At 41.7% G+C, this 288358-nt stretch overlaps 2 protein-coding genes and 1 long non-coding RNA gene across 41 annotated transcripts; 1 reads left to right on the top strand and 2 right to left on the bottom strand.

Annotated features, from left to right (window-relative positions):
- Positions 1-24597: 24597 nt before the first annotated feature.
- On the bottom strand, positions 24598-47861 carry SEC22B (SEC22 homolog B, vesicle trafficking protein). Its single transcript, XM_082685213.1, has 5 exons — positions 47531-47861; positions 38910-39019; positions 35718-35878; positions 33379-33525; positions 24598-26546 (listed from the first exon to the last, which is right to left on the bottom strand). Exons 1-5 carry the CDS (start codon positions 47603-47605, stop codon positions 26392-26394), a joined length of 648 nt encoding a protein of 215 aa, XP_082541339.1. The 5' UTR covers positions 47606-47861; the 3' UTR covers positions 24598-26391.
- A 19106-nt stretch (positions 47862-66967) lies between these two features.
- Positions 66968-277625, top strand: PDE4DIP (phosphodiesterase 4D interacting protein). 39 transcript variants are annotated; one of them, XM_082685178.1, is made up of 49 exons: positions 66985-67377; positions 118433-118488; positions 122115-122266; positions 140442-140552; positions 170323-170399; positions 173243-173366; positions 173559-173734; positions 177731-177848; positions 204984-205115; positions 206235-206354; positions 206572-206664; positions 206805-207017; positions 207889-208047; positions 208932-209045; positions 209230-209367; positions 210032-210211; positions 210844-211038; positions 213134-213301; positions 213465-213546; positions 216684-216775; positions 220380-220496; positions 220877-221014; positions 221904-222016; positions 223153-223280; positions 233548-233633; positions 239182-239414; positions 242567-243002; positions 243863-244055; positions 247874-247990; positions 248588-249095; positions 250667-250902; positions 251924-251975; positions 253058-253281; positions 253895-254047; positions 255987-256172; positions 259498-259749; positions 260732-260863; positions 261513-261632; positions 263458-263647; positions 264537-264661; positions 268158-268382; positions 270974-271090; positions 271845-272068; positions 273196-273339; positions 274377-274515; positions 274822-274868; positions 275131-275157; positions 275909-275960; positions 276645-277625. In XM_082685178.1, exons 1-49 carry the CDS (start codon positions 67145-67147, stop codon positions 276800-276802), a joined length of 7605 nt encoding a protein of 2534 aa, XP_082541304.1. In that variant the 5' UTR covers positions 66985-67144; the 3' UTR covers positions 276803-277625. The 39 variants fall into 39 exon arrangements, with proteins under 39 accessions (XP_082541300.1, XP_082541310.1, XP_082541304.1 ...); XM_082685191.1 differs by having other exon boundaries at positions 67014-67377; positions 177734-177848; XM_082685165.1 differs by lacking the exon at positions 66985-67377 and adding an exon at positions 99281-99650.
- LOC309841763 lies at positions 195418-196929 on the bottom strand. The gene is made up of 2 exons (XR_014299298.1): positions 196585-196929; positions 195418-195590 (listed from the first exon to the last, which is right to left on the bottom strand). It is a non-coding gene; the product is annotated as an uncharacterized lncRNA (long non-coding RNA).
- Positions 277626-288358: the final 10733 nt, after the last annotated feature.

Genomic DNA, 288358 nt, shown 5'->3' with positions numbered 1-288358 from the left:
CAATTAAGAATTTATTCCAAAAACACTTCAGCATGATTCATGGTCCCCTTAATGTAATCCTGTTTTTTTTTTTTTTTTTTTTTAGGTTTTATTATTTCACAGACAGAGATCACAAGTAGGCAGAGAGAAAGGAGGAAGCAGGCTCCCCAGGGAGCAGAGAGCCCAATGTGGGGCTTGATCCCAGGACCCTGCGGTCATGACCTGAGCCCAAGGCAGGGGCTTTAACCCACTGAGCCACCCAGGCTCCCCTCCTGGTTTTGGTTTTTAATTTGATAGAATCCTTTCTTTGCATTTACCTTGGATCACTTCCTTGGGTCAGAACCTGGGCAGCCCCAGATTTCAGGTCAGTTTGGCAACAACAGCTCTTTTCAGTATTTTAAGTCTTAATTTAATAGACAATATTTTAAGTGTTAATTTCCCAGTTGCTCAGAATTGTTCTTCCTGCCTCAATGGGAGATGGAAAGACAATGGCCCTAGCTGGAGTGATGGTCCCAAGGAACCAAAAAGTCTCTTCACCTTCCCAGCTTCTTATTGGCTAGGAAGGATCTGTGTTCTCCCTCTCACTTCCTCCCTTTGTCAGGCAGCAGGAGGAAAAAGACAAATTACTGTTTTTAATTTATATCAAAAATAAACATGAACATAGTTGAAAGAATCAAATAGTCCTATATTAATAACTAGTTGTTCCCCACTCCACCCTTTCACCACATCCTGGGGAGTCCCTTCATCTCTTCTGTTGAATATTCTGGTTCCTGAATTCCACCTCTTCCTCTTTCTTGATTCACTCCATTGTTTTGGTGGAGTGCGTCCTCCAGTAGTTTCCTAAGAAAGAAAGCAAGGAAGATCTAACACAGCCCTGAGTGCCCCACTCATAGTCTCCTCGCACCTACCATATCTGTGCAGTCTAAATCACCACTCCAGGGGCGCCCAGGGGGCTTAGTCAGTTCAGCATCTGCCTTCTGCTCAGGTCATGATCCCAGAGTCCTGGGATCGAGTCCTGCATCAGGCTCTTTGCTCAACTGGGAGTCTGCATCTCCCTTTCCTTCTGCCTGCTGCTCCCACTGCCTGTACTCTCTCTCTTTCTCTCTCTCTCTGTCAAATAAATAAATAAATAAATAAATAAAATCTTTTTAAAAATTACCAATACAGGGGCCTCTGGGTGGCTCAGTGGGCTAAAGCCTCTGCCTTGGGCTCAGGTCATGCTTCCTCCTCTCTCTCTGTCTGCCTCTCTGCCTACTTGTGATCTCTGTCTGTCAAATAAATAAATAAAATCTTAAAAAAAAATTACCAATACAAATGTCTTTTTGCCTGAGGGCTTCTTCTGGACACCCAAGGTTTGCTCATGAAGAGTTGGGGGTAATTAACCCCCTCCTCCCAAGAAGCAGCTCTTAACCAATGAGCGATGAGAGTTAACAGAATAAAGATCTCAGTTCACTCTGCCCTGAGCGGGGATAACTTTGAGCCATGATTTCCACACCAGTCTCCCAAAGGAATCAAGTTCCAGTTTTTCATAGTAACTTGCTGGATACGGTAGCTTCCTTATTTCACTTCATGGTCCTATAGGTGTTTCCTGGATCATCTCCCAAACAAACTGCTTTTGCTCTTCTATCTTCTATTTTCTATGTCTTATCTTTTCGCTGTACTTTCTACTTTCTACATCTTCTTGGGAGGACTTTCTTTTTTTTTCTGGGGTCATATTTAAATTTATGAGATCATTTTGTGTTCTCTGACTGTGCCTTTGAAAAATAGCATTTAACCCATTCATCTGTCAGTTGGACATCTGGACTTTTTCCATAGTTTGGCTATTGTGGACATTGCTGCTGTAAATGTTGGGATGCATGTGCCCCTTTGAATCACTATTTGTGTATCCTTTGGATAAAGAAGATGTGATATATGTACATGTGTGTGTGTACATATATACAAAGCAAAACAGAGGAATATAGGGGAAGGGAAGGAAAAATAAAATAAGATAAAAACAGAGAAGGAAGCAAACCACAAGAGACTCTTAACTCCAGAAAACAAACTGAGGGGTGCTGGAAGGTAGGTGGGTGGAGGGATGGGGTAACTGGGTGATGAGCACTCAGGAAGGCACGTGATGGAATGAGTACTAGGTGTTATATGCAACTGATGAATCACTAAGTTCTAACCCTGAAACTAATAATACACTACATGTTAACTAAATTGAATTCAAATAAAATTTTTTGAAAATAAAAAAATAAAATTTAAGCGAATTAAATTTAAGATGGCATATAAAATATATAAATATAAAAACATTTTTAAAAATCGACTATCTGGTCTTTTCTCTTTGGGATATTGATAATTTTTGCTTTCTTTAGCTCTCAGAGATGCTGCCACTTTCAAATGCTCTTTAGGGAATTTCTGTCCAGTGTGTTGTGTTCCCAGAAAATCTCCAGGCTGGAGTCAGGGTTACGGTCTATGTAAAGGAAGAAGGCAGGAGGTCTGTAAGTAATCTCCTTTTTTCCTCAGTATATTATCCTTCTCACAACTGTGCCTGGTCCACCCTCTGTCTTACTGTGCCCCCAAATGGAAAAAGCTCCAATCTTTGGTCACTGTGGGGAAGGGGCAGTCTGCTTGACAGATGTAAGGGGAAGTGGGATGGTCTGAGGACCTCTTTGCTTCTTGAACTGACTTTCAACTCATCTTACTCTTTTTAGCCACCGTACCACATACCAAAGTACCTGGTACAACAAACTGCTGAGCACGTGGAGGATTCTGAAGTGTAAAGCAAGCGACATTAGCTTTCTTGTCCACTGGCTTAGAATTCACCTTACTTGGATCTCATGGTTCAGTTACTAACATTCATCCATGTTCCAGCATTTAAAATTATCCTGCTGTTATCCTCTACATATTATCTTTTTTCTTTTAAGTTTAGCCTTTTAAAAATTCCATTTACTTAAATTCTTGTTTCCATAAAGAAATTCTGGAGACTGAGGCACTGGGTGGCTCAGTCGGTTAAGCATCTGCCTTTGGCTCAAGTCATGATCCCACGGTCCTGGGATTGAGCCTTGAATCAGGCTCCCGACTCAGTGGGAAGCCTGCTTCTCCCTTTCCCTCTGCGGCTCCCCCTGCTTATGCTTTCCACTCTCCCTCCTGCTCTCTGTCAAATAAATAAATAAAATCTTAAAAAAAAAAAAAAAGGGGAAAAAAGAAATTCTGGAGACACACAAACTAGTGACAAAGTTTACAATGGGCAGGAAGACAGTGGGACCTGGGCCAATAGGAGACATGGATGAGGGAAACTTTTTTACTCGGTGCCTTTTTATACTTTTTTGGTTTTAGAACCATGTGACTATATTACTTCATCCAACCTTAACTTTGGGTTATAGTCTAGGAGAAAGTGGAGCACAATGTGTATATCTAATCTGTTCTCTTTAACCGGAGTCTCAAGTATTGTTTTTCCAAATTAGCATCTTCAAGGTTGAGACCATGCAAAGCTTCCCGCCAAAAGCTATTCTAAGCAAGTTCAGAAGCTATAAACAAAAATATGGACAAATTTGACTCCGTGAAAATTAAAGATTTCTGCAAGAGCCAAAACAAAATCAAATGAAAAAGTGTCAGAAGACCAAAAACAAAATGGGAAAAAAAATCTTTTCAACAAATATGAAAAAGGTAGTTTTTTTTTTTAAGCTGGAGTTCTGACAAAAGAATTAAAAACAGATTGAAATCCAATTGAGAATAATAGACAAAGGAAATATATGGGATACACAGGTATTTACAAATAGCTTTTAAGTACATGAAAAATCCTCCACCCCACACATGGTTTAATGAATTAACATTAAAACAAGAAACCAGGGGCGCCTGGGTGGCTCAGTGGGTTAAAGCCTCTGCCTTCAGCTCAGGTCATGATCTTGCGGTCCTGGGGTCGAGCCCCACATCGGGCTCCCTGCTCAGTGGGGAGCCTGCTTCCCCACTCTCTCTCTGCCTGCCGCTCTGCCTACTTGTGATTTCTATCTGTCAAATAAATTAATAAAATCTTTAAAAACAAAAAACAAGAAACCAGGGGTGCCCAGATGGCTCAGTTGGTTAAGTGTCTGCTTTTGGCCCAGCTCATGATCCCAGGGTCCTGGGATCAAGCTTTACATTGTGCTTCCTACTCAGTGGTGATCCTGCTTCTCTGTCTCCCTCTGCTGCTCCCCTGCTTGTGCTCTCTCACTCTCTCTCTGTCAAATAGGTATTAAGGAGGGCATGTATTACAAGGAGCACTGGATGTGGTGCATAAACAATTAATTTTTGGAACACTGAAAAGAAATAAAATAAAATGAAAAAAAATTCTTAAAACAAAAAACCATTTTCATCTACCAGAATGGCAACATTATAAAAATCTCACGATACACATTGATGAAGTGAGGAAATAGAAAACAGGGAGACTAAGACATTTTCAGTGGGATTTAAAGTTAGTAAAACTGGGATGCCTGGGTGGCTCAGTTGGTTGAGTGGCTGCCTTCGGCTCAGGTCATGATCCCAGGGTCCTGGGATCGAGTCCCACATCAGGCTCCCTGCTTGGCAGGGAGGCTGCTTCTCCCTCTGCCTCTGCCTGCCTCTCTGTCTGCCTGTGCTCGCTCACTCTCCCTCTGTCTCTGACAAATAAATAAATAAAATCTTTAAAATAAAGTTAGTAAAATCTCTTTGTAGTACAGTTGGGTACCACCTGTCCAAAGTTTAAGAGTTATACCCTCTGGCCCAGCAACCTCACTACCAGAAATTTGTTCGATGAATATGCTTGCACTGGGTATAAGACCTATTGAAGGCATATTTACAAGGATATTCATTATAGCCTTATTTGTAGTCATAAAAACCATAAGTAATCCAAATGTTCACAGTAGAAGACTACCTACATAGATTATAGAATCTTCACTCAATGGAATACTAATGAGGCATCTTTATATTTATGGAATTGTCTTCAACATATATTAAGATTAAAAGCAGAATAAGGAACCGTGTGCATAGAATGATCCCACTGGCCTGCATGGTGGTTTTTAGAACTTTTTTTTTTAAGAATTAACTTATTTATTGGAGAGAGGGGGTGGGGAGCGAGCCAGAGAGAGCATGAGCGAGCAGGGAGGAGAGGGAGAAGCAGGCTTCCTGCCGAACAGGGAGCCCATCGCGGGGCTCAGTGTCAGGACCCTGGGATCATGACATGAGCCTGAAGGCAGATGCTTAACAGACTGAGTCACCCAGGCGTCCCATACAGTATTTTTTCTTAAAGACATAGGTAGGTTTACATACGCAGAGAATCTCTCTGGAGGACTATGTAAGAAACTAGCAGCTGTGGCTACCCCTCGAGAAGAAACGTGGCATGGTAAGAGGCCGAGAAAGGGAAGGAGACCTCGATGTTTCTGTCTTAATATTGTTTCTCACTTGTTCTTTTTCAACCAAGTCCATGTTTTAGAAAAATAATGGACATATTGGTCCGGGGGTTGGGTTGCAAACAACAGAAACAAGTTCTGATTAATTTAAGCAGAAGATGAATTTATGAAGGGATCCTGGGTGGTTCACAGGTGCCGCAGGAGGACTGGAGATCCACGTGTAGCAGCGAGCCAGAAACGACTTCTCGAATTAGCCTGCAGAACAACGGGCATGAGGACACTGCATGGGTAATGCTGCTAGGACAGGGCACACCCCCAGTCTGGATGCCCATTCCCGCTGCTTGAACCCCCAGCACTGAAAATTACCAACTTCCTCTATATTCGGGGCTGCTTTAAAGCATGAAGGGACCTCCAAAATCAGGCAGTCCAACCTCCTTTGTAAAGTCAAGAACGATTTCCCTGGGGGTGGGGGCTTCACCCAAGATACCCGAGCTGGAGAGTACTAGAGCTGGTGCCTCCTTCTCTAAGACCCACGCTCGCTCGTTGCATTGTGTTGCTTTCTGCAACTTTAAGAGGAAGAGGGAGGACGGTGCTCATTTTGTAAACACTCAGATGCTCAGATCACATTTGATTTCTCAGACAGCCGAGTTGGTACTTCATGCCTGACTTGCTGCCTATGAGTTCTGCATTGAGGTTTTACTCTTGCCTGCTACATGCCTTTCTAACCTCCTTTAACTCTTTTTTTTTTTTCCGATTTCAGTGTAGTGAACATAAAGTGTTGTGTTAGTTTCAGGTGTACAGTATAGTGATTCAACGGCTCGATATATTAGTGCTCATAAGTGTACTCTTAACCCCCTTCACCAGTTTAACCCAGTCCCCACCTACCTCCCCTCTGCTAACCATCTGATTGTTCTCCATAATTAAGAGAGTCTGTTTTTGTTTTGTTTTTTAGTCAGTGGGGCGGGGGGAAGGTTAGAGGGCGATGGAAAGAGAGAGAAACTGAAGCAGACTCCACACCCAACGCAGAGCCTGATGAAGAGCTGGATCTCACGACCCTGAGATCATGACCTGAGCTGAAACCAAGAGTCAAACACAACCAACTGAGCCACCCGGGTGCCCCAAGAGTCTTTTTTGGTCAGTTGCTTTTCTTCCCCCCTTTTGTTTATTTGTTTTGCTACTTAAATTCCACCTATGAGTGAAATCATATGGTATTTGTCTTTCTCTGATTTATTCCGTTTAGCACTACTCTCTAACTCCATCTGCGCTGTTGCAAATGGCAAGATTGCATCTTTTCTATGGCTGAGTAATATTCCATTAACTCTTTTTTGGGACTACTGTCTTGCATTTTCCAGTCTTCTCATGGCAATATGTACTCTTTACTTCTTAAGCACAGCTTTATTACTTAGTCATGTCCTGCCAAAATATTGAACAAGAGATGGTATTAGATGGATGACAAAAGGAGCAGAAGAAACAAAGACAAGTTCATATAGATGGCAATCATTTATTTGGAGAATGGTCATTTAATGTTAGGTAATCAGATAAGGGTAAAGATAGAAATCAGAACTAGATATACTTCTTGCCCTTTAGAAGCCTACTTTCTACAACATTTGCTTCAAACTCTTCATCATGCAACTCAATTCAAACAGCAACAACAACAAATACATTCCCAACAATTGCATATATATTATAAATTATATAAGGTCTACTGTACTGATTTTTAAATATTGGTAAATCTTAATTTTCTTAGTATCTTAGATTAAAAGGGAATAAAAACAAGTGTTCACATATTTTCTTCCCACACCTCAGTTTATTATCTTTGGCACCCCCCTTTAGCACAGTTCCAACAGGGGAATAAATGGATACCCTAATATACTATACCACAAAAGAGTGTGAAGAGGGTTCCCATATCAGGGTGAGCAGAGTATTCATAGAGCAACATGGAAGCTTTGCAAAAAGAAAGGAAACCTGAGAATATTCAAGGGCTTCTGACCCAACTCCTGAACCCAGCTTGGGCCAGGGATTAATCCAGGCTTAGTTCCTTGGCTTGTGTTTGTGCAAAGTCTGCTTGATGAAAAGGCTTCACATGAGAGCCTCCCTCACCTCTGAAGCATCCACTTCTCAGCACTTCGCGCATGTGAAGGCTTAATAAAAACATGTCATCCCATGATGCTAGGGACAGACCTGTCTGAAACATGGCCCAGAACCACCCTCAACTGTCTACACTATCAACAGCAGATCGGCAAGTGCCCTGGATGTGGAGACAGGACACTGAGTTGAATCCTCTCTTACTAACCAATAGTATGATTACATTCACTCAGCTTCTCTGAGTCTCAATTTTCTCATTTGTAAAATGGAATGATAAATACCTTCTAGGATAGGGGCGCCTGAGTGGCTCAGGGCATTAAGGGTCTGCTTTTGGCTCAGGTCATGATCTCAGGGTCCTGGGATCAAGCCCTGGGTTGGGCTCCCTGGTGAGTGGCGAGCCTGCTTCTCCCTCTACCTACCCCCCCACCTGCTCATGCTTACTCTCACTCTCTCTCAAATAAATAAATGAAACCTTTAAAAAAAAAAAAAAACCCTCACATATGTTGGGTTCTTCATTGTGCATTACATGTATTGTCTCATGAAATCCTGATGACAACTTGATGAAGTAGACATTATGACCATTCCCATTTTGCAGGTGTGGAAACTAAGCCCATACCCTACCCTACCCAGACCACTCACTGCTGACCTCGCAGTGCTGCCTGGGGCAGGGGGCAACCAGGTAACATAATCTCTGAGGTACACACAAGGTACCTTACACGTTGTGTAAGGTGTAGTCATTGTCCTCAAGTCTAAATTCAAAATATGCTTTTCTGCACAGTCCTGAAGGTTAATAAAGTAGGATTTGGTTGGAAAGAAGAGGTGGAGAAAGAGAACTTTAAAGTTAACCTCACTTCTTCGGATGTATGAATCTGGGAAGAGTGCCAGGTGAAGAATAAGGATTCCAGCTCTGTCCCGCATTCACACCCTGAATCTGGACACATCATTTGAGCTGAGGTTCCTCATCTCTTAGGGATCCTAATAAATGAGCTCTATGGGGCCTTCTTGTTGACTCTTTCCAAACTGCGTTCTCAAAACCTGCTGGACTCTCCCTGCTGTCCGGGGAAGCAGCAGTGGAGCGGGGCAGGAGCATGGGGAGGCGCTGCTCCGGTTGGCTGGGGCTCACTCGGATGGTGGATAGGGACTCCGGCCAGAGCTCTGCTGGGCCAGGCCGGTAATTACAAGGAAACATCGCAGAGAAAGTTTCTGTTGTGGTCGTTCCCTCTGTTGACTTTGGGCAGTTCTGTCATTTTTTAACTGACCCTTCCCAGATGAGATGGTCAGTTTTCAGCTGGGTAAAGTCAGAGCCTTGCAGCTGATGGGGTATTTGAATCCGCAGCCTCTGGGTTGCTGGAGGGAGGCCATGGCAGCTGACCCTCCAATCCCCCACCCCCTCAGCTTCAGGGAAGTGAGGCCAGGGCTGCAAACTTGCTGACAGTGGCCGGTGGCCTGCAAACCCAAACATCCTCCTCTCCTCCGCCTCAGGGGGCAACCCGAAGAAAACCAAACCACTAGCTTTCCAGAGCCCAGAATCTCCAGCCATGCCCCCTCCCTCTGCTCACAGCCACTCAGAGACAAGGTTACAGTTACAAGTTGAGAACTGCTGACCTCTCCGTTTTGGTTGTTGCTTAAAACAAAACAAAACAAAACAAAACCCAAAACACAAAAAACAAAAACCACACGTACACTTTCCTTCATGGCTTAAAGCTTCACATAGTTGATTCAGACCCAAAGGTGTTTATTTGCTCTGCTTTGCTTTTCTTGTTTTCTTAAGTTTGAACAGTATGAATGTGGCCGTTTAGGAGTCGGAGAGAAGGAAATCTCATCTGCTTAGAAGTTTTCCTAAACTTTCCAGTTTCTTTTGGCCTCTGAAAGCCAAAGAATAGAGTCTTTTATGCCTAAGATTAGAAACATCTGGCCATCGTATTTGAGCAAGGCTGGGCTAAAGGAGGGCAGAGCCAGGTGGAACAGCCTGCCTGTTTGCACTATGGAATTTTCAGCATTGAGAGGACTAAAAGTTACTAAATTCAACCACTTCGTCTTATAAAGAAACAGGCCCAGACAGGTTAGGGCTTGCTTAATGTCACATATCTTGCAAGTGTCAGAGGTGAAGCCAGAACCCAGGAGGTAACTGCAGGAAACTTACTCCCACCTACCACTCTTTACATTTACCCATGCACAGGGAGGGAACGAAAACAGAAAGAAATGCTTATAAATATTCTGAAGCATTCTATTTAACTATTTCCATTTGTGCACGCTTTCCACTCATGTCTCATCCACTGGCTCTCTACACTTTCCTCAGGAGAAGAGAGTGGTTTAATGTTCCCAGAGAAACTACTACGTGGCAGGTGCTCACTACATTTTGTTGTTGTTGAATTTTCACAATAATACCACGAGGGAGGCATCAGTATACCTGTTTCATAGAGGATGAAACCCAGAGGTTAAGCACACTTGACCAAGGTCACACAACTCAGAAGGGCTGGGGTCAGGATTCGAATCCAGATCTCTCCAACTCTGCAACCTCTAGACAGCATGACATCACATTGTTGTGGTCACAGCGCACGTCATACTTTATACCTTTATACTTCCCTACTTTGAAATCGCAACCTTGCTTTCATTAAGTATTACTTTCATGGACATTCTCATTCATGCAACAATTATTTATTAAACAGCTTCTCCACACCAGGCACGACCCAGGCACCGAGGCTATAGCCACGAGCAACATACCTGGATCCCCGCTCCCAGAGAGCACAGCTTCTACAGGGGGACTCAGACAAGAACCTATATCAGTAAGTGAGGTGACAAGGAAGGTGACAAGGGTAAGGGCAAGGGCAAGAGCAAGGGCAGAGAATAAAACAGGCACTAGGAGGAAATGCTAGGAGCTTGGGGTTGGGAAAGATAGCAGTTTGAAATGGGATGGTCAGAGAAGGAAAATCTCACTGGTGACATTTGAGCAGGTCTGAAGGTGCTGAGGGAACAAGCCCAGTGGATACCAAGGAGAAGAAGCAAGGGCAAGTTCAAAGTCACTGAGGCAGGAGAAGGCCTGGTGGGTTCAAAAGCAGTTAGGAACCCTTAGGGCCAGAGAGGAGTGCGCAAGAGGGAAAGTGGTATCAGATGAAGTCAGAGAGTAATGGGGAACAGATGAGCTAGGGCCTGGGACCAACAAAAACAGCATCTTTTCTCCAAAATGAGAAGGCAGCCATGGAAGATTTTGAGTAGAGGATCTATAGGTTTTGTTTCTGAAAGGGTCCCTATGACTATGGTGTTAAGAGTAGACCAGGGGATGGGGAGCAAGGCAAAAGCAAAAAGACTTGTTGAGAGATGATGCAATGATTCAGGTGAGAGACCATGTGACTGGGCTCCAGGGAGATAGAGGAGGCAGTGAGGAGGGAGGCAAATCAGGGTGTATGTTAACAGTGTGGTCAACTGTCTAATGTGCCATGGTGTCATACCGTATTTACCGTGGAGATCTAGGCTGTCCCAGTGGGCACTGTTATAGATAATCTTCTTCTTAACATTGCCACTCACACTCTTGGCACATTTCCTTTCCTTAGGATGAACCCCTTGGAGTTGGATCACTGAGTCGAAGAAGGGGGTCATCCTCATGCCCCTTGCTCTGTATTGTCTCTTCTTAGTCGGCTCGGCCAGCGGGACCTGAAAAACCCTTCATGTCAAATGCTCTGGAATTCCTCTCCTATCCCCAGCATCTCTCAACCTCTCTCCCACTAGGGTTTTCTTCTTTTTTCTCCCTCTCCTTTTGGGGAACTAATAAAGGGGAAGGGTAACAAAGATAGACAAAGTTTAGTGCTGGCCGCAGACTGAGGTAAGAAAAGACAAGGAGGGATTTCTTCATTTTTTTTTCTTCATTTTTTTTTTCACAGGGTCTTACAGTCCTGAGAAAGGGGCAGCTGCTTCCCTTAGATGAGAATCTTCTTCTGTAAGAATCAACAAACTAACAATACTGCTGACTTAGAGACCCCCCTTTTTTTTCTTGGGGGAGATCAATGGACTTAACAATTTCAATTATCTTTCACAATGTCCCCTGGTGCTAGATCAAACTGCCTCCCCTGAACAAACATTCCTCTCCCCAGGGTGGGAAGTTCACAGACTTTTTGACTTGTTTCTTCCCCTCCCCCATCTGTTTGCTTTCTACAGCTCTGAAGTGTACTTTCTCCGTACTCTCTACCCTGTTTCATTTTAAGTATGGAAGAAAAGGTGTTCATTGTTTATTAAGGACAGAGGCATTCTTATGGATTTTAGGACCAGTTTGTCAATTTCTGCTGATCCCCTTTTCATACAGAAATGCAAGAAATTCAGAATAGCCAGACAATCTTGGAAATGGACAAGGTTGGTGGACTCCTGTGGGACGACTACAGTAATCAAGACAGTGCGGTACTGGCATAAGGGTAAACATTAGGATCAATGGAATGATTGAAGAACCCGCAAGTAAACCCTGACAATTAGAGTCAGTTGATTTTTGACAAAAAGGCCAAGAAAATTCAATAGGAAAAGAATAGCGTTTTCAACCAATGCTACTGGGACAACCGGATAATCACATGCAAACAAACTAATATGGACCTCTAAAAAAAATTATACACAAAAATTAACTCAAAATGGATCATAGACCTAAATACAGGGGCTAAAGAATTATAAGACTTAATTTTTTTGAGATTATTTATTTATTGGGACACCTGGGTGGCTCAGTCATTAAGCATCTGCCTTGGGCTCAGGTCACGAACCCAGGGTCCTGGGATCGAGTCCAGCATTGACCTCCCTGCTCAGTGGGAAGCCTGCTTCTCCCTCTCACACTCCCCTGCTTGTGTTCCCTCTCTCCTGTCTCTCTCTCTCTCTCTCTCTGTCAAATAAATAAGTTTTTTTTAAAAAGGATTATTTATTTACTTGAGAGAGAGAGAGAGCCCATGAACAGGGGTGATGGAGAGGGAGAAGCAGACTCCCTGCTGAGCAAGGACGCTGATGCGGGGCTCCATCCCAGGACCCTGTCTGGGATCATGGCCCAAACCGAAGGCAGCTGCTTAACTGACTGAGCCACCCAGGTGCCCCCCAACTATAAGACATTTAAAAGAAATCTTCAGAGTAAATCTTTGTGACCTTGGATTTGGCAGTGATGTCTTAGATAAAACATCAATAGAAAAGAATGATGTGTTAAACTTCTTCAAAATTAAAAGCTATTGTGTTCAGAGGACACCATGAGGAAAGCTAAAAGGATAGCCCAGAGAACGAGAGAAGATTACTTACAAATCGATCTGATAAGGGACTTGTATCTAGAATATTTAAAACTCCTACAATTCAATAAAAAAAGACAACTCAATTTAAAAATGGGCAGTTACGGGAGACATTTTTCCAAAGAAAATATACAAATGGCTAATAAGTACACAGAAAGTCATTAGGGAAATGCAATTTTACCCCCTAGCATGGCTAAATAAAAAAAAAAAGCAGACAGTAACAAATTTTGGTGAGGATGTGGAGAAATTGAAACCCTCATACACCGCTGATGGGAAAGTAAAATGGTGTAGTCACTTTGGAAAATGGTTTGGCAGTCTCTCTAAATGCTAAAAATAGAGTTACCATATGACCTAGCAATTCCAATCCTAGATATCTACCGAAGAGAAATGAAAACACATGTCCACACAAAAACTTGTATGTGAATGTTCATAGCAGCTTTATTCACATAATAACAATAATTAAAAAAGGAAACAACCCAAAGGAACACCAGCCAATGAATGGATAAACAAAACGTGATATAGCCATATGGTGGAATGAGCATTCTTTGGTGATGAAAAGCAATGAAGTCCAGAAACATGCTACAATATAGCAGACGTTCAAAAACCTTTTGCTAGGTGAGAGAAGCCAGTCACCAAAGACCACCTATTGTGTGATCTCATCTATATAAAATGTTTAGTGTAGGCAAATCCATACAAACAGAAAGTAGATTAGTGGTTGCCTAGAATTAGGGAGAGTAGAAGGGGTGTGGGGAAGTGGAAACAGTGAGTGAGTGTTAACTGATACCAGTTTCTTTCTGGGATAATGAAAATGTCCTAACGTTAATTAAGGGGATGGACGCACAACACTATACACTAGAACCCACTGAACGGTACACTTAAAATGTGTGAGCTTTACAGCATATACGTTTTCTCCCAGTACAGCTATTTTTAAAAAGTGGCTGCTTGTTCTTGGAAAATGACACCACACTGTTCTGTTCAGTGCCCTCAAAAAATTAGTTTGTGTAATGCATGAAGGAACATGTTATGGGATTGGCCTACAGGGTTGCTAGTAATAAAAGCTGGAGACAGAGAGGGGTCAGGGGAAGAGGAGGGACGGGGGAGGGATGATAAGTAATAGGTGAAGAGATGCACCCAGAAATGAGGACATAAATCGTCTTAAGGTCGGAAAGCCAGGTGGGAAAGGGAGAGGCAATGTGGGAGTGGAATTTGCAGGGTATCTTTACGCTAGAGGGATGGAAGTGAGATGGTTCAAAGCAAAACGGCAAAGCAGTAATGAAGAGAGTAAGAGTCCACTGATCCGCTGTGTGTATATCATGCTGTGTAGAACTGCTGGAAGTTACCTGGTAAGAGGTTGTGAGCACTGTAGGTGACTGGGAAAAAGAACCGTGGCTGCTGTTGCCAGGTTGGTATCAAAGCACAATTATGATGCGATTCTGCCAATAGCCAGGAAAGAGAAAGTGTTGACCCTTCTTAACAACGCCGTGGATTAACACGGGGCAACTTTTAGGTAACTGCTTCTTTGTCTAAGCAGAATTGCATGTTTATAATCCTATTTGTACCTGTCTTGCTTCTCAAGAAGGGTATTTTTAATTCCTAAAAATGTTTTCCCTAAAGTAAAGCTCTTTAGAGAGATGTTGGATCTGAAATGTGTCCATTTTTTAAAATGAGAATTTTAAAACAAGAATCCGGGACCGTTAGAGAGTACGTTGGCAAGTTGTTGTATCTAGTAAGACACACACACTTGTGCAGGCACACACCGTCTCCCCGAAGTTCAAAGCATTGCGAGCACCAGGTCACCCCCCAGTCAGCCTGACCCTGCACACAGCCCACAGTCAGCGCTTGGCCCGGCCCACTCAAGAGCCCATCTCCTCCTTGCAGCCGTCATCTAGGGCAGAAAAGCCTGAGACAGAACAGCTGTGACCAAGGCTTATCGTCCCTACAGATGCTAGATGATGATAGTTATAATAATTAGCATGTGTAAAGGGCTTTGCGGTGTAAACACCATGACTGTGCGTTTGATTTTCATTTAATTTTGATCTTCCTAGAAACCTCTCCTTTTCTCCCCCCTAGATGAGACAATCAAAACTTAGAAATGAAGTGAGATCTCTCCTCAGGTATGTAAACGTACCTAAACCTCTCTCAGTCTGAAAAAATGAAATCCATTCTTCATGTGCTCTCCAGCCACTTTCTCTCTTCTTCCTAAGTAAGCTTTTTCAAAAGCAGCTCATGCTCACTGTTTCCCCTTCTTTGCACATCTTTTGTTCATTCTCCCTGTCTAAGCCATGTAATGTAGCATGGCAGGTCACAAGCTGGGGAGCAGAGTCACCCTGCTCCTTCCAGCTTGGATCATGCCTGGTTATTAAACACAACTCGAGGGTTTAATAAGAGGGATGTCCTTGACCACTCAAGACAGCCGGCAAACTCTGGGCAGGCAGTCTGGTTGGGAAGCTTGTAGCATTCCTTTGAGCTATGAGGAGGTTCCAATTCTCCCGCTACTTCCCTCTCCTTCCTCTCTGAAAGGGAGGACGAAAGGAAAGAAGGAGGCAAGGAGGGAGGGAGGCAAGGGTAGTTTCAAAACAAAATCATCTGACTACAGACTCTATTCCCTTTTTCCTTTATTGGGATCCATTCCAACTCACAGCTGTTGGGGCAGCTAAAACACAAGCCACATTTTTGCCACTTACAGGTCTGGCCTTGTAAGAGAAGAACTGTTTCCCTCCCCTCCTATCAAAGTACCTATCATTCCTCCAGCGAAACTTCATTAAGGATCGAGATCTTGGAAAATTTTCTGGGATAAGGAGAACGCCATAGTGGAGCATCTTAGGAGAAGTGAGGGGGCAGAAGGGAAGAGGGTTTGCCCCAAGGTGTGCTTTACCTACTTTCCAGGGCTCCCCGGACTCAGTCCTGGTCACTTACAGGAGAGGAAAATTCGGTGAAAGAAGCCTACAAGTGAGTTCATGGCCTTGGTGCACAGTGAGTTCTCTCTCCCCTCCCAGCTGCACTAACCATACTTCCTGTTCTGCTATGTGAAGTGTGAGTCTGGCACTCTATAAAGACACAGTGCCCACTTTCAGCCAAGCAAAGCGGCCTTTCCTCTAGACCAAGATGACCAAGCCTCTTCTCAGTGCCCTGCTTCTCCAGCTGCAAAAGCAGGGCGTCTCCCACCTTCCCAGATCCAGAGGTAATGAGCCACTGCGAGACTCTGGCGTTCCACGGAGTTCCCAACCTTACCAGAGTTTCAAATCTAAACACAGCTCCTACCCAATCTTCCTTCCCTGTAACTCAGGCTGCTGAAGAATTAGTTTCTCCTTTGACAACAAAGGGGACAAGTGTGAAAAGGCAGGGTAGGCCAGGGGCAAAATCAGAAAGTAGGTGGAACATATTTTTGGTGTGCCATCACGTTCCTTTATCCTGCTCCCTCTACTGAAGTCAGGAAAGAATCTGAAATGCTTGTGTGTACGTTAATGTGGATTTCAAGGTCTCGAATTGTATCTCATAGGAACTTGATTTTGCTTATAAAAAAAAAACAGTTCCAGCCCCCACGAGAAGCAGCTTGTCAGGCAGGTAGCCAAAGGACTTTTAGGGAACATGGTGGCATTCATTTGGGGATCATTCCATGCAGAGAGCCCCTTACAACCACACACAGAGCTGGACCGGGGAGTGGGGTGGGGGGAGCGTCTGAGACGGAGGGTCCACAGTCATTAATTTCAGGGACCCCCCCCCCCAGCCTCTTTCTCTCTCGTGGCTTTGCTATTATCACCCACCTTCTAAGGCCAGACCTGGGGACACTCATGGGTGACCTAGGAAGGCTGGATCAGGGGAAGTGGAGGACAGGCGGTGCTGATGATTTATTCAGCTCTGTGGCTTCTTACTCCTCCACAAGGCTCCTCATCAGAGGGTGCGGCTTGGGTCATGCTGGGCACTCAGCAGCTTTGTGGTGGGTATCGGTTTGTGCTTCCTCCCCTTTGCTTTCGATTCAGTGCTTTCCTGTTGCAGTCTGAGCAGGTCTATTTAAACCGCAGCCACATAGCGGCTACCGCTGCATGCAAACTGGGTCCATGGAGGGGCAAGTGTAGGGCAACCCGAGGGGAAGGAAGGGCTGGGAGGTGAGAAAAGAGAGTGGTAGAAGCCAGCTGGAAATGAAGGAAAAATTCCAAAGATAGAATGTCATGATGAATAGCAATCCAGAAAACATTCCAGTAATTTAAAAAATATGTTCCAGCTCATATTCGGCTATGGTAAAAGTCAATCCTGACCTAAGTTAATGAGCTCAAATATATTTTCATTTGAACATACCCTTGGAGACATTTTTCAAAGAAATAAGAAATCTATGGGTGAGATAAGGTGAACTGGAACTTTAATTCAAGAATTAATTAAAAATTAAGTATCCCCATTCAGTTCTGATTCAGGAATAAGACAAATGACAAGTTGGGGGTAGAATTTAGATTAGATGTGTTTGAGGTCCAGGCAAAAGAATAAGCATTTGTGAAGGCCTAGAAGCAAGAGAAGGCTGGGTGTGTTTGTACCACGGGACTCCAGCATGAGTGGAGTGCAGGCTGATGGCAGCTAGGCAGGCCAGGGAGAGCTTAGGAGCCATGCTAAGATATTTGGACTCTAGTCCAAGGATAGTGGGAAGGAACTAAATGATTTTAAATGGAGGAGGTGAATTCACCAGAAGCGCATTTATAAAAATCTCCTGGTAGCTGGTGAAAAATGATCCAAGGGGAGAAAAACTAGAGGCAGGAAAACTGCAAAGACTTGCAAAAGTCCAGAGGTGATTATTTAAGCCTGGTGAGGATGAGAATAAGTGGGTATAGATTCAAAGAAGTAGAGAGAACGAACAAAAGAGAAGTCAAAGGTGAATCCCAGGGGCGCCTGGGTGGCTCAGTGGGTTAAAGCCTCTGCCTTCGGCTCAGGTCATGATCCCAGGGTCCTGGGATCGAGCCCCGCATCGGGCTCTCTGCTCGACAGGGAGCCTGCTTCCCTTCCTCTCTCTCTGCCTGCCTCTCTGACTACTTGTGATATCTGTCTGTCAAATAAATAAATTAAATATTTAAAAATAAAACAAAACAAAAAAAGATGAATCCCAGATTTCTGGCTAGAGCAATGGGTGGGTGTTATGGTGTAGGAAAAGGAACATTAGAAGAAGAATAGTCTGAGGAAGTGAGTTGATTAATATGGCTTCAGGAATATCCAGTGAGAGATAAAGGTTATTATTGTTGTTATATTAGTTATATTTTTGTTGTTATATTAGTCTGGAGTTCAGGGCAGGTGGAGATTTGGGAGTCAAATCTCATAAAGCCATGGAAGACAGGAGATTTCTCAGAGAGTGTGTGGAGGGAAGACAGGCTGATATAGGACAGGGTGTTGAAGAACACCAAGAAGAGCTTGCAAAGGCTGCCTGAGATCCACGAGGAAGGTAGGAAAAAAAATAATAGTGTGTGGAAACCACAGGAAGACAGTGAGTCTGTCAAGGAGATTAATGGTGTCAGTTTCTGCTCCATGTCAGGTAAGATAAAGACTGATATATCCACCAGATTTAGTAATGGGCGGGGGCATTGTTGTCCATAATGAAAGCCCCTTCCATACAGGGGGAGCCAGTGCCAGATTAGTCTGTGTTTAAGAGGGGGAGAAGGGAAGAATTAGAAACAGCAAGATGTGCAGACTATCCCCTCACCCTCAAATGCCCTTCCACACTTTACCTTCTTGGTAAAATCTTCCTCATTCCAGGATAGGGCAGAAGTGAAGGGTGTTTACAAGCAAACAAACAAAAAGCCAAGGAATATTTTATTTTCCAAAGGCAAATTCAGCCAGGGCTGGAAGTCAGGAAGTGGGTGACTTACTCTATGCTCACCAGATGAGAACTCTCAACCAATAAAGAAGGCCTGTACCCTCCTTGGTGCCAGTGTGGGGGCGTTGGTCTACATTAAGCCAAGAATGTGATGCAATTCTTAAGAACAGGAAGAGGTTTAGCTGGGTAGGGACGAGAACTCTGACTTGAGGGGTGGTGGTAGAGGAGTGGAGTGGGAAACTGAGTAGCTTTTTTCTCTTCTTTTTTTTTTTTCTTTCAGAAAAGCAGAGCTAGCAATGAGCAGACAAAAGCAGAAGGGATTGAAAAACATTACCTGAAAGCCTTTCTACCCAATCTCTAATTATAGTAAAGCACACAAAAAAAGGATCAGGTTCGGAATTGGCTCTTGTACCACCAATTAGGGGAGAGAAAATACCCACCTCAGGACTCTCTTGCCATGGGGTGGCGGGGGTGGGGTGCTCCACCTGCACTTTTCTCTTCAAGCAAAGAACAGCTATTCCAATCACAGAGGAGAAAATTCATCTGTAAGATGGGAATAGTGACTATCAACATACATGGAAACATGTAGAAAAGCACCCTACCATGCTATTTAAGGAGAGTTCGAGGCGCCTGGGTGAGCATCAGTTGGATAAGCATCCAACTCTTGATTTTGGCTCAGGTCATGATCCCAGGGTTCTGGGATGGAGCCCTAGGTCGGACTCTGTGCTGAGCATGGAGCCTGCTTGAGTCTGCTTGAGATTCTCTCTCTCCAACCTCCTCTATCCCTCTCCTTGCTCACACTCTTTCTCCAAAAAAAAAAAAAAAATTTTTTTTTAAAAAACTGTTCAAATATTAGCTGCTGATGTTCTTACAAGGTATAAAAGCCCAAGGATCTTTTTAAACAAATTTGAATAATGAAAGAATGAGAAATATTAGATACAGATGACATTTGCTCCGAATGACACAGATGCATGTTATGACAGCCATGTTTGGACACTATTGGGAATCGTTCTTTGGACTTAGCCAGCATCTTAAGTGGAAAGAATCAGGCCCGAACAACTTACTTTCTTCTTGTTTAGAAAAAATTATTTAAGAACCGGTGCTATTATGTTGAGATCTAAAAATCTGGGGTTATATGGAAAAACACAGCTAAAGGTTTTTGATTGTACAGGTCAAATCATTAAACCGAGATTAAAGAAATAGCCCAAATTATTTTCCTCAGAGGACAGAGAAAAGGCAAAAAACTTATTTAAAATGTGTGAATTTTTGTTATGGCATTCATTTATAGCAATGAGATTTGCCTTGCCTGTCACTTAAAGACCATCATTTTTTAAAGGCTACTCTTGACAGTGTAGTAGTTTTCCTCTCAAGGAAACAATACCTTAGACACATTCAGGAAGTAGCAGTGTTCAGACTGGAGTTTTGCTGCCCTCTTCTGGGAACATGAAATCATAGCCCGAGAAATGGACCTGCCTATGGGTTCCTCAATTACTTCAACACAAGACCAGGCAGGAAACTGCCCCATCAGTACTAAAATTATTACAGAACAAGGTCGTTAGTTTCCACAGAAACAAGCAGAATCGCGCTGATCACCAATGCTTCTCTTGACAGAACAGTAATGATAACAGTGATACAGTGTGGTACTTATAAGTCACTTTATGGTTCATAGAATCTTCACGACCCTTATTGCATTTTTGCCTCCTTCTATCCTCAAATAGTCCACTTAAAGTAGCTGAAGCAGGTATCATTCCCATTTTCCAACCATGGGAAACTGAGGCACAGGTGTTTAAGTAACCTGAAGTCTTAACTGCTATGGACTGGCAAGCTGGGTTTAGAAACCAAGTCTCCTTGGCTCTCGGTTCAGTATTTTCTAACTTTCCCCGCTCTCCCCCAACCCCCGCCCCTGCTCAGACCACTGCTGCATGTGAGGGTAGTTTGTGTCTGTTGTGGTTTCATATAAATCTCTATCCTTCTTCTCTATCCATTTTACACTACACTGTTTAGCTAACTGATAAAAATAAATATACTGTTCTGTGTATAATTCTAGCAAGGCTACACTGTCATTATAGGCAAAACGACAAAAACAAACAGATCTACATAAATCCCACAAGCAAGCAGATGGGCTATAGCAGAAGTTCTTAAACTTTTGCTCAAAAGTTGTTTAGCATCTTTTTTTTTTTTTTTTCAAGATTCTTTAGCAAGCACTCTTTAGTATTAAGTTCCAACTCTGCTATGGGGGAAAACTGAGCTTTGAGAAAAATGAAAGAAAAAGTAAAGATGGAAAAAAAAAGATGAAAACAATCAAAAACCAGTTTGAGAGTCAAAGTACTTTTATTCTAAAGTTCTAAGTGTGCAAATAACATGCTTTCCATATTAATGTAAATAGCCAAACCAAAAAAAAAAAAAAGCATATAAATATGCTCCTCAGTCCTTACTTCCATAGGTCTTACTATCTTCCTCTGCATGCCCAGCCCATCAAACCTCACTGCCTACCCACACTACTTACAAGGCAATCCCTGGGAGAAGTTTGCAAACTGCCATCAGTTGGTCACAACTATGCTTTAACCCCGTTTCTTTTTTTAAGGTTATTTTTAAGATTTTATTTATTTATGTATGCATTATTTAGAAAGTGCACGCAAGTAGGGGGAGGGGCAGAGAAAGAGAGAATCTGACTTCACACTGAGCACAGAGCCCCACATGGGGCTAAAACTCGTGACTGAGATCATGACCTGAGCTGAAATCAAGAATTGGATGCTTAACTTGACTGAGCCACCCAGAAGACCCAAACCAGTTTCTTAATTCTAGCATGGTAAAATACTTACTTTATAGGGCATGGTGGTCAAGGTATTTATCTGGAGTCACTTTTTCAGATAACAATTTGGCAAGAGGTTAAGTGACATGAAAAAGCTTGCTTAACATAATCCACACAACATGCAAGCATGAAGCCTCTGTGACAAACTGAAAACATTTCCGGACTGAGATCTGCCAGTATATTTGACTTCTTAACTTTCTCTTCAAGTCGAATGTCTCCACATCTTAATTTCTTCTCTCTCTTCTCCTTACCTTCCAATTGTTTTTGCCCTGAAGAATCAATTTCGTGTTCTCTCTTCTTTTTTCCAGTGTGTTCACCATATATTGCTAGAATCTTTCTGCTATTCCGATTGTCTTCTTTTTCATTTGTCTTTTCCCCTTCTCATCCTTTATTTAAGGTGTGTGGGGGGTGGGGAGGTGAGGAGGGCCAGATGGAGAGGGAGAGAATCTCAAGCAGGCTCCATACCCAGCTCAGAGTCCAACGTAGGGCTCATTGTGGGGCTTGATCTCACCAACTTTTGAGATCGTGACCTGAGTTGAAATTGAGCCAGACGCTTAACTGACCGAACCACCCAGGCAGCCCTTTTTCCATCCCTTATTAAGCCTATATCACTTCATCCCTCTTTGGCTTTCTCCTTCTTTCATTTAAAATATGTGCACATACATGACTTACAGAGCAGCCCATTTCCAGAAAACTTTTGCATAAATTTTTTAGGTTGATTTACTCATTCTGCAAATATTTGCCTAGTGCCTCCATATCTGCATTTGTATCACATGCCAAGGATTTAAAACACATGAATAACAACTGGTATCTTCCTCAGGGCCCTCACAAAGCACACAGCGGTGATAAGAACACTCTATATTTTAAGTTTGTAGGTTCTACGCCAGAAATATGAACAAGTTGCTATGTGAGGATGAATCCATAGCTTCTTCCAAGTTGGTGGGAGGGAGGACATGACAATGTTGGGAAGGATTTACAAAGAAGACTATAGAGCTGGGTCTTTGAAAGAAGAGCAGAACTTCAGTAGACTGAGAGTGGAAAGGATAGGGGTAAGGTACCAAAAAAGAAAAACAAAAACAAAAAACCACGTCTGGGGAGAAGGCAGGCATGAGCCAAGGCAAAGGCAAAGTGCTCTACTGTTTAGAGAAAGCTAGATAATTTGGTGGACTGAAATAAGAGGTGATGAGGAGAGGAAAAGTAGTCTGGAATGATACAGTGGGGCCAGACTAGGAAAGCAAACTGACAATCTTACCACAGGAAATAGGGGTACAATTAGCTCTTAAATTTCTGGCATTAACACGGTAGTACAGAGTTTAAAAGGGTGATGTAAAAGGAAAGTAGTAAGGGGTCCAAGCAGTTAATGTGCAATTATAGTAGTAACACCTATATAACCACTACTCTTCGCCTTTTTGCTGAGCTGTCTGAAGACAAGCTGGTGGGGCTGTCAGTGTCATTGATTACAGCAACCAAAAGCCTTCCTTGTGTGGTCACCAACATTCAAGCCCTGAGTTATGAAAACTCCCAAGAAGATGGGAATTCAGATGATGTTTTCTTACACATGTATTATTAAATGCCATGTATGCAGGAATGATCCATTTGTTTTCATTTGCTTTTGCAAGACTTCCCAGTGATAAAAGTAGAAAAGCTAAAATTTAAGATCCTTAACTATGATTTTTGAGGAACTGGGACCAAATTTTTAGTTTTTCTGTGGAACCAGATCCCTGAATGTATTACAGGAAAATATTTGATAGAATTTGGGGATAGGATACACAATTTCTCAAGAATACATCTCATTCACAAAGTTAGAACAAACTGTAGAAATCTTCCAAGTCACGATAGCTGGACAGTTTTCAAGGCTTCTGGGTACTTACCTTTGAGTTCCACTTTTATGCATCTGGAGAGTTCCTAAATGGGGATCAGGGACCACTACAGCATGAATAGACTTTGTAGAGTTCTTGAATACCCACTTCATGCATGCATGTACGCATGTACACTGAACATCTTTCTGGGCATAAAGGCACACACCTTTCATCAGATTTTCAAGGTTCTCCAAAAAGCTTAATAGCCACTAAACATTTAAATGAACAGATGTATGTAGAATGTGCCAAATATTATTACACTTTAACATTTGTGAGACTTCTTAATAAAAGCATGTTATGAAGTCCAATGTCATGACAACCAGAAAACGTACTTTCTAAAATGAGTTCTGCACCTTTAGGTCTCAGTGGTTCACACAATGCTCAGCCCACTGCAACAGGACTTCTGGCCCACTCCCCTGGAATAACCTCTGCCGGCAGGATGAAGTTGCTTAACTATAAAATTCAAAATACATTTTTGGTACTTATTTTGATCTCTCAGTGGTACAGTAGAGTGGAGAAAATAGACTCTGGAGACCAACTGCTTAGGTTCAAATCTCAGTTCCATCACTTTCTAGCTCTGCAGTTTCAGGCAAATCACTAACTCTTCTGTGTCTTAAGAGAAATATCCCCCGTAAAGTTTCTTCACTCATATGGTGTAAACAGTACTTACTTTGACTCGTGAATGTGAGATATAAGCTCCAAACAAAGCCAACATTGTCAATACTAAATTTACTTGGTACCTGGGATAACTCTTTTCTTGAAAATCGCTGGAAACCTGCCTCCTATGCCTCGTTCTACTTCTGATGGCTCCTCAGTTTTGTCTCCCTACTTTCAGGCTTATCCCTAAAACATGTTTTATACTTTGGCCAGAAAGATCATTTGAAACCATAAATCTGATGCCATCTCTTGCCACTGACATTAGTGTAGTCTAAACTCCTTATACAAGTCTTTTTATTACAAGTCTTTTTATTACAACTTACCAGTCTGATTCTTCTTCCTCAAGTCTCAACTGCCCAAACTTACCCAGTAAGTTAAGCTGAACCAAGCTAATTACCATACCCAGTATGGGTCTTACTCTTTTACTCATGATATTGCACAAACTATTGACTCTGTCTGGAATACCTCATTCTCCTTTTCTTATCACACTCCTTCCCAAAGTAAATTAGGTGTCCTTCCTTAATGTGCCCCCAATAACACTAGATAGCATTTATCACATTCTGTTTTACATGCCTCATTGGTTACGGACACATTTCATCTGGTCACATCTTCCTGCTACCTCCCATAAAGAACAGAAGTGGGAGCCACATCATGACAGTCTTGTTCTCATTTTTCTACCATCATTAACATTAAACCACTTTCTCATTCCTTTCTTCATCATTCTGCCGCCATCCTCATTTTTTAATTAACCCAGTGAGTTTGGCAGAAATGTACCCAGGAAGCTTCGTGTACACAAAATAACTATATAACAAAACTTCACACTGAAGGGAACATTCTAGAAGTATTTATTTCATTGCTGGCCACTTGGTTGCTGCATGCAACTCTCAACAACGAGCTGCCACTCTCCACTCCTATAGAAGAACCAAATCCTATGGTTCCACTAAGGTTTTCAGACTTTCAGGCTTTTATTACCAACATCATTACTCTAGGGACAAGCCTTGTAGGGACTTAAAAGCACTTATTCTCTATAAAAAGTAACTTCATATTTCATGCACACATACTCCAATTGGCAGACGTAGGTCCAAATCGGAAAGAAAAAATGTTATTCTAGTTCTGTAAATTTATCAGAAACAAAATAAGCCACTTCTCCTTGCTTTGTTATTAAGGAAATAGAATTTTTTTTTCTCTACCAGGAATCAATACAGTAGCTTTGATGATCCTTAGTTATAAAATTGTTTACTCGTTAAAGTTCTCTCCAAAGATGTTAAGAAGTAAGAAGTTGGCTCATTTTCTTGTACAACTTAAAGAAATATTTGCAGTATATGTAAATTCTAGGTTATATTGTAGACCCTTGTGATAATTTAAAAGGTCTATTCTCCCCATTTAAAAAATTCTACCTCAGAAGGTAAAAGGAAATCCCCATCATCCCTGAGCAAAAAAGGGAAAAAAATCACAGGTACTTTTATTTGTTAACAGAAGCCACTTAAATGAGTTATCTACCTTTAGAACATTCTCGGAGAATTTACATAAACTGAAGTAGGTATGAGGTGTTCACAGAGACTTTCTCAGATAAAGGTATTTAGTAGTTTGAGTAGATGCTCTATAAAAATTTAAATCTAACTACACGGCTAAACATTTTCCATTTTGAAATTTGAGAATATCCTGAGAGGATGCCTATGGACATGAAACTACTGGGTGCAGAGGAATTTTTAAAATGTCAGCAGGAGGGAAAGAGAGTGGGGAAAACTACAGTGGAGAAAGAAAGAAGGGGCAGGACAAAACTGTAGTGACAGGCTGGGCCTTTCTTCCCATTAAGTCGGGGGACTCTGGCTATCTGTATGCTGTACTTAATCTTCTATTAATATAAACCGGATGCTGAAAGATAAAATTAAGAATGTCCCAAACTAAATTTACGTCTTTTAAGGAGTAAATGACAGAAAACACTTTAGCTTCTTAATCAAGGAGTGCTATAATATAATTTCAAGGCATCTTAATATAATTCATTTAACCCTAAAGCAGTTGTGCAATAAGCAAAATGTCATAAAAGGAAAACAACAAAAGTTAACTTCCTATAGGGGCCAACAGACAAGATCTTTGTAGCACAGCAATTAACCTTCACATAGTGGAGTCTTGTTTACAAGGCCATCAAAAACTGAAAATCACAAATGTCACCAACAAAAGGAATGTTGATTAGATAGAGGCATAAAACTTCCCAATGGGCTGCCTTCTCTGAAGGAATTTCAGCCTGTTGTTAGCACAGGTTGGCTAAGCAAGATATCACTGATGACTCCATTAGAGAAAGAAAATGCCCCACTCAGTGCTGTTTAAAAATGTAAAGACACTGGGAGGGAAAAAACAAAATAAAACAATCTACTGTTCCCTAATGTATACAGCCTAGCACCCAGAGAAAGCCTCTGCCCCCAAAAGAGGCTTTCTACAAAGGGGTAAGCTTCATCAAATGAGGTGTAACATTTCATTTTCAGGGCATGTCTTTCCTTGCAAGGTCTTTAGAGGCAGAAGTTCCACTTGGAATTCTAATACACATCTCTGCGGGCTCAGCTTCCTGAAAACATACACCTGCCGGGGTCTAAGTTCACCCTTGCCAGTGACTGCATTCATTACTTCACAGCCACCAGAATCGCACATACACTATTAACATGATGAAAAATACAGCGACTGCTGCAAGTTTGGCGTAAGTGGAACGCATGTTCAAGTACTTCGCGTCCTGGCGGTATTTCTTGGACAGACTGGACAGATTGTTAGCCTTTGAATCCAATGCTGTCAAAGAGGAAAAAAGGCAAACAATAATTAGTCCCTGAAGTATTCTGTCTAATGTATTAAGCATAAAAATAACTTAAACGAGTGGGACCATACCAAACAACCATGAAGCTTACATAGTTTTTATTTTAAGGGTTAGCCTATGACCCTGATGCACTGTAAAAACTACACTGCATTTTAAAGTTACCAGACTAAATTATGTTCAAATTCTTGAGATTGTACAGTGAGGTGGTTAAGAGTACTGGCTCTGGTCTTAGAATCTTTGGTTCGAATCTCAGCTACACCTGCCATGGGATATTGGTCAATTCACTTAGTCTCTACTAAGACCCAGTTTCATCATCTATAAAATGAGGATAACAACACTAACTGTACCACAGGATTATAGGTACATGAGAACAGCTGTAAACTGAACATAATCCTTGGATATGATAAGCCTTTGAGAAGTGTTAGTTGATGATAAACATCTTCATCATTTTTTAATGGTCTAAATCATATTCTCTCATCCCTTGAAAAATGATAATCCATGTAAGATAAGACTCAAGTGACCAGAAAATTCAATTAATCAGAAGCTGAGTATTGAGCTATATCTTAATGGTGGCTGCTACCAAATTCCCAAGATTCTCTACACGGTAAAAACTATTATGATGCTACTAGAAATTATATTTCAACAGACACAGAAAAGTTGTCTTTTAACTAAAATATAATCACAGTTGCTGGAAAACCACCAATACCTACTAAATTAAGCTTTTTAGAAACTTTTGCAAAGTTTTGTTTTTCACAAAGGACATTTATAATGTAACTGCCTTCTATAACTGTTACGTGAGCACTTAGAGAAGCAACGAGACTGGACTAAAATACATGACATATTTTAATAATACAAACAAATTCTCAGTGTGATATAAATGAATTCTGATCATTTTAGTTCTTTAAATTTTTGGAAAAAAACTATTTTGCAATATGAATTTGTTCTTCCTTAGGGAATACTTCTGGAATATTTGGAGTTGCTTAATAGAGACTGAGTTGATTGAGAAATGTGCTATTACTTAATGATAAAAGAATGATAGCCACTTCTAAATTAGCAATTTGTCCTGTACGAAAAATAGTCACATAAGAAAATTTAGGAGATGAGAAACAACCATGACAATGCTGTGGGGAATCTTTCCAGCCAGTCTACTAAAATGGACATTCTACTAGATAGAGGTTCTTAACTACTATGTCTACTGCTATATCCCCAGTGCCCAAAACAGAGTCTGGCAATAGTCAGTGATTTAGCAAATCAGCAGAACAATATTAAGTTATATGAAATAAACAATAGTTGGGAGAATTCCTTTACACAGGAACATTTAGAATACATGATATCGTATACAGGAACATTTAGAATACATGATATCGTGAAGACAAAGCCACCGATGGGAGAAGTCACTGAGCAAATATTTGTTACAGGCACCAAGGAAAGTGCTGAAAGATACAATGATGCTCACAACATACACGACCCCTCTATTTGGGGAACTTACAGTCTAATAGAATGACAGACCTAAATGAAAAAACAAAACCCACGGCTTAAAAGAAACAGCTATTTTAGGCAGTAAAAATGGGCACAATTTTATATTGCTGAAAGAACCCACAGGAGCTACTTAGGTCTTAAAAGCACAGCAGGCTAGCTCTAAAACCAAAAATTAGAAAGAGGGGTGCCTGGGTGGTGCAGGTGGTTAGGCGTCCAACTTTTGATTCGACTCAGGTTGTGATCTCGGATCGTGACATTAAGCCCCCATGTTGAGTTCTGTGGTCAGCAGGGAATCTGCTTAAGACCCTCTCTCCCTGGGCAACCCATTTAGGTCCCCTCCCTCCTTGGGAGCCTTGTACTATCACTTCGCTCTTGCTCAATAAACCTTGCTTTGCTGCCCCCCAGCCCCCAAAAGACTCCCTCTCCCCCTCATCCCTGATCACTCTCTCTCTCTCCCTCTCTAAAATAAATAAATAAATCTTTAAAAAAAAAATTAGAGGAGCACTTGGGTGGTGCAGATGGTTGGGCAACTAATTCTTGGTCTCAGCTCAGGTCGTGATCTCATGGTCCTGGGGTCAAGCCCCCCAGTGGGGTCTGCACTCAATACAAAGTCCACTGGGGACTCTCTTCCCTCTCCCTCTCTTCCCTCTCCCTCTGCCCCTCTCCATCACATGCCCTCTCTCTCCCTCTCTCAAATAAACAAGTAAATCTTTTAAAAAATTAGAGAAAGAAGACATAAAAGATGGATTCTTATTATGAAGAAGTTAAAGAGGAAGAAAACATTTTTTGAGGTAGGCTAATCCTTTCACTATCCTTCAGATATGCTTTTTATTCCTCCCTCTTAAAATACCACTCTTCACTTCTTCCTGGTCTATCAAAATTCAAGAAGTCTTCCCTGTTCACTTCACATCATCTACTTTCTGCTACATTTAACAGCTCTTGTTGTTTATATATCCATTTAAAACTATCACACACTGAAGATGGACAAGGATCTGCAGAGGCCAATGAATTCTGCCAGGCACTAGCAGTGTGACTAAAAGCAAAATACCTAACTTTTCTGAGTCTGCTTCGTTATCTGTAAAACTGGTTTGATTCCACCCAATTCACAAGAGATTACTTTAAAGCATGAGTAAGATATATGTAAAGTCCCCCTGGGGTGCCTGGATGGCTCAGTCAAGCATCTGACTCCTTGATTTTGGCTTGGATCATGATCTCCGGGTCATGGGATATGCCCCATGTCAGGCTCCGTGCTCAATGTAAAATCTGCTTGAGATTCTCTCTCTCTCTCTCCATCTATCCCTCCCGCAGTTCACACTTTCACTCTCTTTCTCTTTCAAATAAATAAAGAAAATCTTTAAAAAGATAAAGTCCCATGAAATGCCTAGGTGGCTCAGTCAAGCATCTGCTTTCACCTCAGGTCATGACCCCAGGGTCCTGGGATCGAGTCCCACGTCTCGTTCCTTGCTCAGTAGGGAGTTTGCTTCTCCCTGTGCCTGCCTCTGCCCCTGCTTGTGTTCTCTGTTCCTGACAAATAAATAAATAAAACCTTTTAAAAAATAAAAATAAATAAATAAAATAATAAAGTCCCCCTACCATATTGCCTAACACAAAGGGTTCAACTGATGTCTCTTCCCTTATGCTACCTATAAATTACTTTGTGACAATGACAATGTTTCTTATCCTCCCAATCAGATGAAGTTATTAATATTAGAAACATACAGGTAACCCTTAAACAACATGGGTTTGAACTGTGCACATTCCACTTATACATGAATTTTTTAAAATAATTTTTTATTAGCATATAATGTATTATTAGCCTTAGGGGTACAGGTCTGTGAATCACCAGGTTTACACACTTCACAGCACTCACCAAAGCACATACCTTCCCCAATGTCTATAACCCAAACACGCTCTCCCTATACCCCCTACCTCCAGCAACCCTCAGTTTGTTTTTGTGAGATTAAGAGTCTCTTATTGTCTTATTGTCTCCCTCCTGATCCCATCTTGTTTCATTTATTCCTTTCCTACCCTCTAAACCCCCACATTGCCTCTCAACTTCCATACATGAATTTTTTTAAATCTTTTTTTTTAAGATTTCATTTATTTATTTGACAGACAGATCACAAGTAGGTAGAGAGGCAGGCTGAAAGAGAGAGAGGGAAGCAGGCTCCCTGCTGAGCAGAGAGTCTGATGCCGGGCTCGATCCCAGGACCCTGAGATCATGACCTGAGCTGAAGGCAGAGGCTTTAACCCACTGAGCCACCCAGGTGCCCCATACATGAATTTTTTTAATAGAATACTATAGATGTATTTTCTCTTACGATTTTAACAACATTTTCTTTTCTCTAACTTACTTGTAAGAATATAGTATATAATATGTGTAACATACAGAATAACATGTTAACTGGCTGTTTATGTTAAGGTGAGGGCTTCCAGTCAACAGTTGGCTATTAGTAGTTAAGTTTTTAGGAAGTCAAAAGTTCTATACAGAGTTCCTGACCCCCATGCTGTTCAAAGGTCAACTGTCTTCTTTTCCAATCAGCTAGCACTAGAAGAGAATCCTTTTACACTTTTGATAAACTGACCATATATACACTTTTGTTATAAATAAAAATTCCTGTTCTGGTCTATTTTATCCCAGGAAGAAACAGTAAGACTGTTATGAGGAAAATTTATAGACTCATTCATCCAAAATTTGATGTTTAAAGAGTGTGAAGCTATTTGCTGGAACAACTGCTGACTACTACCATGAAGGTTACAATCTGCAGTTCATTATAAAGGAAAACGCATCTACCCACGAATAACATCACAAGGCTGAGTTCATGAAATACTCACTAAGGCAATGATTTGTGGTCATTACTGTGAGAGAAATAAATCAAGTATATGAAATAGATATGAAATACATACATATTACATTTAAAGAGTACATTAAACACTGAGGTAACATTTAAACATTGGGTAAATATACATTGATTTTAAGGCAAATTAGTTAAGTACACAGGTATACATATACGTGTACACACCCTTATGTGCTTAAAAAACTGTTACATAGCTAAGTGTCTTAAGAGTTTAAAGGACAAAAAAGATTAATGTGATGTGGCCTATCAGAATCAGGGAAGGTTTCTTGGAAGAGATAGTCCTCATCTGGATCTTAAAAGAACAAGTCTGGGATGGTGAGGAAGCTGACTGGGCTGAGGCAGAACATTTGTGAATTAGAGAGCATGAAAGAAGTTTGCAATCTCCTTATCTTCCATTACAGAGAACAAAATGCCTTGCATACTATAAGCACGCAGTAAAAATGAAAAGTAAGTTGATCCACTGGAATTTTTCAAAGAGCTGGAGCAAACAATCCTACAATTTGTATAGAACCAGGAGAGACCCCGAACTGCTAAGGAAATGCTGAAAAAGAAAAACAAAACTGGGGGCATCATGTTGCCTGATTTCAAGCTTTACTACAAAGCTGTGATCACCAAGAGAGGATAGTACTGGCACAAAAACAGACACATAGACCAGTGGAACAGAGTAGAGGGCCCAGATAAGGACCCTCAACTTTATGGTCAAATAATCTTCAATAAAACAGAAAGAATATACAGTAGACAAAAGACAGTCTCTACAATAAATGGTGTTGGGAAAACCGGACAGCTATGTGTAGAAGAACGAAACTTGAACATTCTCTTACACCACATACAAAGATAAACTTGAAATGGATAAAAGACCTCAATGCGAGGCAGGAATCCATCAGAATCCTGGAGAACATAGGCAGTAACCTCTTCGACATTGGTCACAGCAACTTCTTTCAAGATATGTCTCCAAAGGCAAAGGAAACAAAGGCGAAAATGAATTTTGGGGACTTCATGAAGATCAAAACCTTCTGCACAGCAAAGGAAACAGTCAACAAAATAAAGAGGCAACCCATGGAATGGGAGAAGATATTCCGCAAATGACAGTACGGACAAAGGGTTGATATCCAAGATCTATAAAGAACTACTCAAACTCAACACACACGAAACAGATAATCAATGTCAAAAAATGGGCAGAAGGTATGAATAGACACTTCTCCAAAGAAGACACAGAAATGGCTAACAGACACATGAAAAAATGTTCATCATCACTAGCCATCAGGGAGATTCAAATCAAAACCACATTGGGCTATCACCTTACACCAGTTAGAATGGACAAAATTAACAAGACAGTAAACAACAAGTGCTGGGGAGGATGTGGAGAAAGGGGAAACCTTACACTGTTGGTGGGAATGCAAGTTGGTGCAGCCACTTTGGAAAACAGGGTGGAAATTCCTTAAGAAATTAAAAATAGAGCTTCCCTATAACCCTGCAATTGCACTATTGGGTATTTACCCCAAAGATACAGATGTAGTGAAAAGAAGGGTCATCTGTACCTCAATGTTCATAGCAGCAATGGCCATAGTCGCCAAATGTGGAAAGAACCAAGATGCCCTTCAATGGATGAATGGATAAGGAAGATGTGGTCCATATACACTATGGAGTATTATGCCTCCATCAGAAAGGATGAATACCCAACTTTTGTATCGACATGGATAGGATTGGAAGAGATTATGCTGAGTGAAATAAGTCAAGCAGAGAGAGTCAATTATCACATGGTTTCACTTATTTGTGGAGCATAAGGAAGACATGGGAGATGGAGAGGAGAAGTGAGTTGGGGAAAACTGGAGGGGGGGACGAACCATGAGAGACTGTGGACTCTGAGAAACAAACTGAGGGTTTTGAAGGGGAGGTAGGAGGTTGGGTGAGCCTGGTAGTGGGTATTATGGAGGGCACATACTACATGGAGCACTAGATGTGGTGCATAAACAATGAATTCTGGAACACCGAAATAAAAAATAAATAAATAAAAATTTTAAAAAAAGAAAAGAAACGAGACTAGAGACTAGATCTTATCTTGTAGTCACAAATGTTAAGTTTTTCAGCAAAGGAATGCATGGCATTTTATGACATTTGATCTGACAGCAACAAAGTCTCCCAAAGTGGCTAGCCAGAAAACCACTGCAATAAATCTTTGACAATTTCCTCTCATTCTTCTTTTATTTCCCTTATGTATTTCTGTAAATATTCAATGTTGTAAATATACTGGAAGCAGTGATTGCTTCTGATATGGAATGAGACCATCACAATGTTCCAACTCAATAAAAACTAATCATATTAGGGAAAAATATTATATTGGAAGTCTTATACTGTAATCTGTCTCTAAGAGGTGATTTCTTAATAGTGCTAGACAGAATCTGACAACAAAAAAAAGTATCCCAAAATAAGCTATCCTTGTCTATAGGAGGACTCTTAATGCTTTACATACCTGAGAGTGCTTCTCCCCGTTGTAACACTTCTTCAATATTGGCCACCATGATCCTCTGCACATCTTGCAATTCAGTGTTGATAGAGCCTAGGTTTCTCCGAGCACGGCTGTCAATGTAGAGCTTCTTGGTTTTCTGAATGTAGGTGTCTAGAATAATGAAGAGAAGTGACCATGAACAACTTTGTTCATCAAAGTACTGTAGGGAATAGGAAGTTTTGAGTTTAGTCCTGGATCTGCAATTTTCCATGGCTAAGCAAGCTTTTGAGTGAGCATCAGAATCTGAGTTTTGATTTCTTCATTTATAAAATGCAGATAGATGACCAATCAAGAGAAATGTCTGTCCTCAGTACACCTTTAAATGAGAAGTATCTGCTCTCAAGATCTTAGAGAAATTAAGACCCACTGCAGTAAGCCTTTCCTGAAAGCAGAGATTTTCAAAACATGGTCCAAGGATCCTTAGGGTTTCACTACTTAATTCTTCACATTCCCTGAAAAGGATCCTGGCAATAATCTAGCATCACTATAGGTTAATATGGCAAGGGTTATTCTATCATCAAAAGGGAGAAAAACACTGTCTTAAAATATTTTCTTTTTTTTTTTTCCCCAACCTCAGCACTATTAAAACTTTTTAAATTTTTTATTTTTTATAAACATATATTTTTATCCCCAGGGGTACAGGTCTGTGAATCACCAGGTTTACACACTTCACAGCACTCACCAAAGCACATACCCTCCCCAATGTCCATAATCCCACCCCCCTTCTCTCAGCCCCCTCCCCCCAGCAACCCTCAGTTTGTTTTGTGAGATTAAGAGTCACTTATGGTTTGTCTCCCTCCCAATCCCATCTTGTTTCATTTATTCTTCTCCAATATTTTCTTTAACATACATTTCTAATTTTACTCTGTTCTTAAACTTCAGGTAAAGCAAAAATCCCACTACAAAACTGCAATCTTATTCATGGCTAACCTATGTCTGTATTTCTCAAACCTGTAAAAAGAAAAACTTATTATTAAAGACTTTATTTTCAACTTTGGGCAAAAATCATAAGTTACATGAGCTGGATACCTCTCATTTGCCTCCTTAGACCTTTCCACCTTTCTGCACCATGCTTTTGCCTCAGAAAGCTGACCTGCACAGACCACATCGTGGGCTCCTTGGCCTGGTACTTCTGGTTAGGTTCAGCCAATGGGGGAATCCCAAGGGTGAGGCACGAGAGCAGATAGTGACATTAGGGTGTTTATTCCCAACCTCTCCCTGAGAAGTCACCCTGGCAGTATCCCTCCAACCAGATGTTATTGCTCCTCTCAAGTTGGCCTTCTCTATAAATTTTTTCCTTCGAAGTTCCAAAAACTGTTCCTTTCTCTTATCCCTTCAGGCCTAGGGATAAAAACAATTACTGTATTACTGATCTCAGGTTACTGTACTTTGTGGTTCGCCTATAACCCATTCATCTTTGTATTCAATCCTTTAAGCTAATTTGAGTGTACCAACTATTTCCTATGTGACCTTGATACACTATTCTTATTTTTTTCCTTGGGTTTACTGGACCCTATCTTCAAAACAAAATTTGAAAAACCAGACATTATAAAAATTAGCACTTGGAGAGTTTGTAGTTATGAAACACCGGAATGTTTTGCTAAATTTTCTTTATTTCTAAAAGTAAGATAACCATTTATCTAGCAAATTAATAACACTCCAGAAATTTGGAAACAGTAAAACCAATTTCTGTTTTAACTAAAAATAGCAATAATTTAGTCTAATCATACTTATTCTCACTTCCACTACTTAGGGTATCAAGACATTTCCTTTCATTTATTGCCATCAGATATTTAACTGGTGATGAATCTTTCTGTAATTATTTTACATGGACATCCACACTCACTATTTCTGCATGTAATAAATGTTATCTCTCCCCAGCACCATACCTTTTCCAGCTATTTTTTTTCTTTTTAACTAGAGGATCTGAAAGAACCATCTTCTTTCTGATTTCCAAGTTTTGATTTCCAGGAAATGAGCCTTACTGGGGGCAGGGAGAACTCAGCTACTATATACCAGTCAGTAGATCTTTGGACACAGTTCTGATGATGAATCAAACCAAATCACAAAAAAGGGCAAAGGGCAACAAGTTCTAAGAAAAAGATCAAAAGACCAGAGAAAACTACTGAGAAGAAGTCTCATTCATTCAAAAGGACAAAAAGAAATGGAATATAAAAGACAGAATTCAAACCTTCAGTAAGTAAACATCAGAAAAAAATGCATCAGAATTATTGTCAATGTAACAAACAGCTTCTCCATATTGTTTGCTCTCTTGATATAGAGATGAAGAGCAAAAAACTTACCAAACTCAATAAAGGAATAGGGCCTAGACACAGTGGGCACCTTCTTCCCATGCTGTTCATCAAACTCTGAGTGCAAATCTTCTAGGTAGGCAAAAGCCAATTTCTTAGGGAAGGCAGCTTCACACAAAACCAAATAACAAACTCCCTGCTCAATAATGTAGCTGGAGAGACAAAAAATACAAAAAAACAAACAACAAGAAAAAGTTGTCTATAGAATAACAATACATCCAACAACTTGAAGCAGACTCTCAGTGCCTTACAAACATTTGAAAATATTCTAGCCTAAGCCCTTTGAGGCTAGCTAAATCAGAAAGTCAATTTCAAACCACAAATCCTTGGAATCAAATATCAAACATCATCTTAATACTAGAATCATATTCCAAAAAGGAATATTTAAATATGTTTATTATTATATAATTCAGCAAAAATATTTTAATAGCTAAGACTTTTTCTTAAAAACTCAAGAGTTGTGACTCCATCTACCTTTTGATTATGAATAAAAAGGAGTATACACATATTTAAACTCCTTCCAGTTTTAAGAACAATGGACTGGAAATTATGGTGGATGCTTAGAAGTTGGAAGTTAGGGGCACCTGGGTGGCTCAGTGGGTTAAAGCCTCTGCCTTTGGCTCAGGTCATGATCCCAGGGTCCTGGGATCGAGCCCCACATCGGGCTCTCTGCTCAGCGGGGAGCCTGCTTCCTCCTCTCTCTCTCTGCCTGCCTCTCTGCCTACTTGTGATCTGTCAAATAAATAAATAAATAAATAAATCTTAAAAAAAAAAAAAAAAAGGTTGGAAGTTAATGCCACGGTGTTTACTGGATACAGATAATGACCTTACGACAAACAATATTCCCTAATTCCCAGGATAGAACTCTGTATAAACTATCCAGTATCAGAAACTACTCAGTAACAGAAGTGACTTCCTCTTAGCTCCCTGGCACTCTGGAAGGAGCTATATGTCTATATGACTACATGTCTGGAGATCTCTTGGAAGAGGTTAGGTTACTCAGTGATTTCAAATGTCTTTCCAGCCATAGTACTCTTTATTTCAGCAATAATTATATTCAGAGGACCAAGTACATTAAATAAAATCAGAAGGTCATTAGTTTAAGTAGGAGTATAAGCGCATAAAGTATTATATATACCCCTATCCCTAATCTTACTATGTGGCTCCTAATGCATCCTGAGACTCCACAGAGCAGTTTACAGTATATCATATAATCTCTCAGGCTCCTTAAAATGCTGCTGCTGCTGTTCTCTCTCTTGCTTGGGCATCCGAATCAACTGCTCTCCTTGCCTTCAATCTAGACCATCTTCTAAACTACCAGTTTTATTCCTGGGGCGCGTGGGTGACTCAGTTGTTAAGAAGAGTCTGCCTTCGATTTGGATCATGATCCCAGGATCCTGGGATCAAGCCCTGCATAGGGCTCCCTGCTCAGCAGGGGAATCTGCTTCTCTCTCTCCCATTCCCCGTTATGTTCTCTCTTTCACTGTATCTTTCTCTGTCAAATAAATAAATAAAATCTTTAAAAAAATAAACTATCAATTTTATTCCAAAAGAGTAAATATGACCTATTACTCTGCTTAAAAACACTCAGGATTCCCTAACACCTACAAAATAAAATGATACTCTTTGATATAGTACTTGTGGCTCCAAAACAGGTATAGACTCGTCTCCAAACTTGGGTTCTTTTACATCCTCACAGACTTCTGCTTATATATAAATATATATTTCTAATTGTAATACCCTTTTATGTACCTGGAAAAACCTTGTTCATTTTCATATGCTCGATTCTACTATAATTTTTTCCATGAAATTTCTCTGTATTCTCCTTCTATCCCCTTTCCTCAAAACTTACTCCCTACAAATGGGAATTTCTTTCTAGTTCAAAAGCATTTCATTTATAACTGAATTACAGCACTTCTTGCCCTACGGTATCATAGTTTAGTTGTCTGCACATATGTTTCTCTCTGCTAATAAGATAAGCTCATAAAAGCTATGGACATCAAAGGCAGAACTTAACATGTGGTCTGTCAAAGGATAATCTTTAATAAATAGCTCTTAGATGAAAATTATGGATGAGAAGAGATTATAAAGTTACTAAAGGAACCATATAGAAGAAAATGTTCTTAACCCATGGTAGAGATAAAAATGCTATATATATTTAAAAAAATGCTATATATAATTAGGCCCCTATATTTATTTTTTTGATGTTGAAAACTGGATTTGTGGAAAGTATCTCATATACTACACAAATTAATAGCTTATAAAACTTAACATCCAGGCAAACCTTTGGAGTCCCCAGCCTCTTTGGGAGCTTTGTACTCTATCATTCAATGAACTTTACTTTCATTCAGTAAACCTGGCTTTGCTGCCCACCAAAAAATAAATACATAAAATGTAAAACAAAACAAAAAAAAACCCCACAAAACTTAATATCTACTACTTTCTTAACCAATAAACCAGGGTTTGTTTTCATTTTGGTTTTGTATACTTGTTTGTTTCTAATGGGTGGAGATCTTTTATTTTCCCTTTCAAGTTAAACAGCAGGTCCCTCCCAGGTCTCTATTATCTTAGCTTCTGAGTTCCTAAAATAGCAAGGATTACTTAGCTAATCCTATTTTATTTTCCTTTAATCTTCTTGCCCTCTTTTTAAAAAATCTTTCCTGTTTTATCACCCTTAAACTTGACATGTATTAAACATTTAATACCAATTATTTGTAGATAATTTGAAATTCAATAAAGTCCTTTTGATCCCCCTTTTGGCTATATGCACTGCCTATATAACCATCGACTAAGATGCTCTTAAATTACCCTCACAAAACTAGGACCATGTTCCCTATTTTTATAGAGGTAACGGAGCCTAGAGAAGTATGTGACTTTTCAAGGTTGTGTTGTTAGTAAATGTTGGCTTTAAGAAGCTCCTAAAGCAAAAAATTATCTTTTATTACACGATGGGTACAGCACTCATTAAACACAGGATAACAGTTCATTTATTGTAATCAAATTTAATAAACAAACCAAGATCTCTGTCTTGCAGAACTGGAGCCAGGGAAGTTGCTTCCATGAAGAGAAAGTATTTTTAAAATTTTCTTTACTTTTAAATAATTATTACCATTCTTATCAGGTGTACTTATATCTACTGTATCTCATACTTAAATGATCACAAAGAAATGGGATTATACTCACTGGAAAGTCATGGCACCGGCTTCCAAAGTACATCTAGTAGGGGACTGTTCATTCAACTTGCGAAAGAGTTGCTTAGCCTGACTCTGGTACTGTTGAAGATCCCGGCCAGACTGAAAGAAGACACCTTCATTTAAGAATTTTCCACACACAAAAAACGCCAAAACAGGGGCGCCTGGGTGGCTCAGTGGGTTAAACCTCTGCCTTCAGCTCAGGTCATGATCCCAGGATCCGGGGATCGAGCCCCGCATCAGGCTCTCTGCTTAGCAAGAAGCCTGCTTCTTCCTCTCTCTGTCTCTCTGCCTGCCTCTCTTCCTACTTGTGATTGCTGTCTGTCAAATAAATAAATAAAATCTTAAAAAAAAAAAAAAAACAACGCCAAAACAATTAGTCAGCAGCATCATACTATGAGGACTCTATGTAAATAAGATCTTTAACTAAAGGTTAGTAAGATTCATTTTTAACAAAAGAAAAATGGCCGAATGTTAGAGCAAAAAGGAAGACCAAACCCCTAGTTGTTCAAGAAAATCACACTATTTGCCAAGAAGCAAACTGTACTTCTCGACTGTCTTTAAGGCACTCTTAACTTTCAATCAAGTGTTTTTTCCACTATTAGGTCAGTGGTCTCCTCCTAACTCATTTCATTTGCACACTTACTGGCACATAACTGGACGACATTTTCTATACCTGGGAAAGTCCTAGGAAAAACAGACCAATGAATCTCATTTTTACTTGGAATATCAAGCAAAATCTTCCACAAAGTGTTACAGTATTGAACATTTAAGTAAAACTAAATGTATGCACCCATAACTGCTAATTACTAGAAACACTATAATGCAACTGGGTAAAAATGAGCAAGAGTAAGGACCGAGACTGAAAAGTCAAATATTCTTTACTGAATAAATCTATTTGGTTTCTGAGTTTGGATAGCAAGGGACATATGCATACAAAATGAAAGTAACAATATTCAGATGATAGAATTACAGGCAGTATTTTCTTGAACAATTTTTAAATAGTTTAATAATTTAAAAAAAAAAAGGAAAAGAGCCTAATGAGGAAAATAGTAGTGTCATCTCAAAAGGAGAACATCATACTTCACTAACCAATTAGTTCCGAACAGGAAAAAAGAAAATGGAAAACAAATATACATTATTTATGCATCCACATACAGCATGGGGGGGGTGGGAGGGGACTTTTGCCATTTGATAGAAAGGAATTATTTTATTTTAGATTATTTATTTTGAACACTAGAACACAGTATCTCCTTGAGAGATGTTTCATAACTAAATGTGTACCTTAAAAAAGCATTTATTTGAGGTTCTTCCTCAAAAGATCTGTGGATTGGATCTGAGGTCTAACTTAGAAAATACAAAGTGAAACCCAGAAATTCTAGAGAGTGAACCACTCGGTTAAGAATAAAAACAAGGAAGCTATGATAAAATTATCAAAGCGGCAGATAAGCAAACGTACAAGTAGTGGGTTATAAGCTATATTTAAAATGAGGGCATCTGGGCAGGTCAGTCGTTAAGTGTCTACCTTCAGCTCAGGTCATGATCCCAGGGTCCTGAGATAGAGCCCTGCATCCAGCTCCCTGCTCAGCAGGGAGTCTGCCTCTCCCCTCACTCATGCTCTCTGCCTCCCCCCAGTGCTCTCTCGTGCGCGCTCCCTCTCAAATAAATAAATAAAATCTAAAATAAAATAAAATAATGAACTGGAAATTTCAGTGTGAAAGGAAGTAAATAAGCATGAAGTGAACCAGAAGAGTTAGGCAGACACCACTAGAAGTTATCTATTTGTAGATTTATCTTGTTTAGTACTGCCTCTATGGCAATGATTTGTTATAATACTCTTCACTTGATGGGGCGCCTGGGTGGATCAGTGGGTTAAAGCCTCTGCCTCAGGCTCAGGTCATGATCCCAGGGTCCTGGGATAGAGCCCTGCGCCAGGCTCTCTGCTCAGCAGGGGGCCTGCTTCCTTGTCTCTTTCTGCTTGCCTCTCTGCCTACCTGTGATCTCTGTCTGTCAAATAAATAAATAAAATCTTAAAAAAAGATACTCTTCACTTGAGAAATATTTCTATATTAACATATATATGTACATATGTGTATATTTACATATTGACAATAATTAACATTATGATCTATATTAATGTTATTATATTAACCTGTATTGCATGTATTTTTTTTCCATGACTGGTCAGCTAGTAAAGGAGAGTGAATACTATCACATGCTTTGAACTAGTGCACAATATCCACATTCCTAAATTTGAATGGTACTAGCCAATTTGCTTGCTTCACCAATGCCATTATATATATGGCATTTGGAAGAGATCTGACCCTACATTAGACAGAGAGGGATGCAAATAAAGTTGGAAATATTACTAAAGTGCCAAGAAATAATATCAACATTGATCAATGATTTTCCAACCTTGGCTTTACACTAAAATCACCTGCGTTGTACAAAAACTACTCAAGCCCTATCTTCCCCTACCCCAAACCAATTAAATCAGTATTGCAGAGGTGAAACTCAGAAATTGGTATTTTATTTTTTTTTAAAGATTTTATTTATTTGACAGAGAGAGACCGCGAGAGAGGGAACACAAGCAGGGGAAGTGAGAGAGGGAGAGAGAGAAGCAGTCTTCCCGCTGAGCAGGGAGCCCAATGTGGGGGGCTCGATCCCAGGACCCTGAGATCATGACCTGAGCTGAAGGCAGACGCTTAACGAGTGCCCCAGAAATTGGTATTTTAAAAATAGCCACAACCGCGGGCACCTGGGTGGCTCAGTCAATTCAGTGTCTAACTTTTGGTCCAGTTATGATCCCGGAGTCCTGGGATCAAGCCCTACACGGGGCCTGCTGCTCAGCGGGGAGCCTGTTTCTCCCTCTTCCACTACCCCTGCTTGTACTCTCTATCTAATAAATAAATAAAAGATGTTTTAAAAAAAAACAACCGCAACCACAGAGGTTAAGTAAAACTTTTTTGGCAGCTAAAGGCAGGTGAGCACATTAAAGGAACGAGTTGAAGAAATAAATGGGAAAAAAAAAACTGTCAAAGACTGGTACAAATCCTTTGACTTTTTAAGAAGTATTATAAACACTATGGCAACCTAAGAGAAAAGAAACTAATAACTGTATGGACTACAAGAAGCTATGTACAAAAGCAAGCTACAGTTTCAGGGACTTTCAATGAACAAAGCAGTGATTGCCAATGCACGACACTGAGATTAGAGAGATTATGGCATGCCAACCAACATTTTACAGTACTGGTTCCATTTGCATCACTATCGCTGAGAACACAATGCTGGCACAATCTTTCTGATGGTCATTTTTTGTGATATGTATTAGAAATTATAAAATTTTGCATATTGTTTTATCTAACAATTCTGTATTTGAAAATATATGTACATACCGTATCTTAAAAAATAACTACAGATGCATATAAAAATAAAAACTGTTCAGTTATAGGATAGGAAATTAGTTAAATAACATCTGGTGTCTTTATATATAGGAATGCTATACAGCCATTAAAATGTTGTATAATATATAATGATATGAGAAGATATTCACTACAAACTAAGTGAAAAAAATAGGTGAAAGTCTTACAGTATTACCCATTATTTAATTTTATTCATATACACAAAGATTAAGATTATACATTAAAATGGGTATAATTTAAGTAGGGGTTTTAGTAATAATCACCATTAACATTTTGGTCCTTTTGTTTATACATATTTACTGAATTATCTACAATAAGCACAGACAAGCTTTGTAATGGGGAATTATTCATTTGCCCATTCCTGTTTATTGCATATTTGTACCCACAAATATGTACAGTTCCAATGTGAACTTTCAGAAAGGCAAAATGAAACCAGAAAAGATTTTTCAGAAATAGGCAAATTAATAAAATTAAATGACAGCCCTCACTTTCTGCCAAACACTGTTCTGAACACTTTACATAATTTAACTTAAATAATCTTTACAGTTATGTATGAGGTGATTTAAACTACTATGCCCATTTTCTGCATATGAAGTAAAACTTGCTCAAGGAGTAGGAGCCAATAAGGGAAGGGGCAAGAACTTGAACAGTCTAGTTCTGGAGTCCCTGTTCCTAAGCATGCTAATACCACCTCTACAATTAATATTGCTTTGGTGATAACAGATTCACCTTCTGGGTGATCTTACTATTTGATATTAAGTCTACTTCACAGGAAATGCTCAAGAAACTGTGGCAGCTCTGATCTAGATCTCACAAAACAACATATTCACTACTGTACAGACAGACCCTCAGTTTGCTTTTAAGATTAAAGTCACAAAGGGCCCATAGTCACTAGACTACCAAAAAACAGTTAGATTAGATATTCACATTCTGTTTTCCATTTCATCTAGAACAACTTGATGAGCCTTGTATAAAGTATAATGGAAAGATGTGCTAGATCCAATAGTGAACTGGATGTGAATGTCTGGACAAATCCTGAAACTAATTCGAGGTCATCCAATAGCATATTTAGATTTGGTTCCATATATAATATAAAAGGTACAGGGTAGAAATATACCATACAACTATAATACTTATTGCTATCACCTAGGTCTGGTGACCAATTAATTATATCAAATGCCACCTTTTGTCTTTACAAGAATGTTTAGCTAAGCTCTTATCATTTTTAAATTCCTATTGAACTCAGCTGGTCAAAGGCCAGAAGCACCAACCATTTTCCTCTAAAAGCAATTACAGTACAATGACTAATGAACCTCAGTAATTGGGGTGTGTGTGGCAGTTTAAATGTACAACAGACTATCTGCTTTTTTGATGCTCCCTGTTGAATACTTGGTTAGATAAACACCTTCTTCAAGTCTCCAGAACTGGGGCAAATTGAAAGAAAAGGGAACAGCCTTCATTTTGAGGTAGAGCAGAAAGGTAGATAAAGAAACAAACATCAAAAAAGGAGAAGCATACCAGAAAGGTACAAGAAAGGAAACAGAATATCAGAATCTAGATTTAAAAAGTTCATTTCTCTACCACCCCACCTGACTAAGCAGCTAAGCAGAGGAAACAGTGCATGAGATACTCTGCCTAAATTATTTTTTAAATTTGAATCTCTACTGTATTATTTTGAATAATACATTATTCAATATATAATAACAATAACAATAATAATATTGTTGAATAATATTGAATAAATGTTCAACTCCAGTAGAAAGGCAGTTTGTACAGAACTAGCATCTACTAACCACCTAACACAGGATATCAATGATCAGTATAAATAATTGAAAAAGTGCACTGAATTATCTGGACTGAACAAAATTAAGGTACGTAACTATAAAACTATTTGGCTGAAATATCCATTTCTTAAAAAGTTGTTTCTGGACTCCTAAGAAGTAAATATATGATTTAAAATGTTTTTTGTTTGCTTGTCTGTTTGTTTTCAGAACAAGGCAGTAAAGTGTACCAGTTATGCACTAAGGCTCTACACTAGAGTCAGACAGTTACTGATGAAAAATCAGGGGTTCTTAACCATGGGTGATTCTGCCAACTGCACCTGGCTATGTCTGAGAGTATTATACAACGGGAAGGTGGTGGTGATGGTAGTGCTACTGCCATTGAAGATGTAGAGGCCAGGGGTATTAGGAGACCTCCTGCAATGCAGAAGACCGTTTCCCACAACAAAGAATCATCTGATATGAAATATCAACAATGCAGACATTAAGAAACTGATGAAAAATACCATTATGCTATTTATTAGCTACCTGACTCCTACAAAAAACCTCTCATCTCTAAGTTGGGAGATTCCTATCTATAAATGGGAATAATAAACATACTAACTATCCTAATATGATTGGTATGAAGACTGAATGAATGTGACTGAATGAATGAAGACTGATGTGAATGCCATATCCCTGACAGGCTTTAGCACAATGCTTGGCACTTAGTAGGTATTCTATAAATGTTCTGTATACTATTATCATAATAAAAAAGAATCTAGGATTCATATTTTTATAGATGTTAAAAGTTTAGGAAAGACTCTACTATCCAAAGACCAAATACCTTTTTTTTTTTTTTTTAAGATTTTATTTATTCATGAGAGACAGAGAGAGAAGAACAGGCAGAGGGAGAAGTAGGCTCCCCACAGATCAGGAATCCCGATGCAGGACTCGACCCTAGGACCCCAAGACCATGACCTGAGACGAAAGCAGATACTTAACCAACTGAGCCACCAGGAGCCCTCAAAGTCCAAATTCCTAATGGAAATAATTATGGAACTGCCATCGCAAAAATATTTTTGTGGAAAACTTCTTTCCTTGTCAATTAAACAGAGTAACCCATCCTGATAAATCAACAACTATTTTGGAATTAAATTAAGAAACACACAATAGGGGTGCCTGGGTGGCTCAATCAGATGAGTGACCGACTCTTGATTCCAGTTCTTGATTCTGGCTGGGGCAGTGACCTCGGGTTGTGGGATGGAGCCCCAAGCCCCATGCAGAGGTGGCTTGGGATTCTCTCCCTCTGGCCCTTCCCCCACTTGTGAGTGCACCCCAAAGCACTAATATATAAAATCTTTAAACACACACACACACACACACACACACAAAATATCTCAATTATTTTTTTCAGTAAAGTACCAGGCAGAGAATAAGGAACTACTAATATCAAATAGCCTTTCAATTCACTGCATTCCTTGCCCACACTGAAATTCAGTGCAATAAACCAACCAGACTTCTCCCTGGGAAAACCCTTTCCCAAACTATGTACATATCCTTCAACAAGAATTTTCCCACACTATCTCCCTTGTCAAGTCATATTCCTACATTTATTTTAATAATTCCACTCCTTCTGTAGAGTGGTCCTTGAAAATTCTTAACAGATTGGGAGAAAAGTATTTCACAATTGAAAATTAAGGGCACACTATAATGATTAGACTTTGTTTTGTCCAATGAATAGAAAATATTTCACTTACCATGACCTGCAACTTTGTGATCAGTATCACTATTCTCCTACATGTGAAAATAAACAGATTTCCAAGTCAAACCTAAAAGAGGTATATAATGGGGTACCTGAGTGGCTTAGTGGGTTAAGCCTCTGCCTTCAGCTCAGATCATGATCTCAGGGTCCTGAGATTGAGCTCTGGCTCAATCCACATCAGGCTCTCTGCTCAGCAGGGAGCCTGCTTTCTGCTCCCCCACTCCCTGCTCCCGCCTGCTGCTCTGCCTACTTGTGATCTGTCAAATGAATAAAATAAATCTTTAAAATAAATAAATAAATAAAAATAAAAAGGCGTATAACCAAATAAAAGCTTTCCTTATGACTAGACAATACTGTCAGTTTAGAAGTCATTTATTTTGGGAGGACTTCTGGTCTCCCAAAACCAAACTAGATACCTTTTCTGTAAGGTAAAGGAGTGAGGTAAAAGTGCCTTTGAACTTTACCTTTCTGTAAGTAAAACAGCCACAGAGCCTTCTTCCTCTTCCATAGTAGTGGAGATGCATAAGTTTTCTGGATTTCCCATTAACTATAAACTCCATGAAAGTAGGGACTGTGTCCTCTAACCTCCTGTATTATCACAACGCTTGACACAATTTATGTGTTTAATAATGGGTTTTTTTTTTCAACAATGTATGAATGAAAAGCCTAAGAAGAGATATGTACAAAATAATTTTTTCTAGAACTCACTTTTTTTAGGCTTAAGTTTGGTCTTGTTTTTTAACTACTTAGGGTGAATGAGAAAGTGAACGAAAATTGTACACTTGAAATAAGTTACATAATTTGCGTTCTCAGCCTCCCTTCTTCAGAGACTGCCCAACCTTGTTCCAGAAACCAGTCCCACACAAGAAATTTCCCTTGTGATTGTAAGGCACAAAGCAGCTTCTTTTCAAGATATCTGGGGTGGTGGTTGTTTTTTTTTTTTCATCAATTCAATACACTTTTGAGCACCTGTGCTAGCATAAAACTGCTGTTGTAAAAGCTATGAGAAACACAAAGATGATTAAGATCTGTCTACTGCCTCCTAGGAAATTCAAATTATTGAAAGACAAAGGAAAATAGTAAAATAAAAAGAACAAGGCATTACAAGAATATAACACAGGAGTTATAATTTCAACAGTAGAAATTTAGTAAGGCTTACTGGAGGAGGTGGGAATTGGGCATAACCTTGAAAGTACTGCACTCAACTTCAAACAGGTGTCTACATGTGGCAATATTCTCTCACCCACTTTCAAAAGATGTCATCAAGATAGGTCAAGGATCAAGTGCCACAGAAGAGCTTCAAGAACTTAGGAGCTGATTTTTCCCAGGACCTGTCAGCCTTAACAGCAGCAGAAAAGTAGAAACCCCGAATTTTAACAAAGTCTCTTAAGAGTTCCCCACAGTGATTGTTACCACTGGGTGATCACAATCGACCGAAACCTTCCCTACACCGGCGCGTCTTTCTGTAGAGAAACAGGTAAGACAAAAATAAACCTCCTCCGTCAGGAAAGATTTCTTTTCACAAGTCGTCCCTCCACTGCCAAAGGATAAAAGAGCAACTCAGAGGGGTCGAGGGTGCAAGAGTCTCCCGGGTTCTAAGAAGAAATCCGGTACTGACTGAAGAGCTCCGGCAGGGACTTGGGGTCGCGGGGATCTCGGAGCTCACCTGTTCGTCCTCCTGCATCGAAGCGGCCAGCGGGAGTCCGTCCGCCACACGGGCGATCATCGTAAGCAACACCATCTTCACAGGCTACAGGGACCCAACACTGGCCGGGGTGGCCGGAGACGTTCTCCTGACTTCCTCTGCCGCGACAACAGTTATACCTCTAGCTCACTAGCCGAAGACCCAGCCGCCTGCGTCTGCGCTTCCCGCTGAGGTGGCCGGAAACTAGCTTGGGAGCCTTCCACTACCGGTCCTCAGAATTGGCTTCCCACCGAGAACCATAACTGCCGGAACACTAGTTCCGCGGTCTCTCCTTCCCCCTTCGGAAACTTCCAAGGCCCCGCCGGCTTCTCTGGACTGGGAGCTTCCAATAAACCTTGACCCCTGAGGGGTGTGGCATACAAACTGAAAACAGAATAGTCTAGTTCCCAATACTTTTAGGGTGGGGAGAGGGCGCGGAGAGGTGGTGGGATTTAATGGGTACATAGATGGAGAGTATGTGCAAAAAACGAAAATCAAGTTATATATTTTCATATTTTTGTATTTTATATATTATCTATTTTACACATACTTCTATATGCGTATAGTTCTAGGCAGGGGTTTTTGTCTGCTTGAAGTTTTTTTGTTTGGTTGGTTTTTGCTTGTTTGTTTATGTTGTATCCCCAGATCATTGAACAGTTTCCAAAAAAAAAAAAAAATATATATATATATATATATATATATATATATAGTATGTGTGAAAAAATGACCAAGTATGCAATCTCAGAAATCACCAAATCAGGCACCCTTCCTTCCAAAAGCTGGGATCTCTGCTACATTTCTTAGAATAGGTAGCAGGGTAGCTTTGCTAGAACTTCCAGGGACTGGGCATTCACTTCCTATTGGAAAGACCTCTACATAATCCTACTTGAGGAAGCTTTACCAACTCTCTTTTCTTCGGTGTACCTATCTCTAAAATGGGGATATTATCCACCTCTCAGGATTTTTGTGAACCTTAGGTGAGAAAATGTAGGTGAACGAATTTTGTAAATTAAAAAAGTCATACGAGTGTTATATTTATTATTACTTACATCAGTAACTACTTTTTATTAAGCATTTGTGGTTGGCATTCACATTAATGGAAATAGAAAGTGCTTTATAGATACCAGTTACTTAACCAAACAACCCAGTAAGGTTGTTTAATATTAGGTTCCCCTTTATAGTTGGAGAAAAAGCCTCAGAGAGTAATTTTTCCAAGATGACACAGCTAGTAAAGTTGGGAACGAGATTAGAGCTGAAGTTGAACTCCAAAGTCTCTGCTTTTAATTGTGATGCACATCTATCAATATTTATCCCTAGGTTAAAGAGCTCATGCTTTCGTTATCTTTTCTACAGCTCTACAACTATTAGGAGAAAACTAGTATTATTCTTTAGAGGCTTTTGGGAGGTATAGGCAATAAGACCTACTGATTGACTCCACACAAAAGATGAAGGACTGGGATACAGATAAGAAAGAAATTAATGTGGGTTAACAGAAACAGTGAGAAAGTGAAATGGAAGGCAATCCTTATGGATATGGGAGCCTAAATTGGTAAAATCATAGTATCTTACATTTAGAATAGGCCAAATATATAACTTAATGTAATTTGCCTTCCACTCAACACGGACATGCCTTCTGCCATAATCTCAAAAGAAAGTTATTCAGCCTCTGCTGGAATAATTCCAATAATGAGGAATTCATAAGTCAAATATTTTAACCAAGGGTATTATGAGGATGACAGAAGCAGAAAGTGAAGAATATGGCAGGCATGCAAGAGGAAGCAGATTTGGATCCAGAGTCCCAGCTTCTCTCTAGTTCATGACTTTAGGCTTTTCCCAAGGCCCATAACCATTCCTGCTCATGGATTCTACAAGTCATCGTTGTTCCTTTCTTCTTCTTCTTCTTCTTCTTTTTTTAAAAGATGTATTTATTTATTTATTTGTTTATTTGAGAGAGGCAGAGAGAGAAGGAGGGAGAGTGAGCACACAGATGGAGAGGGAGAGGGAGAACCAGACTCCTCACTGAGCAGGGAGCCTGATGTGGGGCTCAATCCCACGACCCTAAGATCATGACCTGAGCTGCAGGCAGATGCTTAACTGACTGAGCCACCCAGGTATCTTGCCTTTGTTTCTTCATGATAAATTTCCTGTCCTTTTTGCTTAGTTTCTGTTACTTATCAAAACAACAACAACAACAACAAAACAAACAAAAAAACAATTAATTAATAGAGGAACACAGAATCATCCTGGGGTAACCTGTTCTTGAAACACCATTCATACTCACAACTTTTACTTTTTTCTTCTTAGACACACTAAAATCATAATCCCAGCAAGAGGACAGTGCTCTTCTTAGGTCACTGATGAGCTATCAGAAGGGCACAGTTTGTCTCTGTATGAAACTGCCCAACACTTAGACCTCAGGAACTCTGGAATCTGAGTGACTTTTGTTTCTAACTTGAGCAACATTATGGCATTCACACACAGGCATCACCTTTGAACTCCTGTTCTTTGGTCCTTTGAGCAATACAGGACCATGTAATAATGGTGAACACTGTGATCAGTACATGGAAGGTAGTTGACTCACAATGAATGGAAAAAAGGGTATCAAGAAACATTTGTTTAGAACTTTAAAATTTATACAGCTTATTCTTTGTCTGCCTGAAACTTGATGACACTGTGAAATGGTAAAAGTACAAGAATCTTGGAGCCTGTGAACATCGTACTAAAAGGAAAAGAGTGAACAGTAGCCTTGAATATCATAATTAAGAGTTGCTAGCAAATTCTTAAAACTTATTGAAGAAACCAAGTAATACACATACCTAAATTTAAATCAACCTGCAGATACAGGATGAGATTTTCCACTAAAGGGTCAGAAGGTTGCAGAGATTTTACAATGACATCAGAGGAAGCAATAGGTAAGGACTTGTGTCTGTTTATTCTTAAACAATTATTGAGTGCCTAATTAGAAATAGAATACGGATTAGGTAAGGAAGATGAGTAAAAAAAAACAGTCGTAGCAACATTTGCCCTGCGTCTATCCACAAACCAAAGTATGCTGCTTAGAAGAGGTCTGCAAGTAAATATCCGCTCTTGTTTGAATTGAATGGTTGCATACATTAAAAAAGCACTTCTAAGGTGATGCTCTCGGCAGACAAAAGAATAGAAAGCCACTATATCCGTACTGATATCCAGTCATCGGCACTAGTACGGCCAAACTGGCGATTTAAAAAATTGAAATGCTTTCCTACAGATAAGTAAATAGAGGCTGCCAAGGAGCATCCCCCCCCGCCCCCCGCCCTCCGCCCCCCGCCCCCCCAATCTTGGGCTCAGCAGCACTAGAACTTTTACAGCTCTCCCTGGGCAGGTTATCCAGAGTAGGTTCGGATTGGTCAGTTTCCACGCCAGTCAGTCAAAAGCTCCGCCTCCAGGAGGCCATTGGCTACTTCCAGGGAATCCAGAAGGGTCCAGCCTTCCACCTAGGCGTGCACCCTGGGGCTCGCCCTTTGGCCACGCCTCTGGGTACAATCTATATCAGGGCTGGGGAGCGTTCCTGCCTGAGTCTCTGCGGGTGGTTATTTTGAGTTATAATCCCTGAATAAACCTTACCGTGCGAAGTCTGAGGAGGCAGGAATTTGTCTTTTTATCTTTCAATTCGTTCACAGACCGTATCTGTGTCATTCACACAGGGGGTGCAGACATTGAACTGAAAGTAAAGATTTGGCGGGCGGGGAGGGGGAGGTGGCTAAAAGAACAAAGTGTGCATTGTAAGTAATGTGAAGGCCTCTATTTAAAATAATGACTACTTTAGATAGCCTGCTTCAAATATGAAGGCTTAGCAAAGTTAGCCCCTGCCTTCTAGAAGCTACCTCATGAAATGACTTCTTTCATCAAGTCTGTGTGGTTTCCCTACTTTGTCAGGAAAGCCAGGCAAACAGCAGGCCAGGGAGGTCCATCGCTTGGAGCTTGAGGTTGGTGGGGTTGGGATGGGGGGTAGGTACGGAAAGGGGGGAGGAGCTGATGGGAAGGATAGTTAGGGTAGTTTTGATAACATCTAAAATATTTTATAAAATTTTAAAATGTTTATAACAGATTTCTTTCTTTACAAGCAGCCTCTAAATCAAATCCTTTCAGGGCAGAAAAAGTGGTCATGTGTTATTCCCCAGAGTCTAGTATTCCATACCTGGAACCTAGCAAATGCTCCATTCATGTTTATTGAATAAATGACCAAATGAATGGTATGCTCATAGATTGGCACAACACTTCATTGCTTATATACAGCTCAGTTCAATGTTGGTACTCTACTAAGTGAAGACATATCTGTCAACCATTCCCTTCATTTATCCAATTAAGTTATTCAAAAAAAAAATTTTAGATGTTATTTATTCATTTGACAGACAGAGATCACAAGTAGGCAAAGGGGGGGGGTGGGGGTGGGGAGGTGGTGGGAAGCAGGCTCCCCATCTAGCAGAGAGCCCGATACCAGGCTCGATCCAAGGACCCTGAGATCATGACCTGAGCGGAAGGCAGGGGCTTAACCCACTGAGCCATCCAGGCACTCTATTAGAAAATATTTATTATGCAATTACTATGGGCTGGGAATAACAGATACTGGTTTATACAAAAGTGAACAAAAGAAACAGCAAGTTTGTTGGTAAGAGGTTACATTCTACCAGGCTCAGTCTCTCTTCCATTAAACCCAACCCAGCTCTACCCCCATTGCTTCTCACCCCCTCAGTCTAGAATGAAAAAAGCTTTGGTTGTTTTTTTTTTTTTTCTTTGAACCCAGAGTGTCCACATAGATTGTCCCTCAGAACTGCAGCCCTACTCCCTTTCTGTGGAGTCTAAGTGGATTGAGTTTTCCTAGCAGCCATTACAAGCTCCCAATTTTAGCTGCTGTTTTCTCAACAAATGTCACTGTTGCTTGGCTTTCCCTCTCATACTCCTCCAGCTCCCTCTTTTCTGGGCCCTATCTTTTCTACTCACACTGGTATTCCAGAAATTAGTGAGCAACTTTCTCACTGAGTGATTCTTCTTTACAATTATGAGTCAGATATTTCAGTTAATACTGGTCTCTGCTATCCTTTCCTTGTTAATAAATAAATAAACAAATAAATAAATAAATAAATAAATAAAGGAGTTCTTCATTTGACTCACTCAGCCCTACCTCATTTCAGTGCCTGAAAACCGAATCCAATGTGATATTAAATGTAATGAAATGGGGACACAATGACTTGCTGTTAATCTTTTCTTGTGATGAATTCCCTGTCTTCCAAAGGCACAATTTTTGTTAATCAGTCCCCTGTGATTGTCCTTCCCCTACTACTCCTTAGCCCACCCTCTCATTCTGTTACTATCTGATATGGGACCTTTTCCTCCCCACTTTGTTTGGAAGTATGATCTACCGATTCTGGAAATCTGACAGTCAAACCCAAAGTTCATTATGCCATTTCTTGAAGGAGGTCTACCTCAGAGCCCTTAAGAGAATAAGAACCAAATCCCAGAAGCACTGTCATTTTTTATACAATATTTATGCAACCCGTTGCTTCTTGAGAATATTACAATTGCAGCTTTGAACTGGGGCTTTCAGAGATCACAACAATCCTTTCTTCCTCTTCTAAATTGAGATCAAACTGGGAAGTAGAGAAATAATACTATGACTTTTATTACTGGTCAAACTAAATGGGGAACATGGTTTTAAATATACTATGACCCAGAGGCCTTGCTAACATTTTACTCCAGAATTAAGCAGACTTACTCAACTAGCTAGGAAACAGCAGATCTTCCCCCAAAGAGGCAGCAGGCATCACCTAGCAGAGAACAAACCAGGATGTACTTGCATTGAGACCAGAATTTTCTCAAAAATACTCATCTCATGAGTATTTGGGTACGCATCTACACCAAGGGGGACCTTAGCCCTTACAAGTCCATATGATCGTCTTAGCACCTTTGTTTCCTTCCAGTTAAGAGGCCATGATAATCTCATAGACTTTTAGCTGTTGGCTTTCTATTAGCTGGGGAGAGGTTGTATCACAATATGCTTTTGTGAAGAATGTGACTTTTGTAAATTTTCTATGATATACTGACTTTCTTATTAGTCTCCTCACTGTGACTGTGTTGTACCTCAGTTTTTGACAAAATATTGCTGCAAAAGTAAATTTTTTAGATTTTCAAAAAATTACCATATAATGTATTATTAGCCCCAAGGGTACAGGTCTGTGAATCCTCAGGCTTACATACTTCACTCACCATAGCACATACCCTCCCCAATGTCCATAACCCAGCCACCCTCTCCCAACCACCCTCCCCCTGGCAACCCTCAGTTTGTTTTGTGAGATTAAGAGTCTCTTATGGTTTATCTCCCTCCCAATCCCACCTTATTTCATTTTTTCCTTCCCCACCCTCCAAACCCCCCACTTTGCCTCTCAAATTCCTCGTATCAGGGAGATCATATGATAATTGTCTTTCTCTGGTTGACTTATTTTGCTCAGCATAATACCTTCTAGTTCCATCCATGTCATTGCAAATGACAAGATTTCGTTTCTTTTGATGGCTGCATAGTATTTCATTATATGTATATATGCCACCTCTTCTTTATCCATTCATCTGTCGATGGACATCTAGGCTCTTTCCATAGTTTGGCTATTGTGGACATTGCTGCTATAAACAAATCATGTGCACATGCCCCTTAGGATCACTACATTTGTATCTTTAGGATAAATACCCAGTAGTCGATTGCTGGGTCATAGAGTAGCTCTATTTTCAACTTTTTGAGGAACCTCCATGCTGTTTTCCAGAGTGGCTGCACCAGCTTGCATTCCCACCAACAGTGTAGAAGGTTCACCTTTCTCTGCATCCTGGCCATCTGTCATTTCCTGACTTGTTAATTTTAGCCATTCTGACTGGTGTGAGGTGGTTTCTCACTGTGGTTTTGGTTTGTATTTCCCTGATGCCGAGTGATGTGGAACACTTTTTCATGTGTCTATTGGCTATTTGGATATCTTCCTTACAGAAATGTCTGTTCACATCTTCATCCCATTTCTTGATTGGATTATTTGTTCTTTGAGTATTGAGTTTGATAAGTTCTTTATAGATTTTTGGATACTAGCCCTTTTTCTGATATGTTGTTTGCAAATATCTTCTCCCATTCTGTCAGTTGTCTTTTGGTTTTGTTGAGTGTTTCCTTTGCTGTGCAAAAGCTTTTGATCTTGATGAAATACCAATAGTTCATTTTTGCCCTTGCTTTCCCTGCCTTTGGCGATGTTTCTAGGAAGAAGTTGCTGTGGCTAGGGTTGAAGAGGTTGCTGCCTGTGTTCCCCTCAAGAATTTTGATGGATTCCTTTCTCACATTGAGGTCTTTCATCCATTTTGTGTCTATTTTCATGTGTGGTATACGGAAATGTCCAGTTTAATTCTGCATATGGCTGTCCAATTTTCCCAACACTATTTGTTGAAGAGACTTTCTTTTTTCCATCAGACATTCTTTCCTGCTTTGTCAAAGATTAGTTGACTATAGAGTTGAGGGTCTATTTCTGGGCTCCCTATTCTGTTCCATTGATCTATGTGTCTGTTTTTATGCCAGTACCATACTGTCTTGATGTTTCTTTTTCAACATTCCTCTGGCTATTCGGAGTCCTTTCTGGTTCCATATAAAATTTAGGATTATTTGTTCCATTTCTTTGAAGAAGATTGATGGTATTTTGATAGGGATTGCATTAAATGTGTAGATTGCTTTAGGTAGCATAGACATTTTCACAATATTTGTTCTTCCAATCCATGAACATGGAACATTTTTCCATTCCTTTGTGTCTTCCTCAATTTCTTTCATGAGTACTTTATAGTTTTCTGAGTACAGATTCGTTGCCTCTTTGGTTAGGTTTATTCCTAGGTATCTTGTGGTTTTGGGTGCAACTGTATATGAGACTGACTCCTTAATTTCTCTTTCTTCTGTCTTGTTGTTTTTGTATAGAAATGCAACTGATTTCTGCACATTGATTTTATATCCTGACAGTTTACTGAATTCCTGTATGAGTTCTAGCAGTTTTGGAGTGGAGTCTTTTGGGTTCTCCACATAAAGTATTATATCATCTGCAAAGAGTGAGAGTTTGACTTGTTCTTTACCAATTTGGATGCCTTTAATTATTTTTTGTTGTCTGGTTGCTGAGACTAGGACTTCTAGTACTAGGTTGAATAGCAGTGGTGATTATGGACATCCCTGCTGTGTTCCTGGCCTTAGGGGAAAAGCTCTCAGTTTTTCTCCATTGAAAGTGATATTTGTGGTGGGTTTTTCAAGATGGCTTTGATGATATTGAGGTATGTACCCTCTATCCCTACACTGTGAAGAGTTTTGATCAAGAAAGGATGCTTTACTTTGTCAAATGCTTTTTCAGCATCTATTGAGATTATCTTATGGTTCTTGTTCTTTCTTTTAGTAATATATAGTATCACATTGATTGATTTGTGGGTGTTAAACCAACCTTGCATCCCAGGAATAAATCCCACTTGGTTGTGGTGGATAATCCCTTTTGTATACTATTTGACCCTATTGGCTAGTATTTTCATAAGAATTTTTGCATCCATGTTCATCAAGGATATTTCTCTCTAATTGAGTTATAGTTTCAAAGCATTGTGATCTGAAAATATGCAGGGAATGATCCTAATCTTTTGGTACCAGTTGAGACCTGATTTGTGATCCAGGAAGTGATCTGTTCTGGAGAATGTTCCATGTGTACTAGAGAAGAATGTGTATTCTGTTGCTTTGAGATGGAATATTCTAAATATATCCGTGATGACCATCTGGTCCTGTGTGTCACTTAAAGCCTTTATTTCCTTGTTGATCTTTTACTTAGATGATTTGTCCATTTCAGTGAGAGGAGTGTTAAGATCCCCTACTATTATTGTATTATTGTTGATGTGTTTCTTTGATTTTGTTATTAGTTGGTTTATATAACTGTCTACTCCCATGTTAGGGGCATAGATATTTAAAACTGTTAGATCTTCTTGTTGGACAGACCCTTTAAGTATGATATAATGTTGGGGCACCTGGGTAGCTTAGTCATTAAGCATCTGCCTTTGGCCAGGTCATGAAACCTGGGTCCAGGGAGCAAGCCCCGCATTAAGCTCTCTGCTCAGTAGGAAGCCTGCTTTTCACTCTCTCACTCCCCTTGCTTTTGTTCCCTCTCTTGCTGTCAAATAAATAAATAAAATATTTTTTAAAAAGTATAGCCTAGTGTCCTTCCTCATCTCTTATTATAGTCTTTGGCCTAAAATCTAATTTATCTGATATGAAGATTGCCACCCCAGGTTTCTTTTGATGTGCATTAGCATGGTACATTGTTTTCTACCCCTCACTTTAAATCTGGAGGTGTCTTTGGGTCTAAGATGCATTTCTTATAGACAGCATATCGATGGGTCTTGTTTTTTTTATTCATTCTGATACTCTGTGTCTTTTGATTGGTGCATTTAGCCCATTTATATTAGGGATAACTACTGAAAGATATAAATTTAATGCCATTGTATTGCCTGTAAGGTGACTGTTACTGTATATTGTCTGTGTTCCTTTCTGGCCTGTTACTTTTAGTCTCTCTCTTTGCTTACAGGACCTTTTAATATTTCCTGTAAGGCTGATTTGGTGTTTGGGAATTCTTTTAGTTTTGTTTGTTCTGGAAGCTTTTTATCTCTCCTTCTATTTTCAATGATAGCCTAGCTGGATATAGTATTCTTGGCTGCATATTTTTCTTATTTAGTGCTCTGAATATATCATGCCTGTCCTTTCTGGCCTGCCAGGTCTCTGTGGATAGGTCTGCTGCCAATTCAATATTCCTACCACTGTATGTTACAGAACTTTTGTCCTGAGCTGCTTTCAGGATTTTCTCTTTGTCCCTGACACTTGTAAGTTTTGCTATTAGATGACAGGGTGTGGGACATTTTTATTGATTTTGAGGGGGGATTCTCTTTGCCTCCTGGATTTAGGTGCTTGTTCCCTTTGCTAAATTAGGGAAATTCTCTACTATAATTTGCTTCAATATACCTTCTGCCCCTCTCTCTCTTTCTTCTTCTTCTTCTTCTGGGATTGCAATTATTCCAATATTGTTTCATCTTATGGTATCACTTTTCTCTTGAATCCTCCCCTTGTCGTTCAGTAGTTGTTTATCTCTCTTTTTCTCAGTTTCTTTATTTTCCATCATTTGACCTTCTATATCACTAATTCTCTCTTTTGCCTCATTTATTGTAGCAGTAAGAGACTCCATTTTTTTATTGTACCTCATCCATAGTTTTTATTTTTTTATTTCAACTTTGTTAGAATTTAGTTCTTTTATTTCTCCAGAAAGAGATGCTAGTATCTTTCATGCTTTTTTTCAAGCCAGCTAGCACCTTGATAATCATCATTCTGAACTCTAGTTCTGACACATAACTAATGTTCATATCGATTAGGTCCCTAGCCATCATCTCTTGCTCTTTTTTTTGTGGTGAGTTTTTCCACCTTGTCATTTTATCCACTAAGAATAGGTGAATTAGAGAACAAAATACTAAAATGGTAGCAATGACCCCAGAAAAATATAGACTAATCAAATGAGAAGAGACCTGAAACCAGGGCAGGGGGCGGGGGAAGAAGAAAAGAGGAATAAAAGAAAAAAAAAGAAAAATATATATATTTTATATGTTAGACTGGTGACTAGAACAGAGACACATACTTGATTTTGGGTGTATTTTGGTCTGTAGAAGAAACTACTGCCCAAAATTTTAAGGAAAGAAAAACATACACACACACACAAATAAGGGTAAACACAATGAAGGGATGGAATATGACTATAAAGATGAATATTTTAAAAGATTCTAAAAAAGGAATTGATAAGATAAGAAGTTGGTTGAAAAAAGAAAAAGAGGAGAGAATGTGATCAGGCTCAAGACAAGAACAAAGCCATATGCTTGATTTAGGGTATATTTTGATCTATTAGAAGAGACTGTACCCCAAAATTTTAAAGAAAGAAAAACCTATATGGATACAAAAAATAAGGTTAAATACAATGAAGGGATAGACTAAGACTATAACAATGAAAATTTAAGAAGATTTTTTTAAAAGATATTGATAAGATAGAATAGTTAAAAATGTTAAAATAAGAAAGAGGAAAAATTTTTAAAATAGAATAAGAAAAAAATAAAACAAAAAATTTAAAACTTAAAAAATTTGAAAGACTAAAGAATCATGGGGAAAAAAGCCATGAATTCTATGTGTTGTTTTTGCCTAGCTGTGGAGTTCCTCAGTTCTCATTGATCAGTGAACTTGGTCTTGGCTGGATGTTCTTGCTACTCTTCTGGGGAAGGGGCCTGTTGCTGTGATTCTTAAATGTCTTTGCCTGAGGTGGAATTACACTGCCTTTGCTAGGGGACGGGCTAAGTAATCTGCTCATTTTTTGCTCTTGGTAGCTTTTGTTCCCTGAATGCTTTCCATATGGCTTTGAAGGATGGGAATGAATATGGCAGCCTCCAATCTCTGGCCTTGGAGTAGCTGAGAGCTCAGGGCCCCACTCCTCAATGTGCCCTCATAGAAAATCAGTCAATACCTCCCCAACTCCCTGGTCTCCAGCCACGCTCTGTGCTCACCTGGTCTGTGACCCAGCATTTCTATCTTTGCCCATGACCCCATTTTGAGTCTCCAAACCCAGCAGATTCCTGCAGTGCACTCCCATGCCACTCCTCTCCAGGAAGGAAGGTTAGTCTCCTCAGATCTGCCACCCGTAGGGTTCCTGCTCAAAAAGCGGTGGTCCAACTATGCCTGGGGTCACAGTTGAAGGCAACTCCAAGCTGAAAGAGCACTCCTCAGCTCCATCTCTATAGCCGGCTTCCCTGCTCCAACACCTGGGAGTTGTGCCACACACAGGCACCCCTGGTCTTTCTGTGACCCTGAGGGACCTGAGACCACACTGTCTCTGTGAGGGCTCCACCCCCACTTAGTCTCTGGAGCGATGTCCTTCAGTGGAGCAGACTTCTAAAAGTTCCAATTTTGTGCTCCACTTCTCTACTGCTTGCCAGGAGCTGGACCCTCCCCCCACAGTCTCTCTTCCCATATATTGCCTTGGATTCACTTTTCCACATGTCCTACCTTCCAGAAAGTGGTCACTTCTCTGTTCCTAGAATTGCTGCTCTTCTTCTCTTGGATCTCCTGTTGAATTTGTAGGTGTTGTAGTTTGATAACTAGCTACCTGAACTCCTGGGACCTGATGATATTTAGGTCTCCTACTCCTCCACCACATTTTCCTCCCCTCTTTTTAAGTTTATTTATGTACTTAAGTAATCTCTACACCCAACATGGAGCTTGAACTCATAACTCCCTGAGATCAAAAGTTGCACACTCTTCTGACTGAATGCATGCTCTTCAGCCAGGTATGCCCCAGAATTGGCTTTCTTAATTTTTTAATTTTTATTTATTTTAACTTGTTTTATTATTTCTTAATTTATTTAATCCCAATATACTTAACATACAGTGTTATATTAGTATCAGGTGTACAATATAGTGATTCAACAATTGTAAACATTACTCAGTGTAGTCAGGGTAGGTTCTATACATTACTCAGGGTAGTCTTAATCCCCTTCACCTGTTTTGCCCATATCTGCTACTCACCTCCCCTCTGGCAACCATCAGTTTGTTCTCTTTATTGAAGAGTCTGGTTTTTTCTCTGAGTCTCTTTTTTTTCTGTTTGTTTTGTTTCTCTTACTTTTTTTTTCATGATTTATTTATTTGAGAGAGAAAGAGTGAGCTCACAAGTAGGGGAAGAGACAGAGGGAAAGAGTCTCAAACAGACTCCCTGCTGAGCAGAAGCCCGACATGGGGCTCCATCCCATGACCCATGAGATCATGACCTGAGCCAAAGCAAGAGTTGGATGCTCAACCAACTAGCCACACAGGTGCCCCCTGTTTGTTTTCTTAAATTCCATATATGAGTGAAATTATATGGTATTTGTCTTTTTCCAACTGACTTATATCATTTAATTATATGCTGTAAATCCATCCATGTTGTAAATGGAAAGATGTCATTATTTTTTATGACTAAGTAATGTTCCATTGTATATATATGCCACATCTCCTTTATTCATTCATCTATTGATGGACACTTGGGTTGCTTCCCGTATTTTGTCAGCCAGCAGAATTCTTAATCAGGTCTCTGGGTAGAATCAAGATTCTTTCATTGGCTATAGTTTCAGCTGTTTTTATTGGATATTTTCCATAGCATCGTCAGGTTGGATTGGTTCGATCCAAATTTCTGATGTCTCCCACTTTCAAACAACACAAAATGTAATAGGACACTTAATATTAACAAAGTCAAAAAATTTTTCTCAAGTTAGTTCCAAGGCCATAGAGCTACCCAAGCAAAATCAGGTCATCAGAACCCAGTTTAATTCTTGAGAGAACTCAGAACCACATAGCTGTTTCCAAATATCATAGCAGAAATTCAATGTTGAGTAGAGAAAGAAGAGAAAACCTTTTCAGTTTTAGCCTCTATGGCTTACCAATCATTTTATGCCAATTATCTGAACCTGTGACTTGTAAACACAGTTTCAATTGTTAATGGTACGGTGTTCAGTATGTGGCAGGTGCATGTGGAAGACTCCTGTAGAAATAATTTCCTCTTTTGGGGTAGGACATTTGAGATCTTTCTGCCTTGTTATACAAAATTTAGAAAATTTACAGTTTGGTAGGCTAGTTTGCTTACTAACTATGGTTTTATGAGCTTATAGATTTTCTACCAACAAATTAAACCTATTAATTTTCATTTCCCCCTTTCAACCTCTTCTTTTTATGACACCCCAAGGCTGATTTGAGTATAACCTCTGTTTAGTGACATAATTTCCATCCTTTCTTGTGTGTGTTCCTTTTGAGACAATGCACAATGACTCCTGCTACTGTATAAAAGCTATGGAATTCATTAGGTCAATGAGAGCTATCTCCTGGTCAAGATCTTCTCCTTCATTTCAATGACAGAGTTGCCTTCATCAAACTTTTAATTGCAACTGCTTCTTATATTTCTGAGATATATTAGTGATTTATTTTACCTGGGATTTGCTTAACTTCTGGAACCTGAGAAGTCAATGTCTTTCACAGTTTTAGAAAAATCCTTGGTCTCTTTCTCCACAAGTATGGCTTCATGCCCATTCTCTCCTCTCTTTCAGGGACTACAGTTACTATACTATACCTTTTGACTGTATCCCAAATGCCTGTTATGCTCTGTTCTTTCAACCCCCCCTTTTACTGTCCTTCATTTAAAAAAAATTTTTTTATATTTATTTTCAGCGTAACAGTATTCATTGTTTTTGTACCACACCCAGTGCTCCATGCAATCTGTGCCCTCTATAATACCCACCACCTGGTACCCCGACCTCCCACCCCCGCCCCTTCAAAACCCTCAGATTGTTTTTCAGAGCCAATAGTCTCTCATGGTTCACCTCCCCTTCCAATTTCCCCCACTCTTCTCCTCTCTATCTCCCCATGTCCTTCATGCTATTTGTTGTGCTCCACAAATAAGTGAAACCATATGATAATTGACTCTCTCTGCTTGACTTATTTCACTTAGCATAATCTCTTCCAGGCCCGTCCATGTTGCTACAAATGTTGGGTATTCGTCTTTTCTGATGGAGGCATAATACTGTAGTGTATTATGGACCACATAATAGTGTGTAGTGGATATTGACCACATCTTCCTTATCCATTCGTCCGTTGAAGGGCATCTTGGCTCTTTCCACAGTTTGGTGACCATGGCCATTGCTGCTATAAACATTGGAGTACAGATGGCCCTTCTTTTCACGACATCTGTATCTTTGGGGTAAATACCCAGTAGTGCAATGGCAGGGTCATAGGGAAGCTCTATTTTTAATTTCTTAAGGAATCTCCACACTGTTCTCCAAAGTGGCTGCACCAACTTGCATTCCCACCAACAGTGTAAGAGCGTTCCCCTTTCTCCACATCCCCTCCAACACATGTTGTTTCCTGTCTTGCTAATTTTGGCTATTCTAACTGGTGTAAGGTGATATCTCAATGTGGCTTTAATTTGAATCTCCCTGATGGCTAGTGATGATGAACATTTTTTCATGTGTCTGATAGCCATCTGTATGTGTCCTTCATTTTTTATTTTTATTTTTTTATTTTCTTTTTCTTTTTTAGACTTTTTATTGTCCTTTCTTCTACTTCATGGATCCTGACTTTTGTTGCATTCAGACTATTGTTGAACACACCAAATGGGTTCTTATTTCCAGTTATTGTATTTTTATATTTAGAATGTCCATCTGTTTTTAATAAGTTACAATTCTATAAATTACTTATCTTTTAGTATTTGCTCATCTTTTCCTCTTTTTTCTTAAGCCTATTAGTCATAGTTATTTAAAGTCATGTCCATTCTAACTTCTGGGTCTGTTTCTATTAATTTTTCTTCTCATGGCAGGTGTCTGCCTGCATGGATCAGTTGGTTAAACATCTGCCTTCCACTCAGGTCATGATCCCAGGATTCTGGGATAGAGCCCTGCATAGGGCTCTCTGCTCAGTAGGGAGTCTGCCCCCCGCTGCTTGTGCTCTCTTATGTGCCACCTCTTTCTCCCCCTTCAAATAAAATATTTAAAAAACACACACACACAACTTTTCCCCTCATGTTTAGTCATTTGGATTTGGTTTTAGCGTGCCTCTTAATTTTATATATATAGGATCTTTAACACTGGGGAGGAAATAATTGTAGATGTTGTGGATGATGTTATCTACCTCCATGAATTAAGTTTTGTTCTAGTAAGCATAAAAATTACCAATGGATCACTTTGATCCTGTAAAGACTTGGCTTCAAGCTTTGTTAGATCTATCCTTTTTCAGGACTGTATTGTCCTTACTCTTAAGAGTACAGCCTTTTTGGGTCTCAACTAAAAGCCACAGATGTCTTTTTACCTTGGAGAGGCTTGAAGTCCAAGTTGTATTAGTGTTATAGGATTTTTCTTTTTTTAAAAAAGATTTTATTCATTTATTTGACACACAGAGAAAGATTACAAGTAGGCAGAGAGGCAGGCCGGGGTCGGGGGAAGCAGGCTCTCTGTTGAGCAGAGAGCCCAATGTGGGACTTGATCCCAGGACTTTGAGATCATGACCTGATCCGAAGGCAGAGACTTAACTCACTGAGCCACCCAGGCGCCCCAGGATTTTTTCTTTTCCTATGTGTTGGTGGCCTCAATTCGTGGACACACTGCTTCAAAGAATGAAGAAGTAGACTGGACAGAGTGGTGGACAGCAACGGAAGGCTTATTGAGGGATAACAAAATGACAATTCAAAGCCCCCACCAACGAAAGAGTTGTCACTGGAGTTTCTAAGTATCAGGGTTTTTAGGGGCTTGTTGGTGGGCCGTTTTGATAATGATAAACCTTCCATGTGCCTGTCATCCTATCAGATTTTTGCCATCTATCTATCACATCGGAAAGGGTGGAGGGCTCCTTCAAGGGCGGTGTAAAATCCTTCTAAGGGTGGTTTCCTCTTAGGTTGGGGGCGTCTTATCCCTGCTTTGCCAGCCTTCCAACTATCCTTCATCTTTAGGTGCTGAAATCTCTACTTAGTTCATTAGCCTCTAAACTGCTGTTTTCTGGTGTGTGTGTGTGTGTTTAATCTTGCTTTGTGCATTTTGGGCTTCTGGCCACTACTCTGAGGACAATTTGCTCTAGATTGTTTTTTTTTTACACATGATTTTTTTTTTAAGATTTTATTTGTCAGAGAGAGAGAGAGAGAGAGAGAGCGAGCACAAGAAAGGGGAGTGGCAGACACAGGGAGAAGCAGGTTCCTTGGGAGCCCGATGTGGGGCTCAATTTTAGGACCCTGGGATCATGATCTGAGCCAAAGGGAGATCCAGCTGAGCCACCCAGATGTCTCTGCACTAGATTATTGAACTGCATCTTTGCCATTCTTCTTGCTCTGGAAGTTCTCCCTCAAGTCCCGGCCACCTTAGCAGCTCTGAGTTTTGATCTTTGACTCTTCATCCCAGTAATACTGCCAGCTTTTACTTTGCCTTTATATTCTAGCACTTGATTTGGAAAACTCCCTCAGGAGAAAAATTTCAGGGTGAATATGGAGCTCACTTCATGTTCTTCTCCTCTTTCAGGATCATAGATTCAAGCCCTGCCTGCTTTGGTTACTCTTCAGTTTCTTCAAAGAGTTGTTTTAATGTTATTTATAAATATTTATATATTCTATTCTATTCTATTCTATTCTATCTTACCCTCCACCCAGGGGCTTAGTCTGAGACATGCTCTTTCATCCTGGAGGGAAATGGAAGCTTCAGCACTTTTTGCCGCTTGAGTCTGCAGTAATTTCACTGACCTATTTATTTGCCTGAACCAATGAAGATGGCATAGTCTCTTCAAATTAAGGAACCTCAAAAAATTAATTTAGGAACCTCATTCCTTTTATTTTGTATATTAGATTAAGTCTACTACTTTGGGCAAAGCCAAAGTCAGTGGACTGTGAGACCAGCTTCTAATAGGATTAGAAGACTGACAGCAGAGAGACATGGTAAAGAATGAATGGAAGAGCACCTGGAGGGCTTGGTCAGTTAAGCATCTGCCTTTGGCTCAGGTTCTGATCCTGGGGTCCTGAGATGGAGTCTACCCTCCCCCACCATTGGGATGCCTGCTCAGTGAGAAGTCTGCTTCTCCCTCTCTCTCTGCCCCTCCACCTGGTGGTGCTCTCTCACTCATTCTCTCAAATAAATAAATAAAATCTTTTTTAAAAAAAGAATGAATGGAAGTCAAGAAGTATAGCTATGGGATATATACAGTGCATTTAAGCAAGTTGGTTAATCCAGAGATATGAGGGCAATTAGGGCTGGAAGGACTTTTGAGTTGAGGAGACTTGAACATGTTTATAAGAGCTAGGGTGGGCCATGGGGCACCTGGATGACTCAGTCAGTTAAGCATATATCTTCGGCTCAGGTCATGATCCCAGGACCCTGCTTGGTGGGGGTCAGGCTCCCTGCTTGGTGGAGAGCTTGAGTCTCTCTCCCTCTGCCCCTCCTCACAGCTCATGCTTTCTCTCTTGCTCTTGCTCCTGCTCTTTTATTTATTTAAGTAAGTAAATAAATAAAATCTTTAAAAAAAAGGGGGGGGGGGACTGGACCCAAAGGAGAAGGTGAGGCTGAAGATATAAAAACAACAAAAGATAATTAAGAATCTCTAGAAGATGGGCACCTGGGTGGCTCAGTTGGTTAAGCGACTGCCTTCAGCTCAGGTCATGATCCTGGAGTCCCAGGATCGAGTCCCGCTTTGGGCTCCCAGCTCCATGAGGACTCTTCTTCTCCTTATGTCCTTCTCCCCTTTCATGCTCTTACTCTCTCTTTTAGATAAATAAATAAAATCTTTAAAAAAATCTTTAGAAGAGATGGGAGTGGTAGGGTAAATTGCCCTGGTAGAATATACTGGGGGGAAAAACAGAGGTAAAGATATAGATTAAGGTTTGAAAGAAAGAATGAAATATCTGATAGTGTCATTTTTATGGCACCATTTTGAATCATGATAAGAAGGACCAATTAAGATAAAGAAATAGTAAAGAAGTAGAATTAAAGACTGGATGAGGTGAATGAGTGAGGGAGATAAGTCTTACTGCTCCCAGGGTTGGGGCTTCTTCAACTGGTTGGATGATGGTGTTGGGGTTTGAAAAAAAAAAAAAAAAAAGCAGCAGAGGACTGAACAGCAGACTTGGGAGGAAAACATGTTAAGGTAAGTTTCTTTGTTTACAGTGAATCCATTGCTATTCCCTATTGACCTTTGCCTATAAACTTTGGGATCCATATAGTGCCCACTACAAAGATGAGCTTCTGTTGCAAGCCTTGTGTTTATAGCGGAGCAGAAGCATTCTGCTTTGCTGGGTCCTGACTAGTTTCCGTTCTTAGAGGACACTGTGGAATATAAGCAAAGGCTTTTCAGAATGAGCATTAAGTGGAGGATTTATTTGACCTATGAACTTTTATTTAACCTTGAATTTATCCCCTTTACATGATATTGGATACCAAGCTGTATATACTTTACTATGAATTCTTCATGAAAAATGAAAGAAAATCTTAATGGAAAGGAAAACTGAAGTTATTTAGGAGAAAGGTTTTTGTTTTTGTTTTACAACTAAAGGGAAAATTTGGGGTGGGATATTTTAAGAGGGAGAAAGGGGGTTAGCCAGCTGCCTGGAGTAGTAGTGATTCTGAGCAAAGAATAATGTAAAATAGAAGAGGGTGGTTGAGTTGGAGGGAGGAGGAAGACAAAACCCAGGAAAATACCGGGAGAGGGAGGGAGAAAAGGAGAAACTTTTTTTTTTTTTTTAGTTTATTTATTTTTTATTTTTTTTATAAACATATATTTTTATCCCCAGGGGTACAGGTCTGTGAATCACCAGGTTTACAGCGGCGGGTGTCTGTGAGCGAGGGACAGAAGCAATCTGGGCGGAGCAGGTGGCAGAGGCAGCCGCGGAGGAGGCCTGGTCCTTCCGGGTTTCCGCCACCATCCATGCCCGGAGGATGCTCCTTGGCAGTACGGGAAGACCGTAGGAAAGCCAAGCAGTCACGGTAACCGGGACTAGTGAGGCCGGGCCCAGAAAATCCATGAAGAGGACCGACAGCGGGTCCTGCTGCCACCGCCGCTGCGATTGCAGCTGTTGCTGCCGCGCGCCCAGCTGGGCGCACCACGCGCCTTACCGGTCCGGGGACGCGGCGCGAGCCCCACAGCCCTCGCGGCAGTCTCCTGGCCGGGAGCGACGGCAGCCGGAGCCGGCCAGGAGCTGGGCAGCAGCGGCGGAGGAGGAAGAGGCAGCCGCGGCGGCCGCACCCTGGATGAGGTAAGAGCACCACAGGAGCACTGTGGGAGCCGGGGAGGCTGCGGTCTGCGCCGGTAGCTGCGGCGCGCGGTGCGCTGGACAGGAGCACCGCTCCGGGAGCTGGGACCTAGGGGGCTGGAATCCCCAGGCGCCGAGTGTCCTTAGTTTGGAGAGCGTTGGAGGGCACCGGGGAGACTGCGTGGGATGCTGCGGCTGGTGGTGGGGGAGGGAGGGAGAAGAGCCAGAGGGGGACTTGCCTAGAAATAAAGGTGTGACGCTGGATTGTACGGGGCTAAGGCTTGGGAAACGCGTCTCTCTCCCAAGGTCTTTGCTTGGTGTGTGTAGACACCCGCTTTGTTGGTGCAGATGAGGTTGAGGCCATGCTTTTTGGGTTGAGTCAAAGGAGAGATGAACACATGATGCAGAAGGCCATGCCAGGGTGGAAGCCCAAGGGAAAGCCTAAGGACAGAGGATCAGGAAATGCGCGCGGGTGTCCAGTTGAAGGAGTACCCACGGCTTTCTCTTACACACACCCACCCCTTTTTCTATAGGTATAATTTTTATTTATCCAAGATACACACAAGGGGGGCCAGGGGGAGGCATTGGTGATGGTTCTTTCTTCCTAGGCTACCTCTCTTGCCCTGCAGAGCTGGAGCCATGCCTGTTGGCCTATGAGGCCGTGCAGGACAAGCTCCTCTTAAACCCAGCCCCTCCCTTTGCGCAGAGATGGAAGACTGGGCAGATTAGGCCTGCATTTTCTTCATGTAGCCTCGGTAGGACAAAAATCTGCCATGCATATGATTTTTCGGAGAAGAGACAGATTGTGCTACTGCCTTTTTTGAAATAAGCATTTCTTGGCCTCTTTTATGGGAACCCAGTACTCATAAATCATACTACAAGGCAATGATGTCTTCGGTCTCTAAGCTGCCATTAACCAACTGGGATGTGAAAAAGTAACTTCATTTCTCTAGGCTTCAGTTTCCTCTGCATAAAATCACAATCTTTATTTCTTTTTAAGAATTTATTTATTTATTTGACAGAGAGAGAAGAATGAGAGAGGAAACACATGTAGGGGGAGTGGGAGAGGGAGAAGCAGGCTTCCCGCTGAGCAGGGAGCTGGATGTGGGGTTCAATCCCAGGACCCTAAGATCATGACCTTGAGTCGAAGGCAGATGCTTAACTGACTGAGCCACCCAGGCACCCCTAAAAATCACAATTTTTTGAGGATTACAGAACTAAATATTAATGAAAACTCTTTTCTTGGTTTAGGACTCTGTTATTTATGGACTAGGAAACTAGTTTATTCACACTTAATTGTATTTATTCATTACACTGTCCACTGTGAGAAAACTGAGTCAAAGGCAATCAGTTAATAGTGCTTAAAGAAATTAGATTTCTATTAAGAAACTCATAAAAAAGGGTGGCTGGGTGGCCCAGTGGGTTAAGCTGCTGCCTTCGACTCAGGTCATGATCTTAGGGTCCTAGGATCGAGCCCCACATAGGGCTCTCTGCTCGGTGGGGAGCCTGCTTCCTCCTCCTCTCTCTCTGCCTGCTTCTCTGTCTACTTGTGATCTCTGTCTGTCAAATAAATAAATAAAATCTTAAAAAAAAAAAGAAGCTCATAAAAAAATTACTGCTTTTAAGAAGGAATTGAGGCAACACGTAAAACTAATATAACATTGTCTTTTAACTAATCAGAATTAAAATAAAAACTTAAAAAAGGGATGGTGTCTGGGGGACCTGGGTGGCTCAGTCACTGAGCGTTAGCCTTCAGCTGGGGTCATGATCCCAGGGTCCTGAGCTGGAGGCCCATGTCAGGCTACCTGTTCAGTGGGGAGTCTGCTTGTCCTTCTCTCCCTTCCGTTCCCCCATGTGCATGCTCATGCTCAACCTCTTGCTCTCTCTCAAATAAATAAAGTCTTTTTTAAAAAAATATTATTTATTTATTTATTTGACAGACAGAGATCACAAGTAGGCAGAGAGGCAGGCAGAGAGAGAGAGGAGGAAGCAGACTCCCCACTGAGCAGAGAGCCCAATGTGGGGCTCGATCCCAGGACCCGGGGATCATGACCTGAGTTGAAGGCAGAGGCTTTAACCCACTGAGCCACCCAGGCACCCCTAAATAAAGTCTTAAAAAACAAACAAACAAACAAACAAACGAACAACTGGGGCACCTGGGTCCCTCAGTTGTTTAAGCATCTGCTTTTGGCTCAGATCAAGATCTTGGGGTCCTGGGATCTTGCCTGGCCCTGGGTTCCCTGCTCAGTGGAGAGCCTGCTTCTCCCTCTCTCTCTCTGCAGCTCCCCCTGCTTGTGCTTTCTCTCTCATACACACTCTCTCTCCCAAATAAATAAAGTCTTTTTAAAAAAAGGTTTTTAATTAAAAAAAAACAAAAAGGAAGGAATAATGAGGCAAGAATTATTCATTATTTGATTTTTTATAACATGGAATTTTAGCTCAACAATTACTTTTTCTTTTTTAAACATGTATACCTCTGTGGTATTGAACATTTTCTACAGACTACTTTGGATTTTGTTTTTAAGCTTGAGACAAAAAAATTTTATCTGCATATGAATTTATGACATAAAGTCTTAACTGCTTTATATGCACTGAAGTGAATTCTTTTCATCAAAAGGAGCATTGCTATTGCAAATTTAAAATGGATTAGGGCTCCCTTATAAAGATGTGATTTTTCTTACTATCTTTGGTAACAAAAAGTTTATAGGGTTAGCATTTGGTTCTCTACATTGTGGTTTAATTGTTAAAGTACATAGCACACTTTCATTATTTCCTTAATGGTTATTCATCTGACAAACCTCTACATTCTCCCTAGTTGATGTAGTGACAAGCCTTGAAATGTTTTTAAATATTTCAGGAATTCCCAAACATAAACAGTGTCAAGAACTTCATTGAGGTTGGTGCTACTCTGGCCCTCATTTAAAAAATCAGTTCTCTGGGGGCGTCTGGATAGCTCAGTTGGTTAAGCATTGGACTCATGATTTCGGCTCTGGTCGTGATCCCAGGGTCTTGAGCTTGAGCCCTGTGTCAGCTCTGCATTGCCCCTATTTATTTATTTATTTATTTATTTATCTATAGGCTCCACACCCATTGAAAATGGGGCTTGAGATCAAGAGCTGCATGCTCTACCAACTGTGTCAGCAGGGCACCCTTTTAAAACTTTCAAAAACATACCTGTCTTATCTATAGTATTAGAGGTTTATGAATCTAAGAGGCTTGTACTGGGGAAGGTCTGGTTTTGGTGTCCAGTTTTCTAACTATCAAATCAACTAAAAAATGGAAGAAAACACCTCTACACATTATCTGGATTCAGATAGTTCTGTGATTGATTGAACAGCGTGGTAGACACCTGTACCGAACTGGATAAAACTACCCTCAGGTAGCTCAGAATCTAGAGCTTGTAAACTGTGCTCTTCTAACTGTAGTATGGAGTAAATGTAGCAGAAAGATAATGGTGGAAATGATAAATAAATAAACAAATAAATGAAAGGAAAGCAGACTTCAGGCAAAGTAGACTGTGTCCCAAGAGGTCAGACAAAGTGACATTATCTTGGAAAATATGTTAGAATCTGGTCTTTACCTTGTTGAGTCTGTTTTTTAGGCTGGTATTAAATTCACAAGACTACAATATAAATCCAGAATGGCAAATTATTATAATGAGGATTTATTATAAAAAATTAAAATGAGGATCCCTCACATCTCAGAAAACTAGACCCTCTTCTGTTACTTAGTGAGTTCTCTTGGCGTACTTGCTGTGTTTGAAAAACAAATTATAAGCAAAAGGCTGTTTGTAAAATGAATTAAGAACAAGGGAAAGTAATCAGTGCATTCCAGATTTTAAAAAATTTAAACCTTTAAACAGAGTTCACAGGGTATACACACAGGTTCTTTCTTCCCCGGATGGTGATTGTCATTCATGATCAACCTCTCTTCTTACGTACTTCTTTTTTTCTATTGCTGACACGCTAGTATTTTCAGTTAGGTAATAATAATTTGTTTGGCCCGGGAATCGTGTCCATTTCAAGTGATGGTGCATCTTTTCTCTGAATCAGTTTGTCTTAATGGTGAAGTTTACGTTTCAGACATCTAAGCTCACTTTCTTTTAGGTAAAATTCATGATAGGAGTAGGTAAGTAGGGTGGGCATTTTGTTAGAGCCCCTACATGCTGGCAATATGAGCCAGGTAATTAATGGCTACTGAATGTGATACTAAGAAGAAGAGGACCAGCGAGAGCTTCACATATAAACAAGAGGCAAATTCTGTCTGGCCCAACAAAATAGTGAATCCAGGGTTGGATGGGAGGCAAATTTTAGCAGAAGGACAAAAACAAATGTACCGCCCTGGGAAAATGCTTTCTTGAAATGTGACCCATGCTGTGATAGAACTTTTCAATGAGGATTTAATTCATAAGTGATTCTCTTTTAAGTATGCAGTTATTTAAAAGGAGGAATTAAGTGAGTTGCCAACTGATGGCAACCTGCCTCAGGTGCATTTTCGAACCCTAGCAGATTTCATGTTCTAGGTAGATAGCCTAGAACCAGCAGACAACTGTGGGGAGGACTCATGTCAGAGAAGGTTACATTTCTAACATCACACTTCAACCAGTATGCCTTTAGCCATCTCTCTTTTTGTCATTATTATTTTATTACTGCTTTATTGAGATATAGTTGACATAAAACAAACTGGGCAAATTTGAAATTTTTTGACATATGTCTCTATCTGTCAAATTATCACATGCTCATCATCCCCCAAAGTTTCCTTCTTCTCTTCTATAATCCTCCCTCCTGGCTCTTCTTGCCCCCACTAACACACAGGTAATCAACCACTGAATTGCTTTCTGTCACTATATGTTAGTTTGCACTTTCTAGAAATTTATGTAAATGGAATCATATAGTAGGTACTCCTTGTTTTTGTCTAGCTTCTTTCACTCAGTATAATTATTTTGAGATTTATCCATGATGTCATGGGTATCAATAGTTCATTTTCTTTTGTTGCTGAGTGGTATTCCCTTGTATGAATATGCACAGTTTATTAATTCACCAGCTCTCTTGTTGTTTCTAGTTTTTAGCTATGAGACTTCTAGGTCCCAAAGACCTTGAAGAACATCACAGGTGAATGTGACAATAGCATCTCTTCTTTTGTAGAGGATGGGGGAGGGGACACGCAAGGCAAACTCTGGAGACTCAATACTGAGGTTAGGAATTGGGGGCCCATCCAGAGAGCCTCAGGAGGAGGCCTTGCAGCACTCTCAGAAGCAGTCCCTGGACTGCTTGGCGTTGGCACCACATGTGTCCTTCAGCCATTCGCAGGAAAGATCTTCATCTTTCTTTAGCATCAGAAAGTGGCCAAGGACTACATAGCCACATAGGACCATAAGCCCATTTCCTCCAGCTTCTTGCCCAGAACTTTACCAATCCTGGCCAGGCTCCCCACTGGCCTTCCTCTGTGGGCTTTCCCACAAAGTCACGGTGCTCTGGGGAGGTTGTTATCTTGACAGCTTAATTAGCAGCTCCTGATTCTGTATGGATGGCTCCTCCTGCCACCCGGGTGCTCCCACAGATACCTCCCCCACTCTACACTGCCTTGATCACAGCTGTTCTTTTTAAGTTTTAAGATCATGTAGTGTAAGTCCTCCAGTTTTGTCCTTCTTATTTAAAATCATTTTGGCTCTTCTAGGTCCTTTGTATTCTCATACACATTTTAGAATCCACTCGTCAGTATAGACAAAAATCCTGTTGGTAGTTTGAGAGGGAGTATACTGAACCTCTAGATTAATTTGGAAAGAACTGATATATTTTTTCAAAGATTTTGCTTATTTGACAGAGAGAGTGAGAGAGCATAAGCAGGGGGAGCAGAAGGAGAGGGAAAAGCAGGCTCCTTGCCAAGAAGGGCACCCAATGTGGGGCTCCATCCCAGGACCCTGGGATCATGACCTGAGGCGAAGGCAGATGCTTAACCATCTGAGCCACCCAGACGCCCCGAGAATTGATATTTTAACAATATTGAGGAGCTCCTGGATGACTCAGTTGGCTTAGCAACTGCCTTCACCTCAGGTTATGATCCTGGAGTCCCGGAATCAAGTCCCACATCAGGCTCCCTGCTCAGCAGGGAGTCTGCTTCTCTCTCCCCTTCTCGTGCTTTCTCTCGCTCTCAAATAAAAAACAATATTGAGTCTACTGATCCGTAAACATGGCGCATATCTCCATTTATTTAGGTTAGTGGTTCTCAATTGTGCCTCACAAGGGACATATGACAGTATCTGGACACATTTTTGTTTATTGTAACTCAGGGCAAGGGTGATGGGGCATCTAGCAGATGGAGGTAAAGAATGCTGGTAAGCATTCTACAATGCACAATAATAGTTCCCACAATGAAGAATTATCCAATCCAATTGGATATTTGAAATTATCCAATCCAAAATAATAATGATAATAATAAACAATAAATAATGTAGTATATCACATATGTTAATAATAAAATATATAGTATATAATAAAGTATAATATATTATATGTGATATACTATATTATATATTATAATTATAATTAATTATTATTATGTCTTTAATTTCTCTCACCAATGTTCTATGTTTTTAGTGTACACTATTTATGTATCTTAGAGACACTTATGCCTAAATTCTTGATATTTTTAATTCTGTTATAAATGATAACATCTTAAAAATTTCAATTTCTGATTATTCATTGCTACTTTATATTGCTCTTTTTATATTGATTTTGTATCCTTTAGCTTTGCTAAATCCACTGTTTAGTTCTAATAGATTTTTTAAATAGATCCATAGAATTTTCTACATGATGATGTCATCCCCCCATAAAAGAGATAAAATCTTATTCCTCTTTCCAATCTTTATGTCTGTATTTATTTATTTGTTTGTTTGTTTTTCCTTGTCATACTAGCTAGAACCTCCAGCACAAAATTAAGTTGAAATAGTAAGAGCAAAGATCTTTGCCTTGTTCCTGATCTTAGGAGGAAGGCATTCATTCAGTCTTTTACCATTATGAATGATGTAAAAACCTGTAGGTTTTTCATAGATACCTTTTATCAGGTTGAGGATGTTCCCTTCTATTCCTAGTTTCCTGAGAGTTTTCATTAGGAATCGATGTCTAATTATACATCTGTTGAGATTACTGTATCATTTTTCTTTTCTTATATTGTTGATTTGATGAATTACACCGATTGACTTAAGAATGTTAAAATCAACATTGGGCATCTGGGATAAATCCCACTTAGTTATGATATACTATACTTTCTATATATTGTTGGAGTAGATCTGCTAAAATTTTGTTAAGAAGATCTGCATCTCTGTTCATGAGCAATATTGGTTTGTGTTTATATCTTCATTTATATCTTTGCCCAAATTTTGAATAAGGATAATGTTGACCTCCAAAGCTGAGTTGGGAAGTATTCCCATCCCTTCAATATTGGGAGAGAGTTTGGGTAGAAATTGCATTATTTCTTCCTTAAATCTTTGATTATATTCTCTAGGAAAGAGTTTTAAGCCTAGTTTTTCTTTGTGCGAAGGTTTTAAACTACAAATTGAATTTCCCTTATATTTATATTCACTTATTTATTTGTCAGAGAGAGAAAGAACAGAAGCAGGGGGAGTGGGAGGCAGAGGAAGAAACAGGCTTCCTGCTGAGCAAGGAGCCTGAGGAGGGCTCAATCCCAGGACCCTGGGATTACAACCTGAGCTGAAGGCAGATGCTTAACTGACTGAGCCACCCAGGCATTCCCAAATTCAATTTCCTTAATAAATATAGGATGATTTGTTTTATCTCTTTCTTCTAGGGAAAGTTTTGCTAATTTGTGTAGTCCAAGAAATTTATTCAATTTTTAAAAGATTTATTATTTTAGAGAGAGTACTTGAATAGGGAGAGGGGTAGGGGAGAGGGGGAAGCAGACTCCCTGCTGAGCATGGAGCCCAATTTGGGGCTCAATCCCAAGACCCTGAGATCGTGACCTAGGCTGAAACCATGAGTTGGATGCTTAACCAACCTAGCCACCAAGGTACCCTGAAATGTGTTAATTTTATCTAAGTTGTCAACTTTGCCATAAACTCTTCAGTTTTGAAAATTGAAATATGAATTTATCTGTTTTTTTAAAAAATATTTTATTTATTTATTTGACAGACAGAGATCACAAGTAGACAGAGAGAGAGAAAGGAGGAAGTAGGCTCCCTGCTGAGGAGAGAGCCAGATGCAGGGGTCATGAACTGAGCCGAAGGCAGAGCTTTAACCCACTGAGCCACCCAGGCACCCCACGAATTTGTCTTTTTTTTTTTTTTAAGATTTTATTTATTTGATGGGATGCCTGGGTGGCTCAGTTGGTTAAGCCGCTGCCTTCTGCTCGGGTCATGATCCCAGCTTCCTGGGATCGCATCCTGCATCAGGCACCTCGCTCGGTGGGAGCCTGCTTCTCTCTCTGCTTCTGCCTGCCACTCTCTGCCTGCTTGTGCACGCTCTTTCTCTCTCTCTCTCTCTCTCTGACAAATAAATAAATAAATAAAATGCTTAAAAAAAAGAAACTTATAAAAAAAAGATTTTATTTATTTGAGAAAGAAATCGAGAGAGCACAAGAGGAGGAGGAGGGAGAGAGGGAGAGGCAAAAGCAGACTTCCTGCTGAACAGGGAGCCCAGGGTCACAAGGGCTCCTTCTCACAACCTTGGGATCATGACCTGAGTGGAAGGCAGACACAGCTGACTGAGCCACCCATGCACCCCAAAAATACAGTTTTCTTATTAGTCCTTCGATATTTGTAGACTCTGTAGTGATAATAATCTTTCTCATTCTCAATAGTGTTTGTGTCTTCTCTTTTTGTTTGGAAAATTTGACTAGAAGTTTACTAGTTTTATTTACCTTTTCAGAAAACCGGCTTTGCTTTATTAATTTCTCTATTGTTTTTCTGTTTTTAGTTTATTTGCTTTACCCCTGATCCTTATTGTTTTCTTTCTTCTACTTATCTTGAATTTCATTTGCTCCTCCACTTCCAGTTTCTTAAAGTGGATGCTTGGATCATTGATTTAAGAACTTTTCCAATACTGGTGTTTTAGTGCCATGAATTTCATTCCAAGTACTGCATTAACTCTATCCCACAAATTTTGATATCTCATGAATTCATCTTCATTCAGTTTAAAATGCTTTCCCATTTCACTTTTAGGTTTTTCTTTGCTCTTTGGGTTAGAAGAGTGTTTAATTTTAAGACATTTGAGGATTTTCCAGACTTCTTTCTGCTATTGATTTCTAATTTAATTCTGTCGTGGTCTCGTATGATTTGAATTCTTTTTTTTTTTAAGATTTTATTTATTTGTCAGGGGCAGAGAGAGAGAGAGAGAGGTCATGCAGAAGCAGGGAGAGTGGCAGGCAGAGGTAGAGAGAGAAGTCGGCTCCCTGGCTCCCTGCAGAGCAAGGAGCCCAATGCGGGACTTGATCCCTGGACCCTGGGATCATGGTCTGAGCCGAAGGCAGTGGCTTAACCCACTGAGCCACCCAGGCATCCTGTATGATTTGAAATTTTTTTTTAATTTGTTGAGAGTTGTTTTATGGCACTGATTATGATCTGTCTTGGTAAATGTTCCTTGTGTACTAGAAAAGAATATGTGTCCTGCTGCTGTTGAGGGGTATGTTTTATAAAAATCAGTTAGATCAAGTAGATTCATTATGTTATTCAAGTTTTCCATATCGTGTGTCTATTTTTTAAAAATCATTATTGAGAGAGGTATATTGAAATTCATTAATACGAATTTTGAATTTATTTCTCTTTGATTCATGTCTTTTGCTTCTTGTATCAAGCGAGATTTACTAGGTACATAGCTTCTCAGTGAGTTATTATTCTCCTTTTTTATTTTTTTTTTAAAGATTTTATTTATTTGACAGATAGAGAGAGAGAGAGAGAGAGTGAGAGAAGGAACACAAGTAAGGGGATTATGAGAGGGAGAAGCAGGATTCCCACCCAGCAGGGAGCCCAATGCAGGGCTTGAACCCAGGATCCTGGGATCATGCCCTGAGCTGAAGGCAGCCGCTTAACCATCTGAGCCACCTCGGCACCCTTCTCCTTTTAATTTTAATTTTTTTCTTTAAAATGCTAAACTCAATGACTTTATCTTAAGTTGTGTGAAATATTATATTCAAGAATGATGAAACTTGGGCAATCCTGTTGGGACCCCTCTCACTCTTGAGAGCTTTTTCTGTATCATCACTTAATAAACTACTATCACTTTACTAAAAAAAAAAAAAAAACAAGAACACTGAAACTTTCTTTATGTCACTCAAATGTTAATTGAAACATCTGAAAGGAACTGATGTTATAAAAACATTAAAATATTAATTGTTACAGAGCAAATAGATTTTTACTTTATATTATATTATGGAATATAATATATTTTATATTAGCTTATTATATTTCTATTTTGAAAATAAGATGTAACCAGAAGAGTCAAAGTAGGTGGTTTTGGCATTTCTAAAGCACAAAAAGTTTTTTAATGAACACATCCCAAGATTGTGCTAGAGGCAGAGTTAATCCATTTCTAGATAAGCTGGTCTCCTTTTGTTATACTTTGTGGCAAACAACTAGGGCACCACCCACGGTTTTGAATTCAATCTGTAATACCATATTCTTCCAGAAGGTTGGCTCGTAGAACTGGTGATGTAAAGAAAAGAAGTAGCTGTATGAACCTTTGGAGGACTAAGCCTTGGGAAGATAAGCAATGAGATAATAATACTTTTCTAAATTGGATCAGCATCATTTGACCTGCCATGGACATGAGTTTAAAATGTTTTTTTTGGCCCTATTCCTGCAATGTGGCGATTCCATTTATATTTTAGCAAATGCAGCTACCATAGGTTATATCTCCAGTGCCCACTGTGGTTTATAAATCCTAATATTTTCATTAATCTGAAAGGAAAATCTTTTAACTTTGAAGGATACCCAAGAGATCTTTATTACACTTTAGAATTTGAAAATGCCCTGAAATTTGTCCTTTAAAAACTTTTCTGTACTTTTTCTGTACTATAAGATTCTTTGAGGTGTTATTCTGTGATTAAATCTCCAGCTTAATAGAAATGATACTTAAATTTTAAAGAACCAACTCTAGTTAATACCAATATGACATTAAGAAAATGTGAAGATATAAACTTTTTTTTTTTTTTGCCTATTTGCTGGAGTGAAGTAAGATATAAAGTAAAGAAAAAGTCCTAAAGCTTTCCAAAATGGAAAATTAATTTTAAGTATATAATCATGTTCCTATCTCCTATTACTGATACTGTTTTTGTGTAAATGAATACTGCTGCTACCTGTAAACTCTCTTCAGACAATAAGCAAGGGCTCATTTTGTTTCTCTTGTCTCTGGGATCACTGTCTATGTTGCCTGATCACCAGTGCCTAAAAATCATTGTTTAATATATTGTTTGATTTTTTAGTTATTTCAGTCGAGAGTGAGGGGCAATAAATATGACTTCATGCTGTTACTTCATGCTGTCTGGAAGTAGCAGTATCTCTTTAGGTATCTTTCAGATTAGTAGTTTTCAACCCTGACTACACATTAGAATTACCTGTGGTTGGGAAGGAAGTTTTAAAAATGGATGTACAAGCTCTATTCCAGAGCAATTCAATAAGATTCTTTTAGATTGAGGGGTGCCTGGGTGGCTCAGTTGGTTAAGCAACTGCCTTCAGCTCAGGTCATGGTCCTGGAGTCCCAGGATTGAGTTCTGAATCAGGCTCCCTGCTCAGCAGGGAGTCTGCTTCTCCCTCTGACCGCACCTCCCACCCCATGCTCGCTCGCTCTCTCTCTCTCAAGTAAATAAATAAAATCTTAAAAAAAAAAAAAAAAAAGATTCTTTTAGATTGAGACCCTAGCATCAGTATGCCTTAAAAACACTGATTTTTCTCATGTACAGTAGGGTTAAAGAACACTAGATTTAAAAAAAAAACTATTGCATTTAGTTAGGGACCTGGGCAGCTCAGTTGGTTAAGCCTCCGACTCTCCATTTTGGCTCAGGTCACGATCTCAGGGTTGCGAGATCGAGCCCCACATTGGGCTCCACACTGTGCTTGAAGCCTGCTTAAGATGCTCTCTTCCTCTCCCTCTGCCCGTCCCCCCAGCTAGCACACACACACACACACACTCTCTCTCTCTCTCTCCTTCTAAAAAAAAAAAAGGAAGAAAGAAAAAAAAAAAGAACTATTGCATTTATAAACAATTCTGAAAGATGTTTGTGTTCTGTCACTCCAACCAAGACATGTGGTTGGGGGGCAGTTTGGTGCTATAGAAACTTTTAAAGTAGAGAACTGTCATATTTAGATCTTTGCTTTAGAATTGTAAGTGTAAAATAATAATAATAATAAAATAAAAAAATAGAATTGTAAGTGTGACAACTGTATGGTAGATGGGGTTAGGTGGGTTGAGTGAAGACACAGGGCATCATTGAGAAGCTCCTCAGGGTCAGAAGCAATGATGGCCTGTCTGACCTTGGGCAGTGGTAGTGAGGAAGATGAAGAAGGGATGCATTTGAGAATTTCTAAAGTAGAATTGGTAGGACTTGCTGATCAAAAGGGAGGAAACAAGAGTTACTCTTAAATTTCTAGGTACTCATGGCAGGAATAATAATATTATTAACTGAAATAGATAATATGGTAGGAGAAGCAGGTATCAGGGAAATGAATTACTCCAGTTTGGGACATCCAAAAGGAGGTCACTTGTAGAACCATCTCTGATGTTTAAGTTTTTCTGAGCCTTAGGGGAGAGAAAACATTCAGAAGCAAATCTTCTGAATGTGCTGTGTGATTTTTACTCTTTTATTTGATGTAGGTTAATATTAAAATCTATTTACATTTCTTGTAAATGCGTCAGTTAACATTACAATCAAGTAGATGTAGATGACAAGGTCAAAGATTTTTGCAAAGATTTGTTAATGCCTTTTTTTTTTTTTTTTTGCCTTTGGGGACATTCATTTCTCCCCTTTATGGACAATAACCCTATATTTCTTTTAGAGAATTACCTTTTTCCCATTGTTTATTAAAGGAAAAGGCAATTAACATCTCCTAACTACATGATGCTGACGAGACCCAGACTAGGACAATCTGACTCTCTTCATAAGATCGCGTCTTCAGTGAAGCCACATAATGTGGAAAAATGGCTAGAACCAGATATTCCCTGGGTCCTTATTGTTTCTTCTGTCCTTTCTGAGCCTATTCTTTCGAGTCTTCAACCTTCCCTTTGATTCTGGGGGACTTCCCTTCCAGTAATCTTTTTTAAAGGAAAAACAAAACAAACAAAAAAACCAGGGTCCTGGGTGGCTCTCTCAGTTTAGCATCTGCCTTTGGCTCAGATCATGACCCAGCCCCTTGTGGGGCTCCCTGCTCAGCGGGGAGTCTGCTTCTCCCTCTCCCTCTGCTGCTCCCCCTGCTTATGCTCTCTGGCTCTCTCTATGTCTCTGTCAAGTGAATACATAAAAATCTTTAAAAAAATAAATTTAATTTAGCCAAAGTTGGCCCATTCATCTTTTCAAAAAAGTATGTCTGGAATTCCAGGAATACTTTTGGGTTTTGGAAGAGAATGAAGAGCAAGGTTACCAGATAAAGGCTCCACCCTCACAAGGTTAAGTCTAATGAAGTCGTAGGAATGGTGAGGAGATACACAGTAAACAAGTGAATATAAATACAACAAAGTGATTTCTCAAGGAAAATTTTAAAAAATCATTAATTGGTGAGGGATCGAGCAAGTGGTAAGAGAACTGCCATTGTGAACCCCTAAGTCCAAAGAAGCTGGGGGTGTTTGAGGAACACAAGGAAGACCAGAGCAGCAGAAGCATGCTGAACAGAGGGAGAGTGGCAGCGGATGAAGGCAAGAGGTGAGCTCAGATCTTGTAGGCCATGGTAGGAAGGTGGTTTTATTCTAAGGACATTAGGAAAGCATCGTAGGGTTTGAAGCACAAGCATAATGTGATCTGGAAAATGTTTAAAAATACCCCTCTGCTATTGTAGAAGAGACTTTAGGAGGCCCAGAGCGGAAGCAGAGGAGGCTGCTTTGAAGATTGTTGCAGGAAGTAGACCAGAGATGAGATAGCGGTGATTCATATTGTGGTGATAGCAGTCAGGCTGGCAACAAGTGAACAGGGTCAAAGTAAGTTTTGGAAGTAGAGCCAACAGAATTCGATGGTGTGTTGGATGAGGGGAATGAAGTTTAAAAAGGAGGTATCGCAGAGTACCTGGGTGGCTCAGTTGGTTAAGTGTCTGCCTTCTGCTCAGATCATGATCCCAGGGTCCTGGTATCTCGATTCCCACATCGGGCTCCCTGCTCAGTGGGGAGCCTGCTTCTCCCACCCCTCTGCCTATTGTCCCCACCCCCCAACTTGTGCTCTCTTTCTGTGTCAAATAAATGGATAAAACTTTTAAAAAAACTTTAAAAATTTTTGTTTAAAAAAAAAAAGGAGATATCATAGACCTTTTTAAAAAGAATAATTTAAACCTAAAATTGCTCTAAGAAAATTAAGTCTATTTAAACAAAAAAATTTTTTATGTTGATGAAAGAAAAGATTAGTTTTCCCCCATGGTGTCAGGAATTAGTTCGGAGATAGGCATACACTTGACTCAAACAGGATTCTTTGGGGGCCTCCTGAAAGACACAGCCTCTCTTCTAATGCATGAGAGCCTCAGAGAGAATGTAGGGTCTCCTGGCAGGTAATTCATTACCTTGCAGGTGCTGAAAATAAAACCAGAACAGAAAACGATGGAGATGGAGGAAGACAACGTCACTGTTGGAGTCTCTGGATTAAGCTGTATTTGAAACTTCTGGTTGAAGTTTTTTGCTTAATCTTAATTGAAGTTTTTCCTCCACTCGTTATGGGGGTAGCAATGGTTAGGTGATGTGGGACAGGGATGGAGTTCTCTTCAACAACGAGGACTCTGAATGATAGAAAAAATACCTTCGCAGAGGATTGCATACGATGACCAGATGGAGAGCCTCATAAATAAAGGGGATTAATACTAGATCTCACAAGAGTTCTGAACAGAATTCTGTGAGTTAGATTTTGATCACCGACATTCATGGCAGCTGCAGTATCATTGTTATGATTATTGTGTATATAATTTACGTCTCTAATAATTTTTATCACTCACTTGCTACATGGCAAACCATATCTGAAGTAATTTATCAGCATAATCTCATTTAGTCCTCAGTACAACTCTGTGAGAAAGATATTATTATTATCCCCGTTTTTTATAGAACGTTTAAATACTGAGACACCATGACACAGTGAGAAAATGGTAGAAGGGCTGCTTAACTAGGTGCTCAATGTATGTTTCATTTGCATTGCTGTAATTATTTTTGTCCATCTTGCTTTTAAAATGTTTATTTTCAGTGACCCTAGATTTTCTTTTTCTTCAAAAACAAACCAAAACAATAACAAAAAGCCTTTGCTAGAGTTTTGACAAAAATGGTCTGATTTCCAAATTAGTGTAAGTGTAAAATGTCATCTGTTTTGATATAATAAACCCCATTATTAACATTTGACCTTGTGAGGATTTGCTTTCTAATTCATATGGTATAAGTCCTGAAAGCAAGGAGAAATGAAGGACCTGTTTAAAACAAAAAGGAGCATACCTGGACGTGACTGAAAATCTATCAAAAAAGCATCAGAGTTCCATATTCAGGTTAATAAAAATGGGTGAATTGTACATTTCAAAGGAGAATCTGGGACACTGTTCAAATAACAAAGACTTAAAGCAAACTGGGCTCCCTGCCCAGAACAATAGGCACATGAATTCACAGAGCGGGGTGGGGAGGGCATTTTGTCCACTGTGTGTGTCATTCAACTGTACAACATTAGCTCACAGAAAGTGGAACCAATAAGAGAAATGTCAACATGAACCAGTGATCTTTGTGTACAAACAGAAACAGGACCATATTTTAGCATCCTTCTTGTCTCCATAATATTCAAATCTGCATAGCATCTTTTTGCCTTCTTGTTATGTAAATCTTGACTTTGGAATCTCCAACTGCAACTCAAATGTACAGCTTTATTATAATCTCACCAAGAAAGGTTTTCATGGGGGCACCTGGGTGGCTCAGCCGGTTAAGTGTCTGCCTGTTTTCGGCTCAGGTCATGAGCTAGGGATCTTGGGATCCAGCACCTGCATAGGACTCCCTGCTCAGCGGAAAGTGTGCCTCTTCCTTTGATCCTCCCTGCCCCCCACCCCTGCTGTGTGCTCTCGCGCTCTCTCTCCAATAAAATAAAGTAAAATAAAATTAAATAAAAAGGTTTTTATGAATTGCATCTATCTTCTAAAAGAAAAAAAATATTCTTTGTCATAATTAAAAGCACATTCTGGAAAGAGAATCCTTAGGCAATGTATTATACAGAATGGTCTTATACAAGTACTATTTATTGCTCCCTTAATTTTCACCATAAATCTAGGCCCTACTGTGCAGCCTTAAATAAGTGCTCCAAGAATAATAACTTCTTTGTGAATGGGAGGGCTGGGTCTCTAACTCTGTAGCATCACCTTGGATTGAGGGTAAGTTTAGGAGTCTGTGTATCAGTTGTCCATTGCTGCATAGCAAATTACCTCAAAACTTAGTGGCTGTGATGGTGAATTTTATGTGTCAACTTGACTGTCACTTCCTGGGGTGCCCAGATATTTGGTGAAACATTATTCCTGGGTGAGTTGGTGAGGTATTTCCAGAAGAGATTAGCAATTAAAATTGGCAGATTGAGTAAGGCAGATTGCCTTCTCCACTGTAACTGGGCACCATCCAATTCCTTGAGGACTTAAATAGAACAAAAAGATGGAGGTAGGGAGAATTTGCTCCCCCTGCCTGAGTGCAGGAGTGGGCACCCTGGGTTTTATACCATGGGCACCTTGGTTCTGAGAACAGCATCAGTTTTTCTGGGTCTTCAGCTTCTAGACAGCAGATAATGGGATTTCCCAGGCTCCACAGCTGCATGAGCCAACCCCTTATAGTAAATCTGTTTCCAATACCAAGAGTGTGATTAGCAGGGATCCGTAGGGGCTACCCTAGAAAGTGCCTACACACTGTACTTCCATTAAAGAAACTCCTGGACATTAGAGGAACACCAGGATTTATTCCTTTCCTTCCTTCCTTTTTTTTTTTTTTTTTAATATTTTATTTATTTATTTGACAGAGATCACAAGTAGGCAGAGAGGCAGGCGGGGAGAGAGAGGAGGAAGCAGGCTCCCCGTTAAGCAGAGAGCCCGATGTGGGGCTCGATCCCAGGACCCTGGGATTATGACCTGAGTCGAAGGCAGAGGCTTTAACCCACTGAGCCACCAGGTGCCCCTCTTCCTTCCTTTTGTAATGAGGCCTATTACAAATCAAGCACAAAAAAAGAAAGGATGAATGGAACCAGAGCTGAGGCCAAAGACTATACCAAGCTATTTCCATCTGTATCCACAGTATAAAAAACATCAGACTCTGCTTGCTCAGTCAGCCCTCCAAGCATTCCTGGAAGACATTGCCAGCAAGGACTGCTTCTGGCTATCTTCTTGGATGGCTTAAGGGTTGAGGAGGTCAATGTCTGGACAGTGTAACCTGTTTGCAGCACAAGAGGTACACTGATCGGAAAGCTCTGCCTTAGACAAACTATTGGGAAACCACCTTGTATTTTTGAAATTTATTTTTATTTTTTATTTAATTTTTCTATTTTAAAAGATTTTATTTATTTGAGAGAGACAGCAAGTGAGAGAGAGAGAGAGAGAGCATGAGCTGGTGGGGGTGGCAGAGGGAGAAGCAGGCTTCCTACTGAGTGGAATCCTGATGTGGGGCTCCATCCCAGGACCCTGAGATCATGACCTGAACCAAAGGCAGACGTTTAACTGACTGAGTCATCCAGGCACCCCAGGAGACCATCCTGTATATGTAGTTTATAGTGATGGTTCCCACAACCAACCACTATTTGTTTATCAAAGTTGGACCAAGAAAAGATCCTAACTGGTGTATACATTGTCTCTCCTATGTATTACCACGTAGCAGTACTTGCCACCGAATTGGAGTATGTTTCTAACATAAATCAGCAAAACAGGGCTCATCCTAGTCAGAGCTTAATAGAGCCAGAAACTGGGGACATATATGCCTTTAAAATAACTATTAATAATGTTGCTTATGTTATTAATAAAACTAATAACTCTGGATTTTTAAATTCAAAGTTTCCATAATTATTTTTCAGTATTGCATCATTTCACTTTTGAAGTAATACTTAAACTTTTATACTTTGAAGGATTGACAGAATTGCCACCTATAAAACATATAAGAAGATTTTTCACTCCAAATTGCACTTAGAAAACTTGCCTGTATTTGAAGGTGAGTGTTCCGATAGTAACACGCATCTAAGTAGCACACTCTACTTGTATCACGGATGGTAGGCTCATCCGATATTATGGTACCCACGTAAACACAAGTTCAGGCTGCAAGAAACCACACGAAGTCAGTGTTCAGCTACTAGGTTTTCTAAAACCGAAGCCAGCTGGCAGATTTTGGCTCACTGGCAATGCTGAAGTTTGGTGCATCTCTCAATTTTTTACCCTCTTTCTACTCTTCTGGTTTGACACAGAGGCTAGTTTTTCTTGGCCTTCACCTTAGCTCTTCAGTGGCTGCAACTTTTTTCACTCTTCCTTGTTTCAGGGAGACCTTAAAAGCCTTTTGCATCTTTTAAGACTTTTGTGTATCTTACCTCCCTTCTGTCTCAGCTGGCCCCCAGGACATCCTGTCCCTGTCTTCTCAGGACTTGGTCTGTTCTCATCTGCTAGACAGAAATTGGATGTCATGGAAGACCAGGATGAAGGCCCAGTTCCTGAAAATAAAGATGTCAGAAACTGAGGTAGACACCTGGGGCTCTGCATTCAATTGGACCGGGTCCTTACAACAGTACACTGGGTTATACTTCAGTAAGAGAACACGGGACACTGAGCCTGGCCTGAGGTGAAGGGACTGTCAAGAGCCTGGCAAATGGGTCAGCTCTTCAGGCTGAGGTTCTGAGCTGTGATTCCCCTGACTTGTCCAGAGGGTGGATTAAGAAAAAGGTAGCACAAAGGACTCAAGTTTCGAAGGGCGGACTGATCCTGTGAGACAGATTTAGGTACAGAGGCAGAAAGCAGGCCTCGGGTGCCCCACCGCTAGGAACCAGGCAAGTCCTGAAGGGATATGCAAATGCCTAGGGCCTGCAGACAACAAGGCAGGTAACATAAATGAGTGCAGCAGGTCAGGTGTAAGACCATATGGGGTTGTGTTGGTGACTGTGAGTACCTGGAGCAGGGATGACCCATCTAAGGGCCAACCTACATCTGTGAGCACAATTCTATAAGGTTCTGCCAGCAAGGGGGACCTCTAGATGGTTAGCACTAGCACAAGGTTAGGTTCATGGTCTTATGGCCAGGCAACTCTTGCCAAAGGAGAGACTCCCCTCTGATGAAATCTCCTAAGCAGCTGAATACAGTAGAACCTGCATGGAGGATATAGCATGGCTACTTTGATTTCCAGAGCCAAGCGTAGCCCAAATTATGGGAAGACTAATGGTGAAGTGGATTTCACCTTTGAGTTGAATGGATAGGTGCTACAAACTGAGAGTTAGGGCTCAAGGTTTTCTTCAAAGGCCAGGTTCTTGAAATTTGCATTCTCGTGTAATTGCCTTAGCAGCAATTTGTAAGATAAATTGTTCTTTTTACCCTCTCCCACCATCTCCCCTTCCCACCCTCTTCAGCATCTTCCCAGTGCCCTATAAATCATAGTAACTTGCCTTTGAGCCTTGCAGCTGCTTGGGAAGGAGTTTGGGAGGAGGTTGGATAGTCAATATTGCCTTGTGGTATCTTCAAGGTGCCACTAATATGTGGCAGTTCATGATACACAGAGAGCTCTTGCCAACAAGGTCAGCAGAATGCCACACTAGAGAATACCAGCAGACGCATCTAAGAATTTGGCTTTTGTCACACCATGTGGGATGAGTAACCAGGGCCCCGACCGAAGGGCAAGTAAGGCACTCACTCCCCAGGTCTTGCAAGTGTAGAGACAGATCCTGCCTTTACTTAAAATTTTGATATTTCATTCATCATGGATTTTTCACAATAATTTTGTTTTTGAAAAATATTGCCATAAGATGGGCACCTGGGTGGCTCAGTGGGTTAGGCCTCTGCCTTCGGCTTGGGTCATGATCTCAGGGTCCTGGGGTCAAGCCCTGCATTGGGCTCTCTGCTTGGTGGGGAGCCTGCTTCCTCCTCTCTCTCTCTGCCTACTTGTGATCTCTCTCTGTCAAATAAATAAATAGAATCTTTAAAAAAAATATTGCTGTAAGATATCAGTTATCTTGATTACTGAATCTTTGGTGTCCCTCAAATTTTGCACCACAGCTAAGATGGTGCCCTTCTCCCCTTACCTGAGGCCCAGTCTTGAACACCTTCACAGTTGAATCAAAAGCTTGATGGAGCACCTGGGTGACTCAGTCAGTTAAACATCTGACTCTTGATTTCAGCTCAGGTCATGATCTCAGGGTCCTGGGATCAAGCCCTGCTGTTGGGCTCTGTGTTCAGCAAGGAGTCTGCTTGAGATTCCCTTTCTCTCTCTGCTCCTCCCTTCACTCCTGCTCTCTCCATCTCTCTCTAAAACAAAATAAAATAGTCTTTAAAAAAAAGAAAAGCTTGGACTCTAAAAAAACGATCTGTGGGGTTTGAATTGGCGGGTGGGTGGGAGGTTGGGGTACCAGGTGGTGGGTATTATAGAGGGCACAGTTTGCATGGAGCACTGGTTGTGGTGAAAAAATAATGAATACTGTTATGCCGAAAATAAATAAAAAATAAATTAAAAAAAAAAAAAGAAAGAAAAGAAAAGCGTGAATCAGCACCAGGATCATCTGGCTTTGGTTTTTCCCTCTATCTCCTGAGAACTTACCAAAGCCAATAAATATAGGATGCAATCATTCTTCTCTGTATATCACAACTTCCACTTTAGAGCCAGCTAGTATTTCTGTGTCTGTTGCTGTATCACAAACCTCGCCTAAAATGGGGATACTTTCATCTCATAAAAGATTATTTTAGTTAAAATGAATCATAGTGGTTGAACTACGCAAGTGTGGGACTTCGCGAGGGTGAAAGACTATTGAAGTATGCTAATTTTTTTTGTCTAGGATTGCCAGATGTGTGATACTGAAATCCACAGCTCAGTATTTCGGCTTCTTATATGCTAAAATAGAAATTAAGACAAAAGTGAATACACACATGTGGAGCTTTTCTCATTAAAATTTTTTCTTGTTTGTGTGAGTCTTTCTGAGGCTACTTGTCAGTATGCATGAATCCTTGCCAGCTGGAAGACAGGACAAAACAGCTGTTCAAAATTGGCGAGAAATTGGCTTCCAGTAATTCTAAGTGTAGGAGAGGGAATGTATCTTTCTTGTATATTTACCTTTGTCCTGGGAGTGATTACTTTGATGAGCCCCATTAGTTGTGCAGATTTGAGCCAGAAATCTACCAGGGATAGCTCCTGATATTAGTTAAGTAATTCAGTACAAATAATTCAGATTCTATTTAATAGTGACAAAAGTGGACCTGGGAGAGGTGATGTATTCTTTTACATAATCACAATAATTTAATGATTTTAATTATTCTTTGGCGATGCACACTGAAATATAGGGGTCTGCATCTTACTTTCAAATGGTTCATCAATAATTGTGTGTGTGTGTGTGTGTGTAGAGAGAGGGGAAAGAAATGTGGCAAAATGTTAGTAACTGGTGAATCAAACGAAGAATTTACAGGACTTCACTGTACTATTTTTGCAGCTTTTTCATATATATAAAATTTTTACATTTTTGGGACCCCTAGGTGGCTCAGTCGGTTAATCGTCTGCCTTCAGCTCAGGTCATGATCCCAGGGTTCTGGGATTGAGCTCCTTGCTCAGCAGGGAGCCTGCTTCTCCCTCTGCCTGCTGCTTCTCCTGCTTGTGCTCTCTCTTTATTTCTCTGACAAATAAATAAATAAAATCTTTAAAAATAAATAAAATAAAATTTTTACATTTTTTCAAGATGGCAAGTTTTAAAAACTGATTTATGTTCTTAATAAACAAATCTATGTATATACTTATATATAAATGAAAAAATATATACATATATATGAAGCATAACACTGAATTTTTTTAACTTTATATATAATATCTATATATCCTTAGGTCCAATCTGTAGAGGGAACAAAATACCAGGGATTTTCAGTGTCTGCCAGAATTTTAAATCCAGAGAAATCCATCTTGGTCAATCTGAGGACAAGCTAGTAGGTGGCATGATACAAGAAACAAAAGCAGAGACCATAGCTGGCTGGCTGCCTTCTCCTAAGCAATATGTTTTCTAATTCAGAATCTAACCCAAGCTCTAAGCCAGGATCATGAGCTGTGTTTAGTTATCATCTCTATGGGTCTTTGGAAAGGCGTGGATTTCCTGAAACATGCTCCCTGGCCTTGGACTGGAAGTGCTTGTCCCTTTGCTGGAAAATGACTCAAGTTTTAGTGACGGTGCAATTTTCATAAGTGCCTTCAAAGCTATTTGTCAATTTATTCCAATACTGTTTCTGGTTCCAAAAATTTATTTATTAACGCTCACATCAATCACTTTAATTTTTAAGGCCCAGTTTCTATGTTTAAAGCAAGGAGAGTTATCCATGTAATTTCACACACATTCCTCCTCACTGTTCCTAGAAATTTGCATACCACAGTTCTTGCATGATTCCCCCTCCCCCAGCATCAGATACACATAAATAGTGGGTGTTGAAAGAATGAGGGGGTTTGTAGGAGTAAATTACCACCAGCTGTCTGAAGGCTTGGTCATAATTTCTTTCCTTGTGGTTTTTGTTACAGCTGACAGACAAGGCTAACTAATGACTGAGACTGATCTGAATAAACACACACACACACACACACACACACAGTCCTCAAGACAGGGGAAGAAGGTTGGAGACAAAGGGAAGAATGCATGATGGAGGAAATAGCCACTTTTCCCCCCTAGTTCTCCAGCCAGGGAGTGAAGGAAGCAGCTTATCCAACTTCCTTGTCAGTGCTTTGGTCTCATACGATAAATCAGAGAGCTGAGAAATGGAAAATCTGGGTCACTGGCCTAGCCCTAGAGTGCAATTTGGAGCAGAACTGAAATTAAAATTCACAACTCCTATGGGGGGTTGGAATCCTGCCTGGTATGCAAACATTAATAAAAAACAGCTATGATTTATTGAATGCTTAAAATGTGCTGGGCAATGAATTAAACACTTGTCATATATTACCTCACTCTGTTCTCACAACTACCCTATTAGGTAGTTATTATGATTAACCTTATTTTACAAACAAGGAAGTTAAAGCATAGAGTTTGACTTGTCAAAATCACAGGGCTAGAAACTGATGGGGGAGGGGAGATTTTCAAATCTCCTTGATTCTAGAGTTAGGAATCTAAAGTTGTGACGCCTGTCAGTGACAGGCTTTTCCAGATGAAGGGGACCCCAAGCAGCCAGTCAGGGGAGGCTGAGACTATTTCTTCTACCAGTGAAAATTTATTTAAAAAAAAATTTATTTATTTGAGAGAGAGAGAGCACTCATGTGCAAGTATGAGGCAGGGGAGGGGCAGAGTGAGAGGGAGAAGCAGGATCTCCACTGAGTAGGGAGCTGGACGAGGGACTCTCTATCCTGACCCTGAGATCATGACCTGAGCTGAAGGCAGACGCTTATCTGACTTAACCACCCAGGTGCTCATACCAGTGAAAATTTAAATTTTTAAATAAAAGCACTGCAATCCTAATGTGTGATAAAGTTTTGAATTACTAGCATCCTTCAGGACTTGACTCAGATGCTACCAAAACCTTTTCTAATCATATTTAATTAATTTGTACCATTACTATAGCACTTTGGACAATCTGATTTTGTATTATTGTTCAATCAATGCCTGCCTAATTTCCCACGCTAGATTTTAAACACATAGCACAATGCCTAACATGTGCTCTGTACATGTTTGGGGAACTAATAATGTTGAATTGAGTGAGCTAAAGTAACCAAATTGTCCCAGAGTTTTGTCAGCCCGTGGGAGTAAATTAAGTCCCACGAGCATTAGCTACTTCTGAACTTGCACCTGTTCCTTCTGGAGAGGAAGTCTTGCTCGAAGTCCCCCTACCGCGCACAAGTATTTCTGCTTATCCAAAGGGTTGTTTCCCAGTATCTCATAAACCCCTCCTGGTTCCGATCCCTGATGCTCTGAGGTAGAGCTGTGGCTTTGCCTACTACACATAGTCCTAGAGTCACACACCCCCTATCCCTGCCCCTGGCAACTGAAGGGCACATCTAATTCATACACGTGCAACGTTTTCTGTCCAGGTTACCTGCATGGTCTGGGAAACCAGACACATCCACCCCAGCCTCAGTTCTGCCCATTTAGGTTGCTGTGTTTCACTAATAATACAAATAATGGGATTTGAATTTGTGAAGTCACTTGGACAGTTTTTCACATGAAACTCCAGTTTTATCATACCTGGGACCCTGCTTCTGACCAGCCTGTCAGTCTCTCTAAGGCCCCAATTCCTCCTTTATAAAAGAAGGGCTGCCTTGCTGGGATGCTCTCTTAACATTGTTTGGCTTCTCCTTATCACACTTACCACCATTTGTCATATTGTAGATAATTTTTCGTTTATTCTTTACCTATGCAAGTAGACTGTAAACTCCATGAAAACAGGGTCTTTTCTGTTTGTTTGCATGTTTGTTTTACTGCGGTGCCTTCATATACAGAAGAGTGTCTGACACACAGTGGTTCTGAGTGTTGGTTTTTTTTTTGAATGAATGAATAATGTATCAGAATTATTGTGCACATTTTAAGGCATTGCTCTAATTATTGGTTTCTGCATAACGAGGTACTTCAGAACTTCATGGCTTACGACAACAACTGTTTTATTATACCTTGTGATTTTGTGGGTTGGGAATTTGAATAAGTCTCTGCTGAGCAATTTATCTGTACCTTGTGGTGTGGACTGGGTCACTTGGTGGTATTTGGCTGAAGGCTGCTCTGGGGGCCCCAGAACAACATCACTTACTTCAGTCATAGAATGTGCGTGATGCCTGCTGCCTTCACGGGGGCTGCTGGTCTTGGGGTGGTCTTGGGGTCCCTTGGGGTCCCTCCTCAGGGTAGTCAGATTTCTTTCATGGTTGCTCAGGATCTCAAGAGGTACAGGTGGAAGACTTATTACCCCACCTCAGAATTTACGGCCTAGCACCGTGTTCTCTTGGTCAAGCCATTCACTAAAACCATCCCAGATTGAAGGGGAGGAGAATTAGATCCCACCTTGTAATGGAAGAAGTAACAAAGAATTTTCCACTACCCTTAATATACCACAGTCCTGCACCTTTTGGTCACAAATGTTACCACATGCATAACTCCTTCCCTCCCAAAGTTCCCCCAAATTTCATAACATTTACTGAAGCAGCTGAGAAATCCAGAATCTTACCATGTAAATCAAGTTCAGGAGATGAGGTTTCTAGGGCATAGCTCCCTGAGTTCGGTTCCTTTTTATCTGAAGACCTCTTGGCCTGCCTTCTGGGGTTTTGGTTTCAATTCTTGGAGTTATTCTTCTTTTTCCATAAGAAAAAGTCCTTGTTTGCAGTTGGGTGACTTTCTCAACTTGTTTACTCTCGTTGGCAGATTAAGGGTCCAAAAACATTGTTTCATTCTGTCCTGTCTTAATCCCTTTCAGTCCATGCTGGTACAATTTGCGTAAAAACATCGAAGGCATCTTTTGTACTAATTATAATTAACTCCTCTAGGCAAAAGCTATGCCCACATTTCATTCCGGAACAAGCTCTGCTCTACCTTGGGCATCTGTGAGGCTGCTGTGAGACAAAGGGCCCTTCAGATTCTTAGAAGCTTCTTTGTCTAGTAGAGAGGCACACCCTCAAAATTCTTACAGGCCTTTTTGTGTAACTGAAATGATACATGAGGCACCTTAAATATTTTGAGGTATTAACCATGGGTCTAACAGTCACATCTTGGATTTGGTTTTTTTTGCCCTGAAACTACTTGTTAATTTGAAAACTTTTGCTATCTGGAGAGATTCAGGTAAGAGGCAGCTTAATTTTTGAACATAGCAAGTCCTGACTCTATATTTCCCCTAAAGTCTGCTTAAAAACTGCAGTTTTTAACCCAGCTTTTTCTATCCCAACCCAGCTTTTTCTATCCATACCTTGTCATATGTGGTTACAAAAAGCCAGTTAAGCACTTTTAAAATTCTGTTTAGAAATTTCTTTGGCCAGATCCACCCACTCATTAAGGATATTTTCTTTTTTCCACATTCCCCAAAGTGGCTAAATTTCTGCCATGACATAACACAGGTCATTTTTTTTTTTTTTAAGCCCCTAGTATTTTCTTCACTGTCTGCAGTCTCCGTAGTAGTTCCCTCAGTTCCCTTCCAGCTTTCACTAACTGTCTCCGTAAGGCCTTTCTAGGTTCTGCTGTATCCAGGTCTCAAAATCATTGCCACTTGTTTTATGTTTTTGTTATAGCAATACCCCATTTACAGGGACCAAACTGTCTTGGTTAACTACTCCCCCTTAGTAAACTACTCCAAAACTTATGGCTTAACACAAGAAAATCATGTTTTTATATCTCATGATTTGGGGGTCAGTAATCCTAGCATGACTCAGCAGGGCAAATCTTCATATAGCCAGAGTTGGGGCTGCTCATTAGGGCCAGTAGATGATGGGACTGATCTCGAAGCTCCAACACTTCATTCACATGCCTGGCACCTTTATGGTAAATGCCAGGTGGCAGGTTCAGTTAGGCACCTCCCTTTCTCTGTGTAGGCTCGGGGCCTCTCTCCACAAGGTTTTGAAAGAAGACGTCATCTATTTCCATTCTGACCTCAGTTTTTATTTTCTAATTGGTTGGGTTCTTCTTACCAGCTTGTCTCCCTCTTTTTAAAAAAATTTTATTTATTTATTTGTCAGAGAGAGAACAAGAGAGCATAAGCAAGGGAATTGCAGCAGGCAGAGGGAGAGAAGGAAGCCCAGTCAATGCAGGACTCCATCCCACAACTCTGGGATCACCACCTGAGCCAAAGGCAGGCACTTAATTGACTGAGCCACCCAGGTATCCCCAGGCATATCTTAACTCAGTTAAAAGACCCTGCAGGTGGGACACCTACAAGGCTTCTTAATGACTTAACCTTGCAAGTTCCAGAACATCTCTTACTACTACACTCTATCAGTCAAGTAAATCTCCAAGGCAGACCAGATTAAAGGGAGGAGAATTAGATCCCATCTCTCAATGGAAGAAGGAGGAAAGAATTCCTGGCCATCTTTAAGTGCCACAGACACTCTCATCCTTAATATTGGAATGATTCCTCTCTGTCTGGAAAGGGCATTTAAAAACAAAGAAAGAAAACCGCAAGGTTAGAGAGATGGATGTGGAGTGATGAGGGACAGAGGGGACATCTGTTGACTGACCAAGTCAGCTGAATCAACTGCAACGATCACTGGAGTGAAAGAGTCACAGACAGAGTGTCCTCTTACCTAAGTCTCAGTGACTTCTGAGTGTCAGAATTAGGGGAGCAGTGTGCATAGTGAGTGGGTGGGTGTGACATTCTGGAGTGAAGCTGTTTTACATCTCAGCTTTGTGAAGGGAGGTAGTATATTCATCTCCCTGTGCTCCACGTTAGTCATTTACAAAACAGAGGTAACTAGAGCCCAGCTCGTCAGGTTTTGGGGAAGATGAAAGGAGTCAGTAGCTATAGCATTCTTAGAATCTGGAGAAAGTATGTGAGGCATGTTTATGCGATCCATAATCTTCTGTAACTCAAAATGGAAGTAAGAAATGTGTCAAGGTAGGCAAGGCTACACTGCAGTTATTATTTCCAAATCTCAGTAACTTAATACAACAAAAATGTATTTCTTGGTCAGTCCACTTGTTCAGTTTGGGCCAGTAGGAACCCTTGGATCATCAGAATCACTCAGAGACCCAAGTGGATGAACGCTTCTTCTTGACACCTCTTAATCTTCAAAGGTCCATACAAGTGTGGAAACTGACAGTTGCTGATTGTGTACTGACAATTGATTGTGTAAGTTTTTAAAACTTTTACATTCTGCTTAGAAGTGGACACATGAGACTTCCTTTCATATTTCAGTGACCAGAACAAGTTACCTTTTATTGACCAAGAGCCACACCTAACTTTAAATGGGGTGGGGAAGGGTGAAGTGACCATTCATGCACCAGGAGAAAAGTTGAACAAAAAGCCAGAAAGCACAGCATACAGGGACTGGGAGATTGTAAACTGCATTATTGTTCTATAGCTACTCACCTTCCTGCAGTCTGTGGGCAGAGTGCACTTTTCTGCACCAATGACTTTGGATTTAGCCATGTAACTTACTTTGGGGAATGAAATATTACAGAAAGGGCAAGATCCCAGTTCTGAGAGCAGACATTAAGAGTCTGTGCCAACTCTCCTACAACCTACCTCTTCTGCAACCTACCATGGGAAGAATGTTCCCCAGGTAGCCACTGCTTCTTCAGTGTGGGTCCTGAAATGAGAGCTACTTGGAATAGTCTTGAACCCATGCTCAACCAATCCATCCCTGAAGTCCAGATCCTTGAGTAAGGAGTGGATGTTTGCGGTATGATACTGAGATTTAGGAGGTCTTTGTTAAACAGCATTGTTGCAACAAAAAGATGACTAATACAATGACAACACAACAGGATTTTAGAATGACTAGCTACTAGAGATAATGGTTTGCAAGAAAGCCTATGAAAGGGGCTCTTGGGGGCTCAGTCAATTAAGCATCTGACTCTTGATCTCAGCTCAGGTCTTGATCTCAGGGTCATGAGTTGGAGGACTGTGTTGGGCTCTGCTCTGGGCTTGGAGCCTACTTTAAAAAAAAAAAAGAAAGAAAGCCTATGAAAGAGGATTTTACTAGTTAGTATTCTAAGAAATATAAAGCAAAATGATATTATGTTTAATTAGTTATATACCATATAGATTAGCATAGAGACATATATATATATATATATATATATAACTATTAAATAATTTCTTACCTATTAAAGAGAACAGTTAAAGTGATAAATCCTAGTGTTACTCAAAATGATATTATGTTTAATTAGTTATATACCATATAGATTAGCATAGAGACATATATATATATATATATATATAACTATTAAATAATTTCTTACCTATTAAAGAGAACAGTTAAAGTGATAAATCCTAGTGTTACTCAGGCTGTGTAAAATGATAAATTTGGAAAGTCCTTTCTTTCCTTTTTTTTTTTGAAAGTCCTTTCTTTTTAAAGATTTTACTTTATTTTTTAAAAATGTATTTATTTATTTTAGAGGGAAAGAGAGAGCAGGGGAGAGGGGCAGAGGGAGAGAATCCTAAGCAGACTCCCCACCAAGCACGGAGAGTTGGTGGGGAGTCTGTCCTACAACCCTGAGATCATGACCCAAGCCAAAACCCAGAGTCAGAAGCTCAACCAACTGAGCCACCCAGGAGCCCCAAAGATTTTATTTTTTAAGTAATTTCTACACTCAATGTGGGGCTTGAATTTACGACCCCAAGATTAAGAGTCATATACTCAACTTACTGAGCCAGCCAGGCATCCCTGGAAAGTGCTTTTATCCTCACATTCCTTTGTCTTAAGAAGTTATCCTAGGGAAACAATTCAAAAGAATAAAATAATGGAGGCATTGTTTATGAGTCTAATATTAGAAACAGTGTAACTATTTCTAGTAGAAATAGTTACTGTTAACAGTAACAAAATATTATTAAGTAAACTATCATTTTATCATTACTACATAGTATTATACAATATTAGGATAGTAAATAATAAATACTCTCTAACAACATGGACAGATCTAATAATGAGAAAAGGAGGGCATAAATTTATGTCTAGGCTGTAATTATAATTATAGAAATAGATACATAATATGTGCAGATAGTGAGGAGATGGAGTGTAGAGAAATTTAAAGTTGTGTTGGCAGAGTGGATATATAGCTGATTTTTTTTTTTTTACAATCTAACACAAAAACTTTGTTCTTTTGCAATAATTATAGTCCAGAAAACAACAATGAAATCCCTTTACAAGAATATATTCTTGGGTGTGTAAGAAAGAGTCGGTGTTTTGGGTTAAAATATACATTTTAAAGAGACCGGAAAGAAATTTCAACAAATGTTTAACATTGATTGTCTCTGGGTATTATGGGTAGTTTACTTTCTATATACTTCTTTTTGTATTTTTCAACTGTTTACAAAGAATGTACTATGCTTTGTAAAAGAAACTGCCGTATTTTCTTGCCTCACTTCTGAAACCCCATAGTTCATCCAGTTAATGCTATCACTTCTTGGATGCAGTGTATGTCTTGCTGTAAATACAGTTCCTCTCCAGACTCAGTAGCCCATAATTTGATTTGAGACAAAACTAAATATAGCACCAACTTTGGTATGGAGGGTGGAAATCTGACTCTTCTCACCCTTTTTTGCTTGTTGTGTTTGCAGTACTAGACTCTTTTCAAGACAAGTGGCCTGTAAGCCTTGTCACAGGGCCTTAATATGTTTCCTAGAAACATGCTAAGCTCAGGAACAGTGTGGCCTTAGATCCAAGCTTAGTGCTTGGGTTCGGGAATTCTAGATTAAGGGCCCATTAGACGGTTCCTCTGAACCCGCAGATGTTTTATTATTATACTGCCCTCCCCACCCCTCTTCTGTGCTGATAACTAGAGGAAATCAAAACATAGTAAGCTCAATGACAGCTCCAGGAATATGGGTTCCGTACAGTTTTGCCAATTCTCAGGCTTCCTGAGTTAGTCCTAGGTATCCTAGGATACCTAAAAGAATCGGTTCTCTGTAGAGACATCTTGTTGGCTTTATTTTCAGAAATTTAGAGAGTAACTATCCAGGGTCACACCATGGAGAAGATAACCTGTATCAGAGCCTTAGCAGAGACTTTGAGCTTTTTAAGATCTCAATTCTATCATTTGTGAAATAAGTATAACTAAACCAACATTGCCACATGTGGGCACTATAAAGCTTTCTGCAAATTAAAAAAGGTCATTGGTAACACTAATAATAACGGTGATCATGTCACTTAATAAAAAGGTTTTATTTTAGAGCTAAGAAGGGGCTTGGGGCTGTAAGCCCTTTAATTATAGCATGTCTGACTTGTTTAAACCTCATCACATAAATAGATGGTACAGAGTCTCAGGCAGTGCCGTCATCAAAGGGCCCTTTTCCATGATCTTAGAATAATTAAGGAGGAGATTCTAGCCCTGTCGGCTACTGTCTTGAAACTTTTCTAGAGTTCTGGGAAGTTCAGGAACCCTCTGCCCTCCTCTGAAGCTAGAGCCCAGCTGCCTCTGTGCTTGGGAGACTCAAGGTAGAACAGTATAAAATCAGGGGCTGGCCGAGATGGAGGCAGCTAATAAGGCTGCAAGGTTCCGTTAGGATGCTGCTTCCCATTCCGAGGAAGGTTCCTGTCCCCCAATCAATTCTGAGACTGACGTGTCAGATCTCTAGGAAAATATCATCATGGCCGATGACCATCTAGTGTTGTGCATCTGCCTTCAGCCAGGACTGCCACCTCCGACCCTCCTAGAGCCCAGCTCTGGTGCCGGGTTTACCTGTGGGTGGGGTCGTGCAGGCACACAAGAGGATCTTCGCTCCAAATTCTACCGACAGTTAGTTGTTTTTTGTTTTGTTTTGTTCTGTTTTTACAGCGCCCTCAGTGGGACAGGGGAGGAACAGAGGCGCTCTGTCCAGCGCCCTGGGAGCCCTCTGCCCTTCCGCCACCATCACCGCGGCGGGGAGGCGTGTCACCTGGGCTGGCTGCCGGGAGCCCCGCCTCCGCTCGCGGTTGACAGCTCAGCTGGCGCGGAGCAACTCGTGCCAGCCAGTCGTGTCTCAGCCTGGGAGTGTGTGCGCGCCCTGCCGGGCCGCCTCGGGCCCCAGTTCCCCAAACAGCTCCGGGCGCCTCTCAGCTCGGCTCCGCGTCCCGCTTCCTACCGAGAACAGTCCCTCCCTTGTTGCCCGTCGCCCCGTTAGCTGGAGGGAGGTTCGGCCACGTCAAATCGGTCTTCTCAAAATACAGGGAGCCGAGCCCTCTCTTCGCCAACACAGAAAGAAGAAGCTGGGGAGGGAAAAGCTGCCGCTCTTTGCACTGGAGATTCGTGGGCAAGGGTTCTCGTTTTCCCAGGCTGCTTCCACTCCCGGGTGAGGAGCGCCCTGAGAGTGAGGGAAGCGCCTGGAAAATGGAGCAGATGTGGATGAGGTAGGTGAGCTGCTGCTTTCTCCCCGCATTCCGGATACGCCCCACCCTCCCACCGCGCCCCCCACCCCCGCGCCCTTAAGGAGAGGTCGCCCCTCACCTAGGGGCCTGGGATATCTTCTCTCTCTCTCTCTCTTTTTTTTTTTTTAAATACCCTTCTAATTCCAACTTCTCTCGATCCTTCCGCACATGTTCTGTTCTCTGGCGTTTTCCTTGCTGAATGCGTCTCTCTTCCACCGGGTCTTGATAGTAAAAATACCCAGTGGGGCTTACCTGGAAGTTTTTGTAGAAATGGTTCTCTGTCTTTTCGCTGTTCCACAGATGAGAGAGATGGGCGTAAGTCATTCTTCAGAGATACCTAGGATTTCAGATACCTTGAAAAATATCAGATTCCTCCTCCTCACCCTGCCACGTTTTCCTTAGCCTCATCCTCCAACAGTCACACAAAAGGCAAAGCCCTGAGTGAGCAGAGCCCAGCATTGCTCATCTCCAGAATCTCCAGTTGGAGTGACTTTGGAGAGGGAAGAAGGAAGAAAGAGACCACGGTGCCCTTCGTTGCCCAGGCTTTGTTGAGACCCCGGTGGCAGTGAGGTTTTAGGTCAGATTTTGGGGATGCCCAGCTGAATTGTGTTTTCTCCTTCCCCTAGTCCTTCCCCTCAGTGTGCTTTAAAACAGACCCATTCAGGGATAAAAGATAATGTGTTACGACAAAGACTTCATTTTTGTCAGTGGGAGGGTGGATGGAGAGGCTGTATTCCAGAGGTGTCTCTATAATCGATATCACGCCATCTCCAGGATTTAGCTTTGGAGATTGGAGTGAGGCCAAATGTGTGTTGACTCCTAAGAGAAGGCAGACTATACAGACACAGAAAGGAAATTAGGCCGTGTGAAAAACATCTGAAGGACTTCAGGTGATTGTTCAACAGAAGTGATCTACAACGTGTCGGTTTTTAAAAAATGGAAGCTTTGGGTGTGTTGGTAGACACATACTTTCTAGATTTACAAATAGTGATTCTACTTTTTGCTCTTTTCTGCTCTTCTGAGGCCTCTCCTACAGAGCAATGCTCTGTTGTGGGCATCACTAGATAGAGGAGCGCAATCAAGAGACAGCAGGGGACTGAAGACCACACCGTGGGGTTCACCAAAGGATCTGTGGTTCTTTAGTCTGAGGAAGTGAAGACGGGGCTGGGGTGGTGGTGGATATGGTGGTTTCCTTCAAATATTTGAAGAGCAATTGGTGGGAGTGGGACTGGATGGATTTGGAATCCCTTAGGAGGACAGAATACATTATGGAGGAGGTAAGTTATGGCTTTGTGTAAGGAAAAAGCTTTTTTTCTTTCTTTTTTTATTTTTTAAGATTTTTATTTATTTGACAGAAAGAGAGAGAGAGAGAGATAACAAGTAGGCAGAGCAGCAGGCAGAGAGAGAGAGGGAAGCAGGCTCCCTGCTGAGCAGAGAGTCCAATGTGGGGCTCTATCCCAGGACCCTGAGACCATGACCTGAGCTGAAGGCAGAGGCTTAACCCACTGAGCAACCCAGGCGCCCTAGGGAAAAACTTTCTAACAAGTGACCTACCTGGTACTAAATTGATTCTGGTCCCTGACATTATTTGAGCAGAGGCTAGATGACCACTTGATGGTAACAAGAGTGAGCAGTGTTGTTCACTGTATCTTAAAAAAAAAAAAAAGATTATTTTTTTTCTGAATTGTATATTTACATGTGTATTTAGACTTCAGATAAATTCAGAAATAATTTAGAAAACCACAAATAATATGTTCATTGTTCTATTAATGTCACAAACTGAGTATATCCATATTTTAGACATTCATATCAAAAAGAGGACATAACCAGCACCCCTGAAGCCCTCGTGACCCAAGAATAACCATTATCCTAATTTCTCACACCATAGATCAGTTTTGCCTGGCTTTGACCCCTTATGTCAGTGAAATTATCCACTGTGTACTCTTGTATATCTGGCTTCTTTCATTCCATCTGATGCCTGTGGGATTCTCCCATATTGTTGTGTAGTTGTAGTCCATTCATTCTTGCTTCTGTGTGGGATTTTATTGTGTGTAAATATATCAAATTTATTTATCCAGTCGATTGTTAATGAGCATTTGGGCAATTTCTGGTTTGGAGCTATTACAAATAGGTTGTTATCTATGAACATTCTTGGGCATGTCTTTTGGTGAACATATGTACATATTGCTGTTGGGGAAATGCATAGACGTAACATTTCTGAGTAATAGGAAATGCATGTTCAGCTTCAGTAGATACTGCCAAATAGTTTTCTAAAGTAGTTATAAAGAGGATAGACAATGGACTGAGATATAGTGAAAAAGTGCTCCACATCACTAGTCATCAGGGAAATGCAAATTAGAACCACAGTGCCATACACTGTATACCTACTCGAATAGCCGAAATGAAAAAGGCAGAAAATACCAAATATTGGTGAGGTGGAAGAATCAGGATGTTCTTTTTTTGGGGGGGGGTTGCTATTACTCACAGTGAGAAATGTATTTACATTACAACCAGGCGTACTCCTATGTATAAATGAAACAAGAGTATCACCTTACTTTGTGTTTTGTACTCTGATCTTTTCTGCCCTGCTCCTTTTCTTCAAAAAAGAGAAAATGCTAGTGTAACTCAATTTACTTCACCGCCTAGTGGATCATAGATGGAAAAATCATATATCATAACTGATGTCTCAGATGTTTCCTAACGCGCAGTTAAGATCACTTCCTAACCATTTATTTTAAATGTGAAAGCCCACTAAAGGCAAAGCACTGTGCTAAATGCTAAGGGTGAAGCAGTGAATGAGACTGGGCTTCTGCCTTCCAACATTGTACTTTCTCATTGCCTATAATTCTAAGAGAGGCTAAAGCAGACATATGCGTGAGAGCATAGGGGAGAAGCACAACTTGAGAAATTCAAAGAGTAAATATTAAGTGTAAAGCAACTGTTTATGAGGCTTGCATCCATTAACTTGTGTGCTGACCCCTTCGCAGACTTCATGTCACCAAATCCTCACAACCCTTTGAGGGACGAGGGAAATATTATTATAGTCATAATTTTTAAGACAAGAAAAATTTAACTTCAGGGATTAAATAATGTGCCCTGGGAACACACACAACTGAGAAAAAAATACTGAGAAGAAAATGGGGTTGAGTTTGGCTGGTGATTCAGTTTCTGAGTTGGTTCTGGAGCTGCCTCCTTATCCTGATAACTCAGGCTTATGAATAAGTTGAAGACTGTGGTTCTACTCCCAAGTTTCATTCTTGGCAGCTCTGGAAACTTCCTGTCTGAAAGGTTTTTCACATGAGCCTCCATACTCTTTATCTTGCTCAGTCTATCCACAAAGAACAGGGTGCTGAGTATTTGAGTTCTCACAGCAGAATACCCCTACTGCTAACTGTGCACCATCTGCCCTGCTAGAGGTTAACAGGAGTGTTTTTCCTCAATGATGTGTCCTGACCTTTGCCAAGACTCTTTGGTTAAATCATTTGGGGAGAACGTCTTGGTTCTGGAATAGCAAATTTCCTATGAATACCCTGGCCTTACAAAAAAGCTGGTTTGGTCACTAATCAAGCTAATGGCCATGAATAAGGTAAGAGTTATCAAAGGAGTAAGCTCATGGAAATGACGAGGATAATTTTGCTCACCTTGCAAGTCTTGTATCTATCAGGCAAACGGCTTCTACAACTCTGAATTTTTAGCATTCACTTATCAGAGCTAGCAGCTCACTAAAGAAGGTTGCGAACATATTTCAAATTCCGTTTCTGGACTAGCAACGCCCTGAAGAGTGTGTATTTCAGATTCCTTAGATTGTATTAGTTTCTTTCTGCTGCTAAAACAAATTACCATGAATTTAGTGACAGAAAAAAACACAAATTTATTATCTTGAAGTCCTGGAGGTCAAAAGTCTGGAAATTGGTCTTCTAGGCTAAAGTGAAGATGTCTGCAGGAGTGTGTTCCTCCTGGAGGCTCTAGGGAAGAATCTAGTCCTTGCCTTTTCGGGCTTTAGGGGCTGTCCATATTGCTTGATTCTTGGACCCTTTCCAGCAATGGCAGCACTCTAGTCTCTGCCCCATTATTTCATCTCCTCTTCTAATTCTGATTCTTGGGTATATCTCTTACAAAGACCCTTGTAATTACCTTGGGCCCAACTGGATAATCAAGGATAATTCCGCTATCTCAGAATCCTTAATCCCATCTGAAAGTCCCTTTTGCTATGTCAAGTGGCACTTTGACAGGTCTCAGAGATTAGGGATGTGGACTTCTTTGGAAGGCGATTATCCAGTCTATCACACGAATTTCTGGAAAAGTCATTACTAATTCTCTTCCCCTTTTGGGTGGAAATGCTCTTGTTTGTAGTATATGGAAAAGCTGATCAAAAGTCGGGCAAATCATATGTGAACCTTAGTCAACTTCCCTAAACAAATAACTCAAGGAAAAGTGAACTTGAACTATGTGAGAGCTACCTATAAGATTAAAGGTTAGGAAAGGAATTGAATAGTCTATTTTATTTTGTTTTATGTAACCTTGTGATTTAATTTAACACAATGCAAGCATTGATTGTATTTGCCTGCTGTGGCTGTGCAAACTTGAAGAAGGGAAGTAACATCCAAGAAAAATAGTGGTTCAGTCTCAAAATTCAAAAATATGATTTTGTTTCTTCTCCCCCACATAAAGTGCAGCCTTCAAGTAGGACAAGAAGCCCATTTACCATGGTTATATTGCACTAAAATGATCCCCATTGATAGCTTATTTGCATTTATTCTGCTCTATGTTAACTCTTAGCTTAACTCTACACTCACTCCTTCTTAACTGTAGAGAAAGCAAGACATTTATTTCTCTTTGAATTCATAGTAAGTTGGCAAAGAGTCCCATTTACTACCGCATAGTTACAGCCAGAAATCTCACATTTCTCTCTATTTTGCAGGTGAGGCAACTGAGGCCAGAGAGGTTGATTAAGCATTGGAGCATGAAGTCCTGGTTGATTCCATTACCTTTGCCCACTGTGCTGCTGCTGCTTTGTATATAGCATTTTTTAAAATTAGGAAAATGCTCTTTCTCATAATCCTGTTACCGAAACATCTTTGGTCTTTGAATTTCTCTTTTAACATTCAGCATCTTTGGCAATTAATTTTCTGCATTTGGGGAAAGAAAATTCTCTGCCTTTGAAACTCTGAGCTACTTTTAAATAGGCCTGTACTTGGTTTTTGGCTTGAGGAATTTATCTCAATCAGTGCTTTCATCCCCACTTGCTTATTTCTGGCATACTAGATCAGACCGGATACCCCTGTAGTTCTTTCAGCTTACATGCTAAGGTGGATTTCAAATACAGGAAGACTAGGAAGGGGTCGTTTTGTCTCTGAAAGGATAAATTGGGTGACTGTCATCATTGTGCTCTCTCCTGTCAAATAGCTCAGGGATAATTTATACAAAGCTGTGTAGAGCATCCATCCGTTCAGTGGATGCCCTGGGACACTACTCCTGTTGACGTCGATCCTATTTTATAAATAAAATTCCAAAATAAGCCCAGAACATTCCACAAGTTGTCTCTGGCAAAAATCCAAATAGCATTTAAAGTTAGAAGAAAGTCCAAAATAAAAGAGATGTCATGATGACCCAAGGTGGCTCTATCCAAATTCTATTTAAAAACATTCAGACATACTGAGGACTTGTTTTCCTTAGTCTCAGAACATCTTCTGAGTTCTGTGGTCAGCAAGACAATCATGATCTGAATTTTTTTTCTCATGGCTGAAGCACTTTATTATCCATAGACTATTCACCATCATTGTTGTCATCAGCATCATCAGCATCACAATTGTATTTTCATGGCACTTTAATAGTTTCCAATACATTTTCCCTTAATGAGCTTCATTATCTCTAGTCCTCCTCTGTTTGTTCAACTCTCCAGAAACTTCTTTCTCCTTTGTCTTCTCCAATGCCAACTAGGGACAGTAGCTACTTGTATCTTCATTATGGGCAAGATGGAAGGGGTATGAAGAAGCAATAACTGCTGACATATAGAAAGCATTGACTGACAAAGAAAATTGAGTAATTTCTAGCATTTTACTCAGGGGAAAAATGTATTTATTTTCCATGTCATAATGTGGAATATTGTTATTTATGATGTAGAATATGTGGAAATAAAAACCTTTACTCCATCACTCCCTTATAATGAAGACTTTAGGGTTCCAGTTTTTAACTATTATAAATAATCAGTGATAAACGTCTTGGTACATAAAGCATCTTCTTCCATAGGATTATTTTTGAATGATAGATGTTCAGAAGTAGAATAATTATATCAAACATTTGTAGTTGTTGAATATATGTTGCAGATTGCTTAGCATTTAGACTCGTATAACTCATAAATATATAGAGGATATTTCAGTTCAATTTAACCATCTTTTTCAAGACCTGAGTCCCTATACTGTAGAAGGGGAAGTAGAGGTACAGTGACCTAAAGTGATGTATCCTAGGTGAATCAGTAGCAACATTCCCATCTTCTACTCCTCTCTGGAGTAAAGTGCTTTGCTCTTTCTAATAATATCTGTTACAATCTTGAAATGTTTCCTGAAATGGTAATAGACATAAAATTTTAATGTAATAAAGTAAAAGTGGATATAAAATACATCAAAATTATGCATACTGGGGAGCCTGGGTGGCTCTGTTTGTTAAGCGTTTGGCTCTTGATTTCAGCTCGGGTCATGATCCCAGGGTCCTGAGATTGAGCCCCACATGGGGCTCTGTGTTCAGTGGGGAGTCTGCTTGCAGATCCTGCCTCTCCCTCTGTCTCTCTCCCCCACGCACATGCTCTCTCTCTAAAATAGATAAATAAATCTTTAAGAAAAAATTCCCTCTCTCCCTGACCCTCCCCCCCCTCAAAAAAAGAAGAAACCTCAAATCAATAAAACAATTTTTAAAAATTATCTATACATATTGGGATATCTATTGCAAGGAGAGGAGAAAAGAAAATAGATGCTGTATTTGGTGGTGGGATCATGGGCAATATCATTTACATGGTGCCTTAAAACTCAGTCAATATATATTTTTATAGCAGGAAGGAATTTACATTTATGTGTATCAAGTGACAACAAATAAAGCTTGGAACTGAGTTGGTCTGACAATGCTTCTTCCTGTATTACTTAGAGATTTCCAGGTTATTGCCACCATGGGAACAGCACTATTGCCAGACCACCTAAGGAGCTGGTTGTAGAGTGTCATTTTACTCTTCCTGAGCTAAAATTATTATGTGGGCCTTCCTATACCAGCTGTTCCCACCTACACATGTAGCCTTGCCTTTGCTAGGATAGCTTTACTCTTCAAAGATTAGTTTCAGCATTACCTCCTTTTGCAATTGTTTTTGGAACCTAATTCTGGGTGTTCTGCTGTCTATCCTGTTGTTGCTTGCAGCTAGTTAATTGGTTTACATGGTATTCTCCATTCTCTAAGCTTATTGGAAGAAAGGACTTTTGTTGTCTCTAAATCTTCAGCATCTAACATTGTTTCTAGCACTTAGAAGATCTGCAATTTAGAACTTTCTAGAGAACACTCCCCACAAGGTTGATATGAACATCTGTTTGGTAGGTGTCTCCCTATTATGGAATGGACACAGCAGGTTACCAAAGCTTGATGACACTATAGATTCAAATTGCATTTATTTGTAGTTTAAGTTATATGCATCAAGTTCCTGTTATGATCTAGGCTTTTTAAATGCTAGCTATATAATAGTGAATGATATAAAAACTCTGCCTGTAAGTGACTGATATTCCAGAGGGGTCACTAGGCATGAATATATATTACTATTCTGCCTGGGCGTCACAATTCCTTTCTGCCAGTCCACTGCCATACACCCTCAGCAAGCCAGCTTTGCAGCTCATCCTCAGTCCAAATTCCCCTTAGGATCCTTAACTCTGAGTTTATGTTTCCTGACCACAAGGTCAAGTTCCCCCATCTTCTCATTCTTTCTGAATGTTCAGTTCACCTTATTGCATACTCCAGTTCCTCTATCTTCCAGGCTACCTGCTCTTTGTCCATCTCCCTCCTGAGCCTGGACCTCGGGGGCAGCTCCTTCAATCACTCTCAGCACTCTCAGCACCACTTCAGAGTCTCTTACTGCCTTAATAACCCCTAAACCTTGGTAACCCTCTGTCAGTTTTATTATCCTCTAGGAGTCTATAATCTTTGTTTTATTTTTTTAAATTTATTTTCTTTGGTTGAAGTGAAATTGACATACAATATCCTGTTAGTTTCAGGTGTACAACATAGTGATTCAATATTTTTATACATTATGAAATGATCCCCATGGTAAGTCTACTTATCATCTGTCACCATATGGAATTATTTCTGTATCACTGACTATATTTTTTATGCTGTACCCTATGTCTCCATGACTTATTTCTTTTATATAAGATTTTGTAAATTTTGTACTTCCTAAATTTCTTCATTTGTTTCACCCATACCTTCAACCCCTCCCTACCTCTGGTAACCCACCAGAGGGTTTTCTGGATATATATTTTCTGGATATATGAGTCTGTTTCTGTTTTGTTTTGTGTGTTTGTTTTATTTTTTGGATTTCACTTATAAAGGAAATCATATGATATTTGTCTTTCTCTGCTTGACTTATTTCCCTTAGCATAATACACTCTAGGTCCACCCATGTTGTCATGAATGGCAAGATTTCATTCTTTTTTTTTTTTTTATAGCTGAGAAATATCCATTGTGTATATATGCCACATCTTCTTTACTCACTCATCTATTGATGAATACTTAATTTGCTTAGATATCTTGGCTGCAGCTTTGCAGCTCATCCTCAGTCCAAATTGTAAATAATGCTACAATGAACACAGGGGTGCATATTATCTCTTCAAATTATCTTGAGGTAACTACCTAGTAGTGGGAATCCTGGTAGCTCTAGTTTTTTTTTTTTTTTTTTTTTAAAGTAGAGCTTAAAAAAAGTAGTGCTCCAGGATGGAACTCAACATGGGGTCTGAACTCATGACCCTGAGATCCTGAGCTGAGATCAAGAGTAGAAGTCTTAACTGACTGAGCCACCCAGGCACCCTAGTAGCTCTATTTTTAATTTCATAAGGAACCTCCATACTCTCATCCATAGGCTATACCAATTACATTCCCACCAACAGTGCACAAGGTATAAGCTTTTTTTAATATAAGCTTTAATATAAAGCTTTAATATAAACTTCTTTTTAAAATACATCATGGAACTATACTGAAAAAGAAGACTCTAGATACATTCTACAGATCTTTAATATTAAGAAATATAATATTAAGAAATTCTCCTCCTTCTCCTCTTATGTGCCTCCTTCACTCTCTTCCCCTAAAAATGCACTCCTCAAAACCTTTGAGTTCAATAATATAAATAAAATCAAGATACAAAGTTGCACATGCAGTATTATTTCTATTTTGTACAATTCTCATGGGCATATGAACTAAAGAACAACTGGAAGTAAATACATTAAATATCTTCATGGATGTGGTCTTTAAGTGGTAACATTTTTTATTACTTTTCTATATACATTTTGTTTCCTTTCCACAATTTTCTAGAAGGAGCATGTCATTCTTTTTAAATAATTAAAAATAGATGTGGAAAAGATAGGAAACAACAAAGGATTATGTGAATAAAAAGGTAGATAGAAACAGGAAAAAAAATCTATCTCCTGGTGCTTGGGCTAGGGCTCCAAGATGGACTGTGTGCCAGCTGCCTTGGCATACCATAGTGCCTAGTGAGTAGTGGTTGTTAATGAAGACTGAGCACTACAGAATGCATCATCAGGGCCAAAACTTAGCACAAGCTAAGTTTGAGAAGTGGGTGGAGAGACCATACGCCATCCCCCAGTGGATGTGACTGAATTTGAAGCAGATCATTTTTCGCGTCTCTTATGAAAGAGTGCTATCAGTGTCTTGGCTGATTCGGGGTGAAGGAAGAGAATTTATTAGCTATTTGTGTGTCCGATGAGAAAAAATTACTTGAATTTCCTTTACCTTTTTATGTCATGAAGTGGTTTCTCTGAGCCTTGATGGATAAGAGCAAGAAATAGAATGTTTGTTCCTTTTAGGCCAAAGACTTAGTACAAGGGTGAGAAAGGTCATAAAATGTGGATCAGTTGTTGCAGGTGCACAGTGATGCCTGTAGCTCCCTGTTGCTGTTGAGGGCTTAGTAGCACTATGGAAAACTGTCTCAAGAGTTCCCATTTGGCTGTGGTCACTCACAGTGAATAGAGTCTGTTGAGTGAAGGGTGTAATTTCAGGATGTACTGGAGAAAAGTGGATGTTGCTGAAGCAGTGCCAAGTCAGCCCACACTTGGTCAGCATGCAGAGGGGGCCTCAAGAGCGAGGCTCTGTCTGTTCTGAGGGGGCTTTGCCAATTAAGTATCCTAGCTTGCAGAGGTTATAATGATAGGTCTTGAGATGAGAAAAAATGATAATCTCTTGGTATTTGTGCTCTGCATCTGTGACTTCTACCCTATTTGCATTCAAATATGTTATTGCCGTTCTGGTGCCAAATGGGGGTGGGATTTGGCAACGTGTGGAATGTAGACCACACACTCAATGTCTCTGTTGGCGAGAGAAAAAGATCTGAGGAGAAGTCTCATAGTTTGTTCACTATTGGCCTGTCCTGTTTTGATTGTGTCTATCCCATCACTTTCTCTGCCTTTTAGTTTCTTCCCTTTATCCGTTGGGGATGGTGGCAAGGGTTAGCAACAAAGAGGTTCAGGGAGGGTTTGAACAGTTAGAGAGATTTGGGTAGAGTTGGGAAGTGTAAAATTATGGATGACTCACTTTTCAGGATAGAACCTATTAAAAAAAAAAGTCATACCAGGCACTTCCCTTTTAGGATTTTACTCATTTGTCACATGGTATCTATGACACCAGTATTTGAATACTCAAGTGTGAGCTATGTCCAGCGGGGATGAGTTGGCATCTCAAAGAACATATCTGTGTCTGGATTTGAGTCTAAATTCCTTGACACAGCATCACTGTCCAGCCTTCCTTGCCCTTCAGATTCTCAGGGGGTCACTTCCCAGGAGTCAAGCCAGATACAGAGGAAGATTCTGGTAAAGGTATAGGTGGAAAGAGTAAAGGTTTGGAGTCAAGTGGCATTTTCAAGTTCAGGCTTGACACTAACAAGCTGTATGATCTTGGGCAAGTCACTTCATCCTTTAGGGCCCCTGTTTTCTTATCTGTGATACAGGATCTTGTGAGGACTGAATGAGATGCTGCCTGGAATGCATCGGGCACTTAATGAATTGTGGTGGCATTGGTGGTGGCTGGTGGTGGTTGTCCACAGTAAAGAGGATATTTAATGTGAGATTAGTGCTGAGGAGAATTCCACTGGAAGAGAATGTGAACTGTGAAGTTGGGCTCAGGCAGTCCTGAGATAGTCGCCTGTACATGTCTTTGTTCCTAGGCTGCCTCTGCTTTTGAAACCTTACCATTTAAAAGTTCTCAGAGCCAAAGCTTCACACATTAGAGAAAGTAGGCCATAGTTCTTCTCCTTCCAACCCTTTTCTATTTGCAAGTGTTGAATATGGATACAAATAAAAAATATTTTAAAAATGATCTCTGAACATCAGAAAGATTGCTTTTATTTGAACCAGAATTTAGTTACTTATGTCAAATGTGCTTTAAGAATATAGGAATTAGGGGGATGCCTGGGTGGCTCAGGTGGTTGAGCAGCTGCCTTCGACTCGGGTCATGATCCCAGCGTCCCACATCGGGCTCCTTGCTCAGCAGGGAGCCTGCTTCTCCCTCTGCCTCTGCCTGCCATTCTGTCTGCCTGTGCTCGCTCTCTCCCCCTCTCTCTCTCTGATAAATAAATAAAATCTTTAAAAAAAAAAGAATATAGGAATTAGGGGTACCTGGGTGACTCAGTCGGTTAAGCCCCTGCCTTCAACTCAGGTCATGATCCCAGGGTCCTGGGATCAAGCCCCACAATGGGGCTGCTTAGTGGGAGCCTGCTTCTCTCTCTCCAACCCCCCACCCCAAACCCCTGATCATGCTTTCTCTTGCTATCTTTCTCTCTCTCTCAAATAAATAAATGAAATTTATATATATATATATATATATATATATATATATATATATATATATAAATTAGAATTAGAATGGAATGTGAATTTGGTTCAGTGTCTAGTGCTAAGCAAACTTCCAACAATCTTCCTGTCACACCACATAATCCGCACTGTTTGAGGAGGTCAGACCCAGCCTAATCTCTTACATTGTTTATCTTTTATTGAGGGCTTCATTAGAAGGGCAGTGTAAATTGGATCAAAATAATTATCTTCTTTAAAAAATAAAAATTAACCTTTATGGGCGCTTGGGTGTCTCAGTTGGTTAAGTGATCTTGATCTCAGTTCAGGTATTGATCTTGGGGTCATGATTTCAAGCCTTGCATTAAGCCCCATGCTAGGTGTGGCGCCTAGTTTAAAAAAAAAAATTAACCTTTTAGTATAAAATAGTAAAAAAAGAAAAAAGGGCGATTCACATGTATTTTCCACCATCCTAAACCTCCAGTCTTTTTTTTTTTTTTAAAGATTTTATTTATTTATTTGACAGACAGAGATCACAAGCAGGCAGAGAGGCAAGCAGAGAGAGGAGGAAGCAGGATCCCCGCTGAGCAGAGAGTCCCATGCGGGGGCTTGATCCCACCTGAGCCGAAGGCAGAGGCTTTAACCCACTGAGCCACCCAGGTGCCCCCTAAACCTCCAGTCTTATCTCTTGTGCAGATTCTCTTCTAGTCCATATCTATAGGCATTTTTACTATAGTACAAATTTTCGTCCTGATCCTTCCTTGCTTGACATTTTAAATCATCTTTGGAGGTTCTAAGTAGTTAGATAAAGCTGATGGGTTTGAGGAAGGACATGCAAATGAAGAACCAGTTTCCACCTTAACTTTCCCTAATACTCTTGCCTGAGGGTTAGAACTTAGAGAAGGAAGGTTTGAGAAGAGGGAAAGGTAAAAACATTGCCAGGGGATAGGGTGGGGGTGATGGGGGCAGTTTATGCTATCACATTTATGTTCTGAAATCTGTTTTATTTATTTATTTTTTTGAGTTGTAAAAGTTCTTGAATTCGGTCCTCTCTCCAAATCTCTGTTTTAAATCTCATTATTCTTACGGTTATCTCATTGAGTGCTAGCTGCCTTCCCCAGTAGACTCTGAACACCTTCATGATGGAGTATATTTCTTTTTCATCTTTATGTTTTCAGGGCTTACCATATAAGTCACTTTTCAATAAATGTTTATGAAAAGGAATGAAAAAACTTAAAAATGTCAATCATGGCTCAGTTTTTCGCTCTAAGTACTGCTATAGAAGATTGTTTTTCCCCTTTCTGAGTTTTTGTTTATGAACAAAAAAACTACATAAAAAGAAATCTGAAAGATAGAAAATGCCTCCAAGAGATGGCCTTTGTCCACAGGCTTAGAGATCTTCAGCAAGAGTGGTGGTAGGTGTGAAGGAGGGGACCCAGACTGTGTGGCCTCCAACAACCTCAGTAGATTTGATTGCCCTGGGGAGAGGACTTGGAAATAACCATCCCTTTGAGAGTTTAGACACTCATATGGGTAGAAATATCCCTCCGTTAAAATTGTTAATAGGTGAGCCCAAGAAGAAGGAAGTACTGGGGACTGGGCGGACTTGAGCTCCCTAGAAATAATTTGGGGATGTGGGTTACCTGAGTGGCTCAGTCAGTTAAGCACCTGTCCTCCTCTCAAGTCATGATCTCAGGGTCCTGGGATGGAGCCCCACGTCGGACTCCCTGCACAGTGGGGAGCCTGCTTCTCTCTTTCCCTCTGCCTCTGCTTGTCACTTCCCTTGCTTGTTGTGCTCTGTCTCTGTGCCAAATGAATAAATTAAATCTTTTTTAAAAAATAATTTGGGATGACTTCGGTCCTGGGATGCCACCAGCTCATAACTGTTCAGACTTGTTGCACAACCCGTTTGTAATATAAAGTTGTGTGGTTACCACCTTGCCATTGCTCGTGAATTACATGGTCTGATAACACGATCCCTTGCTCTTCTCAGTCTATAAATTAAATAGACCAAAATATAAGACAGTAACACTAAAAGTGCATTTTGCAGAAGAAGGCCAATGGCTGCTTTGTAGAAACTGTCTCACTGCAGGCGCCATCGTGGTGTTGCCCTTTGGTAAGGAAGGGGGTTTCTACCCTCTCCACAATGTTAGGAGAAAAGAGACAAGTGGCACCACTGAGCTGCATACATTTTGGAAAAGAGCTACATCAGTGTAGCCATTTTCAAGCAAAGCAAAACTGAATGCTTGGATATTCCTGACATAATTGGAACTACTAAAGTTAGGAAGTTACTGGAAAAAAATCATCAGAGCACAGTCTGACAGCAGCAGAGTATCAGAGTGTAGAAGATGGCTTTGGGGAAGTCAATTATTTTCTGATTAGTCTCAACCTAATCACCCTGGAAAACTGTAGGAAAAGCTAATAATATGGGATATTAAATGTCGATGTGTTGTTTGAGTCCAATATCTTCTTAGCTACTTATCAGCAAATCAAGAAATCGTGGGCAAGATCTCATGCAGCAATAAGTAGGCAAGCAGCTTGTGGGCGGATTGTACTTGGAAAACGCTTGGTTCCTCAAATTAGACCAGAGAGTGGTTTGGCAAAATTTAGTAAGTGTAACTTTAGTGGAAGTGGTATCAGTACCGACAGACTGATGAGGCCAAGAGAAAAAGAATAATAAGGCCCCTTGAGGTATAGTTCATTTATACAGGAAAAGCAGCATTTTAAGGTAAAAGTATCTAGCGAGAAAGATTATATATGTACATCTAGCGGGAGAGCTGTTGCCTACCCTGGTGAACCATATGCTAGTGGAGCATGAGTCATTCATGGACTGATATTAAAAAATAAATCTACAAACACTTCAGTTTCAGAAACTAGACAAGGTCGTACGAGTGTTTTCTGGTCTTGGATAGTATGGAAGAATTTACCAACCTATATTACGGCTTCACAAGGCCATGTACATGTGCGTGTGTGTGTGTCTGTAGGGCCTAGCTAGGAATATGTCTCTCAGATACCTCAATTCTCTTTGCACTTTGGTTTATCAGACGTTGTTGCGAATTGCAATCCCCTAGACATACACCCTGTGTTTCTTCACTATGAGCCCCTTCCCTGGGGGAGCATCAAATTCCTTCTCAACCTTTTGGAACAGATGATGAGCCCACTCTTGGGCAATAAGAGAGGGAACTTGAGCTGTTAATAGAGTTAAAGTGATTTTTAAAAAATCTCCCGAGACTGTATAAGTATGTCCATTGACTCGGTACCCATCCAAAGCGACCTCTCTCTCCTTCCATTTATTGATTCCTAGTGGGAAGACAGCTGGCTCAGCGTGGGTGTGGGTGGGCTTACAAGGTGAAGTATCTCATGGGGTGTGTGTACCCTGTGTTGTAGCTGGCTCTGGATCTATATTGTAGAATCTTCAGAGCAAAGAGGATTGAATGAGGTCATGTCTGGAAAGTTCCCTGGATCCTTGGAAGGTATCAAAATGAGTTTTATGGTGAAGTGTTTGTTGGAGTAGAATGGCACAGTTACTGTGAGGGACCTTAGAAAAATCCATGTACTTCTTTTACAAACATTTGAGGAAACTGAAGCTGAAGAGGTAAAAGTGATTTATGAACCAGTTTTAGTAGTTTATCATCATAGATTAGTGAATTACATGCTGAAGCAATTAGGTTACTCAAGACTGTGGGGTTTTTTTTCTTTTATTTGAGTATGGTTGACACACAATGTTATGTTAGCTTCAGGTATACAACAGTGACTCCACAAGTGTAGGTATTATGCTGTGTTCATCGCAAGTGTAGCTACTGTCTGTCACCACACATCACTGCTATAATGTCATCCATGACATTCCCTATGCTGTACCTTCTCTCCCCCTGACTTATTCATTCTGTATCAGGAAGCCTGGGTCTGCCACTCCTTATCACCCATTTTGCCCAACCCTCTTCCCTCCCCTCTGGCAACCATCAGTTTGTTCTCTGTATTTATAGGTCTGACTCTGCATTTTGTTTCTCTATTCATTTGGGTTTTTTGTTTGTTTGTTTGTTTTTTGTTTATTTTTTTTTGGTTGCACAAGTGAGTGCAATCATGTGGTATTTGTCTTTCCCAGTCTGTCTTATTTCATTTAATACAATATCCTCTAGGTCCATCCCTGTTGTCTCAAATGGCATAATCTCATCATTGTATGGCCTCATAATATTCTGTTGTGTATATTTACCACATATTCCTTATCTGTTCTCAAGACTATGCATTAAAACAGAAATGAAATTCTGTCTGCCCTGGATCTATACCAGGGTAACAGCCTCAGAGACCTACATGGAGTCAGGTGGGTATCATAAGTGAGTGTTTGAGCTGGGACTACAAAGATGAGGAGGACAGGGACTGTGTTGAACTGGAGATCACGTGTTTGTTCTATTGAAAGGAGGCAGGTTATCCCCCTAGGCGGAAAGGCAGGCCCAGTGGTGCTAGACCCATTCATTTTCTTTCTTTCTTTCTTTCTTTTTTTTTTTTTTTTTTTAATTTATTTGACAGACAGAGATCACAAGTAGGCAGAGAAGCAGGCAGAGAGAGAGGAGGAAGCAGGCTTCCTGCCGAGCAGAGAGCCTGATGTGGGGCTCGATCCCAGGAACCTGGGATCATGACCTGAGCCGAAAGCAGAGGCTTTAACCCACTGAGCCACCCCGGTGCCCCGACCCATTCATTTTCTAAGAGAAGTCAGAAGTGGGTCAGCCTTGTGCCAACCAAAAAAAAAAAAAAAAAAAAATTCATGTTGGCTGGGCTGAATTTGGCCTGAGGAGTGGCCCATGTTGCTGATGGCAGATGCACAGTCACCTACCCAAGTCTACAGGCTGAGTCTAAGGGAATCCATCCAATAGCTGAATAGCAGCAGCTAAGTGTAAGTTTTCTCACCACAAATCTTTCAATACATTGGTCTGGCTGATAGCTTCAACATCCTTCCCCTACTTTAGCTCAGCAGAGGAGGATTCGTGAGTGCTACCTTCCTCTCTTTAATTGCTCTACTCTCTGGGAAAGTTTTTAATGGGAAGTAAAGGAGGGAGAGAGGCAGATGACCTGGAAGAACCACAGGCTGGTGATCTGCTTTTGAATAATAAAAAACCACCAGGTGGTGTGTGTAGTCCAATGTGCCTTGTCTGCTACTTTGATGTCCATCTGGAACTTCACAAAGTGAAGATTCATGCCAGCATCCAGCCCTGCGGCCCAGAAGGAAGAACAACAATTTCTAAACAAATGCCAGTCTCTCTTCCGCTTCCCTGTGAATGGGTTCTGGTTTTTAAAAAGAGAAGCCTTCTAAACCTCTGACTACAGAACCCTTTTTGGAACAATAAACCGGGTGTAACCAAGTGTTTAAGGAATAAACTAAATGTTGAAAGCATCTCTCTGTAGGATTCTTGCTGTCTGCTCTCTGTGTTGCCTTCCCCGCCCAGATAGTCTGTTGTCAAAACAGTAGCCGGTCCTTTTAAAACATTCATCACTCAGTTCAACCCTCTTTTTGACTCACAGGATTCCAGTGGCTCAATGCTTCTCAGCAGCCTGAAAGGCCTTGTGCCATCTGACCCTTGCCCAGCCTTCCCATTACTTCCTTGACCTTACCTCCTACGACTTCCTCACCATGTGCTCACCCTCACTGCCCAGCAGACTGGCCTCCTTTCTGCTCCCAAACACTCTGCATGCTCCCTCCTGTGAGCCTTTGTGTTTGATGTTCTCTGCTTAGAAGACTCTTTCCCAAATACCCTCATGATTACGCTCTTGCTTCTCAGAGAAATGGTAGCCTACTGAAAACTGCAGTCCCTTCCTCCTCCCCATACCTCCAGCACTCTCTCTCCCCATTCCCTACTTCAATTTTTTATACACCTTGTTTACTTACTTGTTTCCCCTTTCTGTAAGTTCCATGTGTGTAGGCATTTCTGTCAGTTTTATTCACTGCTGTATTTGCGGTGCTTAAAACAATGCCTAAAAACATAGTAGATGCTTGACAAGTATTTGTTGAATATATTTTGAAAATTTTTTCCCTTCTGTGCTAGGGACGGTGACTTTCACTGTGCTGGGCAAACATACCTCTTGCTACTTAACTGTGGTATTTTTAACGTTACCATTAATAGACTTTATCTGGTTTCCAAGCTTTCTGAGTCAGTTCTACTTCCTACACATATCTTGAACTTTTTTGCTTATCTCCATCTCCTCTGTCTTTTCTCTTAGTTAAAACCATCACAACTTCTTGCTTTTCTCATCCACTTGTATTCCCCTCCACACTGTCTCACTCAGCAGCTGGAATCATCTATTTAACAACTAATCGGGTCATTTACTACATTCCCCCATTTAAAATTCTTCAGTAGCTTCCCACTGCCCTCCACATAAAACTCAGTCTCCTCACCCCATCTCACAAGGTCCTGCATGGTTGGTTGGCAACACTGGTTTTCTGTTCTTCTAACAGATGAATTTCCTCCCTGATTCGGGGTCTTTGCTGTTCCCTCATGATGGCATTGTTTGTTCAATGGTTATCTTCATATGTCCTTATTGAGGATGGGGACCCTTCTTGTGGTGTTTGTCTTTGTATCTCCCACACTTAACACTGCCCTTGATACATAGTAGGAGCTTAATGAGTAAAAAAAGTGGAGAAAAAAAAAGAAAACAGAACATGGTGTCTTGCTGCACAGGGATGGGGGACCATGTGGGGTGGTATCTTGTTAATTAACAATATGTTTCTTTCCACAGAGATTATTTTGCAGAGGATGAAGGGGAGATGGTACCTAGAACAAGTCATGCGGCAGGTAAGGAGGCCATGGGCCTTACCTTGATAAATTCTTGAGTGCTTGCTGATCATAATTCCCTTAAATTATGACCCCTTTAAAGTCATTATGGCAATGTTCTCAGACAGTCTGTGACTTTCCAGACTTGCATGTATCACTGTAACATATAACTCCCCACCTTTCCAGCATAGTGCAATAAATCATAATTGAAATACTATGTGAACTCTTCATGCTTTTAATGATTCTGTAATTGCAAGGTTAAAGTCACTTGTAAAAGGATTAAAATAGACTCTGCCACCAAAACGAAATTTCTACTCATATACCATTAAAATGGGTACAATAATAGTGTCAGCCTCATAAGTGAAATTAAGTGAGAGATGCTCCTAGTACAGTTTATCGAAGAATAAAGCACCCAGTAAGTGTTATTGTTATTAATATTGTAGTTATAATACTATCGTATCATTACTGAACTAACATTAGCCAGGGATCTACCTGAATTATGAAACCAAGGTGAAGATAGTTCTCCTTTGGGGAGCATTTTTCACAAAAACTTTTAATCACTTAAGGGTTCTAGTTACTTTGCTGAGTGATTTGCCTTTTTCATACCAGCCTTGAGCACAGATGGTTCATATGCACAACATGAAAAAAGGTTTTAATTTGAATGTGTTAAGGATTTCAGTCACTTTAAATTAGCATTTATAATTGTGTATGTTAAGTCTCCAAATTCCAAGGGTCTACCATACTTATTCTGAACTTCAAGACCCTCCATTTTGAGGTAAAAATCAAAGTACTAGGGCAAAAATGGAAGAAGGGTAGAGATGATATGTACTACAGGCAAGATATTAGGTTGAGTACTTTAATTTTTATTTCCATTAATTCATATAGAAGCTCTGGGAGGTCAGTATTGTTATTCCCATTTTTACTAGGCAGTGAGGCTCAACCAAATTAAGAGATTTGCCTTGGGGCACCTGGGTGGCTCAGTCTGTTAAATCTCTGCCTTCCGCTCAGGTCATGATGGGGGGTGGGGTCCTGGGATGGAGCGCCCCACCCCTTCCCCTGCTCAGTGGGGAGCCTGCTTTCCCCTCCCTACTCCTGGTCTCTCTCGCCCTCTCTGTCTGTCCATCTCAATGTTAAATAAATAAATACAATCTTTTTTGAAAAAGAGAGATTTGCCTAAATCCCCACAATTTGCAAGTGGTCAGGATTCATATCCAAGTTTCAAAGGCTCTTATCTTCTATCACATCCCACTAATTTAACTATAGTGTATTGTTCTGTTTCATCAAATCATCTTCCATTCAACAGCCCGTTTAATTTCATCTAGATGTGGGGGAAATAATTCTTTCCAATTTCTCTTTAGTAAAGCATTTACATTTACTTAGAAATAAATATCAACAAAACAGGTGCAACATTACTGTAATTATTATTAATTTATAATCACAGAGTAGTATACAATTAACAGAACAACAGTTATTTGTACAAGCTGAATCAAAGACAGCTGAATATGGAAAAAAATACCACCTCTATCCATAACTAATTTGTGCTGTGCACCAATAAAACCTGTTTTAAATTTCTGTTCTAATTTAAACTTCTATCTTCCACCAGGCAAGTTTTGTGGCTTCTGAAAATACCATTAAGGCATGCCTGATACTGTGTTAATTTTACACAGATGAAGACACTGTACAATGTGCAGTTTAAAAACAAGTTATATGGCCTTACATTTCAACATTTTTTTTTCTTTAAAATCAGTGGTGTAATGGGGAGTTAAATACGTTTAGACAAGGAAAAAAAAAGCTATAGTAGAATCATCTTATTTCTCATGATTATTTTCTTCATCATATTTTATCTTCTGCATTTTTCTCCTTACCATCATCTTGCTGATTCTTTCTGTCTTCCTCCTTTTTTTCTTTCTTAGCAGAGAAAAACGTCCGAGTTGATTGCGCTATCTGGAGACTTCTTGTGCTCATTCTGGCAAGTTTGCCCAAAGAAAAGGAGGGAGGGAGGGAGGGATGTTTGCTCCATCCCATGGCTTGCCTTTTCATTCTTAATGGTTTCCTTTGTGAGCAGAAGCTTTTAAGTTTGATGTAGCCCCACTTGTTTATTTTTGCTCTTGGTGCCTTTGCTTCTGGTGCCTATGCGTATATGGTCAATTAAGTTTTGACAAAGGAGACCAGAATGTACAAGGAAGGAAGGAAAGAAAAAAGAGAAAGAAAAATAAGGAAAGGATAGAAAAAGTATATGATGACATGTTGCTTCTTGGCTCCTTTGTTCATAGGCACATGTCGAGTTAATTTTTCCTTCGTGAGGCACACTGACCCAGAGCCCCTTTTGCTCTTACACTGGTGCTGGCTATGGAGCTCACTGGATTGCAATGGCTGTCATTTTTTCTGACTTAAAAAAAAATGCATAGTAATAAGGGGTCATTGATTCCTTCTGTCAACCAAGAAAATATGTATTTTTCTACATCTTCTACCTGAATCTACAACCCTAAGCCCACCTCACTCGGATGTCTCCGAAGACTAGAGAAAGAGACTCTACTTCTTGGTGGAGTAGCAAGAGGATCAAATCACAGAGGAGCATAGACATAAACCAGTGCATTTCACTGAGGACCATTATTATTATTATTTTTTAGATCTTGTTTCTTTGACTGAGAGAGCGAGTGCACAAGCAGGGGAATTGGCAGGCAGAGGCAGAGGCAGAGGGAGAAGCAGTCTCCTTCAGCAAGGAGCCTGATGTGGGGGATGTGGGGCTCGTGGAGCTCGACACCGGGACTCTGGGATCTTGACCTGAGCTGAAGGCAGATGCTTAACCAACTGAGCCACCCAGGCATCCCTTTGGGGACCATTATTTGTAAGGGTCTACTTAGCCGGAGCGACCCCATCTCAGTAGAACAGCCATTTTGTTGTTTATGCAGTGAACTTAGATTGACCCTGCCCCCTCCAGAGGAACTTACTTAAAAACAAGTCTGGGAAACCAGTAAAATATGGCCGACCAGTCCCTGATAAAAGTGCCCAGATACCAGGACGTGTCAGGCCAGGCGGAGATAACAGAGCCCAGATGCAAGGACAAGTCAGGCCAGGTGGAGGCATCCAATCAGTAAAGCGCACCTACTATCTTCCTAACCACAGAAGAATGTAAACCCCGCCTTTTGGGCGCTAATTCTGACCAGAGTGATAGGCTAGTTCAAACAGCTACTATAGGGTAAATTGTAATTCAATTGGCCACCTGCTGTGACCTAGCATGACTATGCAACTTTCTCTGTGTGTTACAATCTCATTGGCCACCTGTGTTTGGCCAGGCTCAACCACATGGCCTTTGCCCTATAAAAGTTAGTCTGTAAGGCTGGGAGGGGTCACACTCTCTGTGAGAGGCATCCCTGAACTGTTGGTTTGATTCTCGGTGCTGGCGTGAAATAAAGCTTTGCTTGACCTTCCCTTTGTATCAGTCTTGCTGCTTTGATCACAGACCCCAACATTATTAATATGATCAACAACAGGCTACTTTATGCAAACTGTTTCCATGTGGCCCAGAATTGGTCTGTATTCTGCTGAGGAATTCCTCCAGAGGAATTCTGCTGGATTGTGCCAGCTAGAATGATCATAGTGCTACTGTTATAGAAAATGTTTTTGTTTTTCTCTTTTACTGGTAGCTTTTCTTAGTGACACTAAAGATCGAGGCCCTCCAGTGCAATCACAGGTCTGGAGAAGTGGTGAAAAGACCCTCTTTGGGCAGCAGCATTCCTTGAGAGCATTTGAAAACCCCCCTCAGGTGCAGACCCAGGCTCTTCGAGACTTTGAAAAGGTAAGTCATGTGAATGGATAATTGTTATGTTGATTAGAAAGAGCACCAAGGGATAGTGATGTCTCATAAAAATATGACTCCTGGCTTAGTTTGGACTGTGGGAATTCTTCCATAATGATGTCTCTTTTAAGAGTTTTTATCCCAATAAATGTATATATGCTGAGCACTCTGGTTCATGGACAATTGCCTATACCAATGATTTTGTCTTTCCATTTTTACCCCTGGTTTACTTCTTGAATAAATTAGGGAGTCTTGTTGTTGTTGTTTGGACGGGGACACACAGAGGAAGAGAGAAAAATCTTAAGCAGGCTTCATGCCCAGCATAGAGCCCAACGCAGGGCTTGGTCTCATGACCTGAGCTGAAATCAAGAGTTGGACGCTTAACAGACAAAGCCACCCAGGTGCCCAAATTATCGAGTTTAAATGGCACCCTGAGAATCTGTAACTGGACCACAGTGGGCCCAGGTGACCTAAGCATTATATTCTCGGTGGCTGTAGAGATCGGGGTACTGTCTGCAGTATAAAGTATAAAGATCTGGGTACTGTCTACAGTATAAAGTGGCCTCAGCCACAACCATTTGTTTCTCAAAAAGAATCTGGCCTTGTTGCTTGAAACTTCTGATTGGACTCTTGAAGTACTCAGTGTCTTGATAGGTTTATCCTTCGATTTGGCCAAGAACCAAATTACTGATAATGTAATTCAAGTCCCTACCTCCCTGCGCCCTGGATTGATCCCAGGAAGTCTGCACAATAGAACCCGTCTACTGGGATTTATATGGCCTGGAAAGTGTACCCCAGATTTCTTACATCCCAGTGTGCTAAAAAAAGAAACGGCTCTTTGGTGCCCCCTGGGGGTTGCCCACGAATCAGGCCACACACATGAGTAGTGTGTAAATACGCCCTCAGATACGTGGCTTTCTTTCATTCTTCGATTCATAGCTTTTGATGTAAAAGAATGAAATTCCATGTCCAAAAAAAGATGAATAAAGCAGTGTTGACATGGGCTTACTCTTAATTTGTGAATAGAAATGTTTCACATGGACCTAATGTACATCCTACCAGATAATCCTGTGGACAAAAAACAGGCTCCATATATAAACCATGGCTGAGAATTAAACAGCCTACTTTTTTTTTTTTTTTTCTCAGTTGTCATGGATACTGTTGTGTGTCCCCCCCCCCTTTTTTTAAGATGCAGAGAGCTTGCAGGAGTATTAAGTGGTTTTGAAGACTAAACTTCTGAACAGCTGTGTGGTGCTGGTGGTGGGAAGAGGGGTGCTAACAATCCCTCCTCTTTTTTCACCTTTTGCATCTGCTGCCATGCAGAATGGGTGAGCCGAGCTGCAGTGCTCCTCAGTGCAGTGTGGTTTGTTCTCTGAAAGGCAGTCTGCAGACCTGTTCCTTTTGGTCAAGAGGTAATTTGTAACAGAGAAATGAGGGAGTCACTTCCCCCTGATAGAATGAATGGCCAGAGACCCCTGGGTGGCTCAGCCGGTTCAGTTAGCATCTGCCTCCAGCTCAGGTCATGATTCCAGTGCCCTGGGATCTAGCGCCACATCAGTCTCCTTGCTTAGCAGGGAGACTGCTTCTCCCTCTGCCTGCCATTCCCCCGCTGCTTGTGCTCTCTCTCTACCTCTCTCTCTCTCTCTCTGACACATAAATAAAATCTTAAAAAAAAAAAAAAAGAGAGTGGCCAGAGGTGGAGGGCAGAGGGAAATGAACAGGCTGAGTTGGTCCTCAGGCAGAGGTTCGCTGACTTCTCAGGTGTGGCCTTCCAAGTCCTTCCTCTCCACAGCCTGGTCTAAGATCGAGGATTGGTCCTCCCTTCTCAGGGCTGGAAACCACTGACAGCAACCAAGAGAGAACACAGAGAAAAGACCAGTAATGGATATTTCATATTTCTCCCCCTGTGTGTCAAGTAATAAATAAATAAAAACAAGGTGACCACACACTTTTTTGTGTGAGAAAGGAGGTTGCCAGGGCTCATAGAAATTATGACTGTTTTAGTGTCATAAACTTTATGTACTATAATCATAAACCCTGGACAGGCTATTGAGTCAGAATTATTTTCGCTTATAGGCTCCTTGCCATGTGCTTTCTTGTGGGTCCTCGCAAACTGCCCCCCTGCCCCGCCCCCAGCATATCTGGGATGAGACCACAGCAGCACGTGGATGAGACCAGCTAGCATATGCCAGGCAATTTCTGCCACAGCCCTATGAAAAAATAGAACTACCATCCCGATTTAAAAGTGAGGAAATAAAGTTTCAAAGAGTAACAAAGGAACTTAACCAACGTCACCTAATGTGGGCCTTAAAAAAAACTCCTTATTTTTGTGACCTAAAAGAGTGAGTACTTTCTAGGCTGGGGAGCTCCCCTGGTAAAAGTGTGGTGGCGAGAGGACTGGAAACATTAGCTCCTCCTACTTAGCTGGGCAAAGTGTGGTACCCATCTTCTCTAAGTAAACTGTGAATCTTTATTTCCCAATGTTTTCCATCACATGCTTTTTGCTCCATTAATTCTGAACTGCTTGTAATTTGAAGCTATTTTATCCTTCCAGGTTTTGTTCTGGTGGTTCCCTTTGCCTAGAATACCCTTACTCTCCTCTTCCCTGCCAGCCAGCCTACTCATCCTTCAAGTTTCAGCTCAAGTACCATTTCCTTTTTTTTTTTTTAGGGTGCCTTCCCTGATTCTCCAGTCTCAAAATATGACCCTGACTATAAGCTCTTGAAGGGCAGAAAACACCACTTGTTCGTGCTTTTCTAGTTTCTAGCATTTAGTGTAATATCAATATGCAGTAAGAGCTCAATAAATGCTCATCAACTAAACTAAACTTGTTGGACTTGGATTTGGATTTTCCCGACCCTATTTTCCTCCAGCCGATTCTAGTGAATTTGTGTTTCCGCCAGCCTCCACTCAGTAGTCACTGGATGTATTCGTGGTAAATTGAATGGTTCTAGGGAGGCTACTAGTGTATTAACTGACTGGTTAGGATAAGAAATTGAGAAGTCAAGAAAAACATGTTTGTTTTTAATGATGAGTTAAAAAAAATATATATTTTTTAATTTGACAGAGAGAGAGAGATCACAAGTAGGCAGAGAGGCAGGCAGAGAGAGAGGAGGAAGCAGGCTCCCTGCTGAGCAGACAGCCCGATGTGGGGCTTGATCCCAGGACCCTGGGATCATGACCCGAGCCAAAGGCAGAGGCTCTAACCCACTGAGCCACCCAGGCGCCCCTTTAATGATGAGTTTAAAAGAAGACAATTTTCCCCCTAAACTGGGATGATAATATTATAAATGTAAAGTAAAAGACCTTTTCTAATATTTGACCAGACTTATTAAGATCATAGTACTAGCTGATAATAATAAATAATATTTATGCAGTGTTTATTACATACTGAACACCCTTTTAGATGTTTAACATATTTTATTTCAGCTGTTTTTCAGTTCATTTTTCTAACTGATGAGATGGGTATTATTATATCCATTAGGCCTGTGAGGAGACCAAGACTCAAATAACTTGTGTAAAGTTGTGCAGATAGAAAGTAGCAGCCAGGATGACTCCAGGGATTCTCAAGATTCTTGGGAAATGAAAGGACCATTCAGAGAAGGAGAGGTTACATTGGTGGAACGTCTACAGTTTGGTTTTATACATACAATCAAAATGGCAGATCCTACACAAAATCCATGGAGGGGTGGGGGTGTGTGACTGCCAGGTGTAGAGGGGGCCTCCACTGCCTTCTCCTATCTGCACATTTTCTAATAATGTCGTCTGTAGCACATTGCTGAAAATGCGAGCAAAACCAGCTGCGGTGTTTGCCTAGTGATAGTCTGAAGCCAGCTTTCTTGGGCAGTCTCAACCTAGTCACAGTGATTCAGCCTGTTGAGGCCCCACCCATGCTGGCAAATTTTTTCACTTGGATCTTGAAGTCTGTGGGGAGGGAGTAGGGGAGAAAGCCCTAAAAGGGTTTTTTTCTGCCTTTATGGAGCTCTGAGTTAGCACAGTCTGTGTTTCCTAGCCTAGATGAGGTGACTCTTTGCCACATCACAGCTGCCTTTAGGTCCAGCCATTCCCAGAGCCTCTACAGTGTTTCTCTGTCCTTACGGCCTGGGGAAAGGAATGCTCCCAGAGAAGTATGCTCTCACTTAAAAAAAAAAAAAAAAAAAAAAGAAAGAAAAAAAGAAGAAAAAAAAAAAGAAAAGGAAAGGAAAGGGAAAAAATGACATCTATGCTCCCCAAACCACAGTGCCCAAGCTTACTGGTTTTGTTTTCCCTGGTGTCTTCAGACATCCAAAAAGTTGTTAGATGAACAACAAAAGGCAGGGGCAATCCTAAACTTTGAGCAATCATAAGCCTGAAATAATTTTTTTTCTTTTTCATTACTTATTTATTTGAGAGAGAGAAAGCAGGCACCCAAGCCCTGGAGGGGGGAAGGGCAGAGGGAGAGGGAGAGAGAGAATCTTAAGCAGTCTCCACACCCAGCAAGGAGCCCCATGTGGGCTCCATCTCAGGACCCTGAGATCATGACCTGAGTGGAAATCAAAGAGTTGGAGGCTTAATTGACTGAACCACCCAGGCACCCCTCTTTTTCTCTTTTCTTTTTAAAGATTTATTTATTTATTTGACAGAGAGAACACAGTCTGGGGAGTGGCAGGCAGAGAGAGGGAGAAACAGACTCCCCACTGTGCAGAGAGCCTGATACGGGGCTGGATCCCAGCACCCTGGGATCATGACCTGAGCTGAAGGCAGACACTTAACCAACTGAGCCACCCAGGTGCCCTTTCTTTTGTTTTAAAGATTTTATTTTTAAATAGTCTTTATATCCAATGTGGGACTCAAACTCATAACGCTAAGGTCAGGAGACATGGTCAATGGACTGAGCCAGCCAGGTACCCTGATTCATCTTAGAAAGAACCTCACTAAGTTAATGCACCCTAGGGAGTGGGTTCAAGGAATGCAGAGAAGTGTTAAGATTGGAGAAAGAGAGAAGCCAACATGCTGGGCCTTACAATTTTGTAAAGGCTTTTAAATGTTAACAGAGCTCAGTGGGAAACTGTGGAAAGTTTGTGAACAGGGTAGTGACTTGATCAGATTTTCCTTGCAGAGTATTCCCTTTGGCTTCTGCAGGGGCTCTGGATTGGAGGAGGGAAGTCTAAGGCAAAGAGGGCAGTCAGGAGGCTGTGGCAGTATTCTGGGCAACAGCTGGTGGTGCTGACAGTGTAGGAGCGGGAGAGATGGACTGATGAAAGAGAGCAGGTGGTTTTAGAAGTAGAAGTGACAGGGCTAAGCTGTTGATTGAATGCCGAGCCAGTGAGGGAGAAGAAGCCAGCAGATGACCTCCCACCAATTCATCTCTCCATTCCCATCTCAGCTAGGCTTCCACTCTTGTAAACTTCCCACTACCTTGCACTTTTCTCTTTAACATTATGAGTTCTTTGTTCAAGGTCTGCCTTTTCTTTAGAATCGGAGCTCCGTGATAGCAGAAACAGGGTTGTCTTATTCACTACTAGATGTAGTGATTAGTGTAGTGTCTGATAGAGACTAGGTATGCCTCTTTCTTTTTTGTTATGTTTTGGTTGAATGAATGAGACCAGGCTTTCTTGTTTGGGTGACTTCTGGGTGATGCCATCCTTGGGGAAAAGGAGCAACTGGTATAATCACACGTAGTACTTGTATGATTACTAAAACAGCAACAAAAACCAGTAAGATGAGTTTCATTCTAGGGGGAAAAAAATGAGATCCTTCCTCTTCTTGAAAAATTCTAACTCTAGTTGTCAAGACAGTCAAACAGATAATTCCAATAATAAGAGGAGGTCCCCAGGGGTGCCTGGATGGCTCAGTGGGTTAAAGACTCTGCCTTCGGCTCAGGTCATGATCTCAGGATCCTGGGATCGAGCCCCGAATCGGGCTCTCTGCTCTGCAGGGAGCCTGCTCCCTCCGCTCTCTCTGCCTGCCTCTCTGCCTACCTGTCATCTCTCTCTCTCTGTCAAAAAAAAAAAAAAAAAAGGTCCCCAATATGCTGTGGAAGCACTTGCGAGGGGCCCTCACCCAGGCCTTGGGTCAGATAGGCTTCCTTTACTAGGTGATACCTAAGTCAAGTCCCAAGGGCAAGTTGGAGATAGTTCAGTCAGAGCTGGGTGTGAGGTGAAGAGCAGTGACTTTCCAGGCTAATGCTGCCACTCAAGAAATGTCCCAGAGGCAGCAGAGAGTATAGTGAGTTCAGAAATGGGCTTTTTGTCATGGCCGGAGCACTAGAGTGTCGACTGACGTTTGAGTTGGCTGTGTCTTCCCCCACCCACCCTTCCTCATGGTCAAAGCCTTCTTGTTACAACCACGATCATTCATGGTATCACTGTAAACTCTTAGCTCTTGTGCCTTTGAAATCGCCTTCTTTCCTAGAGAAGGATGGAGGAAGAATTATTGAAAAGCTAGAAAAAGAACTGAGGCCATAAATTGATGTCACCCCCCTGAATCCTAGGACCTCAGCAAATAATCTGTCTGGGTTGAACCAGTTGTGAACAAAGAGCACCAAGGCCCACTGGTGTTGGTTGAGCCAGATGAATAGAGGAGCGAGTCTGGAGCCTAGGAGTCCTTGGGATCTCCTAGTATATGTGCAGTTCAACTGTCCTTTCTGCCCTGGAGCTCATTTCAGTGTCTCTGACAGCACTATTTCTGGCTGGCCCATTTATTTTTGGTGTCCAAGGGAGTTGTTATCTGTTTTGTTTTGGTTTTATATAGTTCACAGTGCTCTAATGTGATGGTGACCATGACACCTTGTTATTCTAGGATCGGGGGTGGTGTGGGTGTGTATCTATGATGGGGGAATACAGCAGGGACACCGTCTGAATCCCTGTCCTTTATCCACATGCTGCTGCCACCAAAGATAGGGTTTATTTATCAACCTGACGTAGTGACCCTGTTGTTAGCTCTCTTGCCATCACGTCAGTTATATCAAGAAAAGGGTCTGTGGACGGTGGGTCTCAGTATGCTTCTGAGTTTTAGGGGAGAAAATGGAATGATGTTATTAATATTTTAGCATTTAAAAGACTTGCAGACTTCAGGTTGAAATTTTAGAAGCAGAGTTTTAGAAGAAAGATTTGGTTATTGTGGAACCCAAAAGAAAAAAAAAAAAAAAAAAAAGCAACCAGGTCTCTATAGCATTTGCTGTCTGCTCTCTGAGGCAGGTACGAATAGTTAACTTCTGGAAGACTAGGCAGAAACCCTGTGCAGAAGAGAAAGTGAAAGCTGATGAGTGGAAAACTACGTTTTGATTGACTTTGATTGGCATTTTCCTTGTTAAAATGGTGTGCAAAATTTATGCATGTTCTTTAGGATAGCCTAATGAGTATGTTTTTCCTGTGTCAAAATACGGAGTGGATTACATTTCTGTTTTATCTAAAGGTTATGTAAAACATTAACTTGATAAAACATGGGAACCCATGAGTTTCTGGTAGTGAGGGCTACTGATAGGGTACTTCCCATGTTAGGGCCTTATAATCTTTTTTTTTTAAAGATTTTATTTATTTATTTGACAGAGAGAGATGACAAGTAGGCAGAGAGGCAGGCAGAGAGAGAGGAGGAAGCAGGCTCCCTGCTGAGCAGAGAGCCTGATGCGGGACTCGATCCCAGGACCCTGAGATCATGACCTGAGCCAAAGGCAGCGGCTTAACCCACTGAGCCACCCAGGCGCCCCGGGCCTTATAATCTAAGAAAGATTAATGTACAGAACATTTAGTAATGATCAGTTCTAAACCATTGGCTTTTAACTGAGTTGAGATGAGTTGAACTTTGAAGCTCCATCATTAAAAATCCTTTGTAGGGCACCTGGGTGGCTCAGTCAGTTAAGTGTCTAACATGGACTCAGGTCATGATCTCTGAGTCCTGGGATTGAGCCCCGAGAATTGAGAATCAGTCGAGAATCGAGATCTCAGAATCTTAGACCCCTGCTCCTCTGAGAGTCTGCTTCTCCCTCTGTCCCTCCTCCCACTCATGCTTCTCTCCCTCTCTCTCTCTCAAATAAATAGATAAATAAATCTTTAAAAAAAGTCCTTATAAAAGGCAAAGCACTGAGCAAGTTACCTCTTCCAGCTTGGGTTTTTTTTTCCCTCTTTTTAAAGTAACAGCTTTATTGAAATTTAATTTGCACACAGTGAAATTCACCCTTTTAAAGTGTACAACTCCACGATTTTAGTATATTCACTAAGTTGAGCAACAATTACCATTACCTAGTTCAACAGCCTTTTCATCTCCTCCCACAAAAAGCCTCGTACCTCTTAGCAGTCACTCCCCATTTGCTCTCTCTCCAGCCCTGGAAACCATTCATCCACTTTCTGTCTCTGTGTATTTGCCTTTCCCAAACATTTCATATAAAGAATCATATTATATGACTTTTTTGTGCCTGGCTTCTTTCACATCAGTATAGTGTTTTCAAGGTTCATCCATGTTGTACAAGGTATCACTATTTCATTCCTTTTTATGGCTGAAAAATACTCTCTTGTATGGTTATACTCAACTTTGTCCTTAGCATTCATCAGTTGATGGAGATTTGAGATGTTTCTACTTTTTTGGCTCTCATTAATAATGCTTTTATTAACATTCTTATACAAGACCTTGTGTGGACACACACTTTCAATTTCCTTGGGTGTATAATGAGGAATAGAATTGCTGGGTCATATGGTAACTCTGTTTAACCTTTTGAGGTTCATCTTGAAAATGGGGAAAACTATGTTTTGTATAGGTTCAGGGGGTCAGATCACGAGGAAGATTATTTATAGTGAGGAATACTTAAAAAAAATGTAGGGACGTGAGGTAGAAGTGGAAGTACTTTATCAGTCACAGGGATTCTCAGGTTCACAGGGGTCATCTAGTGTTGTGATTAAGATCCTGGTCAGTATACAACATGGGTCAGACTCTTGGATGACTTAGTCTGTGTTTCTCTTCTTTCTCAACAATCAAGGCAGCTAACTTCTTGATGTTTCTTTGTCTTGGATAGTAATGGAGATAAAAGTATCTAATCTGCTTACTTTTTCACAAAATAAAATGAAATCATACACATGAACATCCTTTGTACATTGTCAGAGTCTATGCAGGTGATTGTCATTATGAAGACAGCTTAATCGTATCCAATTAATTTTGTAATACAAGTTCAAGTCATTCAAAACAGCCAGGAATTAAACTTTTTTATTTCTTCAGCTTTGATTTTATCAGAAAAGCATAGGAATTCCCAGGCACATATATGTTTTACAAAGAAAATATTTATATGTGATAAAAACCTACCCTCCTCCTTCTCCCTGCCATGTCTCTCCTGTCTACTCCTAACCTCCAATCCAAAACAAGTTAGACTCCTGGATTGAATTCCACTGGATGTCAAAAAGCAGGAAATGGTCTCCAACTATTTGTATGCCCCTTTCATGGGGTTGTCTCGGAAAATATGACAGTCAGAAAAGTTATAGGTTAAATCATCTATTGGGGATCATCCTTGGGTCCCAGTCGTTGCTGCTTTTGTCTTGGAAATTTGATGTCCTTTATGCTCATTTCTCCTTTACACCTTGCTGTGAAGGCAGCCTGAGCTCTGTTGGAACAGGTCGACTGCCACCACATTTTAGGGTTCTACTCCTAGAGAGCTAGTGGCGTGTTCTGAGATTTCTTCAGAAACTTGTAGCTTGGGGTGCCTGATGTGTGAAAACTCTTCACAAAATCCCTGACAAGTGGTCCTTTAATTTCAGTTGTGTCCCTTTGGTGACAGTAAATATACTGTCCCTTATAATGTAAGTGCTCAATATATATTTGATGAATGAATGTATGGATGGTGAATGGCAATGAGTTCATTATATCCAACTCTACTAGAGAATTTATCTTTCTATCTAATTCATAGCTGCCCCCCTATAATTCCTAGTTTCATTCCTTTTGAAATAGTTTTTAAAGATTATGACCTATTTCACAAACAATAGGAATATACAAAGAACAATAAAATACTTACCATGTACCTAATATCTAAAAGTTTTTTAAAGAGTCATTTACTTATTTTAAGGGGAGAATGGGAGAGCATAATTGGGGAAGAGGGGCAGAGAGAGAGAGAGAGAGAGAGAGAGAATCTCAAACAGACTCCCCGATGAGCGCAGAGCCCCATCTCACCACCCATGAGATCATGACCTGAATGGAAACCAAAAGATGGAAGTTTAAGTGACTGAGCCACCCAGGGGCACCCCTCTCATATCTAAATTTTAACAAACACTATTTTCACTCTATTTGTCTCAGATTAAAAAACATACAGTTGCAACCCTCTTAATACCGTACCCAGATCCCAGTCTCCTAGCTTAATTACTACTAAGTATCTTTCCCAGAGATACACAATTTAAAAATTGCAGAACTGGGATTTGAACCTAGATCTCTTTAGTTCAAAATCTATTGCTTTTTCCATAATGCCATGCTATCCCATCTGTATAAATATATATAATAATGATAATATTTATTACCTATTTTGTCAAGGATTACTGAAAACCCTACTCCTCTATTTGCCATATTAAGTTACTAAAGAATAATTTTATTTTCATGAATTTTAGATATGAATTATCATAGATATCAAGCTAACAGAGCTTGTTGCAGAAGTATTATATTTGAAAAGAATGTCAATAAAAATGATTAATCATTTTGAGTGGAGTGGACCTTTATATTTAGGAGAGAGATTGGAGAGCCATTAATATGTCTTTAGCCATTTCCATTCTGAGAACAATCTGGGGGGTCTGAATATGATTAAGGAAATGTGAAGCTGAGTTTTTTTAAAGTCCGGCTTGCCAGTTGGTTATGTTAATGGGGCATGACATACAACAGCTGGCTTGTAATCCTCCTACTATTGTTGGCATTGATTGAGTCCTTATTAAAGTCTTATTTCCACAGTGAACTAATACATTAAGAAGCGGTGGAAAGAAGAAATTAAAAAAAGAACAGGGAAGAGCCATTAATGTTTGAAAAAAGTATTTTGAGAGAAGAGAAAAGATTTTCCATGTTCTGTGTAAGAAAGGAGGAACAAATACAATCCTGCTGTCCTTGCTTGGGAACCTGCAGTGTCTCTTTATTTCCCCAGAGATGCAGAGTTTATAAAAACATACAGACCCGGGGACTGCCCGCAAGAGGCCAGATAGAGTAGTAGTAGGTGGGTCTAGTGTGAAGCCCAGGGATGCACACTTTTGTTTGTTAAAGCTACAAGATGCAAACAAGTAAAAACAGAAACAACAAACCAACCAATCAGTCTTTCTAGTAAGCAGCCCCTGGCCCTCCCCCATTGCCTTTTTCTTCACTCGTGCAAATTGAGAGCCAGGATCTGCCTGTAGGAAAAATTCAGGCTCTTCACCCTGGCTTTTAAGATCTTCCTAAAATGGGGACACTTGGGTGTCTCATTCTGTTACGTGACTGCCTTTAGCTCAGGTCATGTTCCCAGGGTCTTGGGATCAAGCCTCCCACCAGGCCCCACATGGGGCTCCACATCAGGCTCTCCTCTTGGTGGGGACCTTGCTTCTCCTTCTCCCTCTGCCTACCACTCCCCTTGCTTGTGCTGTCTCTCTCTGTCAAATAAATAAATAAAATCTTCAAAAAAAAAAATAAAAAAGATCTTCTGAAAATCACTGTGTACTTCTGAAAACGGTTGTGTATTTCCGAAAATGGTTGTGTACTTTCCCCCAGTTCTGTGACATCATGGGCTCTTTGTTTAAGTCCATTTGGCCTTCTGCCCTTCTGCTTCTGTTCTACCTTCTTGGATTGCCTTATGTTCTCCCTGGAGCATAGCCAAACCTGATTCATCCTTTCAGGAGAGCTATAATGCCTGTTCTCTGTGGAATCTTCTCTGACAGCCTATCTTTCCTATTTTCTATAGTTTTTACTATTTGTATAGTTCATATTGTCCTTTGGTAGTAATGTGTCATTCTCCATTTGCTCAGAACTCTTATTCAAAGTTCACATTCTCTCCTGTATGTTGAAGTTAGTTTGTTTGAAAAATTTATTTATTTATTTATTTTTTTAAAAGTTTTTATTTATTTATTTGACAGAGAGAAATCACAAGTAGATGGAGAGGCAGGAAGAGAGAGAGAGAGGGAAGCAGGCTCTCCGCTGAGCAGAGAGCCCGATGCGGGACTCGATCCCAGGACTCTGAGATCGTGACCTGAGCCGAAGGCAGCGGCTTAACCCACTGAGCCACCCAGGCGCCCCGAAAAATTTATTTTAATTATAAAAATAACATTCTAGGGGCACCTGTGTAGCTCAGTCAGTTAAGTGTTTGCCTCCAGCTCAGATCATGATGTCAGGGTCCTGGGAATCAAGCCCTTCACCCAGCTCCCCACTCAGCAGAGAGTCTGCTTCTCCCTCTCTCTCTGCCCCTCCCTACCCTCTTGTGCATTCTAGCATGCCCCCACCTTCACTCTCTCGCAAATAAATGAATAAAATCCTTTTTTAAAAAATGACATAAAGAGGAATGACTTTAGATAAGCTCTTCATCCTGAAACACCTGTGTTATGCTGTATACAGATTGAGTTCTGTTAGAATTAAATCCAGAGTGACGCCTGGGCGGCTCAGTTGGCTAAGCATAGGTCTCTTGGTTTCCATTTAGGTCATGACTTCAGGGTGGTGAGATTGAGCCCACTTTTGGGGGGAGCAGTGCTCTCTCCTTCTCATTCACTCACATTGAGTCCAGAGATGTCAAAGTCAGCAGGTTAATTATTCATCAATTCTTTTTTAAAAGATTTTATTTATTTATTTCAGAGGGGGAGAGCACACAAGCAGAGGGAGGGATAGGGGCAAGCAGACTCCACACTGAGCGCAGAGCTCCATCCCACTATCCTGAGATCATGACTTGAGCCAGAATCAAGAATTGGATGTTTAACCGACTGAAGCACCCAGGTGCCCTAATTCCTCAATTCTTTTGTTCAACAGATATTTATTAAGCACCTACTGTATCCCAGGCTCCGTTCCTGGTACTAGTGACATAGAGCAGTGAACAAAATGGGAAAAAATCCTGCCTTACTTATGGGGTTCACATGCTAGTGGGCAGAGACAGATAAGTAACAAAATAAACAAGGAAATATAATATTTTAAGCACTGGAAGTGTACGGATTAAAAAAAAAACAATGAAGGGATTTCTGAGGTAAGGTCTAGGGAGAGTTACACTTTTAAATAGGGTGGTCACTTCCTTGAGGGCATGATATCTGATCAAAGGCCTAAAGAAGGTGAGGAACAGAATCTGCTAGAGAGAGAGCATACCATACAGGAGGATCACCAAGCCTCAAGACCCCGAGGAAAGAAGGTGCTGGCTGTTTTTGAGAAGGAGCAAAGGGAAGCCTATGGCTGGAGAAAAGTGTGTAGGAGGAGAGTAGTAAGAAAAAGGGAAAAGACGGGGCGAGGAGCCTGGCTCCAGATTAGGGCCTTGGGCCTTAACGGGCTGGTGAAATGACTTAGCATTTCACTTTTAATTTGATGGAAAAATTAAAAAATTAAATTAAATAGTGGGTGTTTCCAGCAGAGAAGTAATCTGATGTATTTTAAAGGGTCCCTGTGGCTGCCGTGCTAAGAATACTTTATAGGGGAGCTATGGTGGGAGCAGGGAGACCAGGTACCGGGACTATTCAAGTAATTTAGGGGAGCATGCAATCGTAGCCTCTTGGGCCAGAGTTGCGGAAATGACCATGCAATGGTAGTAGATGGATTCTCTCTCTGGAGAAAGTAGAAATAATAAGATTTACGGACAGATGCAATGATGTATACGAGAAAGAAGAGACAAGAATAACTCAAAAGGTTTTGGCCCAAACAACTGCACATACTGGGTTGTTACCAATTGAAATGGGATCCACTGGGGTAGGAACACGTGTGCTGGGAAAGATCAGGACTCCAGTTTCAGATGCCACAAGGATGACAGGTCTCTATTCAAGTCGACATTTCTACTGGGAGGTTAGGTGTAGACTGGAGTCCAAGAGGAAGGTCTAGATAGGTATGTAAACTTAGAAATTTTCTACAGGAACCATTCCAGCAAATGTAGTCTCTTTGGAGCTATTAAAACAAACTTTTCTGTATCATTGGAAAATTGTGAGAATAATATAAGCAAGCTAGCCCCATCCGGCCAGATCAGCAAAAAGTAAAGTATATATGGAATACTTATCTATTCATTAATTCAACAAATATTTAGGGAGTGCTTCCTAAATACTACGCAGTGAAAGTGCTAAGACTCCAAATATGCCTTGTCAGCCCACAGAAAAACTCTCCAGTGTGGTGGAGGTGGTTGTAAACCCGGCTGTGTGTTACTGGGGAGGGCTTCTTGGCTGTTGTGGGAGCTGGAGGAGGAGAGAAAGATGTGTGCGTCGTTGACCCTTTCCTTGGGCAGCTCAGAGACTAGCTGGAGAGACATAAACACAGGAAAAGTTCAATAGCTCTAAGAGGCATAAGTAATCCCCCCCAGACAACATATAAACATTGTCATGAGGCCCCCTAAGAACACTTGCCCAATGTTGGTATTTGCCTGAGGAGTTCAAAAGAGAGAGACATCTTTCCTTTCTGGGCTGGGATAGCAGAGAAGGCTTTGTTTGGGCGGGATTGGAATTCAGGACTTGAAAAAAAAGAGGCAGTGTTTCTTGAGGGAATATGATGGCATTTTCCTTTATTCTAAGAGTGATGAGGTACCTGTAAAGAGTTTTAAGTAAGGGAGATGTCAGGATAAGATTTGAGTTTTGAAAACATTACTGTGCCTATAATATGAGAACGGATGACTGGAATGAAGTCTGGCAGACATGACAGGCTGTCGCAGTCTTTGCTGTGAGGTTTGCTGTGAGAATGACATATACAAGTTGAGCTATCTAGCAAGAACCTGGATATGGAGGGCTAGATCTTGGGGGAGAAGGCTCAGGTGAAGGTTTGGGGATTGTTTGGGAGGCTACAGTGACAGCTCTAAAAGTGGATAAAATCTCAAGGGAGAAAGTATGGAGAGAAAAACATGAGAAGGGGGTGAACTAACAACCATTGTTTAAGCACTCACTTTAAGGAGCTGGCAAACAAACAAACAAAAAGAAACCAGATAAAGGGCCAGAGAGATAAAAAAGCAAGGTATCACTGGGAGTAAGATGAAACAGGCATTTATGTGTAGAAAGAAATATCTAGGTTAGGTAAGGATCCCTGCATTCATATGCAATTTTACTTTCCATGAACTTTTATTAAACTATCTTATGTGACTTTTATGTGAAAAGAATCTAAGTAGACATCGAAAGGATGATTAAACCCTAATGTAGAATCTGGCAGCCCAGTTCCCCTTGTGCAAAATGGTAGTAGTAGATAATAAGGAGATAGTAAGTAGGTTATTTCCTCTAGGAGCTTAGGCCAAAAAAGGGCCTTAAAAATCACCTACTTTCCAACCACTTCATTTTAAAAATGAGGACACTTAGGCCTCTGGAGAGGTGCATTTCCAAGGTCATACAGTTATTTAGTAACAGAGCTCAGACCAGAAAAGGATCTTTTGAGTTTTTATTTTAGACTTTCCTCTTCCTCACTCTCTCTCAGCCTAAATGATACTCTTTAATTTCAAGAGCACAGATTTAATGAAAACAGATAAATGAGTTTTAAATGTGTACTTTTCTTTTTAGAAAGGAGGAATATTTTGTCTTCGATTACAGTTGACAGTAAGAAACGTGTTGCCCACGTATAATCCAAATCTATTTGAGCGAGCGAATGCTCAGTTCCAATTATGCGCACCTGAGGCCACTTTATTCAGTTCAACTTTTTCCATCTTTCAAAGGGCCATGCAAGTCTTCATGAAGCTTTTTTCTCATCATTCCAGTAAGAATGAATCACTCTTTCTTCTGGGTTCTCATACATGCAGTGTTTTTCAAACTTAGGTGTGAAACGTCTTCGTGGATCATGAAATCAATTCAGCGGGTCACTCCTAGGAAGAATAATAGAAAAACACCAGTATATACATACATAGTGCTCCAACTGTACCTACGTACAAACTAAAGCTACTGCTCATTCATCCGCTGTCCAGGAAAGCATTCCTGCCTTTCTACAAATGCAAAAAAAAAAAAAAAAAAAAAAGTACAACTTTTGGAATTTTCTGTAATGAAAAAACAAGGCATATTCATGTACTACATACCATTCTTAGCACTAAGAGGTGGCCTTTTCACTTTAGATCTATGTAAGAAAGTGGTAAATATTTTCTCCTTTTGTGCAGTTGAACCCATCCTACATTCAAATGCTCTCAAGCACTGATAGAAAAATACTTATTTGGTTGAGGAAGATTTAAGGCAAGTTCTGGCCCTTTCCAAAGGCACTGTGAGACTACTTTGACAGAGTAGGTTTTTGAATGTAACAAGATAAGTCAACTTGAGTTGTAATATATTTTGGGGAATCAGTTCACTATAAATTGTGACTGTAAACATTGTACTGTAAATGTTTTGTAGTTTTCCCCCAATAAAATTTTTGGGAAAAAACAACAACAACAAAACAACAACAACAACAAAAGAAAAACACTAGTATAGAATAGAAAATCACACGTAGTGATAACACTACTTTGTGAAACTTTTACTTTAGTTATATCTGTGTGCGTATGTGTGTGTGTTTGTACTGGATTACAGTATAAAATGTAAAATGTTTGACTAACACAAACCTGGATAGTTTAACCTGGAGGATTGCCTACATCTGTACGGCCACCCAGCTCTTTGAGAGTTGGGAATGCCTTCATCTTTGTATCTGTCATGCCCAACATATTACCTGGTGGATACTCAGGAGATGTTGAGTAGAATTATTATGAAGAAGTAAGATAGAATTAAAAGAATGAAGAGCTGGTAGGTTAGGGAAGAAGTGAGTACTTGATCTAAGTATAAAGGTTTTAGTTTTCTTTACTTTACCTGCCAAGATTAACATTTTTTTCAACCCCGTTTTACTGGAACTAAGAACTGGTGTTTCATATATGTGCTGTGCAATGGTCTCCCAGTCACCTTCAATGTTCCGGGTGATATGGTATAAATAATACTTCCTGCTCATGTTGCAGCTGCTATTCAAGGATCTTAAATTGCTCTGTGAGCAGGATCTGGTGATGAGTGCCTGGCAGGTGCCAGAGTTAAGAACCAGTGACTGGCTGAAATCTCTGGGCTCCAGACTGACGCCTCCCCACCCCCCTCAGCCCTCTCTTTCCCTCATCCCTTGGAGGAAGGAGTCTTTGGCCCAGCCTCTTGTCCACCCACTGGGAACTGGATTTACTCTTACTTTGGGGGTGGCTTTGGTGTGTGTGTGGCTGGGAGGCCCATGGTAGGGAAGGCATTTATGTAAGTGCTTTAGGACTTGAGAAGTCCAGGGAGGAAAACTAGGAAGGAATTGGCTAGAGATGAGTTCTGGATCATCAGAGAAACATTGGAGAGGCCTCCTGTTATAGGTTTTTTAAAATCTGCACCTGATGGAAAGGGGATATTTGACATGTGCTCTTTCCTATAGCAATCGATTTCTTGCTCTTGGCCACACTCCTTTGGTTTATTTTTTGTTTGTTCGTTTGCTTATTATTTATTTATTTATTTTTAAGTAAACTCTATCCCTAGTGTGGGGCTGAAACTCGGGATCCTGAGACCAAGAGGCTCAAGCTCTACCCACTGAGCCAGCCAGGTGCCCCCTTAGGGTTTTCACTGTGCAGATAGATCGCCACCGGAGACTTAAGTGCCCACTCACACGCACAGCCCTTCATTTTCCTCCCTTTTGTGCAAGCCCCCCAGCACCTTGAAGTATTCCTGTTCTCCATTTCCTGGAAGTGTCTGGCTTGGGGGTGGGGGGAGTCAGTTCTCTTTTTTCCAAGAAACTGTTAACTGCCTACTGTTGGGCCCGGGAGGCTTGGGGAGGGTGACAGCCCGGTCCCGGCTTGGAGTCGGGTTACACCACTTGTGTCTGAGTTCACGCAGCATGTTCCTCTGTCAGGGATTCCGCAAATATCTCCCAGAGGTAAAAAAGGAAAGTGCGCTGCACTCCAGCACCCAGAGCAGTGAGCCCAGTCCCAGGTCCCCGAGAGAGCGCCAGCCCCCGGGGTCATGTCGCCATAGCCCCAGCAGCGTCCCAGCGGCTCGCTTCATGCCGCGGTGCAGCCGCACTATGTTCCTAGGGTGAGGGGGCGGCTGGGCATGCTGCTCCCCATGGGTTGCCCACCATGTCTAATGGATATCGCACTCTGTCCCAGCATCTCAATGACCTGAAGAAGGAGAACTTCAGCCTCAAGCTGCGCATCTACTTCCTGGAGGAGCGCATGCAACAGAAGTATGAGGCCAGCCGGGATGACATCTACAAGCGGGTGAGTGCAGGAGCCGCGTGCTCAGGCGGGCCGGGGGCTGGTGGCCTACTCTCAGATCCTCAGGCTCTTCCTACCTCCCACAGTGCTAACTAGGGAGGGAGGCAGGTTCCACACTGGGTCTGGCCCCCAGAATGCAGGATGACCTTGGACCAGCCCACTTTGCCTCAATAGTGCCTGTTTTGTGTTCTCCTGGTGTGTAAGGAGAGGGAGCTGGGTTAAATCGGAGTCTGCTCTGCGGTGGAACTGTTCAGAACAGTCACCTTGGGGAACTGGTTTGAAATGTAGATTCCCTGCCTTACCCCCCCAGGGATTCTGACTGAGTAATGCAAGGGAAGGTGAGCTTGAAAATTTGCATTTTTTAAAAGTTTATTTAATTTTTTTTCGGTCATCTCTGCAGCCAGCATGGGCGGGAACTCAGGACCCCAGGAGGCACATGTCTTATGACTGAGCCCGCCAGGGCGCCCTCTGGAAATCTGCATTTTTTAAAAGCCACAGACGTGACTGAAGCAGGCCCTTTCCAGGGTAAATGTTCAGCTAGAGAAGGGCCCCTTCTCCTCTGGCTCAGTGACCTCAGGGAATGAGCGGACAGAACAAAGGGCAGGGCTGCGCAGGGTTCTGCCCCTGAGAACTTCGTGTTTGTTTTTGAAGATGATGCAGATAAGATTGAAAGGCGAATCTGCGTGTCTTAGGTGTTTTCAGGTTTAGGACTAGTTCACCTAAGAATGAAGGAAAGGGTGCTGCTGGCCTGAGGGGTGGGAGGGAGTGGTGCTTCTCTGAGAGGGAGGGTGGTCTGGGTTGATGCAGGAGTGACTGGGATAGGGAAGGAAGAGGGAGGAGGATTGGTTGAGGGGAGGGTGAGAAGAGACAGCGCCTTGGTAAGAGGACTCAGGGCTTTTGGGTTAAGTTTCCTGGTTACCATAATGTTGGCTTCCTTAGCCTTCTTAGTGTCTGGACAATCTCTAAAGGGGCCCGAGTGACCCGGAGCTGGTGGCTTCTGATTTTTTCAGTTTCTAAATCTCTCATTTGTTTACACCAGCAGACTATACTTTGTCTGTGTGTGCCCTGTCCTGTCGAGAAGAAGGTTTGGGAAGCTTTTGCAGGTTGCTAGATAATAGGCTGGATCAGAGGAATAACTGGTGTCTTTGAAATGCAAACAGTTATTTGGTAAATTAATGTGGGCAGCTAAATCTGGGGGATTAAGCCCTGTTTTCTGTCTTTCCTGGATTTTCATTATTTAACCTGCATCTTCCTGAAATTCGTCCAGACTCATCTGTCATCTCTTACGTGGCTATAGAGTAAGCATGCCTGAATAGAGTGGCCAGGGGTGATGTCAAGGAAGCTGTTCTCAAGGGAGGGTTGGTAATGCAGTGGGAAGGAGAGGAGGCAGGGAGGAGGAATGGCAGTCTTTGTCTTCGGGTAGAAATAGTGAATGAATTTGCTCATTGTACAGAAGGAGGAGCATTTTTCATTAGCTGTCTCCAAAGCAAGGCAGAAGGAATGGGCAGTGTCTTGGATTATTTAAGGGAAGGGAATTTTTTAAGCTTCAATCAACTGACTGCTTTAATCATTTGGTCTCACCCTGTGCTCTATATGACTAACAGGACTGTCCTTGGGCCACGTTTTGGGTGGGGTGTGGGAGGGCACCGTTACATCCCTAGAGAAGTATGATTAAGAAGATTCTTTAAAAAAAAAAAAAGATTCTAGAGGGGCAGTCTGGGGGAGCAGTCACAGGACATTGTCACATGCCAAGGTGCTAACCCTTTTATTAGCCTAGTGTTGCCACTAAGCCCTGTCTGTTCCTGGTCTTAAGCCAGAGTCATCAGGCACCTACTGGCATCCTATGATTTGAGGAATCGCAGACTACTGTGTCCCCTCCTTTCCCTTCTTACCAAGTCTTTGTTCAATCCATCTGTCATATTACTCATCCCATTTGGCTGTGATTTTTTTGGGAAGCACTGAAAGTTTAAGTTAAAATGCTCTTCTTATTTGGGAAGCAAAACCCATAAAGCCATGATTGATCATTAACATCATAGTTGAAATGAATTTATCATACTATGCAGTGATGAGGGGTTGATAGGAGCAAGGGCAGTTCCATTTTGATGGAAGGACGAGGCATCAGAAAACCATCCCAGCCAGAGCCCTGGACAACTAGGGGATCTAGGCAAATTATTTAACCTTTCTGAGTCTGTGCCAGCCCCTGTAGAATTAGCATGCAGAATACCACACAAGTCCCTGAGCACTGAAGATTATTTGCTGAGAGTATGAATAAATAGCATAAGGTTTTTTTGTTTTGTTTTGTTTTTTATTTGTCAGAGAGAGAGAGAGAGAGAGAGAGAGAGCGTGAACACAGGCAGACAGAATGGCAGGCAGAGGCAGAGGGAGAAGCAGACTCCCTGCTGAGCAAGGAGCCCAATGTGGGACTCGATCCCAGGACGCTGGGATCATGACCTGAGCCGAAGGCAGCTGCTTAACCAACTGAGCCACCCAGGCGTCCCAGTCATAAGGTTTAAATGAGAAGACTTCTATCACAGCACTTTGTAAACTTCATAGCTTATTATGTAAATGAGGGGGTAGTAGTTATACATTTACCAATGGTAGTAGTTATTATGAGATTTTAAAATGAGAAAGAGGCTCTTTTAATCTCACCTGCAGATATTCCCATGAATATGCCTTACTGAGGTTCCACAAGGTTAAGACAATGGATTAGTAGCAATGTGGGTGAAGAGACACCGAGGGTGACAATGCAGGGGCATCACATGGTAAGTCAAGTAGTTCAGATGTGAATTTAGAGCCCTGTTGTGTAAGCAAACTTAGCTTGATTTTTCTTCAGCGTTGGAAGTTCACTTCTTTTTTTTTTTTTTTTTTGAAGATTTTATTTATTTATTTGACAGAGATCACAAGTAGGCAGAGAGGCAGGCGGAAAGAGGAAGGGAAGCAGGCTCCTTGCTGAGAAGAGAGCCTGATGGGGAGCTTGATCCTAGGATCCTGGGATCATGACCTGAGCTGAAGGCAGAGGCTTTAGCCCACTGAGCCACCCAGGTGTCCCGGAAGGTCACTTCTTTAAATAAAGTAAATATATTAAATCACACCCCCAGCCGAGTCAGAACCCACACTAACTTGGGTGATGGATGCATGATTTTTTTTTTTTAAGATTTTATTTATTTATTTGACTGAGAAAGAGAGCACAAGCAGGGGGAGCAGCTGAGGGAGAGGGAGAAGTAGAGTGCCCACTGAGCAGGGATCTAGATGTGGAGATTGATCCCAGGACTCTGGGTTTGTGACCTGAGCTGAAGACAGATGCTTAACCGACTAAGCACCCAAGCACCCCTGTGCATGATTCTTTTCGATAAAACCACTGTTTGTAAAACTTACATAATGTAAGTCTCTTGTGAATAGTAATTATTTTATCATTTTACATATTTTTGCAACAGCAGATTCTTGTTAAATATATGTACCAAAGAGTAAAATACTACTATCTTAGTGAGAGACAATCAAGTATTTTGCTATGACTGCAGGTAAGGGAAATATGGGAAACTTTAGGAGAAAAGGACTGGAAAAGGGTTCAATCTTTCTCTCACCAAGTGGCAAGTCCTCAGTTAGGTAGCTGAGTGAGGGAGAGACTAACCTAAATTAGACATAATCCTTAATTGTAATGGCAGCTATAAGGATGTTTAATTGTATGAGAAGTTATAAAAGTTAGAGGACTATGTAAAAACCTAGAAGAATCAACTTCAAAGCAAATAAATTAAAGGAGTTTAGGGTTTCTGTCTTTCGAGATGTTCAGAGAATTCAGAAATAATCTTAAAACTCATGCTAGCTACAGATTAATAAAATACTATTAAAGTGTACATAAAAATTGGTTCTGTGAGACTGGAGGCTTTTCTGTTGTGTGTTTCTCCTTTAACCTTCAATTTTTGTAAGCAATTTAAAAAGAAACAACACAGAAGAGGCTGTTTACCTTCAGCCCAAATAAACTGGGGCATAATCAGGTACCACTGCCCCCTGTTGGTAGCAAATATTAATTGTAGGTTCAGGTTTTGTGGGAACACAGTTTTAAAGGTCTAAGCACTAAGGGGAGAAACCACTGCAGTACCTAAAGCTCCTGATCATGGAGCAAAATTAAGTGAGAAAATGCCGTAAGTGGTCCACAGCTGAGTATGGCCCACTCCTAGGGAGACTGGCTGGGAGCATTTCTGGACTGCAGCTGCTCTGGTAAATAGTTTCTGGATGGCCACTTGGCTGACTTCCTGGTTGTTGTTGATTATCTAATCCTGCATCTTCTTATGATTGCTGAGTGTGCTGCCACTAGAAATATGCCCAACCCTGGAATTTATGAAATCCACTGCTATGTGGTAAACATCCAGTCCACAAAGAGCATGTGAAACCACTATCAACTGTTTCTGCCCCATGATGACTACTTACTTGTTCAGCTTGTGTGAATTTATTATTATCCAAGGTTTCTTTATTTTTTTTTAAATATTTGTTTTGTTTGAGAGAGAGAGAGAAAGAGAGAGAGAGAGTAGGGGAGGGGCATAGGGAGAGACTCTTTAGATAGACTCCCAGCTGGGCACAGGGCCTGATGCAGGGCTCGATCTCATGACCCGTGAGAACATGACCTGAGCAGAACCAAGAGCTGGACCCTTAGCAAACTGAGCCACCGAGGCGTGCCCCTCCCCACTAAGATTGCTTTAAAAAAATTTTAGGGTTCCCTTTCAGGAACGGAATTTAGAATCTGGCCGGATCAGATAAAAACACCATCAGGAAAAATTGAATGGTGTCTTCCTGGACCAGATAAAGTTAATGTTTACGTGAGACATTATTGATATTAGAAGGTTAAATTGGTTTTGGCCTTTATATAGGAACTGAAAGCATTATATTTCCTTATATGTCAGCCTCTTAAACTGCCTGACTTCTCTGAGCTGTGCTTTCTCATCTTTGAGACTGGATGATACTTCTCCTGAGCAAACTTTGGAATTTATACATAGCATACATCTGTAGCAGGTTTTTTTTTTTTTTAAGATTTTATTTATTTATCAGAGAGAGAGAGAGGGAGAGTGAGCAAGCACAGGCAGACAGAATGGCAGGCAGAGGCAGAGGGAGAAGCAGGCTCCCCGCCGAGCAAGGAGCCCGATGTGGGACTCTATCCCAGGACGTTGGGATCATGACCTGAACTGAAGGCAGCTGCTCAACCAACTGAGCCACCCAGGCGTCCCTGTAGCAGGTTTTAAAAATCATGATAAACATGATTTAAAAATCATGATAAACATAAGCCTATTGACTTTACTTGCATCTGAAATTTTCATCATTTCTTCTATTCTGTGATCACTGGAAGTAGTGGTTAAGAGATGGACCCAACAGACCCGAGAAAGAATCTTGGTTCTACTACTCACTACCTGTGTTAATTTGGGAAAATACTGTAATTTCTCTGAGCTGAAGTGTTGTTGTGATAGCACCAATCTTTTAGGATCTGAGGGAGGATTAAATGAGCTGATTAGTTGAAATCAACAGAATTCCTGTTATATAGTAAGCCATTAAGAAATGTTTGCCATTATCATGGTAAATTGAGGGATGACAGAATTGCCCATATAAATCCAATTATTTTTTATTTAGTTAGTTTTTTTCCTCAGTAGTGGATTTGGGACCATTTGTCCTTTTTGTCTTAATTCTCTATTTTAGTTTGCTCATAAATAAATAACATAATACAATCCAAGTGCCCGTATTGCAGCAAATCTGTCACCCTCAAATACGAATGTTCCTTCAAAGAGAATAAAGAAGAAAGGCTGGGTTTGTTAAATTTCTGGGTTTTTTAAAGAAAATATTTTATTTAGTTATAGTACAAAGTCCTTTATTTTCACAAAAATTATTGACTGTGATTGGCTTTAATTCAAAAATTTTTATCATTTTGATTTAATACTTTGTAATATAGCTTGGTCTGGTTCTTAATTCATTTTATCTTTTAAAAAGTTTTTATTGTCTTTTTAAATTTTTTAAAAAATATTTATCTGCTTATTATAGAGAGAAAGAGTACAGGCAGGGTTGGGGGCAGAGGGAGAGGAAGAGTCTCAAGCAACGACATGCTGAACGTGGAGTCGGATGTGGGGCTCAATCTCACGACCCCAAGATCACAACCTAAGCCCAAACCAAGAGCTGGACGCGTAACCGATGGTGCCACCCAGGCCCCCCTAATTTTTTCACTTTTTAAGAACTATCCTTTTTTGGGACGCCTGGGTGGCTCAGTGGGTTAAAGCCTTTGCCTTCGACTCAGGTCATGATCCCAGGGTCCTGATATGGAGCCCCGCATCGGGCTGTCTGCTCATTAGGGAGCCTGCTTTTTCCTCCTCTCTATCTGCCTGTTTCTCTGCCTATTTGTGATCTCTGTCTGTCAAATAAATAAATAAAACCTTAAAAAAAAAAAGAACTATCCTTTTTTAAAATTGAGATGTAGTTGACATATAACATTAAATTCATTTTAGACGTACAACATAATGATCTGCTATGTGCGTATGTTGCGAATGCAATCACCAAAATAAGTTTAGTTAACATCTATCACCACACATGGTTACTAAAATATTTTTTTCTTGCAACAAGAAATCTTAAGATCTGTTCTCTTTGTTAAATTGCTCTTTGGTTCACCAACTGATTTTCTTTAGTTCTAGCCTGAGTTTCTTAGGCTTTGGACAATGTAATGAGAACAGCCTACATGCAGCGTTACTGTGCTAAGCACCCAAAAGTTCAGTGAAGTCCCAAGGAAATCTGTCGGGCTATACAGTTTAGGAACTTTGGGATCAATGGAAAGCAATTAGAGAAAGACCTTTATCTTTGAGGGATAGCAAAATGTAGGGAGACAACTTTTGGACTCAATCATAAGACCTGAATTCTGAATATTCCTTGCTACGTGACCTTGGCCATATCCACAACTCCTTTGAGCCTTTGTTTCCTAAAATAGAGGCCCGAATTCTGGCCCTGCCATCCTCCCCACAGGCAAACCTGTTTTAAAGTGTTAGGTGTTAAATCAGTGTGAAGGACTGTTTTATCCTGCATATCTGGGGACACATCCTGGAGCCCGGATACACCTTTTGGATTATTGCATATGGGATGGTCCAGTCGCTGTTGCAGTGAATGGTTTTCTTCTTATATTTAACAGAGTTGGCTCTTGTTTTCTTTGTACAGTTTAGTAAACCTTTAAACCCTTGTTTAGTTAGATGCTAAGGTTTTTCTCTCCTTCTGTGTTTCACTTTCAGGAAGTCTAAGAAATGTGCATAGTAGGGAAGGGAGAAATACAAGTAGAGAGAAGGGAAATCAGGACGACTTTGGCCAAACTATTTTTAAAATAGTTCTCTGGAAGCCTGGGGTGAACATAGCCCATGTCTGTGCACACTGTGTATGTGATTCCTCATTCTCAGCTTCCTGAGATCTGCAAAGGCATGCTTGCCTATTTCCTCTTCGTTTGGGAATAGAAAGTAGGGAGACCCTGTCCTTAAATCGTTGTAAATGGTATTTGTGTTCTTGGTTTAAAAAATGTTTAATCTACACAGCTATTATATGATTGGTATAAAAACAAAGCAAAGAAATAAAAAACTGGAAAATAACATATGTTGTTCAGGGTGTGGAAAAACTGTAAACCCAGTATATACCTATGAAGCTGCTGTGGAAAACGGCATGATGATTCCTAAAAAAATTAAACATAGAATTGTTGTATGATCCAGCATGTCCTCTTCTAGGTATATACATGAAAGAAGAGAAATTAGGAACTCAAACAGGTATCTGTACACCCATGTTCATATCAAAGTTATTCATAGTAGGCAAAGGGTGGAAGCAGCCTGAATATCCATTGACAGGTGGACAGACAAAATGTGATACACGCATGCAATGGAATATTGTTCAGCCCGAAAAAGGAAGGAAATTCTGACACATAGTATAACATGGATGAACTTTGAGGACATTATGCTAAGTAAAATAAACTAGCCACAAAGAACAACTGTTATATGGTTCCACTTATATGAGGTACCTAGAATAGCCTAATTCATAGAGACATAGAGTAGAATGGGGGTGGCCAGGGGCTGGGGGGGGATTTGGAAGGGGAGTTGTTTGTTTGTTTCTTCCTCTCTCCCTCCTTTCTTCCTTCCTTTTTCTTTTTTCTTATTTCTCTCCCTCTCTGCTTCTCTCCCTTCCTTCCTTCTTTCCTTTCAAATATTTTATCTATTTATTTGTCAGAGAGAGAGAGCACAGGTTGGGGAGCGGTGGGCAGAGGGAGAAGCAGGCTCCCCACGGAGCAGGGAGCCAGTGCAGGCTCCATTCACCGACTGAGCCACCCAGGTATCTTGGGAAGTTATTGTTTAATGGGTACAGTAGGTTGGGGAAAGTGCTCTGGAGATGGATGGTTGCACAACAGTATGAATGTATTTAATGTCACTGAACTGCATGCTTAAAAATGATTAAAATGGTAAATTTTGTATTATGTATATTTTACTACAGGAAAAAAATTCTTAAGCAACTTTCTCATAACTGTTATAGTTACTTTAAAATGTTGTGGAAGCTTCAACCAAAAACAACTTGTTTTCTGTTTTTGCTTGATACAGCATTTCTCATTTAAAAACTTTTCTTACTTATTTGAGAGAGAGAGAGAGACAATGCATGTGTGAGAGAGGGAAGGAAGAGGAAGAGAAGAATTCCAAGCAGACTCTGTGCTGAGCATGGAGCCCTATGTGGGGCTCCGAAACCAAGAGTCTGATGTCCAGCCAACTGAGCCACCCAGAGAGAAAAGCCACCCACTTTTCTCATTTTTAAGAGCTTTTAATTAGAAGTCATAATACTTGCCTGTTGGAAAAAAGAAATTTTTTTCTTTGAATATTTAAGACCTTTTCTTCCAATCACTAGAAAATAAATCTAAAACTTAATTCTGAAGTCTAATTTAATTCTAATCCATTTCTGATTATCTCCTTAACTATGTCTACAAAATTTTTATTGTTGTATAAACTTATTATAAAGCTATTTCCTCTTTTTATTGGGTATGTACATCGAAGTTTACACACTGATAGAAATAACATGATATTATTGAAAGAGTAGGCATTCTCAATATTTCCCTTGTTTGCATTATCACCTTGGCCATTCAATTACTCAGGTTTGTACACATGCATTCATTCACTGAAGCATCTGTTGACTATCTGCTACATGCCAGAGACTGTGCCAGATGCTGGTGGAGAAAGATATCGAATAAATAAAAATGGCATAATAAAGGTTACCATGGGGGCATCTGGGTGGCTCAGTCTGTTAAGCAACTGCCTTTGGCTCAGGTCAGGATCTGGGGGTCCTGGGTTTGGCCCTCTGTGGGGCTCCCTTCTCAGTAGAGAGTCTGCTTCTCCCTCTCCCTCTGTCCCTTTTCCCTCCACCCCCATATGTGTGCTCTCTGTCTCAAATAAGTAAATAAAATCTTAAAAAAAAAAAAAAAAAAAAAGAGAGAGACATGTAAGATTGCTCTCAAGTCCTAAGGAGAATGACAAAATCCACCAGAAAAGGCTTTTCAAGTGAGTGAAGTTTGAACTGAATCTTAAAAGGACACAACAAGGAATGGGAGATCATCTTAGACAATAGGAACAGCATATACAAGGGCACAAAGTCATGAGAAAGCATGTTGTGTTGGCATGCTCTGAGTCATTCTATTGGGCTAGAACATGGTCTCAGGGGCTTGTGGCAGCTGTAAGCTGAGAACTTGAAAGATAAGCAGAGATAGATCACGGAGGGCTTTGGATTTATCCATTTGCTCATTCATCAACATTAATTGGGTGCCTACTGTATTCTGAGTACTGTGCTGGAAGTTGGGGCTTCAAAGATGAGTAAAGCACAAGTGATAGAGTGTGGTAAAAAGCAGTAAAAAAGTAAAAAGGAGGTGTACAGAGAATAAGTGAACTCAAATGAGGCAACTCTAATCCAACTGAATAGACTAGAGGGAAGGAAAATCCACAAAGGATTCTTTGAGGAGATGATGCCTGAGTTTTGTCTTCAAAGGAGAGTAATCATTAGTTAGTCAGTGGATGGTGAGGTGGAAAGAAAGGGCTTTTGCCAGAAGCAAATGCCAAAGACAAGAAACCACATGGAATGCGTGGAGAATTATAAGTGGTTTTGTGTTGCTAAATTTAAGTGCTAGACACAGAATGAGGCTGTAGAGTATGCGGGCCATAATTCTTTGTGCCATTTAAAAAAAACTGTAAACTTTATCCTGAGGATGATAAGGAGCCAAGCAGCAGGGAAAGTGCTAGATCCTTCTGGTGGGTGGGGAGGGTAGATTCCAGAAAGATAAGCAGGAAGTCTGCAGGACAGGCCAGACAAGAGATGATGAGGGCCAGGGGAATAGGAATAGAGGGGAGGGATCTGATCTGCGAAATACGGAGGTAAAATATCTGTAGGACTGGGTGATAGATGGGGTGGGAAGATTAAGAGAAAGACCTCAGAAGACTGCTAGATTCCTGACTAAGACAAGTCACTTTTGTCACTTTTTCTGGGCCTCTGGTTACTTATGTATAAAATGAGAGAGCTTGACCGGGATGGTCACTAGCATCCCCCCCCCCCCCCCCCCCCACCCGCTGAAGCTCTGTGTTTCTGAGCAGCCTCTGCATACTCTCTCCTAGCACAGGTCTCTGCATCTCCCGGCTCCTCTGATACTTTCTCAGTAAAGGAGGTGCCAACAGAGCTGAGACAGCTTTAAAACTGCCAGCCAGTGTCAGGGAAATCTAGTGCTGTTACCAGGTAGCTGGAGTTATAATTAGCCCAGTTGCTAGGGAAAAACTGAGATTCGGTAAACATGGACTGCCAGCAACAGCTTTTCCCAACTTGATGAATTCGCTTGTTTACAGGAAAAAAGTGGATATGGATGGAGTGTTTTTAATGTGCTTTTGGAGAATTCAGGTTTTGCCTAGACTGTGGGATATGTTAAAAGCAAAAAAATAGATTTGAGCTGGGGCGAATCAATATCTTGTCTGCAGTAGGAAGAGTGGGCACAAATATATTTGGATTGATGGAAAGAGACTTACTTTCACCTGAATGGATGTAAACAAACACAGAATGACAGGTTGGAGCTAGAGATCTTGGAGATAATTTATATAACCCCTTTACTTTTTTCTTAAAGTTATATTTTATTTGTTAGAGAACCAAAAAATCCATTCATACTTTATAAAAGTAAATCATTTATTCAATAAAAACAAAATAAATAAATAAATAAATAATCTACATATCATAGAGAAAGCTTATTAGTATGTAATGTGCTAGAGAACAGTATTTCTTGTTTGTTTCTATTTTTTTTTAAATTCCCTCCACCGCAGCCTCTTAGAGCAGTTTTTCAGTTGCTACTATGGATGAGACACTGCATGTAAGAAATTACAGAAAACAGAAAAATTAAAAGATTATCAGCATAAACAATCACAAAACATTTTGTTGATAAGAATAATTTCTAATAGCAAAAATAGATTGTTCTATACTTTGAAACTAAAAGTGGTATGATTAATCAAAAGTTTTTGGATACTATGATACATCTCCCCAGATATTTTTTTTTTAAATATTTTATTTATTTATCTGACAGAGAGAGACCAAGCAGGCAGAAAGGCAGGCAGAGAGAGAGAGAGGAGGAAACAGGCTCCCTGCCAAGCAGAGAGCCCGATACGGGATTCGATCCCAGGACCCTGAGATCATGACCTGAGCCGAAGGCAGAGGCTTAACCCACTGAGCCACCCAGGCGCCCCTCCCCAGATATTTTTACCTGTAAATTCAGTGTGATTCCAAGAATAATTATTTTTATTCAAGTGTAACTAACATACGGTGTTATATTACTTTTAGGAGTACAATATGATGATTGATCTACGCATTTCTCAGTGCTTTTCATGATAAATGTACTCTTAATCCCCTTTATCTCTTTCACCTATCCCTCCACCTATCTCTCCTCTGGCAACTACATTTTCCCTCTGTATTTAAGAGCTTGTTTTTATCTCTTTTTTCTTTCTTTGTTTTATTTCTTAAATTCCACATATGAGTGAAGTCATTTGGTATTTGTCTTTCTCAGACTGACTTATCTCACATAGAATTATATCGTTTAGATCCATCCATATTGTTGCAAATGGCAAGATTTCATTCTTTTTTATGGTTGAGTAATATTTGAGTGTTTGTCTGTGTGTGTACTGCATCTTTTTTTTTTTTTTTTAGATTTTTTATTTATTTATTTGACACAGAGGGAGAGAGATCACAAGCAGGCAGAGAGGCAGGGAGAGAGAGAGAGGAGGAAGCAGGCTCCCTGCTGAGCAGACACCCCGATGCAATGCGGAGCTCAATCCCAGGACCTGAGCCGAAGGCAGAGTTTTTAACCCACTGAGCAACCCAGGCACCCCGTGCACTGCATCCTTTTATCTATTCATTTATAGATGGATATTTGGGCTGCTTCCATATCTTAGCTATTGTAAATAATGCTACAATAAGTAAACATAGGAATGCATATATCTTTTTGAATTAGTGTTTTCATTTCCTTTGGGTAAATACCGTTGATGGAATTATTGGATCATATGGTAACGCCTTTACTTTTTTTTTTTTTAAATTTTATTCATTTATTTGACAGACAGAGATCCCAAGTAGGCAGAGAGGCAGGCCAAGAGAGAGGAGGAAGCGGGGCTCGACGTGGGGCTTGATCCCAGGATACTGGGATCATGACCTGAGCCAAAGGCAGAGGCTTTAACCCACTGAGCCACCCAGGCGCCCCAACCCCTTTACTTTTTAAGAAAGATTTTATTTTAGAATAATTGTAGATTCACAGAAAAGTTGCAAAAATAATATAGTTTCTATATACCATTCACTTAGCTTTCCCTAATTTATTTTCAAGATAAGGAAATTGAAGTCCAGAATAGTAAAGTCACTAGCCTAAGGTCACAGAACAAGCTAATGGTCTATTTCTAGATAGAGGCCTTGCTGCGTGTCTCCATATTTGCAGTGACTTCCTTGGTCTTCAGCAGAAGTTCAAGGGATTTATATACTTGTCAGATGCTTTCTTCCCCTTTGCACTACTGAGCTAAAATAGAATATTACACAGCAGGAGCTAGAGCAATTCCCAGATAAGTGATTCTCTACTCTGTGTGTGCTTCCAAAAGAAAATATATATTTCCTCAGCCTACATACCCCTTCTCCCAGGAGTTTCATTTATGTCATTTATATTTCCAAAAGCCATATTTCTCTCTCTCGCTCTCTTTTTTTATTTTTTTTTTTTATTTTGGCTCTGCTTCCTGCTCCTGGCCTTTGCTGTCTCAGGTAAGCAAGTTCAACTTCACAGAAAAATGCAGCTCTGTTATACACAGAGAAGGTGCATACTGAGGGCTGGTGCAAACTGGAAAGGAGCCCGCCCTATCATGTTAAATAGCAGCTAATCCACCCACACATCAAAAGACAGTGCTCCAACTTGGTACATGCTGTTCTGTGGAAAGCTAGTAATAGTCAGGTGGCCCTTTGCCAAACAGCTTGAGAGCGGACTTTGGGCTGCACTGGGCAGTTACTGTCCCTGTTATTTGGAAACTTGGCTTGAAGAGGTTGGGAGCAAAGGAAAGGCACTGGCTGCCTTGTAATGCCAGTTTTTCATCTCCAGACCTCAGGAAAGGCCCTGCTGCCGTGAAGGGTAGGAAACCATCTCTCTGAGCACATAGCGCTCTAGAAAGCCTGCATGGAGGCCTGAGGGGGAAGCCCTCCTCCAACCGGCTGTGAAAGTGGAAGGAGGCTGCCAGATAGGGGACCATGGCCTGGAGCTGCAAACAGATCGTCTAGGTCCTGGCTGAGGGCCAGAAGGAAGCAAATCCTTCTGGGCACTTTTCTTGACAAATTTCAGAGCTTCTGTCTGAGGCTGTCCCTTTCAGAGACAGGGCCACAGGCCTCCCTATCCAGATCCTCCCTAGTCAAGCTGAGTAAATGCTCAGTACAAACCGTCTTGTCCCTCCCACCGGCACAACTTGGTTGATGACAAGTGGTGCTGCCGTCAGTCCACTCCGAAGTCGGGAACGTCTGTGTCCAGAGCTGGAGCCTCGGGTCTTCTCACACAGAAATCAAATGAAGATAGCAGACCTCAGAGCTCAGGGGAGCAGGGAAGATAGCAGACCTCAGAGCTCTGCTTAAAGGTGGGGAGCAGCGTCCATTCGAAGTCTTCTTTCTCGCTGATCCCTTCTAGGCTGTGGGACTGTGGAGAAGCTCACCTCGCTGCCAAACCCGTTAGAGCCTCAGAGGACCCAGGGAGAGTCAGGATAGTAGTAACTGGGGTGAGAGCAAGCAGTTAGTTCAGCTGGAGAAAGGTTGGTCATGCAGGGGCCATATAGGGGGCTGGTGTGAATCACTGCAGTTAGTGATTGAACTGGAACTCCTCCTGAGGTGTTCTTTACCCTCAAGGGCTAGCTTCCTACTTTCCCTCTCCCTTCTTTCCTCTGTTTCCCCTGCCTCTTCAAGGTGCCAGAGTATGTCCCCAGGGCCTACGGTGTCTCGATATAAGTGGGAGGAAAATACGCGGTCATGAGAAAAACAGCCTGATTACTCCTCCTCTATCTATTTCTAGACAGAGTTTCTAGACCCAGGTCTGGTCCTGTCTCTGGTGTCCGTGTTTTCCCCTCGTGGAGGCCCTTTTTGTCCTTCTTTGTCCCACCTTCTTTCTTCCCTTTCCCCAAACTCACACAGACACATGGAAAATAGATGCTAAATGCTTCCCATTTAAGCTTACTGTCCATTTAGCGTTCACTACATGCCGGGCACCATTCTCCGCATTTTACACATATTTTAATCTCAGCCGTATTATAGCTCCAGGAAGTTGATGTCTTGTCCCCATTTTTCACAGGACCAGATGTGCCATGAATAGCCTGAGGGCGTGTACCTGGTAGACCAGAAGCTACATGGCCTGATTCCTCAGTTAATAAGCAAGGCCTTGGCACATTGTTTAGAATTTAAAGTTAGTCACTCTTTCAGATGCAAATGATGCCTTTTAGTGAAGAACTCTACATTGTGTTAAGGACTGACCAATGAGAAAAGAAGGAGTTCTTTTTTTTTTTTTTTAAAGATTTTATTTATTTATTTGACAGAGAGAGATCACAAGTAGATCGGAGAGGCAGGCAGGGAGAGAGAGAGGGAAGCAGGCTCCCCGCTGAGCAGAGAGCCTGATGCGGGACTCGATCCCAGGACGATCCCAGGACCTTGAGATCATGACCTGAGCCGAAGGCAGCGGCTTAACCCACTGAGCCACCCAGGCACCCAAGAAAAGAAGGAGTTCTAATAAAATGCTATCTACTTTCATAGTGGCTTTCACCAAGATTGTGGCAGGAAGATGTGACATTGTCTCATTGGTATATCTACACTGAGAGGCAGAATCGACCTCTATTTTTACTTGTGAAACAGGTGCAGATTGCCGTGTGGAACGTAATAGAAACCAGACTGTCCTTTTGCCTGTACACTGCCCTGTCAGAGTTGTGTGGAAGTACAGAGAGGTACCAGGAGTACAGAGGAAATCAGAAGAATGAAGCTTAAAAATCAGAAAAAGGAGTTTTATGAGAAAAAGGCAATGGAATTGGATTTTTTAATTTGGGGAAGAACAGACTCAGAGGTGACCTAACAGTAGATTTGAGATATCTCCGTTTGTGACTGTTGGTGATTAGTAGTGCTCTGTTTCTGCTAACAATTAGAATAGATTAATCCTCATTGAAACCCAAGCATTAGGCTTCATTCATTTAAAACTATTTATTGAACACATACTATGTTCCAGATGCTATTGGAGGTGGTTCGATTATATATCAATGAGCAGAAAACAGACTAGCATTCCTACCCTCATGGAATTTGTATTCTGGCATGAGCAAACAGACAATGAATAGTAAATATTATAGTAAGTTATAATAGTAAATATAAGTAAATATGTACAATATTTGAAAGTAATAAACCTTCTTGGGGAAAAAGAGAAAAAGATAGAGCAGGGTGAGGGAGTCAAAAAGTGTAAGAGGAGAGGGAAGTTTGCAGTATTAAAAAGTGGTCAAGAGGGGCACCTGGGTGGCGAAGTTATTGAGTATCTGCCTTTGGCTCAGGTTGCGATCCCAGGGTCCTGGGATCAAGCCCCACATTGGGCTCCCTGCTCACTGGGAAGCCTTCTCCCTCTCCCACTCCCCCTGCTTGTGTTCCCTCTCTCATTGTGTCTCTCTCTGTCAAATAATAAATAAAATCTTATAAAAAAAAAAAACTGGTCAAGGAGTTGCTTGGGTGGCTCAGTGGGTTAAGCACCTATCTTCAGCTCAGGTCATGATCCCAGAGTCCTGGGATCAAGCTGCGCATCTGGCTCCCTGCTCAGTGGGGAGCCTCCTTCTTCCTCTGCCCCTCCCCTGCCACTCTGCTTGTGCTCTCTCTCTCTCAAATAAATAAATAAAATCTTTGAGAAAAAAAAAAAGTAGTCAGGAGGCCATTTTTTAGAAAGTGATTTTATTTATTTATTTATTTTTAAAGATTTTTATTTATTTATTTGACAGGCAGATCACAAGTAGGCAGAGAGGCAGGCAGAGCCAGAGAGGAGGAAGCAGGCTCCCTGCTGAGCAGACAGCCTGATGCGGGGCTTGATCCCAGAACGCTGGGATCAGGACCTGAGCCGAAGGCAGAGGCTTTAATCTACTGAGCCACCTAGGCGCCCCAAAAGTAATTTCAAAAAACACATATGTATTTATTATCTCACCATTCATTTGTGAGCAGTAAAGGCAGGACTTCACTGAGTTCTATGCTGAGAGTTTCACTAGGCTACAACCAAAATATTGGCCAGGCCAAGTTCTCATCTGAAGGCTTGACTAGGGAAGAATCAGCTTCTGAAGTCATGTGGGTTGTTGTCAGAATTCATTTCCTTGTGGTGGTAGGATGGAGGGTACTGGCTTCTTGTTGGGTGTTAGCTAGAGGCTGTCTGCAGTTCCCTGAAGCCACCACTGTTCCTTGGCATGTGAACTTGCCCCATATGGCCACTTATCTCATCAAGTCAGCAGGCTCTAGAGCGAGTCTGCTAGCAAAAAGGAGTCTCAAAACTTAACATAAACATAGGAGTGACATTCTGTCACCTTTGCCATGTTCTGTTGGTTAGAAGTAAGTTATGCAAGGGGCATCTGGGTGACTCAGTTAAGCGTCTGCCTTCAGCTCAGGTCATGATCCCAGGGTCCTCGATTCAAGCCCCCATTGGGCTCCCTGCTCAGTGGAAAGCCTGCTTCTCCCTCTCCCACTCCCCCTGCTCGTATTCCCTCTCTTGCTGTGTCTCTCTCTGTCAAATAAATAAATAAAGTCTTAAAAAAAAAAAAGGAAGTAAGTTATGTGTCCTGCCAGTACTCAGGGGGGAGGGATTACACAAAGGTGTAAACACCGAGAGGCAGAGATCATGGGGAACCATGTGAGAGTCTGTCCAAACCTCCCACTTATTTTGCAGAAAGAAGATGGAAAGGGAAGTTAGTGGCCAACAGAGGAAGACTCGTTACTGGGTTTTACCCTTACAATATTTATAGTCCTCGAGGCTGACCTGACACTGAAGGCATCCCAGACTGGTGGTCCCTGCTGAGCTCCGTGCTTACCCTTTGCCACTTGCTTTTTTATCATTTCTGTTTCCCTTTGATCTTTTTGTTTAAATCTATTGTATTAAGTTTACAGTTTGGTGAATTTGAACAAATGTTTATAACCATGCCACAACCAGCACGCAATTGAGAGGTGAAACATTTCCATCACCCAAAAAAGTTTCTGCATGTCCCACTGGTGCCAATTCTCTCACACCATTGGCTCCAGGAAACCATTGATCTACTTTCTGTCTGTAGCTTAGTTTTGCTATTCTAGAATTTCACATAAATGGAGTAATATGGTATAGATTCTGGTATTTAACCTCTTTGACTTACCATGATTTTGAGGTTTATCCATGTTGTCATGTCAGTAGTTCATCCCTTTTTATTGCTGAATAATATAATAATATTCCATCATAGGAATACAGTGCGATTTGTTTTTCCATACACCTGTTGATGAGCATATGGGTTGTGTCCTGTGATTGGCTGTTGTGAATTAAGCTGCTGTGAATTTTCATGTCCAAGTCTTTGTTTTATCTCTCCTGGGTAAATACCCAGTAGTGGAATTGTTAGGACATATAAGCATCATGTATTTCAACTTAGAGGATGCTGCCAAACTGTTTTCCAGAGTCGCTATGCCATAGGAAACTATTTTTTAAGCAGTGACTTGAAGGAAATGAGGAAGTTAGCCAAACAGATAACTGGGGGAAGAACATTACAGGCAGAGAAAGTGCAGGAAAACCATTGTGGCCAAACCAACATGAGAAACGGTGAGAATGTTGGGAGGTGAGGCCTTAGGAGGTAAAGGGGCTGGTGTAGATCAGAATTGCCCTTGTAGATAATTTTAGAGACTTCAGTTTTTACTCCAAGTGACAAGGGAAGCCATTAAAGGGTTTTAAGCAGGGGAATAACAGTCCTATCTGACTTTTGAAAAGATCGTTGTGGCTCTGGTATTGAGAATAAGCTGTAGAAGGAAGGACAAGAGTACAGACCAGGACAGTGACTAGGAAGCCATTGTAGTAGTTAACATAGGAGCCGGTGGTGATCAGACGAGGGTAATAGCAGTCAGTGATGCTGGGATAAGCAGTGAGGGGAACATCAACGAAACTGCTGATGGATTGGCTGTGAAAGGAGCAAATGAGAGAAGGAAAGGAATCAAGGAAGACCCCAGGGCTTTTGGCTTAAGAAGATGGAAGGATGGAGTTGTCATTCTTGAGATAGGGAAGGCTATATACAGAATAGGTTTGAGGGTGGAGAGTGGGAGTTAATTTGGGGCATTTTGTGTTTGAGATATTTGTTGAACATTGCCAGTGGCAATATCAAGTAAACAGTTGAGTATGTAAGTCTGGAGTTCTGGAAAAGCATTGTGCTGGAGATATAAATATTGAAGGTATCGGCATATAGTTGGTTTTTAAAGCCATGAGACTGGATGAGATCACCAAGGCAGTTTGACCTACCAAGGGGGAGGAGAAATGGACCAAAGGTTAAGCCCTGGGACATTCTAACATTAACAGTTGGGGGAAAGGAGGGAGAACCAGCAAAGGAGAAAGGGATTGATACAACCGGTGAAGTAAGAGGAAAACCAAGAGAGTCTGGAGTTGTGGAGGTCAAATGAAGGAAGTGTGTAATGGAAGGGGGGTGGGATCAACCTTTTGAAATGCCAAATCATAGTCAAGTAATGTGATGACTAAGAACTGACCTTTGGATTTAACAACACAAATGCCCCTCGTGATCTTTTTGAGTCATTTTGGTGGACTGGGAGAGGCAAAAGCCTGATTGCAATAGTTTAACAGCAACCAGGAGGAGGAGTTGAATCAGTGAGTATGACCCAGTAGGTTGAGGACTTTTGTTGCAGAGAGCAAAGAAACAGGAAAGTAACTAGTAGCAGTGTGGGGTCCGTAGAAGATTATTTTTTAAAAGACAGATGAATGATAGCACATTTATATAGCAACAGAATCTTCCAGTAGAAAGTGAAAAAAAAAAAAAAAGAAAGTGAAATATTAGTAGAGGAGAGAGGGGAGACTTTCTGGACATGATTTTTTTTTTTAAGATTTTATTTATTTATTTGTCAGAGAGAGAGCACAAGTGGGGGAGTGGCAGGCATGAAGAAGTAGGCTCCCCTCTGAGCAAGGAGTCCAATGTGGGACTCTTTCCCAGGACCCTGGGATCATGACCTGAGCTGAAGGCAGCCACTTAACCAATTGAGCCACTCAGGTGTCCCTGGATTTTTTTTTTTTTTTTTTTTTTAGCAGTAGAGAGAATGAGACCTAGTGCATAGGTGGGAGGTTTGGCTTTAGACAGGAGCATGGACAGTTGATCTGTGGTCACAAGTAGAAAGACAGTGTATGAGCACAGATGCTGGTGAGTGGATTGATGTGGCAGAAGGAGACTGTCAGTTTTCTTCCAGATATTTCAGTTATCTTAATGAAGTTGGAAGCAAGCTTTAGTCTCACACTGTGTATTTGCAAACATGTTCCTGGAGTGAGTCACTCCTTCTCATGTGTGCTTATTCCTGCCGACATATCCTTGTTCATACTTGGAACACCTGTATCCTTTTTCTCTGCCTAGCTGAACCCTACATGGGTTTCAGAGTCCAACTCAGAATGCATCTGCTCGGGTGAGCCTTTTCTCATCACTGCTGCCTGAAATCATCTTTCATTCTGCTCTTCCCGCAATTATAGTTCAGATGCATTATTTGGCACCAGTTATTTATTTATTTATTTATTTATTTATTTATTTTAAAAAAGATTTTCTTTACTCATTTGTCAGAGAGATAGAGAGAGTACACACAAGCAGGTAGAGTGGCAGGCAGAGGCAACAAGAGAAGCAGGCTCCCCGCCGAGCAAGGAGCCCAATGCGGAACTCGATCCCAGAACCCTGGGATCATGACCCAAGCTGAAGGTAGCAGCCTAACCAACTGAGCCACCCAGGAGTCCCGCGGCACCCATTATTTAACCCCCAGTTGGCAATCATCTTTCCATGATTGTATTTCTTATCTCCTTCTAGATTAGAAACACTCTGTGGGTTGGATTGATCTCAAACTTCCTCTGTAGCTCCAACGTAATCTTCAACAGGGTTGAGCCCATCATGGAAACTTAGTAAGTTTGCTGATCAATTTCAAATGCCCGGAAGTTGCCAGTGAGGGCCATCTCATCTGTACAGAAAAGGTGGAAAGGGGACTTCCTTTGCTGTTTCCTCTACCTGAGAGATCCAGAAGCTGGTGTTCCAGGTGAACATCTTAGAACTGAGCAGTCTCTCCAAGGATTGCCCGAAGTGGAAATCCAGTGAACTGAGAAAAGAGGGTATAAGACAAGGAAATTCTTGACAGTGAGAATTGAGTGGGTTGTATTTCTATTTTGAACATCTTTTCATTTGCTAAATATATAATATTCTTCTGTGTATGGGCACTGTGCTAATGATGGGTGAGAAGACAGAGGGGGTCCTCCTTCCTGACATGTGCTGTTCACTGTCTGAATGTAGTTTGAGTAGTACTGTGATCTACCTTTTTTTTTTTTTTTTTTAAGATTTTACTTACTTATTTGAGAGAGAGAGATAGTGAGGGGGAGCACAAGTTGGGGACAGAGGGGGAGAGGGAAGGGCACAAGAGTAAGGAGCAGAGGAAGAGGGGGAGGGTGAATCAGGCTCCCCACTGAGCAGAGAGCCCAACTCGGCTGGATTCCAGGACCCTGGGATAATGACCTGAGCCAAAGATGCTTGACTGACTGAGCCATCCAAGCGCTCTTCGATCTGACTTTTGTTCAGTCACCTGGTATCACCTCTTATCAACTCCCTAGATAGTTTTGCTACACTTATAATTAGCTAGAGTCACTTGTATTACATTGGTTGATGAATGCCATAAGCCCATGAAAACCCTGAAAGGTGCTCTTACACTGCTGAGCTAACCGTGATGCAGGTCAGAGCATGTCTTCGTGCACTGTACTTGAAACTTTTACTAGAAAAGCTCTGTCTAACAGAAATGTAAAAGGAGCCACAGATGTACTTTACAGTTTTCTAGTGGCCACATTACAAAAGAAAGTAAAAAGAAACACATGAAATGAGTGTTAATAATATGTTTAAAATATTATTAACATGAAGTCAATATTTAAAAATTATTGAGATTTTATATATTCTTCAGTTGTGGTTAATTTTTGCAACCCACTGTGTATTACATCTTTGAAATCCTTACAGCACATCTCAGTTTGGACTAGTCGCATCTTAAGGGGTCAGTAGCTCCATGTGGCTCGTGGTTGCTATCCTGGACCACACAGCTTGGAGTCTACAGTCCAAGCACTGTCCCTGGCCCCAAGCAGAGGTATTAATTCAGAAGAGTTGCCTGACCAGAGCGCCTGGCTTCAGGGCACAGCGAAACTTTGGAGAAGTGACTCAGGTGTTCGAACTTTGATTCCAGTTTGTAATGCAAGCTTCAGGGTGAGAAATGGACTCTGTCCTGCACTTTGCAGAACACTAACGAGTGGCTTTGTCCTTTTTGGAGAATGCACTGAAGCAAGTGTCAATCCAGAACTGAGAGCTGAGTTTGGACATGAATGTCAGATCATGTTAGATTAAATGGCACAGGTAACTTTAAAATATTTAGTAAGCCGTTTATGTCCTGTGCGCCAGTGTAGCTATAGAAAAATTAATATAGATTTTATAATTTTAACTCGAGTAAATTTTTACTTACCCCAATTCTCCCCCCCCTTCTCATTTTTTAGTTAGTGAGATTTTATTTATTTATTTGACAGGGAGAGAGATAGGGAGAGAGGGACACAAGCAGCAGGCAGAGGAAGAGGGAGAAGCAGGTTCTCCGCTGAGCAGGGATCCTGATGCAGGGCTCTCCAGAGCGCTGGGATCATGACCTGAGCCGAAGGCAGACGCTTAATGACTGAGCCACCCAAACAATCGTACTTATCCCAATTCTATACTTGCTGGCCGAAGAGAAGAGCTGAAGGAAACAGATCATTCTGGGTAATCCTTTCAGCCCCTTCGGTGGGGCTACATTCCTGTCTCTATACAAGGTGTCCTGGGAATTGCAGGGGCTCTAGCCTTAGCCCTGGCTCTCACAAGGAGGCCTGCACTTCACTAAATTAAGCCCAGCCAAGCCTATTTGTGAACAGAGAGGCTCCAGCTAAAGTGAGAGAGATTCGTCCTGCTAAGGAATGTGCTGGGAGGGGGAGAGAATCACTGAGATCATTGGTATTTCTGTGTATGTTTTCTCACTTGCCAGCTCAGTTGGGCCACATCAACAGAGGCTTCTGGGACTCCACCAAGATTTTTAAAGGGTGGCTGAGAAGGGTTTAAGTTACAGATCAGTGTGAACACCAAGGCAGTGTATATATCGGGATCTCTGAGCTCAGAGTCTAAATAAAACAAGCCCGAGACACCTCTCCTATTTCCCCCCATATTTTAAAATAGACTTTGTCTTTTAGTGCAGTTTTAGGTGCAGAGCAAAAATGAGCAGAAGGTACAATGGTTTCTTGTGACTCAGGTCGTCCCTCTTCTCTCCCCCACAGGGCCTGTACCATCAAAATCCAAAAACACCTTTTTTTTTTTTTTTTCTTAAAGTAGGCTCCATGCCCAGTGTGAAGCCCAGTGCAGGGTTTGAACTCACAACCCTGAGATCAAGACCTGAGCTGAGATCAAAAGTTAAACACTTAACCAACTGAGCCACCCAGGTGTCCTAAGACAGCTCATTTTCATCTACCTTTTCTTAGGTTCCTAAACTCAGGGTTGGCCAGAAAGAGTATTCTCTCTTTTCTATGATTCATGCATCTTACTCCCTTTGGGGAAACTAATGCTTATTGAACACCCACCATATGTTAAATATTTTCACTTACGTCTTTTCCTTTAATTTCTCAATATCCCTGAAGTACTGTTAGCAACGAAAACTTAGATTACATGTTTTACCTCTAGAATGCAGAGGATGAGCTATGTGAGACTGTAAAAAATGGCTGAATATTTGCACTTTCATGTGATTCAACCTAATAGAATGTGAGAGAGTTTCTATTTGAACCCAGGACAGTTTCGTTCTAAAGTCCAACCAGTAGTATCTAAATGGGTGTCTCTTGACTGGACAGGGGCCTCCAAATGTGGGGCAATGATTGGGCGGAAGCTGGTGGCACAGATGGTGAAAGAGTTCACTTGAGGCAGAACAAAGTAGATAGTAGTTTATTGAATACACCACAAGGGAGCAGTGGGCAGGACAGCAGAGGAGAGACTGTCCACAGGGAGGCAGTGGGTGGGGGCTGATTTAACGTGGGAAGGTGAGGAAGGATGGCCACGAATGGAATCTTCCCTTTTTTGGTAACTGTGCCTGGTTGTAAGCAGCCCATTGGTCAGTGAGGGCCTATGGCTGTGTTGAGGGGGGTTCTCTGAGGGGCCTGTCTGTATCCAGCCAGGGAGTCCCCATGGCTCCTTTCTACATTCCATCCCTTCAGCCTACAAGAGGCCTCTACAGACACTGCATTGTACCCCACGCTGCCCTGAGTACCCCCTTCCTTCATGTTCCCTCAGCAGCTCTGTGGTTTCTGATTTCTAGGTCTTCTTCCTGAAAGATTAGAATGAGGGAGCTGAGAGGAAGGGCAACCCAAGGTGGGGCATACCTGAGTTGAGTCTAGGAGTTATTTCTTTGGAGGTTAAAGCTAGAAGTTACAGGATTTATCTATGTGCTGCCATTTATACCTCCCATCTGCATGCATTTCCATTCAGCTATCTGAAGCTAGGCTTCCTCAGTTTCCGTTTTGTTTTTTAAGATGTCATTGGGGCTCGAACTCACAACCCTGAGATCAAGCATGCATGCTCCACAGACTGAGCCAGCCCAGTGCTGTTAGGTCTCCTCTGCTTACCACACTCTATTATAATTGTCTGGTTAATGGCCCCTATAGGCAGCAAGTTCCCTAAGGACTGTGGTTGGGACTGCCTTGCTCTTTCTAGTACCTATTAGAGTACTAACTAGAATTAGGTGAAAATACAAATCTCACAAGTCAGCTACCCTGTCTTCTTCCCAGTGAGCACCCTTTCTGTCTCTGTCTCTGTCTCTGTCTCTCTCTCTCTCTCTCTCTCACACACACACACACGAACCCTAGCTACATCTGTCCAAATACCCAGTCATCTGAGAACCCATCCGTGGCCTCCATGTGGATTCAGTCTGTGTTTGTCTAACCAAGGTAAACTGGGCTAGGAAGGAAATGGTATAGTTTTCAGGCCTCTGCTAAGGACTGACAAGTGTAGGGCTTGAAAGAGTGACCTGAATAGAGGAGTTTTGTTATTTGAATGTGGATCCTTGTATTCTGTACTGTATAAGTCGAAACTTTTCCACTTGGTTTTTTCCATCTCTTTGGGGGACTGGACGCAAAAGGCAGTCTCTGAAAGAAGAGTGCCCTTGTGTTGTAGTCTTCTGATTACTGAAGTTAAAGACACTGCCGTATTGTCCTTTCCAGGACAATGAAGGACACTTGTCACATGTTGGGACAACGTATGTGTCTAATTTGGGGCTTCACTGTGCTAGTAGATGACAGGAGAAAGAATAAAGTCTGTCCTCTACCCTAGGGTATAAGAACTTTATGTTTTGCATTTGAACACATTCTGGCTGAGTGTCTCACATCAACTGAAATGAGCAATGGGGGTTGTATTATAATTCTTATGGGCAAGAGGGGAGGCTCTGATTTAAATTAATAGTATAAAAGCAGAAAATTTGGAGGATGATTAGTTCAGCGTCGCACAGTTAGTTAATGACAGAACCAGATATTTAGACCCACTAGAGCTCTATTTTTGCTTTAAAACTGGGTGAATGGAAAGTAACTTCATCTACAAATAACTCACTTGGAAGCTACTCAAATATGTTTCTAGGGATTTGTAGGGACCAGTCATTTGTCCCTTGGTCAGGACACATAGAACCCCTTATGAAAATAGTCAATAATTCACCCTGTTTTATAGAGCTATGGCTTTGCCCCAGTGGTATCAGAGAGGTCCGGAAAAGAAATTTACTCTGTATGCAAAAGTATTTATGAGCTACACTTTTCCTTGAATGTTACAATTCTAAAAAGAAAAAAAATTAAAATAAAACTCATCCACTTAGAGTTAGTTTTCACTTTGAATAATTACACATTACAAGAGGGTCTGCTTATAAGATCTGGAGACTCTTTCTTGCTAACCTATTTCTTCTCGAATCATTTTAGTTTACAGAATTGATTTAAAGTGAGATCTGGCCATATGTATTTTTGTCGCAAATAAGGATTCTTCTGTGGAAGGCTGTGCTCCTCTCTGGCATATAACCTACTGTCTTGCAAAGATGTGATATCCATTTCCTTCACTCACTGATCCCAATTCACATCTTGTAACACAGAGAACTTCCTGAGGTCAAGAACAGCAATGGGAAGAACTTTGGTTCCAGGAACCTTTAATCTCTAACACATACTTTGCTTGCTGGTTTTATCAATGACTGTGGTCAAACTTTTTTTTTTTTTCTTTTGTTTTAAGTGCCTGCTCTTACCCCAGCAGCAAATTATGAGAGATATAAAATAAGACATAGTCCCTGTTCTCAAGGTGCTTGAAGAGTAATTGAAACACACACACACACACACACACACACACACACACTTGCATGAATATGAAGTTATGAGCAGTGGATCGATTTGTAGAGTTAAAATGGAAGTCTTGGGGTGCCAGGGTGGCTCAGTTGGTTGGGCGACTGCCTTCAGTTCAGGTCATTATCCTGGAATCCTGGGATCGAGTCCTAAATCGGGCTCCCAGCTCCATCGGGAGTCTGCTTCTCCCTCTGACCTCGCCTCTCATGCTCTCTTACTCTGTCTCTCTCTCTCTCCCTCTCAAATAAGTAAGTAAAATTTTTTTTTTTTTTTTTTTTTTTTAGGGGAAGCCTTGGAGAGGAGTTAGGTAATTAGTTACCATTGGTTGCTTTTAACCCAGTTCTGTGTTGGACCCTGCAGTAAACACCAGGGTGGAAATCAGTTCAGGAGAATCCTGTATTTAACACTAATTGCTGTCAAGACTCTGGTCATGCAGTTTTTCTGGAAATAAGACAAGTTGTGACACAGAGAAAGTCTGATTAAACACCGTTAATCTACAAACTCATCATTAGCCCAGTTCTCAAGCTCTAGGTACTAACGTTATAATGAAGGTTTATTGTATTCCCAATCATTTAATTTTAGCTTCATCAGTGAAATTTTTCTTCACTTAGATGGGTGAATACTCCTCTGGGGACATGTAGAAAAAGAAGCTCTCTCCCCTTGCCAGCCCAGCTGCGCCTTTCTTGAGTACAAAAATTTCCTCAGCTATCGTAACCAAAAGCTGACAAGACTTGGGGATAAGACAAGCAAACAGATGGGGTTAATTTGGAATCCACTCCAGCTGTACTTAGAATCGGAAAATTTACATATGAATATTTGCTAATGGAGAATGAATAAATGGGATAAATCACACAGAGATTTTTCTGCAGAAAGAGGTTACAGAAGGGTGAGACCATAATGCTGTCAGTTGGTTATGAACTCAAATTTCCATGTGGTAGATTTTGTTAACACCCGTGAAAGTACTTTGATCCCCTGGAATAACTGATATAAGATTCAGGCTTTCATCTTGTGGAGATGAAACTCTTTTATTATTATTATTTTTTAAAGACTTTATTTATTTGACACACAGAGGGAGAGACACAGTGAGAGAGGGAGCATAAGCAGGGGGAGAGGGAAAGGGAGAAGCAGGATTCCCACCCAGCAGAGAGCCCGATGTGGGGCTAGATCCCAGGACTCTGGGATCATGACCTAAGTCAAAGGCAGACGCTTAACAACTGAGCCACCCAGGCGCCCTGAGATAAAACTATTATAGCATTTCTATCTGAACTTTATAAACTTGATTGTCTGTTTGATTCAGTGGACTCAATACCAAAGCCTGGAGAAGAAGCTCTATTTTTCATCTTTCCTCTTTCTTCTTTTCTTTCCCTGTTTTTCCTTTGTCTTTTCTACTTATCACAGGAGGATAAAGCTCACGGGAAGGCTGTTCAGATTGGGTGTGTATTCATGTACAGGTGTCTGGGATAGCCTAACTTTGGCGTAGTAACTTTCTTTCCTTTCCATGACATAATGTTAGTTTAGCACAGGATTGGTTGAGAAGTTCAGCTGTCCCAGTCAGAGAGGGTGAATTTTTGTTTTTATGGTTAATAATAGCTAACATTTTCTGAATGCTACTGCATGCCATGGATTGTGTAATGTTCGTTTTGTGCATTATTTCATTTAATCTTCTTAACACCTTAGTAAGATTTATGGTCCTCCTTGGATAGATGAGAAGGTTGAGGTTTTTCTCACCTTCAGGGCCTGTGTTCTTGACCACTATACTTAGACTTAACTGCCTAATGTAGCACATTCCCTAATTCTATAATTTACCACATTCTACTAAATCAAGCAAAAACTGGCAGTGTTTCCTGGGCTGGTCTCTGGCTGAAATGCTGGAGCAAAAGCTGAATGCTACATTCTATTATTATTTTTATCTTAGAGGAAGTCTTCGAGTTTCAGTTTCCTTATCTTTAAAATGAGGGACCTGGAATCTTTTGCCGAATTAATTCAAGTATTGGCTTCATTTTCTTACCTAGGATTTGGAACGGAGAGAGCCCACAGAATTTGCATCCTCCATTTTTTTTCCTTTTTTCTTTTTTTCTCTATTAATTCCAGGGTAGTTAACATTCCATTTTTAATTCCTTCAGATTTAGATATTTTTCCTGGTAGGGCAGAGATCTCTTGACTGGCACCTGTTAGCCAGTGAACATAGGTTGTTGAGCAGCCATGTGCAAGGCAGAGTTCTAGGTGTATTATGTCTCTTATCCCAATGACTTTGCACAAAGCCCCCTGTGGAATAGACTTCATTATCTTCATTTTTTAAAGAAAAGCAACCGCACTATACCTGTGGGAAAACCGAGGTGCATGTGATGGAGTCCATAACATACACTGATGAAATGCTTCCTGCTTCATATTATGTATTCAGGGAAGGGACTAACTTTGTGTACACTCTCCTGTGTGTGTACTAGTGTATACAGTCTCTAGTGAGTACATTCTTGTATACGCTGCTCTAAGCCTTAATAAAGCCTCTAAGCCTGACTAGTATTTTTAGACTCTTCGTTAGGTTCCCTGACAAACCTGCTCCTTTTTTTCTGTTCCCTATTTTAGTTAATAGTATGCATTACCACCCACATGCTAGAAATCTCAGCATTGTCTTTGCTCCTCTCTCTGTCTCTCTCTCTCTCACACACACACACACACACACACACACACACCAGCAAGCCCCATGGATTTCTCCTTGGAAATGCCTTTTGAGTCTTGCTCCCTCTATGTCTTTGACCCCAGACAGTCCCTGTCTCTATTCTGAGCAGTTGCTTCCTGACTCATTCACCTTTTTTACATCTACTGTGAACTCCTCCCTCAACACAGACCTGATCATGGCAATATTTTGCCTAAAGCTCCCTGATGAGTTCTTGTTGTCTACTGACTGCTATTCAGTTGTCTTAGCATGGCTTTCACAAACTAGTTGTAAACATTTCCTGCACTGATTTCCCACTCTTCACAGTTCACCAGGCCATTCAAGCTGTATTGGACATTCCGTGGACAACATTACACCAATCTCTGTTCATACTTTACTTCTCCTGGGATGTTATTTTCCTTTTGTGTTTGTCAAGTTGTAATTTGTTGCTGTTTCACCTCAACAAAAATGGTCTCCTTCATAGATTTACCATCAGACTCCCTTACCACCTTAGGCAATTGCAATTTTTCAAAATCCAATTTAATGGTAAGGGCAGTGTATTGTTTTCAAAAACGTTTGCAACATAATTTCTTTAAATAATTAAGTCCCCAGTTATATTTAAGTTATAATTCTATATATAGCAATTTGGCATTCAGAAGCAGATTTACATGGGTAAGAAAAAGTTATTTTAATATACACGCTATCCTCCGCTGCTTCAGAGAACAGACTTTGGTGGTGTTCTTCATCCAGGGGCAAGAATGAATGGCTTGGGAGAACAGATAAGTAGCTCCAGGGATATCCTAAAGCTGCATAGTCCATTCATCCTTGACTGGGTTACTGATCCATCTGAATCTTGTTTATGTCATGGTTTGTGAAGAGGGCTGGGTTAAGCTGTAGACCAAGACAAGACTCAAGTAGGAACCTGGTTCCAGGACAGAGGGTGTGGGACAGTCAATGACAATTAATACCGGTGTGCTTTTCAGAACATCGAGCTGAAGGTTGAAGTAGAGAGCCTGAAACGAGAACTCCAGGACAAGAAACAGCATCTAGATAAAACATGGTGAGTTGCAGTTTAAAGCGGTTGAACTCTTGGTACTTTCAAGAGTCTGGTTTATTAATCTGAAAACAGTAGATTTGGAACCAAATTCCTTCATCTTAACTCTGGTATGTGATTGTTGTGGCCAATTTAGAAACTCAGACAATGTGCTTTCTTTCCCTTTCGCTCTCCCTGTTACTAGATCTGACAGACCTTGAGGTAGATTGGGAATTTACCTGGCTTAAGATTATAAACTTCATATTTAACAGTCAGCTGATAACATCAAGGGCTGGCATAGATTTGGGGAAAAGTGGACACTCTCATACACTGCTAGTGAGAGTGAATTATGGCAACATTTTTTGTATGTAGCACTACCTACCAAAGGGAAAAATACATGTTACCTTTGACCAGATAATCTCTAAAATGATTCTATCCCTCAAAAATAAAAGCACGAAGAAAAATAAAATAAAAGCACGATTATGAAAGAATAAATGCAGAAGGATGTTTACTACAAAAACATTTATATGGCAAAAACCTAGAAATAGCTATCTATTACCAGGGCAATGGTTGAATACATTTTGATATAACCATACTGTGGAATATTTTTCAATCATTTAAAAGAATGAGTTAGTACTATATTATTGTCTTGGTGGGAGGTCCCTGGTAGACTAAGCAATGTGGGCAACAGTGCTGGGTGATATTTACGATATAAGCCCCTTTGTGTAAAGATAGTCTCCTCTGTGTCTACATGTGTTTGCTTGATTATGCTTAAAAACAAACAAGCAAACAAACTAACTAACAAAAAACCTAGAGGTTTATATACCAAACTTTTAACATTAATTGTATCAGGGAAATGGGATTAAGAGTTTTTGTTGGGAAGAAGACTTGTTCATTTTTTTCTTTATATACTTTTGTATTGTTAAAATGGCTACTTTTATAATTTATTGATTTTGTCATTAAAAACCCCTTAGTTTTCAATAACAAGTATTGTTAAAATTGCTATTAAAATAATTTTTAGATTCTGTTCTGGGATCTGTATGCACTTAATCTCATCTGGCATTCCTTCTGTCTCTACAGTATTGCTTTTTTTTTTTTTTTTTTTTTTAAAGATTCTGTTTATTGATTTGACAGAGAGAGAGAGACAGTGAGAGAGGGAGCACAAGCAGGGGGAGCAGGAGAGGGAGAAGCAGACTCCCGGCTGAGCAGGGAGCCTGATGCAGGGCTCGATCCCAGAACGCTGGGATCATGACCTGAGCTGAAGGAAGATGCTTAACAACTGAGCTACCGAGGTGCTCCTCTGTATTATTTCTTGATATTTAGGATGACAGTCCAGCAAGATCAGAATACTCAAGATCAGACTCAGTTGTACACATGATACTGGTATTACTAAAGATTTACTAAGTCATTAAATGAGCTAACAGACTTTAGGAAAACTTACAATTGAGAAATTAATTTTGAGATTTGTATAATGCTTTTAAACCATGTTTTATGTCAGTTTAACTTCTAATTGGATGACATTATCCTATTTTTAGAAATGAGAAAACTAAGGTACATTAAAGTCTTCTCAAATGAGTGGCAGAGCCCACATTTCTGGCATCAAGTTCAACGCCCTTGTGAATTTACAACAGCTGTAGCCTATTAAATCAGGCATTCCCTGCCAAGTTACTCTGAAAATATGTAACTTCTATTCTCAAGATATTGTAGTTAGCTGTTGTCTGTTGCATTTATCAAGGAATATGAAGTCAAAGTTAAAGTTGATGATTCTTGAAGTCTGCCTTTTTTGCAGGTCTCGAGTTATTTTCTTGAGTTGTGTCCCTTGTACAACCAAGATCCTCTATTCCCACCCCCAATCTGTATAATGATGTGTGAACTCCAGAAAATAGAGCCTCTGAGATGGTACCGAGTAGTGTCCATTATCAACCAAAGAATCCCATAATTTGGGAAAGCCCCCTTTGGTTTTTATAGACACAGACTTGTGGGTCAAACATTAAAGTACCACTGGGCTTGGTTAGAGCAACTTCGATTTATCATGAACCTATGAAGGCATAATATTGTTCTCTGCTTTGAGAACAAGAAGATGGTCCATGGTTCTCAACAAATGGCTTAAAACAGGAATACAACCAAACCGGAATTAAGATCATTCAGCACCTGATATTGCCTCCAAATTGTTAATCCTCAAATATCCAAGGGCAGCTGTTGTTAGCTATAAATAAGCTGGTGACACCTTACCCGCTTCATGCTAGTGCCTGGACATTCATTCCTAAGGACATCAGAGAAGCAAAGCTGGGCCAGAACCCTGAGCTTCATAGATTAAATGTCTGCTCTCTGCATGGGACCATGGGGAAACTGGATAGGTAACCCAAATTCAGGACAGCCTGTGGGTTACTGTTTGTAAAGGAAGAGAGCGTTTCTGTGCCTGTCCAAATGGATATTCTGTCCCAGCACCCTAAATGGAAGGCACACTTTAAATTCAAATAGCAAGAAAGACAGGGAATTAGCAAAGCACTCTGGGAGAACAGTCTAAATGGAAGAGACCAGGGACAGAGGAACATAGATGTTGAATTCTGAACCATTTGATGCCTGCCTAGCTCCCAAATGAAAGATTCTCCTCTTGAAGTGATAGCGATAATGAAGCCTCTAGGAAGTCAAGTGTGTTCCGATTGACAAGCAACAAAAAAATTAGAGTTCCTGAAAGATTACCTGAAAAGTTTGAAAAAAGTTCCACAAGTAATTTCAGAGGGAAAAACACTCCATTTTTTTTTTTTTTTTCCTCATCAGTGTGACTCTGAATTGCTGAAACAACCTAAATGGGTCCATTAGGTAAATTATATGACTAGATCTGACTGGCAAATGCTCTGTGGTTTCAGGGCTGATGTGGAGAATCTCAACAGCCATAATGAAGCTGAGCTCCGGCGCCAGTTTGAGGAGAGACAGCAGGAGACGGAGCATGTTCACGAGCTCCTGGAGAATAAGATTCAGCTGCTGCAGGAGGTGAGCCGGACTTTCAGAGATCCATGGCTCCAGACCCCTTTTCATCCATTTCCCGACTGCTCTGCCTCCCGGCATTCACCTTTTCTTTCCCTCCTTTCCTTCCCAGACTCATCCAAGTGTCCACAGTCTTGGGTTCCTAACCTGGGTGGGACTTCACAGCTCCTGCAAAAGAGTTTTCATTCTTTTTTGCAGGAATCCAGGCTAGCAAAGAATGAGGCCGCGCGCATGGCAGCTCTGGTGGAAGCAGAGAAAGAGTGTAACCTGGAGCTCTCTGAGAAACTGAAGGGAGTCACCAAGGACAGGGACGAGGTATCAACGGACCGGGTTGATCCTGATCAATACACTGAGACGCTGGCCCAGCGGGACAAGTAAGTGCCTCTGGTGCTCTGTTTGTCACTTGTCTTTTGCTTGTTTTTGAGGTGACAAAAGCATATATCAGCTGTGCTGGTCCATTTTAAGGCCCTAGAGTAGACCTTCATAATTTCCAAGATTTTATGGCCACCACAACCAAGGATTTTCTTTTTAGTGTTGAGTCTTCCACAGTATCCATTAACAGAATTCACTTCTTAGCTGTCAGGTATTAGTAGAACAATGGTCAGATGGTGGCAAAAAAGAGACATGGACTCACTTAGTTACGTTTATTGAGCACCTCCTACATGCCAGACACTGGCCTAAACACAAAAGTCACAGAGATGAAACACCCAGGTCCTCTCGGTGAAAAACATGCTATGTGACTTTAAGAAGTTCTCTGATAGAAGTAGCATTTGATGCTCTTGGGACATAGAGGATTCTCATCTGTTCCAGACTAAAAGAGTAAGGTGCCATTGAAAGTTTCCTGGGGGCAATGAAATCTGAGCTGGGTTTTGAAGAATGAATAGGAGTTCAAAGAAATAATATAGGAAAGGGGTAGGAAAGGGAACAGCTCTGTGCTGATGAGAAATTACACAAGGGAGAAGGAACAGCATGTTTCAAGACCAGCAAATAGTTCTACATAACTAGAGCAGAGGGTCTGGGAAAGACTAGTGGGAGGCTAGCTACACTGGGAATAAGGTCTGATTGTGCTGGCTTTGTATGCCGTAAGGAAGTTGAGTTTTCTTCTAAAAGTAACTGGGCAATTATTGAGGTCACCTCTGTCTAGGTTAATGCAGCAACTTCCCAATTATTTCTTTACTTCCTGTCCTGTCACTCTCTATTTTATTATAATCTAACAATTCAGAAAAGTTCTGAAGTGGAAAATTCAACAGTATCAAACTGACACATAATTTAGGCCCTTAGATACATGGTACTATATGGCTTAAAAATCATTCAGTAGTTTTTAACTGGATAGGTGAAAAACACACAGTGTACCTACAATGAGTAATGTGATCTTTTTGAGCCACAGATCTGATTACTGACATGGCAGAGTCATTTAAAATGCTCTTCAGAGGTGCCTGGGTGGCTGAGTCAGTTAAGTGTCCAACTCTTGGTTTTGGCCTAGGTCATGATCTCATGGGTCATGAGATCGAGCCCTGTGTCAGGCTCTACGCTCAGTGGAGAGTCCACTTGAAGACTCTGTCTCTCTGCCTTTTATCCCACTTATTCTCTCTCCCTCAAATAAATAAATATTTAAAAAAAATTAAAATAAAATGCTCTCCAACACCTTCAGGAGGTAAGATCCATTCTTCTTAGCATGGTTGTCAAAGCCTTTTATGATCTGACCCCTGATTTTTCCCAGACTCATCCCCACCATGAACCCTTCATACTTCACTAGTCATTACATGACTAGTAATAACAATGATGACTAAAGTTTGGTTCACTCTTACAGTACAACTGAGCTGAGCACTATAATGTTGTTTAGTTCTCCTAACAACCCTAGAGGTAGGGATTATTATACTTTATAAATGAAGAAACTGGCATTGAGAAAGTTGTGTAACATGGCTGCAAGCATTGTAGGCATCTAAATCCTGAATTCACACATTGCCTCCAGAAGCAAATACTGCTATGTCAGGTCTCCTGATTTTTGCTTATGCTCTTCCTTCTGTGGAAAGCATCTGCTGTGTTTTTCCTTCCTGGTGAACTCCTATTCATACTTCAAAACTCACACAGGCATCACTTCTGTGGGTGCTTTTGTGACAGAAGAATTAAGTCTCTATATTTTTGCCTTGTTTTATGCACACAACCATTATTGTACAGTTCTCAGTGTCATATTATATTTGATTTCAGATTTTCCCTGCTAGGTTCCCTGAAATTCATGTCTCATGTCCGTGTCCCAACAAACACTTGTTAAACAAATGAAACATGTGACCAATAAGTTAGGGAGTTTATATCAAATGGCCTTATCAACTTTGTACTGTAAAATAGGAGAATAGATCATCTATAAAGACTGAGGGTCAAAGGGATAAGTAAGGTTGGAGGCTTGAGAAAAAAATGAATGTTCTAGCATAGATACCATGGGGAATTTGATATGGAATCCATATTCATCATCATAATTATTCCTTTTTATTTACCTATTTATTTTATTTTATTTACCTACCTAGAGAGAGAGGCACTGAGAGACAGCATGAGAGGGAAAAAGGTCACAGGGAGAATCAGACTCCCCGTAGAGGTGGGAGCCTAATGTGGTACTCGATCCCAGGATTCCAGGATCATTACCTGAGCTGAAGGAAGTTGGTTAACTGAGCCACCCAGATGCCCTACTTTTTTTTTTTTTTTTGAGAGAGAGTGAGGGAGAGCACAAGCAGGTGGGGAGGGTAAGGAGGAGCAGAGGAAGAAGGAGAGAGGGAATCCTAAGCATGCTCCACACCCAGTATGGACCCTGACTCAGGGCTTGATTTCACCCCTGAGATCACTCTTGATCTCACCCCTCGAGCCAAAATCAAGAGTTGGGTGCTTAGCTGACTGAGCCATCCAGGTGCCCCTCATCATCATAATTACTATTATAGCTTGCATTTGCATGATATTTTTAAGTTTTTAAAGTTCTTTTAAAGTTCCTACACAAATCTTAGCTAACCCTCAAGCCTTAATTAATTTATAATTTATAAATTAATTTATAAATTTTAAATTTTAAATAAATTATAAAATTTAAATAAATTTATAATTTGTCTATGTGCTCCCTATTTGACTTTTGGGCACCTCTCACATTTCTCCCAACTATTTCCCTCCCAAGGTATTATCCCTACCTTACACACCTACATAAGAATAATAAATGACAATTGGAAATATTTCGTTTAGTACCAGTGTGTTTTCCAAGGACAGTTATCTCTAGTAATCTAAGACTCAAGAGAAACAGCAAGATATACTTTGCACATAGCAGATGAGGAATAGCTGTTGATTGGAAGCTGTAGTTTGTATATTTCAGCACGCTGTGCGTGGTCTGATAATCTAAATCCGAGTCTGAATTTCCAGCCTCTTCTTTAGCCTCACCTCTCCCCTGCAGCCTTTGTTTCAGTGACTCTTCCCCCAAAATATCTTGTATCTTTATGACTTTGTTCCTTGATTCAAGTTCCTCCCTGTACCTGGAAAACAGTGCAGTTTTCCAAATCTTGTCTCCTGAAGTCCCACAGACTGTTTCAAGTTCAGTGACTCACTCTTTCTTCCTACAGTTCCACGCCAGCGCTCAATGTACTCTATATAAGGTGGGCACCTGTGTCATGGTAGCACTCCTTACATTCTGTTCCTGTTATTTGTTTCTGTAGCTGTGTCTCCCCACTTCCCAAACCCCTGACATAACACACACACACCAAAAGAATTTAAGTTTCGACAGGACAGAGGGTTGTCTGGGTGGCTCAGTCAGTTGAGCATCCAACTCTTGATTTGGCTCAGGTTATGAGATCTCAGGATTGTGGGACTGACCCCTGCATCAGGCTCTGTGCTCAGCTGGGAGTCTGCTTGAGATTCTCTCTCCCTCTTTCTTTGCCTCTCCTTCCCGCTCTCTTTCTAAAATAATAAATAAATAAATCTTGTAAAAAGTTTCTACAAAGCAGAGATTGTATGCTTTCCAACTTTATATTCCCAGGTATTGGGTAGGGTATGTGAGTTTATATAATGGTTATCCAGAAATTATTTCTTGAATGGAACAATAACAACCAGAAACACGGCTTCTGGGCTCTTATTATAAGAGTTACACACCTATGGTCTGTAGATCCATGGGTCAGCTTCAGGAGGTCTGTGAACCTAGTGAATATGTAAGCAGAAGGTCATGTGTGTACATAGTAGGGGGCTACAGCAGAGAATATGTGGCCTTCTGAGAAAAAGTATGAGTTCCGTGACCCACAAAGGTAAAAACTGACTGGACTCGATTATGCTGTTTTTGGAATGGGCTGAATAATAAAGGCAATAATAGTATCATGACCGTAAGTGTTGTTCTGACTTTTTCTTTGCTCCAGAAGAATTGAAGAACTGAATCAGAGCCTGGCTACCCAGAAGCAGCTCGTAGAACAGCTGTCTCAAGAGAAACAACAACTGCTCCATCTGTTGGAGGAGCCAACTAGCATGGATGTGCAGGTGAGGTGTGGGCAGAGCTTTTTGCCTCTGTGTTCATCATCTCTTGCTGCATAAGAAATGACTACAGATTTAGTAGATTACCATGACATACATTCATCGTCCCACAGTGTGGGTCAGGGGTCCAGGCATGGCTTCGCTGGGTTCTCTTTGCCAGCATTTCACAAATCTGAAATCAAGGTATGAGCAAACTGCTTTCTTATCAGGAGAGTCACTTAGGGAAGGATCGTCTTCTAAGTCCCCTAAGATTGTTGGAAGAATTTATTTCTGAGTGGCTGTAGGGGTTGTGGCAGCTTGCTTCTTCATAGCCAGCAGCAGAGCGAAAGGGGGTTCCTTTGCTTCTCTACCTCTACACAGTCTTTTAAGAGACTTACCTGATTGGGTCAGGCCCACAGGTATAACCCTTTTGGTTAACTGAAAATCAACTGAGTAGGGACCTCAGCTGTATGTACAAGATCCGTTCACTTTTGCCATGTAACGTAGCACAACTATGCAACTATATTCCCTCATCTTTGCCATGTTCTATTCCTTAGAAACAAGTTGTCGGTCTCAGCCACACTCAAGAAGTAGGGATTATGTGAAGATGTGGTGGCTACCGGGGTGGGAAGCACTGGGGCCATTAGAATTTTGCCCACCACCCTGAGTGATTTATAATTGTACAGAATGTTTAATGTGGGTTCTTTCTCAGTTAATGTTTTTATTTATTTATCATTTTAATTCCAGTATCATTAACCAACAGTATTATATTAGTTTCAAGTGTGCATAATGCTGTTTTATTTTTTTTTTAAGATTTTATTTATTTATTTGACAGACAGAGATCACAAGCAGGCAGAGAGGCAGGCAGAGAGAGAGGGGAGGAAGCAGGCTCCCTGCGGAGCAGAGAGCCCGATGCGGGGCTCGATCCCAGGACCCTGGGATCATGACCTGAGCCGAAGGCAGAGGCTTTAACCCACTGAGCCACCCAGGCGCCCCAATGCTGTTTTAATATTGAAGAATTCTTACTGTGGTATAAAAATTGTGTTAGTCTATATTGTTGCCCTTGAAGTTACCTCAGAGTAAACTCTCCTCTTCCCTTCAACTTTTAATTTTGTCAAAAGGTATTTCCTAAAAGAACCCTAGAATATATCTTTGCCCAAGCAGCATAAACAATTTCTGAGTATTCTTACAGGTCTTAGAGCAGTGGGGTTTAACTTCTTGGTTCACATCTAGAGAGCTGGGAGTCAGGATGAAAGGAACAGGGAGAAGAACTAGGCTAAAGCAGTGCTTCCTATCTTTTCTGTGTCATGGCACAAACAGGAAATGGTAATATTTGTGAGGTACAGTGGTAAGTGGATGGAGCTTCTTACTTGAAGGTTGTCAGTCTGGGCGCTTGAGCCATGACAAGGCTGAAAGAAATCACTATTTCAGCTGTACTTGTAAACTTCTTGGACTGTGACTTTGGTTAGAAAGCTTTGGTTAACAAATTTGGGAAATGATGCGTATACATGTAATTATGGTTCAGCACATATTGTAGCATTTTCTGCGGGCTCGGTGCTGCTCTACCAACCTTATATATTAACTCAAATTAATATAAGCCCTTAACATATGAGATATAATAAGAATAATTTATAATAAAATGGTGTTTATTTAAAAATATACATTGCACATGTATATATATATACACACACGAGTATATACATATGTATAGTATGTATATGCATACACACACATACACACACACATACATAAGCACAATTATATTAGCAGACATAAAGAAAGAGTCAGGTGCTTGTATCTGTAGGGAAAACTAAGCGACTGTCATAGCTTCGAATGTAGCCTGATGCAGTCATATTATACTGGTGATTCAAAAACAGCAAGGGGAATGCGATTAGTAAATGAGGGTGACATTGCCAAGGTGAAAATCTCTTGGTAAATTTCCAAACAGTAGAAAAATCAATTCTTTCTTCATTTTCATAGCAGTTCCATTCATGGAAAACTCACTGTATATTAACATTGTGTATATATATATATATATAAATATATATAGCAGAATTCCATTGTATGTTCAGGTGATTATATAAAGTTGTATTACCTTGCCAGTGCCCCATGGAACATTTAAAAGTCATTCAGTAATGAAAGCACAAAACTTCACATTTTAATCCTACAGAGTTACCAATAATACTAATACTGTTTCTACTACAATCAAAATGGTAACATGTTGGTAATGGAAAGCAACATAATTTTATTGGAAGTGGAAAAAATTTTTTTAAGATTGAGAAAATACATGGGTGTGCATGTGTGCATACTTAAGTGTGTAAGCAGGGGTGAGAGGGAGAGGGAGAGAGGGAGAGAGAGAGAATCTTAAGCAGACTCCATATCCAGCATGAGCAGGTCACAGGGCTCCATCTCACAACCCTAAGATCATGACCTGATCTGAAATCAAGAGTCAGACGCTCAACCCACTGAGTTACCCAGGGACCCCTACAGTGAAAATACATTTTTTAAAGATTTTATTCATTTATTTGAGAGAGAGAGAAAGAGAGAAAGTGTGTGCAAGATTGGGGGAGAGGCCAGGGGGCGAGGGGAGAAGCAGACTCCCCACTAAGCATGGAGCAAGATGTGGGGCTTGACATGGGACTTGATCCCAGGACCCTGAGATCATGACCTGAGCAGAAGGCGGACGCTGAACCAATTGAGCGGTGCCCCTGGAGACCCAGCTTTTATTGAGTGTCCATGAGACCATGTGATGCTGCTAGCCAGTGAAGGGAAAGAGGAATGGAAAAGAGGAAGGATCCATTTTTGAGTCCTGATCCTGCTCTAAACACCATGTGGAGACCTGAACATTCAGTTTTTTTCCAGCTTTCATTACAACCTGTGAACTAGGTAGGATAAAGCTCCCTTTGCAAGTAGGGAAACAAATATTTAGATTAAGTGATGTAACCCAAGTTATTAAGGCAGTAGGTGGTGAGGTAAGAATTTGAACAGGTTTATGTGGGTTCATACCCATATTCACACTGCTGTTCTGAAGAGCTAGTATCACAAATGTAAATGTGTGTGACTGACCAAAAGAGATCTATTGACAAAGTTCAAAACCAGCTCTCAGAATATCAGAGAACCAAAATTTCTGGAATTTTTCAGTGAAACTACCCATAAAATAATAATTCCTCATTCTTCCCTTTCCTAGTTCCTGATAACCTCTGTTATAATGAATTAATGAATTTGCCTTAATGAATTTGCTTGCATTATGCATTTCATACAGACTGGAATCAGGTAGATGATAGATAGATAGACAGATAGATAGACAGATGTCATTAAGAATTTGGAACAATGCTTTGCCCGGCTCATTGCAAATTACATAGCACCCATTGCTCCAGTCATCACGGTGATGACAATAAAAACAAGAAACACCCCATGAATTTGCAAAATGCAGTTTAGGAGATGATATAGTCACTCAGTAAGAACCACTAGTCTGGGGGCTGTAGCTTCCAAAGGGTTTATCGTCCAATAAGAGATTGGCATGTAAACAAAGAACAAAATACAGAATGATAAATGAAGAGATAGAAATATATGTACAGTGGGAAAGGAACCCACAGATGGCAGGGATTAACTCTCCCTTTGAAAGTCAAAGAAGCCTCACCTGGAAGTTGCTCGTGACCTGGACCTTAAAGGCGGAGTACTCCAGGCAGAAAATAGAAATACATCATAGGCAGGTACAGTATATACAGTGATATGGAACATAGTTAAGGAATTGGGAGAAACTGGTATTACCAGGTATATACTAAATGTTATAGAATGATAGAAGACATAACTGGGACATTCCGTAAGTGTCAAGCTAAGGACTTCCTGTTATAAGAAACAGAGAATTAAAGAAAAAGAAAAAAAAAAGCTAAGCTAGGGGGAATAAAAGCATATGATTTGCATTTTAGAAAGACAATCCTGTGGGCTCTTTAGAAGGAGGACTAACTAAGCAGATAATTGATGTCATCTCATGAGAGCAAATCTGGTTTGACACCACTATTAACTGCTTGATCTAATCCATTCTTGAATTAGGGGCCAAGAACATTAGAAAACCAGTTATAAAGTACTTTGTCTCCCCCCTCTGTCTACAGTCATGTGTGACAACTCTTGCTATCTGTGACAACTGAATTCTGCGTTGTGGGCGTCATCCTTGTCTGCCAGGAGTAGCAGCATCTTACTCCCACCGTATCCTCAACCTTTGTCTGCCAGGCCATCTCTCACCACAGAAGCCACACCCCCACGATGTGGAAGGCCCAAGTTCATTTTCAAGGCTCTGGGCCTGCTCTGCAAACACTTAAGAATTCCCTCATCTCCAGCAAAGCCATCCCTAGAGTTCTGGAGACTGACTCATTTCCTCTACCTCCTCTGACCCCTCACAGCTGAGAATACCACAGTTGGGCTTTAGAAGAAGGGAAGCTCACAGACATTACACATCTAGGTTTGAGTTGTCCAAGTGAAAACTCTTCTCTTATGCCATTTCCCATAGATGAGTACTTCTCATGTAATCTCAAATCTGAAAGTCTGGACTGAGTATAATCTCTAAGTACAAGAAGTTTCATTTCAGAGCCTTCCATTTCTCAAAAAGAGACAGTTTTGATCAAGATTATTTAATTTAATTGATTTTACTATCCCTCTAGCTGTTTTCTTTTTCCTTTCCACCATAATATTGTACATTCATTTTAGCCATACTTATACAGTAGTATGACCTTCTATCATATAATTAACCCACAGAACAGCAACAAAGAAAGCCATAAACTTGACACGCCACCAATTGACATCATTCCATGTTTGCTTCCAATCACCCCTTGTCCATTCAGATTAAGAGCATGTCATTGTGAGCAGAGAACTCAGGAGCTTTTGGATATAGCTGCCATGCTGAAGCAACATGTCCACATCTTTTTTAGTAAAAAGAAAAGCTAACAAAGTGAAGTTTTACAAAGCATTTTTCTCTTCCTTCGTGAGTGTATTCACAAAGTTGCAGATGAAAGACCTGCACTCTGAAAAACTGGTGATAGTTCCAGTTACTGACATGATTCCCTTTTATGGGAGAGTAGAAGCTTCATTTCAAAAAACCCTTTAAATGAAACCAGACCTACAGGGTATGAATGCAAGGAGCAACGATGTACTTGCAGAGGAAGGTCTGGAAGAATTCTTGTTTTATTTCATTTTTCCATTCTCCAGTTTTCCCCCAGTGTAATATTTATTAACATGTAAAGAAATGTTGCCTTACAAAATGAAAGAGGACAACAGAATTAGGGTGAGATATCCAGTAAGCAATCAGGACCTCCCACTCATACAAATCAGCAGACGCTCAAGCCATTGCATTTATGCCTTGTTTGGAACCTAATGTAAATAACACTGCATGCAGTGAGGCGTATTCTTAAAATAGCAAACATTCCAGTGTTACCATGGAGAGATCTGATGTGGAGGTTAAAACAAGAACACTCACTGCTCAAGGCAGAGACTGAAAACCTTGCAGGGATTAGGAGCTTGGGCAGCTCCAACTAACTTCATATAAGGAGATCTTTCAAAGCAGTTTTACAGTATCTTCTTCTTAAAACTGGTGAATGTTGAAGGTGGAGACTTATAAATCCTCATTCAACCTCACTGTCTCCCAGACATAACCTTTACTGGTAACGTGTCTCAGCAAAAGGCCTCATCATCTAAGGCAATTGTAGTCCTGACCCTTTAGAGCAGCAAAGGTGGTGGAAAAATAAGGGATTTTATTACTGCTTCATGAAAATTATTAACTGAGAATTTATAATGCACAAACTACTGTAACATGAAGGAATAAAGAACACAAAAATGCATAAGGTTTAGTCTCTGCCTTTAGAGATGATAGTCTAATTGGAAGGTAAGGAAGCCCCTGATGGAAACAAAATATAAAGCAGTAGAGAAAGAACAAAAGGTCATGAGCTGGGGTAGGCAGTGAAGATTTTGATCTGTAAGAAATGAGTAGAATTTTAGTAAGATGAAAAGGAAAGGCATTGATTTACTCATTTAGTCATTCAATGACTATTTATTGATATCTAGAAACATATTGTCCAAAGTACCTAAAAAAAAAACAATAGATGGATGAAACCAGGAGCTGGTTCTTTGAAAAAGTAAACAAAATTGATAAACACTTAGACTCATTAAAAGAAAAAGAAAAAGAAGACACAGAGAGCAAGAGCAAGAGTTGGGGGAAGGAGAGGAAGAGAAAGGACTCAAATAAAATCAGAAAGGAAGAAGGGAAATAACAACTGATACCACAGAAATACAAAGGATTATAAGAAAATACTGAGGGGCGCTGGGTGGCTCAGAGGGTTAAAGCCTCTGCCTTCGGCTCAGGTCATGATCCCAGAGTCCTGGGATCAAGCCCCGCATCGGGCTCTCTCCTTGGTGGGGAGCCTGCTTCCTCCTCTCTCTCCGCCTGCCTCTCTGCCTACATGTGATCCCTCTGTCAAATAAATAAATAAAATCTTAAAAAAAATATATTGAAAAATTTATGCCAAGAAATTGGAGAACCTGTAAGAAATGGATAAATTTCTAGAAACATATAATCTTCCAAAACTGAATCAGGAAGAAATAGAAAATTCGAACAGACCAATTACTAGCAATGAAATTGAAAATACTGTAACGCTGAAAAATTAAAAAAATAAAAATAAATAAAATAAAATTCATAAAAAAGACATTGATGAAAGAAATTGAAGATGACACAAATGAAAAGATATTCTATGCTCATAGATTGAAAGAACCAATATTTTATTAATTAAAATTAATAATCATTATTAATTTATTAAATTCACGGTAATTTATTTTTATTGTGTTATGTTAGTCATCATTAGTTTTTTTTTTTTTAAAGATTTTATTTATTTATTTGACAGAGAGAAATCACAAGTAGATGGAGAGGCAGGCAGAGAGAGAGAGAGAGGGAAGCAGGCTCCCTGCTGAGCAGAGAGCCCGATGTGGGACTCGATCCCAGGACCCTGAGATCATGACCTGAGCCGAAGGCAGCGGCTTAACCCACTGAGCCACCCAGGCGCCCACATCATTAGTTTTTGATGTAGTGTTTCATGATTCATTGTTTGTATATATGGGCTTCATGCAATCCGTGCCCTCCTTAATACCCATCACCAGGCTCACCCATCCCTCCCACCACCCTTCCTTCTAAAACCCTCAGTTTGTTTCCTGGTAAGATATAGTGTGGCAGGTACAATCGCTCATGAAGAAGAATAAATATGGTTAAAATATCCATACAACCCAAACCAGTTTACACATTTAATGCAGTGTCTATCAAAATACCAACAACATTTTTCACAGAACTAGAACAAATAATCTTAAAATTTGTATGGAATCACAAAACACCCTGAATAGCCAAAGCAGACTGGAAAAAGAAAAGCAAAGCTGGAAGGATCACAATCACAAATTTCAAGATATGTTACAAAGGTGTAATGATCAAAACAGTATGATGCTGGCACAAAAACGGACACTTAGGTCATCATTGGAATAGAATAGAGTCCAGATAATCTGTGACAAAGTAGGCAAGAATATACAGTGGGGAAAAGATAGTCTCTTCAGTAAATGATGCTTGGAAAACTGGACAGCTATATGCAAAAGAGTGAAACTGAACCACTTTGTTACACCATACACAAAAATAAACACAAACTGGATTAAAGACTGACATGTGAGACCTGAAATCATAAAAATCCTAGAAGGAAACATAGGCAGTTATCTCTTTGACATTGGTCATAGAAATATTTTCCTAGATATGTCTTCTTACTCAAGGGAAAAGAAAAGGAAAATTAAACTATTGGGACTATACCAAAATAGAAGGCTTTTGCACAACAAAAGAAACCATCAACAAAATAAAAATATCAACCAACTGAATGGGCGAAGATATTTGCAAATAATATATTTAATAAGGGGTTAATATCTAAAATATATGAAGATAGTATACAACTCAACACCAAACCCCCCAAATAATCCAATAAAAAAAAATGGGCAGAAGACCTGAATAGAGATTTTTCCAAAGAAGATAGACAGATGGCCAATAGACACATGATCATCAGGATATCACTGATCATCAGGAAAATGCAAATCAAAACCACAATCAGATATCACTTCACATTTGTTAGAATGTCTAAAATCAAAAACACAAGAAATAACAAGGGTTGGTGAGCAAGAATTTGGAAATAAAGGAACCCTGGTAGGGATGCAAGCTGGCAGCCCTTGTGGAAAACAGTTTGGAGGTTCCTTGAAAAATTAAAAATAGAATTACCTTGGGTTATGAACATTGGGGAGGTATGTGCTATGGTGAGTGCTGTGAAGTGTGTAAGCCTGATGATTCACAGAGCTGTACCCCTGGGACCAATAATACATTATATGTTAATTAAAAAAACATTTTATTAAAAAAAAAAGAATTATCATATGACCCAGTAATTCCGTTACTGGGTATTTATCAAAAAAAACAAAAACACTAATTTGAAAAGATAAATCACTTCTTTATGGTAGCATTATTTACACTAGGCCGGATATGGAAGCAGCGCTTGGGTCCATTGATAGATGAATGGGTAAAGAGAATGCAGTATATATATACAATGGAATATTACTCAGCCATAATAGGAGTGAAATCTTGTCATGCAACAACATGGTGGACCTAGAGCATTTTATACTGCATGAAATAAGTCAGACAGAGAAAGACAAATACCATATTATTTTGTATATATGTGGAATCTCAAAAACAAAACAAAACAAACAGACTCATAAATACAGAGAACAAACTGGTCGTTGCCAAATAAGGGTGGTGAGGGGAGGGCAAAGTAGGTGAAAGGGATTATGAAGTACAAATTTCCAGTTATAAAATAAATAAGTCACAGAGATGAAAAGTATGGCATAGGGAATATAGTCGATAATACTATAATAATCATATGGTGACAGATGGTGACTGTACATATTGTGAACATTGAATAATGTATAGAATTGTTGATTCATTATGTTATGTACCTGGAACTAATAGACTATTACATGTCAACTATATTTCAATAATAAATACTTTAAAAATACTTAAAAGAAGAAAGGCAAGAGCGTTTCCCCTTAAGGAGCTTGTATCTAATAAGGAAGATAAATAGCCAAGTGATCAAACAAATAACTAATTGCAAATTGTAATAAGTACTTTGAAGAAAACAAAGAGCAATGATTAGCCAACTGTTTCTGTAAAAGGACAGATGGCAAATAATTTAGACCTTGCAGGTCATAAGGTTTCTGCCATTAGCACAAACATAGCCATACACAATACATAAATGAGTTGGCATGTATGTTCCAATAAAACTTTATTTACAAAAATAGGTCGGGGAGAAATTTAGTCCACAGTTCATAGTTTGCTGAACCCTAAAAGAGAATTAGGGAGAATGAGTGTGGGGGTATTATAGGTAAGGAAGATGGTAAATTTTTTTTTAAAGATTTTATTTACTTATGACAATGAGAGAGGTAACACAAGCACAGGGGAGCTGGAAAGGGAGAAGCAGGCTCCCTGATGAGCAGGGAGCCTGATATGGGGCTCAGTCCCAGGATGCTGGGGTCATGACCTGGGCCAAAGGCAGATGCTTAACAACTGAGCCACCCAGGTGCTCTGGAAGATGGTAATTTTGAGATGTCTCTGACCTATCATATGCAGATATGAATAGGTAGTTGGCTATTTCATATTTGAGCTCAGAGGAAATTCTGGGATAAAGATATAAATGGAAAGTTACTGGTATAAAGATGGGAAAGGATACGATGATATGGAAAGAAAATAAAAATAGGTAAAAAGGTCTAGGACTGAGCCTCAGTGAACACCTACCAAAAGTTCGAAGTGGGTATGACTCTTAGTTCACAAATTCAGTTGTGCAGGAAATACCACGTTTCTTCACTTTCTTTCAATCGATTGAATGTTACCCTGAGTCCTTATTGTAATCAGGCTAGCAGGATGTTCAAAATCATCCATTTGGTACATATATTCCTCCCTATTCTCTCAGTTACATGAAAGTGAAGGTTTTTATCAGGTGCCAAAGAATCAAGGGATTACTCTTACCATTGGACTGCCCTGGAAATACCCCTTCCCCAACAAGCATGGTTCTGCCAACTCTAACAGCTTGCTTTATTAGAGTCTTTTATGAAGCCAGAACCCCGTGATATAGAGTCCAGCCTCTCCAAGTCACCTACTGCCTTCTCACCCCAGGTCCTGCTGCTTCTCTGCACATTAATATGGAATGGAGGTGGCTCCCTGTTATTCTCTGATCCCCGGTCTCTTTCTGAAATGAGTGAAATCTAACACCCTCCTTTTCTGTTGACCTCAAAGACCCTTTCTCCTCTTCCCCACTGGGACATCTGGCTTAATCTTCTCACTTGGTTTAGAATTTTTATTAAAGTCAGGAAATGCATTTGACTTCAGCTTCTGCTCTTTGCTCTGCAAAAATTTCCAAGTTAAGGGCCTGACCATCAGATTATAAAAGAGGAAGGTGGGGCATACAGTTAATAAAGCAGTTTAATATCCTGTCATCACGCCATAGGATTAGGGAAGGAGTATGTAGTTGAAAGATGAGATGTAGTTGAAAAGTAGATTAGGATCTTTCTGTAGAGAGATTGAAATGCCATGCTGATGAAGTTTTGGACTTCATCCTATAGTGGATAATGATGAATCTTTACTATAAATATTCTGGAAATAGTATGGAGGATGATTAGAGGGTAAGCTTCTAAGCCTAGTGACATGGTTCAGGTTTTAGGTTTCAAGAGCCTGAAATAGAAAATGTAGTGAAAATGTGAAGCAACATTTCTGAACATGCTAGAGATGTTCAGAGAAAAAAATCCCAAATTTAGTTTTTAACTTGATAGGGAAGGATTCTGAGGAGTTAAAGGTAACAACTCTGAAATTTACAAGTCACAAGTGTACAAGTTACAGTTACAGAAAGTGATATGCCTGACCTTCTCTTTCCTGCTAATCTCTCCCTAGCTTTTGACAAATGTTAACTGTCTCTCTCATTCTTGAAACTCTGTCCCCATCTCACCTGTGCTTTGATTGTAGAAGAGCCTCACTTGTTTTTTTTTTTTTTTCCACTTAGTTTTCTCAGTCACCTAGACTCATCATGTTCCTGATCAAATTTTTCATTATCTTTTTGTAGATGGACTCAACTCTCACATTTCTGCTCATTTAGACCATGTTTTCTACCAGTCTTTGAGACCAAAAATCTAATCTTCATCTTTAATCCTTTTCCTTCATCCTCTATAGGTTGTCAAGTCCTGCTGTTCATTCCTTCAAAATAATTCTCACATTTACCACTTTCTATTTATACACCAGACTAATTTTTTTTAACTTTAAATTCAAATATTTAACATATAGTGTATTATTTGTTTCAGGGGTACAGGTGATTTGTCAGTCTTATATAATACCCAGTGGTCATTACAACACATACCTTCCCCAATGTCCGTCACCCAGTTACCTCATCCCTATACCCCCACCCTTCAGCAACCCTCAGTTTGTTCCCTTTGATTAAGAGTTTCTTATGGTTTGTCTCCCTCTCTGGTTTCATCTTATTTCATTTTTTCCTCTCTTCTTCTATGATCCTCTGCATTATTTCTTAAATTCCACATATTAGTGAGATCATATATTGTCTTTCTCTGACTTATTTCGCTTAGTGTAATACCCTCTAGTTCCATCCACATCATTGCAAATGGCAAGAGTTCATTTTTTGATAGCTGCATAATATTCCATTGTGTGTATATATGTGTGTGTGTGTATATATATATATGTATATTTTATATATATTTACCCATTCATCTATTGATGGACATCTGGACTCTTTCCATAGTTTGGCTATTGTGGACATTGCTGCTATGAACATTGGGGTGCAGTTGCCTCTTCAGATCATTATATTTGTATCTTTGGGGTAAATACCCAATAGTGCAATTGCTGGGTCACAGGGTAGCTCTATTTTCAGCTTATTGAGGAATCTCCATATTGTTTTCTAGAGTGGCTGCACCAACGTGCATTCCCACAGACTTTTTTTTTTATTACCCCACAGATGAATAACTACAATGGCTTTTTAGCAGGTCTTCTTATAACCATTCCAAAATCTTTCCCTGAAATTCCAGTTCATCCTGTTCTCTGGCTAATCTTTCCAAGGTGAAGTTTTCACCATGCCATTCTTTGTTCAAGTTCATAACATTAAGTCCAAAATCTTTTGTCTTTTCTGAACATTAAATTCTAGTTGCCAAAACTTCCATAGCACCACAGCATAGCATCTGGCTTACAGTTGGCTCTCCGTATGTATTCTCTGAATGAGCAATTATAGAGGATAAGTTTTATAAAGTAGGATGAACCAGGCCATTTAGATGCTCCTCAAAATCCCCAACATCTGCCTTTACCTACAGGCTAGCACTGTATCTAACCCACTTCTAAGACTATTGATGATGCCCTTTTCTTTTAATGGAGTCCCTTTCTTTGTTTCCATCATCCTAAGACCCATCTCAAGTGTCACTTTTGCCCTTTCAACTATTTCTCAATTTTTTCTGCACTCATACTGACTTCATCAGTACCATTTCACTTACCAATCAATTGTACTAATTTTAGCATGCATATTTTCTCCCTTCAACTAAACTAAAAGTTCACTAAAGACAGAGAAATGACACACTGAATTCGTGCAAATTCTTGCTCCTTGGTTGACTGACTTAACGTGTGCTTTAAAATTCACTTGGGGTGCCTGGGTGGCTCAGTCAGTTGAGCTTTGGAGTCTGGCTTTCCGCTCAGGTCATGATCTTGGGTCCTGGGGTGGATTGGGTCATGGATTCCCATTCAGCGGGGGGGTCTGTTTGTCTCCCTTTCTCTCTGCTCCTCACCCCACTCTCTCTCTCTGAAATAAATAAATCTTAAAAAAAAAAGTATAAAATTCACTTAAGCAGCTACTGGTATTTAATAACTTTACTTGAAAGACTCTTTACTATTTTTTTTTTTAAAGATTTTATTTATTTATTTGACAGACAGAGATCACAAGTAGGCAGAGAGGCAGGCAGAGAGAGAGAGAAAGAAAGAGGGAAGCCCGATGCGGGGCTCGATCCCAGGACCCTGAGATCATGACCCGAGCCGAAGGCAGCAGCCCAAACCACTGAGCCACCCAGGCGCCCCAACTCTTTACTATTTTAAGATGGATTCTGCTGATGTGGTCATCACATGGCAATCTGCAGCTGAACTTGTAATCCCCTGGTTTTAAACAAGTCTTTCAAAATGCTGTGTTATTAATTAATGTAAAGCATGATTGCTTCTGGCTTCTTAAAAATTTCCAGCCATCACAGGGGAGTCATGCACATGCTTGTGTTTCCATGAAGCCTAACTGGCTTTACTTTGATATTCTTGCATTTCCTCATCTGTTTTAGCTTCTCTGCCAAAATCACTCTTTTTTTTTTTTTTCTTTTTTGGCATAGTTTTTAGTAATTAGAACAGCTATTTCCAATGTCATAACTAGGGCAGTGAAACCTAACACAACTGTTTGGGACGTGGGGATTTTCCATCTCTAATTCTCTTGGAAACGCCTTGCCAGCCAGGAATTAGGTCTTAGGAGCACTACAAGATAGTGGTAACAAAAGTGGCTTTGGTTCTTAGAGATACTTCCCAGGCCCCAAAATCTAGAGGTCAAAATAGAGATAGTGCAAAATGTCTTTAACATAACACTACTTAGGAATTTTGATTCAAATGAGAATATAGTTCTCTAAATTCAACAATCTGTAAGTAGTTCTTCACTGAAGGGTTTTTCTATTTATCTGCAGTACTTTTAATCTTTAATCTTTTTTTTTTTTTTTAAAGATTTTATTCATTTATTTGACAGAGAGAAATCACAAGTAGATGGAGAGGCAGGCAGAGAGAGAGAGAGAGGGAAGCAGGCTCCCTGCTGAGCAGAGAGCCCGATGCGGGACTCGATCCCAGTACCCTGAGATCATGACCTGAGCCGAAGGCAGCAGCCTAAACCACTGAGCCACCCAGGCGCCCAATCTTTAATCTTTTGCCTGAGATTTTTCAGAATATAATTTAGGACAGCTCTAATTCAATGGTTTTCGAAGTGTGATTGCCCAGACAGCAGCATCAGCAGGATCTAGGAATTTGTTAGGAATGCAAATTCTTGGGCTCCACCCCAGAAGACCTGAATCAGAAACTCCAGGAGGTAGGTCCCAGCAATCTGTTTTATCAAGCCCTCCGGGGGATTCTGATGCCTGGCAAAGGTTGAAAACTACTTTTTAAATTCAACATGTTTACTTTGTAGATGAGAAAATTAAGGGCCAGATATAAATGATTTAACTAGCACATATAGCTAATAAGTGCTGTGAATGGGTTTATCAATACATTTTGAGGGCAAACTGCTGATATATAAAATTAACAATTTAATTCATAACAGCTTATCATAATATAAAATCTGTTCTTAGTCCCAATTTTCCTTTAATATGTAACTTTGGTAAGTCTTAGAAGTAATTATCCTATTCTAAATCATCTCAGAAGCCCCAAGTCTTACTTTATCAGCATGCCTTGCTTCAATCATGTATGTGTGGTGTGCATATGCATATAAAATGTTTTTCAGGGGCACCTGGGTGGCTCAGTGGGTTAAAGCCTTTGCCTTTGGCTCAGGTCATGATCTCAGGGTCCTGGGATAGAGCCCCGCAATGCATCGGGCTCTCTGCTCGGTGGGGAGCCTGCTTCCTCTCTCTGTCTCAGCCTGTCTCTCTGCCTACTTGTGATCTCTGTCTGTCAAATAAATAAATAAAATTTAAAAAAATGTTTTTCAAAGCTCCTATGGTTAGGAAATAAAAAGTTTTGAATTTGCAGTCGGGAATTTTATAGAACTTTTTCTAGGCCATATTTTATCTTTCCAATTTTCAAAGCTATTCTTACAATAAAGTGGGGGTTACTTCCTACCCGCCCCCACAAAAAAACCTCTCAGATTAAAAGTTTTGGGGTAATACATAGTTTATATTTATTTCCTCTTTGTTACTCTTTATTGAACTATTCTAACATAAAATCTACAGATCTAAGCATTCAGTTCAATGAACTTTGAGAACTGTACACATCCATATACCCATCACTCAAAACAATACATAGAACGTTTTCATCACCCCAGAAAATTCCTTTGTGTTCCTCTGCAATCAATTCTTACACTATCTCATCTCTCATAACCATTTTCTGTACTTCTGTCACCATGGATTCAATTTTTCTTGTTGTTAAACATAAATTAGAAGGAATCACACAGAATGTACGGACTTGTGTACAGCTTGTTTCACTTAACATGCTTTTGGGATTCATTCATGTTGTGGGTGTCAGTTTTGCTTTTTTTTTTTTTTTTACTGCCAATTAGTATTGTACAAATATATCAAAATGTGTTTATTTTACCTATTTCTTAGCAACAATTGTTATCTTATCACAAAAGCAATTCATGCTTAGTATAGAAAATTATAGAACATAAATGAAGAAGAAAATAAGTATTCATAATTCCACTCCCCAGACATAATCACTATTTACTAACTTGTATATCCCCTCTGAATCTGTTTATATAAGTTGTCCACATATATAACACATGTAGTTATCATATATATTCCATTTTAGGTTCAAATGTTACCACTTTGATTAGTGTGTTAAATAGGCACAAGTCTTTGTTTTGCGGTTTTTTTTTTTAAGAGTTTATTTATTTATTTGATAGAGATCACAAGTAGGCAGAGAGGCAGGCAGAGAGAGAGGAAAGTAAGCAGGCTCCCTGCCAAGCAGAGAGCCCGATGCGGGGCTTGATCCCAGGACCCTGAGATCATGACCTGAGCCGGAGGCAGAGGCCTTAACCCACTGAGCCACCCAGGTGCCACACAAGTCTTAGTTTTAATTATTGAATATTTTCTAATTTTTAAAAATAAATTAAGATACATGAATACACATCTATTTCCCAAAACTCAGATGACACATAGTATATAAAAAAGGGTAAATGTTTCTATTCAACCCCCAATTTTACTCCCCTCCCCATAGGTAGCCAGTATTAACTAAATACAAAATCTCTTTTTTTTTTTTTAAAGAATTTATTTATTTATTTGACAGAGAGAGATCACAAGCAGGCAGAGAGAGAAAGAGAGGAGGAAGCAGGCTCCCCGCTGAGCAGAGAGCCCGATGCAGGACTCGATCCCAGAAGGCCTGAGCCGAAGGCAGAGGCTTAACCCACTGAGCCACCCAGGCACCCTAAATACAAAATCTTGACCAAGGTGATATTGATAAGGACCATGAAGTTCTGAATTCATTATCACTTGATTTTTCTAAGGTGGTTTTTTGGGTTTTTTTTTCCAAAAGTTTTATTTATTTATTTTAGGGAAAGACAGTGTGTGTAAGAGCAGGGGAGGGGGCAGAGGGAGAGAGGGGGAAGCAGGCTCCCCACTGAGCAGGGAACCAAGTATGGCTCAATCTCAGGACCCTGAGATCATGACCTGAGCCGGTCAGATACTTAACCAACTGAGCCATTCAGGCGTTAAAACAAAGTGTTTTTCAGGAGCAAATTAAATAATACTTTGTAGTATTCTCTATTCCTTATTAAGATTTTGCATCTAATTAATACTCTCTAAACTTTAAACGTTAAAGTTTTATTTTTTAATTTTTATGTTCCAGTTTTGTTGTCTATACACCAGTGGTCTTTTAGTTGGGATGACAGTTAGTTGGAATGAAATTCTATAATACCAAATAATCGTATTAGGACCAGTTCTAGTACTATAATAGTTTACTATCCACTTCAAAATAATGTTTTTTAAATATATTTCCTAGGAGTGAATAGAGTGCTATCTTCAAATTTTCTTTGATTGTTGAGTGATTTATTCCTATCAGTTCTTGGAAGCCCAGATACGTGTAGTTCTCTCTGTATATTGATCTTTACTTATATCTAGCAAACCTATTCTTCAATGATAAACTACCTTTTCTCCATTTTTACGGATTTGCACTTGTACACCAAGCTACCTATATACTGTCATTAAAGTTTAGAGACTATTAATTAGATGCAAAATCTTAATAAGGAATAGAGAATACTACAAAGTATTATTTAATTTGCTCCTGAAAAGCACTTTGTTTCATTAGCCTTTTCCCCAGCAAGAAAATGTGGCTTGCATTGATAGTTGAGGATGAGGACTTGATTAATGTCTTAATTTTCACTTTTCTGGAACTTTGAGTTCTTTTAGCTCTTTATACTAAACTTTATACTATACTTCAGACGGGGTACAGCAGGGTATAGTCCTGACAGGCAGTCTGTTGGTAGGTGAGTCCAGAAACTCCTTGCCTCTCTATAGATCACTACAGATTTCAAAGATGATTGTTTACTTTCTTTTGACTTTGAAGTTCATATACCTAGAGGCAGGCAAAAATGGAGCTGTAATGAGTTTTACTTGGAAGTCTATTTTACATTGTTGGTTTCACTGCAAGAACATGCATATTTAGGTGAAATAACATATGCAAAGTTCTGTAGCCTCCCAAACCCAAAGATCAAAGGACTGTTCTTCTCTCACATTGGAGCTACCAAGATTTTGTTTTGGTGATTAAATAAGAGAACAATACAGTCTTAAGTGTGTAGAGCTCCATAAAGTTTTAATATTATCTGGGGCGCCTGGGTGGCTCAGTGGGTTAAGCCTCTGCCTTCCACTCAGGTCGTGATCTCGGGGTCCTGTGATAGAATCCCGCGTTGGGCTCTCTGCTTGGCGGGGAGCCTGTTTCTCTCTCTCTGCCTGCTTGTGATCTCTCTGTGTCAAATAAATAAAATCTTTAAAAAAAATGTTTTAATATTATCTTAAAATATTCCCATTATAATATTGAAATAACAGTATAAGCTATTATTCAGTGAGCCAAACACTGTTAAAACACTTCTAAATCATTTAATTCTCCCTAGGAATTTTTTGGTTTATTCTGAATTCTTACTGAAGGCATTTTAATGTCTTCCTGCTTAGAGGAGTATGGGCTCTGTCCTAGAGGTGAGGTTCAGATACTTAAGACTGTTACTGGCCTTAACCTCTCCCAAGGACAAGCCAGTAAAATTTAACATTTTTGTAACCAGGAAATGTCCTGCTCTGGGAGACTCCAGGTATTGCTGGGGCTCTTTTTCTTCCAGTCCCGTGTCTGCATGCCACTCAAGCCAAGAAGGGAATTCTTTATTATAAATCGAAGTTGGCACCTGGATTCCTCCTACTCAGAGCTCCTGCTTCCCCCCAGTTTGTGTGCATTCCAAGTTCTATACCTAGCGGCGGGGTGACAACTGTATATTGTTGAATAAGACAGGGTACTAACTGAAGTCACTGAAATGTCCAGGCCTAGTTCTGCAGACATCAATATCCCCGACCCTCTACTCTTGCTCAAAGAAGCTAGGTCTTTTGTTCTAAAGTTTGTGTACTCTCCCACCCCCAAAATAGGGACTGCAGTCCACCTGAACCTGAAAGAGAATTTGGTGATGGTAATCTACTCTCAGGTGTTTACATTCTTGAAAAAGCCCATTTTCTCTTATTTTAAAAATATTGGTTAACTAGCGGCAACCTCGTGGTATTTGCCATACTCTTTCTCAGGTGACTGGTTTGTGTCCTCTCTTGATTAATCGTCTAGAAATTGCTGAACGCACGCCCACCCCAACACTGCAAGGAAGAGAAAAACTTGTCCTCTAGATAATCCCAGTTGTCGAGGGAGAGGTTTGAAGCACCCTTCTAAAACCCGCGGTACCACCACCTCTGATTTATTAACCCTGCTTACCCGCCCGCAGCTACAGCCCCAGGGCCTTTTAGTCCCGGCACCGGCCTGGGTAGGGAGAAGAGGTGGGGCTGCAGGCGGGAGGGAGGCGGCGCGCAGCGGTACCTAGTGGCGCTGCCAAGTTGCTCCATCCAGAGTACGTGGCACTACCGTGGAGAGACGGGGAGGGGATTCAACTTTCTCCTCCCCACGCAGATCCTTGGGTCATCCCGTTAGGGCGGGCGGGAGGAACCACGAGGGAACTGGTGCGTTCGTCGGGTGAAATCTTAGCAGATGAAAGCAGTCTGGCAGTGGCCAGCGCTCGTCATGCTGTCCGCCGGTACCCACAGGGGGCCGGGTCTCGAGTCCACTGCCCGGAGCGGCTACTCGATTTAGGGCGAGCGGGCGGGCACTCGCCGCCGCGCATGCGCAAAGCGGGGAGCGGCCCACTGGACTACAGCTCCCAGAGGAACGCGCCGCTGGCCGCAGGCGCCGAGCCGCTGGCGCCATCTTGAAATCTGATCCTCGATCTCCGAGTCTTTGCGTCAGCCGCGGGCTGCTGATAGTGTACCGCGAACTCAGCCTGCTAAAAGGGAGGACGTTGGGGACGCGGCGGCTAGTGGGAGAGACAGTTGGAGAGGACATGGCAGGTTGCGAGCGTGGCCTGCGCTGCTGTCACTCAGCGTCCCCCTAAGGCGTTTCTATTCCCGCCCCCTTCCCGAGGGGCGGGGCTGCCCACTCTGGTACCCAGAACCAGCTCGCGGGTGGCGGAGGTGAGCCCCCGCAGAGTGGGGACCCACCGGACTCTGCCATGCTGGCCGGAGGCCTCCGAGGCGGGAGACGGAGCGCAGCCAAGAGCCAGTGACTGAACACCAAGCAGCAGCCGCCTCAGGGATCCTCGGCAATCGCTAGGGGAGAAGATGAAGGAGATTTGCAGGATCTGTGCCCGGGAGCTGTGTGGAAACCAGCGGCGCTGGATCTTCCACACGGCATCCAAGCTCAACCTCCAGGTTCTGCTTTCGCACGTCCTGGGCAAGGATGTCGCCCGCGATGGCAAAGCCGAATTTGCTTGCAGCAAGTGTGCTTTCATGCTTGATCGGATCTATAGGTTCGATACCGTTATTGCCCGGATCGAAGCTCTTTCTATCGAGCGTTTGCAAAAGCTGCTGCTGGAGAAGGACCGCCTCAAGTTCTGCATTGCTAGCATGTATCGTAAGAATAACGATGACTCTGGCACGGAAACCAAGGCGGGGAATGGGACGGTTGACATTTCCGGCTTACCCGATGTACGATACTCTGCACTGCTCCAGGAAGACTTCGCCTATTCAGGGTTTGAGTGTTGGGTAGAAAATGAGGATCAGATTCAGGAGCTACACAGCTGTCATGCTTCGGAAGGTCCTGGAAACCGACCCAGGAGATGCCGTGGTTGTGCAGCCTTGCGGGTTGCTGATTCTGACTATGAAGCCATTTGTAAGGTGCCTCGAAAGGTGGCCAGAAGTATCTCGTGTGGTCCTTCTTCTAGGTGGTCCACCAGCATTTGCACCGAAGAACCGGCATTGTCTGAGGTCGGGCCACCGGATTTACCAAGTACAAAGGTACCCCCAGATGGAGAAAGCATGGAGGAAGGGACACCGGGATCCTCTGTGGAATCTTTGGATGCAAGTGTCCAGGCTAGTCCTCCACAACAAAAGGATGAGGAAACGGAGAGAAGTGCGAAGGAACTTGCAAAGTGTGACTGTTGTTCAGATGACCAGACTCCACAGCCTATGTGTAACCACAAGCTGGAGCTAGCTCTTAATGTGATTAAAGGTCTTGATTATAAGCCTATCCAGAGTCCCCGAGGGAGCAGGCTTCCTATTCCAGTGAAATCCAGCCCACCTGGAAGCAGGCCTGGCCATATCATGACAGATGGAGTTAGTTCCGGTTTCCTTAACCGGTCTTTGAAACCCCTTTACAAGTCACCTGTGAGTTATCCCTTGGAGCTTTCAGACCTCCAGGAGCTGTGGGATGATCTCTGTGAAGATTATTTGCCACTTCGGGTCCAGGTATACAAAATGGCTACATAGTGTCTTTCTGATTATAGTTAGCTGGCTGCAGGCTTCACACGATTTCTGTGTAGGTCAAAGTTAAAATTCTATACCTGAGAAAACTAATATCGTTGAGCCCATTTTCCCTGCACCTCTGCTTGTGTCTCATTTTAGTAAACGTGATTCACAAATAACTGACTTTTCACAGTCCTTCTTGTAACATTATCTATTGGCCTTCCTGCTAATGACCAAAACAACAGAATTTTTTAGGCAAGAAGAGATTTTTAATTGACTTTTACCCTATTAGAAAACATTTAATCTTGTATCTGGCCCTAGAACTCTTTCCTCTTACCTCCTCTTTTGTCCCCCACCTCCTTTTTTTGCTTTGTTTTTATTTTTAGATTTGCAGATGTTTTCTCACATTCCGTGAGGTAGTTCTCTAGTTAGTTCTCCCTAGAGCATCATGTGTTTTCATCCCAAAGGTGTGTCTCCAAATGATTAGGGCATAGGGCAGAGGTTTGGGGAAAACCTAGTTATCAAAGTATTGTACTATCTGAGCAATATTGTAGTAAGTCATTTGAGGACTAATGATGACTTGTTCATAAAAGAAACTGGGAATTCAAGTGTCATCATTTTAAACACTAAGACAAAAACTGTTCACAGCCAGTTTGCCTACAGAGCTCTGTTAAGAGGATGTTTGATATTAAGAAAGGTTGTCTCTGTTATTGGGTGATAGGAGTTTCATCCATTATACTCTTGAATTTCTTAGTGACTAGAAGATGGCAGTTAATCTTAATTTGAGCTATTCATTTCTGCCCAGTTGATTTCATACCAACCTTTTAAATTCAGCTACATACAGGAACCTGACAGATGCTATTTTGTTTCTGCAGCAACAGTGAGTGCTGAGTTCAATTAACTTTGTGAAACATCTGGCATCTTCTACTTGATACAGATTATTAGAATTTAGCAGAAAGGTTGGAGAAATAGTTTTAAATTTACATAAAGTTGTCAGAAACACATTTGAAGTGTTAAGAAAAAGGAGAAATAACAAAAAGTTTAAAATGTGTTTTCATTTGAATAGAATGTTTATCAGCACCACGCTCTAACCAACTGAGCTAACCGGCCAGCTGCTGAATAGAATGTTTAGAAGGCCTAATGCTCCATAGGTCTTTTCTTTTGCTTCCTTTTCTTTCAGTGGAGCATCACAGTTGAATTTGAGTCTTATGGTATTTCTACAACCAGACATAGATGTCACAAATTAAACATGGTGTTTTCATATTAGGATCTATAGATAGTCTGGACAGTGTAGATGGCAGATAAGCGCCCCCCCCCCGCCCCAATATGGACAATATTGTAAAAAGGTAAAGAAAATTAGGAAATTGCAGTCAAAACAAGAGTTTGTTTTTGTTTTTGTTTTTCTCCACACTTAATTAAAAATACTGTCATTTGGTGCCTGGATTCAACAAGTTTGAGGACTGGGAAGGATTTTAAATACCGTCTCACGCAGGGTTTCAATTTAGAGGTAAGGAAAGCTCATGATTTAAATGACTCAGAAAGAGCCAAAGATTCTTAACCATTCTTAGCCAAAACTTTTTAATTCTGTATATGAAATCACATTTCCTGATATATATTGAATTAAATAATACTTATTTTAAATAAAGAACCTTCTTTCTGCAACCTAAGGATTCCAAGGAGATTCTTGAGGGAATCAGTGAAGAAAATTGCCATCCTAATGAGCACATTTAAACTATAATAACTCTGCCTTTAGGTCAAGTCCCTTTGCTTCATTACATTTGGACACTGGAAAAAAATAGACCTTTACAACTTTAGTGTGTGATCTTTCTGCTGTCACTTGGCTTACATTCTTTTTACTGTTTGTAGAGTAATGAAAACAGAGCATTGAGAATATCAATAATGGCATTTAATTGCTATGCCATTTTCTTCAATAATTAAGGATGTGGGGGATAAATAAATTAAATTAGACTCAGAGTGTTTGGAAATAAAATTTGTATTGGGGGCCCCTGATCTGTTGTTTTATGTCTGGTTGACTTTTTTAAGCTCCTTAACGCCTGTTGTGCTGTATGTCTGAACCCCAGCCAACTGGGACAAAGGCAGACTGGTTTTTGTCTATTTCTCTGAACAAAGGTGAAAAGAGTAGAAATAAATGTAAATTAATTTTGGTATTTCTGTTTTTAGTTTATAGAAAGAATAAAACTATGAAAGAAAAAATTTTTTCTTTCTTTAAGTTCTGCTACAAAAACAAAGAAAAGCTCCCATCCTAAAGAGGAAGATTATTCTGGAAGGTCATTTTGATTCCTTTGTCTAATCCTCCACATACCCATTCTATACACTATTAAATATCATCATCAGAGTTCCTTCTGATTGCTGCATTTCTTTCTCTTCTTATATTAAAGAAAAACAACAATGCAGTATTCCTGCTTACTGATTTTCTGGAATTATGCAAATTGACTTATTTGCCTTCTGCAGAATTTATGCTTGAAAACCCAAGGTAGTTTAAATATCTAAAGAAAGCTATTGAAGCCTTATTCTAGCTGGTAATTTACTTCTTTATTGTGTGGTCCTGAACTAGAAAAGTGGTAGCAGGGGTGTGTTCGATTAGTAAACATCAATTCAGCTCTGGCTCATGTGCAATTTTCTATTCCATTTAAATTCACAGAGCAGATTTTTGCTCTGAGCCTTGCAGCACTAGGGTCTGGCCCTGTGTAGCTATGGGAAATTTATTCCTCTCATAGTTTAGCTACTTAATCTAGATAGGCCCTTTGGAAAGTGTAGGCATTAGGTGCCGCTCAAAGATTAGGCTTTTAATTTTATGCTAGTTGATAACTCTTTTGTATTTCCCATTTTTAAAACAATAGGATAGAAAACCACAGCAGTTCCAGATCTAAGACAAGTCCTCTTGTGAGGACTAAGAAGTGCCAAGGAAAATGCTGTTAATACAGAAGATCTAAATAACTGCCTTTTTAGCCTAAAGGTCTCATCTTATGCAGTGTCAGGCCTGGAAGCAATTCTCCTTTCTGATGCTGGAAAGCTTTTTGTCCTAAAAGAGTCAAAGAGAGTCTAATTTAAAATTACATTAGTATTGTAACATGATTTTATTAACCTGTAGTCTGGAAATTAGCACTGATTTGGCTAAATTGTGTATTACTGATTTCAGGTTTTATAAAATTGTCTTAGAGATGATTGGTTTATGTACTTGATACTTCTCAAGAATTCACTCTGAGCTATTAACTCAGGGAACTTTGTTAAGTGGTCTCTTGGCAGACTGCTATCTGAAAGGACATTTTTCTGAGATGTTCAATAATTAAGTGTTATAAATAAAGACAGAGTAAACATCTTCCAGCCTTTAGGTCAGTACATCACATTTACCGAATCAGAGGTTTCCTGTGATTATTAATGTCAAGATGGGTTCAGATTAAATCAGATTCATCACGTACTATTCTGTGGCAATTTTTGGGTTTAAAGTTGCTGTTAAAATGTCCTTGTTAAATATCTATCTGGTCTTATTTCTAAAGAGCCACTGAAGGATTAGAGCACTATAGATTGGACATTAGGAGACAGGCCCGTTTTTATTGGTTTTTGTTCTTGTTCTCTTATTAAACAGAAACTTTTGGTCCCTACAATATTCCAGGCATTATGGTAGGCAATGGGTTTATATGGAGATTGAAAGATTGAATACTACACATTCCCAGCTTTAGTGCATCTGGTTTAACAGGACCCTTTTCCTGATTTCCTGTGTAGTTTGGGAACTTCCTTATTCTAAGTCTCCGTTTCTTCCAAAGTATGACGGGATTATTCCAGATGGTTAGTTTATAAAGTTTCCTTCACAGCTCTGAGATTCTTTGATTTAAAGTGAATAGGGGAGCCTGGGTGGCTCAGTAGGTTGGGTGTCTGCCTTCAGCTCAGGTCATGGTCTTGGAGTCCTGGAATTGAACCCTGCATTGGGCTCTGTGCTTGGTGGGGTGTCTCCTTCTCCCTCCCACTCTACCTCTGTGCCCTCTCTCTCTCAAATACATACAGAAATAAAATCTTTAAAAAAATAAAGTGAATATTTATTCCCTGCCATTTTAAACCTGCAGCTATTTTCTTGAATTCTGCTTGTTATGGTTTAAATTTGAAAAATATTTATAATAGACATCACTGGGAAGGTGTTTTACATTGAGGAACTGAGAAACAGAGTTTTGTAGAGTGTTTTATCATTAAATGAAGGATAAAATTATTTATCAGTTACAATTGTTTTGAATATCTGTTCATAAAGTTACCGCTCCCACGGTGTGACATAATTCACAGTGCTTCAGGGCAAGATTCCCTGTAACACCCACAACAACAAATATACAAATAGATCTATTTCTCTCCCACTCCATTCCTACCACCATCATCCCAGCCACTATTCTCTTTCACTTATGCTACTGAAGCAGTCGCCTGTGTGGTCTCCCTGTTCCTACTGGCTTTCCCCAGTCCAATCACCACAGCTATAGGACCTTTTAAAAATATAAATACAACTGCATTCCTTTTCGAATTTCAGTGAGAATGAATTTCAGCTTCATTAACCCCACTGTAGAAGCTCTGTTTGGCCTAGCCCCTGGCTTCCTCTCCCCTGTGCTTAGTCTGCCTTAGCCCTGAGCTAGCCAGCAAGGTAGCCACCAGCCGCACAGGGCTATTGAGCCCTTGAGATGTGGCTAGTTTGAATTGAGATATGCTGTGTATAAAGGACATGAGTTTCAGAGATTGAGTATGAAAGAAAGTAAAATACTTTGTTGGTAATTTTTATATTGACTACCTGTCTTATTATATTCTTTGAATATAATACATTGGTTCAGATAGAATATTTTATTGAAATTGAGTTCATCTATTTATTTTTTACTTTAGTCAATGAAGTTACTACAAAATTTTAAATTACATACATGGCTCACATTGTATTTCTATGGGAAAGTGCTATTCTAACCACATAGACCTTTCTGTCCCGGGCTCATAGCCACTGTAAACCTTTTTCATTAGCTGTTCCTTCTGCCTAGATTGTTCTGCAGGATTGGCTTTCTTTCCTGCAGGTCTCCATTTAACCAGTTTAAAGTAACTAACTGGTCAACCAACTTAGAGTAACTTTACTACACTATAATGCTTCTCAGTTTTACAACATAGGGTGTGTCACTATCTGGTATTTTATGTATTTCCTTATTCCTTTATTATATTGTTCCTCACTCCCAGCTCCCACAGTGCTTTGAATATTATGATACTTAAGATGTTTTAAAAAATTGATAAACAGCATTGGAAGAGTAAAAAACTTTTTTTTTCCCCCCTGAAATCTGTACTTTCAGTTAGTTGCTGGAAGGAAGGGATTTAAGGTAAGCTCTAACCCCACTGTCGAGAAGGTGGTGTTAAGGGTTTGGAAGTGTGAAGGAAAGGGAAAATGAACAGTAGTTGCCCTTTTCTTCTTCCTAATGGATTTAAATTTTTCCTAACTGGAGTAGGTGTCAGGGGTGAGTAGGAAGGGTCAAGGAGAAAGAAGATGGATTTTCATGTCACAGTGAATTCCTCTAGTTTTATTTTAGTACACTTATAATGAATATTAGGTTCAGTTCAGTAGGTTTATCTAAGCCTGATTCATTGTTATATAAACAATACGTGTTTTTTTCTCCTGAATCTTTCTGATGAATTGATATTCCTGTGAAACATACCTCTTTCCCAGACCATCATGGATTTTGAAATTTGTTTTTAATTTATTTTTACTTTTTATTTCAAAATCAGTTTTAATTTGTAGAGAGGTCATGAGAGAAATACAAAGAACTCCCACATTCACATATGCTAACATTTATCCAGATTCACCAGTTACAAATATTTTGCTACATTTGCTGTTCCACTCCCACTGTCTATATAGACACATTATTTTCTTTACTCCTAGACCATCTGCAGATATTAATGAGTCTTTATACTAAATAAGCATATATTTCCTAAAAACAAGAATATCTCTTATATAACTACAATATAATTACCAAATTTAGGAAATATAGTACTGATAAAACATTATTATGCATAGTCCATGTTCAAAATCTGCCCATTTTCTAATAATGTGAACAGGCATAATTGAACTATACTTTTTCTAGCTCTTAGGGATAGTAGAGATTTAATTATTGAATTCCCTGATTAGAAATAGCATAAAGTGTGTATTTGGTTATCTAAAGCATTTTCTTTTTTCAATCCTCTTTTCTCTTTAAACTCTGAATTATTTGCTTAGGACTGTCTTTACGAATTCGTACTGATAAGCCATGCAAAAACTTTGGTTTTCTAAGTCTCTGCCAAAAGATGCTAGAGACATTTGAAGATAAAATAGGTTGTTGGCTACATTTAACTCAACTTACTTGTCTTGCTGCTTCTTCCTAGCCCTTGACTGAAGAGTTACTCAAACAACAAAAGCTGAATTCAGATGAGACCATTATAACTCAGCAGTCTGTATCTGATTCCCACTTGGCAGAACTCCAGGAAAAAATCCAGCAAACAGAGGCCACCAACAAGGTATGATCAGTCCAGGCTCTTGGAGATGACAGGTCTTCCTGAGGATGTGACTGGCTCTAGCTGAGGCTGTTAACCTTTCTGAGTGGGACTTGGGAAGTGGGTACTATGTATTCCCATTGCTCTGAGGAATACTTTCAATTAAAAGTGTAGTTTTTTTTTTTTTTTTAAAGATTTTATTTATTTGTGACAGAGATAGCAAGAGAAGGAACACATGCACAGGGGAGCCAGAGAGGGAGAAGCAGGCTCCCTGATTAACAGGGAGCCTGATGAGACACTTGGATCCCAGGATTCTGGGATCATGACCTGAGCTGAAGGCAGATGCTTAACATCTGAGCCACTCATATGTCCCTAACAGTGTAGTTCTTTCCTTTAGCTCTCATCAAGATTTTAGCCTGCTCTGCACAGGTCAGAATTTCTGATGCCTTTTAGATCTGTAATTAAAACTTGAATGTGGTCTTTACCTGTATAAGGCACCAAGACAGGAGGTTTATGCTTTTGATTTTAGCTTAACTTCTTACTCCTTAGAGCCCAAGGAGGCATTTGCTTAGGAGAAAATTTTATCAGAGCCTGCAATTTGAATGCTGAGCTTCTGGTCTGTTGTACCCTTGTAGTGTTCCATCCTGTCCTAGATAGCAGAGCTCCTTGGGCTTTGTTTAAAGGACCTATGATGAGGGATCCTTTGTAACAAAGAGTTAAGGGTTAAGTGTCCAACTCTTGATTTCAGCTGAGGTCATGATCTCCAGGTCATGAGATCGAGCCCCGTGATGGGCTCTGTTCTGGGTAGTAGCCTGCTTAAGATTCTCTCCCTGCCCCTACTACCCCCGTGCCCCACTCTCTCTCTCCAAAAAAAAAAAAAAAACCAGAGAGAGAGAAAGAATCCACAGTGACTCGTGTGGACAAGTGCATAGCTGCCCATTATAGAGAAAGCGCAGTACATGAGAATTGAAGCAATTGAATATTGAAGGAAGTATTTCATTTTCCTTTTACTTTGCCTTAATGGATGATTTAAGGTTTAATGGTTACTACATGTGGGGAAGCCTAGACTTGAGGAAAGACTTTCTGGTTGCATTTGAAATTAAAAGAAGTTGACCTAACAAACTTTTTCTTTGCTGAAATCAGATTCTTCAAGAGAAACTGAATGAAATGAGCTGTGAACTCAAGTCTGCTCAGGAGTCATCTCAGAAGCAGGATGGTACAATTCAAAGCCTCAAGGAAACTCTGAAAAGCAGGGAAAATGAGGTAAATATTGGGCAGTCAGGGATCTGTGAGGAAATTTTTTGTTCCATCAAAGTAGGTAATCTGTGTTTTTGTAGAAACAGATCATCAGACTAACAGATGTGAGCCTAGAAAAACCGTAGTGTAATCTAAATTGGTATTTCTAAAATATGTACAGGTGAGATCATGGAATTTATTTTTAGTTTACTAATATGGCTGGTACTCCCTGTTTCATCTTCAGACCGAGGAGTTGTACCAGGTGATTGAAGGTCAAAACGACACGATGGCAAAGCTTCGAGAAATGCTGCACCAAAGCCAGCTTGGACAACTTCATGTACGTGAGGGTCACATAGGACGGGAGGCAAGACTGCAGTTGAGAAAGTGCCGTGTTCGGTCACGGTTTTGATTTGATTGGTCTTCTCAGCAGCTTGGTGCTTGCCCTCCTTGTGAGGATGATTTTTCCTCTTTTTTCAGAACTCAGAGGGTACTTCCCCAGCCCAGCAACAGGTGGCTCTGCTTGATCTTCAGAGTGCTTTATTCTATAGCCAGCTGGAAATACAGAAACTCCAGAGGGCATTGCGTCAAAAAGAACGCCAACTGGCTGATGCCAAACGATGTGTGCAATTTATAGAGGCCGCCGCCCATGAAAGAGAACAGCAGAAAGAGGCATCTTGGAAACATAACCAGGTAAATTGGCAGTCATTTTGTGGTCCGAGATGCTGACTTTGCCCTGATAATAACTTCTTATCAGGACGGTTTGTGTTGAATCCTTTGTTGAGTCACTGGCTTAATCGAAGAATTCAGTTCTACGTATATTGCCCTCATACCATGTGCCAGACACTGGGCTGTGTTCTGGAAATAACAAGAGTCAATATCACAAGCTCTTTCCTGTGAAGTTACCTGTATTTATTATGAGACAGTCACATAAACAGAATTTTTGTGTAAATACTGAAATGAGGTAAAGGAGCTATATTTTGGCCCTACAGGAATATATAGGAAGTGCTGAGGAAGAGGGAAAGCTTCATGAAGGAGGAGCTATCTGGGGTTATTCTTGAAGAGTGGTAAAATTTAGCAAGACAGCATAGTGGGGAACAACAAACAAGGTCAGAGGAATGGCATGCACAATTAGCTGCATCTTTAAAAAAAATATAAAACATCTTAATTGGTTCCTTTATCTTGTTAGGTTGGAGCATATGCTATCAGTTTGGTTTTTTTTAAGATGTAAGTGGATGATAGAAATACTCTATTCTTGAGCTTATCCAAGGTTACAGTGGAACAGGGTTCTGCTTAGTAGTTATATAGCGCTATCATTTTTAAACTAGAGAGTAAGTATTGAACTATATAATATGAAGTTTACATCTTCCTATCATTCACAGTTCCCTTAATTTCCCATGTCCTATTTGATTCGTGTATAATATTTCTAGAGTAATTCTAAGAATGGAACTTTTCTGCTATTTTATATTTATTTTATTCTGTATGCCTTAAAAGTTTTAAGGCCTCCCTATTAACCATGTGAAGATTTTAGATAGTTTGAAAAAAGGGAATCTGTTTAATTCAGGAATTACGAAAAGCCTTGCAGCAGCTCCAAGGAGAATTGCAGAGTAAGAGCCAACAGCTTCGTACCCTGGAGACTGAAAAATACAATGAGATTAGAACCCATGAGCAACACATTCAACACTTAAACCACAGTCTGAGTCACAAAGAGCAGCTGCTTCAGGTGAGTCTACATAATGATTTTAACTGAAACGGGGGTCATAGAACTCTGAAAGTTCCATTCACATGATCTCAGATTAGTTCACCTGTGTTGAGTACCTGTTAAATGTAGAGCATTGAGAGGTGGGAACCAGGAGGATTCAAAATAAATAGAAAGTACGATTCACGAACCACAATGCTAACCAGCAAGTGTACGAGGTAATAAATATAGACCTAAAAGACCTAAGCAATATTCAGGAAGTACTTATTGAACACCTCTGTGAACCAGATACTATGCTAGTGCTGGGAAGACAGAGGTGTGACCATTGTTCTCAGTCTAGTAGATGAGGACATCTGTATAGAAGTTTCCAGTTACTTACATAATAAATGAATGAGGGAAAATATGGAATACTGAAGAAGACTGTAATTGGTCTCCTGCTCTAAGCTTCAGTCCCATTGAATCCCATACGTTCTGCTGAGCATGCAGTTTTTTCATAGTGTATGTGTATTGTGTATACATTTTTTTCCTCTGATTAGAAATACACCACCAGCTCTTCACTTGGGAAGCTCCCAGTTCTTAAGGCTCACAGAGCAAATATAACCTCTTTTGTGAGATCTTTAGTGACACCTTCAGGCAGATTTAGACAGTGCAGCCTGTATTCCCAGGAGCTAGCTATATAGACATATACACTCCATATACATAATGTGTACATATATTTATACACACACATGTGTACACATGTATACAGTAGTTAACGATTTGTATATCTGTTATCTCTTCTAACCAGTGTTTTCCTTGAGTGATCACATTTTGTTTTTTATCCTGAATAACAAATTGTTTGGCAAAGTGTAGGAATTCACTGGATATTGGATAAATGAATAAAGAGAAGTATGTTTTGGTCTCATTAGGAATTTCGGGAGCTCCTGCAGTATCGAGATAAGTCAGACAAAACCTTTGAAGCAGATGAAATGTTGCTTGAGAAACTTCGACAGCGAATACAAGATCGAGATGTTGCTCTAGAGGTATGCACCTTAATTTTGTTTACGGCACTATGGATTATTCTCTTCACATAGGTACTCAGAAATATGTGTCTCCTTAATTTGCTGCTTTTTGGAGTTGGTCTTCCCTTCCTTTATACTTTTATTGAGTAAGTGTGATCACAATAGTGAATCCTAAGGAGCTCTAAGATCCTTACTTTCCTTGCAGCGGGCTATAGATGAGAAGTTCTCCACTCTGGAAGAGAAAGAAAAAGAACTGCGTCAACTTCATCTTGCTATGCGAGAACGAGATCATGACTTAGAGAGACTGCGTGGTATTCTCTCCTCTAATGAAGCTACCATGCAGGTAAGAGCACAGTCTGCCGTGGTTGGATGCTAAGCCTGAAGCATCAACCCTTTCCCTCATTTTCTGAAAACCAAGGTATTTGCTTTATAAGAAAGAAAATACGAAAACAACAAAAATAGTTATTCATCATTGTAGATTAGGAAGTGAGAAGTGTTCGTACTTATGTTGTGGAGTTCATAGGGGGAAGCAGTGATTATGGATTTCCAGGCACACTTTCTGATTTCTAATCCTCATCAATATCTGAATACTTTTATGTAAGCATTGCCCATACAGCTGTTTTACTGTTGTTTTCTCATTAATATTGTATGCATATCCTTGTATAGCCACAGTCAGAACACTTGATTATAGAAGCTTATATATAAAGCTTATATATTTAACCATCTGCCACTTCTTAAAGAAGTTCTTCACTTCCTCTGTAGCATAGCCTGCCTCCTCAAAAAAACTTCATTTTTCATACACATTATATTTATTTCTCTAAATAAATTAGATGAGAGTTTCTAAAACCGAAGATTAGTATGGCATTGTTTGATCAGATATAAAGTTTTCTCTTTTTGCAAAAAATGGATACTTTAGAAGATAATTTGAAGGCGGATCAAGTATCTTATTTATCCTGCTGAGTTTGGGGTGGTCCTTTGACTTATCCTTGTTTTCTTTGTTACTATAGAGTATGGAGAGTCTCCTGAGGGCCAAAGGCCTGGAAGTAGAGCAGTTATCTGCCACCTGTCAAAACCTGCAATGGCTGAAAGAAGAAAGGGAAACCAAATTTAGCCATTGGCAGAAGGAACAAGAAAGTATCATTCAGCAGTTACAGACATCTCTGCATGATAGGAACAAAGAAGTGGAGGCAAGACTTTAGTTAATTAAAGGCAATTGGTTTTGTGATTACATAATCTCAGTCCTGGATTGGGACTCTTTAGGTCTGGGGGTGCCAGTGACCCAAGTCTTAAATACCATCTTGCTGTGCCTGGGCAAGTTAGAAAGTGACAAAGCCAGTAAGCCTCCCAGGCAGTGTGGTTCCACAGTTTTAACTGCCATCTACAGCCTCTCAGTATAGAAGTAGGAACCTCATCACCATGCTAAGAAATATAGTGCTCATTATTGTTTTTCAGCTTATCATTTTCTGTTGCCTTATAAAAGTTATACTGGGGAAAAAAAATACATGGACTGCATGTCCATTTATCTTCATCTGTTATGTATCCTGAGCAAATAGGGAAAGGGCCTACTTCAGAAAACAATATGTAAGTTGACATTGTGAGTGTTTTTCTGTATTGTGAGTGTTCATTCATTGAGCATGTATTTACAGCCTTCTGTGTACCAGGCCTGTGCAAGATCTGGGGAAACAAAGGAGAATAAAACATGATATTTGCTCCCCGGAATCTCATAGCTCTTTCTCCTATAGCAGATTCTTATAAACCCCTTGATATGTAGTAGAGGACATTCTTTCCTCCAGAACTTACACTGTCCCTTCTATATTAGGATCTTAGTGCCACGTTGCTCTGTAAACTTGGACCAGGGCAGAGTGAGATAGCAGAGGAGCTGTGCCAGCGCCTACAACGAAAGGAAAGGATGCTGCAGGAACTGCTGAGTGATCGAAACAAACAAGCAGTGGAACATGAAATTGAGATTCAAGGCCTGCTTCAGTCTATGAGCACCAGGGAGCAGGAGAGCCAGGTAAGGACTAATGTGCAGACCAGAAGAGTGTCAGTGTGTTTCTAGTCTGTGAATAGGGAGTGGTTGAACATTGTAGTGTGTACGTATGTGGCATTTTACAGTCTGCTCTGTTAGGAACAGTCTGTTTCCTAGATTACAGTTTTACATCTGTTATCAGAGCATGCAATATTGGTAGAGCACTTTGCATTGAGAAGGGTGCCTAAATAGTACATGTACCCATTAACTTCATTATACATTTCCTTTCCTTAATATTCTGATAATTTTGACAGAAGACAGTACAAGGTTCTGGAGTATTTAGATTCTACATTCTCAAGACTTGAGTGGTATTTTCTATTTCTAGCGAAGCTGTGGGAGAACTTATACTTGACATATTTTTATTAATTCTCTATTTTTTTTTAAGATTTTATTTATTTATTTGTCAGAGAGAGGGGGGAGAGAGAGCACAAGCAGAGGGAGCAGCAGACAGGGAGAAGTAGGCAGAGGGAGAGGCAGGCTCCCTGCTGAGCGGAGCGCCCAATGTGGGGCTCAATGCCAGGACCCTGGGATCATGACCAGAGCTGAAGGCAGATGCTCAACTGACTGAGCCCCCCGAAGGCTTCCCATTTAAAAAAATTCTTATAAAATATGAATTATCTTGGGGCGCCTGGGTGGCTCAGTGGGTTAAAGCCTCTGCCTTCGGCTCAGGTCATGATCCCAGGGTCCTGGGATCAAGCCCTGCATTGGGTTCTCTGCTCAGCAGGGAGCCTGCTTCCTTCTCTCTCTCTGCCTGCTTCTCTGCCTACTTGTGACCTCTGTCTGTCAAATAAATAAAAAAAATAAAATCTTTAAAAAAAATATGAATTATCTTAAGAGGAAAAAAGATGGTGTTCTTTTCAAAGGCCATGATGAGAATAAATAATTTATAATAACATGTGATATATTAATCTTACAGTACTGGTAAACAGGTATTTCATATACATAAGAGGTCTTATATGTTCTCTATTATGTTTTTTCCCATAATAGCTTCTACAGATTTTTATTCAGGCAAATTAATAATGTACTGTTACCTCGGTTATGTCCAAATCCCTGAAGAGCCCAAATTTTACTTACTAAAAATGTAAGGTTATTTTTTTTATTTCCCTTAGAAATTGTGACAAGAGCTCAGCGTCTCATTAAAGCAGTAGTAATTGTCCCCAGAAACAGTGGATGCTGGTACAGCTAGTATAGTCCTGATTCATCATCTTTTACCCCCAGTAATTTTAGTCTTAGTTTATTGTTTCCAGATTTTTTTTTTATTAAATGCAGACTTTCAATGTGGTAATGGTCACAAATAATGTTCTAAATTTTTTCCTTACTCTGCCATCATCTGTCTTAGAAAAGTGGGATTTGAAATTAAATAAAGTGGGTTTGATGGTTTTGAGGTTCAGATTCACCTGATTGTATGGTCTGATAAAAATGTTTCTGTGTAATTGATTCATTCAATAAATGTGCATTGAGTCCCTACTATGTGCCAGATACTGTTCTGGGCTCTTGTGATTCAGCAGAAAATATCATAGAACCTGCCCTTAGGAAACTTATATCCGGTTGATAGACAATGAACATATATCAGATAATGATAAGTGCATTGTAAAAACTTAGCAGGACAGGGAGAACTGGGAGTAGAGAAAGGTGGCTGTTGTAGACAGGATATGCAGAGGAGGCCAATCCGATAAGGTATCAGTAGGCAATGATGTAAAGGAAGCAAACCAAACAAATGGGTGGGTAAAGAACATCCAGGCCACAGGCACATGTTTCCCAGAGTAAAGGACATCAAACCAGAATCTAGTAACTTAGCCTGATAGAGTTCTGCATTGAACTTGAATTGAATTGGCAGAGCCAATTTCAGATCGTTTGATCCATAATAGGTATGTTATATTCAGTTTTTCCAATGTTCTTCCTCTGAGAGACTTTCTTTCTACTCATCTGCTGTTTTTTCCCTATAAACTGAAAGCAAGGGAACTATTATAGGGGGGTGCACTGGCTTTTCATAAACAATTGTCTTTTAACGAATAACTTCAGAACACAAATTTTGTTCTCTAGAGTATCTTTCTAATGGTGTGTGTGATTTCCTTACTAGGCCGCTGCAGAGAAGATGGTACGAGCCCTGATGGAAAGAAATTCAGAATTACAGGCCCTGCGCCAGTATCTAGGAGGGAAGGACTTCATGGTGTCCCAAACCCTCATTTCTAACCAACCCACCGAAGTTACCTCCAGCCTCCCCCATCTTGGAGAACAGACTGATCAAGTAAGAATTACATGCTTATGTAAATGTTCATGCTAACTGCCTTTTTGTGTTAGAGGCATAAGTTTGATCATTTTAATACCAAATTGTGAGAATATTCCAAATCCTTGTCATTGTGATCGTGGTTCCGTGCCTTTCTAAATTCCTTGACTCTTCCGATTTTTAGGGTTCAGTGCATATACCCTCCAAAGATGATAGCATTTCATTGACTGCCAAAGGGGATACCAGTATACCCAGGTCCTCATTAGGTGAGTATCAAATTTAATTTCATTAAGGAATCTTCTGTCTTTTCTTTCTGTAACTTTGTTAATAGGTTTGGCCAAGGCTCTCTTTTCCTACCTTAATGGAAAAAAATAAGTTTAGATTCCCCCTGAAAGTCTGAAGACATGTCTCTCTTCTAGAAGGAACTACCCTTATTTTGTTGAATTGAAGCTGTTGTTTTGGGTACACAGTTTGGTCCAGGGAAACTGCCTCCTGATTATTCTTAACAGATAGCTTTGCAGGGATTCAGAAATGCAAGAGATGGTTTTTCCAGACATAATAGGACAATAGGATACAATAGGACCACGGGGCTGACACCTTCTCCTGGGTATCTTTCAAGCAGGCCGAGGCTACTCACAGTAACTTGACCTAACCTGTATTATAGTGTTAGGAGGGGGAGGCAGAGTACATTACATTATTTGCCAAGATCACAGCCATCTAAGAGATTATTGTAGGCCTTGAACTCCCTAAAAACAAATGAATTTTGGGAAGAGTATGAGCAAAATTTAAATGAGTGCTGGGTACTAGAGTCTCTGACTTTCACAGAGCAGAAGGTTGGGATCTAGGGTAGCTTCAAGGACGAGATTTGCCCTGTGAGTTGTAAAAATAGGGGCTCACCATTATTAGTGAAATGGTAATTATAATGCTATAAGAAAGGTTGTGGATTTGGAGAATTACGATTTTTTTTTTAATGATACTAAAAAATGCAAGGGGGTGCCTGGGTGGCTCAGTCAGTTAAGTTTGTGTCTTTGTTATAGTGTAAGGTATTATGGAATTCCATAGGTAAGTCATGCAAGTAGTTATTTTTTCTCAGGAAAACTTTGTTAGCTAAAGGTAAAGAATGCTAGATTTGTTTAATTTACTCCCTATTTACCTTTTTTTTTTTTTTAAGTACCTTTCTGCAATTTTTTATTTTGCAAATTTCAATCTTCTAGAAAAGTGGTAAAAATCATACAGTGAATATCCACAAAGACTTTTATTAAGATTTGCCCCCTATTAACATTTTGCCACATTTGCCTTATTTCTTCCCATGCACACACACACGAATGTTTTTTCTAAGCCATTTAAAAATTACTTAGATATCATGACACTTTATCTCTAAATACTTCATTTTGTATTTCCTGAGGGCAAGGGCTTTCTCCTACATAACTATAGTACAATTATCACATTCAGAAAATTGAACCTTGGTATAGTCCTCGTACTTGACGTACAGTTCATATCCAGAGTTCCTGTTGTCCCACGAATGTTCCTGATGATTGGGTCTCCCCCTCTGGGACCATGTGTGCATTTAGTTGTCATGTCTCATTAGTCCCTTTAGTCTAGGACAGTTTTCTAGCCTTTTTTGGTCTTTTTTGACATTGGCATTTTTGAAGACTCTGGGCCAGCGAATGACCTTCAATCTGGCTCTGATTGTTTCCTCATGGTTCAATTCAAGTTCAGCATTTTTGGCAAGACTGCAAGGGTGAGGTCTTTCTCAGCACCCACATCAGGAGCATATGATAGCAGTTTGTGTTTTCCTTAGTTAAGATCGTATCTGCCAGACCTTTGCATTACGAAGACTCATTTCTCCCATTTCTCCCTGCAACCCAGCAGCCCGAGAGGTTGACCGTGTCCCCATGGCTACTCACCCAGGGCTTCCAGCATCCTGTCAGCCTTGCCTGAAGAAGCAATTACATTTAAAAAAGTGATTTATATTTCTAAAATTTCTTCCTGTGTATTAATTAGCACATGTTCTTTCATAAAGAGGTACCCTTTCCCCCACTCCATTTTTTAAAATATCAACATGTTCTAATATATTCTTTTAAAAAAATATTTTATTGTCTGTTTCTGTCTTTATTCCATTTGATGCCCAAATTACCCCCAGTTTGGTCAATTGGGGCCCCTTCAAGCTGCTCCTTTGTCCTTTCGGTATGTTGTTATCAGTTTTTCGTCACTTCCACACTTGCTGCTACAATAAGGTGTCCTGTGATCACCTTTCCCTTTCCTGCCTCAGCCCTGGAACTGCCTGTTACTTCAAAGAGCTCTGGTTCCTTGAAGTTGGTTAAGTAGGTAATGGCATTTAGGTACTAATATCTGGCTATGAGATGGGCTCTTGGCCACAGGTATCATTTGCTTTTAGGCCCTTTTAGGTGAACAGAGCTAAGGGGTCTGTGTTTGTATTTGATACTGATTTCTCTCATTCTAATTTAACACCACAAGTTCTTTCTTTGCCTGATTTTGTATTTGTATCTGCCCTTTTTCTGACCTTGAGAAACCTGGTTACCTCTATCATGAAATATTTACCCACTTGCATAATACATAGAAGTAGTTTAGAATTGCTACATGAGTACCACTATCAATAATAAGTCTATAAATAATGTTTAAGATTTAAAAAAAATTTTTTTTAATCTTTAGACTATCTCCCCCTGAGGGTATACAGTTAGAATAGTGAGTTCAAAAATTATTTGGATTAATTTTTTAAAATTTTGGGTGTTTATATTATCTATTATATAGGTTCATTTACTTATGTTAATATTCAGTTTTAGGCTTTTTCTTCCCCATTGTTATTGAACTAACTTTATACATTAACGTGGTTCAAAATTCAAATATATAAAAAAGTATGCTCAGAAGACCCATCAACTTCCCTAACATATCTCTTTGGTTTTCACCCCTCCCTTGAAGGCAACCAATTTAATTTCTAGGTTATCCTTCCTGTGTTTCTTTTTGCAAAGTAAGAGAACAGTCCTATGTCTATATGTGGTGTGTATGTATATGTTCCTATTTCCCCCTTTCCTAATATAAAACAGACTACACTAGATGTATTCTTTTGTACCCAACTTGTTTTACTTAACAATGTTTCTTAGAAATTACTCCATATCAGTTCATAAACACTTTCCTCATCCTTTCTTAAAGTTGTATATAGTACCTTATTGCATGGATATACCGTGGTTTATTCAGTCTTTTTTTTATAGGCATGTTGATTGATTCAGTGTTTTATTATTACAAATAATGCTGCAATGAACAATCTGTGCATATATTTTTGTTGTCATGAGATTGTGTATTCAGAATAGATTCCACAGGAACAAAGCAGCAGAGGTCAGCGATGTTAGGGTGATTAAAATGAGTGCTATGTGGTCATTTTTAGGGGACTTGGACACAGTTGCCGGGCTGGAAAAAGAATTGAATAATGCCAAAGAGGAACTTGAACTCATGGCTAAAAAAGAAAGAGAAAGTCGGGTGAGTGTTCTAGTGACCCTAATTTTAAAATTCCTATTATTTTCTTCCAAAATAGTTTATATTTAAAAGAGTATAGTTGTCCAAATGTAATGTCTAGGTCCAGATGCAGAGTTTCCTTTCTGGAGAAAAATAGAAATTGCTTTATGTATACATTTTCTCAAAAGATGCTCTTTGGTAAATGGAGACCATTAAACTTTCAAGTGCTGAAAAGGCAAAGGCTGCTTTCTCTGCCCATTGCAGACTGGAATAATTGTAAAGAACTGGTGAAAAAATGACATACTGTATAATTGCTGCTTGGACTTATGACATTAGATCCATGAAATTACTTTAGAAACATGGAACAGAGGAATTTTGGGAATGATCGATAATGTTCATTGAGTACTTGCTATATGCAGTGTACTATTCTGAGTACTTAAATTAGCACTAAAGCGGGACGCCTGGGTGGCTCAGTTTGTTAAGCGGCTGCCTTTGGCTCAGGTCATGATCCCAGCGTCCTGGGATCGAGTCCCACATCGGGCTCCTTGCTTGGCGGGGAGCCTGCTTCTCCCTCTGCCTTTGCCTGCCACTCTGTCTGCCTGTGCTTGCTCTCGCTTTTCTCTCTATGACAAATAAATAAATAAAATCTTTAAAAAAAAAAATTAGCACTAAAGCTTATAGCTCTGCCAACTAGATGGTATTGGCCCTATTTTATATTTGAAGAAGGTGAAACACTGATTTTTTTTTTTTTAAACGTGGAGGTAGGAAGGGGTCCCTGGGTGGCTCAGTCGGATGAGTGCCTGATTCTTGATTTCAGCCCAGTTTATGATCTCAAGGGTATGAGATTGAAGATTCTCTCTCTTCCTCTTCCCCTCTCCCCCACCTGCTTATGCATGCTCTCTCAAAAAAACAAAATGAAAGCAAACCATGGAGGTGGGGAACTGTCATGTATCTAAGACATACCAAAGCAAAGATTTAAATTCAGGTCTTTTGTGACTCAAAATACTTGCCATGAGGTCATTACTTGGAGCAGATCATTTTTCCATTATTCTGTATTTCTAGCAATAGAGTTTTCATGAATTTTCTTAGAAGCGGCCTCTTGGCCTTACAGAAGCCCTTCTCCTTCTCCCTCCCTTTACAGCAATTGTATGTCCAGCTGTGGTTTGGAAGAAGTATTAGGGCCACAGGACCAAGTTACCCACTAAAACTAAAAAGCTTTATGTTGCCAGGGCATCTATTTTGGAGGATCAAAAGTGCATGAAGTTTACCTGGCTAGTCACTTGGCTTCTCAGATTTGTTCCACCTCTTAGCCAGAGTTAGATCTAGAATATAAAACCTGTGTTCATATTCATGGTGAAATTATCTTGTTGTACCTCTTAATTTCTCTTCTCATTACTATATTTCTTCTTACAAGCAGCTTCCTGTTATATGCCTCAAGTTTTGAGGATATGAAATTGTGTGGCATTTACAAATACCAGTTTTAAAAATCCCCTAGCTCCCCTCCTTTTTTGGGATTTCTCCCTAGCCATTATCTGATTATTCATGTCAGGAGATTTTGGTTTCCATGTGCTGTTCCTGTTTTTCTTATATATACTTGATTCAGAGTAGTGTTACTTTTTGGTTCTGTCCTGTTTGGGGGATCATAAAATTAATAAGACTATGAATGGTTATTTTGAGTGAGTTATATTTGGCTGTGTTGCTTATTTTTGTGTCCTTAATTACCAACCTCTTAGTTCAATGTGTGTGTGTACACACACACATTATCACATGCCCTCTGATACTAGATGTATACCAAAAGCCAAGTCGATTTTCTTGATTTTTTTTAAGAAAAAAAAATTTTTTTTCCTACTCTCTTGAATTCATAGTAGTAGTGGTAGTAGTAGTTAATTAACATTCACTAATTGCCTGCCAGGTGCTTTTAAATACATTTTCTTTATTCTCACATAGCGCTAAAAGGTAGGTATTATTTCTGTTTTACAATTGAGGAAACTGAAGCTCAGTTTAAATGCCTTATAGGGAGATTATGCCAAGATTTAAAACCCAAAACCCACGTCTGCCTGACTGCAGACCTTTATCTTGCTATAATAATGTTTTCTTCCTCATGTTTGAATTTTTCTTCTATGGAGCAAATACCTGGCTATATAATGATAGAGGTCTCTGAAGAGGCCTACTAATAGCACTCATTTCCCATACCCAAGATCTGAACAAATGAAGAGATAAAACAAGGTCATGGCAGACAGTTTGGTATTTTATCGACTGCATTACTGATAAAGTAGAGAATGTAATCCAAGAATCAGCAGGCCTGCTAGCCAATTTCCCAGAATTGGTAGACTTACCTGCCTAATCACAGATGACACTGGGCCTTGGCAGCCACTCTACATGGTGAGGAAGAGCCTGCTCTTTAAGAAGCAGCGGCAAAAACAGGCTTGCTGCAGGCAGGTGCCTCCCAAAAAGAAAGCTGGAGCTAAGTCAAGCATGCCTGGTTTATTCTTCCCCAACGTACCATTCAGATAAGTCCTTTACCCTGACTGGCGCTGGCTAAAGGGAGTGGAGAAAGGTCAGGAGTTACATTAACTGAGGTCCTTCAACCTGGAAGGAAACAGGAGAAGCATTTCTTCCTAACATGCCGCAGGAGCTCAGAGCATCAAATACTTTGAGTAGTTATAAATTATTACCAGCCCATATAGTGAACTATCAGCATCGGTGGAATTTGAAATAAAATTTTTACTGCTTATAACTTACATTTTATATCTTAAAGAAACAGGTGCTGCTTTCTTTAGGAAGCTTGGCTATACCTTAAACTAGCTGTGTGTTATCTCTCTTCTTTGTCACACCTATTTCCTTTAATTATCTCCAGATAGTTCCTTACAGGGGGTGCCTGGGTGGCTCAGTCAGTTAAGCTTCTGCCTTCGGCTTAGATCGTGATCCCAAGGTCCTGGGATTGAGCCCTGTGTCTGGTTCCCTGCTCAGCGGGGAGCTTCCTTCTCCCTCTGCCTACTTCTCCATTGCTTGTGCTCTCCCTCCATCTCTCTCTGACAGATAAATAAGTACCTCCCCCCCCCACCAAAAGTTCCTTACAATGTGTACTTACAAATAACTTGCCCTTACTATAAAAAGTATATGGATCTGTAGAATCTGCAGGAAAGTCATTATAACCTTGAGTTCTGAGTCTGCTTCCTGGGGAGTTCACATTCTGGATCTCCCCCTTTCTAGCTCTGTGACTTTGCACAGGGTCCTTAAGTTCTCTACACCTCAGTCACCTCCTCTGTAAACTGGAGAATAGTAGAGTAGTGATCCTGTAGAGTTGGTGGGAGGATTCACCCATCTGCTCATTTTTGAAGCAGCATACTAAGCTCATCAATTAAGCAAATTTGAAATATTTTCTAGTGCTAATTAAAGTGGAGGACATCCTTAAATCTACCATTACTCCCATGGAACACCCTTTGGTACCCCACCGTGTGGTTTATTGATCTGACCCGATCGAGCACTATTCATCTTGTAGTTGGCACTTGCATGATAGGCTGATGGTGATACAACATGGAAGAACCTTGGCCTCAGGGTTAAAATGTGAATGTGACAGATCTTGCTTCCTCTGCACACTGACTTTCAGGATCTCTTCTCCCCACAGATGGAACTTTCTGCACTACAGTCCATGGTGGCCGTGCAAGAGGAAGAGCTGCAGGTGCAGGCTGCCGACATGGAGTCCCTGACCAGGAACATACAGATTAAAGAAGACCTCATAAAGGTCCTTCCCAGCTTTCTCAAGATCCTTGGAAGTGATTACAGCTCAGAATACCTGTAGGGCATCCTCAAACGACACTTGGATACCCTGAGTCCCTTTGGCCAGTCCTTAGTTCCTTGATGCACTGTCAGTTTGAGCCTCTTAATATCACCATGTTCTTTCTGACTTATATTGGCATTGCTGAAATTTCACAAAGAATGTACTGTTTCATATGGCTTATCCATATTCTGCTGGCAAGTACAGCAGACTGTTTCAGGGACATCTGCTCCTTTTCTCCTCTGCTAGATAGCCATCCACAGCCCCAGGATTGAGTCGCACACTCCACTGACTGAGCCGTCCAGGCACCCCACATTTTTATTACTAGTTTTTTTCTTGACTTTTAGGATCTGCAGATGCAACTGGTTGATCCTGAAGACATACCAGCTATGGAACGCCTGACCCAAGAAGTCTTACTTCTTCGGGAAAAAGTCGCTTCAGTAGAATCACAGGGTCAAGAGACTTTAGGAAATCGAAGACAACAAGTAAGTCATTGGAATATAAGCATTTTTATGGTGGAACAAATGGTGGAAAACCTGTCAATCTCAGTGATCTCTGAAGGGATTTGTTAATGGAGCTTCATAGAGAATCTCTGCTCTGAAGTTGCCTCGCCTTGGTCAGCCTCAGCAAGAAGTGCCCCTAACATTTGTAATTCCTTTCTAGCTACTACCTTGTAGCTGACCTCTCTTCAGTGCCAGACTTTTAAAAAAGACCTGCTTGCCTGTGCTCCTGTCTGTTATCCTCTCTCTCACAAACTACTCGTTTCACTCCAGTCCTGGCTTTTAAGTCAAGCAGTTCACTTACAAGACCTCTCTGCTGGTTGTGTTACGTCATGGCTCATGTTCTGTACAGCACTTATTGTAGGGCTCACTGCGACACAGGTCTGTGATTGATGGTGTCCCCACCACCCACTACACATAGTACACTTATCCCTAAAATAGAGCCTGGCACATAGAATGTGCTCAGTAAATATTTATTGAATGAATGAAGAATACCAGTAAGTCCTGCTTTATGTCTCCTCCTGCCCTTCCTCCCTTTCCCTTGCACTCCCTTCTCTCAGCTCTTCCCTGTGCTTCTGGCATCTCTCTCCTTCTTCTTGCTCTCATGTTTGACTTCTGCCCTATAGTTTTAAAGATTAGAAAAAAAAAAGATAATATGCCATTGATTTGAAAACTGTAAAATATAATAGAAAGTTTTAAGCAAGTAGAAGAGAGTGAACTTTTTTGGTCCTAGTGCATGCAAGTCCATTCCTTTGGCTGCTTTCTCAGGAAAGGATCGCTGTGGCTTCATGTCTCATGTCTGTCTGCAGACACGAGATCCGCTGTGGCTTCATGTCTCATGTCTGTCTGCATATTGCTTTTTCTGTTTCCTTAGTTACTGCTGATGCTCGAAGGGCTGGTAGATGAACGGAGTCGGCTCAATGAGGCTCTGCAAGCAGAGAGACAGCTCTATAGCAGTCTGGTGAAGTTCCACGCCCATCCAGAGAGGTAGGAGAGTGATGGCAGTGTTTACCCTTCTATTCCTCTTCAGGTTCAGATGCTTATGATTTCAAAGCAGGGAGTGAAAAAAATCAGATGATTACTAGGAATACTCAGTTTGTCATTTGTTGTTTGTGGACCTCTCAGAGCCTAGTGTTTAAGTCTTAAGTCAGAAATAGTACCTATCTCATACAGCTACACACTGATCAAATGAGACTTGTCAGGTGTCTACAGCAATTCCTTGTGTACAGTAAACACTCAGTGTTTTCTTTTCCTTCCTCTGCTTCATGTCCTGGTAAGGGCTGTTCCATTCCAAGAGTGAGGATATAAAGGGTATTGATACCGAATATCATTGAAGAAAATATATTTATCATGATGGCTGATATCAACCCAGAATCACTGATAGCCATCATGGTGAATATATTTGCTTGTACTTTTTGATTTTTGGTCATATATATATTATATCATTCTGGTTCATTTTATATTCCCTTTTTTTTTTTTTTCTCATTCTGCCTTCTCCCCTTGTCCCTTTTGCTTTTTCCTAATTTTTATTTTTTTACTATTCATTTTCTTCTAGGTGATTGTTCAGTTTAAGCATTCTTTTTCTTTCTACTTCAGGTAAATAAAGGCAGGGGAAAGATACAATAAGGGCCAGTTGATTATATTACTTTTTAAAGAATCTTTGGATCTTTAGTCTCTATGAGCCAGATTCCTTTTCAGTGCTCTGTCCAGTCTGGTTACCAAATGAGAGAACACAGATCTTCAGTAGTGCTTGGCTCAGTCCTACTTGGCTCAGTAATGTTTCAGTTTGCATTTAGTTTTTCCGATTTTGTTTTTTCAGAAACTAATACTCATCAAAAAGTGAAATTTCTCCTATGTTGACTATACAGACATAAGTCCTAGGATCTATAATTTTACATGATACTGGCCCACAATCTAGCATAAAGAGGCAAGCTTTAAAGAAAGGAGCTGGCCTTGCTAATCTATCTGCAGTGAAGGATAACAGTGCCCAAACACAGACTGTGTTTACTTCTTGTGTCCTAGAGAGCATCCTTTAGAAAGTCTCCTGGCTCTTTGGAAGTATATGTAGATTCATTATAGTTGGTGGCTAATCCATTTTCCTTCCATGTGGCATGTTTACTCAGCTCTGAGAGAGACCGAACTCTGCAGGTGGAACTAGAAGGGGCCCAGGTGATACGCAGTCGGCTAGAAGAAGTTCTTGGAAGAAGCCTGGAGCGCCTAAGCAGGCTGGAGACCCTGGCTGCCATTGGAGGTGGGGAACTGGAAAGTGTGCGAGTTCGTCACAAGCATGCCTTCTGAGCACTGGCGGGTCAGCCTGCAGCCCAGGATGGAAAACCTTGTTTGCACTAACCCAAGAGCTTTGTCTGACTCTGGCAGAATTAAATGATGACTTGCTAACGGTAGAACTGTTACAAGTAGCATCAACTACAGAGTGAAACTCACTTTAGTCTACCTGAATGGCACTGTACATACCATCTTGGAGTTGAGTGGTGGAGGTTACAAAGTGTATGTGTACCTTTTAAAGCATTCCATTTCAGTTTTCCCACTCATATTCACTCTTTTCCTCGGCCCCTCCTTGTTCCCCCATATCTTCCCCTGGGCCAATAAAGTTTATTCCTCCCCTGCTCTCACCGTCCATTTCATATGTTCCATATCATGTCATAAATGCATGCATGCGTATTATTTTTGCCATCAGCCAACTCCTGCTCTTTGAGTGAGATGATTTTTTAATCAAATAAAAGTTTCAAGATGAAAGAGAAAGAGATTAAATGTCTTTATAGGAATTACTTTGCAGAAGTGGTATAATCCTTATCAGAAAGTAATCAAAGCCAAGTCTTGCCATAGCAGACTACAAGTATTAGAAGGGTCAAGTCAGTGAGAGGAGGCAAAGGCAGTTCAGGTGTTTATAGGAAACCTTTTCTGAGAGTGTTCCAGAGGTGATAGTTGAATAATAGTGATAGTGAAATTAGATTAGGTGCAGATTAAATTCCATTAATATTTTTCCTTTAAACCAAGAGTGTTATGTAGTCAGAACATGATTTCAATAAAAACTCATTTCAGTTTTCAAACATGGAATTTGGGGAACAGGGGTTGAGGCTTTCCCACATGTATTTCAGAATCATGATTCTTTATGTAAAAAGCTCATTTCAAATGTAATGTTCCCTTTTAAATTCATCATTTCACCAAATTACTTATTGCAGCTAGAGATTTGGTAGTGGCACGAGATGGAGTCCTATGTTTTTTCATGTTTTACTGCTTAAACATTACTCTATTAAAATAAGTAATAGGCTTTGAAGTGTTGTTAGAATAGTTTAGAAAGAACTGTCGTTGACTGGGTTCATAGGTTTCGGTCATTGAGTGCTTTCTTACAGCAGCATGACAGGCATGAGGAAGGGTGCTCTGGAGCTTGCGTTTCTGCTTGCTTAAATGTCAAGAGCATAAAAAGTAGTCAGGATTACTTTGGAGCTTCGCAGATTCAACACCATGAGGTTTCATATTTCTGTTGGTTATAAATTTCCTAGATTAGAAGCTGAGATTTCAGGCTTTTAACATGGACTTCAGTGGACAGGGAGTGAGGCTCTCCAGCACCATAAAGGTGACAGAGTACTCTTTCTCATCGAGGGGGCACACTATGAGTTTTCTGTTTTCCCTCCATTATTCACATGACTCTTTAATTTCTTTCACATTCATGTGTTGACTTGGGTTGCCTTACATTCTAAATTCTGTCTAGCTTTCTGCAACCTTAGCCGTGCCTGTAACAACAGATAGAACATCAGTCAAACCAAAGTGGGCAGGGAAGAAAATGTTCTACTGGAGAAACACCCTGGGATTTTCTGATGAAATATTTTGCAAAAGATTGATAACTGTAAGCCTTCCTCTTAATGAGATGCTTTCCACTTTTCTTGGCCTTTAGGGTGGGGAGTCATTTAAGGAAGCAATAGGAAGTATAAGCAGAACCACCCACTTTCCTAGTCTTCTAATTTTTAGAGACCTTTTCCTGCACCAAACTTTCTGTAATTTTCTAGAAGGAAAGATGGGGTAATTGAACTTACAAAAATGTCAACCCAACAAAGACTAGTCTGCCATATGATTATAAGACATTTAGGAAGTGTTTTTCCTTAATTTTGCTAATAGACCAAGGAAGCTTTCTAAGTGTCTTGTTAAGATTCAACTGTGGGTGATTCTTGGGTTCTACTGGCTTATAGTGATTACAGTAATTTCTAATTATTGCCTATCATCCTCCAAGAGTAGGAATTTCCCTTGGTATCTTGGACTGTTACTAAGTGTTAGAAATACTAAGGTGGCTGGATGAATATTGAGAAAACCAACTTCCTATTGAAAAATGATTGAAATAGATTAGTGCGAAAAAGTAAGTGAATTCTGATTCTAATTTGGATCCTGAAGAGACAGACGAACTTGTGCTACAGTTACTCACCCTTAATATTGGTCCTTGGGAAACATTTTAAATAATTAAGTGATTTTTGTGGCAAAGGATAAACTAAGCGGTTGATCCTGATACTCTAGATGTGACTATAATCTGCTGCTAACGTCCTAGAATGAGGCTTGCCAACCGTGCTTACCTGAGAGAGTTTGCTAGTCTAAAAATTTTGTAGGATGATTTGGCATCTTATTAGAGAACTCTGCTCTGATGAATTTTCTTCTGTAAACTCACATATAGATGATGCTGTCATTGGCCACGTCATTCATGGAATTCTACTTACCATGATACAGTATGATTCCGTTCTCTCTCCAGGAGCACAGACCCTTTCTCTTACTGGATTATTCTACCTTCATCAGGCATTTTTCAGCCTTACAATAATTTTAGAGAAAGCATCATGGGCTTGTAGATCCTTGTGTTTGAATTTAAAAAAGAAAATCATCTTGAAATGAATGAGTTAAACCTAGGTCATGATTAATTAGAAGCACAGAACTTAAATTGAGAAAAATCCATATTGATAGATTTGTTTTTACTTATATTTCCTTTTTGAATCATAGCAAATATACAAAGCAGTGGTTGTAAGAGTCAGGGGAGATGAAGGCTATAGTTCTTAGAGCTGAAGAGTTGAAAAGGACTTCCAGGAACATTTATTTGAAGAGTGAAATGGAAGTCCTTTTGATCGATATTTCCCTTAAACGCTTTTCTGTTGCAGATGTCTGATGATTATTAGTGCCTAGTAAAAGTCAACATTTTTCTGTTGTAAGCTATTTAGCCAAGTTATTATTTTGGAAAGGAACTACTTGGCTATTTTAATATTGGTCAGCCTTTTGCTTTGGTAGGTGTGCTCTTATCCTGAATCTCACCCATACCTGCTTCTCCATTTACTGCGGACAGCAGCATATTTTTGGTACCTCTACTTCCTTTTTCATAGTTTAAAAAGATTTGTCAGTGTCATTTTATGTACAGTAAGAGAGCTATAAAGATTAAGAGAATTGTGACCTTTCCAGGATATTAGATCCTAGCCACAAAAAGTTTCCTGGAGGGCTCTTTATTATATTCTCCTTGCACAGTTTATACCTGAGATGCCTGGGACAGATAAAAGACCTTTCCTAAACCTAAAAGACCTTTCACTTTGATGCTTATTTATGCTAATTTGGTATGTGGGCCTGGGAAGTTTGGTTCACAGATTCAAAACAGTTCAAGAAAATTGATGTTAGTTCTGTCTCTCTTCCAGTTTGATCTAGGATTCTCTGATCAGGGAAAGGAGAAACAGATCAGACTATACCAAAAATTGCTCTTTTTATTGAGGAATAAAAGTTGACTTACCTACAGTCACTTCCCTTTGGACTATAAACCTTAAAGGGACATATTTCAGTTTCTTAGCTTTCCTTGGGCAGCTGGTATTAGCAAACCCTAGTTCCTGTTTGTTAGGATAAGGTTGTTGTTTTCTGGTTCCGTGGTTCTTTATTTATTTAAATTTTTGGAAGATTTTTATTTTTATTTATTTGAGAAAGAGCACAAGTCAGGGGGATGGAGGTGGGAGAAGCAGACTCCCCACTGAGCAGGGAACCTGACTCAACTTGAGCTTGATTCCAGGACTCTGGGTTCATGACCTGAGCTGAAGGCAGATACCCAACTGACTGAGATGTCCAGGCTCACCTCATGGTCTTTTAATATGAAAAATATAAATTTGATGTCCCTGAAAAACTCAAGTTGCCTCTTCAACTAGGGCCTCAGTAGTAATTCTACGGGTCTGGAGCCAGTGCCCTGCAGGGAAATGTGACAATTGGTCCCATGAAACTAGGAAGAAATGGTAGGAACCCATGCCCTGACAGTCCCCTTTCCATCTTGCCTTGTAGAAATAGTACTACAGGCAGATTAAATGAAATTGGCTTTCTTTTTCAGAAACTAACATCATTTGAGACCTGAACATGTAGAATATTTTCTCTTTTAAGGTTAAAATTTAGAGAGCTTTTTTTCTCCCTTTGGTCATGAAGAACCATCGGTACTGTAGGAAGAGTAGCTAGGAATATGGAGCTTATATGAAGCAACCTGGTAATAAAAATTAGAAGGAATGAGTGAGTGGGACAATGTATCAGAGTGATTTCTGTAGGTTAATAGTTTTTGAGTCTTAACAACATTTTGGAATATAGATTTAAGACATCTTCTCACTAGACATTTAGAGTAATAACTTTGTTGAACAACTTTATTATAATTAGAAGACAGGAATGTTGCTTTTAAGTAGTTTGAGTATTGACAAAAGGTAAGTCCTCAACTTCTTTATATGTAATCACATGAGCCAGGCCGAATTTCCCAGATAAAAAACTTGCATTGTAATTTGCTTCCAGTAGAGGATGAGAAGTGGAAGGGAAACAACATGTAAAGCTGACAATATGAATTTTAACAGATTTCCAAAAAGAATGATTAAACTTACAAAGTGATGTACTGATTCTTTTTGCATTACTTCCCCTTTATGTTGTTTAATGTCAAATTCCAGAAATAAACTTTTTTTTTTTCAGAAATAAACTTTTTTATTTATCATACTGTTTTCCTTTTGCCAAAGCTAGAAGGATATAACCGGAAGTTGGGCAAGAAAATCTTAGATAGAAAATAATACAAAGAACAGGGGTGTTAAGTAGATGAGCTAAATTGGTTTTGTTGTTCCCTTTAAAAACTCATAATTGTCTAGTGCATGCATGTAGCTTTGCTTTTAGTCTATAACATAAGTCTGTAGTGCTTCCTTTTGCAATTACCAAAACCATTGCTCTAAAATACCAACCTCTCAGTCTGTAAACTTTAGAGGCATGTGTGTGTACAAGTATGTCCTAAAAGTCATGAATTTCTGTTTCGATGAAGTATTCAGTTTGATAATAAAAGCAGTTTTACTTTCATCAAAATTTTCATTGTAGGGCTGTTGAGAAAAAGTAAAGCGATTTCATAACAGTTTAAATGAAGAAGGAAGTGACATGTTAAATGTCCAATAACTTGGTGTTAGATTATTTATAGGACCATTTTCCCACCCAAATAAGCTGTATATTTTCCTCTGGAAATTCGTTTCTCTCAATGTTAAACTGTGTTAACATTTGTGCTGAAGTGGAGAGTGTTCTTTTTAATACATAAGTGTTAGAATTTCAGCTACTTTAGTTGAGACACAGGAAATTGTTACTGATCCAATAAAAGTATCAAAGGCCAAACAATAACCATTTGGTTTCATTCTTGAAAAGATGGATGAGAAGAGAAGTAGAGAAAACTCATGTCTTTTTTGTTTGTTTCCTTATAGGAGAATCAGTACTAAAAATCCAAGTCAAAGTTAAGGCTCTGGAATGAGTGGATGCTTTTGTGATTTATTTAACTAGAGGAGGGAAAAGGAAGAAACCTGGATTGTTCTTCTATCAAGGAAGTGAGACTAAAGAAACAGCATTTCATTTCCCCCGCAAATGTGAAATGAACTCCCTCACCTTAAAAACTCTTTCTTGTTCTCCTTGCTGAAGGAGAGCAGTAGTAAGCAGGATAGAGGTGTGAGGAGTGAGCTTTTAATGGTGGGTGGTGCTCTCCCCTAAATGTTCCTGGAAAGGTCTGCTACTTGTGTTCTTTGAATAAAAGAAAAGAAACCATGAGCAGGAGGAACTCCTTGACGTTACAGAATTATAAATCCCCTGGAAAACTGCTTTCTGAATAAAGTACAAGCTAGGAAGCTGCTTGAGAGGTGTTTCCTTCTATAGACCAAGCTACACCATAAAGGGGCTCAGCAGACAGCAGGGGCTCGGCCGCAGACACCAGTTTTCTTTCCTAGCTACTTCTGTCCCATGAGCAAACTCTGTCTAGTGGAAGACTTCTACTTCTCAGCAGAAGCTTATGGAGGACTATGTGAAACCTTAAAGTTCTTTTATGGTCCTGAAGGTAATGGATGCTGAGTTTGACAGGAGACCTTTTCTGTTGGATTCTGTCATACAGTATCATCATACTTAAGTCAGGGATAGTTAGTTGGCTCATGACGTGAACATGGAAGAGTTCTCATAATACAGGTGCCTAAGAGTGAAGGTGAGATGTCCCAGAGTATCTGGTACAAGAGCCTGGTGCTGAGGGAAGACCAGCCAGGGGCTTGGCACCGCATGCTTACTCATGCTGTACAGTTTTTGTTCTTTGAATCCCCTTTCAAAATTAGTCAAATAGGATTTCTGCTACGTTCTGAGTAACTATATGGGAAATACCACTCCTCTTCTGTGGGTTGAATATAAATAGCTTAAAGGGGAAACAATAATGACTGTAGAGTAGAATTTAGAGAAAATGGTCTTGTCATAACCCAGTTCGGGCTCATTACTGAAGAATTAACAGTCTATGATTTTTCCTCTAAGGCTTATTCATACATGATGGAGTTTTAAGGCAGTTATAATGTAATGATGATGAATCCTATTTGTAAAAGCACCTGTCCAAAGGAATTCATCCTACTTTACTGACAACTCTGTTTTTTCAACTGTTCTGTGAAGGAGAGAGACCAAAAGTATTATTTCAAGCCTCCTGTTGGGGGAAACAGAAATTTATAAGTAAGGAAGTGCAGATAAGTGCAATCAAGATCATCCAGTTATAACATTAAGTATAAAATTTATCTCTGCAGATTAACTTAGGTTCCATGGCCACCTTTTTTCAGCCCAACAGACCATGTCAGTTTACTAATGATAATAATGCTTAAAGGCAATATTTAATGCATATACACTGTTTGCCAAACACTGTTCTAAGCACTTCAAACACAACAAATCCTTTGAAGTTCACTAGTGAATGACTCTATGGCGTGGATATCACTGTTTCCCCTACTTAGTAAGTAAGGAAACGGAGTTACAGAAAGGTTGTGGCTTGCCTAATAGGGTCACAGAACTAATGATAGAAGCAGAAACCAAACCCAGACAGTTGGGCTTCAGGGTCCATATTCTTAATAATTAATGCCATCCTCAATTTAAAAATCTCCACAAAACCATCCATTTCTGTTTCAATGATTAAAAGAATTACATGTGCATGACACTTAGATTTTCACAGAAGGATTTATGATATTTTATTTCTGTGTACTTTATCAAGTCAGCTGGTGGAGAATAATTTTCTAAATCTAAAAGGGAGTTTGGGGCACACCCTCCATTACATATATGGGTCTGAGTGTAGAAATTTGCACGAACCACAATTTGGGAACCGCCATCAAAGCCTCAAAAAAAAAAAAAGTTTAATGAAATTTCTTCTAACGTGTAAAACTTAACCTGGATATAAAACCTGGAGAAGAAAGTTAAATTTGAAGCGACAGACTCTCACTTTTCAGAGTATCTCAAATAATAAGCAGTAGGTGCACCAATATAAAGTATAGTAGATTTAAATCAGAAATTTAGAACATCACCAGTTAGTTCAGAAGATAGCATTTTGTTGCCTTGTAAAAGGTTAGGAAAGGATATTCCCTCAAAAAAGAAAAATTATTGTCATTGATTTTAAAAAAATGGTAACAAAGGTGTCTAGTGTAAACCTATAGGGTTTTATGTGGAATAACTTACTCATTTCAATTTTTTTTCTATAAAACTTTTTCACCTTTATTCTAACTCCCTCTCCCCACAGCCTTCAGCATTCTAATTCAAATTGGTAAAAGGCTGAGCAACTGTTGAAGCTATTCTAAAGGAACTACACCAGACTAAACTAGCTAAAAATAAATAAGGAAAGCAAAACTTCTATGTAGTAGAATGCTGGGATTAAATGGGCATGCTTACTTTGTCTCCATTTAACTCCTGATGAAGTCAAAACCGTAGTATTGTGCCCCTGAGTGAATTACAGAGAGAGAATTATCTAAAAATACAGGCAAGGCATCAGAAAGTCCAACAAAGGTAAGTGGAGGACAGAACATGTGAGATGAAAGCCTTCAAGACCAGTGACAGTCACTTTTTCCAATCGTCCCTCAACCTTACTCCTGGAACCTAAGCCCAGGAATCCCCCTGGGATGTGGGGCAGCGTGGCCACAGAAGCCCCCAAGAATAATAATGGAGATGAGTTCAACTCATCAGCTGAGCTTTCTTCAACCACAGGAACATTCTCTAGCCAGAAACTCAGAGGAGAAAAATGTGAGAACCATGTTTTCTTAATCTGTCATTGAGTGGGACATTCATTTCCTTTACAAAGAAAAAATACAAGATTCTGATCTCTACTGTTGTACAGGGAATGATTTTCCAAAATAAGTATAGTAAGATGGATGTCCACAAGTGAATTAGCATCCTGGATTTCAGTGAGTTGCCAAAGCATAGGGAGTCTGTTCATCCATCTCTCTGCAGCTACTATTGTGAATGAGATGGTTCTGGGGCTGGTTTGAAAGAGTAAGTATTGGAAATCCCTCTTGTACAATGTCTGCCAAGGAATCCCTAACAATCTGAGTGATGGAGTCACCTCTTATAGGTAGGACATTATTGAACAGGGCACAGAAACTTGGTCCAACGTTATTACAACATTCATGGAATGAGTCATAAAATTAGGTTGTTAGGGCAACATACTTACTACCTTCTAGTACTTTAATTAGATTGGCCTGGGTCATTGCAGATACTCTGGCATGAACTTGCAGATGACAAGGGATGGAATGAAGGTGTGAGATGGTCCTGTTCACCTTATCTGAAGAGAGGATAGTGGATGCTCATTATTTATCCATGGATGTCTGAGCTCAGGAGCAGGTTCTTTGTTCTTGGAGGAAGAAGCAAAGATAAAGAAATGATTTGTCACCAGAAGGAGCAGTGAGTTGCCTCTCTCTGAAAGTCCAGAGACCTGACTTCTTGGCACAGCTCTTGTCAGGACCATCTGTGTAACCGTGGACAAACCACCTAATCTCTTTCAGGCACAGGTTACTCGGTGGCCATAATAGTTTTAATAAGTTGGTTGCTGAGGCCAGAATCAGATTGCCATCTCAGGTTTCTCTAACTTAGGCAGTTTCTATAAGACCTGTTCTGTAGACATGGGGAGTGTCATGGTAGATTTTCTTTGGTGTTAAAATGAATTAACCATCATAAATTCCCCCAACTTCAGAAGAAATCAGTAATGTGGGCCACAGGTCTTAATCTAAAATTGGATGGACAGTCTTTTATTATAACAGATATGGAGAGGAAGAAATGCCCCAGCTTTGTTCTGTCCAATATGGTGGCCATGAGCCCTGTGTGCCTAGCTGAATTTAAATTTGAATTAAATAAAAGAATCAGTTCCTCAATCGCCTTAGCCCATTTTGAGTGCTCAGTAACCACATGTGTCTACTGTATTGGGCAGCACATGCATAGAATTACAAAAAGTTCTATCAGTCAACAGTGTCTCAGATCTTTGCCCAGACCACAGACTGTAGCTATTGTCCCTCCCTTAGTGCAAGACACAGATGTTGGTGTCCCCAGATGACTCTGTCCATCTTTAAGAAACAAAAGAATGTATTAAAACTCACTTGGAAGTATAAGAAACCCTTCAGTCAAAAGATGCTGGAGGCATTGAGCAAGAGTTTGAGAAAGAAGGGGGGGATAAAGGAAGGAGTTAGGAAGCACTAAAACTATTCTGTGCCTTGAGTTTTGACTGGTCCTGAGCTTCTGTAGAATACACAGCCCCTAGAGGGGTGTTCCTCAGAGATATGGTCACTCCATCATCCCAGAGATGGAAAAGGATGAGAAAAGCAGGTCTCCCTTGATCAGGGACACTCTTAGTACTTGATGGTGGGGAAAAAGTTAGTCATGTTGGGCCCATGTTTCAAAAGACAAAGTTGTTACATAGCCAGGCTGACAGGACAGGAAATAGTTCAGGCTTTCTGGAAATTGGTGAGGGGGTAACCACTCTAACAGCCCACTCTTTAGGTACAGGTCTGTGCAGTCAAAGTCAGTGAATGTTTTAAGGCTTAAGCTTAAATATTAGAAAATATCAGTGATATAAGTCTTTTCTGCAGATTTGGTACAGTGGTTCTGCCTTCAGCCCTGCTGGCCAGGGGTCCATGCATATGGGGAAAGGAAGAAATCAGAGGCAGATGGCAAAAAGTGTAATTTTAGCTGCTGTCTGAAAGCCACCTGTGAAGGAAATCACCTTTCTCTTCTGGACTCACTTCCAGGTGCAGCCGCAGGGGATGATACTGAAGACGCTAGCACTGAGTTCACAGACAGCATCGAGGAGGAAGCTGCACACAGTAGCCAGCAAGTAAGTCCAAGTCAAGTTCTGGGTTCCCAGGGTGGCAGGCTCATAGCCCTTTGGGGTCTGGTAGTCTCCTGCAGCCCATGTAAGCCTAGAGTAAGAAGATATCTTTTTATAAAAACCAATTCCCAAACTTCTTTCCGCCCTCCCTGAGCTTCCCAGTCACGTTGCCAGCCAACCCCTATCCTCACTCCACTTTTCTCTCCAAACCACCTTTTCTCCCCCTCTACTTCTATCTCTTGCTCCTCCTTCCCACCTTTGCCCCATGTACCACCTATAGCTCTAGCTTCAGAAGGATGTTTACTTACAACAAGACCATGGACAGTTCTGCTCTTGGGTTTTTGTAACTGAAACACACCACAGAAGACAGGAATTCATCGGAGGGCTGCTGGGGGAGGTGGCAGGCCTAAGATCCACTTCAGGAAAGTGCTGAGAACCTCCAAGGGGACTGGAAATGCTTCCAAAGCAGGGATCTGTCTTGGTGAAATCTTGTTACACAAAAGAGAAGTCTGTTGGATAACCTGACAGACCACCCAGGTTGGGACACATCAGTGACCAGCAGGTGACACTTCAAGAGCAAGCCCCTATCAAACTCAGAACTTGGTACCCAGGGCTGAAATACTGTTCATACCAGCCATCACTGAAGGTACAACCAGCAGTTCGCAAGCTCAAGAGTTGAATGCCTTGGACCTGAGAGATTAAGTCACTGACAGTGATCCCAGTACACTCACTGTCACTCCTGTGTGTCTCTACCTTGCCCAGTGACACTTAGCAATCACACCTCCTACATGGACTGTACCTGTGAATCTCTGAGTTATTAAGGAGAAAGTAGATCATTTGTTATCTGTCCTTCTGCAGAAGTAGCTGGGCTTTTCCAGGGATAGCTTCCTTGGAGCTATTAGAGAAACTGCTGGGAAAGTGAGGTGCTCTGGGTCTGCCTCTATACCTCCTGTATAAGAAAAAGAGGAGACCAACAAAAAGAACCTACATGAGCATTCCTCAAATCTCACTGGACGTGGCATAGTCTTTGGCTCTTGAGGACATGAGTAGTTGGCTGTCTGGGATACCTCATGCCCTCAACACCATTTCTTCCCCTTCTACCAAGATCCCCTTTTTGTTGCTCTAGCCGTACCTGACCCTTACTTCTCCCTTAAATTCTTGCATGAATTCCACTTCTCCTTTTGCTTGAACATCTTCTTCTAACTTCTCCTAACCAATGCTTGTGACTTTAATTATGTACAGTATTGCCTCTCTGGACAGATCCCTCTGCCTCTCACTCCTTAAAGTCCCTGAGGGGCTCTGAGAAGAAGAGAGGGATCTACAAGATAAGCAAATGTCCATTCTAAGATTTAGATTGGGGTATCAGCTGGTCATGTGGTTATTGCTGCTGTGGACAGGATTAGCTCCAGAAAAAGTGAACAAGAGATACAGATGTGAAGACAGCCAGATTCTGATTGACACGATCTTAACTATGAGTAGTCATGTGAGCCCTTCGCTCTAGTTCTCAGTTGTAGGCAAACTGATTTGTAAAGTTATTCCTTCCTCAAACTTCCTTCCTATAGCCTAGTATGGGGCAAATAACCAGATCACATTTTGAGAAGGTCAGTTCAAACCTGGACTAAACATTTTGCATTGGGGCAAGTGTATTTCTCTTGCAATGGCTGCCCTATTATTTGGCAGAGATACTTATATTGTTAGCCTTTGGATAGGGCTCATGATAGACAAATTTATATACCTGTTGGATGGAGATATCTTGGGTAAGCATAATTTTCTTTCCATCACCTTTCCTTGAAAATCAATGTCTAGTTTTGGGTAGGAGGAACCTTGGTGTATGAAATCATTGTAAATTCACTTCAGCTTTTCTGGAGTTTGAGGGCGTGACTGTCTGGCTGCCAAATAAATAAAGCTTGTTTTGCCATAACTGTTGTGTCCAGATTCTCAAAACTGTGTTTGCTGGTTTCCGGTGAAATAGGCTCTGAGTTCCTCTTCACCACATCCTTGGAAGGTAAACTTTATTCAACACCAAGCTACCTTTCTACCTCCGGTATACACAGACTTCCCCTAACAAACACATCCCACATTGTGTTACTTCCAAGGCAAGAGCTATCTTTTGGCCAAAACAAGTTGCTTCATCCTTATTTTTAGACTCATTCACATCTGGAAGTCTCAGGTCTGGCTATGTTGGTAATTTTCTCCAGGTATCTCCCACAAAATCCCATTCTCAAGCAAATGTAAGGTCTCTAATAAATAACTAGGAAATGCCTGTGAAATGAATCAAGCATTGACTTTCTTCATTTGAATGTGTGCAACAGAAAAAAGTTATCAAGTATCAAATGCAATGAAGGAGAAAAAAATCAGTAGACGTCATGTGAAGAACTTGAAAAAAATCATTAATGCCTTTCACATGTGTGAGAACTGATTTACATTGTGAAACATATGTCATAGGGTAAAAACAAAACAACGTGATTCAAACAGGAGATCAGACTTGCATATGAATTTCTGTAGGGTAAAAGGAAACCCAGCACACACAAAAGAGGTTTAATTATACCATGGAAGCAATAGAATAAATGAATTAGGAACTGGCCAGTGGGGAGGATTCTGTACGAGATATGATTAACAATAGACCTAAAGGATTCATACTAACACCACACATACTGAAAGCCCTGGCGTTTTATTTGGGAAAATTTATAGAAATGTCAACTTTCCATAGATGAGCAAGAAAAACTGATTAAAAAGCTAGATTCTGAGTCATTTTTCATGCATTTACATTTCAATTTTAAAGATAAGTTAACCTAAAGTAAGCTCCCTCTGACACAGAACCCAAATTAGCTGGGAAACAAATCATAGCTCTATTTTCTAATTTTAAAGTGGGAAATTAGACCAAGTGTACCTTCAGGTCCTTTCTGGTATTGACATTCTGTGGTTCTTTTTTATTTTTAAAGAAACTAGGTGTATTTAAATCAGTGAAAGATAACATGCATTCAGAAGGCAGCTTAAAAATAGATAGGTATCGATGGGACACCTGGGTGGCTCAGTCAGTTACTTGGGCATCCAGTCTTGATCTTAGCTGAGGTCTTGATCTCCAGGTCATGAGTTCAGGCCCCATGTTGTGCTCCTCCCTGGGTACGGAGCCCACTTAGAAAAAAAGATATTATTAAAATGAGACTTTTAAAAAAAAGATTTATTTATTTGAGAGAGAGAGCACAAGCAGGGGGTAGGGGGAGAGGGACAATCAGACTCCCTGCTAGGCAGGGAGCCCAACATGGAGCTCGATACCCGGACCCTGGGATCATGACCTGAGCCGAAGGCAGACACTTGACTGACTGAACCACCCAGAAACCCCAAAGTGAGTTGTTATTTTTAAAGAGAAAGAACACTTAGGTTTTAGCGAAGAATAAAGTGCCCATATTCAAAGCTGAGGGAAGTGTTTGTTTATTTATCTTTTAAAGGTTTTATTTATTTATTTGAGAGAGAGAGCACAAGCAGGGACAGGGGCAGAGGGGGAAGCAGACTCCTCACTGAGCAGGAAGCCCAACGTGGGAGTCAGTCCCAGGACACTGAGATCAAGACCTGAGGCTGAAGGCAGATGCTTAACTGACTGCGACCCCCAGGTGCCCTGCCTATGTTTATTTTAGTTAAGTTCGTTGAAAAGGGCTTATATAGAAAGGTAACATCTCATAGTTTAAATGAGGGGTTGAGGTCTTAAATATTCAAAAGTCGTTTTATCCAGTCCCCCTTTATTTTGTCCCAAGTGCTTGGTGGCACATATGGAGATAGGCCAACCTAACTGAGCCCGGTAGGAGAACAAGAGAGGCAAAAGTCAGGCTCAGAACCCGAGGAAGGCCTGGCAAATGAGCAGCTGTGTCTATGCATCCTTTTTCATTCTTTTCTTTGCAACCTCAACGGCTGTGCTACTGGCAAATTCATGCTGTGAACTGACTCCACCCATGCAGCCGAGGTCTTACTGAGCTCCATTATGAGCAGAAGTCTGTGGCTTTGTGCCAGGCCAAGCAGCTCTGTCAGTCATTGATCCATTTAAGCAGCTCGGGCCCTGTTCTGTCCTATATATTTGTGACCTGAATGAAGGTATAAAGCATGTAATTAATTCTACAAATCATGCCCAATCAAGTGGCTACTACTTGATTTATGAAGATGCACATAAAATATTTTGAAGACTTTGATCATTGAGAAATGATTCTGGATAGCCAGAACGAATTTACCAGCGACAAGTACAAGCCACACTGTTAATACAGATAGAAGAAACAGCATGAGCCCCAAATAGCTGTGGCACAGAGGTGGGAAATTGGGAGGTCAACATAGACCTGAAGCTAAGTAGAACCCCAAAGTGCAGTCGCCGAGAGGAGAAAGAAGCAACATAGCATTGGGATGTATTAAGATTAATATTGGATGGATGGACAAGAAACCCTTGCACAAAAATACTTAGTCATACACGGAGTGGGTTGTCATACTCAGGTTTTGGTTTCTCTCTCTATATATATATTTTTAAAGATTTTATTTATTTATTTGTCAGAGAGAGAGAGAGAGAGAGCAAGAGCGAGCACAGGCAGAGTGGCAGGCAGAGGCAGAGGGAGAAGCAGGCTCCCTGCGGAGCAAGGAGCCCGATGTGGGACTCGATCCCAGGACCCAGGACGCTGGGATCATGACCTGAGCCGAAGGCAGCTGCTTAACCAACTGAGCCACCCAGGCGTCCCTGGTTTCTATATTTTTAAGAGTGTGGGGGAAACTGGAGAGGAACCCAAAATGAACAATAAGAAAGTCTTTAAACAATTCTTTGAGGAAAAGCTACACGATCTGCTTGAGTTGACGCACTGAAGAGTAACTTCAGGAGTATCCACGGAACATAGAAAGGTGTTGGGAAGTTGTTTCCACCTTGTTTTCTCCTCAGGTGCTTAGATTTGTAGAGAGAGTTTGCCTGTCAGCATCAGCACAAGAGTGATAAGCAAGTGGGCAGGTGGCCTCACTTTAACTTCTCCGAAGTTATGGGGTGTGATTCTCCTGCCGGCAGTGAAATTAAGCTGCTGTTTTACCTGTGGCTGAGTGCCTCCTGTCTCAGTCTTCCTTTTTAGGGCATGAGGTGCAGGCTTGGCCTTAGGCTCTGAGAGCTGGTGTCTCAAGCTGAGATCTCTATAGTCAAGGACTTGGATATTGTGGCGTGAAGGAGGTTTCCTGTCTTGTAAGAAGCCTCTCAGGAGACTTGGTTCCCCAGGGAGAGAAGAAATCAGCATCTACACTCTGGTCCTGTGTAAACCTCAATGAACAATAACATTGGGTTTTTATTTATGATGGGCTTGTGTTTTTTTCTCACCCATATTTGGATGCGGCTCTTCCTCCCCATGGCAGCCGTTCCGAACGCTGGCTGTCTCGTGGCCTCCCCATCCAGACCAGTCTCGAGGGTGCTTATGGCTGAGAAAGTCCTTAGGGAGAGCTCATTTTAGGGCTTTTTTGCTCCCATTAATGGCTGCCTTTGCAGTCTGATGTTCCTCTTGGATCATCTCTCATGACCTAACTTCTTTAAATTATGATTTTCTTTCAGCTCATCAAGGTGGCCTTGGAGAAAAGCCTGGCAGCTGTGGAGACCCAAAATGTATGTCTTCCTCCTCCTTCCTCAGCAGGAGGGGACAATAACAGAGGTCTTCAGGAGGAAATGCTCCACCTGAGGGCCGAGATCCACCAACACTTAGAGGAGAAGAGGAGAGCTGAGGGGGAACTGAAAGAGCTAAAGGCTCAAATTGAGGAAGCAGGATTCTCCTCTGTGGCCCACATCAGGTAGGACACTGCCCAGAGGAGGAGAGCCTGCCCATCGGGAGGTCCCCATAGGCAAGGGAGTTCAGCTCGCTGCAACGAAGGCATTTGTGCTGCTTTAGGGCTTCCTGATCCACAACCCAAGCTCCGTGCATTATTGGTTCAAATTCTTAAGAGAAAACTCAATATTGGTTAATGGTGATCATTCAGATTATTTAAATCTGGTCTTAATTCCGTGTAATAATGCCCATTATTAGCCATAGAGTCACAAGTGAAAATCTCCCGGTGTATGACAGGTATTGCTCTTTTCCATTGACTGGAACATTTTGAAGAATGTCCTACTACCCATGATGCTTCACTGCTGCGTGTGGAACCAGAAGAGTCCCTGAGGGAAGATGATGTATGCTGGGGCCCCTTTGCTTCCACTCAGCTCTCTCTTAGCTGCATGAATCCCTAAATCATGGAATAGTACTTTTAGAAATCTTTGCTGTTTTGTTAACTTTACAGAAGTGGTATATAGCTGATTCATTGGTGAGACTGACCACTGTGGGTTTTTAAAAAAAATATATTATTTATTTATTTAAGAGAGAGACAGAGATAGAGAGAGCACACAGGTGGGGAGGAGAGGGAAAAGCAGACTCCCCGCTGAGCAGGGAGCCTGACACAGGGTTTGATCCCAGCATCCTGGGATCATGACCTTAGCCTACGGCAGACGCTTAGCTGACTGAGCCACCCAGGTGCTCACTGTTTTTCATGGCATTTTTCAGAAGATGCTTGGGGAACAGACTGATAAGGTAGGACTAATCCATTCATTCGTTCATCCCTGAGGGTCATAATCATCATGGGGCCTGTTGTTTAGAGCACAGCAGTGCGGTTGTACAATTTCTAATTCATGCCCTATAGATTCCCTGCCTATTATGTGCCACTTAAACGTCCCCAAGTCATAGAATAATATTAGTGCTGAAGAGGACCTTGGCATCTAGCCTAATCCTTATTTCATAGTCAAGGAAACTCCATTCTACAATGATCTAGCAGCTTGCTCAAAGTTGCATTTTAGTCCATGGCTAGACCCCTGCCTCTGAATTTTTAATATCTAAGCCTTTTCTTCTATGCTATATACTTTTTAGAACAGTATTGGAAATATTCTCGTGATTATCCTCATGCTGGTTCTTTTACTCTGAATTATGATATTCCTTCTTTTTTTAAGATTTTTATTTATTTATTTGATAGAGATATACAGAGAAAGCGCAAGTAGATAGAGCAGTAGGCAGAGGGGGAGGGACAACAGTCTCTCTGTTGAGCAGGGAGCCCAATGCGGGGCTTGATCTGAGGACCCTGGGATCATGACCTGAGCTGAAGGCAGACACTTAAGGGACTGAGCCACCCAGACACCTCTTTCTTTCTTTCTTTTTCTTTTCTTTTCTTCTTTCTTTCTTTCTTTCTTTTTTTTAGAGAGAGTAAGTGTGAGAGTGTATGCACAAGGAGGTGGAGGGTTGGAAGGAGAGGAGAGAGAGAATCTTGAACAGCCTCTATGCCTGGTGCAGAGCCTGATGTGGGGCTCAGTCTCGCAGCCCTGAGATCATGACCTGAGCTGAAATCAAGAGTCGGATGCTTAACTGACTGAGTTACCCAAGTGCCCTCATGATATTTCCTTTTACTGAAGTGAAATTCTACTTAAGTGAAAGCATAAGTTGTTAAGTAATCTCTCTGCTCACCGTGGGGCTTGAACTCACAACCTCGAGATCAAGAGTCACATGCTCTCCTGACTGAGCCAACCAGTTCAGGAGTCTAAGAAACTCAATCTAGGGGGAGAGCTAACTGCTAATTCTTCAGGTGTGAATTACTAGTTTCCCATGCCTCTTCTAGTTAGCAGTTCTCAATATAGTGTGCTTACGGATCACCTGCAGGACTTAAGTAAAATGTAGATCCATAGGCCTTAGCTCTAAAGTTGTGGGGTTTTGTTTTTGTTGTTGTTTTGTTGTGTTTTTTTACAAGTACCTCATAGAATTCTGATGTTAGTACTTTTCAGGTCTGCAGCTGGTATAGCAGAATAAAATGACTCCTCTGTTGTAGACCCTGAACTGACTAGACCATATATGCAATTCCATTTAAGCATCCAGTAGCTTTACTAGGTATGAGTTATCCTTATTTTCTGTAAAAGGAGACTGAAGCTCAAAGAGGTTAAGAAAACTGCCTATTTAAATGAATTGCCTTGTTAAAGCAATGTTATTGTTGTTTTTTTTTTAACACTTCCATCCAACCCTGGTGAAGGGTTTGGTGTGAAGAAAGGATGGAGTCTAGAATGTCTTGGTGAAAATTGTTTATCCATTTTATGTCTTCTACAAGTATGCATGTTTTATGTGGCAGGCACTGTGGAGGCCCTGAGAATACAGGGTGAATAGGACAGGACGAGTCCCTGACCTTATGAAGATGATCTATTGAAAGAGCCAGACATAAAGCAAATAATTACAGAAGTACATTTGATTGTAGTTCTGACTGGTATTATTTATTTCTTGTTTTCCTAGGTCCCAATTTCTCATCCAGTGGTTGAAAACTGACCAATGATAATTAATAGAATTGTAGAACCCATAATAAATTTGTCCCAGGAAAGGTCTTTCTTATTCTTTTTTTTTTTTTTCTTAACACTGTAAGTACCGTTGTTTATTCCAGAGACCAGTGAAAAGGAGAACATGAGGCTGAGTGGGCACCTGGGTAGCTCAGTCGACTTAGCATCTGCTTTTGACTTGGGCCATGATCCCAGGTTCTGGGACCAAGTCCAGCATCGGGCTCCCTGCACAGTGGGGAGCCTGCTTTTCCCTCTTCCTCTCCTTTTGACTCTGCCACTACTTACTACTTATGTTCTCATTCTCTCTCTATCTCAAATAAATAAAATATTAAAAAAAAAAAAAGAACATGAGGCTAGATGACCAGGGTAAAGACAACTAGACCATGTGTGTTGAGTCCAAGATTTTTAGGGACTGTGTTGCCACCAAGTAGCTGTGGTAATACGGGAGTCTCTCCTCCTGAGTCTATCCAATAAGGGAGTCCTTGTCCATCTCTGAGGTGGCCTCCTGCTTTGGGGTGTCTCTGAGTCTCTGCTGGGCTGAGATGGGGGCTATGGAAACTGAGGCTGATAGAGGAGCCACCCCCTCATGTTGTGTGTGTGTTTCCTGCAGGAACACCATGCTGAGCCTTTGCCTTGAGAATGCAGAGCTGAAAGAGCAGATGGGAGAAGCAATGTCTGACGGATGGGAGATCGAGGAAGACAAGGAGAAGGGCGAGGTGGCAGTGGAAACTGTGGTAGCCAGAGGGGGTCTGAATGAGAATAGCCTTCAGGCTGAATTCAGAAAGCTCCAGGGAAAACTGAAGAATGCCCACAACATCATCAGCCTCCTCAAAGAACAGCTCGTGCTGAGCAGCAAGGATGGGAATAGTAAGCTTAGCCCAGAGCTCCTTGCACGCCTGGTCCGGGAGATCGACAGAATGAACACAGAGCTGGTCTGTTCTCCTGAGAAGCCCCAATGCCAGGAAGAGGAGCACGTGACCATAAGGCCCTGCCCCAGACCCCAGAGTCTTGATCTTGGGGCTGCCCTCGCCGTGGATGGCCACCAAGTAAGTGTGGGTTTAGATGGAAATAGAGACCTGTGGAGAAGGCCTGGAGGTAACAGTTTTTACCTAAAACAGTTCTGCTCCATGGGTCAGAAGGACTGAGGGAAGGGCACCTTTGCCCCCCAAGCAGTGGTAATATTCCTCACACATTCATCTTTTGGAAAAGCTTTTACAACATTGTCTCACAAATATTACTTGGGCAATTAATTTTTCATAAATAGTGTTTCATTTTCCAGATGGCACACTAGGCATTGGGCAGCAGGCAGAAAGACCCGGTCTCTGCCCGTAAGTCTGCAGTGTGGTGGGGAAAGATGGCATAAAACAGGTCAATAGGATGCCATATAGGGATGCTTGGGACTTAAGGAAGCCCCAACAAGTGGTGTGTAATGACACCTCTCCATATCACTGCCATTTTCATCACAGCCCATCCTGGGTGTCTGTTCATGGGCCACAGGATTGGGCTGTTGGGATCCTCCTAAGGGGAGGGGTTTTGCTGACTATTGAGTAAATGGAGACTAGAGAGGATTCGGGCTGAGGGGAGTGGAGGACAAGGCTGGGACAGGGGCATGAGGATAGATGAGGAGAGGTTTATACCCCTCCTCTCTTTAACCGCTGAACCAACCTTAACTGAGAGCCCCTCAGTAGACTCCAGTGGCACTGTACTTTGTGTTGAAAATACAGAGATGAATAAAACATTATCCTAGCTCTGCAGGAGCTTGGAACTGGAAAGCAAGCCACTACCAAAGGGCTTGAGGAATGCTGGAACAAACCCATGAATATAGTCCACCGGGGGTCAGAAAGGGAAGGGGCCAGGACTGCCCAGGACTGTTACTGCCTGGTCCCTATGCTGGCTCTTTTCACAGCTGGATAACCAGCCCCAGGCCCGAGACCCTGGGACTCCATCAGAATTTAGCCTTCCTGGATCCACCAAGCACCTGCGCTCCCAGCTGGCCCAGTGCAGACAACGCTACCAGGACCTCCAGGAGAAGCTGCTGATATCAGAAGCCACGGTCTTTGCTCAGGCCAACCAGCTGGAGAAATACAGAGTCATGCTTAGTAAGTCTTAGGTTCACCATCACTAAGACAGCTGCCTACGTGCTTTGTAGACTTCCCTTTTCTTCCCCAGCCTCAAAACAAATTTAATCCCGACCAGGGTCCTAGAATTGTAAAAATGGTTATTTAACTTCAGTTTTTGCACCTGGCAGAGAAGAATAAAAAACAAAGCAAGTTTGCAGTGAGCATATAGGGAAGAAATGGGCCAACACCTATGTTTGCTGATTTCTGCTATAGTCAGCAAAATGCTTTACATCTCTCAACATATACTGATAGTTTCTCTCCTCCTCTTGGCACCAAATCACATTCTTCAAAAATATACCATCATCGTTGAATCCATGCTTTCTCCTAGAACTTCCTATGGTGATTGAAATGCTTAGGGAGCACATGAGATGTGTCTAGTATAGCTTCAGAATTTTGTTTACTTAATTAATTTAATATGAGGTAGTCACGTGTGGCTAGTAGCTATCTCTTTTTAATTTTAATTTTGATTTTTAAAAATTTTTCATTTTTTAAATTTCTTTTCAGTGTACCAGAATTCGTTGTTTATGTACCACAACCAGTGTTCCATGCAACATGTGCCCTCCATAATACCTACCACCAGGCTCACCCAACTTCCCTCTGCCTGCCCCTTCAAAACCCTCAGATTGTTTTTCAGAGTCCATAGTCTCTCATGGTTTGTCTCCCCCTCCAATTTCCCCCAATTCCCTTCTCCTCTACATATCTCCATGTCATCCATGTTTTTCTTATGCTCCACAAATAAATGAAACCATATGATAATTGACTCCCTCTGCTTAAACTTATTTCATGCAGCATAATCTCTTCCAGTCCCATCCATGTTGATACAAAAGTTAGGCATTCTTCCTTTCTGATGGAGGCATAATACTCCATAGTGGATATGGACCACATCTTCCTTATCTGTTCGTCCATTGAAGGGCATCTTGGTTCTCTCCACAGTTTGGCAACCATGGCCATTGCTGCTATAAACATTGGGGTACAGATGGCCGTTCTTTTCACTACATCTGTATCTTTGGGGTAAATACCCAGTAAGTGCAATGGCAGGGTCATAGGGAAGCTCTATTTTTAATTTCTTAAGGAATCTCCATACTGTTTTCCAAAGCGACTGCACTGACTTGTATTCCCACCAACAGTATAAGAGGGTTCCCCTTTCTCCACATCTTCTCCAACACACACTATTTACTGTCGTGTTAATTTTGGCCATTCTAACTGGTATAAGGTGGTATCTCAATGTGGTGTTTAAAAATTAATTAATTAATTAATTAATTTTCAGCATAACAGTATTCATTGTTTTTGCACCACACCCAGTGCTCCATGCAATCCATGCCCTCTCTAATACCCACCACCTGGTTCCCCCAACCTCCCACCCCTTGCTGCTTCAAACCCCTCAGATTGTTTTGCAGAGTCCATAGTCTCTCATGGTTCACCTCCCCTTCCAATTTCCCCCAACTCCCTTCTCCTCTCTAACTCCCCTTGTCCTCCATGCTATTTGTTATGCTCCACAAATAAATGAAACCATATGATAATTGACTCTCTCTGCTTGACTTCTTTCACTCAGCATCTTCTCTTCCAGCCCCATCCATGTTGCTACAAAAGTTGGGTATTCATCCTTTCTGATGGAGGCATAATACTCCATAGTGGATATGGACCACATCTTCCTTATCCATTCGTCTGTTGAAGGGCATCTTGGTTCTTTCCACAGTTTGGAAACCGTGGCCATTGCTTCTATAAACATTGGGGTACAGATGGCCCTTCTTTTCACTACATCTGTATCTTTGGGGTAAATGCCCAGTAGTGCAATGGCAGGGTCATAGGGAAGCTCTATTTTTAATTTCTTGAGGAATCTCCACACTGTTCTCCAAAGAGGCTGCACCAACTTGCATTCCCACCAACAGTGTAAGAGGGTTCCCCTTTCTCCACATCCCCTCTAACACATGTTGTTTCCTGTCTTGCTAATTTTGGCCATTCTAATTGGTGTAAGGTAATATCTCAATGTGGTTTTTATTTCAATCTCCCTGATGGCTAGTGATGATGAACATTTTTTCATGTGTCTCTTAGCCATTTGTATGTCTTCATTGGAGAAGTGTCTGTTCATGTCTTCTGCCCATTTTTTTGACATAATTATCTGTTTTGTGTGTATTGAGTTTGAGAAGTTCTTTATAGATCCTGGATATCAGCCTTTTGTCTGTACTGTTATTTGCGAATATATTCTCCCATCCCGTGGGTTGCCTTTTTGTTTTGTTGACTGTTTCCTTTGCTGTGCAGAAGATTTTGATCTTGAGGAAGTCCCAAAAATTCATTTTCATTTTTATTTCCTTTGCCTTTGGAGACATATCTTGAAAGAAGTTGCTGTGGCCGATATCGAAGAGGTTACTGTCTAGGTTCTCCTCTATGATTCTGATGGATTCTTGCCTCATGTTGAGGTCTTTCATCCATTTTGAGTTTATCTTTGTGTATGGTGTAAGAGAATGGTCGAGTTTCATTCTTCGACATATAGCTGCCCAATTTTCCCAGCACCATTTATTGAAGAGACTGTCTTTTTTCCACTGCATATTTTTTCCTGCTTTGTTGAAGATTATCTGACCATAGAGTTGAGGGTCCATATCTGGGCTCTCTCCTCTGTTCCACTGGTCTATGTGTCTGTTTTTATGCCAGTACCGTGCTGTCTTGGTGATCACAGCTTTGTAGGAAAGCTTGAAATCAGGCAATGTGATGCCCTCAGTTTTGTTTTTCTTTTTCAACATTTCCTTAGCAATTTGGCGTCTCTTCTGGTTCCATACAAATTTTAGGATTGTTTGCTCCAGCTCTTTGAAAAATGCCCGAGAAATTTTAATTGGAATGGCATTAAAAGTATAGATTGCTCTAGGCAGTATAGACATTTTTGCAATGTTTATTTTTATGATCTATGAGCAGGGAATGGTCTTCCATCTTTTTGTGTCTTTTTTGATTCCTTTCATGAGTGTTCTGTAGTTCTTCGAGTACAGATCCTTTACCTCTTTGGTTAGATTTATTCCCAGGTATCTTATGGTTCTTGGTGCTATAGTAAATGGAATTGATTCTTTAATTTCCCTTTCTGTATTTTCATTGTTAGTGTATAAGAAAGCAACTGATTTTTGTACATTGACATTGTATCCTGTCATATGACTGAATTGCTGTATGAGTTCTAGTAGTTTGGGGGTGGAGTCTTTTGGGTTTTCTATATAAAGTATCATGTCATCTGCAAGGAAAGAGAGTTTGACTTCTTCCTTGCCAATTGAATACCTTTTATTTCTCTTTATTGTCTGATTGCTGTTGCTAGGACTTCTAATACTATGTTGAACAAGAGAGGTGAGAGTGGGCATCCTTGTCGTGTTCCTGATCTCAACGGGAAGGCTGTGAGCCCCATTGAGGATGATATTTGCTGTGGGCTAGTAGCTATCTTATAGAACTGTATAGATCTTGATGTTTTAGGACTCTAAATTAGTTCAGCCCCATTTACATATTTACTGAGCCTCTGTGGATAAAGCACTTGCTAGTTTCCTGGGGGCTTCTAGGGTTGTTAATATATATAATATATATAATACCCAACATAAAGATATCTGGTCCCCACAAAGCCTCAGTTGTAGGTGAGCTCACCAGTGGCACACAGAAGCTCATCCTGGTGGAAGGAAGTCCTGCCTGGAGTGAGTGGTCTCTTCTCCCACTTGCCACTTTGGCTGTAAACTCCCTGCCCCTTGAGGGCTAGGGCATGTGCCCCTGAGGTTGAGGGAGTACATGGGACATTCTGAGAGCCTCTGTGACACCCTCTGTCTCTTCCTGAACAGGTGAATCCTTGGTGAAGCAGGACAGCAAGCAGGTGCAGGTGGACCTCCAGGATCTGGGCTATGAGACCTGCGGCCGAAGTGAAAATGAAGCTGAGCGTGAGGAGAGCACCAGTCCTGGTAGGAACACAAGGGCAGGGCTCACCTGGCCTTCCTGGAGTCAGCCTTCCCATCTGGTAGCTGCTGGCCAGTCCCACACCTAATGAGGAGTAGGGCCGAGGGGACCCAGGACCAGTGAGGCATAGGAAGTTTGGCAGAGAACTCTGGACCAACACGAGGCTAAGTGTGAGTGGGAATGTCTCTAATTAGTTTATAACATACTGCTGTTGATTAAAAGAAGGAAAGTTCTGTCCAACTGGTGATCCTCTAAGGCTTACTTTTTAATGAAGAGACCAGATGAGCTTGTGGAGACATGTAAACCCTAAGCTAAAAAATCTGCTTTTCCATCCTAGAAGGACTTTGTAGGTACACCCACCAAACTGAAATTGAGAATATAAAAAACACTCAGGGCAGTGGGAGGTGACTGTACCTGGTTCCTGACCTGCAGGGCTGTTGAGCGGGTGGAAATACCATGTCTGAATGCTGGTTAAAGCATGGCTGAATAAAGTACCGCCTCAACTTTCACTTTAGTGATTCCTATCCCTGGCACCAGACCTGTCTCCAAGCCTCAGCAGCACGTGTAGTTTTATTCAGGAAGATGTCTTTGTCTTTTCTCAGAGTGTGAGGAACACAACATCCTCAGGGAAAGAGCCCTGGAGGGGCGCCTGGGCTCCTCAGCGGCTAGCCCCCCAGGGAAGAAGCCCTTGGAGAGCTCTCGAGGGAAGCAGGAGGAGTTCCGTGCATATGGAAAGTCAGAAGACATCTCTCTCCTGCAGAAGGACATCAGAGACCTGAAGGCCCAGCTGCAGAATGCCAACAAGATCATCCAGAACCTCAAGAGCCGGGTCCGGTCTCTCTCGGTTACAAGTGATTATTCATCTAGTCTGGAGAGACCGCGAAAGCTGAAGGCCGTTGACACCCTCGAGGGATCTTCACCTCACAGTGTCACTGATGAGGATGAGGGGTGGCTGTCTGATGGCACTGGGGCTTTCTACCCCCCGGGGCTTCAGGCTAAAAAGGATCTGGAGAGTCTGATCCAGAGAGTATCCCAGCTAGAGGCCCAGCTCCCAAAAACTGGAGTGGAAGGGAAGCTGGCAGAGGAACTGAGATCAGCCTCCTGGCCTGGGTAAGGGGGACAATCTTTGGACCCCGATAGGATTGAAAATGTCTAAGTTTGTGTTGGAGGTGGGCTAGCCCAGGCAGTAGAAGAGAGAACCCAATAAGGCGATCAGAAGAGTGCCTATTTCAATGCTAGGCCTAGATCCAAAGAAAGGTCAGTAGGCCTTGCTTGGGAGACACCAGGTCTCTGGGATTTCCTCTCAGGAATCTATTAGTAAAGTGACTGGATATGTGGTGTAGTAGGAAGACTGGAGTCAGATTGCCTGGGTCTGAATCCTAGCTCTGGCACTTTCTAGCTGTTAAACTTACTTAGAATTTCTGGGCTCTTTCCTCACCTATTAAATGAGGAGACTGAGAGAACCTATCTCAACAGGTGGTTACTGGGTTTAAATGAATTAGTACAAGTGATCAAAATTGCCTAACATACATTAAGCTCTCAGTATGACTTTGTGTTGGAATATAATACTTTGTGTTGGAAGACACTGGGTATCTGTCCTTGTTATGTGCACTGAGTATCAAACCATGCAAAAGCTTAGTGGCTTCAAACAATAATTTATGTGGATTTACAGGGCTCAGCATGATGGCTGTTGCTTGGGGGTCCCTTCCGGGGCAGCCATCCGATGGCTTCACGTGTCTGGTGATATGATGCTCCTTGCCTTCTCTTTTTCCCCCCTTGGCTTCTTGTCTTCCAGGGTCTTTCTTCTTGGGGTATGCCTCTCAAGTGGTCTTAGGTTGTTCCACTTCTGCATGGTGGCTGGCTTCCAACAGAGCGGAAGTAGAAGTTGCCAGGACAGTTCAGAGCAACTCCTAGACTTAACACAGGGTCGCTTCCCTTATTACCTCAGTCACAGTGCTCATAGAGCTTGCCCAGATTTAAGGAGGTGGAGAACAGCCTCTACTTGCCAATGAGAGAAGGAGCAAAGGCACATTGGCAAAACAACATGTGGAACAGGAATGTAATGGGCATCTTGGCAAAACAGTCTGCCATAATAGAGATGATCTTCCAAATAGAAGGCATGAAAGATCTTATCTAGACTTAGAATTAAGTGATTCCTTTTTTCCCTCCAAGTTTATGTATTTATTTATTTTACATAATGTCTCCACCCAATGTGGGGCTTGAACTCCTGACCCTGTCATCAAGTGTTGTGAGCTCTTCTTACTGAGCCAGCCAGCCAGGTGTCCCAGGATTAAGTGATTCTAGTCACTGAACTTATTTTTATTATGTCTATTGAATATCTACTCAATAAATACATTTAGTGTTTCTTGAGTATCAGCTGTGAATCTACACTCTACTAGTCCCATGAGGAATGTAAAATTGGGCACCATATTTACCTCCACAGGACCTACGATTCTCCTGGACATAAGGCTAACATGCACAAAACATTGTAAGAACCACTAAATTGCTAAACTGACATCATGTATCAGAGGGGGATTTACTCTTATATACTTTAATTTCTGTGCCAGAATCGAGCCTGGGGAGCTCCTTTGAAATGTTCTCACGGAAATCTCTACTGAAGGCCCGTAATTTCACTTTCACTCCTTTTCATTCTTACTTTTTCCTCTTCTCTCATGTATTAGGAAATATGATTCCCTGATTCAGGATCAGGCCCGAGAGCTGTCGTACCTACGCCAGAAGATACGAGAAGGGAGAGGCATCTGTTACCTTCTCACCCAGCATGCGAAAGATACAGTAAAATCTTTTGAGGACCTTCTTAGGAGCAATGACATTGACTACTATCTGGGGCAGAGCTTCCGAGAGCAACTTGCCCAGGGAAGCCAGCTAACAGAGAGGCTTACCAGCAAACTCAGCACCAGTAAGTTGGCCACAGGGCTTTGACACACACTCGGTCACTCCCATAACCCGAGCCCCAGGTGGCCACCACACCTCCACCACAGTCTTTTAATCCAGGTCCTGTTCCATTTAATTTCCTGGGGCCATTACAGGGTCAGGACTGGTTGGTGGGGAACACTGAGGAGAAACATAGGATTCGGAGGTCATGATTGCAATGGCAGAAACTGGAGCACTCATGGCAAGTGACTTTTAGGGAAGCAGGCTGTGTCCATCCAGTGCTAAGGGGGAGAAAGGGAGAAGAGATCGGAGGATGTCATCATAGTGAAAAGAACCTGACCTGAGAATTGCAAGACCCCAGTGGTGGCCTGAATGCCGCCATTAATTTGCTTTGGGCAATAGTTTAGCCTTTCACTGTCTCTTTGTTTATCACATGGTGTCATACATAAATATAATTCCAGTATAGTTAAAGCATCCTGCCCTTTGGACATAGTTTGGGCACTGAATGTCGTAGTGCAACGCTAGGAATATGGGTTATTATTGAGTTCTTTACTTAGAAGACATTTCCTGAGAGTACCAAGAGATAGTGGGATCAGTCTTGGGGGCCAACCATCCCACACACTGGTGGCAGGTGCAGAGGTGGGACAGGATGGTTTGTCATCTCTTAGAGCAAGAGTGGGCTCTCCATGAATGCTGTGATGGGACACAGAGCATGCATCTGGGAGTGAGTCTGTGACAGGCTTGGAAGGTGGAATATTCCAGAGAGAAGCTGAGCAAGTGCGCTTCAAACTTCTTTGCATTGATTTAGGGTAGAGGAAGTCCTGAGGCTGATCACGAGGTCAGGGGAGATCTGCCTGGTGAGTTCCAGAGAGCCCACAGGTCTCCCCTCTGAGGCTACAATCTGCAACCTTTCCAAGTAATTCTCCTACATGTCTTGGACATACACAGAGGAATCACCATTCTGTACCCACAGATGCTTGCATTTATAATGTAGGAAGTGGAATCTATTTAATTTCTTACCATGTTTTTCTAAATTTGGCTTACAGAGGATCATAAAAGTGAGAAAGATCAAGCTGGACTTGAACCGCTGGCCCTCAGGTAACTTGAAATAGGATCTGATAAAGGAATCAGGAACAAGGCCCAAGGGGTCCAGGGTGACTGTAACTTTACAAATTGGGGCAGGGAAATGCTGATTATAACATGTTCATTTATTCATGAGACACTTTAGCCTCTCTTTTGCTATAATTCTGTTGATTTCTATTGTGTAATTATGCTCCAGGCTTGGTAACCTAGACTCAGTCTGATCCGACAGTAAACTAACCAGGTTCCAGGGGTCCTTGGCACCCCCAAGGCTCTCCTCTGCTTTCTTCCTGGGTGTTTAAAGATGAGGCTGTGCTGCTGAGTTGGCTTACCCTAAGCTACGTTGGCAGCTCATTTGGTAGTTGTCCAGTTCCCCCGGGGGAAAAAAAGAATTGAAGAACCATAATGTAGTTCCTCGGGGGTGGGGAGGTGGGGGGAAAGGCCTGGGTGTTGCAGACTCCTGGGAGGCTACGGTCTTTCATGAACCAGTTTTCAATGAGTCACTGCAGAGAATCTTACCGTGTACAGTAAAATATGGGCTCAAAATCCGTAGCTGTAGCCTCTAGTCTAAGCCCCTCTCTGTCAGAAGCCTGCTTTAGACCACGTGGTGCTGCTCCAAGTCCCTGCGGTGAAGAGCAAAGCATTTTGGTTTTGTTTTCATTGCTAATCCATCCCAGACACATACCTGGGCTATAGCTCAATCATCCACATGATTCCACGCATCCTGCTCTTGGTTGTCAAGGGCGATGCCAGACTGCTGCGTGTTTGTCACCGCTTACCTTCCATTACTGTACTTACCTTCTTGGAGACTGGTAACCAGCAGTTCTTGGGGCCGCACTTGGAGCAGCTGTGCCTTACAGGGCTGGCTGAGTCTCTGCTAGTTCCCAGCGTCTCCCGTGGCCAGTGCCCTGGATAGTGATTGCCCCTCTTTCTCCCACTGCACCCCACCTACTCTCCGCCCCTAATCAGTGATAGGTTATCTTGATGGTTCTTCACAGGAATGGTTCCCTTGACTTAGGTGGCTTTTCCCGTGTGCCTTGGTCAGGACAAGTTGGGCCAGTGCCCTTGGCTTCACCTATTGTCTCCTTCCACCCCACTAGGCTCAGCAGAGAGCTGCAGGAGAAGGAGAAAGTGATCGAGGTCCTGCAAGCCAAGCTGGACGCCCGGTCCCTCACGCCCTCCAGCAGCCACGACTTGTCGGACTCCCAGCGCTCTCCCAGCAGATCCTCCTTCCTGTCCGATGAGCTGGAAGCCAGCTCTGACATGGATGTAGCCAGCGAGTACACACACTACGAAGAGAAGAAGGCTCTGCGTGGTCACTCAGGTAACCTCCTGTTTCTCTAGCCAGGCCTTGCAGATCCTCCCTGGTGTGTGTCAGGCTGAATGTGGCCCTGGGACGAAGCCCCAAGTACAGGCCCCAGTGCCTCAGGATCTTTGCTCTGCTCCTGACTCCAGGGGTTGTTTCAAGGTCTCCACTGGATTTTCAAGCTGGTAGACCCAAGGGGAAGCACAGTGGGAAGAGCGAGAACATCCAGGCAGGCTCTTCCCCATTGTCTCATGAGCAAAGACCGTCTGTCTTACTTCCTTCTTCAAATGGGACATCATCTCCCTCCTGCAGAGGTCTTGCTCACTGCATGTCCTGAACTAGTGTCCCCTGGGTATCTGTCAGCAGTCACGGATGCTGTCGCTCCCACCTGGTACATTTGGAAATGCCATTTTCATGGTTTCTAGGTCTGGGCCCCACTCTCACCCCTAAGGTGGCTTGCCTCCCTCAAGAAGCTATCTGCAAGCAAGAAAATGAACACGGCTCACAGTGTCTGTGCTTGGTGCTTTCCCGGAAAGCCAGGCCCTGCCCTGGTACCCCTGGCTCAATAGAAGGCCAGATTCCAGTTCTTTGTCGACCACCAAACATTTTCTTTCATTCATGGGTTTTGTAGATTCCATCCATCATTCAAGTCATTCTGCTGTACTGTCTTCTAAGCCATCAGCAACCAGTGCACCTCAGGGGGTTAAGGCCGAACCCAGCAGCAACCCCATCAGCTTGCCAGCTCCCCAGAAACCCCCCCAGGAGGCCAGCCAGGCCCATCCAGGTATGCGACAGCCAACACAGCGGGAGCGCTGTCTCCTCTCCCTCCGCAGCCTGTTTGACTTTTCTTCAGGGACGAATGTTTCCACTGTCAGAGGCTTCTAGGCATCAGATCCTAGATGAAATCAAGAGGCCTTCCTAGTCCACCAATTGTGTCTGCATTTTCTTGGTTCTAAATATTTTAGGCAAATCAGAGATCTGCAGTTGACTTTGATCAGAATACCAATTTTGACCAGTAGTCAGCGAATCCTTTTAAAGTAAACATTTTCATTTCTTTCTTTCATTTCACTCTGGGGAGCAAAGAGGCAAAAGAGGTCTCTCCCATGATTATAGTCACCACAGAACAAAAAGAAAGTCACTTCATGGCTAGCCTGGAAGCATTACCCATTTATCTTCAGGGCAAGCCTCTGCAACAACTCGGGATGCTTCAGGATCCTACAAGATTCTGTTCATATTACATAGCCATTCATTCATGGATTTATGAACAGCTGGGCAGCTCCTGATATGTACGTAGTGCCTGTCCGGCAGCCAGTTGGAGGGGTACATTTCATTTAGCTGCCCCAAGCTAATTGCCAGGAGTGTGCTGTTCAGTTAGAGCCCCACACCAGCGATGGCAAGAAGGCAAGCCTTGTCCCTGCCTCCTACCTCTTGCCACAACCAGCTGGCTGCCCTCGGTGTGGTTTGTCATAAGGTGCCCGCAGAAGGCACAGTGCTGTCCTTCTGTGGCTCCCATTTCTCCTGAGAGCCCATCAGCCAAAATCTTAAGAAGGGGATGTTTCTGACCCTTTCTGAGCTGGGGCTCGAAGTTTCTGGGCCAGAGTAGGCAGCAGCTGGCCCAGGGAGTCATGGGGAAAACCGGTTTGCCTAGTGCTGTAGACATCTGTGCAAATGCTCTGGGGTCAAACGGAGCAGAAGGCCAGGGGTTTTAAAATCAGAATGCCTACATGAAGGATGCCTGACCTGTGTCATTGGACAATGTGGGGGTCCTCACAGTTTTTCTCTGATAGTGTATCAGCATCCTGGGGCGAGGGATGTGATTAGAATGTACTCATTGTTTTCCACGGCAGGCATTCTCCACAGATCAGTCTTGGTTTCTGCTCCCTCCACAGGCTTCCTGCCATATAACTGTTTTTAGGAAAGAGAAGATAGATTCAGACTTCAGAATGTCCCAGGGTCCCTAAAGACTTGTCCATAGATGGACTACATCATGGTCATCTGTGGAGATCTACTTTAAATGCAAGTTTCCAAGCCCTCCTCCCAAAGTTTATGACTTAGAACAGAGCCTGAAGCAACTGCACGCCTTGAGAATTTTTCCTAAGTGATTTGGATGCCCGGACCGGCATGCAAGCTCTTGTGTTTGAGTCACTTTACCAAGACCTTGATTTTTCTTTTGGTGAATGAATGCGTTGATTTGAGATTCTCAGGTTTGTGTCCATGAGACTTGAATGACACACACGAGGAATGCACATTTCCCCACAGTCCTAGCCCGCTTCTGCTCTCCTCAGGGTGAGCCGTCATACTCTCAGAGGAGTTCCAGGTGTAGGGAGTCTTGTCACAGGGGCAAGGACCCACTCACACCCAGGGGTGATTGGGAACATTAACGTGCGGACGTCCTGATCCCTCCATGCCTGGGACAGCTGGGAGAGGCTCTCATAGCTGCCTGGGATACAGCTATGCCACCTTGCCTGCTTTAGCCGGTTGTTTCCAAGATGAGCATAGAGTATGTATGCCAGAAGTCCCCGGCGAGGAAGAAGGAGGAGGGGTCCACTAAGCCCGGCTTTTGGGTGGCAACCCTGGCCCTTCACCTTGTTGGCTGTCACCATGCTGAATGATAGCCTCCCCCCAAGGAGACATCAGGGCAAGACATAGTTTCATTTTCATCTTTTCCCCATTCCTTTCTTTCTAATGACGTGTCTACTTTCTTCCCAACTCTGTGTTTCTAGGCCTTCACTTTCCCTCCATACCCACGCTGGTTAGCCTTCCCCAGGCACCATTGCCCTCAGCAGCACCCAGCTTCCTGCCTTTCAGCCCCACTGGCCCTCCCCTCCTTGGCTGCTGTGAGACCCCTGTGGTCTCCTTGGCAGAGGCTCAGCAGGAGCTGCAGATGCTGCAGAAACAACTGGGAGAAAGTGAGCACTTCCTGTGGCCTTCATGTGCTTGGGCCAGGCTGCCCCACCCCATGTGGCCCTGCATGGCTTTGGCTTGGTGGCGGAGTTTTGAAAAACGACCTAGGGTGTGCACGTTGCCAGCAGGGGACTGGTGGATGGCCCTGCTTGCTTTTTTTTGGGAAATACCTTTACTGTTGTTTTTCTGGTGTGTATGTGTGTGTGTGTGTGTGTGTGTCTCATCGTTGCGTCAGGCCCTAGACCTGCTCCTGTCCCACTGCTGCTGCCAGTGTGGGGTACCACCAAGTCTGCTGAAAGCCTGACACAGTGGTGATGTGTTGGCAGGCAGGGCATGGGTGAGAGCTTTTGTGCCTTATCTATCTAGGTGAGACAAAGTGGCCATTTCCAGGGAGTCCTTTCCATGCCTACGATAGTCTCCTGCTGTGAAACACACTCTTCATCAAGTTCAGCTCCTGACATCATTAGGTTGAAGGTGTGAAGGGTTGTAGTAGTAGAGGGATTCAGAAGAGGTGACAAAGCCCCGCTTCCTAGGGCACAGGGTTCATTTCTACCCTGGGACAGGTTACAGGTTGGCGGCTCAGACCGGAAGCACAGGCTGTGATACCTGATTGTAAATTCTGTCCTCTGACTCCCAGAGATCCTTGATCGTATTGATCGTAACCGTTATAGGCTCTGTATGGTCATCTTTTTGGAAAGACTTCAATATATGTCTGGGCTGGATGACTCATTGTCAAAATTGTTGGTGGGGTCATTTATAGCTTAGAAAAAAAGAAGAAAAACCCTCAAATGAGGAATTTGCTTTCTAGTTTTTTAATGTTTAAATGCTTAATGCTCTCTTAATGCTTAATGCTCTCTTTTTTTAATGCTTAAAAAAAAAAACTTAGAAATCAGTTTGATGTTACCTTAAAATCACATTCTGTGTGTTTTAAAAATAAATAAATAAATAAATAAATAAAGGCTCAGGTGAGCCAGAGATTGATGGTAAGGGAAACCAGTCACAGTGTCCAGTGACCTAGGACCACAGTTGAGAATTCATACACCTGAAGTCCCCATCGTCATTTAGCCCAGCTTGTTTCTTATGTCAATCCTGAAAGTGACCACACTCTCTAGTCTACTCTGTCCCAGTTTGATTCCCAGAACCAATTAGATAACACCCTTTTTAGGAGAGTTTGTACAGCTCCCATTTTTGCAGGCAGAAACGTCTAGAAGACTACCTCCTGCTTATCACAGCTTTACCCAGGTGTAGCAGTCTAGGCTAACCCAGCAACACAAACCTGGTCTTCCTGAGTCTCACACCCCTTGTGTAATAGGTAGAACCAGGGCAGGGAACTAAAGCTCAGAGGAGTAGAGCTACTTGTTTAAGGTTACTAGTCAGTGGGAGAGATGACTTGAGTCCAGGTCTTCTGCTCCCAGTCCTGTGTTTCCATAATACCTTTTCTGTCTAGAAGGGCTTTGTTACCATCCTGCTCAGAGCTAAGCTCAACAAATTCTGGAAGCCCCTTGAAACAATCTTTTCTCTGTCTCTTTAGAGATCAGTAGACAATTCATCAGAACCTCTCATCTAGAATTTGATATTTGATGGATAACAAATTTGTCCCATATCAAAATGGCAAGAGTGATCTCTAGCTGACTTTTCTTTTTCTTTACCTTTCCACATTTGTCAGTTTGTCTTTGTCCAAAAGGAGAGATAGGAGACATCTGTGCATGAAAAAGGGTCTGTTGATATGGGATCAAGTCATACTTAGTCTGAGCCATTGACCAGAGTTTGGATGGTCCCAGCTTTGGTGAGCAAGATGACAGCCCTGTCTTTTCTGTCCTCAAAGCACAGGCCTCTCTGAGGGATGGCAGCTTACCAGTGTTCCTTGTCTACTTGGAAACAAGCTTCCACGTGGGCAGTGGTGCATGGCAGCTTCTTGGGGCAGCGTGGGGCAAAGATCTCCTTGTGTTAGAGTCTGTCTGGCGTCTTTGCATGGTTTAGGGCATGTGCTCTCTGTTGTGTGGCCTGGGCAACCAGGAACGTGAGAATGCTGATCACTGTTACTGATAGACTTGGAACCTTCTATAGCCTTGGTTAAAATGTGAACGGTTGACTACCCCTGATTTCCCCCTTTACCTTGTGTTGGGCTGGGGAGGAAGGGGGTGTGAAAGAGGCAGAAAATCACATCTTTACAAATCCCAACTAAAATCTAGATGTTGAGGGTCAAGTGGGTAGCTCAGTGACTCTCAGTGAGTTAGGCATCTGACTCTAGATCTCAGCTCAGGTCTTGATCTCAGGGTGATGAGTTCAAGCCCCACTTTGGCCTCTATGCTGGGCATGGAGCCTACTTAAAAAAAAAAAAAAAGATTCAGATGCTGACATTTTTCATCCCCCAGTGATCCTAATGGACATCTATTATTTTGCAGATTGAGGAAGGAGAGACCCATGATGGGTACTTCTCAAATTTTGCTGCCAATGAGAATCACCTGGGATGGTTTTAAAACACCCAGTGCCCAGGCTGTATCCCCAGTTAAGGCAAAATCTCTGGGAGGTCCAGGCATCAGTATGTGTTTGTTTACATTTTCCGAGGTGACTGTAGTGTGTGGATAAGTTTGAGAACCAGTTACAAATGGAGATTAAAAGTTGACAAGTAGCCAATTGCATTATCCCCTCTGAGGAGTTTGGCTTGGTTGGAGGGAATGATGACCTCTTCCTCTTTGCTTAGGTCAAGCTACCTGCTTACTATGCTGCCCATGCTGATAATCCCTGAAGGAAAGCAGTCTCTGAATAGGAATATCCTAAACTACAGCCCTGCCCACCTCTCTCTGTCTCTCCCACAGCCTGGACTTCTTTTCACATAGAAGCAGAGATGATTTGGCTCAGGGGGAAAGCCCATGATTTCCTAAGATCTATGAGAGCATCAGCCTCATGTTAAATGAAAGTTCCCACATCCCTCCATGGATGCTAACATTGAACACATCTATGAATAAGAATGTGCTATATCCTCCAACTTTGGGACTGAGTTCTCCTTCCAGAACTTTCCTGGACTGTATCGTGAGGAATTTTAGTAGAAGCCAGGAGTGCAGCCTCTGGACTTTTCCTTTGTGTACACTGGTGACTTCCACATACTTTGTCCATCCTCCGCCTCTTGGTGTCTCATGCCAGCAAACACATGAGGTGAAAGTTATGGCTTCTAGGTTATGGTCTTCATCTAACTGGTATTCCACAATGGACTGGCATTTCTGACATCGCATATGTCCCCTTTGGTGTCCACTTTTAGCAATCCCACACTTCCTTGCTGGTCCTTCCCTTCCAATCCTCTCTTCCTCACTCTGGTTTCTTTCTGCCCAGGTGTCAGCACCGTGCATCCTGCTTCCCCATCTGCACTGCCAAGCAACCATTTAGAAGCCAGCTCTTCTCACTATCTCAACCCCGCCCAGCCCCACTCTCCACTGAGGGGTGGCCCAGAATTGGGCAGAATCCTGGAGCCCAGCTATCTGGGCAGCGGCAGCCAGTGGGATGTGATGAGGCCTCAGAAAGGGAGTGTATCAGGCGACCTGTCCTCAGGATCCTCTGTGTGTCAGCTTAACTCCAAACCCACAGGTAAAACATAAAGCCCAACAGGTCGGTCTGTGAAATGAAATCTCATTTAGAGTCTCCTAGCTGGGCAGGGGCATTTTTCATTTCTCTAGTCCCTGGCTTACAGAGTGGGGGTAAAATGACAGGGTCCTATCTGTGCTGGACCTTTCTAAGTGCCCCGCTTCAGCCTCCCTGCCCATGGCCTCAGTGCTGTTCAGGGAATTGGGAAAGTCAGAGACACACCTTGTGCTCTCACGTTCATGTCATTAACCACACAGGAGAAGTTTATATCCATGGACTTCTACCATATACCTCCTCACTGAGGCTGGAGGAAGGGCTTGATGCCTCGTTAAAGACTATTCCGTCAAGTATCCATAAGAATAATGATATCAGGCTAGAGTAAAGTCTTCCCTAACACACTCAGGAGAAAGTCACACTCAACTCACCATACATTTCCCGACACTTCAGTTATTTTTCTAAACCATGTGGAACTCCCTCATCCTCACCGGTTACACTGGTCACCGTACACTTACATTTAAAACTCCGTCATATTTTGGGGCACCTGGGTGGCTCAGCTGGTTAAGTGTCTGCCTTCAGCTCAGGTCATGATCTCAGGGTCCTTGGATCAAGCCCCGCATCGAGGGCTCCCTGCTCAGTGGAAAGTCTGCTTCTCCCTCTCCTTGTGCCCCCACCCCAACCTGCTCATGCACTCTCTCTCTCAAATAATTAAATAGTCTTGAAACTCCCTCACACTTAACTTTGTGTAGGAGGAGGCCCCTGGGGCATGCTTCACGCGGTCTCCTGGGTTTGACAGCCCGTTTCCTCTTTAAGCAAAGTCGCTGTGTTCCTGAGTGCCCATGTGAGAAAATGCAGTTGGTGGAAGGGTGGGGATATTTAGGGATCCTGCTGAGGAGCCACTAGCTGTGCCCCACTTCCACCTGGGCCCCCCTGGTGACCAGGATTCCTTATCTCGCACCTCTCCCCGGTCCTGACGGGGTGGCTGCAGGGGCTGACCTGCTGGAGGAACATCTTGGAGAGATCCGGAACCTGCGCCAGCGCCTGGAGGAGTCCATCTGCATCAACGACCGGCTGCGGGAGCAGCTTGAACACCGGCTCAGCTGTGCAGCCCGTGGGAGCGGTAGGAGAGGCCCAGAGCCTCCCATACTGCCACAACTGGGGAGCCTCTGGAGGCTGGGCTTCATGCTTTCCAAATCATGTGTTGGGCTTTTCTCTACTTGCTCCTTCCAAACAGTCCGGCAAGGCAGGGGGGGCAGGTGCTCTTATCCTCACTTAGAGCTAAGAGAGAACTTTCCTCCTGGCAGAGCTAACGAGGCGTGTCTGCAGGGCGTCTGACTTCCCAGCCCGTCCTTAGTCTGCTTGTATATGTGCCTGCTGACCTCTCCACCTTGTCATGGGATTGGCACATGGTGGAGCCCGCTCAGTGGGTGCCCTCCCATAGCCACTCACCAAGGCGGCTGTTCTCCCAACACTCTCCTCTCGGGCTTGGGTCCCTTGGAGGCCAATCCTTCTACATGCCCTTGTCCTGCCCCCAGCCCTGCGGTGGCTCCTGTGGGGACAAGAGCCTCTGGAACAGCTGCAGCTAGGGCACGTGGTGGGGCCTGAACAGAAAGCAGGCACTTGGCCCGCCATGCTTGGGGTCCAGGTCTTGGGGACCCAGACACTCCTGCTGGGTTGGGCCAGTATTTCTGGAGGGACAGAATGGGTGGTTTCTGGAAAGCATCTGTTACCCTAATGTGTAACGTGTCTGCTTACACTTTCTGGGACAGGATCTACCTCCAGTTTCTACAGCCCTGGCCTAGAACCCACACCGCAGCTCTACAATGAGAACAGAGTCCTTAAGGAAGAAAACCGGAGCCTTCAGGCTCAGCTGAGTCATGTTTCTAGAGGTGGGTGGTAAAAGCCACACACTGCGCTCCTTCCCGGTCCCTTTCGTCCTGGCCACACCAATCACCGTTGAAGCCAAGAGAAGGTGGAAATAACAGCTCACCAGATCCACCAACCCAAGGTCCCCTGTGGTTCTCAGTCTAGAAGGGGTTACTTCCTGAGAGGTCCCAACTGTGGGCCCTCACACTCCCAGGTGCTTGGGACAAAGATAGCTCTAGGAAACCCACCACCTCTGTGCAACCCACAGATACTCAGATACTCAGTCATTAGTTATGAACTGGCTACCAGTTAGGTGTCTGTTCTCCCTGTCCAGACTTTACTGCAGCCTCATGTGTCTCTCCCGGTACTGAGCTGCCATCCCCGTCTCCTCACTGCTTCCCCTCATTCATCCAGTCCAGGCCCCTCTCTTCTCAGTAATCCTCAGGACTCTGTGCCTGGAAGCACCAGCCAGATGTCCTCCAGAGCATTCCCAACACTATTTGATGGACATCCAAGGGAGGGGGGCATCATTTCCTCTGTGACTGGGGTGAAGCTAACCTTAGTGTCAATTGACTTGATCAAATCAATATATGGTCAATAAAAATTATATTTATCTGCAAATATTTATTGAATAGTCATGAAAGACTAATACTTTCCTAAAGTATTAAGCCCAGAATGTTGTGGAACGGGAAGAGATAGCAAGTGTTGTTTTTAAATCTGCCTCTTTAGAGCAGGAAGATGTGAGGGGAGAGGTCACTGATGAGGAAGTAACGAGACATCACAGAGAAGAGAGAAGACGTAACTGCTAAACCATTTTTGCATGCCAGGACAGGCTAGCACAGACCTCAGTGGGGAGAAGTCACTAAGATGTGGAAAAGCACAGTGGGCCAGGCCCAGGGACTTCCTCCTGGTAGACTGACAGCTCCTGCAGCCTGGTTCTCAGAGCCCCTGTCCTTAGTGTCTGGGAAATCATGCAAGTTATTGAGATTCCACAAGCCCAGGAAAGGACAGATGTCCCCATTTTCAAATTGACGAATATAATATATTCTAAAAACTGTAGACAAGAAATCTTGATGCTGCTCTTTGGCAAAATTAAAGAAAGGATTATCACACAGAGGGTGTGTGAACTTAGAAAATAGCATTAGAAACCACAGCGTTTGGGGCACCTGGGTGGCTCAGTGGGTTAAGACCTCTGCCTTCGGCTCAGGTCATGATCCCCCGCTCTCTGCTCCTCGGGAGCCTGCTTCCCCCTTTCTCTCTGCCTGCCTCTCTGCCTACTTGTGATCTCTGTCTGTCAAATAAATATATAGAATCTTTGGAAAAAAAGAAAAAGAAAGAAACCACAGCTTTTGGGGCACCTGGGTGGCTCAGTTGGTTAAGCACCTGCCTTTGGCTCAGATCATGAACCCAGGGTCCTGGGATGGAGCCCCCTGCTCAGCAGGGAGAGGAGTCTGCTTCTTCCTCTCCCTCTGCTTCCTCCCTGCTGCTCCTGCTTTGTCTCTCTCTTTCAGATAAATAAATAAATTCTCAAAGAAAAGGGAGGAAGGAAGGAAGGAAGGGAAGAAGGAATGAAGGAAAGAAGGAAGGAAGGAAAGGAGGAAAGAAAGAAACCGCAGTGTTTTCTCTAATAGCAGGGTAGACCTTGTGAAAGCAGAAGATCAAGGGCATTGCAAAGATGGAGGCTGCACACTCCCCAGGGCTGACACCCTCTGTTTTTTCTGAGCAGATGCGGCATCAGCTTGCATTCCCGTTGCCTTAGTTCTGCACGTCAGGATGGAGGAGCTTGGGCTCCTTGTCCTGCCAGCCTCTGCACCCACAGTGTAAGTCGTCCTGTGTTCTGCTCCCCAGAGCACTCCCAGGAGACGGAACGCCTGAAAGAGGCCCTGCTGTCCTCTCGATCCCGGCTTCAAGAGCTGGAGATGGAGCTGGAGCGCCAAAAGGGGGAACGGCAGCAGCTTCTGGAAGACTTGAAGGAGAAGCAACAGGAGATCTTGCATTTCGAGGAGGAACGCCTGTCCCTCCAGGAGAAAGACTCCAGGTAAGGGGGAGCCTGATAAGAAGGAAGGGGGCCCTGTTTTCAGATTTAATGGGATATTGGCAAGACAGGTATTGGAGCCTTTGGGGGCCCTCAGTTTCCCCTCTGCTATTCCTGATTTATGGATGAGTTTGAGCAGAAGGAAGGACTTCTCTGAGAATGCCTTTTCACTCCAAAGTTGGGAGAGTAAAACCGTATTTTAGAAGGCTTCAGCATACGAGGGGCACCTGGGTGGCTCAGTTGGTTAAGTGTCCAGCTCTTGATTTTGGCTCGGGTCATTATCTTGGGGTCATGAGAATGAGCCCTGCACTGGGTTTGGCGCTCAGCTTGGAGTCTGTTTGAGATTCTTTCGCTCCTCCTCTCCCTCCTCTTCTGCTCCTCCTACCGCTTGCAGGCAAGTGATCTCTGTCTCTCTCAGATCAGTCTTTAAAAAAAAGGGGGGGGGGGTTTCAGCGTATCAGATCCTGGAGAAAAAAAATGTTCTCATCCTTCCTGTTAGTTTAAGGATATTGGTCTCACTGTAACGTAGGAAGCATCCCCACCAGTCATCATGCGCATCCCCGACATAAACCCTATGACTGCCTATCACCAGGAATAGAGCACCATAGGGGCAGGAAGAATACGGAGCTTGTGTGTCTGCTCCCAACTAATGTAGCTAATGGCATGACATCAAGCAAAGTTACTTCCCAACTAACGTAGCTAATGGCATGATATCAAGCAAAGTTACTTCACCTCTCAGAGCCTCTGTTTCCACATCCGTAAAGTAAAAGTAATGGTCTTCACGACCCCTGGGTTGACATCTAGGGCTAAAGCCCCATGATGCGAAGGCTGGCTGACAGCAGGTGGCAGGGGAGCGCCAGGCGCTCAGCGGGCCCTTGCCTCCCCTGTGCAGGCTGCAGCACAAGCTCACCCTCCTGCAGCAGCAGTGTGAGGAGAAACAGCAGCTCTTCCAGTCCCTCCAGTCGGAGCTACAGATCTACGAGGCGCTTTATGGCAATTCCAAGAAAGGGCTGAAAGGTATGTGTTCTCCCTCTCCCCTCCCCAGTGAGCTCCCTGCCCTTACTTAGGATTCTGAAGAGGTCCTTACCCTGGGAGTCGTAGAGCTCTGGAAAGCTACAGAGTTCTGCCTCAGCCAGGTCTGGGGCTCCCAGTAAGAACAAAGTGGTTCTCTCATGTAAAGCCCAGAGGTTGGTGACATGTGCAAGATCCATCCAAGACATCCTTAAAAGTAGTTAGATAAGAGTCCAACTCTGCCTGCCTAGGTGGCCAGAGAAAAGTTGGGCAAAGTCCAGGTTATATAGGGACTTAAAAATAAATTCAAAGAACTGTCCTGATGGCACCATCATGTGAGAAGCTCTTGAATATTTTGAGTTATACATATTGCCCCCATGCAGCCAGTACGGCGGGCCCTTTGCTCCTACCCTGACGCGTTCCCCAGGGAGAAAGTTAAAAGATGCACAACATCTACAGAAATACCTCTGTTAGGATCTAAATTCCAAGCCTGGATTTAAATTTTAAACTGTTTTATTGAGGACTTTTTGCCACCTGCTAAAATACTGATCTCATGTTGGAGAATCTTCTTCTATTTCCCCATTGTTCTTCAAATTGGGGAGGTATTGTGAACATCAAGTTAGTAATTCCAACCAGGCTGGAACAGAGTACTGATGTCAATATGATGAAATTTAGAAAAGATTGGGGCACGTAGGTGTCTCAGGGGGTGAAGCCTCTGCTTTCAGCTCAAGTCATGATGTCAGGGTCCTGGGATCGAGCCCACATCAGGTTCTCTGCTCAGTGGAGAGCCTGCTTCCACCTCTCTCTCTGCCTGCCTCTCTGCCTGCTTGTGATCTCTGTCAAATAAATCAATAAAATCTTTAAAAAATAAAAGAAATTTAGAAAAGATAAAAAGAAATCCTGAGCTTGTTTAAAATATCAGAGGTACAGGATCAGAAGGTCTGGCTCTCTAGCCATTCATGGACTTGAGAATAGGGAGTTACTTAGAAACCCGTTGGGACAAGGAACTTGTAGGCAAAGGTTGCTACAAAAACCAGTTCAACCTGAGACCACAGTAGGGTGAGAGACCATATCAAAAATATTGTTAGATTGTGGGACACCACCTTGTAAAAGGGACTTTGGCAAACCAGGGAGCAAAGTGAAGACAGGAGCCACCATGCTGGGTGACCAGAAATCTTGAACTGTCAGAGAAACAACAATTTTCAGCCTGGACAAGATCACAAGGAGATGAGACCTGGTTTTAAATATTTGAAGAACTATCAGGTGAAAAAGAGCTGTTGTGTTTGGCATCTCTTTAGAGGTCTGAACAAGGGTCATCAAAGAATAAAGGGCTGTAGAATTTGGACTTACATCATTCTTATGCCTTCCTGACCACTAGAGATTTCGAGGGATGGAATTGTTAGTTTGTGAAGGAATAAGTCTCCCATCCAAGCCCCTTTAAATAGAAAGGGATGACTTGTCAAGGATCCCATAGAAACAGCTCTTGCTTTGGATGGGATGTTTAAGCCTTTCAATTCTAATTTTTTTAATGATCTGTTAAAAAATTCCTTAAGCAATACAGAATTTTCAATATTCAGCCAAATTTGAATTTTCATAAAGTCTGATTGGATTTCCTAACTTGCTGATGAGAAGGTGAACCAGAACTTGAAGAAGTATCAGGGGGCACCGCAGGCTGAGAGAATAGCTTCTGTGCACTCCTGGGAGCACCGGGTCCAGCCTTCCCCATGGAGAGCTTTGTATCAGGGAGTGTGAGAAGTCCGGTCAGTTGAGATGGTTGCTGGTTTATAGAGGAGCTATGAAGTACCATGGAAGTTTACATTCTACAGAGTGGGCCATGGAAAATGAGTACGTTTTCCCAAACAAAACAGATACTTGATGGGAACAGAACTCTCAGACTAGTGGGACACACTGCAGTCGGGAGACACTCAAATAAGGGAAACCCACTGAATGGGTGTGGTTATGGGGTATTTACATGAGGAGAGTCTGATCTAAGGTGCCGTTGGGAAGATAAAGAGGAATGGATAGAAGACAACATTTTTAGAAAGAAGCAAAACTTTGTGAGGATTTGGATATAGGGAAAGAAAGATAGGAAGGAGCTTCATGGAGCTTTGGGGTTGGTAGATACTAACCATAGACTGCAGGTGCCCCATGAGGACTTCTCAGGGAGAGTTGCCTCCCGCCTTATAAGGAGACCTCCGGCCTCCTTATAAGATGCTCTAGCAGTATTTGGTTACTATGGTGATTATAAAAACATAATGCAAATGAGTAAAAATAGAAAATATGGGATGTTTCCAGAAAATTTCTCATAGTAAACTCTTATCCCTTATAACTTGTGGTAACAACTTGGAGAAGCCTTTCTCTATGAACTTCTTGGGAACAGTTTTTCATTTGGCCCCTAGTTTGATTTTCTTTTTCCTTTCAATTTTGTTTTTATACGACAGAGGAAAAAGAATCCCTTCATCCTGACTACATCCTCTTTCATGCCTTTCTCCCTTCTTATAGTTGTTTTAGGAGTCATTTTAAAGCTCCTATCTCTGAAACCCCATAGATTCTTATCCTTAATTCTATAATCCCATGAGAACCATGAATTCTTGTGGTAGCTCTTTCACATACTCATTTGGTCACAAAACCTGTCTGAAGTGACCAAAGTGGTATCCACAGACTTGACTTAACCCCACTCAGTGGTAATGTTCATCTGGCTCGTCATGGAAATATGAATGTATTTGCCTAAAGGCCTGTGGCCCAGAGGCAACCTGGTATGTGGGCTACATGAGAGATGGCGTACGGATCCTATGGCCTTCCTAAACACCAAAACAAATTCTACTTTTTGAAATCTATTTGGCTTCAAGCTTTCAGATAAGATATGTGGTTTAGTAGAATATTTCTTAGCTGTCTTCATCCCTAGTACAAAGAAACAGACTGTGATAGCAAACAGAGATTTAAAAAAACAAAACAAAACAAAAACGTGGTGAAGTAAAATAGTTCAGTGAGTTGTGACCCCTGGCCTCTAGAGAGACTCCGGTTCTTCCATGCTGCGAAAGGCCTGGTGCCTCCTCTCCTCTCCCTGGTGACCTCCTCCTCCTTTCTGCTGTGACTCCTGAGCACCGAGGCATCAGCTTTCCTCCTCCCAAATCCCCAGGACTTCTCTAGCCCAGTGCTGAACTGCCCTATCTCTGAAGATCCTGCTTTCTGGCCTGTAGGACTAGGGTGACTGTGGAAGTCAAATAATAATTGGCTTTGACCCCACCTGCTCATGGAAGGCTCTCCAGATGCAGGAGGGTCACATGAGCCTCGAGGCAGTTCCAGTGTGTGGTATCTCGCTCAGTGAGTGGGAGACCCACGCAGCAAAAGGACGCAGCTCCATCCCAAATGCCTTGCCTCCTGGGGCCCTAAGAGGACAGCAGGGTCCCGAGTAGAAAGGAATGCCTGAGGAGTGTTCTGACAAATGCTTGGAAAAGCTTGGATCTGAGCCACCACACCCCTTCTCTCTCTCTTCTTTCAGCTCCCACCTGGGATGCCTGTTTCCAGGTCCCTTTGAGCAGTGAGCTGAGCCACCTGGTGGCAGAGATCCGAGCTTTGCGAGGGCAGCTAGAGCAAAGCATCCAGGTGAACAGCTGTCTGAGATTGAGGCTGGAGCAGCAGTTGGATGGCAGGGGGAGCAAAGCCAGCCTCAGCCCCTCCTCCACCCACCAGGAGGACCCTGGAAACAAGCAACTGCTCCTCCAAGGTAGGAAGGGCAGGGGGACCATGCCAGTGGGGCAGTGGCCAGGATGTCTGTGGTGGAAGGGATCTTCCCTCTTCTACACTCCTTAGGGCCCAGGTGAAATCAGAGTTGTTTCAATCTACAACCTTGGGTGAGAGGGTGGGAATGAGGGTCCCAGCTGGCTCAGGCCCCAGATTCTGAGTTTGCGGGTACAGGTTGCTTGCCTTGGGCGTGTTTGAAGTCCCCAGGTACTGAAGCCTTACTTTCCTCATCTTCAGGGTGAGGACAATAATCATATGTATCTTATGGACAATCATATGTATGTTATATGGTAATATGGTAATTAAGCCTTCAGTGCAATAATTTATAAGTGCCTGACACGGTATGCATCGCTCAATAGTTAATAGCTTGTGAGTTAATATCTATTCCTTGTACTTGTGGAGTGCTTTAAAATTTACCACAAGTTTTCAAACAATTTTCCAAACTGTTTCATCTGAGGTAAGGGAGGTTTTACTTTCATATTTCAATATGGGAAAACTTTGGGATTGAGACATTAACCAGCTAAGACCCGACCCAGGATTCGAACTGGATGTTTTTATTTCCAGCTGCTGGCCTTCCTCCTCACGTCCTTCCTCCTCACCAGCGTCTGTCTCCGTATCGCTTGCCTTCCAGATTCCCATTCCCTGATTGGAGGGGAGCTCAGCTGAGGGGAAACCATTCCCATCCCGCAGGCAATGCTGGTTGTGGAAAGCAAGGGGATGATAGCTCCCTTTATTGCCAGTGGCTGTCATCTCCTCCCCTCCCCTCCGCGTCTGCCCTTCCAGATACTGCCTTGCCTGCTCTCTCCCTCTCTTCTCAATGTGCTTCATCCAGCCCCCTTCACCTAGCTTCAGTCTGAATGTTAGTACTGTTGCCCTCCATCTTGACACACTCATTTCAACTTATTCTTTTCTTTTTTTAATTAGCCATCTTCTCTCACCTCCAGGACCCTATTTTCAATTTTATTTCAGTAGGAGCCATTTCTGCTCAGGATTCTCTAAAGATGAGCTTTCAGACACGTTCCTGCCTGCTCTTCCTGGGGCATGTTAATCCTTAGCTTCCCCCCCTCCCCCCGCACCAGTCCTGCTAAATTTTCACTAATTAGGCACTGACTTGTCAAATGAAGGTGACACTTCCAAGATCCTGTGGTGTGGCCATTAGATGAGAAAGTGTCACATGGACTATGTCCCATAGTAACTGCTCGGCCACAATAGGTGAATGCCTGGCTCCCCCTGGGGAGCTGTGATGGTTGTAGTGTTCAGTTATAACTCCCCACTCTGCCCTCCTGGCCCAGCTTTCCTCCCTCACTGTGTCCCCATGACCCCAGCCAGGGCTCAGCCCCAGTGACTCCAACACTGTGCCCTCTCCTTACCCACCACAGTGGCCTGAGCTGGAGATCTGGTTCTAGGCCACCTCCTGAGCAGGATTTCTTGCCTTCTCTGATATTTTCCAATTCTTTCACTGTAGGATTGCTGCCTGGTCTCCAAGAGGATGTCTCTAACCTGCTGTGCCTTCTGTCTCTACCCTTCTCATCCGGCTACATTTTTCCCATCACTAACTCATCAGAATGATGATTGGAATGCTAGTTTAGGGGCGCTTGGGTGGCTCAGTGGGTTAAAGCCTCTGCCTTTGGCTCAGGTCATGAACCCAGGGTCCTGGGATGGAGACCCGCATCAGGCTCTCTGCTCAGCAGGGAGCCTGCTTCCTCCTCTCTCTCTCTGTCTGCCTCTCTGTCTGCTTGAGATCTCTGTTTGTCAAATAAATAAATAAATCTTTTAAAAAAAAAAGGGGGGAATGCTAGTTTAATTGCCCACAAGTCCATTCATACTTTGATTCCGTATTTTTGACACATATACTACACATATTGATGTGGAAATATTGGAGTTCAGAGCTCAAGAAAGAATTCTTGAGACATTTTCAGTGCAAAAAGGTGTTCTTATGATAGCACGGGGACAGGACCAGTGGGCAGAAAGAGCGGCACTGGGGCTGTGAGGAGCCATAGATTATATAGTTTGGAATTGGGAGAGCTACAGGCAAAGGGAAGTTTCCAAAAGGACTTTAATATGCTAAAGAAGACTCATGAGATCCTGGAGACCTGGCTTTTGTCAAGCTAAGACTGTTTTTCCCTCTAGTAGGTCATTAAGTTTAAGACAGTTGGGGTTCCTGTAATGTCTTGTTCTGCCTGCCTCAAATGTGTATCAGTGGACTGCAGGTTATAAGGAAATTTAACTTTATGTACATTTCCTTTTGCCTTTGTTCTCTGCATCATAGGTTTAGTTACAAGGCAGTGTACTAAAAATTGCACACATAATTATATTCAAAATGCAGGCTAGAAAAATGCTCCTAATAACCTTTCAAACCAGAAGTCGCTTCTCATGGAGCTCGCTTCCATTAAAGGGACATGTTCTTGTTCCAAACTAAGGGATTTGTTTGCTGTTGCTTACCGTCACAGTTGGGGTGTAAAGAGGACCAACCACGCTGCCTTAGGTCTCTGCTGGTGACAACTAGGCTGTGCTTGGGTTTGGTTAGTGGTGATTCCAGGGTTGCCGAAAATTTTTATTGTCTTTACATCCTAGACTCCAATGCTTCCCCTCCAGTCCGAGATGTTGGCATGAATTCTCCAGTGCTCACATTCCCTAGCCTTTCTGCTGCTGCTCCTGGCTCAGAGACCACCATTTTCAAGAGGACAAATGGTAAATATGGCAACGGAAGGATTCAGGGATTGATGATGGAGAATTCCCAATACAAGTAGCCTGTGGTTACTAATGGGCACATTATCTGAATGTAGAGATTTTTCTCCTCGGGTCCCAAAGTCTTTAGCCCTACTCATTGCACCTTCTGTGGCTACCTTTTTTTTGCCATTATTCTTCCTCCTGTGGTTTTCCTATTGCTCTGTTGTGCTTCACTGCATGGTGATCTCTCCATCCTTGAAAGTGCTCTCTGTGTCCGGCTTAATTTGTCTCTGTCTTCTTTTTATAAATGGGTTTATTTTTTATTTATTTTATTTTATTATTTTATTTTTCAGTGTTCCAAGATTCATTGTTTATGCACCACACCCAATGCTCCATGCAATATTTGCGCTCCTTAATACTCACCACCAGGCTTTCCCAAACCCCCATCCCCCTCCTTTCCAGAACCCTTAGTTTGTCTGTCTTCTTAACTGGAAATTTAAAATTTTTTATTAAAATAATATTTGTCCTGGATATTTCATTTGTCAGTAAGGATAAAATTTTTCCTCCTGGCAATTTGATCATTATGAGATGATGTAGGAAAGATCATAAAAACATAGAACCCAGAAATCTATGGACTTCACACCTTGCTGTACCTTTCCCAGAGTGCCTTTCCTATTCCTGGCCTCTTTACTCCTTGATGTCTATTTTAGAATGAAGTGGACTGAGGATATGCTCATCACTGTGGATTCTATGTTGTTCTGGTCTTGTTTTTCAGAGCTGGATTTGGATGCTTCTCCAGTGATGAAGAATCCCAAGCTGGAGGGCGAAGCTACTGATGGCTCCTTTGCCAATAAACATGGCTGCCTTGTCATTGGCCACATTGATGACTACAGTGCCCTAAGACAGCAGATAGAGGAGGGAAAACTGCTGGTCAAAAAGATAGCAGATCTTGTGAGATCAGCCCGCACCTTCCCTGGCCTTGAAACTCAGGGCACAGAGGTAATCACACTGTAGGTCTTAAGTGTTCCTTTTCCTTGTGCCCTTTTTCCTTCTGATCTTAGCTCCTTCTCCCACTGCATATCTCCCATAGCTGAGTCTACATCTTCTGCTTACACCCAGCTGGTTATAGTTTCACTATAAACTCTGCCCTAACATTTTTTTTCTCAGAAACACAGAAGAGGCAGAAGAGAATTGTCATCCTCATCTGTAGGGGATTTGCTGAGTACTGGCTTATGTGTCGTGCTCTACTGAGCACCCTTTCCTTGTTTATTATCTGGTTCATGGCCTTGTACATGGTCATCCATCGGCAGAGTAAAATCACTTAATCAGGCGGCTGGAAATTCAGGATTTGCATCCGCATGGGCCACATGTTGTGGAAGGGGCGAAGCCTGGAAGCCATGGAATTTCTCTGGGCAGACTGAGCAGGTCAGGGAAGCAGGCAGTGCACCTTCTCAGAGCGTTTCCATATTCAGAGACCAGGTACCAGCTGCAGTGCTGTTTGAGGCACTGGAGGTGCATGGATGTGCAGGGACAGCCCTGTCTGCAAGAGCCTCCACCCCAGAAAGAAGGCCACATATTCAAGTAAATAAGGACAACAGAGGATCTGGGCTCAGTGTCGGAAGCCATGCTCTGAGTTGGGATGGTGCAAACACAGAAGGGGTCCTTGGTCCAGGCAAGGAAAGTCACAGGGTCCTAGAGGAACCACTGGTGAGATACACAGCTTCTCTGGGTGGTGGAGGATAGCATTCCAGGTAAAGGGAATGGCATCACAGTCCTTGGAGCTACAAATGGTTCAGCCCAGTTGAAGCAGAGGTATGATTTAGAGATACACATGGGGGTGCCAAAGCAAAAATTAGGGACATTAGACCCGAGAGCACAGAGCAGGACTAGCAGCTTACAGAGAGTATGAGAGAAGTCAGAATCTAGTGATTCTTACAAGTTGGGGGTCACTGCTGAAATGGAGATCCAGGGCTTCCAGGTTTAAAAACGGTTTCACACGTTCAAGCAGGCCCATGCTTGTGCCTCACTCTTGAGGGAAACCTGAGCCCTGTGCTGAAGGAGCCAGAGCAGGGGGAAGGGAATGATCTCTCAGTCTGGTGCCCAGGGCAATCTCTACTTTCTCCCAGGTGCCGGGCAACAAAGGCATCCATGAACTTGGGAGCAGCACCCAGACCCTGCAGCACACCCTGGACGAGTCGGCCTCCCTCCTCACCATGTTCTGGCGAGCAGCCCTGCCCAGCTCTCCCAGCCCTGTCCTGTCTGACAGCACAGTGAGTGGCAGCCTCCTTCATCGCTTCTGCCCCAAATGCCATTCTGCCTCCTCAGTTCCCAAGTCCTAAATGTCAGGGGCTGGACAATTGAGATGAGACAGGGGGGCCTTAGGGGAGCTTCCCCGGGGGAAGACCTGTCATCCATGGTGGCGGCTGGCAGGGCAGGTCCTACGACATCCCTTCTCCTCCCACCGTGTTTGGGTTCTTTCCCTTTCTGATCTTAGCTGAGCCAAAAAACGTAGGGACCTGTGAAAATGTCGACATCTCCTTTCCCCATGCCATCTCCACAGAATGTCACCATGAGATGAGCAGCTTCCTAGAGCCATCCACTGCATCCCACACATGGCTTTCCTCCACCTCTCTGGGCCAGGCCTGGAAGAGTCAGCCGCCCCACCACCAGGTGCTCTCAGATATGAGGCCTGAACTCTGGTCGGGGGGAGTGTGGACAGCAATTTTTCTCCGTCTCCCCCTACCAGCCCCATCTAGGAGCCTGAGGCCAGATTAAAGCACTAACACCTTATGGGCCCCAACTATGCTGGTTCTGAGGCAGAAGGTGTTCTGCCATCTTGAAGTTGTTCCAAAGATTTACAGAATTGCACACTGTCTCCCTAGGCAAAACACGCCCAGCTAGCAAGTCTTATCTGTGAGGCCCGGTACTAGAACCAATGTCAGCACTAAATGTGTGCTCTTGGACTCATCGAGCCCAATGAGCCCATTGGACTTCTGAGCACTGAATGTGTGGTCAGGACTCACCGCTGGGAGTCGTGGCACTGACTGGGGTTGAAGGCCTCTACAGCCACAGGAGTGGAGGCCTGTGTTCATGTGCATGGGGGCTCCCAGGGTCTCAGTGTGCTGACCTAACTCCCTTAGTCTAAGTTGGCCTCAGCTGGAGCCTTCTAGTGTCTCTCCTGGAGGGACTCCAGTCCAGAAATCATTGATAGGATTATAGAATCCTGCTTTTGATTGTCAAGAGCCACAAAGCGTTGGGTTCTTGAGGCCTTCTGACCTGTGACAGAGAGTCTGTTTCCCTTCCCCAGGGACAGTCCCTGCAAAGGGAACTTCTGGAACTGAGAACCAGACTGTCCAAACAGGAGAGTGTCCTTCAGAGCACAGCGGAGCGTCTGAAGACCGCCAACCAGCAGAAGGAGAGCATGGAGCAGTTCATCTTCAATCAGTGTGGGTGCCCCTGAGCCAGGGGATGAGAGAGGAAAGTAGGGGTTGGAGGACTTCCAGGCTCCCCACTTGTGCTGCCGATGGACCAGGACCAGACAGACTGGGTGGGGTGGGGAGGAGGGCTGCAGACCACTGTGTGATGTCCCCAAACCTCCTGTGCCATGAGTAATTGGGGATGCGGAGGGAGGGGTGCATGGGGGCAGCAGGAGACCCTGATCTGAGCTGCCAGAAAGACACCCTTTGAAACACACTAGGCAAGTATGGCCCCAGATGGTCACTTCTACCTATTGGGCTGTTTTGTTGTTTTAGTGACCAGGACACATGATGTTTTGAAGAAGGCAAGGACTAATTTGGAGGTAAGGACACCACTGCACCTGCCAGAGCCACAGAACACAGCCCAAATCCATCCCCACCTGTCTCCAGAGTCTGCAGATGATCCCTGACCCACTCTGACCTTTCAGGAGATTTCAGTCCATTCCTAGGACTCACGTCCTCACTAAATGTCCTTCTAGCTTCGCTCCCCATCACCTCTCCCACCCCAGTCCCTTCCCTGCCATCTCATCTCCCGGTGACATCATGACCCTCTTCTCTCCTCACTGCACTTCTTCCCTCCTCTAGGCCAAGTCAGGAGTCCAAGGAAAGCAAGTGAGTTGATTCCCAAGACCAGAGGACATGGGGAGTATGCCTCTGAATTAGCTTCTAGGAAAGGGGCTCTGGTGCCAGCTCTAGTGTTTCCTGTAGCCCTTTTCACTTCATGAGAAAATAAACCAGAGATGTCATCAAATTGGTTGATTCTGTTGCACACTCTCTTGGCAGAGAATAGCCATTCAATCTTGGTCTTTCTTTTTCCAAAGGAAACCAACCATTGGGTCTTCTTGACCTAAAAGAGAATTTGATAATAAATAAAAATGAAACTTGAAGGGAAACATTTTATGTATATGGCAGGTATTATGTACATTTACTTAAAATACTAATCCGATCCCTAGCAAGTAAGCTGAAGTGTACCAAATGGCTTGTAAATCAGAAACTAAACCCTAGGGGAACCAGGTGGCTCAGTCAGTTGAGCATCTGACTTGATCTTGGCTCACGTCTTGATCTCAGGGTTGAGGCTTCATGCCCTGTGTTGGGCTCCACGCTAGCCAAGGAGATTCCTTAAAAAAGAATAGGGAAAGAAACTAAACCCTTCGTTGGACATTAAATTTCTTCCATAAGCAATTGGACCTTTTCCTAGGAATGTTCCTTATGTAGCCTAAGAGAATATTGATCCCATGGTGTGAAAATGGGTCAGGCCATGACTTTGCCCTCCCCCCAACCTTTTTTGTTTGTTTGTTTGTTTGTTTTTCTAATTCCCTTTTTTTCTTCTCTGATGATTCCTTTCTTTCCTGAGCCTCTTTAGAAGAACATATACAAGATGGCCTCTGTAAAGCCTTATTCCTGTCCCAGCAAAGGTAACCCAATGGCCCCACACACCCACTGGCTTCCCCATCTTTGGAAGTTTCCTCTGCACTTTCCAGAGACCAATGGAAAGGCTTGAGGCCTGCGTTCCAATCCCAGGCTTGTCACTAGCTGGCCCTGTGGCCTTGGCCCATCCATCTGTAAGAGGTGGCACTAGGGGCTGTTGGAGCTCCCTGCTGACGGGGCCCCTCCCTCTCCTCATTAAGTACATGGGACATGAACTGAGCAGGGGACTTCCCTGCATTACATCCTCTCCTTCCTACAACAGGCTGTTTCTTCATGGGCATGTTTCATACTAAGTGCTTCGGTTCCCGGGAAGTCACAGAAGCCATTGTTTTGCTCCAAGTGAACTAGGGAGTGGACTGGCTTGTGAAGATCTGAGCACCTCATGTGCAGTGGCTCTGAGCAGGGCTGTCACCCACCCAAGGTGGTGGGGAAGCTCCCCTCTCACCTGGTGGCATGAGGGGCTCCACAGTTCCACACCCCCTCCCCTGGGCTCATCCTTTTGACAGGCTCTCACTGAGCTCCTGGCTCAGCCCCCACCCAGTGCTCACTGCAGGTCAGGGAGCCACCAGCAGAACCTGATACTAGGTTCTCACCTTGTCGTATTTCTGTCTCCAGGTGAAGTCCCTAAGGGTGCTGCCGTGCACCCCAGTCTTGTGACCCTTGCCTTCCAGGAGCCACGGAAGAAAAGGAGCCATCAGAGGTCCTTCAAACAGCAGGAAGCCTGGGCCTGTCCCCCTTTGGTGCAGATCCCAATCTGCTGAGGAGACCTGGAGCCCAGTCCTCCACACCTGCCAGAGGGTCCCATCCTCTTCCCAGTGGAGGAGGATGAAGGGTAGACAGCCTCTCCTGTGGCTGAGGAACACCACCCGCCAGGGGCTGCTCATCCCAGAACTGGTCTGTAGAGGAGCTCCTGACACTGCTTCTGCGCACCTCACTGGCCTGGGAACTGGCCACAGCCAGTCCTCGCTCCAACGCCTACCCTCAGACAGTCAGCTCAGGGGACATAGCACCCTGCTTCCTACAGATGGGACCCCTGATCCCCACATAAGAGCTCCTCAGCTTGTTCCAAAGCCCACGAGTGACAGCAGTGCCCTGAGGGCCAGTGGGGCGCAGCCAGTACAAGTTCCAGATCCACGCTTCCCTGGGCCTGGCTTAGCCCAGCCGCCGTTCAGCTGGGCGTCTGTCTACACCGAGACTCCTGAGTGCTTCAAATGCTCCTGGTGAAAGCGGTGGCTTCCCATGTGCCATCTCCTGCTTAGCCTAGCACCTCCCAGTTCCCTTCTTTTATGATCTCCAAAGTGTGGCCACCTCACTCTGAATACGCCGTTCCCTTTTATCACCCTAACTCCTCTCTGGGGAACTCAGGCTCAGGGCCAGCCCAAGCCCATTGAAAGTCCTATAAGACAAACCAGTGATCATTTTTAAGAGGCACCTGAGAAGCACCAGTTTGGGAAAGCCTAGTCTGTGTCCTGACAGTGCTTTAGAAGGCATGTATGTGTGTATAAATGTACGATAGATATTTATATATGTTGCTATAGTAATTTGTCGAGGGCAACATAACTGGCGGACAGGGTCTGTTAGAGGAAATGAAACAGTCCTTTTGGCGGCTATGAAAGTAAAATGTGTACAAAGAAATAAAAGGTTTTTCCTCACCTGCTCTGTTTCTGATTTCGGCACCAGTCTCTAGGCTGAGCATGTAAGAATAGGAAAGACACACTGTCTCTAAGAAGGTCATTGACTACTGTTGAAATCTAAGTTTAAAAGGAGTTTTGCCTTCTCTGCCATTTTGTAAGAATTCCCAATTTAAAAATATTAGAGAGTGGTTCTTAGGTTTGGAGAGTCTTAGAATCAGCAGTGGAGATCACAGGAGCCACTTCCTGGGCTCCAATCCTAAGTATTTCATTGATGTGTGACCCCAGAATCTGCATTTCTTACACAAGTATCCCCAGGTGATTCTTTTTTTTTTTTTCCTTTTGGGTTTCAGAATTGTGTGTGTGTGTGTGTTTAGCTTTCTTTAAAAAAAAATTCTTTTCAGTGTTCCAAATTCATTGTTTATGCAACATACCCAGTGCTCCATGCAATGCGTGCCCTCCATAATACCCACCACCAGGCTAACCCCGCCTCCCACCCCCTCCCCTCCAAAACCCTCAGATTGTTTCTCAGAGTCCACAGTCTCTCATGGTTCATCTGCCCCTCCAATTTCCCCCAACTCCCATCTCCTCTCCAGCTCCCCATGCTCTCCATGGTATTCCTTATGCTCCACAAATAAGTGAAACCATATGATAATTGACTCTGTTTGACTTATTCCACTCAGCATAGTTTCCTCTAGTCCTGTCCCAAGTCATCCTTCCTGATGGAGGCATAATACGCCATAGAGTATATGGACCACATCTTCCTTATCCATTTGTCTGTTGAAGGGCATCTTGGTTCTTTCCACTTTGGCGACTGGCCATTGTTGCTATGAACATTGGGGTACAGATGGCCCTTCTTTTCACTACACCTGTATCTTACCCCAGGTGATTCTGATGCAGACCTCAGTTTAAAACTGTTGTTCTCCAACATTGACCCAAAAGTATAGAGTTGTTTCACTTTGATTGATAACCTTTAACTGAAAAGTGTATAAGTCCTTCCATAAATGTTGGAACAGAGATCTGCAAATATTCCTTGGGAAGAGACGTTAGTTATGTTCTTTTGCTTTCCAAGAATTACTATAAAGCTATCACTCCACAATTATTTCCTAGAGAGTCATAAGCATGGACAACAACAAACAAAACCCTCAAATAGTATCTCACAACCATCACCATCACTGCCACCAGTAACAAAAAGACCCCAAAAAAGACTCTCACCTGAGGTAGAGATGCCCCCTATTTTTATAGTCAATGGACTGACTCCACATCTGCTCTCACAGTCTGTTATTCAAGTATTTCCACGAAGGCCTTTGGCTGTCAATACAGAGGAACTCGCTGGCCCAATCGGCTGAATGGATGAAAGTCGGTAAGCTATTAAGGCAAAGAAACCAAGCATGAGACCATGTTGCCCTGTGCTTATTCCAGCATCCCAGCTATTCCTCCTCCAACCCTGTGCCATCAAGGCTGCTGCACTCTGATGGGATAGTCAATAATCAGTGAAGAACTCAGACACTGCTTCTACAAAATTCATTTTAAGTACATAACATTTAGGAAAGCAACAGAGTATGATGTCGTATTAACCTCACACCGCTCAGGATTCAGTCACAGATCAGTTGCTTTTCACCCTTTGTGAAAGGCTGAAAAGTAGCTTTGTGCCTTAAGAGAACTCGTTGCAACAAAGATGTACCTTTGACGGGTATATTGTCCAATATTCACCTCTTTGTAAGTTATGTCCTAACCCTCCCTGTGAGAGTAACAGAGCCCACTCTTGAAATATCTTTCTGTGTGGCCTCCAGTGGCTTCCACTTGGCATAATTCCCATAAGAACCTGGCTGAGCCCATGCGGGGAACGGACTGTGAATCCCACAAAGAATGGAAAGAAAACAGGTGGCAGGTGATGAGGAGAGCAAAGGCCAGTGAAATGTAAATAAAAGTAAATTTCCTTACCGTCTCTTATAACACCTAAAAATCCCTTTGGAAACATCTTTATCTCTACCCTCCACCCCCAATGTACAGTATATGGTAAATCACTCCTCACAATCCCAGGCCACCTCTTCCTGTCCAGGGGTCCTGTCCCTGAACTTTAATAAAAACACCTTTTTTGCCCTGAAGACGCCTCAAGAATTCTTTGTTGACCATTTGCTCCTGGCCCACATCACATCAGCAGGTACTTAAAAGTAAGACATAAACACGAATAAAACTAGATCTTGACCTGTGGACCTAAGACAGAGAACCTACAGAGTTTGTAACAGAATTTATCGCATTCCCCAGAACTCATTACCACTGAGGTGAATGAGCTAGATGCTTCTTACTGTGTTACCAAGTCACCATAAACAGAACACATTACAAGAATATATATATATATATAAAATATATATATATATATATATATATATATATATATATATATTTTAACCTTACAGTTCTGAGGGTGCAGAGTCCCAACAAGGATCTCACTGGACAAAGATCGAGATGTCCACTGGGTACCTTCCCTTCTGGAGGCTCTAGGAGAGGGTGGAAATTAGTCAAGGGAAACCGCACATAAATACAGTCCTGAGGTTTTAGCAAAAGAGCTCCTCTGCCCTCCTTACGTCCTAGGGCATTGCAGCCCCAGAGGAGGGACTGATCTGACCTTACAGGGACTTGACATTGCACAGGCATAGGCCTCTACTAACCTGGCCAGAGGAAGAAATGCTAGCTTTTCCTCCCAGGGAGACACCAGTGCTCTTCCAACTCACACTTCACCCCGATGGACTTTCAGAACAATCTTCCTAACAGACCCCTTTCCTCCAAAGAAAAGAGTGTCCCTCCCCTTTGTTCTCTGGACTAGCCTATGGATTTGCCAATGCTGCTTTATCTCAGATCGCCTTCCCCTTTTATTCCTGACAAATCCCATTTTTGCTGGTAAAATATCTGGAAGTTTCTATTTTTTTAGGTGTGTCTCTTTGCCTGTTCCAGCTTTTAGAGGCCCCTCCTCCATGCTCAGCCCCAGCCCCAGCAGGCAGAGTCCTCCTCACACAGCATCCGTCTGACCTCTTTCTCTGCCTCTTCCAGTTTTAAGACCCCCTGGTCTTTCCAGAGGTTGCCTGGGGAATCCAGGATCATCTCCCCATCTCAGGGTCCTTAACATAAGCACCTCGGCAGGGTCCCTTTTGCTGCTGATGGAACGTGCACAGGTTTCTGGTGATGGGTTTTCGGAATACAGGTGAGGTTTGGTGGAGTGAGGTTGGGAGCCAACGATGAAGAAAGAATCCTTGCAATGTCTCTGGTGCAAAATGTTGATTTTACTAAAGCATGGGGACAGGACCCTTGGGCAGAAAGAGCTGCTGCCCTGGGGTTGGGAGCCAAGGCTCATTATATACTTTGGCATTAGGGGTTGGGAGAAAGGGAGGTTTTCAAAAGAATATGCTAAAGAGGACCTTCAAGATCCTGGAGGCCTTTGCCAATGTCAAGTTAAGGTTGTTTTTCCCTATAGTTCAGCATTACCAATAAGACAGCTGCCAGCTTCCTGGAACTGTCCCAGAGATCTCACCAAGGAGTGGGAGGTCAGGGGCTCAGGGGGTCAGCCTGTGCTTTGTCCTTTAGCTAGCCTTCTGCTTCCTCCTCACTGGCATTACCATGGGCACCTCCTAGGGACGGGGCATTATTCTGCCTCCCACCACACTACGAACTAGGTGACAACTAAAGTTGGACACCCTCCACCCCCCAATCTTTTCGAATTTCAACAATCTCATAAAAGAAAAGCACTCCCTCAAGGTGCAATCTAGACAAAGGCAAATCAGGACCCTCGGACACTCCATCCAGGGCCATACAATTGCCCAAGTACTGGTCTCTTGGGAGTATTTGTTTTGCTTTGTTTCCCAGACCTGGCATTTTCCCCCCGACTTGGATGCAGAAATCTCATCCAAGGGGAAGAGCACCATGGTGGAGGGAGGGAAGGTGGTGGCAGAGCTGGCACCCCGCTAACCCCCTGCTGTGAACTCTGAGCCCTGTCTAAGGGAGCGGAAGGGATGGTTAACTTTGGCCCCGTCCTCAGCAGTGGGATCCTTGGTCGTTCTCTCCAGGACAGCCTCGAGGGAACTCTGCGTCATTGCCCTAGGAGCCAGCCTGGTAAATAAGCTGTCCCCGCGGTGTTCTCAGGGCCTGGGATGTTGCCAGCAGGTGTCAGCCAGAGGGCCAGCCCAGAGGTTGCTGACTTTTGGTTCCCTGCTCCATCCCCCAGGGTGTCCAGACCTGGGGGGATGTGTGGGGGACTGGCTAGGAGGCTGAGTTCCACAGGTGTAGCCAACGCCCTCTGTCTCCTCAAAGCAGATTTTAAGGAGAGGGAGAGAGGGAGAGATGGAGAGAAGGAGAGAGGGAGAAATGGATCTGCGCTTCTCTGTCTGCTGGAAAGTCCTCCCTCGTGTTCCTCTCAGGCTGGGGCAGCCTTCCCTGTGCTGAGTGCTCTGTGTGCCTGTCTGTGTGCTATGGCAGGGAGACCCCCTGACGTCATGGATGGGGTGTGTCTGATGTAAATCAGTTATCATTAGGCCTAGGTTCTGGGCCAGAGAATTCCTGGGGCAGAGGATGAAGCAGTGCTGTGGCTTCCATTGTATTAGGAAGACTTCTGTGGGGGGTGAAGATGCTTGGGGCAGGAATGGCTGCTGAGGGTTTGGGGGTGTTGGTTGGCAAGTGAGCATGTGTGCAGGGTGGATGGCGGGTGAGGTTAGTGTGGGGCAGAGGCAGAGGCAGAGAGGGTCATACTTACCCGGCAGGGGAGACACCATGATCAAGCAGGTCATTTTCCCAGGATGAGGCTTGTCCATTGCACTACGGACATGTGACCCCTGCGATTTCCCCAAATGTGGGAAACTCGACTCCATAATTTACGGTAGTGGGGGACTGCTTTCGCGCTTTCCCCAGGTAATAGGTGTTCAATAACAGAATGCTCTGATTTTTAATTTTCTCTTACAGCTTTATCTTTTAAGAGAACGTTTGCTGGTGTTGCTGTTTTAGCGGTACCACTCACTCAGTGAATGCGTGATTTATAACCCACTTAACTGCATTGCTGGTTGATGGTCCTTCTCACTGGAGACACGCGGGAGTTCTCTATGCACAGTTTTCAGGAAAAGATCGGGCCTCTTGTTTTTCTTGAGGTCTCTCCTGGAGCAGTGTGCCGCGTTCTCCAATATTTTGTGTGATTCTGCTTACGTTTTGGTGTCTCACAGTCCCAAGAACTAGGTGAAGAAGGTGCTTTCTTTCACTCCCCAGGGAACACAAGCCAGAGTCTGTCCCCCTCCGCTGCCCTCTGGCTCCCTTTTCCCACCAGCACTCTACAAAGCCTCATGCAGTCCACAGACTCCCTATCCTTAATCAGGCCACTTCTTACCCTTGGCTGTCTTCCTCCAGAGGGCCCTTCAGAGAATATAGACTTTGGAACTTGACATGCTTTTATTTATTTAAGTTTATTAAAGCAATCTCTGTACCCAGTAGAGGTGAGGGGATCCCGAGCTCAGGACACTAGATCCAGACTCTGGTGTTCTCTGGACTGAGCCAGCCCAAAGACCCTTGATAGGCTTCTAAAGAGGCATGTCCGCCTGCTTGCAAAGTTCCGTTCAGTTGGCACCATAGACCTTTCCCAGACAGTGGGTTAGCTCTTGGGCAAGGGATGGTGGGCCTTCTCCTTGCTCTCAGACTCAAGCAAAAGCTGTCCTCACAGCTGTGTTGCTTTGTAAATCCAAGCTTGAAGGGGTTTCTGGCTTTGTGCTTTCACTGGAGCTGGGGCTTTTTCCCGTGTAAAAGCCTCTGTTCGGAATCTACATTGACGCTTTCCAACTTTGATTTTTACTGGGGCCGGCACACCAGTAGGAACCCACAGGAAGTGGCTTATTCTTCTGGACCATTTAATAAATCATTAAGGATATGCCAGAAATGTTTCCAAGTAATTTAAATGCATCACTAAACAAAGCTTAATATTACAGAAAACAAAAAATATGCAGCAACCAACATGATAGCATTCACATTGTGTGGCATCCCATCTGACAGTTTGAGGTCTGCAGACAAGCAGGGGAAATGAGTCCTCATGAGGAGACGGGTCACTTATCTGAAAATGACCCAGAGCTGACACCAAGGTGAGAATCACCACAGGACAAGAAAGCGTTTGTTATAACTGCATCCCATCAGTTCAAAACACTCAGCAGATACATGGAAAATGTAAAACAAAACAAACCCCCAATCTCAGTTTAAGAGATGAAAACCACAGTGTTTGGGGTGCCTGGGTGGCTCAGTGGGTTAAAGCCTCTGCCTTCGGCTCAGGTGAGGATCCCAGTGTCCAGCATCCTGGGATCAAGCCCGGCATCGGGCTCTCTGCTGAGCAGAGAGCTTTCTCCCCCTGCCTCTCTTCCTACTTGTGATTTCTGTCTGTCAAATAAATAAATAAAATATTAAAAAAGAAAGAAAGAAAGAAACCACAATGTCTGAGAGGAAATGTATTGCAAAGTGCTATAGGGAAGGCAGAAGAAAAAAGTTTGATAGGAATCCCACGGAATCTGCGGATCATGGTGTTGCCTTCTTAGCCACATGGTGTTGCCTTCTCAGCCACTTCAGTCCTTCCAATCGGTGAACACGGGATGTCTTTCCACTTGTTTAGGTTTTCTTTAATCTCACGCAGCAATGTTTTGTAGTTTTCAGTGTACAGGTTTTGTGCCTCCTTGAGTCAATTATTCCTAGATACTATTCTGGTGGGTGCTGTTATAAATGGAATTGTTTTCTTAATTTCTTTTTCCGATTGTTCACTGCCAGGGTTTAGAAACACTTGATTTTGTCCATCTTATATCCTGCAACTGGGCCGATTTAAGTTATAGACTCTAGTAGGTGGGGTGTTTGTGGGTGTACTTAGTGTAACAGCCTTACAGATAACAAAAACAGTTGACTAACACATATTTAATGTTGTTTGTATTACATACCTTATTCTTTCAACTCAGTGAGTTAGTGTAAAGAAAATGTCATTGAGAAAATCACGAGGAAGAGAAAATACATTGACAGTACCATACTATATTTGTAAGAAAAGAAATCACCCCTTAAGTGGACCTACATTGTTCAGTACAATTCAAACCCTTGTTGTTCCCCAGTCAACTGTAGTTTTATTGCTTCTTTTTCAAATGTTTCCCCTCACCTTCAGGTTATTTAAAAACTTGATTTATAGTTGATACACCATGTGACATCAGCTTCACATGACAAGATAGGGATCGGACAACTCTATAAATTATGTTATATTCACTACAAGTGTAAGCTACCTTCTGTCACCACGCAGAGCTGTTATTGTATCACCAAGTATATAATCTGACATCTATCCTCTTAATATTTTTCTTTAAATCTTCACTGTGGACGGCCTTCTGACAGAGTGTAGAATTCTATCCCTGCCTCTCCGTCCACCACTACCATGGGCCTCCTTCAGACTCTGCCAGAGAGTAGCAGTGACACACAGGAGGTTGCCCACTTTAGGTCACTGCAGCACCTGATCTTGGATGAGGATGCTCAGCCCAGGCCAGGGAAATACAGATTAGCAGGAACCCTTCTTTTTTTTTTTTTTAATTTTTTTTAAAGATTTTATTTATTTATTTGACAGAGAGAGATCACAGTAGGCAGAGAGGCAGGCAGAGAGAGGGGAAGGGAAGGAAGCAGGCCCCTGCTGAGCAGAGAGCCTGATGCGGGACTCGATCCCAGGACCCTGAGATCATGACCTGAGCGGAAGGCAGCGGCTCAACCCACTGAGCCACCCAGGCGCCCAAGCAGGAACCCTTCTTCACAAGCCCAGCTCCAATGTGAAGGACCAGGGTGCCCCTTCTAAGTCCCTGCAGATATGGCTCAGCGCCCAGAAGCTGGCCATATATAGATGGCCAGAAATGGGGAGGTTCCCTCTAAGCCAGACCAAAATGTTCCATTTAAACTTAGAAGAATTTTAATAGCAGCACAGGCTCTTTTCCCTATTCTGATGGGGGTAGGGGAGCCTCAGTGCCAGTGCAGGAAGAGCATCAATTATGTCATTATGTCTTTAGCTGTTAACCTAAAAGTTGATGGGTAGAGCCTAAACAGCAGACCAAACCTACTTCAGATCTATCCAGGGGCACCTGGGAGACTGAGTAGGTTAAACATCTGCCTTCAGCTCAGGTCATGATCCCAGAGTCCTGGGATGGAGCCCCCATCTGTCTCCCCAAACCGGCTTCTCCCTCTCCTTCTGCGGCATCCTCTGCTTGGTCTCTCTCTTTCTCTCTCTCTGTCAAATAAATCTTAAAAAAAAAAATCTTTCCAGATCATGCCAGCTGCTTTCATGTGTTCTACAGCCCTCACTTCCTCCCCAAATCTCCAGGGAGCTGGTTCCCCCGCTCTTTGCCTCCTGCCCTCTGATCTATTTGTGCCACCTGGAGGTCTTCCCCCCTTAAGTCATCTGCCCTCTTGTGGAGTCCAGGGGAACTGCGGGGGCCAGAGGCTGAAGACACAAGCCCTGAATCCCTCACTCTGGCTGTGACCTCAGACACCAGGCTCTAAATCACCAACTGCTGGACCCAGGATGTGGCACCTCAACAGCCAGTGTTTTCCTGGGGACCCCAGGACACACTGAGGTGAGACTGTCACCTTCTTTCTTTCTTTTTTTTTTTTTAAGGTGAAATTTACATATAAGAGTTTCACCCATTGAAAGGGTATCCCTACAATGACAGCGTTGTTCAGATAGGACCCTAGTTTGTTTTAGAGACTTCCTTCTACTCCCCACACCTCCTCCAGCCCCTTTGTAGACAATTTTCACTCTCTTCTCCAGCCCCAAGCAATGCTGATCTGCTTTCTGTCTCTATACATGGCTCCTTTCCAGACGTTGTACATAAATCTAATGAGACCTTGGTGATTGGCTTCTTTCATGTAACATGCTTTTCAGGGTCCTCCATGCTGTAGCTTCAGTCATATTTCTCTCCTGTTGTTGCCGAGTAGAATTCCATGGTCCAGATGGACCACCTTTTGTTCATTCACCAGTCAGTGGCTGGTGTTGCTGTCAGGTTTTTCCTGTTGTGAGTCATGCTGCCCCAAAGGTTTCTGAACCAGGCTTGAGTCAACAAATGTTCTTGTTTATCTAAGAAAGATGTCAGGTTGGGGAATTGCTGGGTCTATGGGAAGCTTGTGTTGAACTCTTAAGAACTCTCAAAGTGGCTTCCAATGTGGCTCTTTCATTTTCGTTCCTCCTAGCAATCTAGGAGGGTCCACTTTCTCCATGTTCTCAGGAACACTTGGTATTGTCTTTTGATCAGAACGCACTTGTTGGTGTAAAATGGTCCCTGGTTTCACATGTGCTGCCCTGCGGACTAGTAACATTGATGACCTTTGTCTGTGCTTATGAACCATGCATGTGTCTTCTTCGGTAACATGTGTATCTGAGTCTTATACTGGCTTTTTATTAACAGTGTGTTCCTTCTGCCCATTCAGTGAGTTCAAAGTACTCTTATGTCTTGCAATGGGAGTCCTCTTTGGGTATTTAATCCGCAAATATCATCTCCTTATTAGTGGCTTCTCTGTTCCTTTTCTCAGTGGTAAAGTTTGATGCAAAAAAACATGGTCATCTTATGTTTTTCTCTTACATGTTTTGTTCTTACTGTAGTGACTAAGAACTCTTCACCTAATGCAAAGTCCTGACCATTTTCTCCTGCGCATCTTCTTGAATGGTCATTTCGGCTCATCAACTTAGGTCTGTGACCATTTTGAGTTCATGGCTGTGAACTTACTTTCTTTCTCTCTGGGAACACATCTTCCTGTAATTTCTTTGAATATTCTCTACTCATTCTTTCAAACATACACAACTCTGTATGGATTAGACTTAACCTCTTTTCTCATCTTTTGTGTATTGGCTCATACCTCTTGGCCATTTTGCACTAAATTCTGAGATTTCCTAGATCTTTTCTTACAGATTTCCTGCTGATTTTATAAAATTGCAGCAATTTGTATCTTTCTTTTTTTTTAAATTAAATTGATTTATTTATTTTCAGAAAAACAGTATTCATCATTTTTTCACCACACCTAGTGCTCCATGCAATCTGTGCCCTCTATAATACCCACCACCTGGTACCCCAACCTCCCACACCCCCGCCACTTCAAACCCCTCAGATTGTTTTTCAGAGTCCATAGTCTCTCATGATTCACCTCCCCCTTCCAATTTACCCCAACTCCCTTCTCCTCTCTAAGACCCCTTGTCCTCCATGATATTTGTTATGCTCCACAAATAGGTGAAACCATATGATAGTTGACTCTCTCTGCTTGACTTATTTCACTCAGCATCATCTCTTCCAGTCCCGTCCATGTTGCTACAAAAGTTGGGTATTCATCCTTTCTGATGGAGGCATAATACTCCATCATGTATATGGAGCACATCTTCCTTATCCATTCGTCCGTTGAAGGGCATCTTGGTTCTTTCCATAGTTTGGCGACTGTGGTCATTGCTGCTATAAACATTGGGGTACAGATGGCCCTTCTTTTCACGACATCTATATCTTTGGGGTAAATACCCAGGAGTGCAATTGCAGGGTCATAGGGAAGTTCTATTTTTAATTTCTTGAAGCATCTCCATACTGTTCTCCAAAGAGGCTGCACCAACTTGCATCCTCACCAACAGTGTAAGAGGGTTCCCCTTTCTCCACATCCTCTCCAACACATGTTGTTTCCTGTTTTGTTAATTTTGGCCATTCTAACTGGTGTAAGGTAATATCTCAATGTGGTTTTAATTTGAATCTCCCTGATGG

This window comes from Mustela nivalis (genome assembly GCF_964662115.1).
Source record: "Mustela nivalis genome assembly, chromosome: 10".
NCBI classification, from domain to species: Eukaryota; Metazoa; Chordata; class Mammalia; order Carnivora; family Mustelidae; genus Mustela; species Mustela nivalis.
The sequence above is the reverse complement of the archived record's forward strand: the minus strand, read 5'-3'. Positions and strand labels throughout refer to the sequence as shown.

Coding starts and splice junctions, on each gene's coding strand:
- PDE4DIP (XM_082685157.1), top strand. CDS start 197,481: ATGAAGGAGATTTGCAGGATCTGTGCCCGGGAGCTGTGTGGAAACCAG. Junction 205,116..206,234: donor AAACAGAGGCCACCAACAAG/GTATGATCAGTC, acceptor TGCTGAAATCAG/ATTCTTCAAGAGAAACTGAA. Junction 272,069..273,195: donor TTGAAACTCAGGGCACAGAG/GTAATCACACTG, acceptor ACTTTCTCCCAG/GTGCCGGGCAACAAAGGCAT.
- SEC22B (XM_082685213.1), bottom strand. CDS start 47,605: ATGGTGTTGCTTACGATGATCGCCCGTGTGGCGGACGGACTCCCGCTG. Junction 35,879..38,909: donor GCCGGTGCCATGACTTTCCA/GTGAGTATAATC, acceptor TTGTCTCTCCAG/CTACATTATTGAGCAGGGAG. Junction 26,547..33,378: donor ACGGGGAGAAGCACTCTCAG/GTATGTAAAGCA, acceptor CCTCTTTGACAG/CATTGGATTCAAAGGCTAAC.